General features: G+C 45.4%; 2 protein-coding genes across 2 annotated transcripts; one reads left to right on the top strand and one right to left on the bottom strand.

Annotated features, from left to right (window-relative positions):
• The first annotated feature begins 61,907 nt into the window (after nt 1-61,907).
• On the top strand, nt 61,908-188,700 carry ZNF292 (zinc finger protein 292). Its single transcript, XM_063916944.1, has 8 exons — nt 61,908-62,308; nt 134,612-134,766; nt 135,794-135,872; nt 138,079-138,214; nt 142,014-142,216; nt 151,215-151,351; nt 154,531-154,672; nt 180,842-188,700. Exons 1-8 carry the CDS (start codon nt 62,144-62,146, stop codon nt 187,856-187,858), a joined length of 8,034 nt encoding a protein of 2,677 aa, XP_063773014.1. The 5' UTR covers nt 61,908-62,143; the 3' UTR covers nt 187,859-188,700.
• Nucleotides 188,701-212,192: 23,492 nt separating this feature from the next.
• On the bottom strand, nt 212,193-248,229 carry GJB7 (gap junction protein beta 7). The gene is made up of 2 exons (XM_063916943.1): nt 248,124-248,229; nt 212,193-215,118 (listed from the first exon to the last, which is right to left on the bottom strand). Exon 2 carries the CDS (start codon nt 215,096-215,098, stop codon nt 214,349-214,351), a length of 750 nt encoding a protein of 249 aa, XP_063773013.1. The 5' UTR covers nt 215,099-215,118; nt 248,124-248,229; the 3' UTR covers nt 212,193-214,348.
• Between the last annotated feature and the right edge of the window lie 40,129 nt (nt 248,230-288,358).

Below are 288,358 nucleotides of genomic sequence, written 5' to 3'. Positions count from 1 at the left end.
TAACCTCAAAAACCATAATTTACACTCATTTTCAGTCTATTCTGAATACCTCACACCTCACAATATTATTTTTAGTCCTAAAATTTGCACCGAGGTCGCTGTGTGAGTAAGATAAGCGACCCTAGTGGCCGACACAAACACCGGGCCCATCTAGGAGTGGCACTGCAGTGTCACGCAGGATGTCCCTTCCAAAAAACCCTCCCCAAACAGCACATGACGCAAAGAAAAAAAGAGGCGCAATGAGGTAGCTGTGTGAGTAAGATTAGCGACCCTAGTGGCCGACACAAACACCGGGCCCATCTAGGAGTGGCACTGCAGTGTCACGCAGGATGGCCCTTCCAAAAAACCCTCCCCAAACAGCACATGATGCAAAGAAAAAAAGAGGCGCAATGAGGTAGCTGTGTGAGTAAGATTAGCGACCCTAGTGGCCGACACAAACACCGGGCCCATCTAGGAGTGGCACTGCAGTGTCACGCAGGATGTCCCTTCCAAAAAACCCTCCCCAAACAGCACATGACGCAAAGAAAAAAAGAGGCGCAATGAGGTAGCTGTGTGAGTAAGATTAGCGACCCTAGTGGCCGACACAAACACCGGGCCCATCTAGGAGTGGCACTGCAGTGTCACGCAGGATGTCCCTTCCAAAAAACCCTCCCCAATCAGCACATGATGCAAAGAAAAAGAAAAGAAAAAAGAGGTGCAAGATGGAATTGTCCTTGGGCCCTCCCACCCACCCTTATGTTGTATAAACAAAACAGGACATGCACACTTTAACCAACCCATCATTTCAGTGACAGGGTCTGCCACACGACTGTGACTGATATGACGGGTTGGTTTGGACCCCCCCCAAAAAAGAAGCAATTAATCTCTCCTTGCACAAACTGGCTCTACAGAGGCAAGATGTCCACCTCATCTTCACCCTCCGATATATCACCGTGTACATCCCCCTCCTCACAGATTATCAATTCGTCCCCACTGGAATCCACCATCTCAGCTCCATGTGTACTTTGTGGAGGCAATTGCTGCTGGTCAATGTCTCCGCGGAGGAATTGATTATAATTCATTTTAATGAACATCATCTTCTCCACATTTTCTGGATGTAACCTCGTACGCCGATTGCTGACAAGGTGAGCGGCGGCACTAAACACTCTTTCGGAGTACACACTTGTGGGAGGGCAACTTAGGTAGAATAAAGCCAGTTTGTGCAAGGGCCTCCAAATTGCCTCTTTTTCCTGCCAGTATAAGTACGGACTGTGTGACGTGCCTACTTGGATGCGGTCACTCATATAATCCTCCACCATTCTATCAATGTTGAGAGAATCATATGCAGTGACAGTAGACGACATGTCCGTAATCGTTGTCAGGTCCTTCAGTCCGGACCAGATGTCAGCATCAGCAGTCGCTCCAGACTGCCCTGCATCACCGCCAGCGGGTGGGCTCGGAATTCTGAGCCTTTTCCTCGCACCCCCAGTTGCGGGAGAATGTGAAGGAGGAGATGTTGACAGGTCGCGTTCCGCTTGACTTGACAATTTTGTCACCAGCAGGTCTTTCAACCCCAGCAGACCTGTGTCTGCCGGAAAGAGAGATCCAAGGTAGGCTTTAAATCTAGGATCGAGCACGGTGGCCAAAATGTAGTGCTCTGATTTCAACAGATTGACCACCCGTGAATCCTTGTTAAGCGAATTAAGGGCTGCATCCACAAGTCCCACATGCCTAGCGGAATCGCTCCCTTTTAGCTCCTTCAATGCCTCCAGCTTCTTCTGCAAAAGCCTGATGAGGGGAATGACCTGACTCAGGCTGGCAGTGTCTGAACTGACTTCACGTGTGGCAAGTTCAAAGGGCATCAGAACCTTGCACAACGTTGAAATCATTCTCCACTGCACTTGAGACAGGTGCATTCCACCTCCTATATCGTGCTCAATTGTATAGGCTTGAATGGCCTTTTGCTGCTCCTCCAACCTCTGAAGCATATAGAGGGTTGAATTCCACCTCGTTACCACTTCTTGCTTCAGATGATGGCAGGGCAGGTTCAGTAGTTTTTGGTGGTGCTCCAGTCTTCTGTACGTGGTGCCTGTACGCCGAAAGTGTCCCGCAATTTTTCTGGCCACCGACAGCATCTCTTGCACGCCCCTGTCGTTTTTTAAAAAATTCTGCACCACCAAATTCAAGGTATGTGCAAAACATGGGACGTGCTGGAATTTGCCCATATTTAATGCACACACAATATTGCTGGCGTTGTCCGATGCCACAAATCCACAGGAGAGTCCAATTGGGGTAAGCCATTCCGCGATGATCTTCCTCAGTTGCCGTAAGAGGTTTTCAGCTGTGTGCGTATTCTGGAAAGCGGTGATACAAAGCGTAGCCTGCCTAGGAAAGAGTTGGCGTTTGCGAGATGCTGCTACTGGTGCCGCCGCTGCTGTTCTTGCGGCGGGAGTCCATACATCTACCCAGTGGGCTGTCACAGTCATATAGTCCTGACCCTGCCCTGCTCCACTTGTCCACATGTCCGTGGTTAAGTGGACATTGGGTACAACTGCATTTTTTAGGACACTGGTGAGTCTTTTTCTGACGTCCGTGTACATTCTCGGTATCGCCTGCCTAGAGAAGTGGAACCTAGATGGTATTTGGTAACGGGGGCACACTGCCTCAATAAATTGTCTAGTTCCCTGTGAACTAACGGCGGATACCGGACGCACGTCTAACACCAACATAGTTGTCAAGGACTCAGTTATCCGCTTTGCAGTAGGATGACTGCTGTGATATTTCATCTTCCTCGCAAAGGACTGTTGAACAGTCAATTGCTTACTGGAAGTAGTACAAGTGGGCTTACGACTTCCCCTCTGGGATGACCATCGACTCCCAGCGGCAACAACAGCAGCGCCAGCAGCAGTAGGCGTTACACGCAAGGATGCATCGGAGGAATCCCAGGCAGGAGAGGACTCGTCAGAATTGCCAGTGACATGGCCTGCAGGACTATTGGCATTCCTGGGGAAGGAGGAAATTGACACTGAGGGAGTTGGTGGGGTGGTTTGCGTGAGCTTGGTTACAAGAGGAAGGGATTTACTGGTCAGTGGACTGCTTCCGCTGTCACCCAAAGTTTTTGAACTTGTCACTGACTTATTATGAATGCGCTGCAGGTGACGTATAAGGGAGGATGTTCCGAGGTGGTTAACGTCCTTACCCCTACTTATTACAGCTTGACAAAGGGAACACACGGCTTGACACCTGTTGTCCGCATTTCTGGTGAAATACCTCCACACCGAAGAGCTGATTTTTTTGGTATTTTCACCTGGCATGTCAACGGCCATATTCCTCCCACGGACAACAGGTGTCTCCCCGGGTGCCTGACTTAAACAAACCACCTCACCATCAGAATCCTCCTGGTCAATTTCCTCCCCAGCGCCAGCAACACCCATATCCTCCTCATCCTGGTGTACTTCAACACTGACATCTTCAATCTGACTATCAGGAACTGGACTGCGGGTGCTCCTTCCAGCACTTGCAGGGGGCGTGCAAATGGTGGAAGGCGCATGCTCTTCACGTCCAGTGTTGGGAAGGTCAGGCATCGCAACCGACACAATTGGACTCTCCTTGTGGATTTGGGATTTCGAAGAATGCACAGTTCTTTGCTGTGCTGCTTTTGCCAGCTTGAGTCTTTTCATTTTTCTAGCGAGAGGCTGAGTGCTTCCATCCTCATGTGAAGCTGAACCACTAGCCATGAACATAGGCCAGGGCCTCAGCCGTTCCTTGCCACTCCGTGTGGTAAATGGCATATTGGCAAGTTTACGCTTCTCCTCCGACAATTTTATTTTAGGTTTTGGAGTCCTTTTTTTACTGATATTTGGTGTTTTGGATTTGACATGCTCTGTACTATGACATTGGGCATCGGCCTTGGCAGACGACGTTGCTGGCATTTCATCGTCTCGGCCATGACTAGTGGCAGCAGCTTCAGCACGAGGTGGAAGTGGATCTTGATCTTTCCCTAATTTTGGAACCTCAACATTTTTGTTCTCCATATTTTAATAGGCACAACTAAAAGGCACCTCAGGTAAACAATGGAGATGGATGGATTGGATACTAGTATACAATTATGGACGGGCTGCCGAGTGCCGACACAGAGGTAGCCACAGCCGTGAACTACCGCACTGTACTGTGTCTGCTGCTAATATATAGACTTGTTGATAAAGAGATAGTATACTCGTAACTAGTATGTATGTATAAAGAAAGAAAAGAAAACCACGGTTAGGTGGTATATACAATTATGGACGGGCTGCCGAGTGCCGACACAGAGGTAGCCACAGCCGTGAACTACCGCACTGTACTGTGTCTGCTGCTAATATATAGACTGGTTGATAACTAGATAGTATACTCGTAACTAGTATGTATGTATAAAGAAAGAAAAAAAAACCACGGTTAGGTGGTATATACAATTATGGACGGGCTGCCGAGTGCCGACACAGAGGTAGCCACAGCCGTGAACTACCGCACTGTACTGTGTCTGCTGCTAATATATAGACTGGTTGATAAAGAGATAGTATACTCGTAACTAGTATGTATGTATAAAGAAAGAAAGAAAAACCACGGTTAGGTGGTATATACAATTATGGACGGGCTGCCGAGTGCCGACACAGAGGTAGCCACAGCCGTGAACTACCGCACTGTACTGTGTCTGCTGCTAATATATAGACTGGTTGATAAAGAGATAGTATACTCGTAACTAGTATGTATGTATAAAGAAAGAAAAAAAAACCACGGTTAGGTGGTATATACAATTATGGACGGGCTGCCGAGTGCCGACACAGAGGTAGCCACAGCCGTGAACTACCGCACTGTACTGTGTCTGCTGCTAATATAGACTGGTTGATAAAGAGATAGTATACTCGTAACTAGTATGTATGTATAAAGAAAGAAAAAAAAACCACGGTTAGGTGGTATATACAATTATGGACGGGCTGCCGAGTGCCGACACAGAGGTAGCCACAGCCGTGAACTACCGCACTGTACTGTGTCTGCTGCTAATATATAGACTGGTTGATAAAGAGATAGTATACTCGTAACTAGTATGTATGTATAAAGAAAGAAAAAAAAACCACGGTTAGGTGGTATATACAATTATGGACGGGCTGCCGAGTGCCGACACAGAGGTAGCCACAGCCGTGAACTACCGCACTGTACTGTGTCTGCTGCTAATATAGACTGGTTGATAAAGAGATAGTATACTCGTAACTAGTATGTATGTATAAAGAAAGAAAAAAAAACCACGGTTAGGTGGTATATACAATTATGGACGGGCTGCCGAGTGCCGACACAGAGGTAGCCACAGCCGTGAACTACCGCACTGTACTGTGTCTGCTGCTAATATATAGACTGGTTGATAAAGAGATAGTATACTCGTAACTAGTATGTATGTATAAAGAAAGAAAAAAAAACCACGGTTAGGTGGTATATACAATTATGGACGGGCTGCCGAGTGCCGACACAGAGGTAGCCACAGCCGTGAACTACCGCACTGTACTGTGTCTGCTGCTAATATAGACTGGTTGATAAAGAGATAGTATACTCGTAACTAGTATGTATGTATAAAGAAAGAAAAAAAAAACACGGTTAGGTGGTATATACAATTATGGACGGGCTGCCGAGTGCCGACACAGAGGTAGCCACAGCCGTGAACTACCGCACTGTACTGTGTCTGCTGCTAATATAGACTGGTTGATAAAGAGATAGTATACTACTAATATTATATATACTGGTGGTCAGGTCACTGGTCACTAGTCACACTGGCAGTGGCACTCCTGCAGCAAAAGTGTGCACTGTTTAATTTTAATATAATATTATGTACTCCTGGCTCCTGCTATAACCTATAACTGGCACTGCAGTAGTGCTCCCCAGTCTCCCCCACAATTATAAGCTGTGTGAGCTGAGCAGTCAGACAGATATATAATATATATAGATGATGCAGCACACTGGCCTGAGCCTGAGCAGTGCACACAGTCAGATATGGTATGTGACTGACTGAGTCACTGTGTGTATCGCTTTTTTCAGGCAGAGAACGGATATATTAAATAAACTGCACTGTGTGTCTGGTGGTCACTCACTATATAATATATTATGTACTCCTGGCTCCTGCTATAACCTATAACTGGCACTGCAGTAGTGCTCCCCAGTCTCCCCCACAATTATAAGCTGTGTGAGCTGAGCAGTCAGACAGATATATATAATATTATATATAGATAATAGATGATGCAGCACACTGGCCTGAGCCTGAGCAGTGCACACAGATATGGTATGTGACTGAGTCACTGTGTGCTGTGTATCGCTTTTTTCAGGCAGAGAACGGATTATAAAGTAAACTGCACTGTCCTCACTAGTAAACTCTCTCCACTCAGTCTCTACACTTCTACAGTAACAGTACTCCTCCTAGTCAGCTCCAGTAAATCTCTCTCAGTCTCTTATAATCTAAATGGAGAGGACGCCAGCCACGTCCTCTCCCTATCAATCTCAATGCACGTGTGAAAATGGCGGCGACGCGCGGCTCCTTATATAGAATCCGAGTCTCGCGATAGAATCCGAGCCTCGCGAGAATCCGACAGCGTCATGATGACGTTCGGGCGCGCTCGGGTTAACCGAGCAAGGCGGGAAGATCCGAGTCGCTCGGACCCGTGAAAAAAAACATGAAGTTCTGGCGGGTTCGGATTCAGAGAAACCGAACCCGCTCATCTCTAGAAAATTTTGAAGGGCATGAAGACTCTGGATAAAAATATATGTTCAATCAATATATACTTCCATAGATCATATTATGGTGATTAGCTCAACAAAGGAGTTCTTGGATAAATATGTTGAATGATAATCATACACATTTTATAATACCTATTATGAAATCTATTCTTACCCACATTTTTTTTTCCATTTCAAATAATTTTTATTTACTAGTGTAAATAAAATGGGGGCTATTAAAAATTAAGTTGAGAATCATTTGATCCCTAAACACGTTTAAACTTTGCACTGTCTACACTTGTTAAAGGATTTAAACATGTGATGTTGGGCGAACGGGGAGATGGGGTCTTTTGCCAAATCTCTATCTAGAAGGATGATGTATTGGATATTCTAATTAAACACTTTAGCCCAAATGGACATAATGAAACTTATGAAATTGCTCCTTTTTTATGATTCTTTACTTTTTTATGCTATCATTGTATTTTATTCATGTACTTTTTATTGTCTTTATTGTTTTAATATTATTCCTTGAGGAACTCTATGTACCACGTTAAAGATTGCACATATGGGGGTAAATTTACTAAGATGGGAGTTATATTTAAGATGGGATGTTGCCAATAGCAACCAATCAGTTTCCAGGTATTATCTTCTAGAAAGTACTAGATAAATGAGAAGTAGAATCTGATTGGTTGCTATGGGCAACATCCCATCTTAGAACTCCCATCTTAGTAAATTTACCCCATGAACTCAGTTTACAAAGCTACTGTATATGAAGCAGTCTAACATCTTGGGAGTATGAATGAAATCTAACATCTTCGTAGTATGAATGAAGAAACGTGGACTTATCACAGAATATTGTCTAATAACAACCATAAAAATGTCTTAGAAGAAATGATACAATGTTATTTCATGTGTTTATGTGGAAGTACAGTTGTGCTCATAAGTTTACATACCCTAGCAGAATTTGTGGTTTTCTGGCAATTTGTCAGAGAATATGAATGATAACTCACAAACTTTTCTTTCACTCATGGTTAGTGGTTGGGTGAAGCCATTTATTGTCAAACAACTGTGTTTACTCTTTTTAAATCATAATGACAACAGAAACTACCCAAATTATCCTGATCAAAAGTTTACATACCCCAGTTCTTAATACCGTGTATTGCCCCCTTTAACATCAATGACAGCTTGAAGTCTTTTGTGGTAGTTGTGGATGAGGCTCTTTATTTTCTCAGATGGTAAAGCTGCCCATTTTTCTTGGCAAAAAGCCTACAGTTCCTGTAAATTCTTGGGCTGTCTTGCATGAACTGCACATTTGAGATCTCCCCAGAGTGGCTCAATGATATTGAGGTCAGGAGACTGAGATGGCCTCTCCAGAACCTTAACTTTATTCTGCTGTAGCCAATGACAGGTCGACTTGGCCTTGTGTTTTGATCATTGTCATGTTGGAACGTCCAAGTACGTCCCATGCGCAGCTTCCGGGCTGATGAGTGCAAATTTTCCTTCAGTATTTTCTGATAACATGCTGCATTCATCTTGCCATCAATTTTGACAAAGTTTCCAGTGCCTTTGTAGCTCACACATCCCCAAAACATCAGCGATCCACCTCCGTGTTTCACAGTAGGAATGGTGTACCTTTCATCATAGGCCTTGTTGACTCCTCTCCAAATGTAACGTTTATGGTTGTGGTCAAAAAGTACAATTTTGGTCTCATCACTCCAAATGACTTTGTTCCAGAAGTTTTGAGGCTTGTCTCTGTGCTGTTTGGAGTATTGTAAGCGGGATGCTTTGTGGCATTTGCGTAGTAATGGCTTTCTTCTGGCGACTCGACCACGCAGCCCATTTTTCTTCAAATGCCTCCTTATTGTGCATCTTGAAACAACCACACCACTTTTTTTCAGAGAGTCCTGTATTTCAGCTGAAGTTATTTGTGGATTTTTCTTTGCATCCTGAACAATTTTCCTGGCAGTTGTGGCTGAAATTTTTGTTGGTCTACCTGACCGTGATTTGGTTTCCACAGAATCCCTCATTTTCCACTTCTTAATTAGAGTTTGAACACTGCTGATTGGCATTCTCAATTGCTTGGATATATTTTTATATCCATTTCCTGTTTTATACAGTTCAATTACCTTTTCCCGCAGATCCTTTGACAATTCTTTTGCTTTCCCCATGACTCAGAATCCAGACACGTCAGTGCAGCACTGGATGAAAGATGCAAGGGTATTTCAAGAGTCCAGAAACTCACTGACCTTTTATACACACACACTGATTACAAGCAAACAGATTAGAGGTGAGGATGGTTACCTTTAGTAGCCATTCAAACCCGTTTGTGTCAACTTGTGTGCATGTTATCAGGCCAAAATCTCCAGGGTATGCAAACTTTTGATCAGGGTCATTTGGGTAGTTTCTGTTGTCATTATGATTTAAAAAGAGTAAACACAGTTGTTTGACAATAAATGGCTTCACCCAACCACTGACCATGAGTGAAAGAAAAGTTTGTGAGTTATCATTCATATTCTCTGACAAAAGGCCAGAAAATCACAAATTCTGCTAGGGTATGTAAACTTATGAGCACAACTGTATTTCTGGTCAAATGGGCGCACTATTTGGAGGCCAGAAGTGATAAGTGCACTGCCGGAGTTCCTATTTTATTATTCATCTTCATTTTACTTGTTTTTAGTTATTAACTTGAAGCGTTAGGGCTATATATATTGATGTTTTAAATCTTTATGTTTTATGCTTGTCCTGAAGTCTTGGCTTGAAATACTTCCTGTTTTTGTGTGCTGCAGTGGCAATCTTTGTTGAGGCTGTGAAAAGATCACTGAAATAGTGGTGGAAGGGAGGTATATTTGCCCCATGTTTCTTACCTACTGTATGTGTTTTAAAACCCCAGGAATATTGTGTTGATTCTGCTGAGAGCATTTGGATTATGGTCCTGATGTTGGATGTGAGAAGAGAGGGTGGGTTCTTCATCTATTTAGGTCCAGTTTGGGTCTTTAGGCTTTTAACCTCACAGAAGGCTAATTAGAGCTTTCAGCTGTATGTATGTGTTAAAAATGCTGTCAGCCTCATCATTGCTCTCTCACACTGTTTGGAGAAAAGGAGAGACTATGGAGTCTCTGGGGCAGATGTATTAAGCCTGGAGAAGTGATAAAGCAGTGATAAGTGCAAGGTGATAATGCACCAGTCAATCAGCTCCTAACTGTTCATTTACATATTGCAGCTGATTGGCTGGTGCCGTATCACCTTGCATTTATAACTGCTTTATCACTTCTCCAGACTTAGTACATCTGCCCCTCTGTGAGAGAAATCTGCTCTTGAAATCCAGTGAGCTGTGTCTGGTAAAAACTTCTTGCAATGTTTTTTTTGTGAGTTAGGATTATCCTGTATATAGTTAGAGCTGGATGACAAGGTATTTGTTTTGATGTTTATTTCTATTTTTTATCACAATAAAACTGGTAAGGCCAGTTACACCAAAGTAATGGACTCTTGGCTCAGATAAGATATACTCTGCACAATTTTTTATGTACGCTTCATATATCTTTTTTATTGTAATAAATTAACTTTTTAAACATACTACACTATGGCCCTCATTCCGAGTTGTTCGCTCGTTATTTTCCTTCGCATCGGTGCGATTTTCCGCCAACTGCGCATGCGCAATGTTCGCACTGCGGTTGCGTCAAGTAAATTTGCTAAGAAGTTTGGTATTTTACTCACGGCATTACAAGGTTTTTTCTTCGTTCTGGTGATCGGAGTGTGATTGACAGGAAGTGGGTGTTTCTGGGCGGAAACTGGCCGTTTTATGGGTGTGTGTGAAAAAACGCTGCCGTTTCTGGGGAAAACGCGGGAGTGGCTGGAGAAACGGGGGAGTGCCTGGGCGAACGCTGGGTGTGTTTGTGACGTCAAACCAGGAACGAAACTGACTGAACTGATCGCAGTGGCAGAGTATGTCTCGAGCTACTCAGAAACTGTTAAGAAATGTCTATTCGCAATTTTGCGAATCTTTCGTTCGCAATTCTCCTAAGCTAAGATTCACTCCCAGAGGGCGGCGGCTTAGCGTGTGCACTGCTGCGAAAACCGGCTAGCGAGCGAACAACTCGTAAATGAGGGCCCATATACACTGCTCAAAAAAATAAAGGGAACACTAAAATAACACATCCTAGATCTGAATGAATGAAATATTCTTATTAAATACTTTGTTCTTTACATAGTTGAATGTGCTGACAACGAAATCACACAAAAACTATCAATGGAAATCAAATTTATTAACCCATGGAGGTCTGGATTTGGAGTCACACTCAAAATGAAAGAGGAAAAACACACTACAGGCTGATCCAACTTTGATGTAATGTCCTTAAAACAAGTCAAAATGAGGCTCAGTAGTGTGTGTGGCCTCCACGTGCCTGTATGACCTTCCTACAACACCTGGGCATGCTCCTGATGAGGTGGCAGATGGTCTCCTGAGGGATCTCCTCTCAGACCTGGACTAAAGCATCCGCCAACTCCTGGACAGTCTGTGGTGCAACGTGGCGTTGGTGGATGGAGCGAGACATGATGTCCCAGATGTGCTCAATTGGATTCAGGTCTGGGGAACGGGTGGGCCAGTCCATAGCATCAATGCCTTCGTCTTGCAGGAACTGCTGACACACTCCTGCCACATGAGATCCAGCATTGTCTTGCATTAGGAGGAACCCAGGGCTAACCGCACCAGCATATGGTCTCACAAGGGGTCTGAGAATCTCATCTCGGTACCTAATGGCAGTCAGGCTACCTCTGGCGAGCACATGGAGGGCTGTGCGGCCCCCCAAAGAAATGCCACCCCACACCATTACTGACCCACTGCCAAACCGGTCATGCTGGAGGATGTTGCAGGCAGCAGAACGTTCTCCTTGGCGTCTCCAGACTCTGTCACGTCTGTCACATGTGCTCAGTGAGAACCTGCTTTCAGCTGTGAAGAGCACAGGGCGCCAGTGGGGAATTTGCCAATCTTGGTGTTCTCTGGCAAATGCCAAACGTCCTGCACGGTGTTGGGCTGTAAGCACAACCCCCACCTGTGGACGTCAGGCCCTCATACCACCCTCATGGAGTCTGTTTCTGATCCTTTGAGTAGACACATGCACATTTGTGGCTTGCTGGAGGTAATTTTGCAGGGCTCTGGCAGTGCTCCTCCTTTTCCTCCTTGCACAAAGGCGGAGGTAGCGGTCCTGCTGCTTGGTTGTTCCCCTCCTACGGCCTCCTCCACGTCTCCTGATGTACTGGCCTGTCTCCTGGTAGCGCCTCCATGCTCTGGACACTACGCTGACAGACACAGCAAACCTTCTTGCCACAGCTCGCATTGATGTGCCATCCTGGATGAGCTGCACTACCTGAGCCACTTATGTGGGTTGTAGACTCCGTCTCATGCTACCACTAGATTGAAAGCACCCCCAGCTTGTAAAAGTGACCAAAACATCCGCCAGAAAGCATAGGAGCTGAGAACTGGTCTGTGGTCACCACCTGCAGAACAACTCCTTTATTGGGGGTGTCTTGCTAATTGCCTATAATTTCCACCTGTTGTCTATTCCATTTGCACAACAGCATGTGAAATTGATTGTCAATCAGTGTTGCTTCCTAAGTGGACAATTTGATTTCACAGAAGTGTGATTGACTTGGAGTTACATTGTGTTGTTTAAGTGTTCCCTTTATTTTTTTGAGCAGTGTATATTTCTTCACTTGAGTTTTCACTTATGCTTTATGCTAGGAGAACTATGGGATGTCAGTGGAGATGAGAATTTTTATGGTATCCATATATTACAAGAGCTTTATACCCAAGGAAGTTCCTTGGGTCACTTTTATGGTACAGTCTGTGTGTTTTTCATATATTACGGTATCTGAAAAGAAGTTACTCATTTAATGCACTAGGAGGCACCTCTTGCCTTTATTTTACCACAAAAATTCCACATAATTGGAATATGGGTTCTGGTGTGTTGCAGCCTGCTGGAAAATCTGGAGAGTGCACCATTGAGAAGGAAATCACTTGGCTTTTTACATGAAAGGACAGTCTCTGAATTGAGTTGATTACAAAGATAACTGCCAGTTACCAGCAATATTTTTATATGTATATGTATATATATATATATATATATATATATATATATAAAGAAGCAAGTACTGCGGCACTCCACTGGTGGTTGAAAAAATTATTTAGTGATAATAAAGCATGAGCTGAAAAAGCTGCCAGAAAACTACATTACTGGTTGACGTTTCGGTGCTACGCAGGCACCGTTATCAAAACCTAGTAGTTAGCAGAACCAAACAAAGAAGTATGCATGAAAAACACTCACCTAAATAGGGAAGAACACCCGCCGACGGAGAGAGCCGGTTCCGGTCAGCGGCCCGCTTGTCCTCGTACGCGGCGTCCGCTTCCGATGACGTCAGACTCCTGCATCCGGATTCACCATGGCAACGCGTCCCATGGTGCACGGCGGCGGAGAGCCGCGCGCCGATCTACCAGTTGCCTGGCACTGTCAGCGCTCCCTCACGCATCTCCCGAAGTCACCTGGTTTCTGTTGCCTGGCAACCAGATGCCAGGAGCTGATTCGCCTTACCGGCTCCCCCCCGCTGGTAGATCGGCGCGCGGCTCTCCGCCGCCGTGCACCATGGGACGCGTTGCCATGGTGAATCCGGATGCAGGAGTCTGACGTCATCGGAAGCGGACGCCGCGTACAAGGACACGCGGGCCGCTGACCGGAACCGGCTCTCTCTGTCGGCGGGTGTTCTTCCCTATTTAGGTGAGTGTTTTTCATGCATTCTTCTTTGTTTGGTTATGCTAACTACTAGGTTTTGATAACGGTGCCTGCGTAGCACCGAAACGTCAACCAGTAATGTCGTTTTCTGGCAGCTTTTTCAGCTCATGCTTTATTATCACTAAATTATTTTTTCAACCAGTGGAGTGCCGCAGTACTTGCTTCTTTATATCTCAAACCATTCACTGAAGGCACCCACCCAATAAGCACATTCAGCAAAGAGTGCCAATTCTACACCACGTTTTTATATATATATATATATATATATATATATATATATATAAAAATATATATATATATAGGATCAGTATGATTTACCAACGATCGGGATACCGGGCGTCAGTATACCAACAACGGCATCCTAATCGTCAGTATGCCGGCAGCAGAGCTAGCACAAAGAGTCCCCTTGCGAGCTTGCTGTGCTGGCCACGCTGCAGGCTCGGTGGCTCCCATGAGTGGGAATAGCCCGTTAGCTGGGATTCCGGCTGTTGGCATTGTCAGCGGTCGGGATCCCGTTGTGTCGGGATCCCGATATATATACTGTATATACAGAAAAGCAGGATCCATACAAAATACATTGAAATAGCCATATCCACATAAAAAAGTGGAAAAAAAACAGATCCACATAAAAAATACTGAAAAGCCAGATCCACATGAAAATTTTTACTGCCAGCAGTGTTTTTGCCAGCGATAGCGCGTTAGAGTGAAAAAATGTAAATATAAATCATCAGATTGTGCTTACCAACCATACTTACCTGCCATGCTCGGGTTTCTCCATGTCACTTCTGTTCATCTGCCAGCAGGACTCCATCGCCTTCAGCAGAGGAGGAGGAGGATAGTAAAAGATGAAGAAGGAAGAAGTGCAAGATGAAAGGGGGTTGCAGGATGAGAGGCACATGATTTCTAGTGGGGGAGAGGGGAAGGGGAAGTTCCAAACGAAGTCCACAATCTCCTGCTTTGGGGAACATTACAGCATTTGCGGGAGTCAGGGGGGGGGGGGGGGTAGAACACCTACTAACGACCCTGGACATTAATGTAAGTATTGGTCTTTTTATACACTTGATACTGTATGAAACCCAATATTACTATTTAACATGTAGCCTAATATTAGGTTAAGTTAATAAATATGTATATATATATATATGAAATTATTAATTAATGTCATTAATTTATGTATAAGAATTTTCTATAAAAGAAAAGAGGATATGTATGTATGTATATATATATATATATATATATATATGTGTGTGTGTGTGTATATATATATATATATATATATATGAATAAAATGTTTATGTGTATGAAATAATAAATATATATATATATATATATATATATATACTTAATTGTGGACATAATAGAAAGGGGGGTTGTGTTGTTCCATGTAAAGGGATGTGTGTTTTTTTGTGTACATTGGGAAAGATGGAGGGGGAGTGTGTTTAGGGGTGTTGGTGCTGTTGTTCTTAGAGGGGTTCTCGTGCCGGTAATTAGGGCCGTGTGCAGAGGGAGAGGGCCGTGTGCAGAAGAGAGGGACCCGCGCGCGCCGGTAGTGTAGGAGCAGTATAGAGTGGAGGGAACCCGCGAGCCGGTAAGTTAGTGCCGGGTGCAGAGAGGGAGTCCGTGAGCGGGTAGCTAGAATAATATAAAAGGCGCTCCCACTGGCGGACATTCAGACTGCTGTTCCCCTGGTCAGTGTGGGCACTTGGTCCTCCAGAGCGCTGCCACAAAGAGCTGTATGCTGTGAACATACGGCGGCGCTATTGGAGACCGAGTAGCTGCACCAGCACCAGGCTTACCCGTTCCCAAAGGGGGGCGGAGGGGGAGGTAGAAGCGCCACTAGCAGACGGCGTGAGGCGGCCAGAGAAGCTTCAGGTGTCCGGGTGTGCGGTGCCGCGGAGGAGGCAGCATAGAGGGGCTGAAGTGGCACGGAGAGACGGCCAGAGAGGCTCCGGTTGAGCCGCTGTAGCATCAGGGAGCGGAAGCAGTAGCCAGAAGAGGACGCGGCTCCATGGTAACAGAAGGGAGCCAGTCAGATGCCTAGGGAGGATCGCTGCCCTAGAAGCGGGGAGGCACAGTCAGAGGCGCCGCCTGCACCAGATACAGAGCAGTCCAGAAGCCAATTAGAGAGCATCAGGGAGGAGTCGGGGGAGTACTCATCTACAGCAGCTGCTATAAGGAGGTGTAAGTGACCACATTTATATACTGCACCTTGCACCACAGGCAGAAATGACACTTGGCTATAGTAAATGAGAAATTATACAGCAAAGCCATTAGAGAGGGAGAGAAGAAATAATTTGCCTCCCATTTATATTATTCAAAGACTAACTAATAGTCTGGGACAGCCCCATCGGTAGATACTGGGGCCAGGCTACACAGAGTATTATAATATAATAGCTACGGAGAGTTATTCCTATAAGGAACTAAGCATATGTACTGACGTAAAGTGGTTTGGCAAGAGACTTTAACTAATACAAGGGAAGAAAATAGTGACAATCTATAGCGGTATTCAGTCTACTCTGCAAATTTGGATTCCCTCATAGCCAAGTCAGTAGAATGTACTGTAACTTCCCTATGGTTTACTTTAACTGTCTATACGTAAGCATCTGATGAGAAAAGGGGAAGGACTGGTACCCTAATCTATTAGGTACCATTACAGTGATGGAGATCATAATTGTATATATTCATATCCACAAGGGAGATGAAGCTGCCTATGTAGTTGAGTAAGACTAAGGATATTAGAGTAAAAGGGAAACAAGAACACTGAAACCACTAGGATTTATAAGTAGTAATAAACAAAGGAAAAGAGAGAGACTATAAAGGATATTCCAGATATATTTTAATTCTATATATCTAAAGACTGTAAGTTACTGAACTAATTTATCTGGATGCCAAGAACCTGATGCCATTTGTTTCTAAAGCCAGCGCAGTGAGACATAAGACACAAAGGAGATATATTGTTTCTTTTATTTATACACTCTGCTAAGTTGGCCATCTGCAGTGTATTGGAAACAAAGTAAGGAAAGTTAACCTTAAAGTAGTCAACTATAAAGACTTTACTACTACCTAGAAGACTTTGTTACTATCCAAGGTTAAGAGTTGGTAGTGAGCTAAATTTAAAGACTGGTACAGCATAAACTCTAGAATACTAGTATTACAAAGTGAAAAGGTATTTATGGGCCCCAACTTGTGCATATTCCAATTTTTACAGAGTACCCGGGTCACTCATTTAGTGAGGTTAGAACCAAATATTTTTTGTGTATTGCATGCAATAGAATTGTATAGGAGTGTGGGGTAGCTAGGAAATAATATATATGGTGTATGCATAATCTTGGTATATGTGCATGATGTGTAATATGTTATTAAAATTATAATACTTACCATCTGCTGTCACTGGACGTTGATTGAAGAGCTGGAAAGAAGAACAGGTACATGAGTCATTTGTGATTAACTGATGTATATATATATATATATATATATATATAGATAACTTAACCACCACATTTTACATACTGTAAGAAATCAGGCATCCCAGGCAGCCTGTTGTTAAAGCAATAGCTTGGGTGGAGGCACATTATTAGATTGGGTAACCTTATCAGATATAAGGGAGGGTTACAAACACTGTAGACGGTCTCTAGTATATGCTGTATCAAACATTGAAATAATATAAATAAGTGGTCAGGAAAAGGTTAAACATACCATAATAAATAAATGGTGGGGACACAGGGAAAAGGTGGGTGATAGGGGATAACAGTTAGAATTGGGGGGACAGATATAATAAGAGGTGTAATAGTTGATGCAGGCAAAAGAAGGAGGGAAAAGAATGTCCAGACACACACAAAGAAAAATATAATAAAAAAATAGAAATACTTGCACAACATACGCACTGGAGACTGGGGGGCATGGTAGGGCTTCAGGGGGGTCATGGAGACATTGTATACACTGGAGACTGGTGGGGCATGGCAGTGCCTGAGGGGGGACATGTAAATATTAAATACCGAGTAGATTGTGTGGGGGTCGGGGCAGGGCAGGGCCTGAGGTGGACATGGAGACAGGGTGACTGAGCATTGGTTGGGAGCTGTGTGGATTTGCTGCCAGGCAACAAGCTGGTTAGAGCTGGCAGACAATTGAAGCTCACAGACCGGCTGCCAATCAGAAGCCATCACTGCGGCCAGTCCTTTTTTGTATTTTAAATCAGGTTTATTTTTGTTGTTTTTTGTTCAATGAACATTGATACAAAACAAGACAAACAGAGAAAATGGACAAAAGTCAGGATCCCGACTCTGGGATGCCGGGCGCTGGAATGCTGGCAGAGCCCCTTGCGGGCTCCCTGCGCTCGCCACGCTGCGGGCATGGTGGTGCGCTACGTGCGTCACACTTTATTCTCCCTCCAGGGAAGTCGTGGAAACCCCAAGAGGGAAAATAGGTGTCAGTATCTCGGCGGTCCGGATCCCGGCGCTGGTATGCTGAGCGTCGGGATCCCAACAACTGGGATATTGAATGCATCCCGTAATAACATATGCATTTCACATGATAAATCATTGAGTAAAGTAATTAACATAGTTTTTCTCAATAAAGTGTACAGCACAGAGCCATCACTATGTAGGTTAGACTACAATATGCAAGCATAATCAATTTCGAATCAGGAATTTTGAGCTCAGAACAAGTCACATACAATTTAAGGAGGATAGAGAATAGTCCTTCATAGCTGTCACGATCCGGGTTATTGGACGCCACTATCTACCTTTCAGGTGTCTCCTGAGGCTGGCTCAGCGTTCCAGGGCCGGGTCTCAGGCATGCTGCTGATATCCTCACTTCACATCTCCTCTCTGCCAGACCGCAGACGCTGTCACAAAGAACTCATGTAGTTAGAATGGCGTTCCTAGCCCTCCGTGGCCTCCACTGCCATTACTGCACTTCCAGTACTCAGATGGGTCTGCATGGCGTCTCCTGTCCGCTGCGGCCTCTGCCTCCATCCTTAATTCAAATGTGCAAACAAGTCCGCATGGCGTCCCTCGCCCGCTGTGGCCTCTGCCGCCAGCTCTGTGAATCAAGTGCGCAAGTTGGCGTCCATTGTCCTCCGCGTCCGTCGCCGCCATTGCTGTAATTCCTCACATGGTGCAACAAGCTAGATTTCCCTCCAAATGCTAGTATGGGCGCAGCCATGTTGGTTCTAGTCACATGGCACTATCTCACCAATCTACGGCACCGCTGAACTCTGCCTGATTGACCATCCAATCCCTGCACTGCTGCAGGTATAAAGGTTCTGTTCCTGAAGTGGTCAGTGCTTTAGTTGTCAACCCAGTGTTACCAGTATCCTTGCTTGTGGTTGTTTGCTATTCCGGGTATTCCAGCTCCTGCTTCCAGCTCCACTAGAGACCCGCACCAGTTCAACATCAAGCGGTGCAGCCTGACTCCACAGTGTGAAACACCAAAAAAGAAAGTATTAGCGCTTGTAGGTCAGAAATTAGAAGATAAGTCACAATGAATCACAATTTAATAAAATAAAGCATAATAAAAACTGCGTGCTAAGCACATAAAAATAGACAGCATTAATACATGAAGTGAGTAGTGCTCCTCCCAATTGAAATGTTTTTGTGGAAGAAAAGTTCAGGTAACCTGTTCCGATAATTAGTCCCCTTAGACTCTGAGAGCCCATGCAAATCACAACTGTGAATAATAGTTACCACCAGCGTCTCTCAAGGTAATTAAGTGGAACTGTGTCCACATGTAGCTTTCCCTCGATTGGTGATGAAATGAAGTTTCCACGGTGTGAAAGGAACTCTCCTTATAAAAGTCCAAATACGGTTGCTTGGTGGGGACTTGGTCCAGGTGAAGGTCTTCCAATAAACAGGGAGTGGGCACAAAGCAGCAGGACTCACCAACGCGTTTCGATGCGTTCAAGCAACTTTTCAAAGGATTCAACAGTGTCCTTACACTGTCTGCTGCAATTGGCAGTGCCCAAACACTGGCTTCCAGCAGTGTGCTTCCAGCGGTGTCCTGTCTTCCAAAATCATCGGTGATCCACCATCGACTATCAGTAATCATCGGTGCTCCGCCATCGAATCTCAACAATCATCGGTGCTCCGCCTTCGACTACCAGTAATAAACGGTGCTCCGCCATCGAATCCCAACAATAATCGGTGCTCTGCCATCGAATACCAGCCATCATCAGTGCTCTGTCACCATCTTCTCAAATCCAACGATCTCTAGCATCTCCTGAACATCTAGCTGTTCACGGGCTACATTGGATCATCAAACACTCTGTTCACATCATCATTCAGTCCGGTTCCGTCCGGCCTACCTAGCAACTAACTCACCTCTCCTGCAATACAGACCAGCTTCCAGGGAACCATCTGCTGGTTAGTTCCTGTTCTCTTTGCACCACTCTGCAACTGGGTGTATATCAAGGACATTCCATCTCCTAAGTCTATCCAGACGTTTGCCTATTGTGCCACACCCAGTACCATCTGCATTTCTGTTGTATTCACAGGAACTGTGTATTGCAAACCCTTTTACCATATCTCATGTTGCTGTTGATGTACCACCTGAACAGTGCTTGAAATAAACTTTTAAACTTTACCTTCTGTTGTCGTGGTCACACCTTCGGGCTGGGATTCTGCATGTCCAAGAGTCCCATATTACCACCCAGGTTTCACTATACCTCCGCCCCTGCAATTGAGGCTTCCTCCTGTCAGCCCCAGCCCTCAGCTGTGACAATAGCAATAATAATGAAAACAGATCAATATGTAGATATAGATAGAGGAAGGTCAGCGTGTGCGGGAGCAAGAGATTGGCAAATAAATCATAAACTACATAATTTAATTTGATCAGTGGAATCAAGAATATACTGAGAATTCTTACAGAGTCCCCATATAATATCATATTTCACTGAACATTTACCTTTGGCATACATAAAGAGCTCATGAGTAAGTGTGGTGTTACCTAGCGCTACCCAGGCTGCAGAGGAGGGAGAGTCGAGCTATACAAATAGGTAAGGAGAGAATCTTGTACAACCAGCCCAAATATACAAATACGAGGGTTAATTAAAGAGATCTGAATACCAGTATCACTATGTCACTATGTTCACCCAAAAAATGGATATCCGTGGGCACAGCCAGCAGCTGGAGTAAAGCACTTAGTGCAAGTATCAGATACTGACACTCCAATTTTAAAGTCTGCTCGAGGTCCATTAGACCAGTGGCGGATTCAGGGGGGGATGGCACCCAGGCACGTGCCCCCCCTGTCGTTTAGGATAATTTTTGATTCCTTTATATTCATTATATTCTGGCCGCACAGCAACAAGGTTGGCCGGAGCGGTGCGGTGGTGCGGCGCGGGTGATGGGGGGGGGGGGTGATTTGGAGCACTCCTTCTACCTCCCTTCAGCCCGGACTGCTGCTGCCACCGGGTCCCGCCGCTGCCCGTACTCGGCACAGTGACAGGGTGAAGCGCTCGTCTCCAGCGTTCCCTGTCAGGCAGGCCAGGTGCTGGGCAGCTCAGACTCCCCAAACACCTCCCATGCTCTGGTGTTCTCTCGCCCTTCTGGAGAACCGGCATCTTCACCAACGGCTTCCCTCACTGACCGCTGTAAGTAAGATTGGTTTCCCTGGCAAGGGGGCAGAGGTTGCGGGAAATACTGACAAATTAGTAAAATACTAAGGGATTATGCTTCATTTTTTAGTGTTTATATATTTTGTGTTTTACAGAAAATAAACTCTGCACTCTTTCCCCAAAACGTTCCCTGTTCAGATTTTCATATAGCAATTCTGTCAGAGAGCTCAGTTCTTTATTAAGGCCCCTACACACTGGCCGATATATTGAACGGCTGATATATCCCGGGTCCGTCGGCCAGTGTGTACGGCCGATATGTCTGAGAACTCCGTCGTTCACAGACGTATCGCGTCGGCCCCGCAGCACAGCCGACGGCCAGTATATCTACCGATATATTGGCGCGTCGCTGTGTGTGTACGGGCGGTCGGCGTACACATGCTGCGGCGGCCGGTGGTGATTGACAGCTGAACTGGGCGGGCATGTGTACATGCCCGCCCAGTTCATGACGTCAGTCCCCGACGGATCGGCCAGTGTGTATGCTCAACACACTGCCCGATCCGTCCATAGATATATCTGCCGATCAATTGATTGGCAGATATATCTTCCAGTGTGTACCCACCTTTAGGCATCGTCTTAAACTGTCATTCAGCCATCTGCTCATGGATGTCTCAAAGGCATTTAAAGTTAAATATAGAAAAACACTGACTGTAATCCTCCTCCTATCACTGTCCAAACCACTGCATGATGCCTTTTCCACAGTCAGTGACCCTGCTATCCTATCTGACTGCAAACTTTGTGCCACCTCCCGCTCCCCACTCTGTATCACTCATTGTATCCCACATCCTGCATTATTTGCATACACAAATCCAAACACATGCTTCCTTACCCTGATTGCACCATACAGTGGCAACTAGCAGTGCAGAGGGGTGAGGAGGCATCCACAAAGCAGCACTGTACCTTTGATAATATGGGGAGAAATGTTACATAGGGAGGGGGGTCTTCTGTGCTTGGGAAGATTATCTATTTGGGGGGGTGGTCTTCAGTTTGCCGGCTGTCAGGATCCCGGCCAACAGTATACCGGCGCCGGAATCCCGACACCTGGCATACCGACACATATTCTCCCTCTTGGGGGTCCACGACCCCCTTGGAGGAAGAATAGATAGCGTGGCGTGCCACCGTGCTCACCCAGCTGTCGGTATGCCGGTGGTCGGGATTCCAGCGCTGGTATGCTGGCTGCCGGAAGACCGGCCACCGGCATACCATACTACACCCATCTGGGGGTGGGGGGGGGGGGGGGGCTTCTGTGCTGTGAGGTGTGTAATGGAGGATATTGTAATTTGAATATTGAAGGAATGGGGGAGCTGTGATGTAATGAAGCGTGGAGAATGCATTGAAGTGGGGGAGTGCTGTGAGGTGGGCATTGAAGGGCGGGTAGCGGTGCTCTGCCCAGACCTAGTTACAGACTCTCTCACCCTGTCACTCAAACATCTGCCCTACAGACACTTAACCTGAGCCATACCAGACTGGTTCCCACACACTCATCCTGTCCCCTATCAGACCTGTCCCTGCACACTCACCCTGTCCCCTACCAGACATGTCCCTGCACACTCACTCTGTCCCCTACCAGACCTGTCCCTGCACACTCACTCCCAGACCTGTTCCCGCACACTCACCCTGTCTCCTATCAGACCTAACCACGCACACTTACTCTGTCTCCTACCAGACCTGTCTACGCACACTCACTCTGTCTCCTACCAGACCTGTCCCTGCACACTCACTCTGTCCCCTAGCAGAACTCTCCCCGCACACTCACCCCATCCCCTACCAGACCTGTCCTTGCACACTCACTCTGTTCCCTAGCAGATCTGTCCCCGCACACTCAGCCTGTCCCCTACCAGACTTGTCACTTTGAGGTTGTGGCTCGTCGGCATGCCATTCCCTGTGAGGCCATAACCCTTGTTATGAGACCACACCCAGGAGCATGAGCAAAAGAAACAACCCCCCCCCCCCCCCCCCCCCCGACTTCCACTATCATGGTGCCCAGTGGCGGATCCAGGGGGGGGGGCACTCGGGCCTGTGCCCCCCCTGTTATTTGTGGCCTCCGTCCGCGGTGTGTCCCCCCCCGGCATCGGCGCCGCACAGGGAGATGACGGGCGCCCGCTGAGATTGTGTTACCAGCGGGCGCCCGTCTCCCTGCACAGCGACAGCCAGAGGCAGTAGCTCAGTACTGAGCTCCGGCTTCCGGCGCTGTCACTGTGCAGCGTGCGCTATGGGAGAGACGTCAGTCATGACGTCTCTCTCATAGTGGTGAGGAGAGGACGCCAAGAGGAGGACTGCAGCGGTCTGGAAGCGGGAACGTGGCTTGGTAAGTATGTTCTGTTTTCTCTTCCTTAATGCAGCGGGGGCATCTACTGGGGGCAAACTACGGGGGACATTACTACTGGGGGGGCATCAACAAGGGGCATTACTACTGGGGGGGGTATAACTACTGGGGGCATTATTACTGGGGGGCATCTACGGGGGGCATTACTACTGGGGGGTCATCTATTGGGGGCATTACTACTGGGGGCCATCTACTGGGGGCATTATTACTGGGGGCCATCTACTGGGGGCATTATTACTGGGGGGTATCTACTGGGGGCATTACTACTGGGTGGTCATCTATTGGGGGCATTACTACTGGGGGCAGCTACTGGGGGCAAACTACTGGAGGACATTATTACTGGGGGGCATCTACTGGGGGCAAACTACAGGGGGACATTATTACTGGGGGGCATCTACTGGGGGACATCATTACTGGGGGTCAACTACAAAGGGGCTAACTACTGGGGGCATACTACAGGAGGGCATTACTACAGGTGGCGTAACTACAGGGGCATTACTACTGGCGGCTTAACTACAGGGGGGCCAGACTACTTGGGGCATAACTACAGGGGCCAAACTACTGGGGGATAACTACAGGGGCCAAACTACTGGCGGCATTACTACAGGGGGCTAAACTACAAGGGGGGCATAACTACAGGGGCTAAACTACAATGGGGCAAACTACAGGGGTGCATTACTACTGGTGGCTAAACTACAAGCAGGCAAATTACTGAGGGCATTACCACTGGGAGGCTAAACTAAAGGGGGCAGGGGTAAACTACTGGGGTCATAACTGCAGGGGCATTACCACTGGGGGCATAACTACTAGGGTGCTAAATGATTGGGGGCATTACTACAGGCAACATTACTACTGGGGGCAATACGAGCATTGCATAAGGGGCACCACTACTATGGGGTTTATATAAGGGGCACTACCAGTACAGTGGACATTGCATAATGAGTGCTACAACTGTTGGCATTGTATAAGAAGCGCCACCTCAAATGCACCAAAGCCGCACGCAAATGTACTTGCCCCTTTCATGGTGCCCCCCCTATTATTTTCTTCTGGATCTGCCCCTGATGGTGCCCCCCCTGTCATTTTGTTCTGGATCCGCCCCTGCATTAGACTCTATGTAAAATATACAGCTGGAGCTGTTAAAACCTGGCATAGGCTTTGGTGGCCCTTGGGGAGCCGAGAGCATGATCCCAATCTTCATCCTCAATCATACCCAGTGCGATTACTTACCCCTGCACATTATGCCGCTGCAAGCAGAGGAGACTGCTGCTATGTTCACTGGCAGGAGAGAAGGTGGGTGGCAGACCCAGGCAATTAGCAACTGCCCCCATCCTCTCAGTGCCTGTGTGTGTGTGTGTGTGTGTGTGTGTGTGTGTGTGTGTGTGTGTGTGTGTGTGTGTGTGTGTGTGTGTTTGGGGGGATGTATGAATATTGTATGTGTGGCTGTCATTGCAAGGCTCTCTGTGTTTTATGACAGGCACTGTGATGCTCTCTGCAGTATATGGTGTCACTGCGAAAATCTGTATTATATGGTGATCACTGTAAGGCTCTTTATATTTTATGGCAGTAACTGTGATGCTCTCTCCATTATATGGCAGTCAACACATGCCCCTTATAGGCATCATAAATCTCCCCATACCATTAAATATCCCATAATATTATATAAGCCTAGTTTTATTAGCTCACCCCTACTGTTTAGGCTGGATGCTGAAGCATGCTGCTGGAGCGAGCAGTGGAAGGGTACACTTTCCTTCTCCTGCCTAGGACATGGTTACTCTTAACCTTGACCTAATACCCTAAAAATGTTGACACGCTTCAAATGTTCCCTGAAAGCTCACCTCCTTTGCTCACTTCAAGGTTAACCACAGGTACAGCTTTGGGGATCTAAAGACCAGTGTAGGGCGAGAATGTGGGGTTCAGCACAGTGGCGCAATAAAAAACACAGAGAAACAACCCACTGTCACCCGAGGCGTAGCCAGAACTTTGTGGGCCCCATAGCAACATTTTGAAGGGCTCTTGTGCTAATGTTTCTAGAGACACCTATCCACAGCAATTGTTAATTTTAAGCACCATAATAGTGCCCTAGTTCACTTTCTATACCATAGTAGTGCCTTAGTTAATGTTATGCCCAAGAGTAGTGTCCTAGTTCATTGTAGGGCCACCAGTACAAGTTATCCAACACGGTGACCCCAATTCACATAATGACATGTAGTGTCCCCATTTCATGTTATGTCACATTACAGCACTCCTAGTTCATATTTTGCCACACTATAGTGCTACATTACAGATTCCCAGTTCAGATTAAGAAATATTATAATGCCCTCCAATTCATTTTATTCCACATTACAATAATCAAGTCAAGGGGCTTAACTAGATATATTAAAGGGCCCAAGGCAAAGGTTTGTAAATGCCCTTACATATTACCCAAAGTGGGCCCCTCTCAGCTCTGGGCCCCATAGCAGCTGCACTTCCTGCACCTATGGTAGCTACGCCCTTGACTGTCATTTAAAATCTTATTTGGCTGAATTTTTATGGTACCAAAAACTTGATGAAAGAGATCTATATGTAGCAATTCTTTCAGCAATACATGATTTTTTGTGGAACTGCAAGTCAGTTATTAATAAAGTAATAGATGTTTGAAATGGATGTGTTTTTAAGAAAAAAGTCCTTTTTTCTCTTTCCTCCTCTCCCTATTCAACGCTCCCACTGTCTTTTTGTTTCTGCTCCTCTATCTACCTCTTAATCCATCACTCTGTTCCCCATTTCTCTCCCCTATTTCTTTCTCCCTGACACACTTCTCCCTCGTCTGCTACTTTGTCTCTCTCTTGCCTCCTCTTTCTTTAGCTCTCCTGCCTTGCTCCTTTTCCCCATCTTGCTCTCCTGCCCATATGTGCTTCTCTGTTTCTCTCCTGTCTCTCTAATTATTGCTATTACAGGTTGAGTATCCTATATCCAAATATTCCGAAATACGGAATATTCCGAAATACGGACTTTTTTGAGTAAGAGTGAGATAGTGAAACCTTTGTTTTCTCATGGCTCAATGTACACAAACTTTGTTTAATGCACAAAGTTATTAAACATATAGTATTAAATGACCTTCAGGCTGTGTGTATAAGGTGTATATGAAACATAAATGAATTGTGTGAATGTAGACACACTTTGTTTAATGCACAAAGTTATAAAAAATATTGGCTAAAAATACCTTCAGGCTGTGTGTATAAGGTGTATATGTAACATAAATGAATTCTGTGCTTAGATTTAGGCCCCATCACCATATCTCATTATGGTATCTAATTATTCCAAAATACGGAAAAATCCGATATCCAAAATACCTCTGGTCCCAAGCATTTTGGATAAGGGATACTCAACCTGTATACCCAGGACCATAGAGAGCTGTGCCATCCCTGGGTTCTTTTTGGGGCATGGCCTAATCGCCGGAGGTGTAACCACGCCCTCTTAGAGAAAAATAGAAAAAAGTATTTGCCATGCTCTGAATAGGGAGAGGCGGAGCAGTGCCATGAGCTCCTCAGCAATGTTGAAATCCTGGGGGGATCAGCACAGGCAGAGGAAACTCCTGCTGCTCAGCTACAGCATCCTCCCTGGAACTACTGCCACCCAGTATTTTGTACTGAGCTGAGACAAGAGCTTTTGCTGACATGTAAGGTAAAGGGGTCAGCAACAGGCCCCTCTGGCAAGCGCGGGTAATTACCACCAGCTTCCCCCCCCAAAGCAACACACACACACACACACACACACACACACACACACACACACACACACACACACACACACACACACACACACACACACACACACACACACACACACACACACACACACACACACACACACTTATCCCCCCTCTATTATTTTATACTCTTCAATGCCTGCTCCTCTTCAGGGGCATCTTCAGTAAGTAACAATTGTGTTAAAAACTCAGGGGGTAATTCAGGTTTGTTAGCAAACCAAAAAAGGAAGCAAAAAAAACAAACAATAACACTAATGGGAAAAAACATATTGCACTGCAGGTGGGGAGATGTAACATGTGCATAGAGATTTAGATTTAAATTTAAATCTCTCTGCACATGTTACATCTACCCCACCTGCAGTGCACATGGTTTTTCCCATTAGTGTGCTTTTTTGGTTTGCTAACAAACCTAAATTAGGGCCTCAGTTTGGTGGTGATACAGAAAGTTGGTTTATATGATCATAAATAAGCTGCACCCGTCAAAAAAAAAAAAATGTACATACGCAATGTGTGATTTCTTGAATGTCAATAGTTGGTGTGGTATACAGAGCATCCGGAAAGTATTCACAGCGCTTCACTCTTTCCACATTTTGTTATGTTACAGCCTTATTCCAAAATGGAATAAATTAATTTTTTTTCCTCAAAATTCCACACACAATACCCCATAATGGCAACGTGAAAAAGTTTTTTTGAGATTTTTGAAAATTTATTAAAAATAAAAAAACTAAGAAATCACATATACATAAGTATTCACAGCCTTTGCCATGAAGCTCAAAAATGAGCTCAGGTGCATCCTGTTTCTACTGATCATCCCTGAGATGTTCCTACAGCTTAATTGGAGTCCACCTGTGGTAAATTCAGTTGTTTGGACATGATTTGGAAAGACACACACCTCTCTATATAAGGTCCCACACTTGACAGTGTATGTCTGAGCACAACCCAAGCATGAAGTGAAACGAATTGTCTGTAGACCTCCGAGACAGGATTGTCTCGAGGTACAAATCTGGGGAAGGGTACAGAAAAATATCTGCTGCTTTGAAGGTCCCAATAAGCAGAGTGACCTCCATCATCCTTGAATGGAAGAAGTTTGGAACCACCAGGACTCTTCCTAGAGCTGGCCGGCCTTCTAAACTGAGCGATTGGGGTAGAAGGGCCCTAGTCAGGGAGGTGACCAAGAACCCGATGGTCACTCTGTCAAAGCTACAGCATTCCTCTGTGGAGAGAGAACCTTCCAGAAGGACAATCATCTCTGCAGCAATCCACCAAACAGGCCTGTATGGTAGAGTGGCCAGACAGAAGCCACTCCTTAGTAAAAAGCACATGGCAGCCCACCTGGAGTTTGCCAAAATGCACCTGAAGGACTCTCAGACCATAAGAAAAAAAAATTCTCTGGGTCTGATGAGAGAAAGTTTGAACTCTTTGGCATGAATGCCAGGCGTCATGTTTGGTGGAAACCAGGCCAATACCATCCCTACAGTGAAGCATGGTGGTGGCAGCATCATGCTGTGGGGATGTTTTTCAGCAGCAAGAACTGGGAGACTAGTCAGGATAGAGTGAAAGATGAATGCAGCAATGGTACAGAGCCATCCTGGATGAATACCTGCTCCAGAGCGCTCTTGAACTCAGACTGGGGCGATGGTTCATCTTTCAGCAGGACAACGACCATAAGTACACAGTCAAGATATCAAAGGAGTGGCTTCAGGAAAACTCTGAGTATGTCCTTGAGTGGCTCAGCCAGAGCCCAGACTTAAATCAGATTGAACACCTCTGGAGAGATCTGAAAATGGCTGTGCACCGACGCTTCCCATCCAACCTACTGGAGCTTGAGAGGTGCTGCAGAGAGGAATGGGAAAAACTGCCCAAAGATTTGGCACTCCTATCTTTGGGCAGTTTCACCCATTTATATTTACAGCTTGTTGCATCATATTCAAAAAGACTTAAGGCTGTAATTGCTGCCAAAGTTTTTTATTTTTAATAAATTAGCAAAAATCTCAAAAAAACTTTTTTCACGTTGTCATTATGGGGTATCGTGTGTAGAATTTTGAGGGAAAAAATAAGAATTTACTTACCGATAATTCTATTTCTCGTAGTCCGTAGTGGATGCTGGGGACTCCGTCAGGACCATGGGGAATAGCGGCTCCGCAGGAGACAGGGCACAAAAGTAAAAGCTTTAGGATCAGGTGGTGTGCACTGGCTCCTCCCCCTATGACCCTCCTCCAAGCCTCAGTTAGGATACTGTGCCCGGACGAGCGTACACAATAAGGAAGGATTTTTGAATCCCGGGTAAGACTCATACCAGCCACACCAATCACACTGTACAACCTGTGATCTGAACCCAGTTAACAGCATGATAACAGCGGAGCCTCTGAAAAGATGGCCCACAACAATAATAACCCGATTTTTGTAACAATAACTATGTACAAGTATTGCAGACAATCCGCACTTGGGATGGGCGCCCAGCATCCACTACGGACTACGAGAAATAGAATTATCGGTAAGTAAATTCTTATTTTCTCTGACGTCCTAAGTGGATGCTGGGGACTCCGTCAGGACCATGGGGATTATACCAAAGCTCCCAAACGGGCGGGAGAGTGCGGATGACTCTGCAGCACCGAATGAGAGAACTCCAGGTCCTCCTCCGTCAGGGTGTGCCCCTGACCAAGTAGCAGCTCGGCAAAGTTGTAAAGCCGAGACCCCTCGGGCAGCCGCCCAAGATGAGCCCACCTTCCTTGTGGAATGGGCATTTACATATTTTGGCTGTGGCAGGCCTGCCACAGAATGTGCAAGCTGAATTGTACTACACATCCAACTAGCAATCGTCTGCTTAGCAGCAAGAGCACCCAGTTTGTTGGGTGCATACAGGATAACAGCAAGTCAGTTTTCCTGACTCCAGCCGTCCTGGAAACCTATATTTTCAGGGCCCTGACAACATCTAGCAACCTGGAGTCCTCCAAGTCCCTAGTAGCCGCAGGTACCACAATAAGCTGGTTCAGGTGAAACACTGACACCACCTTAGGGAGAAACTGGGGACGAGTCCGCAGCTCTGCCCTGTCCGAATGGACAAACAGATATGGGCTTTTGTGAGACAAATGCCGCCAATTTTGACACTCGCCTGGCCGAGGCCAGGGCCAACAGCATGGTCACTTTCCATGTGAGATACTTCAAATCCACAGATTTGAACGGTTTTAAACCAATGTGATTTGAGGAATCCCAGAACTACGTTGAGATCCCACAGTGCCACTGGAGGCACAAAAGGGGGTTGTATATGCAGTACTCCCTTGACAAACTTCTGGACTTCAGGAACTGAAGCCAATTCTTTCTGGAAGAAAATCGACAGGGCCGAAATTTGAACCTTAATGGACCCCAATTTGAGGCCCATAGACACTCCTGTTTACAGGAAATGCAGGAATCGACCGAGTTGAAATTTCTTCGTGGGGCCTTCCTGGCCTCACACCATGCAACATATTTTCGCCACATGTGGTGATAATGTTGTGCGGTCACCTCCTTCCTGGCTTTGACCAGGGTAGGAATGACCTCTTCCGGAATGCCTTTTTCCCTTAGGATCTGGCGTTCAACCGCCCTGCCGTCAAACGCAGCCGCGGTAAGTCTTGGAACAGACATGGTACTTGCTGAAGCAAGTCCCTTCTTAGCGGCAGAGGCCATGAGTCCTCTGTGAGTATCTCTTGAAGTTCCGGGTACCAAGTCCTTCTTGGCCAATCCGGAGCCACGAGTATAGTTCTTACTCCTCTACGTCTTATAATTCTCAATACCTTGGGTATGAGAAGCAGAGGAGGGAACACATACACCGACTGGTACGCCCACGGTGTTACCAGAACGTCCACAGCTATTGCCTGAAGGTCTCTTGACCTGGCGCAATACCTGTCCAGTTTTTTGTTCAGGCGGGACGCCATCATATCCACCTTTGGTCTTTCCCAGCGGTTCACAATCATGTGGAAAACTTCCCGATGAAGTCCCCACTCTCCCGGGTGGAGGTCGTGCCTGCTGAGGAAGTCTGCTTCCCAGTTGTCCACTCCCGGAATGAACACTGCTGACAGTGCTATCTACCCTCCTGCTTCTTGTGCCGCCCTGTTTACGTGGGCGACTGCCGTGATGTTGTCCCACTGGATCAATACCGGCTGACCTTGAAGCAGAGGTCTTGCTAAGCTTAGAGCATTATAAATTGCCCTTAGCTCCAGTATATTTATGTGGAGAAAAGTCTCCAGACTTGATCACACTCCCTGGAAATTTTTTCCCTGTGTGACTGCTCCCCAGCCTCTCAGGCTGGCCTCCGTGGTCACCAGCATCCAATCCTGAATGCCGAATCTGCGGCCCTCTAGAAGATGAGCACTCTGTAACCACCACAGGAGAGACACCCATGTCCTTGGAGATAGGGTTATCCGCTGATGCATCTGAAGATGCGATCCGGACCATTTGTCCAGCAGATCCCACTGAAAAGTTCTTGCGTGGAATCTGCCGAATGGAATCGCTTCGTAATAAGCCACCATTTTTCCCAGGACTCTTGTGCAATGATGCACTGACACTTTTCCTGGTTTTAGGAGGTTCCTGACTAGCTCGGATAACTCCCTGGCTTTCTCCTCCGGGAGAAACACCTATTTCTGGACTGTGTCCAGAATCATCCCTAGGAATAGCAGACGTGTCGTCGGAAACAACTGCGGTTTTGGAATATTTAGAATCCACCCGTGCTGTCGTAGAACTACTTGAGATAGTGCTACTCCGACCTCCAACTGTTCTCTGGACCTTGCTCTTATCAGGAGGTCGTCCATTTTCTTTGAAGAAGAATCATCATTTCGGCCATTACCTTGGTAAAGACCCGGGGTGCCGTGGACAATCCAAACGGCAGCGTCTGAAACTGATAGTGACAGTTCTGTACCACGAACCTGAGATACCCTTGGTGAGAAGGGCAAATTGGGACATGGAGGTAAGCATCCCTGATGTCCCGGGACACCATATAGTCCCCTTCTTCCTGGTTCGCTATCACTGCTCTGAGTGACTCCATCTTGATTTGAACCTTTGTAAGTGTTCAAATATTTCAGATTTAGAATAGGTCTCACCGAGCCTTCTGGTTTCAGTACCACAATATAGTGTGGAATAATACCCCTTTCCTTGTTGTAGGAGGGGTACTTTGATTATCACCTGCTGGGAATACAGCTTGTGAATTGTTTCCAATACTGCCTCCCTGTCGGAGGGAGACGTTGGTAAAGCAGACTTCAGGAACCTGCGAGGGGGAAACGTCTCGACTTTCCAATCTGTACCCCTGGAATACTACTTGTAGGATCCAGGGGTCCTGTACGGCCCCAGCGTCATGCTGAGAACTTGGCAGAAGCGGTGGAAGGCTTCTGTTCCTGGGAATGGGCTGCCTGCTGCAGTCTTCTTCCCTTTCCTCTATCCCTGGGCAGATATGACTCTTATGGGGACGAAAGGACTGAGGCTGAAAAGACGGTGTCTTTTTCTGCAGATATGTGACTTAGGGTAAAAACGGTGGATTTTCCAGCAGTTGCCGTGGCAACCAGGTCCGATGGACCGACCCCAAATAACTCCTCCCCTTTATACGGCAATACATCTTTGTGCCGTTTGGAATCTGCATCACCTGACCACTGTCGTGTCCATAAACATCTTTTGGCAGATATGGACATCGCACTTACTCTTGATGCCAGAGTGCAAATATCCCTCTGTGCATCTCGCATATATAGAAATGCATCCTTTAAATGCTCTATAGTCAATAAAATACTGTCCCTGTCAAGGGTATCAATATTTTTAGTCAGGGAATCCGACCAAGCCATCCCAGCTCTGCACATCCAGGCTGAGGCGATCGCTGGTCGCAGTATAACACCAGTATGTGTGTATATACTTCTTAGGATATTTTCCAGCCTCCTATCAGCTGGCTCCTTGAGGACGGCCCTATCTGGAGACGGTACCGCCACTTGTTTTGATAAGCGTGTGAGCGCCTTATCCACCCTAAGGGGTGTTTCCCAACGCGCCCTAATTTCTGGCGGGAAAGGGTATACCGCCAATAATTTTCTATCGGGGGAAACCCACGCATCATCACACACTTCATTTAATTTATCTGATTCAGGAAAAACTACAGGTAGTTTTTTCACATCCCACATAATACCCTTTTTTGTGGTACTTGTAGTATCAGAAATATGTAACACCTCCTTCATTGCCCTTAACAAGTAACGTGTGGCCCTAAAGGAAAATACGTTTGTTTCTTCACCGTCGACACTGAAATCAGTGTCCGTGTCTGTGTCTGTCGACCGACTGAGGTAAATGGGCGTTTTAAAGCCCCTGACGGTGTTTGAGACGCCTGGACAGGTACTATTTTGTTTGCCGGCCGTCTCTGTTGACATTATCACGTAATTCCTTGAATAAGCCATCCATTCCGGTGTCGACTCCCTAGAGAGTGACATCACCATTATAGGCAATTTCTCCGCCTCCTCACCAACATCGTCCTCATACATGTCGACACACACGTACCGACACACAGCACACACACAGGGAATGCTCTGATAGAGGACAGGACCCCACTAGCCCTTTGGGGAGACAGAGGGAGAGTTTGCCAGCACACACCAAAAACGCTATAATTATACAGGGACAACCTTTATATAAGTGTTTTTCCCTTATAGCATTTTAATATATATTTAGTCATATCGCCAAATCAGTGCCCCCCCTCTCTGTTTTAACCCTGTTTCTGTAGTGCAGTGCAGGGGAGAGCATGGGAGCCTTCCCACCAGCATTTCTGTGAGGGAAAATGGCGCTGTGTGCTGAGGAGAATAGGCCCCGCCCCCTTTTCGGCGGGCTTCTTCTCCCGTTTTTCTGAGACCTGGCAGGGGTTAAATACATCCATATAGCCCCCAGGGGCTATATGTGATGTATTTTTAGCCAGAATAAGGTACTATCATTGCTGCCCAGGGCGCCCCCCCCAGCGCCCTGCACCCTCAGTGACCGCTGCTATGAAGTGTGCTGACAACAATGGCGCACAGCTGCAGTGCTGTGCGCTACCTTATGAAGACTGAAAAGTCTTCTGCCGCCGGTTTCTGGACCTCTTCACTTTTCGGCATCTGCAAGGGGGTCGGCGGCGCGGCTCCGGGACGAACCCCAGGGTGAGACCTGTGTTCCGACTCCCTCTGGAGCTAATGGTGTCCAGTAGCCTAAGAAGCCAATCCATCCTGCACGCAGGTGAGTTCACTTCTTCTCCCCTAAGTCCCTCGTAGCAGTGAGCCTGTTGCCAGCAGGACTCACTGAAAATAAGAAACCTAACAAAACTTTTACTCTAAGCAGCTCTTTAGGAGAGCCACCTAGATTGCAACCTTCTCGGCCGGGCACAAAAATCTAACTGAGGCTTGGAGGAGGGTCATAGGGGGAGGAGCCAGTGCACACCACCTGATCCTAAAGCTTTTACTTTTGTGCCCTGTCTCCTGCGGAGCCGCTATTCCCCATGGTCCTGACGGAGTCCCCAGCATCCACTTAGGACGTCAGAGAAAATGAGTTTATTCCATTTTGGAATAAGGCTGTAACATAACAAAATGTGGAAAAAAGTGAAGCGCTGTGAATACTTTCCGGATGCACTGTACATACAATGATGTAAAATACATTTTGTGACATCTCTGGCATTAGTGGGAGGGATCATAGGGGATCATTCAGACCTGATCGCACGCTAGCTTTTTTCGCTGCGCTGCGATCAGTTCAGAACTACGCATGCGTATGCATGCTCGGGTACAAACGCTGGAGTGTGGGGGCCCCTGGATGGCCGCCCCATTCCCCCCGCCTATGATCTGGCTCTGCACATGCACCATAGGGGTTTTCAGCATTATCTCACATGCCCAGTAGCAAATAATCGCTCAGCTATGTGAACATTTGCATTACGTGCAGTTTGTGTGAGCCTCTGAAAGAGGCCCTATGTTTACGTGCATTTATGAGACCAGTGACATGAAGAGCTCTCATGTGACAGGGAGAAGTGCCTCTGTATGCAGCTACAGGAGCCATTAATCGGTATGGACACTGCACTCACAACAATACATCAATTCACTACAAAAACAGGAAAGGAGATCACGGGAAATCCAATGACCAGTGACTTAATGATACTGAGAGAGTTGAATTAACCTTGAGAATTACACTGCACTATTATAGCTTCTATAGTTCTGCATTCATTTCTATCATATTACATCCACCTAAACCAAATTATATAAGCCATACATCCTGCACATACATATATAATGAGGTCAGATGGAAGCCTAGATTGTTACTTATCAGACATCATCCTTCACCTTCATATCCTTCAGCTGAGTCCAAAGACACTATGCAGCATATTAATTTCATGTGCCCAGTTTTAAATGGACTGTGGCAACTCTGTATGTTATGCATCGTGTTCTGAATGTTGAAATATTGGAATTTTGAAGTGGTTACATATTATACATATAACATGCAGCACATATATATATATATATATATATATATATATATACGTGTGTGTGTGTGTGTGTGTGTGTATATGTGTGGGTATCGATACTGTATACAGGTTAACAGATAGATAGATAGATAGATAGATAGATAGATAGATAGATATTGTTCTTTATATTTAGATCACCACTTCTATTTAAAACAGTCAAATCCTGATTCAGTCATTTCATCAACTGTTTGGGACAATATTTTGCTTTTGTTTGTCCATTTTGTCATGCAGCCCCTCCCTTGTGTTCCTCCTTTTCTACAGTGTAGCCACTCCTCTCTTTCCAGCTGAGCTCTTTCACTTCATTACTCCCTCTCTGCCTACTCTGCAGTCCCACTGTCTCTCTCTTCTGTAGACTAAAAATAACTCACTTGCATGCAGTGTTTTCACTTTCAAGCTATTTTCTTGGACACTGCAATGTAAGGCTATGAGAAAATGAGGACATGACACTGAAAAAGTGGAAATACTGCTTTTCACCCTTTTAGCCAATCCAACCTTTCTGTTTTTCCTCCATTGTGATCTGAGCTCCTACCCAACTACCCTCTCCTGTCATGCAGCAGGTCACCCTTCCCAGCCTTCTGTGAAATGGAAACAGCTGAAGACCAGAAATGTGTAGCCGTAGCCCCACCTCTCTCTGACACAGTATCAGGAGATCAGGAAACAGAAGAGGATAGACCGAGTTGTGCTGCTCCTAGGAAGTAATTGCAGTGGAGGGAAAAGTATGCATTTCTGATATGCATCTGGTAATATATGAGGATTCATTAGCATTTCACTAATATTGAACTGAAACACCATTGATTTCTGTGAGTTCTTTGGCTTGGCTTCCTTTGGAGAGGTAAACCAAAAATAAAATAGAACTGCGTAAATGCTACCGACTGAATATTCTGGAATTGCACATCAACAGCTGCGGACTAGCAGTCCTGAAGAATTGTGAATGGAGCATTGGAATACAAGAAGGGAAATGCAGAAAAGAATGTGGTTTGTGAGCAGATTTCTTCACAGTCTGCTACTGCTGGGGCTTCAAGTAAAGGAAGTGATGCAGCCTTGTTTTATATATCCTCCTTAGTAAAAGGAAATTGGATGACAGGAGGCAAGCAATTGGCAGACTACATATTGCATGAACATATGGCGCATTGAACACGTGGGCCCAATTCAAGCAGCAGATAGCCAAGGACCTACATCTACCTTCCAAAGCTAAGAATCCGTTATGCGGCTTACATGTGAGTCAGGTACTACTTAATGGAAAACATGTCACAAATAAGTTTAATTTGCAAAGTCTGCTGTGGTATGTCTTTGTTTAGTAATAATAATCACAGACGGGGTAGTATATGTGTGAATTCCTGATTTACAGGTGTACCATTGATGATCTGTACTCTTTTAATATACAGTTGACACATCTTCCAGAAGGTAATTCAGACCAAGTATATACAATTTCCATGGCTGGACACAAAAATTGCACCTTTATTGTAGAATCATCTCTTGGTAAAAATGTTTGCACTGTAACCTTATCGTTAACATGGGATCCGGTCAGCATATTGGCGATTGAGATACTGGCAGTCGAAACCCAGACGCCGTAATCCCGCCACTGGTCGCAAGACCAACGCTCTGGGATCACGACATCGTTCACAATCCCGTCTGCCGGAAGTCCCAGACGTAAGTATGCCAGGGAGGGTTAGGCTGCGGTGGGTGGGTGGGGTTTGGTTTAGGTTGCGGGGGAGCGTGTTAGGGTTAGGCACTAAGGGGGAAGGGTTAGGATAAGGCTGCAGGGAGGGAAGGTTAGGGTTAAGCACCACTGGGAAGGGTAAGGGTCAGGATGCAGGGAGGGAGGGTTAGCATACTTAGGTGTTTGGGATTATGCGCGTCGGGAAACCACTGTCTGTATTCTGACCGCCGGCATCCCGTTAACATATATTATGACAGATATTCTTGGCCTCACCACACGACAGACAGCTTCATCCATATAGCTACATACTTTGTGACCCCAGTTTATCCAGATAATGAACTGTACCATTCAGAAGCTCATTTAATAGAATATAATGTATCAAAATTAATTAGACTGCAGTCAAAGAAGCTGCTTTTTTGAATACTCCATTCCATCAAGTGCGTTTTTGCAAAGCATTAATAAATCTGGGTCCGCCAAATCAGTAATATATTATCATTTTGGAAAATGTTATGGATTTGGCTTAGAAAATTGATTAATGCTTAAATTAGGGCTATAATTAAACTGGATTAACAACTAATATTCAAATTTAGGATTTTATTTTATTTTTTTGTTAGTCCAATATTTTTTATATTACCTTGGTCAAATAATGGGGGGGTCATTCAGGTGCGGACACAAAGTGACGGTTGTAGGCATATCGATCAATTTTTAGTGTCTGAGCCACAGTGCGCACATGCAGCTAGTGATTCGCGAGTGCAATCACAGCAAGTTTTATCTTGATAAGTGAGTGACAGGAATTCAGCGTTTGGGGGTGGTAACAGAGTGGTCAGGCGAATGCAGGAGTGTCATGGCTGTTTAGATGGCGTTTTCTGGGTGTGCATACAGTACATTAGCAGCTGTGATCAGACTTGTTACTGGAGAAACCTGTCCGTCCTGGGAGTTCAGCTCAACCTGCACGTCTACAGAGGTACTCAGACTCTGCATGGCGACCCAGTATGCAACAATGTAAGCAATGTTTCTGCAATCATGCAGCTCCGTACGCAAGTTAGCTTCTGCCCATGTTAACATAATCACAATTGCATACGGCAAATCATTGCAACAGGAGTAGGCAGAACAACCGCACCTGAATGACTCCCACCATTAAAGAGGAGACTCACATGGTTAAAACAAGGTATGTGGTGGCACAGGGAGTGGCTGAAAAGGGGATGTGGCTATTCAGATAGGGAGCGTGGCTTCACAGAAACCCCCATTTGCGATACTATGGGGATGTGGACTCGCGGGAAGCACTGGAGGCGCGCCCAGCATCCCCAGAGATGCTTGGCTGTCTCCAGAGACCAGTGTACAGTATGACTGCAGGCGCCTTCTTACTGACAGGTGCCAAGTGCTGCAGGATAATGTCACACTGCAGCACCCGGCTCCTGTCACTGCAGAGGAGCTGGTGTTTTAGTGTCACCCCCTGGAAGAGTGACATCCAGGTGCTGCCCGCAACCCCCACATCCCCTTGTGATGCTTCCATGTCTTGTCTTTCTAGGTCACTAGGGTGTTGGGATGGAACCTATTGGAGGCCCTCAAGAATTAATTAGCAAGAATTAATTACCAGGAAGATATATCTGTTGATAGACTAATAAGAAAATTATCTTACTTGTTCTTTTAAGACAACATTTGCAATTAAAGGTGAATGAGGAAGAGGACATAAGAGTAGTGGAAGATTTAATTAAGAACAAATGGGGTAACTAACTGCGGTATACAGATTATTGACGGTGACAGTGTTGACATTCATAGGGCGGTATTCAATTATTTTCACCCCCTTCCACACCCGTTCTGTTTCTGCTGTCGGGGGCGTGGTATCATCATTTCAGCTCGATACCCCTGGCGTAGCGAGGCACCCAACCCTTTACACAGCTAAACCTGATCACTATGGGCGCAATATGCGCGATAACGGGGATCATTTTAGAAAGGAGATTGGGCGTGATATATCATTTGAATACTGCCCACTATGTCAACATGACCAGAATGTCGACATTAGGGTTAGGCTACAATGCCCCAAAAATGGTTAAAACATGCCGGTACTCCCTCTTTACCTCCCACAAACGCTACCTGACTGTCAATCACTTTGCCAAGAAATCCTCTCTGTGACCGTTGTCATAAGACCATGGCGGTAACATGCGTAGCGTAATTTTGACACTTGCACAGCGACAACAAATTGCTCCCTACATACAAAATCGACTGCGTACATTTCTGAATCAGGCCCACAGTACATATAAAAATTGAATATGATAGCTGTGGTTACTTTCCCATTTTTACATTTAGAAAGACTGTGAAATAATTAATTTTGTATATAAATCTAGAAATAGGGCTTATGGATATTTGAACAAGATTTGGACTATGATTTAGCTCATTTCCAATTGTTATGAGACATATGGTTTTCTTTTGGAATGCTTGTGTTTAGAGCATCACCATGAGAGGATAGGTTGTAGGGTAAGTTAAGGGGGGTACACACGGAGAGATCCGTGTTTAAAATCTAAGCAATCTGACTAGATTGCTTAGATTTTAAGCACGGATCTGCCATGTGTATGCCCCCCAGTGATGCGCGGCCCCGCGCGTCGCTATCGCTGGTGCTAGTTTGAGCATGCAGGCTCTATCTAGCGGGTCGCTCACTTCACCGCTGTGTGAAGTGAGCGGCCCCCCGTCTCCGTCCCCCTTCGCTCAGCACATCGCACTGTGTTGAGCGGGGGGAGAGATGTGTGCTGAGCGGTCTGTGTTAAGATCGCTCAGCACACATCTCTCCCGTCAGTACCCCCTATACAGTAGTCTTTTAATAGAAATGAACTTCAGCAGATCAGTGTTGCTGACTGAATTTACTACAGTATATAGGTAAAACAGGCTCTTACCTGCTGCCATCATACCTAGTCTGGTGTGTCTGTGCAATGCATCCTTTTTGAACTCCTAAATTTGCTCAATGTAAGTTTGTGCAGTAAATAGGTAATATAAATCATTGTAATACAAGTTAGTATCATTGTACATTGGTTTCAAAGTATGTACTATGGATTTAATTTGTACCATTTTGTGCACTTTACAAATTCTGGTCCTCACTAAAATATAACTATAATACACACTGGGGTCTGACTGGAGAGCAGCTGTCATTTTAAAGATCATTGCTCTCCTTGGGAAATTGGACCTACAGACTACCTATAGTCCAGGACTCTCTTCAATCATAATAAGATCATTAATAGTGCTTTCATTTTACATAGCGTGTATGAAAACTGGTTAGGTTACTTAATTTTTAACAAACTATTCATTCAAACTCTGCATTAGAAATTTGTTTCTGAACATAATAAAACATTCTAGCCACAGCAACAGTAATACGTTCTCCTACAAATAGAAACAACATTCAGGAGTTCTAGCTGTAAGGAAATCAACTACAGCCGAGGGTTTAGGGTTTCTCAGCGAGTGCAGACTCAGCACAAGTTTGCTTGTACAAGCAACCACAATATTTTATTTTAAACAGTGATTTAACTATTACAGCAGACAGCACAATATTGACAATCTTTATCTTAGTTTCATTACACAAAGGTTTGAAGTGAATCCAAAACTATTAAAGCCCGTCAAAATGATGCATACCAGGGTCAGATTATAGGGGGTGGTGGTCGCTGCTGGGTTTCTGGAAGTCCTGCTGCTGGGATCCAGGACTCTGATATGCCGAGTGTGTGTGTGTAGCGTTAGCCTTATATATATATATATATATATATATTGTAGAATTCTGATCCGCGCACACTGTAGTTGTTCCCAGAGTCTATTAGATAATACATGTGGTGCCCGCTCATCCACTCCAGCCAGGAGTCGGGGGTTTCTAGATAATGTCAAAAATAAGGAGAGCGCACCAATGAATAATAATAAAAAGTAACACTTTACTTATGTAAATATCAACGTACATGTAAGTTTAAAATAATGCACTTAGCCACTCTCTCCGATAACTGCCGCTACAATATAGTCCTTCAGTCAGCGGGGTATTTCTCACGGAGATGCCGTTTGCTCTGTATCAAACGGGTGACAGAACTTTGTCTGCAGATGCAAGCCACGCCCAACGCGTTTCGTCACTAGGGGACTTCGTCAGGAGCTGTGCTATTGGATCCTCAAAGTTCACCTTTTATCCATTGCTTTTTACACTGATTGGTTAATCGCATTAAGATAATTTCTAACACTAATTACATTATTTTACACCATCCTTTTTGTAATTTTAGATACATTTCACAAATTCTCATACTTTACATGAGTAATAACAACTTACAAAAAATAAAACTCTACCAATTCTACTAAAATTACTTAAAAATGTCCAAAAACCATAACTGATTGGCCACTATACGATACTTCCTTACTCCCATCTCTTTAATTATTCTACCTTAATTTTCACACATGATTTCAATTTGGCTTTTCCAATTATCTTTGCAACGGACAGCATTCGTATGTAGCCTTCAGTATATGCTTTTAGGGCTCACAATACTACGATAGGGACCACACTCAGAACTCTTTTCTGTTAGACTGACTGGGAAAGAGTTCTGAGTGTGGTCCCTATCGTAGTTGGTGTTAGCACCCGATGGGGAGTGGCGAGCACTCGTAAATTATATCCAGCCAGAACAGAATAGATGTAACGCTCCGGTCTTCATGAGCATCTGGGCACTAGTAGGAAGGGGAATTTAGGAGTAGAAATGCATACATTTTAGTTTGGATTTAATAGGCATCCGTATCACTCGTGTTTTTAGTTTTTTAGAAATGCTGTATTATTATTAGGAGATAGAAATGTCTGTGATAAATATTAACAAATGTGGTATAAATTGTGAGCCCTAAAAGCATATACTGAAGGCTACATACGAATGCTGTCCGTTGCAAAGATAATTGGAAAAGCCAAATTGAAATCATGTGTGAAAATTAAGGTAGAATAATTAAAGAGATGGGAGTAAGGAAGTATCGTATAGTGGCCAATCAGTTATGGTTTTTGGACATTTTTAAGTAATTTTAGTAGAATTGGTAGAGTTTTATTTTTTGTAAGTTGTTATTACTCATGTAAAGTATGATAATTTGTGAAATGTATATAAAATTACAAAAAGGATGGTGTAAAATAATGTAATTAGTGTTAGAAATTATCTTAATGCGATTAACCAATCAGTGTAAAAAGCAATGGATAAAAGGTGAACTTTGAGGATCCAATAGCACAGCTCCTGACGAAGTCCCCTAGTGACGAAACGCGTTGGGCGTGGCTTGCATCTGCAGACAAAGTTCTGTCACCCGTTTGATACAGAGCAAATGGCGTCACCGTGAGAAATACCGCGCTGACTGAAGGACTATATCGTAGCGGCAGTTATCGGAGAGAGTGGCTAAGTGCATTATTTTAAACTTACATGTACGTCGATATTTACATAAGTAAAGTGTTACTTTTTATTATTATTCATATATATATATATATATATAGTAAATATTATGAACCGCACAACACTGCAAATGTCCAACGAAGGGTGCCAGGTCAAAAAAGTGTCAATATGAATGCAACCACACCATGAGGCTCCAGCTGGGGCTATGTTGTAGAAGAGACCAGCACTCCATATGCAAACAAACTTATTTTATATAGCCATTTCAAATCTATATAAATGGCTATATAAAATACGTTTGTTTGCATATGGAGTGCTGGTCTCTTCTACAACCTAGCCCCAGCTGGAGCCTCATGGTGTGGTTGCATATATATATATATATATATATATATATATATATACTGCTCAAAAAAATAAAGGGAACACTTAAACAACACAATGTAACTCCAAGTCAATCACACTTCTGTGAAATCAAACTGTCCACTTAGGAAGCAACACTGATTGACAATCAATTTCACATGCTGTTGTGCAAATGGAATAGACAACAGGTGGAAATTATAGGCAATTAGCAAGACACCCCCAATGAAGGAGTTGTTCTGCAGGTGGTGACCACAGACCACTTCTCAGCTCCTATGCTTTCTGGCTGATGTTTTGGTCACTTTTGTAAGCTGGCGTGCTTTCACTCTAGTGGTAGCATGAGACGGAGTCTACAACCCACACAAGTGGCTCAGGTAGTGCAGCTCATCCAGGATGGCACATCAATGCGAGCTGTGGCAAGAAGGTTTGCTGTGTCTGTCAGCGTAGTGTCCAGAGCATGGAGGCGCTACCAGGAGACAAGCCAGTACATCAGGAGACGTGGAGGAGGCCAACAACCCAGCAGCAGGACCGCTACCTCCGCCTTTGTGCAAGGAGGAACAGGAGGAGCACTGCCAGAGCCCTGCAAAATGACCTCCAGCAAGCCAAAAATGTGCATGTGTCTACTCAAACGATCAGAAACAGACTCCATGAGGGTGGTATGAGGGCCCGACGTCCACAGGTGGGGGTTGTGCTTACAGCCCAACATTGTGCAGGACGTTTGGCATTTGCCAGAGAACACCAAGATTGGCAAATTCGCCACTGGCGCCCTGTGCTCTTCACAGATGAAAGCAGGTTCTCACTGAGCACGTGACAGACGTGACAGAGTCTGGAGATGCCAAGGAGAACGTTCTGCTGCCTGCAACTACCTCCAGCATGACCGGTTTGGCTGTGTGTCAGTAATGGTGTGGGGTGGCATTTCTTTGGGGGTCCGCACATCCCTCCATGTGCTCGCCAGAGGTAGCCTGACTGCCATTAGGTACCGAGATGAGATCCTCAGACCCCTTGTGAGACCATATGCTGGTGCGGTTGGCCCTGGGTTCCTCCTAATGCAAGACAATGCTAGACCTTATGTGGCTGGAGTGTGTCAGCAGTTCCTGCAAGACGAAGGCATTGATGCTATGGACTGGCCCGCCCGTTCCCCAGACCTGAATCCAATTGAGCACATCTGGGACATCATGTCTCGCTCCATCCACCAACGCCACGTTGCACCACAGACTGTCCAGGAGTTGGGTGATGCTTTAGTCCAGGTCTGGAAGGAGATCCCTCAGGAGACCATCCGCCACCTCATCAGGAGCATGCCCAGGCGTTGTAGGGAGGTCATACAGGCACGTGGAGGCCACACACACTACTGAGCCTCATTTTGACTTGTTTTAAGGACATTACATCAAAGTTGGATCAGCCTGTAGTGTGTTTTTCCACTTTAATTTTGAGTGTGACTCCAAATCCAGACCTCCATGGGTTAATAAATTTGATTTCCATTGATAATTTTTGTGTGATTTTGTTGTCAGCACATTCAACTATGTAAAGAACAAAGTATTTAATAAGAATATTTCATTCATTCAGATCTAGGATGTGTTATTTTAGTGTTCCCTTTATATTTTTGGGCAGTGTATATAGCAGGCTATAATGATGCTGCACTATATACACTAGTAAGGGCATGTGTCGGCTCACCAGCTCTCGCACAGCTCCTGCCCAGTCTGGGGGTAGAGGACACCAGAAGCCACCAGCAGCTGGCCAGAGGTTCTGTGCATGGCCTGTGTGGGGTGTGGAAGGGGCGAGCACAGGACCCTGTCCTCTGCTGGTGCACAGTATATGTAAAGCAGCTGAGCCAGTTATCTGCCTCCTCTTCACCCACATCATCTGCAGCCTGTCACGAACCGGTCTCTCACCTTTGCGGGTTCTGGGGTTCATCCGTTGCCAGTGCGGTTGCTCGCGGTGCTTTGCGCCCGTGTGGGGACGCGGCGTGATCAGTGGCACAGGTAATGCAGAGTCTGGGAACTGGGAGTGCGGGGACCAAATGGCCTAAGGCACTGCGGTGTGTCTGCTGTATAGGAGGTGGCCATGTTGGAGACCAAATAGGTAATACAGAGCACTTGTGAAAACACCTGTGGGCAGGTGTAAGCCAATCCCGTGCTTGTGCTGCCTTTAAGTAGGCTGGGATTATGTTACTCTGGGCCAGTGCTTTGTTGTATCAACGCTGTGCTCTAGCTCTGAGCTCTCTCCGTGCATTCCTGTGTGATTCCCGTGGTCCAGATATCGCCTCCGTTCCCAGAGACCCGTCTGCAAACCTTCACTGCTAAAGATCCACCGGCTCCCCGCTGTGCTGTCAGTTAATCACGCACCTACTGGTAACAATTGGATTCCCAGAGTCTTGCATGAGGAAACCCTGTCTGCCTGCTTTCAACCATACAGAGTTTGGAGGATTCCACTAACTTCAGCTGTTCGTTTGTTCTGCTCTGCATTTAACCCGTTCATCACTTATATCATCTGCTACAGTCTCACAGTGATCTCCGGAACTCGCAAGTAACCCAATTTAGTACTTTTACTTTCTATGTTGCCATTACAAGGATAATTCTTCACAGTCTCTCAGTTACCTCTCAAAACTTCATTGCAAATCCTCACAGTTATTTCTTCATGTCTGCATTACCTAGTTAAACACATTCTACAGTTCAGCATCAAAGCTTGTTTATATTTGGACAATTTAACATTTATTCTCCAGCCTGTTTTAAACGCAATTCCATGAACATTTCTTTTATTTTTTCTTTAAGATATATCCTGCATATTATTTCTATTATTCATGCAATACGTCAGTATACTATGGTGATTAATAACTTGCCATTTACCACTTTACTGAATTGTTATTTTCAATAAATATATGAAACAGAACTTTCTTCGTCCTCCCTGCTTTCTTCATACCCCAGCACCTACACCTGTGGTTGGTCCCGGGTTAACGGATTCACAAAAACACCCGGACCTGACAGTAAGCACTGGCCACATGGATCCGTCAAGTGACCAATTCGCAGGAGGCGGTGCTACATCAGATATCCTTTCCCGTCTGGAAAACCAGGAGTCTATACAGACACAAATAGTGCAGTTTATGCAAACTATGGCAGACCGTTTAGAGACTCTTCATACGGCTATTAAAACGTCTCAAGTCCAGATTCCAACTCCGGTTGTCCCAGTTACCACTACAGCTTCTCCTGTGATGCTGCCTACTTCCCGCTTGCAGTTACCCTCTCCGAGTAAGTTTGACGGAACTCCAAAACTTTGCAGAGGATTCCTGAATCAATGTGAGATCCAGTTCGAACTGTTGTCCGCCGGTTTCCCATCAGCTCGTTCTAAGGTTGCATATATTATTGCCCTCCTCTCCGGTCAGGCTCTGGAGTGGGCATCACCATTATGGGAAAGAGGTGATCCTATCCTCTCTAATTACAAGGAGTTCGTATCATCCTTCCGGAGAATCTTTGACGAACCAGGCAGGACCACCTCAGCATCTTTGGAGATTCTCCGTCTACGTCAAAGTTTACGTCCTGTTAGTCAATATATTATTCAGTTTCGCACGTTGTCTTCAGAGTTAAACTGGAATGAGGAGGCCCTGATCGCCGCGTTTTGGAATGGACTTTCAGAGAGAATCAAGGATGATTTAACTATCCGGGATGTGCCAACTAAACTGGATGAATTGATTTCTCTCTGTAACAAACTTGACCTACGCTACAGGGAGCGAAGTTTAGAGAAATCCAGGGCAGAGCGATCCAGTCCACGTTATCATCCTAGGCCTCGACAAGATTCTTCATCACAGTCTCCGGTAACGACAGAAGAACCTATGCAGATTGGGCGCTCTCGCCTCACAGAGGAGGAACGACTTCGTTGTCGACAGGGTAACCTCTGCATGTACTGTGGGTCCTCCGAACATTTAGTTAAATTCTGCAAACTCCGACCGGGAAACTCTCGCTCCTAGCTTATTCAAGAGAGGTTAAGCTAGGAGTTACTTTAGAATCACGTTCTGGGAAAGAGCCGACCTTGTCTATTCAATTAGAAGTTCCAAGTTCTACAGTGAAAGTTTCAGCTCTCCTAGATTCCGGGGCAGCCGAGAACTTCATCTCCTCAGCCTTTGTCTTACGGTCTAAAGTTCAAACCATGCCTCTGGAAGCAGCAGTTGCTGTTACAGCAGTGGATGGAAGTCGAATTCCAGATGGTATAATTACTCATCGAACCGTATGTCTCAAGATGAAAGTTGGTGTGCTCCATTCCGAATACGTCTCCTTCTACGTGATTCCCAAAGCCTCTCAAGATGTGATACTTGGTTTACCTTGGCTGCAGAAACATAATCCTCAACTTAATTGGCAAACCATGGAAGTCCTTTTGTGGGGTAAATCTTGTACCAAGGACTGTTTAGCCTCAATTGTACCTCTCCGGTCAATTAGCCTTCCCGACCTACCTCCGGTGTATCAATCCTTTGCGGATGTTTTCAGTAAACAAGCAGCAGACTCTCTACCTCCTCATCACGAATGGGACTGCCCAATCGTCCTGGTTCCGGGTATAACCCCTCCTAGGGGACGAATTTATCCGCTATCCATCCCAGAGACGCAAGCTATGTCTGACTATATACAGGAAAATCTAACCAAAGGATTTATCAGACCATCTTCTTCACCTGCAGGAGCCGGATTCTTTTTCGTTAAGAAGAAGGACGGTGGGTTACGACCATGCATAGATTACCGTGGACTCAATGAGATCACTGTGAAAAACAAGTACCCATTACCCTTAATTCCAGAATTATTTGATCGGGTAAAGGGAGCTACTGTGTTTACAAAATTGGATCTCCGAGGGGCCTACAATTTAATCCGCATCCGGGCAGGGGACGAGTGGAAGACTGCTTTTAATACCCGGGATGGGCATTACGAATACCTTGTAATGCCTTTTGGTCTTTGTAATGCACCTGCAGTTTTTCAAAGCTATGTGAATGAACTTTTTCGTGATCTTCTCTACAAGTGTCTAGTAGTGTACCTGGATGACATCCTAATATTCTCTAAGGATCTAAAGTCTCACCGTCACCAAGTTAAAGAGGTACTGACACGTCTGAGGGAAAATCAACTTTATTGTAAGTTAGAGAAGTGCACCTTTGAAGTATCTTCCATACCGTTCCTTGGTTACATCATTTCTGGATCAGAGCTATGTATGGATCCCGGTAAGGTACAAGCTATCCGAGATTGGTCCACTCCTACAACTCTCAAGGGGATTCAGCGATTTCTTGGCTTTGCTAATTTCTATAGGAGATTCATTAAGAATTATTCTTCGTTAGCTGCTCCCATCACAGCCCTAACTCGCAAGGGAGCAAATCCTACGAACTGGTCTTCTGAAGCAATCAAAGCCTTCTCTGATTTAAAGCAAGCCTTTGGGTCAGCACCCATTCTTCGACAGCCTGATTTGAATCGTCCCTTTCTACTAGAGGTGGATGCATCTACAGAAGCAGTAGGAGCTGTGTTGTCACAAGTCTTTGAAGATAAAAAGGTCCATCCCTGCGGATATTTCTCCCGTAAGTTCCTCCCGGCAGAACGTAATTATGCAATCGGTGAGCAAGAATTACTTGCCATCAAGTTGGCATTTGAGGAGTGGAGATACCTTCTAGAAGGAGCACAACATCGCATTACAGTTTATACTGATCATAAGAATCTTCTATATCTGCAGTCAGCTCAGTGCTTGAATCCACGACAAGCTAGATGGGCGCTTTTCTTCACACGATTCAATTTCAAGCTCACCTATCGACCAGGGTCTCGGAACAAAAAGGCAGATGCCCTTTCTCGGTCCTTTGATTCTTCTGAATCAAATGATGCTACCACGAATCAAGCCATTGTGAATCCTACGTCCTTTTTAATGACTCGAACCTCTCCAGTTCCTCCGCCTGGCAAAACCATTGTCGCCACAAATCTTCGTAAACGGCTGCTTACCTGGGCTCACTCCTCTTCCTTCATGGGTCATCCTGGGGTTCTAAAGACTCTCAAATTTATTCAACAGTCTTATTGGTGGCCACGTCTCAAAGCCGATGTCCAAGAGTTTATAGCAGCATGTCCTAAATGTGCCCAACATAAGAGTCCAAGAAGTTCTCCACCAGGTTTATTACATCCATTATCCATACCCAAACAACCATGGACTCATATCTCAATGGATTTCGTGACCGATCTACCTCCATCAAAAGGGCGAAATACCATTTGGGTGATAGTGGATCGATTTTCGAAAATGGCACATTTCATTCCAATAACTGGGTTACCATCAGCCCCTTTACTAGCCAGATTGTTCATCTCTGAAATCTTCAAGTTGCATGGCCTTCCTCGAGAGATCATCTCTGATCGGGGAACACAGTTTGTGGCCAAGTTTTGGAGGTCGCTTTGTTCATCTTTAAATGTCAAGTTGAATTTTTCTTCTGCATATCATCCTCAGACAGATGGACAAACTGAGAGAGTCAACCAAGACCTTGAAACATTTCTCCGGCTATATATATCGTCCTCACAGCATGACTGGGTTGACTACCTTCCATTGGCAGAATTTGCTCATAATAATCTCTTTCATTCATCTTCAGAATCTACGCCCTTTTATATTAACTTCGGCTTTCATCCTCGTGTGCCAGAGTTCCATCCATTGCCAGCCCTAGAGGTTCCAGCAGCAGATCAAGAACTTCAACGTCTATCTAGAATCTGGAGTTGTGTGCGTAAGTCGTTGGTCAAAACTTCCGCTCGTTATAAATCTTTCGCAGATAGAAAACGTAAAGCTGTACCGAATTACAAGGTGGGGGACCAAGTTTGGATTTCTACGCGCAATCTCAGGTTCAAAGTTCCTTCTAAGAAATTTGCTCCCAAGTTTATTGGTCCATTTCCCATTGTAAAGGTACTCAATCCTGTGTCATACAAAGTCAAGTTGCCACCATCTTTGAGAATTCCTAACGCCTTTCATACATCTTTATTGAAGCCTTTGATTCTCAATATGTTTCGTACTACCCAGTCCAAATCTCCTAAAGTTGACTCTGTGCAAGATGAGGAATTTGAAGTTAAAGAGATTGTAGACTCACGTTCTCGATATGGACGTTTACAGTTTTTGGTCGAGTGGAAGGGTTACGGTCCGGAGGAGAGATCCTGGGTTTTCTCTGAAGATGTTCATGCTCCAAGACTGGTACAGAAATACTTCTCCAAACATCCTGATAAGGTTCAAAGGTGTTCGGAGACCACCCGTAGAAGAGGGGGTACTGTCACGAACCGGTCTCTCACCTTTGCGGGTTCTGGGGTTCATCCATTGCCAGTGCGGTTGCTCGCGGTGCTGTGCGCCCGTGTGGGGACGCGGCGTGATCAGTGGCACAGGTAATGCAGAGTCTGGGAACTGGGAGTGCGGGGACCAAATGGCCTAAGGCACTGCGGTGTGTCTGCTGTATAGGAGGTGGCCATGTTGGAGACCAAATAGGTAATACAGAGCACTTGTGAAAACACCTGTGGGCAGGTGTAAGCCAATCCCGTGCTTGTGCTGCCTTTAAGTAGGCTGGGATTATGTTACTCTGGGCCAGTGCTTTGTTGTATCAACGCTGTGCTCTAGCTCTGAGCTCTCTCCGTGCATTCCTGTGTGATTCCCGTGGTCCAGATATCGCCTCCGTTCCCAGAGGCCCGTCTGCAAACCTTCACTGCTAAAGATCCACCGGCTCCCCGCTGTGCTGTCAGTTAATCACGCACCTACTGGTAACAATTGGATTCCCAGAGTCTTGCATGAGGAAACCCTGTCTGCCTGCTTTCAACCATACAGAGTTTGGAGGATTCCACTAACTTCAGCTGTTCGTTTGTTCTGCTCTGCATTTAACCCGTTCATCACTTATATCATCTGCTACAGTCTCACAGTGATCTCCGGAACTCGCATGTAACCCAATTTAGTACTTTTACTTTCTATGTTGCCATTACAAGGATAATTCTTCACAGTCTCTCAGTTACCTCTCAAAACTTCATTGCAAATCCTCAGTTATTTCTTCATGTCTGCATTACCTAGTTAAACACATTCTACAGTTCAGCATCAAAGCTTGTTTATATTTGGACAATTTAACATTTATTCTCCAGCCTGTTTTAAACGCAATTCCATGAACATTTCTTTTATTTTTTCTTTAAGATATATCCTGCATATTATTTCTATTATTCATGCAATACGTCAGTATACTATGGTGATTAATAACTTGCCATTTACCACTTTACTGAATTGTTATTTTCAATAAATATATGAAACGGAACTTTCTTCGTCCTCCCTGCTTTCTTCATACCCCAGCACCTACACCTGTGGTTGGTCCCGGGTTAACGGATTCACAAAAACACCCGGACCTGACACAGCCTCAGCACCAACCCCTCCTCCCAGTCACTACTGACCCCACACAGTCTCACCCCTTCTTGCCAGACTGATTCACCTTCTGCCCCTGCTCTCCCTGTCCCTATCTTCCCCAACCCTCTCACCCTCTATCATTCTCCCCCAGTACCTCTCTGCTCCAACCCCACTCTCTAAAGCCCCCAGTTCCTATCTACCTCTACCCCACTCTCTCTCTCTCTGTCTCCCCATTCCCCTTTCTCCATATACAAGTGTGAAACAGCCAGATCAGTATTATTAATATTGGCAATCGGCAGATTTGGAGGCTGCAACATCTCCCTGCAGTATCATTTTCACTTTTAGCTGTGAGTCATTTGGTCCATGTGGCGGCCTCTAGTGGCCACCAGCACGCATAACAGAGGAGCAGCCTTAACCTTTTATTATATAGGATATATATAAATGGTCAAGTCACATTATTATGACCACCAGCTAACAGCCAGAGTAACTGCCGTGTGCAGCATGGACGGCAGCTAGACGGGCTGATTCGTCATTTTAGACACACGTCTGGTAGGCCCAGGTTCATTTTGACGGCAAGCTGCTCCACTGTAGGGTGTCGGTCCGCCCTCTGGCACCTTCGCAGCCGACGTCACCTCTCGCATCAATGGCACGTGGTGCTCCGCAGCTTCCATGTTGGTTATTCGCAATGGTGCCATTAGTCCAGTCGCAATACACCTTCACCGCAGCAGCACGCGAAGAGTTCACAAATTGCTCTGTTTCAGAAATACTGCCTCCCTTGGCCCAAAAGCCGATAATCCTCACTTTTTGCAACTTGCCCCTTTTACCCAGGACAGAGTGATATGTGTGCAGACGGCTTATTGCACACCTTATATACCCATCAAGCCAGCGCATGACACGTAATGTACTTCATGGGCTACGCACTGCCTACGTCAAATGTAGGAGGTGGTCATAATAATGTAACTTGGCTGTATATATATGTCAGTGAGGCGGGGATGTGCTGCTGTCAGTGTGGCAGGGATGGGCCTCTGTCAGTGAGGCGGGGATGTGCCGCTGTCAGTGTGGCAGGGACGTGCCTCTGTCAGTGTGGCAGGGACGTGCCTCTGTCAGTGAGGCAGGGATGGGCCTCAGTCAGTGAGGCGGGGATGTGCCGCTGTCAGTGTGGCAGGGATGTGCCGCTGTCAGTGAGGCGGGGATGTGCCGCTGTCAGTGAGGCAGGGATGTGCCACTGTCAGTGTGGCAGGGATTGGCCGCTGTCAGTGAGGCAGGGATGGGCCGCTATCAGTGAGGCAGGGATGGGCCGCTGTCAGTGAGGCAGGGATGGGCCTCTGTCAGTGTGGCATGGATGGGCCTCTGTCAGTGTGGCATGGATAGGCCTCTGTCAGTGTAGCATGGATGGGCCACTGTCAGTGTGGCAGGGATGGGCCTCTGTCAGTGTGGCAGGGATGTGCTGCTGTCAGTGTGGCAGGGATGGGCCTCTGTCAGCGTGGCAGGCAGTGGCGCACCCAAGGGGGTTTCCGAGCACCCAGAAACCCCCCTCCACTAAAAAAAAAATTTTAATTTTTTTTTTTTTGCTGCATGAGTATTATTAATGGCTGTCCAGTGTCCTCTGCAGCCTGCTTTCTTCCTGGTGGCACTTGTAAGTGCTTAATAAAAGTTTACTTATTTTAATTATAGTACATATATATCCATGTGCAATTTGTGCATACATATATACACACACGTGATATATATACATGCGTGTGTATATATATATATATATATATGTGTACTGTATGTGTGTATACATATATGCATGTTTAATATGCTATGTGTATATGTGTATATAAATATATACATAGGTGTATATACGGTATATATATATGTGTATATATATATATATATATATATATATATATATTGCTGAAGAAAAAGGTACAGGTGCGCTGGTGATCCTATAATGAGAGTTTGTCAGTCCACAGTGAATGAATCCCTGGGCTGTAGCACTGGTGTAACCAACACCGCTGCAAATCTCCAAATGAAGCTCAGAACTCCTTGAGCAAATTGTGTCTGGAAAAAATCAGGAGAATGCGCCCATAGTGCAGATAAATTTATTTCACACATAAATTAAAAACAGGACATTCCATGGATTATAAAAGACTCGTACCATAAAAGACCCACTCTTTGGGCCAGTTTAAAACACATGAAACAATCCACCAGGCTATCCACCAAACCTGCTGCAGTCAAAGACCGGATCATGCCTCCTGACGAAGTAACTACGAAACGCGTAGAGGCGGGGCTTGCCAGACGTGCGTCTTCTCCCACCCGGCTCACACATCCCGGCTGCTTCACTGTGAGTGACCTGACGAGTTCGGCTTCTACCGGCGCGGTGCATGGTCCGGTCTTTGACTGCAGCAGGTTTGGTGGATAGCCTGGTGGATTGTTTCATGTGTTTTAAACTGGCCCAAAGAGTGGGTCTTTTATGGTACGAGTCTTTTATAATCCATGGAATGTCCTGTTTTTAATTTATGTGTGAAATAAATTTATCTGCACTATGGGCGCATTCTCCTGATTTTTTCCATATATATGTATATATATATATATATATATATATATATATATACATATACACACAGACACACTAGTTTTACGGACCCAGCATATACTGGGTCACCTCAGTCCCCACCCCCGTGCTTGGCTCCACCCAGTTCTGGAAACCCCCCATGCAAATCCTGCGTTTGCCACTGGCAGGGATGTGCTGCTGTCAGTGTGGCAGGGATGGGCCTCTGTCAGTGTGGCAGGGATGGGCCGCTGTCAGTGTGGCAGGGATGGGCCGCTGTCAGTGTGGCAGGGATGGGCCGCTGTCAGTGTGGCAGGGATGGGCCGCTGTCAGTGTGGCAGGAATGGGCTGCTGTCTGTGTGGCAGGGATGTGCTGCTGTCTGTGTGGCAGGGATGTGCTGCTGTCTGTGTGGCAGGGATGTGCTGCTGTCTGTGTGGCAGGGACGGGCCTCTGTCGGTGTGGCAGGGACGGGCCTCTATCGGTGTGGCAGGGACGTGCCGCTGTCAATGAGGCGGGGATGTGCCGCTGTCAGTGAGGCGGGGATGTGCCGCTGTCAGTGAGGCGGGGATGTGCCGCTGTCAGTGAGGCGGGGATGTGCCGCTGTCAGTGAGGCGGGGATGTGCCGCTGTCAGTGAGGCAGGGATGTGCCGCTGTCAGTGTGGCAGGGATGGGCTTCTGTCAGTGAGGCAGTGGGTGACAGGGAGATAGTAGGTGACTGGGGAGAGTGGGAGACATGGAGGCACTGGGTGATAGAGATAGGCAGGGATGACAGGGAGACAGGTGACTGAAGTCTGCAGGTGGTCAGGGGCTGGTGGGAGGGAATGACAGGAGCTGCTTACGGGAGTTGGAGGCGCAGCTTCGGCTGGCTGCTGCTACTGCTGGAGTCTGCCTCTGAGGGCTGGCTGCCTGCAGACTGCCTCTCATCCCCAGCCTCCTGCTATCCTGCTGGCACAATAAAATAAAGAACGACTGTGGGGGAGGGGGAGCATGTGCCGGGCTATCCCCCCTTCCCCCGATTCCGCCAGTGATTGAGAGTGTGTTATTGCGTCTTCCAGATGTAAACAAAGCATGTGACCATGGACGGTTTTTAAATTTGTTCCCGTGTTTCAAAGTATATGCTCTCCTTAAAATAAGATTTTACTTACCGATAAATCTATTTCTCGGAGTCCGTAGTGGATGCTGGGGTTCCTGAAAGGACCATGGGGAATAGCGGCTCCGCAGGAGACAGGGCACAAAAAGTAAAGCTTTTCCGATCAGGTGGTGTGCACTGGCTCCTCCCCCTATGACCCTCCTCCAGACTCCAGTTAGGTACTGTGCCCGGACGAGCGTACACAATAAGGGAGGATTTTGAATCCCGGGTAAGACTCATACCAGCCACACCAATCACACCGTACAACTTGTGATCTAAACCCAGTTAACAGTATGATAACAGCGGAGCCTCTGAAAGATGGCTTCCTTCAACAATAACCCGAATTAGTTAACAATAACTATGTACAACTTATGCAGATAATCCGCACTTGGGATGGGCGCCCAGCATCCACTACGGACTCCGAGAAATAGATTTATCGGTAAGTAAAATCTTATTTTCTCTATCGTCCTAGTGGATGCTGGGGTTCCTGAAAGGACCATGGGGATTATACCAAAGCTCCCAAACGGGCGGGAGAGTGCGGATGACTCTGCAGCACCGAATGAGAGAACTCCAGGTCCTCCTTAGCCAGAGTATCAAATTTGTAAAATTTTACAAACGTGTTCTCCCCTGACCACGTAGCTGCTCGGCAAAGTTGTAATGCCGAGACCCCTCGGGCAGCCGCCCAAGATGAGCCCACCTTCCTTGTGGAGTGGGCCTTTACAGATTTAGGCTGTGGCAAGCCTGCCACAGAATGTGCAAGTTGGATTGTGCTACAGATCCAACGAGCAATCGTCTGCTTAGACGCAGGAGCACCCATCTTGTTGGGTGCATACAATATAAACAACGAGTCAGATTTTCTGACTCCAGCTGTCCTTGCAATATATATTTTTAATGCTCTGACAACGTCCAGTAACTTGGAGTCCTCCAAGTCACTTGTAGCCGCAGGCACTACAATAGGCTGGTTCAGATGAAATGCTGACACCACCTTAGGGAGAAAATGCGGACGAGTCCGCAGTTCTGCCCTGTCCGAATGGAAAATCAGATATGGGCTTTTGTAAGATAAAGCTGCCAATTCTGACACTCTCCTGGCAGAAGCCAGGGCTAGAAGCATGGTCACTTTCCATGTGAGATATTTCAAATCCACCTTTTTTAGTGGTTCAAACCAATGAGATTTTAGGAAGTCCAAAACCACATTTAGATCCCACGGTGCCACTGGAGGCACCACAGGAGGCTGTATATGCAGCACTCCCTTAACAAAGGTCTGGACTTCAGGGACTGAAGCCAATTCTTTTTGAAAGAAAATCGACAGGGCCGAAATTTGAACCTTAATAGATCCCAATTTGAGACCCATTGACAATCCTGATTGCAGGAAATGTAGGAATCGACCCAGTTGAAATTCCTCCGTCGGAGCACTCCGATCTTCGCACCACGCAACATATTTTCGCCAAATTCGGTGATAATGTTGCACGGTTACTTCCTTCCTTGCTTTAATCAAAGTAGGAATGACTTCTTCCGGCATGCCTCTTTCCTTTAGGATCCGGCGTTCAACCGCCATGCCGTCAAACGCAGCCGCGGTAAGTCTTGAAACAGACAGGGACCCTGCTGAAGCAAGTCCCTCCTTAGAGGTAGAGGCCACGGATCTTCCGTGATCATCTCTTGAAGTTCCGGGTACCAAGTCCTCCTTGGCCAATCCGGAACCACTAGTATCGTTCTTACGCCTCTTTGCCGTATAATTCTCAATACTTTTGGTATGAGAGGCAGAGGAGGAAACACATACACCGACTGGTACACCCAAGGCGTTACCAGCGCGTCCACAGCTATTGCCTGCGGATCTCTTGACCTGGCGCAATACCTGTCCAGTTTTTTGTTGAGGCGAGACGCCATCATGTCCACCATTGGTCTTTCCCAACGGGTTACCAGCATGTGGAAGACTTCTGGATGAAGTCCCCACTCTCCCGGGTGAAGATCGTGTCTGCTGAGGAAGTCTGCTTCCCAGTTGTCCACTCCCGGGATGAACACTGCTGACAGTGCTATCACATGATTCTCTGCCCAGCGAAGAATCCTTGCAGCTTCTGCCATTGCCCTCCTGCTTCTTGTGCCGCCCTGTCTGTTCACATGGGCGACTGCCGTGATGTTGTCCGACTGGATCAATACCGATTTTCCCTGAAGCAGAGGTTCTGCCTGGTTTAGAGCATTGTATATTGCTCTTAGTTCCAGAATGTTTATGTGAAGAGACGTTTCCAGGCTCATCCATACTCCCTGGAAGTTTCTTCCTTGTGTGACTGCTCCCCAGCCTCTCAGGCTGGCGTCCGTGGTCACCAGGATCCAATCCTGTATGCGAATCTGCGGCCCTCCAATAGATGAGCACTCTGCAACCACCACAGAAGAGACACCCTTGTCCTTGGAGACAGGGTTATCCGTAGGTGCATCTGAAGATGCGACCCTGACCATTTGTCCAACAGATCCCTTTGGAAAATTCTTGCGTGGAATCTGCCGAATGGAATCGCTTCGTAAGAAGCCACCATTTTTCCCAGGACTCTTGTGCATTGATGTACAGACACCTTTCCTGGTTTTAGGAGGTTCCTGACAAGCTCGGATAACTCCTTGGCTTTTTCCTCCGGGAGAAAAACCTTTTTCTGAACCGTGTCCAGAATCATCCCTAGGAACAGCAGACGAGTTGTCGGCATTAACTGGGATTTTGGAATATTCAGAATCCACCCGTGCTGTTTTAGCACTTCTTGAGACAGTGCTAATCCCATCTCTAGCTGTTCTCTGGACCTCGCCCTTATTAGGAGATCGTCCAAGTATGGGATAATTAATACGCCTTTTCTTCGAAGAAGAATCATCATCTCGGCCATTACCTTTGTAAAGATCCGAGGTGCCGTGGACAATCCGAACGGCAGCGTCTGAAACTGATAGTGACAGTTTTGTACAACGAACCTGAGGTACCCCTGGTGTGAGGGGTAAATTGGAACGTGGAGATACGCATCCTTGATGTCCAAGGATACCATAAAGTCCCCCTCTTCCAGGTTCGCTATCACTGCTCTGAGTGACTCCATTTTGAACTTGAACTTCTTTATGTACAGGTTCAAGGACTTCAGATTTAGAATAGGCCTTACCGAGCCATCCGGCTTCGGTACCACAAAAAGAGTGGAATAATACCCCTTCCCTTGTTGCAGAAGAGGTACCTTGACTATCACCTGCTGAGAGTACAGCTTGTGAATGGCTTCCAACACCGTCTCCCTTTCGGAGGGGGACGTTGGTAAAGCAGACCTCAGGAAACGGCGAGGTGGATCTGTCTCTAATTCCAACCTGTATCCCTGAGATATTATCTGCAGGATCCAGGGATCTACTTGCGAGTGAGCCCACTGCGCGCTGTAATTTTTGAGACGACCGCCCACCGTCCCCGAGTCCGCTTGAGAAGCCCCAGCGTCATGCTGAGGCTTTTGTAGAAGCCGGGGAGGGCTTCTGATCCTGGGAAGGAGCTGCGTGTTGCTGTCTCTTCCCTCGACCTTTGCCTCGTGGCAAATATGAATAGCCCTTTGCTCTCTTATTTTTAAAGGAACGAAAGGGCTGCGGTTGAAAAGTCGGTGCCTTTTTCTGTTGGGGAGTGACTTGAGGTAGAAAGGTGGATTTCCCGGCTGTAGCCGTGGCCACCAAATCTGATAGACCGACTCCAAATAACTCCTCCCCCTTATACGGCAAAACTTCCATATGCCGTTTTGAATCCGCATCGCCTGTCCACTGTCGCGTCCATAAAGCTCTTCTGGCCGAAATGGACATAGCACTTACCCGTGATGCCAGTGTGCATATATCCCTCTGTGCATCACGCATATAAAGAAATGCATCCTTTATTTGTTCTAACGACAGTAAAATATTGTCCCTGTCCAGGGTATCAATATTTTCAATCAGGGATTCTGACCAAACTACCCCCGCACTGCCCATCCAGGCAGTTGCTACAGCTGGTCGTAGTATAACACCTGCATGTGTGTATATACTTTTTTAGATATTTTCCATCCTCCTATCTGATGGATCTTTAAGTGCGGCCGTCTCAGGAGAGGGTAACGCCACTTGTTTAGATAAGCGTGTTAGCGCCTTGTCCACCCTAGGAGGTGTTTCCCAGCGCTCCCTAACCTCTGGCGGGAAAGGGTATAATGCCAATAATTTCTTTGAAATTATCAGCTTTTTATCAGGGGCAACCCACGCTTCATTACACACGTCATTTAGTTCTTCTGATTCAGGAAAAACTATAGGTAGTTTTTTCATACCCCACATAATACCCTGTTTAGTGGTACCTGTAGTATCAGCTAAATGTAACGCCTCCTTCATTGCCAAAATCATATAACGTGTGGCCCTACTGGAAAATACGGTTGATTCGTCACCGTCACCACTGGAGTCATCGCCTGTGTCTGGGTCTGTGTCGACCGACTGAGGCAAAGGGCGTTTCACAGCCCCTGACGGTGTTTGAGTCGCCTGGACAGGCACTAATTGATTGTCCGGCCGTCTCATGTCGTCAAACGACTTGTTGACACTATCCCGTAGTTCCATAAATAAAGGCATCCATTCTGGTGTCGACCCCCTAGGAGGTGACATCCCCATATTTGGCAATTGCTCCGCCTCCACACCAATATCGTCCTCATACATGTCGACACACACGTACCGACACACAGCAGACACACAGGGAATGCTCCTAATGAAGACAGGACCCACTAGCCCTTTGGGGAGACAGAGGGAGAGTTTGCCAGCACACACCAAAAGCGCTATATATATATCAGGGATAGCCTTATAATAAGTGCTCCCCTATAGCTGCTTTGTTATATAAAAATATCGCCATAAATTTGCCCCCCCTCTCTGTTTTACCCTGTTTCTGTAGTGCAGTGCAGGGGAGAGACCTGGGAGCCGTCCTGACCAGCGGAGCTGTGAGAGGAAATGGCGCCGTGTGCTGAGGAGATAGGCCCCGCCCCTTTTCCGGCGGGCTCGTCTCCCGCTATTTTGAGAAATCAGGCAGGGGTTAAATATCTCCATATAGCCTCTAGGGCTATATGTGAGGTATTTTTAGCCTTTATAGGTACTCATTTTGCCTCCCAGGGCGCCCCCCTCCCAGCGCCCTGCACCCTCAGTGACTGCCGTGTGAAGTGTGCTGAGAGGAAAATGGCGCACAGCTGCAGTGCTGTGCGCTACCTTTAGAAGACTGCAGGAGTCTTCAGCCGCCGATTCTGGACCTCTTCTGTCTTCAGCATCTGCAAGGGGGCCGGCGGCGCGGCTCCGGTGACCATCCAGGCTGTACCTGTGATTGTCCCTCTGGAGCTTGATGTCCAGTAGCCAAGAAGCCAATCCATCCTGCACGCAGGTGAGTTGACTCCTTCTCCCCTCAGTCCCTCGCTGCAGTGATCCTGTTGCCAGCAGGAATCACTGTAACATAAAAAACCTAGCTAAACTTTCTCTAAGCAGCTCTTTAGGAGAGCCACCTAGATTGCACCCTTCTCGGCCGGGCACAAAAATCTAACTGGAGTCTGGAGGAGGGTCATAGGGGGAGGAGCCAGTGCACACCACCTGATCGGAAAAGCTTTACTTTTTGTGCCCTGTCTCCTGCGGAGCCGCTATTCCCCATGGTCCTTTCAGGAACCCCAGCATCCACTAGGACGATAGAGAAATTCTATTGTTAGCAATATTTTATTAACCAGTTGCCTCATGTGGTCGCATTGGATGTGACCATGCCAAGCTGGACTTTGCCTGACACGGTCACATCTGGTGCAGCTGTGTCAGAGGAGCTTCCAGCCAGTTGCTAGAGGCTAATCTTCCAGCAACTGCCAGACTTTGCTCACATGACAGGCATCTCAGTTGCTGTGGCAACCTCCCCTCTGCCTCATTTTGCCGTTAAGGCTACAGAAGGGTGGCAATCCTAAAATGATCACCCAATCACAGCTGCAGGAAGGTAGTCTTCTTGCAGCTGAGGCTCAGGAGACCGGCTTCTCTCCCCCCGGCTGATGGGATAACCCAGCAGCTCTGTTGCCCTCGCAGTGGGTCATGGGCGATCCTTAGGATCAAGATTCACATGATCCTTATCACACCCTGCAGCTAGCTGACTGTCTTGCAGGACTGCAAGAAGGTGAAGTAAAATATAATTATGTTCAACAACAACAAAAAATTATGGTATACAGTATGTGTATATGTTACACAGTAAAGTTTTTTTTTTTTTAACTGAATAAAATATATATATTTTTAAATACCCCAAAATTGTTGATTTTTTTTTAAAATGGTCAAATTATTTAAACAACCTTTGTTCATTAATTGTATTAACAAATCTGCAGATTTGTTAATAAACATACTGATCTTGTTTAACTACCTCTTATTTACATAATATCATAATGAAAAAAATCGACAATTTGGGGTATATTTTTGGAAAAACCATTAGCTACTTAAGTAGTAGTTGTATCAATCCCCGTTGTATTCTGGGAATGAGTATATGGCCTGGTGCATGGATAGGTGAGAAAGCTGGGAGGGGTGGAGCACAAGCCCAGACAGGACCCTGACGTGCAAAAAGAATAAATATTTGGCCTCTCATGTCAAATAACCTTGTATATTGTAATATGGACTATCTGATGGGTTTATGTACCGAAGTTTCATTTGATACAGTATGCAACACTTATCCTCCCCCCTCTTTGATTTTTTTTCCTGTGCTTCAGTATTTTAGCATTTACGTTTCACAAATAGGAAATACACCCAGTTGTACTGAATAAAAGTGCGTAGTTATATGCAATCCCCATTCCCCATGCATGTACTGCTGTCATATGTGTTGTTGCCTGCAATGCTTGTGACCATCCCCGGATACACCCCATAGCTGCGAGGGAGCTGCTGCCGGTTTCTGCGCGGCCCCGGAGACCGGCGTCAGTGCGGCTCCCCCAGGGATAATAGCGCGGCGGTGGCGCTGTAAGCAGGAGCGGGCGGCAGCTACATCCCTGCAGCAGCACAGCGGTGTGTGCCCGGCGCCGGAGAGCAGGAGGACGTGACCCTCCCCAAAATGACGTGAGCTGTACGACGTCGGAACGTGGCATTGTGGATAGTGACGCTGAGTGGCTGTGTATGAGGGAGAGTTTGTGTGTACGAGACGGAGCGGGGTGTGAATATGGCGGACGGGGAGGCCGAGAGCAGCAGCGGCCCCGTCCCGGACATTACCGCCGAGATTCCCCGCTTGGAAGAGAGGCTGCGGGAGCTGGAGAGCCGCCTGCAGGAGGTGGGAGAGGACGAGGCCGTGCAGGCAGCCAGCGACTACTGCCAGCGCTTCTGTCAGGTCAGTGCTGGGAGCGGGCGAGAGGGGGGGATCAGGGCGGGTGCACCGTACCCTTCGCACCCCCAGCCGTCAGCGGCCAGTGCGGGCTCGGAGGGCGAGCGGGCTCCCCGCTGCTGCTGTAATGGAGGCTAGCAGGGTGCTGGGCGGGATCACAGGCTCCATTGTGTGTTTACATGGTCCATACATGTGCAGGCCTGTCACTCGCCGTGCCATCACAGGGCAGACGGGCTCCCTGCCCCGGTGCTGTGCCCCCTGCCTCCGTATCCTAGTGGCGGCGCACGGCTGACCGGGCTTCATGTTGGGAGCGGGTATTGACACTGGTCGCCTAGCCTGCAGTGCTGCTGCTGCATGGCACGGAGGGTTATGTGACCACTGTGGATACTGCTGGGTGCATGACCTCCCTGGCCTCATCCCGGCTCTGACAGACAACATCCTCCATACATCTCCCCGCCCTCCAGCGCTGCAGCCGCCCGCCTTCTGCCACCTTTGTGTAATCGGCCCTGTAACGCTATGTAGGGTACCGTGTTGTGTATTGTATCGCTCGCTCCTCCCATCGGAGGGTTCTGTGATAGGATCTGCAGAGGGAGAGCCTCCACCCACCCGGTCACATTACAGCCTGTGCGGGTAGCATGCATTGTGAGGGGGGGATGCTGCTCACACCTCCTCCCGTCTCCATTCACGTTTCATCCAGTTGCTGTAGCACAGACACTAAGGGGATTATCTATTAACCCCTGAATAACACGTCCCCAGCCATAATGCTCTCTCTCATGCATTAGCAGCATGTTGCTACACTTGGGTTTGTTTCCGTCTCCCGTTGTCCCATCCCAGCTTGTCTGCCCTCTTTGTTGGTTCAGGGATTCTTCCTTGGCCTGCTAGTCCCCGGGCACAAGCTAAGCCTGGCATCTACTGTAGAATAGTGGCTCTTTACTTTGTGTAATGGTTTATACTGTTGAATTGTATAAATATGATACAGGCTTTGCAATAACATGCAGATTTATGTTGTACGTTGTAAATTTATGCCAAAAATGTGTTCATTGTACACAGTTTACAATTTTTCTCTAATGAGGAATTTGGTAGTCGTGCTGCGTACACACTAAACGATGTGTCCCAGCGACGCTACAATACATCACACACCGTCCATACAAGTTTCATGATGCAGTGGACAACGGCGTGATGTATCATTGCCCACCATATTTAAAATGTGTGGCATAGTTCCATTGGGCATGCAGCATGCCCAAAAGGAAGACACAGGGAACAACCTGTGGGAGCGCTCTATTGTGGGTACACAGTGAGAGATGTGGCTGATACTGTATATCGTTCCAATCTGACTCGGAACTATATATCGTATGATTGATCGCTTGGTGTGTACCTGACTTAAGGGTCAAAATCTGTTCATTTATGAAACTGGTGCAAATGAAAGTGTGATGTACTGGCGATAGATCAAATGTCTATCTTCATTTTTCCAAATGACATGAAGAGATCATAAGCTGGTTGGGCAGCAGATTTCATGTGTCCCAAAAGTTCCTATCCTCAGGGTAGTTTGAGTTAAGTCATTCCTTTCAAATATAAAGTTGCCATATGCAATGATGTAGATTAAATAAAACTTTCTAGTGGGTGTGGTATAGAAGACCTACAATGTCTAGGTCGATCATTAGGTCGACCCCATATGGTCTACACTGGCAAAAGGTCCTCACAACATTTTAATTGAATTTAATTTTTTGGTGTCTTTTTCACTGTCGGAGCACAGGAAACCCCAGTTAGTGTACCACGTCCCCGCTCTGCACAGGTTACTGGGGTAAATGTATTACCCTCCATTATGGGGAAGAAGCCATGTCAATGCACGTGATGTGCACCTATACCTCTTCTCCCCATGTATAAAAGCGGTGGTGCAGGCACATGCGCCCCTGTCCATATAGGTGCTGCTATTTAATAGGCTGATATGAGGGGTAATGTATGAACAGTCAGCATCCCCGATCGTCCGACACCTGCAGCTGTCTATTTTACCAGCTGAATGTGGCATTGCCCATACACCACAGCAGTTGCAGAGCTGTCCCTGGCAGTGGTGGGTGCTGGCTCCGGACTGCGCAGGGGATCTCGTATGAGTAGAGAGATCCTGCTCATGCGCAGTGCAGCTGGCCGGGCAGGGAGACACTGCACCAGCACTAAGGTGATGTGCAGGGCCTCTTTGGCTGACAAGATGTTCTTACATCTTGGCGATGTCCCTTCCTGCTACGCCTCGGTAATGAGATTCGTGCCGCTATAATACATTTACCCCACTGTTGCCAATCGTAGTCCATGTGGATGGTAAAGTATGAAAAAAGTGTAAAAAAAAAAAAAACCAAACAAACCTTAAAGCGAGGTGTCGACCATTACATGTCAATATTTTGTACCCATCAACCTTTTCCAGTTTCAACCCTTTGTCACTGTCGACTTAATGCATGTCGATCATATGGGGGTCAACCTAGACATTGGGGTCGATTCAATTCAGCTACAGTTGAATAGCGCCAGGAATTAGCTCCCGACGCTATTCAATACGGCGACTAGTTACCCTCAGTTGTCGGGAATACTTCTCTCACCCCCGGGGGGGATGAGAGAAGAAAACCGACAAAAGAGCAGCCGCAAGGCTGATTGTCGGGAATCAGCATTGCGGTGGGGAGTTAAGTTGGAGAATGCTCGTTCTGCCGATAAAACAACCAGTTAAGTCGGCGAGAACGGGCATTCGCCGACTTAACTTTAGCTGAATTGAATAGCGTCGGGAGCTAATTCCCAGCGCTATTCATAAGTTGCCGAATTGAATCGACCCCATTGTCTATCTAAATATTGGAACCAGTTTGTAGTCTCTTTTGACAGTGACATTTTAAAATTACCAAATACCCAACTTTCTTTCCCCTGCTGAATAAAATGTAACACAGAAAGTAAAAATTAGCACTACATAAACTATAAAACAAACTTCTTGACCTTCAAAATAAGTGAAAGAGCACTGTAAATGCATGCAGATTCATGTAAAAAAGAGTACACCCTGCTTCATTCTGTCTTTTTACAGTCTCTAGTCTTCACCAAGTCCTACAACTTGAAAAATCTAATCTTATTAAATAATTTGCCCTTGTGAAGATAACTTTTTCAGTGTTTATTCAGTGAACCATAAGATAATGGTAAAAAGCCATGTGTGAAAAAATATGCCCAGTGATTCAGTAGTTTGTATAACCACATTTAGCAGAAATAACATAATCATTTTCTATGTGAGTTTATCAGTCTCTTGCATCCTTTTTGACCCATCCCTCCACTCAAAACTGCATGGGAGAAATTCTTTTTTGGGCACCTTTTTCAACAATGAAGTTATGATTTTGGTCTGAGTGCTATAGAATGCAGTGAACTAGTTTCTGCCAAGATTCAGCTGTTGGTCGGGTAGCCCTACGGTTTACTCTAGAACAGGGCTGGCCAAACCAGTCCTCGAGATCTACCAACAGTTCACATTTTCCAGACCACCTAGCTGGTGCACAGATGTAGTCATTACCAATTAAGATGTGCTGCATTCATTCCTAACTGACAATTCTACAGATCTCCAGTAGGCCTGGAAAACATGAACTGTTGGTAGATCTCGAGGACCGGTTTGGCCAGCCCTGATCTAGAAGACATTGGTACAAAGATAATTTTATAGTGAACTCAATGATTGCAAGGCATCCCTAAATCATTCTGTCCCCACAATTGTGCGTGATAGTTGAAATGAAGTTCTTGCCGTGGTAGCCATTTGATTTTTGACATTAATGTTGTTGTGCGCTTTAACCAAATTGATAGTTGAACGCTGGTATTTAAAGGTATCCACTTGTTCAATGATGTTGCCTGTGCAGCTAATCTAGATGGAAACATCATTGAACAAGTGGATACCTTTTAAATACCTGGGTTCAACTATCGATGGTCAACAGATAGCTGCTGCATGGAACATCACAAGTCCTATAGGTTCTGCCACAGCTGCCTTTGCATCTCTGAAAAAAAGCCTCTGGAGCCAACAGGATATTTCCACAAAAATTAAGGTATTCAACGCATTGGATAGAACAATATTACTTTATGGTTCAGCATCCTAGACAATCCTTAAAAACAACCTAAAATGTCTGGAACGTTAACAGATGAGGTGCTTCCGAAGCACACTACAAATAAAACAAACAAACAGCTGGAGAAATGAAAACATTCGAAAACTTTGCCAAGACCAACCCATAGTTGAATCCTATATTAAGACATCGTTCGGACAGGTTTGCAGAATGGAGCCTAAAAGAATACCATGCCACTGCCTAAATAAGACGCACCCGGATGGATGGAAATTAATGCGCCAAAAAAAACACTGCTAAAGCAGATTTCCCAAGACTTCAACCATTGCACTTCCATGTTGATGATGCCAAGCAAGCCGCCATAAACCGATCCCCTTTGCGTGTGGTTATTAGAGATTCCCTGCCTTTGGCTGTCACACTGCCGGCAAGTTTATCCTACCGACGCTAACAACAATTAAGTCAAAGCAAATGGCTCCACTTTGCTGTGTGTTTGGGGATCTTTTTGGAGACATGCCCTACGAAGAAAGCCATAGTTGTTCAGGTTTCTGGGTTTTTAGTTATGCATAATAACATTTAACCAAAGTATAAAAACCTGTGCAGACAAATTGGTTAAATGCGTGATTTAACCAATTTGTATGTACAACAGTTTTTGACTGGTTTCCAGTTTTTGGGAGCAAATAATCGACTTATTTGCTCTGATCCATTACCAGATTTTTATTTCAACCAGCCATATCCGGCAGATGATCTGGCGAATAATTGTACAGTGTATGTCCAGCATGATGAGCCGCAAGACCTCTCCAATGAATTCTCTCCATATTGTAATGTTCACACAGTCATGAATGCTCCAAACTGAATTGCCAAAGGGTATGCTTTAATATAGATTTGGTAGCACATCTGATGAAATAATGAAGTGCAATTGATTAACAGCATCTTACTTAAATTGTGGGGTGGGTGTATTAAATATCATTATGGGGAGAAGTGTATGAATGAGAAGTGTGTTCAGCGCTGCTAACTATAAAATAGCACACCAATATGTGAGGCAATGAATGAATGTTCAGTACTGACCGTTCCAACAGCTGTAGGTTGCTCATTCACCACAGCAGGGACAGTGCTGTCCCTGGCTGTGGCAGCTGCGGTCTCCAGGCTGCATAGGAGATCTCGCTATAATAACGATATTTCATGCATGCCCAGTGAGCCGGCTGAGGGGGTGAGAAAAAACTCATCAGCAATAGGCTGATGCACTCTGGGCCACTTCAGTATCCGAGATGTTTATACATCTCGGCGCTACTGCTTCCTGCTTCACATCAGTAAATAGGCGAACAGGAAGCGATATCATGCAGGTGTAATATATCACCCCCGTGTTCTTTATTCTTCTGATGTATACATACCCACTTTTTCATATATATTGTCTTTGTGTTGAGTTTTGTTGTGTGTTTTTGCATGGGTACATATTTACCTTATTTCTATATATTGCTTATTTTGTTTATATGTATTTTCTAGAATAAAAATATTTATTACGCTTTTAGCATTTATACCTATAGGTATAAAAAAAAAAATGGAATTTGCATAATGATCACATTTACAGACTTATAGACAATTGTTAATATGACAATTATATAATATAATAACAAATATATTAACATAAATATATACATATTTACATAAATAAAATATAAATAAATATAATATTTCATCTGTATAGTAAATTGTCATTGCAATGCTGTTCTGTTGGAGAGTTTGGATTGTAGTTTTGAGTCATGGCATTATTCCAGCAAACATTGGCACACTTGAGTGGCAAGGTGTTCCAGAGAAGTAATGCTCTTTATTCCGTATGATATAGTGGGGAGCAGATTAATTATGTCAAAAAGTGGGCAGCACCTTTACGTATAGCTATAATGGGCACAATTCAATTAGTATAGATGTGTCCTCGTACATCTAGCCTCAATATGCCATGCAGCTTGAGATACCTGGTGTGTGGTTGTTATTTTTATATATAGATCTATATATTTATTTATTATTTCTCGAACGTCCTAGTGGATGCTGGGGACTCCGAAAGGACCATGGGGAATAGCGGCTCCGCAGGAGACTGGGCACAAAGTAAAAGCTTTAGGACTAGCTGGTGTGCACTGGCTCCTCCCCCTATGACCCTCCTCCAAGCCTCAGTTAAGATTTTGTGCCCGAACGAGAAGGGTGCAATCTAGGTGGCTCTCCTGAGCTGCTTAGAGTAAAAGTTTAAATAGGTTTTTTATTTTCAGTGAGACCTGCTGGCAACAGGCTCACTGCATCGAGGGACTAAGGGGAGAAGAAGCGAACTCACCTGCGTGCAGAGTGGATTGGGCTTCTTAGGCTACTGGACATTAGCTCCAGAGGGACGATCACAGGCCCAGCCATGGATGGGTCCCGGAGCCGCGCCGCCGGCCCCCTTACAGATGCTGAAGCAAGAAGAGGTCCATAAATCGGCGGCAGAAGACTTTCCTGTCTTCATAAGGTAGCGCACAGCACTGCAGCTGTGCGCCATTGCTCTCAGCACACTTCACACTTCGGTCACTGAGGGTGCAGGACGCTGGGGGGGCGCCCTGGGAAGCAATGAATTTACCTTATTTGGCAAAAAATACAGCACATATAGCTCCTGGGCTATATGGATGTATTTAACCCCTGCCAGTTTTCCAGAAAAAAGCGGGAGAAGAGCCCGCCGTGAAGGGGGCGGGGCCTATCTCCTCAGCACACAGCACCATTTTTCCCACACAGCTCCGCTGGTAGGAAGGCTCCCAGAATCTCCCCTGCATCCTGCAACTACAGAAACAGGGTAAATAAGAGAGGGGGGCACTTATTTGGCAAAATAACAGATATAAGCAGCTATAAGGGATAGACACTAATTGTAAGGTTGTCCCTATACATATATAGCGCTCTGGTGTGTGCTGGCAAACTCTCCCTCTGTCTCCCCAAGGGGCTAAGTGGGTCCTGTCCTCTATCAGAGCATTCCCTGTGTGTGTGCTGGGTGTCGGTACTTGTGTGTCGACATGTATGAGGAGGAAAATGATGTGGAGGCGGAGCAATTGCCTATAATGGTGATGTCACCCCCTAGGGAGTCGACACCTGAATGGATGGCCGTAATTAAGGAATTACGTGACAGTGTCGGCACGTTACAGAAAACTGTTGACGACATGAGACAGCCGGCAGCTCAGTTAGTGCCTGTCCAGGCGTCTCAAACACCGTCAGGGGCTATTAAACGCCCGTTACCTCAGTGGGTCGACACGGACCCAGACACAGACACTGAATCCAGTGTCGACGGTGAAGAAACAAACGTATTTTCCAGTAGGGCCACACGTTACATGATCACGGCAATGAAGGAGGTTTTGCACATCTCTGATACTGCAAGTACCACAAAAAGGGGTATTATGTGGGGTGTGAAAAAACTGCCCGTAGTTTTTCCTGAATCAGATGAATTGAATGAAGTGTGTGATGAAGCGTGGGTTACCCCCGACAAAAAACTGCTAATTTCTAAAAAATTATTGGCACTATATCCCTTCCCACCAGAGGTTAGGGCTCGTTGGGAAACACCCCCTAGGGTGGATAAGGCGCTCACACGCTTATCAAAACAAGTGGCGTTACCGTCTCCAGAAACGGCCGCCCTTAAGGAGCCAGCAGATAGGAGGCTGGAAAATATCCTTAAAAGTATATACACACATACTGGTGTTATACTGCGACCAGCAATCGCCTCAGCCTGGATGTGCAGTGCTGGGGTGGCTTGGTCGGATTCCCTGACTGAAAATATTGATACCCTGGACAGGGACAATATATTATTGACTATAGAGCATTTAAAGGATGCATTCCTATATATGCGAGATGCACAGAGAGACATTTGCACTCTGGCATAAAGAGTAAGTGCGATGTCCATTTCTGCCAGAAGAGGATTATGGACGCGACAGTGGTCAGGGGATGCGGATTCCAAACGGCATATGGAAGTATTGCTGTATAAAGGGGAGGAGTTATTTGGGGGCGGTCTATCGGACCTGGTGGCCACGGCAACGGCTGGGAAATCCACCTTTTTACCCCAAGTCACCTCGCAGCAGAAAAAGATACCGCCTTTTCAGGCTCAGTCCTTTCGTCCCCATAAGGGCAAGCGGGCAAAAGGCCACTCATATCTGCCCCGGGGCAGAGGAAGGGGAAAAAGACTGCAACAGACAGCTTCTTCCCATGACCAGAAGCCCTCCCCCGCTTCTGCCAAGTCCTCAGCATGACGCTGGGGCCTTACAAGCGGACTCAGGCACGGTGGGGGCCCGTCTCAAGAATTTCAGCGCGCAGTGGGCTCACTCGCAAGTGGACCCCTGGATCCTGCAGGTAGTATTTCAGGGGTACAAATTGGAATTCGAGACGTCTCCCCCTCGCCAGTTCCTGAAGTCTGCTTTACCAACGTCTACCCCTGACAGGGAGGCGGTATTGGAAGCCATTCACAAGCTGTATTCCCAGCAAGTGATAATCAAGGTACCCCTCCTACAACAGGGAAAGGAGTATTACTCCACGCTGTTTGTGGTACCGAAGCCGGACGGCTCGGTGAGACCCATTTTAAATCTGAAAGCCTTGAACACTTACATAAAAAGGTTCAAGTTCAAGATGGAGTCACTCAGAGCAGTGATAGCGAACCTGGAAGAAGGGGACTACATGGTGTCTCTGGACATCAAGGATGCTTACCTCCATGTCCCAATTTGCCCTTCTCACCAAGGGTACCTCAGGTTTGTGGTACAGAACTGTCACTATCAGTTTCAGACGCTGCAGTTTGGATTGTCCACGGCACCCCGGGTCTTTACCAAGGTAATGGCCGAAATGATGATTCTTCTTCGAAGAAAAGGCGTATTAATTATCCCTTACTTGGACGATCTCCTGATAAGGGCACGGTCCAGAGAACAGTTAGAGGTCGGAGTAGCACTATCTCAAATAGTACTACGACAGCACGGATGGATTCTAAATATTCCAAAATCGCAGCTGATTCCGACGACACGTCTGCTGTTCCTAGGGATGATTCTGGACACAGTACAGAAAAAGGTGTTTCTCCCGGAAGAGAAAGCCAGGGAGTTATCCGACCTAGTCAGGAAGCTCCTAAGACCAGGCCAGGTGTCAGTGCATCAGTGCACAAGGGTCCTGGGAAAGATGGTGGCTTCTTACGAAGCGATTCCATTCGGCAGATTCCACGCAAGAACTTTTCAGTTGGATCTGCTAGACAAATGGTCCGGATCGCATCTTCAAATGCATCAGCGGATAACCCTGTCTCCAAGGACAAGGGTGTCTCTCCTGTGGTGGTTACAGAGTGCTCATCTCCTAGAGGGCCGCAGACTCTGCATTCAGGATTGGGTCCTGGTGACCACGGATGCCAGCCTGAGAGGCTGGGGAGCAGTCACACAGGGAAAAAATTTCCAGGGCTTGTGGTCAAGCATGGAAACGTCACTTCACATAAATATCCTGGAACTAAGGGCCATTTACAATGCCCTAAGTCAGGCAAGGCCTCTGCTTCAGGGTCAGCCAGTATTGATCCAGTCTGACAACATCACGGCAGTCGCCCACGTAAACAGACAGGGCGGCACAAGAAGCAGGAGGGCAATGACGGAAGTGACAAGGATTCTTCGCTGGGCGGAAAATCATGTGATAGCACTGTCAGCAGTGTTCATTCCGGTAGTGGACAACTGGGAAGCAGACTTCCTCAGCAGACACGATCTTCACCCGGGGGAGTGGGGACTTCACCCAGAAGTCTTCCACATGATTGTAAACCGTTGGGGAAAACCAAAGGTGGGCATGATGGCGTCTCGCCTCAACAAAAAACTGGACAGATATTGCTCCAGGTCAAGGGACCCTCAGGCAATAGCTGTGGACGCTCTGGTAACACCGTGGGTGTACCGGTCAGTGTATGTGTTCCCTCCTCTTCCTCTCATACCAAAAGTACTGAGAATCATAAGAAGGAGAGGAGTAAAGACTATACTCGTGGCTCCGGATTGGCCAAGAAGGACTTGGTACCCGGAAATTCAAGAGATGCTCACGGAAGACCCGTGGCCTCTACCTCTAAGACAGGACCTGCTCCAGCAGGGACCATGTCTGTTCCAAGACTTACCGCGGCTGCGTTTGACGGCATGGCGGTTGAACGCCGGATCCTGAAGGAAAAAGGCATTCCGGATGAAGTCATCCCTACCCTGATCAAAGCCAGGAAGGATGTAACCGTACAACATTATCACCATATTTGGCGTAAATATGTTGCGTGGTGCGAGGCCAGGAAGGCCCCTACAGAGGAATTTCAACTGGGTCGATTCCTGCATTTCCTGCAAACAGGACTGTCTATGGGCCTCAAATTAGGGTCCATTAAGGTTCAAATTTCGGCCCTGTCGATATTCTTCCAAAAAGAACTAGCTTCTGTTCCTGAAGTTCAGACGTTTGTCAAGGGAGTACTGCATATACAGCCTCCTTTTGTGCCTCCAGTGGCACCTTGGGATCTCAATGTAGTGTTGGGATTCCTAAAATCACATTGGTTTGAACCACTCACCACTGTGGACTTGAAATATCTCACATGGAAAGTGGTAATGCTGTTAGCCCTGGCTTCAGCCAGGCGTGTATCAGAATTGGCGGCTTTATCCTATAAAAGCCCTTACCTAATTTTTCATACGGACAGGGCAGAATTGAGGACTCGTCCTCAATGTCTCCCTAAGGTGGTTTCAGCATTTCACTTAAACCAACCTATTGTGGTGCCTGCGGCTACTAGGGACTTGGAGGATTCCAAGTTGCTGGACGTAGTCAGGGCCCTGAAAATATGTTTCCAGGACGGCTGGAGTCAGAAAATCTGACTCGCTGTTTATCCTGTATGCACCCAACAAGCTGGGTGCTCCTGCTTCTAAGCAGACGATTGCTCGTTGGATTTGTAGTACAATTCAGCTTGCACATTCTGTGGCAGGCCTGCCACAGCCAAAATCTGTAAAAGCCCATTCCACACGGAAAGTGGGCTCATCTTGGGCGGCTGCCCGAGGGGTCTCGGCTTTACAACTTTGCCGAGCTGCTACTTGGTCAGGGGCAAACACGTTTGCTAAATTCTACAAATTTGATACCCTGGCTGAGGAGGACCTGGAGTTCTCTCATTCGGTGCTGCAGAGTCATCCGCACTCTCCCGCCCGTTTGGGAGCTTTGGTATAATCCCCATGGTCCTTTCGGAGTCCCCAGCATCCACTAGGACGTTAGAGAAAATAAGAATTTACTTACCGATAATTCTATTTCTCATAGTCCGTAGTGGATGCTGGGCGCCCATCCCAAGTGCGGATTGTCTGCATTACTTGTACATAGTTATTGTTACAAAAATCGGGTTATTGTTGTTGTGAGCCATCTTTTCAGAGGCTCCTTCTGTTATCATGCTGTTAACTGGGTTCAGATCACAAGTTGTACGGTGTGATTGGTGTGGCTGGTATGAGTCTTACCCGGGATTCAAAATCCTTCCTTATTGTGTACGCTCGTCCGGGCACAGTATCCTAACTGAGGCTTGGAGGAGGGTCATAGGGGGAGGAGCCAGTGCACACCAGCTAGTCCTAAAGCTTTTACTTTGTGCCCAGTCTCCTGCGGAGCCGCTATTCCCCATGGTCCTTTCGGAGTCCCCAGCATCCACTACGGACTATGAGAAATAGAATTATCGGTAAGTAAATTCTTATTTTTTTTACAGAAAATGCGTCTTAATCCCAACTCATTTTGACTGGGACGCACGGATAGACTATGCTGATTCATTTGATATGACACTTGTATATTCTGTGTGAATAAAGCTAGGTACACATTAAACAATGTGTACCCAGCACAACTTCAGCGGTGATGGGAACTGGCAGCTGCAGAGTGAAGGCCTGGGGGTGTGAGGTCCATGCTGCATTTGCAGGCGACATCATGGTGGGTACTCACTAGAAGATTTTAACAATTTGTCGTTCCGATCTGTCTGGATCAGGCAAAAAGTAAAAAAAATCATAATGTGTACCCAGTTTAAGTCTGTATACGGGCAGAAAAAAACTTGTATTGGGAAAAACGCTGCATCTGCTACATTGTAGCACTTTGTGTACAGATTCAGAGATTCAGTCGCACAAAGAGATATAGCAAATTAATAAGAGTCTCCTCATGCGTCCTAATCACATTGCGATGAAATTAAGATGCATTTTTGCAAAAAGACGCCAGACGTTCTTACACGACCTGGCATGCCAAACAGAGCTGTTTGGCGTGACTGCAGCAAAGTTGAATGAGGAAACATCTGTAGCTCCTAGATTAAGTGCCCGGAGCAATTCAATTGACTGCATCGCACCTCACACTTAACACATGAGGTGCACTGAATACTGTAGCTCATTACAATTATTCCAGGAGCTATATCCCTGTTATGCCTTTTGAATTGCTTCCAATATTTTTTGACACCCCTGAAACACAGTTTTACTCACTTTCTCTAACGTCCTAGTGGATGCTGGGGACTCCGTCAGGACCATGGGGAATAGCGGGCTCCGCAGGAGACAGGGCACATCTAAAAAGCTTTTTAGGTCACATGGTGTGTACTGGCTCCTCCCCCCATGACCCTCCTCCAAGCCCCAGTTAGGTTTTTGTGCCCGTCCGAGAAGGGTGCAAACTGGATGGCTCTCTTAAGGAGCTGTTTAGTAAAGTTTTTTTTTAGGTTTCTAATCAGTGATTCCTGCTGGCGACAGGATCACTGCAACGAGGGACTTAGGGGAGAGACTTGCAACTCACCTGCGTGCAGGAGGATTGAAGTTTTAGGCTACTGGACACTGAGCTCCAGAGGGAGTCGGAACACAGGTCAGCCTGGGGTTCGTCCCGGAGCCGCGCCGCCGATCCCCCTTACAGACGCTGAAGAAAGACGGCGGAACGGAGGTCCGGAAACAGGCGGCAGAAGACTTCACAGTCTTCAGAGAGGTAGCGCACAGCACTGCAGCTGTGCGCCATTGTTGCTACACGGCTCACTGACACGGTCACGGAGGGTGCAGGGCGCTGCTGGGGGCGCCCTGGGCAGCAATATAAATACCTATTTGGCAAATAAATACATCACATATAGCCATTAAGGCTATATGTATGTATTTAACCCAGGCCAGTTTTCCTAATAACCGGGAGAAAAGCCCGCCGTGAAAGGGGCGGAGCTTATTCTCCTCAGCACTCAGCGCCATTTTCCTGACCAGCTCCGCTGGTGAGGAAGGCTCCCACTCTCCCCTGCACTACAGAAACAGGGTTAAAGAGAAGGGGGGCATAAATTGGCGATATAATTATATATTAAGAGCCCATATATAGAAACAACACCTTCTAGGGTTGTTATATACATTATGGCGCTTTTGGTGTGTGCTGGCAAACTCTCCCTCTCTCTCCCCAAAGGGCTAGTGGGTCCTGTCCTCTATCAGAGCATTCCCTGTATGTGTGTGCTGTAGGTCGGTACGTGTGTGTCGACATGTATGAGGAAAATGTTGGTGAGGAGACGGAGAAAATTGCCTGTAATGGTGATGTCACTCTCTAGGGAGTCGACACCAGAATGGATGGCTTACTTATGGAATTACGTGATAATGTCAACACGCTGCAAGCCGGTTGACGACATGAGACAGCCGGCGGACAAATTAGTATCGGTCCAGGCGTCTCAGACACCGTCAGGGGCTTGTAAAAACGCCCATTTACCTCAGTCGGTCGACAGACACTGACACGGACACTGACCCCAGTGTCGACGGTGAAGAAACAAACGTATTTTTCCTTTAGGGCCACAAGTTACATGTTAAGGGCAATGAAGGAGGTGTTACGTATTTCTGATACCACAAGTACCACAAATAAGGGTATTTTGTAGGGTGGGAATAAACTACTTGTAGTTTTGCCTGAATCAGATAAATTAAATGAAGTGTGTGATGATACGTGGGGTTCCTCCGACAGAAAGTTATGGGCGGTATACCCTTTTTCCCGCCAGTAGTAAGGGCGAGTTGGAAAACACACCTTAGGGTGGACAAGGCGCTCACACGCATATAAAAAACATGGCGTTACCGTTTCCAGATACGGCCGCCCTCAAGGAGCCAGCTGATAGGAAGCTGAAAAATATCATAACAGTATATACACACATACTGGTGTTATACTACGACCAGCAATCGCCTCAGCCTGGATGTGCAGCGCTGAGGGGGCTTGGTCGGATTTCCTGACTGAAAATTTTGATACCCTTGACAGGGACAGGATTTTATTGTCTATAGAGCATTTTAGGGATGCATTTCTATATATGTGTGATGCGCAGAGGCATATTTGCATTCTGGCATCAAAGAGTAAATGTGATGTACATATCTGCCAGACGAAGACACGACAGTGGTCAGGTGAGGCAGATTCCAGACGGCATATGGAAGTATTGCCGTATAAAGGGGCGGTCCATTGGACCTGGTGGCCATGGCAACAGCTGAAAAATCCACCTTTTGTTACCCCGAGTCACATATTGGCAGAAAAGGACACAGTCTTTTCAGTCTCAGTCCTTTCGTCCCCATACGGGCAGGCGGGCGAAGGCCAGTCATATCTGCCCAGGGGGAGAGGAAAGGGAAGAAGACTGCAGCAAGCAGCTCATTCCCAGGAACAGAAGCTCCTCACGGCTTCTGCCAAGTCCGCAGCATAACGCTGGGGCCGTACAAGCGGACTCAGGTGCGGTAGGGGGTCATCTCAAGAGTTTCAGCAACACTCGCAAGGGAACTCCGGGATCCTACATGTAATATCCCAGGTGTACATTGGAAATTCGAGACGTCTCCCCCTCACACAATTCACAGGCTGTATTCCCAGCAGGTGATAATCAAAGTACCCTTCTTACAACAAGGAAGGGGGTAGTATTCCACGCTATATTGTGGTACTGAAGCCAACCGGCTCGGTGAGATCTGAAATATTTGAACACTTACATACAAGCGTTCAAATCAAGATGGAGTCACTCGGAGCAGTGATAGCGAACCAGGAAGAAGGGGACGATATGATGTCACTGGATATCAGGGACGTTTACCTACAGGTCCAAATTTGCCCTTCTCACCAAGGGTACTTCAGGTTCCTGGTACAGAACTGTCACTATCAGTTCAGACGCTGCCGTTTGGATGGTCCACGGCGCCCCGGGTCTTTACCAAGGTAATGGCCGGAATGATGATTTTTCTTAAAAGAAACATGGACGCTTTCCTGATAAGGGCAAGGTCCAGAGAACAGTTGGAGGTCGGAGTAGCACTATCTTAAGTAGTTCTACGACAGCACGAGTGGATTCTAAATATTCCAAAATCGCAGCTTTTTCCGACGACACGTCTACTGTTCCTAGGGAAGATTCTGGACACAGTCCAGAAAAACGTGTTTCTCCCAGTGGAGAAAACCAGGGAGTTATCCGAGCTAATCGGGATCCTCCTAAAACCAGGAAAAGTGTCAGTGCATCATTGCACAAGAGTCCTGGTAAAAATGGTGGCTTATTACGAAGCAATTCCATTCGGCAGATTTCCCGCAAGAACTCTTCAGTGGGATCTGCTGGACAAATGGTCCGGATCGCATCCTCAGATGCATCAGCGGATAACCCTATATCCAAGGAAAAGGGTGTCTCTCCTGTGGTGATTACAGAGTGCTCATCTTCTAGAGGGCCGCAGATTCGGCATTCAGGATTGGATGCCGGTGACCACGGAGGCCAGCCTGAGAGGCTGGGGAACAGTCACACAGGGAAAAAATTTCCAGGGAAGTGTGATTAAGTCTGGAGAATTCTCTCCGCATAAATAAGCTTAGAGCAAATTTATAATGCTCTAAACTTAGCTAGACCTCTGCTTCAAGGTCAGCCGGTATTGATCCAGTGGGATAACATCACGGCAGTCGCCCACGTAAACAGAAGGGCGGCACAAGAAGCAGGAGGGCAGTGAAAACTGCAAGGATTTTTCGCTAGGCGGAAAATCATGTGATAGCACTGTCAGCAGTGTTCTTTCCGGGAGTGGACGACTGGGAAGCAGACTTCCTCAGCAGGCATGACCTCCACCCGGGAGAGTGGAAACTTCATAGGGAAGTTTTTCAACATGATTGTGGACCGTTGGCAAAGACCAAAGGTGGACATGATGGCGTCCCGCCCGAACAAAAACGGGACAGGTATTCCGCCAGGTCATGAGACCTTCAGGCGATAGCTGTGGATGTTCTGGTAACACCGTGGGTGTACCAGTCTGTGTATGTGTTCCCTCCTCTGTTTCTCATAACCAGGGTATTGAGAATTATAAGACATAGAGGAGTATGAACTATACTAGTGGCTCCGGATTGGCCAAGAGGGACTTGGTACCCGGAACTTCAAGAAATGCTCACAGAGGACTAAGGGCCTGGGGAGCTAAGAAGGGACTTGATTCAGCAAGTACCATGTCTATTCCAAGACTTACCGCGGCTGCGTTTGACGGCATGGCGGTTGAATGCCGGATCCTGAGGGGAAAAGGCATTCCATAAGAGGTCATACCTACCCTGGTCAAAGCCAGGAAGGAGGTGACCGCACAACGTCATCACCACATGTGGTGAAAATATGTTGCGTGGGTGAGGCCAGGAAGGCTCCACGACGGAAATTCAACTAGGTCGATTTCTACACTTCCTGAAAACAGGAGTGTTTTGGACCTCAAATTGGGGTTCATTAACATTTAAATTTCGGCCCTGTAGATTTTCTTCCAGAAAGAATTGACTTCAGTTCCTGAAGTCCAGATTGTAAAGGATGTATTGCATATACAGCTTTTTTGTGCCCCTAGGGGCACCGTGAGATCTCAACATAGTGTTGGGATTTCTTAAAATCATATTGGTTTGAACCGCTCAAATCTGTGGATTTGAAATATCTCACATGGAAAGTGACCATGCTGTTGACAAATATCTCACATGGGAAGTGACCATGTTGTTAGCCCTGGCCTCGGCCAGGCGATTGTCAGAATGGGCGGCTTTGTCTTACAAAAGCCCATATTAAAATTTTCCATTTGAACGGGACAGAACTGGGACTCGTCTCCAGTTTCTTCATGAAGGGGTGTCGGCGTTTTCACCTGAAACAACCTCTTGTGGTGCCTGCGGCTACTAGGGACTTGGAGGACTCCAAGTTACTAGACGTGGTCAGGGCCTTAAAAAAAAAAATATATATATATATATATATATATATATATATATATATATATATATATATATAGTTAGGACGGCTGGAGTCAGAAAGTCTGACTGGCTGTTTATACTGTATACACCCAACAAGCTGGGTGCTCATGCTTCTAAGCAGTCTATTGCACGCTGGATTTGTAGTACAATTCAGCTTGCACATTCTGTGGCAGGCCTGCCACAGACGAAATATGTAGATGCCCATTCCACAAGGAAGGTGGGCTCATCCTGGGCGGCTGCCCGAGGAGTCTCGGCATTACAACTTTGCCGAGCAGCTACGTGGTCAGGGGAGAACACGTTTGTAAAATTTTACAAATTTTGATACTCTGGCTAAGGAGGACCTGGAGTTCTCTCATTCGGTGCTGCAGAGTCATCCGCACTCTCCCGCCCGTTTGGGAGCTTTGGTATAATCCCCATGGTCCTGACGGAGTCCCCAGCATCCACTAGGACGTTAGAGAAAATAAGAATTTACTTACCGATAATTCTATTTCTCGTAGTCCGTAGTGGATGCTGGGCGCCCATCCCAAGTGCGGATTGTCTGCAATGCTTGTACATAGTTATTGTTACAAAAATCGGGTTATTACTATTGTTGTGAGCCATCTTTTCGGAGGCTACTTCGTTTTGTTATCATACTGTTAACTGGGTTCAGATCACAAGTTGTACGGTGTGATTGGTGTGGCTGGTATGAGTCTTACCCGGGATTCAAGATCCTTCCTTATTGTGTACGCTCGTCCGGGCACAGTACCTAACTGAGGCTTGGAGGAGGGTCATGGGGGGAGGAGCCAGTACACACCATGTGACCTAAAAAGCTTTTTAGATGTGCCCTGTCTCCTGCGGAGCCCGCTATTCCCCATGGTCCTGACGGAGTCCCCAGCATCCACTACGGACTACGAGAAATAGAATTATCGGTAAGTAAATTCTTATTATCTCTTCTCAAGAGAAGCGGTTTGGTGAAAGCACTGTCTCGTGAAACATACTTTATTACCGTGTAAAAGAATATGCACAAATAAAAAAATCATAAGTACAGCTTTGAATTAATTACTGCTTGCTGTTACAAAAAGTGTCGACCCGGTGAAATTGCCTATTTCCTCCAACATCATGGAGTCTAGCACTTGTGGGCCTCAACTGAATGGAAATTTCTATTCACAATATAATAATTGTGTGTAGATTGTGTGCCTATCGTGAGAATGTACAGCTAACCTAGAATGGAGTGGCATGACGGTTCTAGTGTGTACAGGAGAAGCAATACATTGCTTACGACCTAGCAAAACAATATGTCGTTAGCAAGATATATAATATATATAATATGCGAAATCCCTCGCTCACTAATTCTTACTTCCCGATATGTTAGGAAGCTGAAATTTAACATAGGTGATCTTCATGTGGGAAATAAGAAAACTAAGTAATTAGGATTTTAATAAACCTCCCCTAAGGCAATGAAAAGGGGGTTGACATAATTATGTGATTACAGATGCGTGGCTTGCGTTGCATGAACGGTAGCGCCCAAACGGAAAATTGGGTCACAATTTGGATAGTACCTTCAGTCTGTAGAATTTAATAAAACCAGAAAAATAGTCCTGTCACTTTATACCGTATCTGCTACTGGTGCTCCTCTGGTAACACCATGGATTAATATTTACTATCATTAAGATGTCTTAAATTTACATCTATAGATTCTACCAAATTTTTAACATTCATTTATACGGACAACAGTGGAAATCGGAAACTCCTGTGCAAAGAACGGGTAGAACAGCTAGTTAAATATAAAAACAGTCAATTAAGTATTCATATTTGAAAAGGGGAGTCCAAAGTGTTAAGTCCAATTTGGAACTGCAGATGTTTCTATACTTTTATTAATGACTCCTTTCCCATTTTTTTTTTTTTTAACCCCATGGTAGTTGTTTTGAAGAAATTGTTACTCCCAATGATGTTCCTAAAAGATATACCGTCTTGCCAAGAATTCACCCAACAAGCAAGGCCAAATGGTTTAATTAGTAAAAGAAAATGTTTTCTTTCCATAAAAACAATACACAATGTTTAAAACTTTTTGCTTACAGTGTAAATAGGTGACAGAATATCCACAACTAACAGAAGAAGATGATATTTCCCACCAGCACTCTTACGGGTATGACCTCAATTGGTGGGTTCTTTCTGCTGAATGTGACGACATTGCACCAACAGACCCTACAAGTTTCGTCCAAAGGACTTATTCAGGGGTAAAATCTTATTTGGGATACTACAAAACTTGTAAAATCCTTTCACAAGACCGAATGATGGTGATGAACAAACAGTTGAACAGAAAAAACAATAGAATCCAGTCAGAATAATCAGAAACTGGTTTCCAGTATATAAAATCTTTTATAAACAGCAACAATGCCATCCTCCAGACATGTGATGATCCTCCAAAAGTGAGTGCTAACACTGAGTTTTGCGTACTCTGATGGTTTTTTGGTATAGTACTCTTTGGGAAGAAAGTGCTTTAATGTAGCATCATTATATATTTTTTATATTATATTTGTATTCCAATCTATCCCAGGTCCCAATGGCGACCAGATTAAGCAGAGAGATTTGTGGGCGTGCCTGTATTGCGGGCTGTGCCTGTCCATCCTGGCCTCCACTGTCTCCAAACTCCCATCTACATAAAGCTACCCTGTAAGAGGGTGTATTTGTGGCCGGGGATTTGGGCGGCTTTGGAGTGGGTAGTGATGTGGCCACAGGACTGGGGCTGGAGGGGGAAGGGGATTGTTTGCTGTGGGGGGGGAGGGGAGAGGTACAGAGTGGTTTGCCTTGAGGTACCCTCTTAATTGTGGTCATGGGGGGTAGTTGCTCTGATATGTGGCCATTGAGGTACACTTTTTTAGTTGCTGATTTCTCCACTTTAATCCTGGCTCCTAGATTTTAGAAAAAATTATCAAGCCGTGTGTGTGTATTGTTTTGAGAGGGCTTGTCTCACCACATTTGCCCACATTTCTGTGAGATCAGCTCCCTCGGAGAGAGGAAAACTAGACCTGCACATTCTGATTTGAAACCTCGGACTTTATGGGCTGCACAGCTCCAAGTGGAGAAATAGAATTCTGGGTTTTTCAGCTCACCCGGAGCCAGCAGGAAGTCAGAAGCAGGAGAGGGGTTTAAAACTCCCATACACTCACTGCACTGATGCCTTTTAGAGGCCAGTGAGTAGACTGCCGTTTTATAGTGCCAGGGATTGTGGACATTGGCTGTGCCAGGAGAAACATGGCAGATGGTGGCTGCAGGTCATTGCAGCAGGATGGCTGTTGAGCACGGGGAGTGCCATTTACTTTTCATTTGTTTTATTTTAAGTTATGTACCTGTGTGACCAGGCCTAAGCCTGGGTAAGCTGTGTTCAGTATCTGATGCCAGTAAAGACACTTTCCCTGAAAAACCTGCCTAAGAATCCTTATTTCCAGTACACGTTTTTAATCTAAATGTATTACATTAAAGACAGGTGAAGTGAGTAGAATTTATTATATCAATGCAATAGCACCTGTAAAGGGGTAGGATATATCAGGCCGCAAATGAACATTCCATTCTTGAAGTTGATGTATTGGAAGCAGGAAAAATGGGCAGTATAAAAATCTGAGCAACTTTGACAAGGGCAAAATTGTGATGACTAGATGACTGGGTCAAAGAGTTATTAAATGGTGGGTCTTATGGGATGTTCCTGGTATGCAGTGGTTAGTACCAACCAAAAGCTGCGGGGTGACACAATTGAATCACTCCCTTTATTTGTAAAATGCAACAGGAACAGAAGGTCAAATATTCAATTTTCAACATAATTACATTATATTTCTCTTACGTCCTAGAGGATGCTGGGGACTCCGTAAGGACCATGGGGTATAGATGGGCTCCGCAGGAGATAGGGCACCTAAAAAGAACTTTGACTATGGGTGTGCGCTGGCTCCTCCCTCTATGCCCCTCCTCCAGACCTCAGTTAGATCTTGTGCCCAGAGGAGAATGGGTGCACTGCAGAGAGCTCTCCAGAGTTTTCTGTTTTAAAAGAATTTTGTTAGGTTTTTTATTTTCAGGAAGTCCTGTTGGCAACAGGCTCCCTGCATCGTGGGACCGAGTAGAGAGAAGCAGAGCTGGCTTGTCAAGTTGGGCACTGCTTCTAAGGCTACTGGACACCATTAGCTCCAGAGGGAGTTGGAACACAGGTCTCACCTGGGGTTCGTCCCGGATGAGAAGGCAGAAGACCTCTTAGGCGGCAGAAGACATCAGATCTTCATGAGCAAAGGCGTGTAGCGGTAAGCTGCGCGCCATTGCTCCCAGTCGCGCACACACACAGCAGCACTGATGGGTGCAGGGCGCAGGGGGGGCGCCCTGGGCAGCAATAAACCTCACATTTGGGCAAATGCAGATTGATTAGGCTGCGGAGGCAGTAAATCTATGATCCCCTGCCATTTTAATTGAAAAATCACTGGGACCGAAGCCCGCCGTCGGGTGGGCCGGGCTTGATCCTCAGCACTAACCAGCGCCATTTTCTCCACAGAAGCTGCATGAGGAAAACGCTGGCTTCCTGGTCTCTCCCCTGCTGACCTTCACAGGCTGGAAAAAAGAGGAGGGGGCACATTAGCGACGCAGTGAGTGAGAATTGGCATATTATATATATATATATATATATATATATAAAAGCGCTATCTGGTCATATTTTTTCTCTGACGTCCTAAGTGGATGCTGGGACTCCGTAAGGACCATGGGGAATAGCGGCTCCGCAGGAGACTGGGCACAACTAAAAGAAAGCTTGGGCTTCTTAGGCTACTGGACACCATTAGCTCCAGAGGGATCGAACACAGGGCCCGACCTCGATCGTCCGGTCCCGGAGCCGCGCCGCCGTCCCCCTTACAGAGCCAGAAGCAAGAAGATGGTCCTGAAAATCGGCGGCAGAAGACTTCGGTCTTCAACAAGGTAGCGCACACTCCGGTCACTGATGGGTGCAGGGCGCTGGGGGGGGGGGGCGCTCTGAGCAGCAATATTAACACCTTGGCTGGCAAAATAATCACAATATATAGTCCTAGAGGCTATATATGTGAAAAATACCCCTGCCAGGATCCATAAAAAAAGCGGGAGAAGCCCGCCGAAAAAGGGGCGGGGCTATCTCCCTCAGCACACTGGCGCCATTTTCCCCTCACAGCTCCGCTGGAAGGATCGCTCCCAGGCTCTCCCCTGCAGTTTCAAGACTACAAAGGGTAAAAAAGAGAGGGGGGGCACTAAATTTAGGCGCAGCAGTATATATATAAGCATCTATAAGGGAAAATCACTCGGTTATAGTGTTCATCCCTGTGTTATATAGCGCTCTGGTGTGTGCTGGCATACTCTCTCTCTGTCTCCCCAAAGGGCTTTGTGGGGTCCTGTCCTCTGTCAGAGCATTCCCTGTGTGTGTGCGGTGTGTCGGTACGGCTGTGTCGACATGTTTGATGAGGAGGCTTATGTGGAGGCGGAGCAGATGCCGATAAATGTGATGTCACCCCCTGCGGGGTAGACACCTGAGTGGATGGTTATGTGGAAGGAATTACGCGACCGTGTCGACTCCTTACATAAAAGGTTTGACGACATACCAAATATGGGACAGCCGGCTTCTCAGCCTGTGCCTGCCCAGGCGTCTCAAAAGCCATCAGGGGCTCTAAAACGCCCGCTACCTCAGATGGCAGACACAGATGTCGACACGGATACTGACTCCAGTGTCGACGACGATGAGACTAATGTAACTTCCAATAGGGCCACACGTTACATGATTGAGGCAATGAAAAATGTGTTGCACATTTCTGATGTTACCCGAGGAACCACAAAAAAGGGTATTATGTTTGGAGAGAAAAAACTACCAGTAGTTTTTCCTCCATCTGAGGAATTAAATGAAGTGTGTGAAGAAGCGTGGGCTTCCCCCGATAAGAAACTGGTAATTTCTAAAAGATTACTAATGACGTACCCTTTCCCGCCAGGGGGGATAGGTCACGTTGGGAAACATCCCCTAGGGTGGATAAAGCGCTCACACGCTTGTCAAAGAAGGTGGCACTACCGTTTCCGGATACGGCCGCCCTAAAGGAGCCTGCTGATAGGAAGCAGGAGGCTATCCTGTAGTCTGTATATACACACACAGGTATTATACTGAGACCAGCTATTGCTTCAGCATGGATGTGCAGTGCTGCAGCTGCGTGGTCAGATTCCCTGTCGGAAAATATTGATACCCTAGACAGGGACACTATATTGCTAACCGTAGAGCATATTAAAGACGCAGTCTTATACATGAGAGATGCACAGAGGGATATTTGCCGGCTGGCATCTAAAATAAGTGCAATGTCCATTTCTGCCAGGAGAGGGTTATGGACTCGGCAGTGGACAGGTGATGCAGATTCTAAAAGGCACATGGAAGTTTTGCCTTATAAGGGTGAGGAGTTGTTCGGGGATGGTCTCTCGGACCTCGTTTCCACAGCAACAGCTGGGAAGTCAGCATTTTTACCCCATGTTCCCTCACAGCCAAAGAAAGCACCGTATTATCAGGTACAGTCCTTTCGGCCCCATAAGGGCAAGCGGGTTAAAGGCGCGTCCTTTCTGCCCAGAGGCAGAGGTAGAGGGAAAAAGCTGCAGCATACAGCCAGTTCCCAGGAGCAAAAGTCCTCCCCCGCTTCCTCCAAGTCCACCGCATGACGCTGGGGCTCCACAGGCGGAGCCAGGTACGGTGGGGGCCCGTCTCAAAAACTTCAGCAATCAGTGGGCTCGCTCACGGGTGGATCCCTGGATCCTTCAAATAGTATCTCAGGGGTACAAGCTGGAATTCGAGACGTCCCCCCCGCCGTTTCCTCAAATCTGCCTTGCCAACAACTCCCTCAGGCAGGGAGGCAGTGCTAGAGGCAATTCACAAGTTGTATTCCCAGCAGGTGATAGTCAAGGTGCCCCTCCTTCAACAAGGACGGGGTTACTATTCCACAATGTTTGTGGTACCGAAACCGGATGGTTCGGTGAGACCCATTTTAAATTTGAAATCCTTGAACACATATATAAAAAAATTCAAGTTCAAGATGGAATCGCTCAGGGCGGTTATTGCAAGCCTGGACGAGGGGGATTACATGGTTTCCCTGGACATCAAGGATGCTTACCTGCATGTCCCCATTTACCATCCTCACCAGGAGTACCTCAGATTTGTGGTACAGGATTGTCATTACCAATTCCAGACGTTGCCGTTTGGTCTATCCACGGTACCGAGGGTATTTACCAAGGTAATGGCCGAAATGATGATACTCCTTCGAAAAAAGGGAGTTTTAATTATCCCGTACTTGGACGATCTCCTGATAAAGGCGAGGTCCAGGGAGCAGTTGCTGGTCGGGGTAGGGATCTTGGGAGGTGCTACATCAGCACGGTTGGATTCTAAATATTCCAAAGTCACAGCTGGTCCCTACGACACGTCTACTGTTCCTGGGGATGGTTCTGGACACAGAACAGAAAAAAGTGTTTCTCCCGGAGGAGAAGGCCAAGGAGCTGTCATCTCTAGTCAGAGGCCTCCTAAAACCAAAACAGGTGTCGGTGCATCACTGCACGCGAGTCCTGGGAAAAATGGTAGCTTCCTACGAAGCAATTCCATTCGGCTGGTTCCATGCAAGAACTTTTCAGTGGGACCTGTTGGACAAGTGGTCCGGATCGCATCTTCAGATGCATCAGCTGATAACCCTGTCTCCAAGGACCAGGGTGTCTCTGCTGTGGTGGCTGCAAAGTGCTCATCTTCTAGGGGGCCGCAGATTCGGCATACAGGACTGGGTCCTGGTGACCACGGATGCCAGCCTTCGAGGCTGGGGGGCAGTCACACAGGGAAGAAACTTCCAAGGACTATGGTCAAGTCAGGAGACTTCCCTACACATAAATATTCTGGAACTGAGGGCCATTTTCAATGCCCTAAGTCAGGCAAAACCCCTGCTTCAAAACCAGCCGGTACTGATCCAGTCAGACAACATCACGGCAGTCGCCCATGTAAACCGACAGGGCGGCACAAGAAGCAGGACTGCGATGGCAGAAGCCACAAGGATTCTCCGATGGGCGGAAAATCACGTGTTAGCACTGTCAGCAGTGTTCATTCCGGGAGTGGACAACTGGGAAGCAGACTTCCTTAGCAGGCACGACCTCCACCCGGGAGAGTGGGGACTTCATCCAGAAGTCTTCCAACTGATTGTAAACCGTTGGGAAAGGCCACAGGTGGACATGATGGCGTCCCGCCTAAACAAAAAGCTAGAAAGGTATTGCGCCAGGTCAAGAGAACCTCAGGCGATAGCTGTGGACGCTCTAGTGACACCGTGGGGGTACCGGTCGGTTTATGTGTTCCCTCCTCTTCCTCTCATACCCAAGGTACTGAGGATAATAAGGAGAAGAGGAGTAAGAACTATACTCATTGTTCCGGATTGGCCAAGAAGAGCTTGGTACCCGGAACTTCAAGAAATGATCTCAGAGGACCCATGGCCTCTGCCGCTCAGACAGGACCTGCTGCAACAGGGGCCCTGTCTTTTCCAAGACTTACCGCGGCTGCGTTTGACGGCATGGCGGTTGAACACTGGATCCTGAAGGAAAAGGGCATTTCGGAGGAAGTCATTCCTACGCTGATTAAAGCTAGGAAAGAAGTGACCGCAAACCATTATCACCGCATTTGGCGAAAATATGTTGCGTGGTGTGAGGCCAGGAAGGCCCCAACGGAGGAATTTCAGCTGGGCCGTTTTCTGCACTTCCTACAGTCAGGGGTGACTATGGGCCTAAAATTGGGTTCCATTAAGGTCCAGATTTCGGCTCTATCGATTTTCTTCCAGAGAGAACTGGCTTCACTACCTGAAGTTCAGACTTTTGTTAAGGGAGTGCTGCATATTCAGCCCCCTTTTGTGCCTCCAGTGGCACCTTGGGATCTCAACGTGGTGTTGGATTTCCTAAAGTCACATTGGTTTGAGCCACTTAAATCCGTCGAATTAAAATATCTTACGTGGAAAGTGGTCATGCTGTTGGCCTTGGCTTCGGCCAGGCGTGTGTCAGAATTGGCGGCTTTGTCATGTAAAAGCCCTTATCTGATTTTCCATATGGATAGGGCAGAATTGAGGACTCGTCCCCAGTTTCTCCCTAAGGTGGTATCAGCCTTTCATTTGAACCAACCTATCGTGGTGCCTGCGGCTACTAAAAGACTTGGAGGCTTCCAAGTTGTTGGACGTAGTCAGGGCCCTGAAAATTTATGTTTCCAGGACAGCTAGTGTCAGGAAAACTGACTCGTTGTTTTTCCTGTATGCACCCAACAAGCTGGGTGCTCCTGCTTCTAAGCAGACTATTGCTCGCTGGATCTGTAGTACGATTCAGCCTGCACATTCTGCGGCTGGACTGCAACATCCTAAATCGGTAAAAGCCCATTCCACGAGGAAGGTGGGCTCTTCTTGGGCGGCTGCCCGAGGGGTCTCGGCTTTACAACTTTGCCGAGCAGCTACTTGGTCGGGGTCAAACACATTTGCTAAATTCTACAAGTTTGACACCCTGGCTGAGGAGGACCTAGAGTTTGCCCATTCGGTGCTGCAGAGTCATCCGCACTCTCCCGCCCGTTTGGGAGCTTTGGTATAATCCCCATGGTCCTTACGGAGTCCCAGCATCCACTTAGGACGTCAGAGAAAATAAGATTTTACTCACCAGTAAATCTATTTCTCGTAGTCCGTAGTGGATGCTGGGCGCCCATCCCAAGTGCGGATTGTCTGCAATACTTGTGTATAGTTATTGTTTAAATAAAGGGTTATTGTTGAGCCATCTGTTGAGAGGCTCAGTTATTGTTCATACTGTTAACTGGGTATAGTATCACGTGTGATTGGTGTGGCTGGTATGAGTCTTACCCGGGATTCAAAATCCTTCCTTACTGTGTCAGCTCTTCCGGGCACAGTATCCTAACTGAGGTCTGGAGGAGGGTCATAGAGAGAGGAGCCAGTGCACACCAGGTAGACCAAAAGCTTTCTTTTAGTTGTGCCCAGTCTCCTGCGGAGCCGCTATTCCCCATGGTCCTTACGGAGTACCAGCATCCACTACGGACTACGAGAAATAGATTTACAGGTGAGTAAAATCTTATTTTCCAGTGTTTTTAAGCGCTGGTGTGTGCTGGCATACTCTCTCTCTCTCTGTCTCATCTTAGGGCCTGGTTGGGGTTTTGTACCCTTATAGGTTAATCCCTGTGTGTGGGGGGTGTCGGTACGTGTGTGTCGACATGTCTGAGGCGGAAGGCTTCTCCAAGGAGGAGGTGGAGCACATGAGTGGTGTGTCCCCGTCGGTTGTGCCGACTCCGGAATGGATGGACATGTGGCATATGTTGAATGCAAGTGTGGCATCTTTACATAAAAGGCTTGATAAGGCTGAATTAGTGGGGACATCGACACGGATCCTGATTCCAGTGTCGACTACGACGAAGTAAAATTGCACCCTAGGGTGACTAAAACCATTCACTGTATGATTGTGGCAATAAGGGATGTGTTGCATATTGAGGATGAACCCTCGGTCCCTGACACAAGGGTACACATGTTTAAGGAAAAGAAACAGATTATTAACTTTCCCACATCTCATGATTTGAATGATTTCTTTGGAAAAGCTTGGGAGACTCCGGATAAGAGACCGCAGATCCCCAAAAGAATTTATATGGCATACCCCTTCCCTAAGCAGGACAGGGAGATTTGGGAATCACCCCCACTGTGGACAAGGCCCTGACGCGCTTGTCCAAGAAAGTGGCGCTACCGTCTCCAGACACAGCGGCCCTTAAGGACCCTGCAGATCGCAGGCAAGAAACTACCTTAAAGTGTATTTATTCTCATACGGGTGCTGTGCTAAGACCGACAATTGCGTCGGCATGGGTGTGTAGCGCAATTGCAGCTTGGACAGATGAGCTGACAGATCAATTTGATCATATGGATAAGGATACTATATTCTTAACTCTAGCCCATATAAAAGACGCAGTCTTATTTATGAGGGATGCTCAAAGGGACATTGGATTGCTAGCTTCTAGGGCCAATGCCATGTCTATCTCAGCGAGAAGATCCTTATGGACTCGCCAATGGACGGGTGATGCGGATTCCAAAAAACATATGAAAGTACTACCCTATAAGGGCGATGTATTGTTTGGGGATGGGCTGACGGACCTGGTTTCCACAACTACAGCAGGTAAATCAAATTTTTTACCATATATTCCCCAATAGCAAAAGAAAGTAACACCCTATCAGATGCAGTCCTTTCGGTCGCACAAGTCCAGAAGAGGTCGGGGATCCTCTTTCCTCGCCAGAGGTAAGGGAAGAGGCAAGAGAGCACCTGCTTCGGCAGGTGCCCAGGAACAAAAGTCCTCCCCGGCTGCTCCAAAACCCACAGCATGACGCTGGGGCTCCCCTGAGGGAGTCCGCACCGGTGGGGGCACGTCTTCGACTTTTCAGTCAGGCCTGGGTCAGTTCGGACATGAATCCCTGGGTGTTGCAAATAGTTTCCCAGGGTTACAAATTGGAATTCGAGGAGGTGCCCCCGCGCCGATTTTTCAAATCGGCCCTACCAGCTTCCACATCGGAAAGGGATATAGTGTTAGCTGCAATTCAAACGCTGTGTATACAGCAAGTGATAATCAAGGTTCCCCTGCACCAGCAGGGAAGAGGTTACTACTCAACCCTATTTGTGGTCCCGAAACCGGACGGTTCGGTCAGACCTATTTTGAATCTGCAATCCCTAAACCTGTACATAAAAAGATTCAAATTCAAAATGGAATCTCTCAGAGCGATAATAGCCAACATGGAGGAGGGGGAGTTTATGGTGTCTCTGGACATAAAGGATGCGTACCTTCATGTCCCCATATATGCCCCCCAACAGGAATACCTGAGATTCGCTGTACAGGATTGTCATTACCAATTTCAGACGTTGCTGTTTGGACTCTCCACGGCCCCGAGGATTTTCACCAAAATAATGGCGGAAATGATGGTGGTCCTGCGCAAGCATGGAGTCACAATTATCCCATACTTGGACGATCTCCTGATAAAAGCGAGATCAATGGAGAAATTGCTGAGCAGTGTGGCGCTCTCTCTGAGAGTGCTCCAGCAACACGGTTGGATTCTAAATCTACCAAAGTCACAGTTGATTCCGACAACTCGACTACCGTTCCTAGGTATGATACTGGATACGGAACAAATGAAGGTCTTCCTCCCAATAGACAAAGCCCAAGACATCCAGAACATGGTCAGAGACCTGCTAAAACCGAAAAGGGTGTCAGTTCACCAATGAACTCGAGTTCTGGGGAAAATGGTGGCGGCCTACGAGGCCATTCCCTTCGGAAGGTTCCATGCAAGGACTTTTTTGAATGGGACCTTCTGGACAAGTGGTCCGGGTCCCATCTGCACTTACATCGGAAAATAACTCTGTCCCCAGGGGCCAGAGTGTCCCTCCTGTGGTGGTTGCAAAGTGCTCACCTCCTGGAGGGTCACAGGTTTGGAATTCAGGATTGGATCCTGGTTACCACGGACGCGAGCCTCCGAGGATGGGGAGCGGTCACACAAGGAGAAAAAAAAAATTTCAGGGTCTTTGGTCAGACCAGGAGTCCTGTCTACACATCAATGTGTTGGAACTCGGGGCCATCGACCAAGCTGAGAGTTTTCTTCGAAACCTACCGGTTCTGATTCAATCAGACAATGTCACAGCAGTGGCTCATGTGAACCGCCAAGGCGGGACAAGAAGCAGAGTCGCGATGGCGGAAGCCACAAGGATCCTTCGCTGGGCGGAAAATCATGTAAGCCCTCTGTCGGCAGTCTTCATTCCGGGAGTGGACAACTGGGAAGCAGACTTCCTCAGCAGACACGATCTCCATCCAGGAGAGTGGGGACTTCATCAAGAAGTCTTTGCAGACGTAACACGTCTTTGGGGAACTCCTCAGATAGACATGATGGCGTCACGCCTCAACAAAAAGCTTCGGACGTATTGTGCCAGGTCTCGGGACCCTCAGGCAGTAGCAGTAGACGCTCTGGTAACACCGTGGGTGTTCAAATCGGTCTACGTGTTTCCTCCTCTTCCTCTCATTACAAAAGTGTTGAGGAACATAAGATGAAGACGAGTACGGACGATACTCGTTGTCCCAGACTGGCCTCGAAGGGCCTGGTACTCTGATCTACAAGAGATGCTCACAGGAGATCCCTGGCCTCTTCCTCTGAGGGAAGATCTGTTGCAACAGGGGCCCTGTGTATTTCAAGACTTACCGCGGCTACGTTTGACGGCATGGCGGTTGAACGCCGAATCCTAGCGAAAAAGGGGATTCCGGAAGAAGTCATCCCTACTTTAATAAGGGCTAGGAAGGAGGTGACGGTTAAGAATTATCACCGTATCTGGCAAAAGTATGTGTCTTGGTGTGAGACCAAGAATGCTCCTATGGAAGATTTTCATCTGGGTCGTTTTCTCCACTTCCTGCAGACAGGAGTGGATATGGGCCTGAAATTAGGCTCTGTTAAGGTACAGATTTCGTCTCTCTCGATTTTCTTTCAGAAGGAATTGGCTTCTCTTCCAGAAGTCTAGACGTTTGTAAAGGGAGTGCTGCATATCCAGCCCCCTTTTGTGCCTCCAGTTGCACCATGGGACCTGAACGTGGTGTTGCAGTTCCTAAAATCACACTGGTTTGAACCGCTTAACAAGGTTGAGTTGAAATTTCTTACCTGGAAGGTGGTCATGCTGTTGGCCTTGGCATCGGCAAGGCGAGTGTCTGAATTGGCGGCCTTGTCGCACAAGTGCCCCTACTTGATTTTTCATGTGGATCGAGCTGAATGAGGACACGTCGGCAATTTTTGCCTAAAGTGGTTTCTTCGTTCCATATGAATCAACCTATTGTGGTGCCTGTGGCTACAAGTGACCTGGAGGATTCTAGATCCCTGGATGTAGTCAGGGCCTTAGAGATTTATGTAGCCAGAACGGCTAAAATTAGGAAAACAGAGGCTCTGTTTGTCCTGTATGCTGCTAATAAGAATGGCGCACCTGCTTCGAAGCAGACTATTGCTCGCTGGATCTGTAATACGATTCAGCAGGCTCATTCTACGGCTGGATTGCTGGTACCAATTTCGGTTAAAGCCCATTCCACTAGGAAGGTGGGCTCTTCTTGGGCGGCTGCCCGAGGCGTCTCGGCATTACAGCTTTGCCGAGCGGCGACTTGGTCGGGGTCAAACACTTTTTTGCTAAATTCTACAAGTTTGATACCCTGGCTGATGAGGACCTAGCGTTTGCTCAGTCGGTGCTGCAGAGTCATACGCACTCTCCCGCCCGATTGGATGCTTTGGTATAAACCCCATGGTCCTTACGGAGTCCCCAGCATCCGCTAGGACGTAAGAGAAAATTAGATTTTAAACCTACCGGTAAATCTATTTCTCCTAGTCCGTAGAGGATGCTGGGCGCCCGTCCCAGTGCGGAAACTCTGCAAGACTTGTATATAGTTGTTGCTTACATAAGGGTTATGTTACAGTTGGAATAGGTCTTGGACCGTTACTGTCGTTTGTTCATACTGTTAACTGGTTATGTATGTTCCAGGTTACATGGTATGATTGGTGTGGGCTGGTATGAATCTTGCCCTTGGATTGCTAAATCCTGCCTTGTATTGTCCATCTCCTCTGGGCACAGTTCTCTAACTGAGGTCTGGAGGAGGGGCATAGAGGGAGGAGCCAGTGCATACCCATAGTCAAAGTTCTTCTTAGGTGCCCTATCTCCTGCGGAGCCCGTCTATACCTCATGGTCCTTACAGAGTCCCCAGCATCCTCTACGGACTAGGAGAAATAGATTTACCGGTAGGTTTAAAATCTTATTATCATGTGATCCTGCCATGGCACATCTCCTACACAATTGAAATTGAACATCTTAAATAATAATAATTGTTGGTAGTTATTTATAGTTTTGTGTTTTTAATTTAAAAAAAAAGGCTTTCATCTGTGTATTTTCTCCTATATACCTTTTAAAGTATTGCTCCTGAAGAACATGAGTGCCTGCCTCACAGGTGTCTGGTATTATCTCTCCTACTGCTTGAGAGAATGTAGCTGTCCCGTACCTCAGATCGGGATGCAGTTAGATTGCCGGGAGTCTGAATCCCGGTGGTCAGGATACAGACGCTGGAATCCCAACTGCTGACAATGCTGCCAGCCGGAATCCCATCTCCCAGGGGCTATTCCCACTCGTGGGTGTCCACAATACCCATAGAGTGGGAATAGAACCTATGGCAAGCGCTGCAAGCCTGCAAGTGAACTCTCTACGCTCGCTCCGCTGCCGGCATACTGACGGCTGGGATGCCGTTGTCTGTATACGGACGGCCGGCATCCCGACCATCGATAAATCATACTGATCCCCTCAGATCAGCCACTGTCCTTTCAGTAGCCAAAACCAGAAAATAGCCACCCGCCACTGCTCTGCAAAAATGGGTTCTGTTTATATAGGTATCCTCCTTTTTCAATGAATGGGGTATGGTGGGCAATCCCGGGATCGAGGGCCAAAAACGGCTGGGATTCAATCCCGGGAATGGAAGGTCTAATCCCGGGGATTGAGGGATCAGTGTTGAGCGTCCACAGGACGCTCAGACGCTGCCCGGCTTCCTCCTTCCGGCTCCCCCGGCGCAGCATGAGGTCACGCTGAGCCGTCAGCCGAGCACTGAGGGAGTGCAGGATGAGATTCCCACCCGCCCGCCCTCGGTATACGGTTAGTAATGTGGGTGGGGTGAGAGGGCGGCCACACACTTAAAAGCCTATCCCGGGAATCCCGGGATTGGCCATTTTTCAATCCCGATACCCGGAATTGAAAAAATGGCCTGGGATTGGCTTCCCTAGAGTGGGGTGACCAGCTCCTGGAAAGAGAATTCCTAAAATCATCAGGATTGGTCATAAAAATCTCCTGCAGCTATGACATGAGAATAGATGTCTCGCTTCTGCAGCTCAGAAATGCTCTAATAGCTTGCAATGCTGTCATCTTAGCACCAATACAATAAGCATGAGCTTCTTCTCTGGTCAAACGTATGGATAGTCAATAGAATGTATTCTCCACTAAAGCAGTACTGTAGAAATGTCTATACCACAGGTTCTCAAACTCTGTCCTCAGGACCCCACACAGTGCATGTTTTGCAGGTCTCCTCACAGAATCGCAAGTGAAATAATTAGCTCCACCTGTGGACCATTTAAAATGTGTCTGTGAGTAATTAATACACCTGTGCACTTGCTGGGTTACCTGCAAAGCATGCACTGTGTGGGGTCCTGAGGACCGAGTTTGAGAACCCCTGGTCTATACAATGCTCCGAGTTCTCTTCCTGAATGTTGATGTGCTTTTAATGCAGCCCTTTTCCAGCTGCACATTATATTTCCCCCCCCCCCTATGTCCTAGAGGATATTGGGGTCCATTTAGTACCATGGGATATAGATGGGTCCACTAGGAGCCATGGGCACTTTAAGAATTTGATGGTGTGGGCTGGCTCCTCCCTCTATGCCCCTCCTACCAGACTCCGTTTAGTAAATGTGCCCGGAGGAGCCGATCACGCTGAAGGAAGCTCCTTAAGAGTTTTCTGCATTTATTTTCTATGTTTGTTATTTTCAGGCAGGGCTGGTTGGCACCAGCCTGCCTGCTTCCTGGGACTTGGGGGGGAAACGGGCCAATCTCTTGAAAGGTTAATGGTCCCGTTCCCCGCTGACAGGACACTGAGCTCCTGAGGGAACTACTCGCAAGCCCCACCACAGCGAGCCAACATTCCCGCAGCATGCCGTCACCCCTAACAGCCAGAAGAATGAAGAGTGGCGAGTACTGAGCTGGCGTCCCGGCCAGCGGGGCGCCGGGCATTATGGCGGCATGAGGGTATGGAGACGCACAGCTTCTACGCGGGGCGGAATGCTTTCCCGGACACAGTACACAACTGCGTTCCCGTACACTGTACACATTACCCATACTGGCACAACAGCCTTAAAATGGTTTTCTCCATTTTAAGCACCAGATTCCTCAGCCAGTATAAAAAAAAATGCCGGAAGACTGCGTGCCATTGAAGGGGCGAGGCTTCACTATGAGAGGATTCAGCAGCTCACCAGCGCCAATTTCCCTCTGCAGTGGACATAGACGCTGACAGGACAGGGACGCGCAGTGACTCCAGATTACCTCAGCGTTACCAGGGGGTCATAGCAGGGGGTCAGCGACTATTGGTGTACTAAGTCCCCTATCGCTGTGGGGGGCTGACTCCAAACAACGGTGTCTCCCTGAAGGGCTCTTTGTGGGTTAATTGTGCTTAACCTTTCCTCTGTGTGTGTGTGTGTGTGTGCTGTCCTATTACATTATGTCAGGCAGAGTGTGTGTCTTGTACTGCAGAGTGTTCCTCTTCACCAGGGGGCTCACTACTGGGTACTCCAGTTCACAGATTAGCGGAGCTCAACCGAAATGGGTTAATTCTCTTAAAGGAATGATCTCAACTCTTTCTACAAAATTGTCCCGCCATGAGAAAGAGACGCAATACTTAAAACATACTGTGGATGAGTTTATGAACAGAGACTCAGTCCCCAAAACAGCGTCTCACTCCCCTCCCATTTGTCCGCAAAAGTGATCTCTGGCCCATATCCTGCACTCTGACTAGGGAAGCCACCCCGGGCCATTTTTTTCAATCCCAGGTATCGGGATTGAAAAATGGTATCCCGGGATTGGCTTTTAGCTAGGTTGCCGCCCCCTTGCCCCGCCCCGCACATATAAGTCACAATATACCGGGGGCGGAACATCCTCTGATCGCTGCTGACGGCTCCCAGCAGCATCTGGGAGCCGGAAGGAGAAAGCTGGCCAGCGTCTGAGCGTACTGTGGACGCTCAACGCTGATCCCTCAATCCCCGGTTGGAGCCTCAAATCCCGGGATTGAATCCCAGCCATTTTTGGCCCTAAATCCCGGGATCCCGCAGATCCCGGGATTGGCCACCATAACTCTGACAGGTCGGACATGGGGGGGATGCGGCTCTTATAGAGGGCATCAGAGATGTTCTGCATATTCCTGTTAAGGTGTCAGAGGAGTGTGCGGAATCTTATTTTAATGTAAAAAAGAAGTCCTCAGTTACTTTTCCTGTGTCAAAGGAATTGAGGGGGTAATTCCAAGTTGATTGCAGCAGGATTTTTGATAGCAATTGGGCAAAACCATGTGCACTGCAGGGGAGGCAGATATAACATGTACAGAAAGAGTTAGATTTGGGTGGGTTATTTTATTTCTGTGCAGGGTAAATACTAGCTGCTTTATTTTTACACTGCAAATTAGATTGCAGATTGAACACACCCCACCCAAATCTAACTCTCTCTGCACATGTTATATCTGCCTCCCCTGCAGTGCACATGGTTTTGCCCAATTGCTATCAGAAAATCCTGCTGCGATCATTTTGGAATTACCCCCTGAATACCCTGTTTTGAAGAACCATGGGTCAATCCTAATAAGTTTCAGATCCCTAAAAGGTTGCTCTCATCTTTTCCTTTTCCTCTGGAGGATAGGAAAAAATGGGAAAATCCACCAATAGTGGATGCATCAGTCTCTAGACTGTCACGTATAATTGTATTGCCTGTCCCTGGTGCAGCCTCCCTGAAAGACACGGCTGATTGTAAAATTGGGACTACACTCAAATCATTGTACACAGCTGCTGGGGTGGCCCAAAGACCCACTATTGCATGTGCGTGGATCACTAAAGCCATTGCTAAATGGTCAGGTAACCTAATTGAGGGGTTAGATTCCTTATCTAGGGGGGATGTTGTCTTACTCCTGCAGCATATACAGGACTCTGCGAACTTTATGGTGGAAGCCATAAAGGTAATAGGCTATGGCAGTGTCGGCACGCAGGGGCTTGTGGCTACGCCAGTGGACTGCTGACGTGGACTCCAGGAAAGGCGTGGAAGGCCTACCATTCACAGGAGAGGCGTTGTTTGGAGATGATTCAGATAAATGGATCTCCACGGCTACTGAGGGTAAGTCCTTCCGCAGCCCCCTCAACCAAGAAGACTTATTTAGCTTCTAAGTTTCAGTCCTTTTGGACAGCCAAGTTCAAGGGCAAATCCAAGGTGCTTCTACGTCCTCCAGCGGCACAAGAGGTAAACCACGCATACCAGCAACAGCAGGTACTCAGGAACAGAGCTCAAGCTCTGCTCCCTCAAATTCTTCAGCATGACGGACTGCAAGGCTGTCTGGTCAAATTCGTACCAGAATCCCTGGGTCATAGATCTTATTTCCCAGGTCTACAGACTGGAGTTCCAAAGGCTCGCACCTTACAGATTCTTCAAATCGGGCTTGCCAGTTTCACAAGAGGCTTGCCAGTTTCACAAGAGGCAAGTATAACTTTACAGCATGACATCCAAAAACTGATACAGACTCAGGTCATTGTTCCTGTTCCACCTCATCTACTAAACAAGGGATATTATTTCAACTTGTTCGTAGTACCGAAGCCCGACTGTTCGGTAAGACCACTTCTGAACCTTAAGTCTTTGAACCCGTACTTACGAGTGTTCAAATTCAAGATGGAGTCTCTGGGAGTGGTGATCTCGGGTCTGGAGGAGGGGGAATTCCTAGTGTCTCTGGATATTCAAGGATGCGTACCTTCATATTCCGATCTCGCCCGCTCATCGGGCGTATCTCCGGTTTGCACTTAAGGACTGTCACTACCAGTTCCAGGCCCTGCAGTTTGGTCTCTCCACGCACCGAGTGTGTTCAACAAGGTGATGGCAGAGATGATGTTTCTACTCCGCAAACGGGGAGTAAACATGATTCCATACCTGGACGATCTCCGGATAAAGGCGCCGTCCAGGGAAAGGTTGCTGGACAGTACAGCTCTCTCAACCGAACTCCTCCAGGATCACGAGTGGACAGCTCGTCACAGAAAGACGGACTCCCTGTTTGTTCTTTATGATCCCTATATGAATGGGTGTCCTGCTTCAAAGCAGACAATTGCACGCTGGATCAGACTTACTATCCAGCATGCCATGTCCACGGCAAGTTTGCCGTGTCCAAAATCTGTACAGGCCCACTGTACTAGATCAGTGGGTTCTTCCTGGGTGGCTGCTCGGGGTGTCTCGGCTTTGCAGCTCTGCCGAGCAGCTACTTGGTCAGGTTCGAATGCGTTTGCTAAGTTCTACAAGTTCGATACTTTGACCAAATTGAAGGTCCTCAGAGGCCAATCAGTTCTGCAGGAACCTCGGCACTCTCCCACCCGGTTTGGGAGCTTTGGTACATCCCCATGGTACTAAATGGACCCCAGTATCCTCTAGGACAGTGGTTCTCAAACTCGGTCCTCAGGACCCCACACAGTGCATGTTTTGCAGGTAACTCAGCAGGTGCACAGGTGTATTAATTACTCACTGACACATTTTAAAAAATCCACAGGTGGAGCTAATTATTTCACTTGTGATTCTGTGAGGAGACCTGCAAAACATGCACTGTGTGGGGTCCTGAGGACCGAGTTTGAGAACCTGTGCTCTAGGACGTAAGAGAAAATAGGATTTTAATTACCTACCGGTAAATCCTTTTCTTGTAGTCCGTTTAGGATACTGGGAGCCCGCCCGGTGCTTCGTTCTTCCTGCACTGTTACTTGGTTAAGTATTGATGGTTCAGCCATTGCTATTCCTGTTTCAAGTTTGGTTAGTTTGGCTTTCCTTTTTTGTTTTGTGTGTGTGTGTGTGTGTGTGTGTGTGTGTGTGTGTGTGTGTGTGTGTGTGTGTGTTGGTTCGGAATCTCACCACTATCTGTGTATTTCCTTCTCTTGAAGTATGTCCGTCTCCTCGGGCACAGTTTCCTAGACTGAGTCTGGTAGGAGGGGCATAGAGGGAGGAGCCAGCCCACACTATCAAATTCTTAAAGTGCCCATGGCTCCTAGTGGACCAGTCTATACCCCATGGTACTAAATGGACCCCAGTATCCTCTACGGACAACGAGAAAAGTATTTACCGGTAGGTAATTTAAAATCCTATTTTTATTTTTGTCACATTTTTCCCATATCAATTTTAACTTAGAGGTCAGATCAGTTATCGGAGAGTCCCCTTGTGGCGTAAGCCATATGCCACAACTATGGTACCTTGGGCTAGAGTCTTGGGCAAGATCGGACAAGGAGGAGGGCGAGTTAGTGCCACTGGCAGCGTTTCCACTCTAAAAACCTACCATATCAAATGAGGGGATACCCTATTTGACACAAGATGGGGAGAGACCTGGACTTTAGGTCACCAATCATCACCATGTTTGGAAAACCAATATGCTTTTTCAGTAATTGGTGACAATAACTAATATGACAGCACTGTGTTTGAAAGAGGAGACTCTCTCACTTTTTTATTAAAAACAAACCAATGTTTTCCGTAATGTGGGGTAACATTATCCGATGATCACCATACGTAATATACTGAGGGGCCCCTTCATTTACAAGAGGGAATACCCCTCTTCTGAATTGTATTTTTTAATTATTGGTAACCAGGTTGGGGAAGATCTTCCCCCATATCTGTACTACATAATTTTCTAGTGCAGGGGGTTAGTGTCATGTGATCATTCACTTTGAAACTATTTTACACCAATCTTTCTAGGTTATATGGTGTGGGAGATAGATGGATTTAAAGTCTCTATACCACCACCATTTGTATGGGTTTTTCTTGTTTTGTTTTATTAAAGTAGTACTGTAGATTGTGCAGTTGCATGCAGTCCTTACTTGCCATCTGGGCCAGTGGAGAGAAGCAGCTGTGGGTGGCAGCTGTACCCGCCACTGCAGGGGATGAGTGGGATCATTTTTAAAAAGTAATATTTAACTTCTAAGATGTTCTGAATGACTAGTGACTTTTGAAAATATGGGAGCCCTTCTGCTGTTCTAAGTAAAATCCACCAAGAGGGTATTTTTAAATTGAGGCGTGTGAAAATAATGTAGTATGGTGGGTGACCCACAGTTGCCATTGTCATGTACAACATTTCTTCCTTTGTTCTATCGACCTACCTGCTAGGTGATGATACTTGCTAGAGATAATACTCTGACAAATTATTTTACTATAATTTAGTAGCTTTGCTTTACTAGACAAATTCTTTAGATAACACATTAGTGAATATACTACATCAAGGAGGGGAATTCAGTTGTACATGGTGTGCCAATCTGGAACAGCACATCACACCTTCCATCCGCACTGCTCCAATTGAATCATATGTACGCAGCTGAGTATAGCTGCAGCACATCGCGTACAGTGAAATCCTCCCCCCTAATGAGCAAAAAATAATAAATTCTTGCCTAGCTGTTTCTGTATAAACTGGTGATGTGCTATTATTGTATGTTATTAGAAATGCAGGAAACTGAAACGGTGTGATATCTATGAGAAGTAAAGGGGGTATTTGATTGCTAATCTGACTGGAATTAATGGGACATATCCTTTATTAACCGAATACATTTGAATGCAGCTCCTTCGGTATTTGCATGTTGTGAGATAAGTAGTCATGGACATTGTGGCCTGCAGACACATGTTCGTGAAGGCATAAAACGGGTATAAGGGCACTGATTATATCAGACATGTCAAACTTGCGGTCCACAACGCATACTTTTGCGGCGCAACTTTACTTTTTTTAAAACAATGGAATGTGGCCCGCTACAGCCGGATGAGTTACTGTTGGCCAGTCTGCCATGCAGCATTCGCCGTTCTGCACATGCGCAAGAAGATAGTGATAGGGATATGTTCACAGGGGGAGCTACTGCGTATGCCTGGCTGCCTTTGCAAAGCTCTGCCCGCTGTTGCATCCCGCCTGCTCAGTGCCGTTAGCACTGAAGCCGTCACGCCCTGTATGTGTGTGTGCCCGACTGCCCTGTGTACATACCTGCCCTAATTGCGGGAGGATTTTTCTGGAATCTGGATAGATAAATGTCTCTCCATGAAGAAGGTAAATTGGAGGGGGCTAGCATCGGGCTTGTGGCTGGAGGGGACACAAGGAACAAGAGGAGATACCAGGGGCCATGTGACAGGAGTGGAGGGACAGAGGGGTGCTGAAAGTGACACATTTTACTAGTTCACATTGATATGTATTTATATAGAAGAGGGGACCGCACAGTGATATAGAAGGGGGAATAACACAGCTCCAAGCTCACACTGATATGTGGTGGTATTATTATTATTATTATTATTATTATAATATAGAGGAGAAGGGACTGTACAGTGATATGAGGGGAAATAAAACAACTCCCAGATTACATTAATATGTGGTATTACAGGTTGAGTATCCCATATCCAAATATTCCGAAATACGGAATATACCGAAATACAGACTTTTTTGAGTGAGAGTAAGATAGTGAAACCTTTGTTTCTCTGACGTCCTAGTGGATGCTGGGGACTCCGTAAGGACCATGGGGAATAGACGGGCTCCGCAGGAGACTGGGCACTCTATAAGAAAGATTTGGTACTATCTGGTGTGCACTGGCTCCTCCCTCTATGCCCCTCCTCCTGACCTTAGTTAGATTTCTGTGCCCGGCCGAGCTGGATGCCCACTAGGGGCTCTCCTGAGCTCCTAGAAAGAAAGTATATGTTAGGTTTTTTATTTTACAGTGAGACCTGCTGGCAACAGGCTCACTGCAACGAGGGACTAAGGGGAGAAGAAGCGAACCTACCTGCTTGCAGCTAGCTTGGGCTTCTTAGGCTACTGGACACCATTGGCTCCAGAGGGATCGACCGCAGGACCCGTCCTTGGTGTTCGTTCCCGGAGCCGCGCCGCCGTCCCCCTTACAGAGCCAGAAGCAAGAAGATGGTCCGGAAAATCGGCGGCAGAAGACTTCAGTCTTCACCAAAGTAGCGCACAGCACTGCAGCTGTGCGCCATTGCTCCTCATACACACTTCACACTCCGGTCACTGAGGGTGCAGGGCGCTGGGGGGGCGCCCTGAGCAGCAATAAAATCACCTTGGCTGGCAAAATAACCACAATATATAGCCCCAGAGGCTATATATGTGGTAATTACCCCTGCCAGAATACAGAAAAAAGTCAGCCGAAAAAGGGGCGGAGCCATCTCCCTCAGCACACTGGCGCCATTTTTACCTCAGTTCCGCTGGAAGGAAGCTCCCTGACTCTCCCCTGCAGTCTACATTACAGAAAAGGGTAAAAAAAGAGAGGGGGGGCACTAAATTTAGGCGCAGTAAATATTATAGCAGCTATAGGGGACATAATTCAGTTAGTCCCTGCATTATATAGTGCTCTGGTGTGTGCTGACATACTCTCTCTCTGTCTCCCCAAAGGGCTTTTGTGGGGTCCTGTCTCCTTTAAGAGCATTCCCTGTGTGTGTGTGGTGTGTCGGTACGGCTGTGTCGACATGTTTGATGATGAGGCTTATGTGGAGGCGGAGCAGATGCCTATAAATGTGATGTCACCCCCTGCGGGGCAGACACCTGAGTGGATGGACTTATGGAAGGAATTACGTGCAAGTGTCGACTCCTTACATAAAAAATTTGACGACATGCCAAATGCGGGACAGCCGGCTTCTCAGCTCGTGCCTGCCCAGACAATTCAAAGGCCATCAGGGGCTCTGAAACGCCCACTACCTCAGATGGCAGACACAGATGTCGACACGGATACTGATACCAGTGTCGACGACGATGAGTCAAATTTAATGTCCACTAGGGCCATTCGTTGCATGATTGAGGCAATGAAAGAGGTATTACACATTTCTGATATAAACCCAGGTACCTCAAAAAAGGGTATTATGTTTGGGGAGAAAAAACTACCAATAGTTTTTCCCCCATCCGAAGAATTAAATGAAGTGTGTGAAGAAGCGTGAGCTTTCCCCGATAAAAAATTGGTGATTTAAAAAAAATTACTAATGGCATTCCCTTTCTCGCCAGAGGATAGGTCACGTTGGGAAACTCCCCCTAGGGTGGATAAAGCGCTCACACGTTTGTCTAAAAAGGTGGCACTACCGTCTCCGGATACGGCCGCCCTAAAGGAACCTGCTGATAGAAAGCAGGAGGCTATCCTAAAGTCTATATATACACACACTGGTGTTATACTGAGACCAGCTATTGCTTCAGCGTGGATGTGCAGTGCTGCTTGGTCAGATTCCCTGTCGGAAAATATTGACACCCTAGACAGGGACACTATATTGCTAACCGTAGAGCATATAAAAGACTCAGTCTTGTACATGAGAGATGCACAGAGGGAGATCTGCCGGCTGGCATCTAGCATAAGTGCATTGTCCATTTCTGCTAGGAGAGGCTTATGGACTCGGCAGTGGACAGGGGATGCAGATTCTAAAAGGCACATGGAAGTTTTGCCTTATAAGGGTGAGGAGTTATTCGGGGATGGTCTCTCAGACCTTGTTTCCACAGCAACAGCTGGGAAGTCAGCATTTTTGCCCCATGTCCCCTCACAGCCTAAGAAAGCGCCGTATTATCAGGTACAGTCCTTTCGACCCCAGAAAAACAGGCGGGGAAAAGGCGGGTCCTTTCTGTCTAGAGGCAGAGGAAGGGGAAAAAAGCTGCAACACACAGCAGGTTCCCAGGAACAAAAGTCCTCCCCCGCTTCTTCCAAATCCGCCGCATGACGGTGGGGCTCCACAGGCGGAGCCAGGTACGGTGGGGGGCCGCCTCAAAAATTTCAGCGATCAGTGGCTTCGCTCACGGGTGGGTCCCTGGATCCTTCAAGTAGTATCTCAGGGGTACAAGCTGGAATTCGAGGCGCCTCCCCCCCGCCGTTTCCTCAAATCGGCCTTACCGACAACTCCCTCGGGCAGGGAGGCTGTACTAGAGGCAATTCACAAGCTGTATTCCCAGCAGGTGATAGTCAAGGTACCCCTACTTCAACAAGGACGGGGTTACTATTCCACACTGTTTGTGGTACCGAAACCAGACGGTTCGGTGAGACCCATTTTAAATTTGAAATCCTTGAACACATACATAAAAAGATTCAAGTTCAAGATGGAATCGCTCAGGGCGGTTATTGCAAGCCAGGACGAGGGGGATTACATGGTATCCCTGGACATCAAGGATGCTTACCTGCATGTCCCAATTTACCTTCCTCACCAGGAGTACCTCAGATTTGTGGTACAGGATTGCCATTACCAATTCCAGACACTACCGTTTGGACTGTCCACGGCACCGAGGGTGTTTACCAAGGTAATGGCAGAAATGATGATACTCCTTCGAAAAAAGGGAGTTTTAATTATCCCGTACTTGGACGATCTCCTGATAAAGGCGAGGTCCAGGGAGCAGTTACTGGTCGGAGTAGCACTATCTCGGGAAGTGCTACAACAGCATGGCTGGATTCTAAACATTCCAAAGTCACAACTGGTTCCTTCCACACGCTTACTGTTCCTGGGGATGATTCTGGACACAGAACAGAAAAAAGTGTTTCTCCCGCAGGAGAAAGCCAAGGAGCTGTCATCTCTAGTCAGAGACCTCCTAAAACCAAAACGGGTATCGGTGCATCACTGCACACGAGTCCTGGGAAAAATGGTGGCTTCATACGAAGCAATTCCATTCGGCAGGTTCCATGCAAGGACCTTCCAGTGGGACCTCTTGGACAAGTGGTCAGGATCGCATCTTCAGATGCATCAACTGATAACCCTGTCTCCAAGGACCAGGGTGTCTCTACTGTGGTGGCTGCAGAGTGCTCATCTTCTAGAGGGCCGCAGATTCGGCATACAGGACTGGGTCCTGGTGACCACGGATGCCAGCCTTCGAGGCTGGGGCGCAGTCACACGGAAGAAATTTCCAGGGACTTTGGTCAAGTCAGGAGTCGTCCCTACACATAAATATTCTGGAACTGAGGGCCATTTACAATGCCCTAAGTCAGGCAAGGCCCCTGCTTCAAAACCAGCCGGTTCTGATCCAATCAGACAACATCACGGCAGTCGCCCATGTAAACCGACAGGGCGGCACAAGAAGCAGGATGGCGATGGCAGAAGCCACAAGGATTCTCCGATGGGCGGAAAATCACGTACTAGCACTGTCAGCAGTGTTCATTCCGGGAGTGGACAACCGGGAAGCAGACTTCCTCAGCAGACACGACCTACACCCGGGAGAGTGGGGACTTCATCCAGAAGTCTTCCTACTGTTGGTAAACCGTTGGGAAAGGCCACAGGTGGACATGATGGCGTCCCGCCTCAACAAAAAGCTAAAGAGATATTGCGCCAGGTCAAGGGACCCTCAGGCGATAGCTGTGGACGCTCTAGTGACACCATGGGTGTACCAGTCGGTTTATGTGTTCCCTCCTCTGCCTCTCATACCAAAGGTACTGAGAATAATAAGAAGGCGAGGAGTAAGAACGATACTCGTGGTTCCGGATTGGCCAAGAAGAGCTTGGTACCCGGAACTTCAAGAAATGTTATCAGAGGACCCATGGCCTCTACTGCTCAGACAGGATCTGCTACAGCAGGGGCCCTGTCTGTTCCAAGACTTACCGCGGCTGCGTTTGACGGCATGGCGGTTGAATTCCGGATCCTAAAGGAAAAGGGCTTTCCGGAGGAAGTCATTCCTACGCTGATAAAAGCCAGGAAAGAAGTAACCGCAAACCATTATCACCGCATTTGGCGAAAATATGTTGCGTGGTGTGAGGCCAGGAAGGCCCCTACAGAGGAATTTCAGCTGGGTCGTTTTCTGCACTTCCTACAGTCGGGAGTGACTATGGGCCTAAAATTGGGTTCCATTAAGGTCCAGATTTCGGCTCTGTCGATTTTCTTCCAGAAAGAACTGGCTTCACTGCCTGAAGTTCAGACTTTTGTAAAGGGAGTGCTTCATATTCAGCCCCCTTTTGTGCCTCCTGTGGCACCTTGGGATCTCAATGTGGTGTTGAGTTTCCTAAAATCACATTGGTTTGAACCACTTAAAACTGTGGATCTGAAATATCTCACGTGGAAAGTGGTCATGTTATTGGCCTTGGCTTCGGCCAGGCGTGTGTCACAATTGGCGGCTTTGTCATGTAAAAGCCCTTATCTGATTTTCCATATGGATAGGGCAGAATTGAGAACTCGTCCCCAGTTTCTCCCTATGGTGGTATCAGCGTTTCACTTGAACCAACCTATTGTGGTGCCTGCGGCTACTAGGGACTTGGAGGATTCCAAGTTACTGGACGTAGTCAGGGCCTTGAAAATTTATGTTTCCAGGACGGCTGGAGTCAGGAAAACTGACTCGCTTTTTATCCTGTATGCACCCAACAAAATAGGTGCTCCTGCTTCTAAGCAGACTATTGCTCGCTGGATTTGTAGCACAATTCAGCTGGCGCATTCTGCGGCTGGATTGCCGCATCCTAAATCAGTGAAAGCCCATTCCACGAGGAAGGTGGGCTCATCTTGGGCGGCTGCCCGAGGGGTCTCTGCTTTACAACTTTGCCGAGCTGCAACTTGGTCAGGGGCAAACACGTTTGCTAAATTCTACAAATTTGATACCCTGGCTGAGGAGGACCTTGAGTTCTTTCATTCGGTGCTGCAGAGTCATCCGCACTCTCCCGCCCGTTTAGGAGCTTTGGTATAATCCCCATGGTCCTTACGGAGTCCCCAGCATCCACTAGGACGTCAGAGAAAATAAGAATTTACTCACCGGTAATTCTATTTCTCGTAGTCCGTAGTGGATGCTGGGCGCCCATCCCAAGTGCGGATTGTCTGCAATACTTGTATATAGTTATTGCCTAACTAAAGGGTTATTGTTGAGCCATCTGTTGAGAGGCTCAGTTATATTTCATACTGTTAACTGGGTGTAATATCACGAGTTATACGGTGTGATTGGTGTGGCTGGTATGAGTCTTACCCGGGATTCAAAATCCTTCCTTATTGTGTCAGCTCTTCCGGGCACAGTATCCTAACTGAGGTCTGGAGGAGGGGCATAGAGGGAGGAGCCAGTGCACACCAGATAGTACCAAATCTTTCTTATAGAGTGCCCAGTCTCCTGCGGAGCCCGTCTATTCCCCATGGTCCTTACGGAGTCCCCAGCATCCACTACGGACTACGAGAAATGATGGCTCAATGTACACAAACTTTGTTTAATACACAGTTATTAAAAATATTGTATTAAATTACCTTCAGGCTGTGTGTATAAGGTGTATATGAAACATAAATGAATTGTGTGAATGTATACACACTTTGTTTAATGCACAAAGTTATAAAAAATATTGGCTAAAATTACCTTCAGGCTGTGTGTATAAGGTGTATATGTAACATAAATGCATTCTGTGCTTAGATTTAGGTCCCATCACCATGATATCTCATTATGGTATCTAATTATTCAAAATACGGAAAAATCCGATATCCAAAATACCTCTGGTCCCAAGCATTTTGGATAAGGGAGACTCAACCTGTAGTAACATAGTAATTGAGGTTGAATAGAGGCAAAATGCCCATTGTGTTCAACCTGTATTCTGTATTAAGTTGAGTTGAATATAATGTACCTGCTGAAATAATGTTTTATGACTACTTAACTATAAATCATGTTACACTCAGATTATCAACATCAATATTTTAAATGATATAACCTTGGATATCATTTTCAATCAGAAATGTATCCAATCAATTTTTAAATGCATTTACAGAGTCCGCTATTGCCACCTTCCCTGGTAGGGAATTCCAAATCCTTATTGCCCTAACAGTGAAGAACCTTTTCCTCCGTTGTTTCCGGACTTTTCTCTCCTCCAGCCTCAGCGAGTGCCCACGTGTCCTAAGCAGAGCTCTTTTAATAAATACTTCCTCTGATAACTCTTTGTAATGTCCCCTTACATATTTGAAGATATTAATAATATCTCCTCTTAGACGCCTCTTTTCCAGTGTATACATATTCATCTTAGTAAGCCTTTCCTCGTAATCCAGTCCCTCTAGCCCTTTAATCAATTTAGTAGCTCGCCTTTGAACCCTTTCGAGTTCACTGAGATAGATATATATAGATACATATATGTGTGTGTGTATGTATGTATGTATATATATATATATATATATATATATATATATATATATATATATATATATATATATATTTATTTATTGGATATTCGGCACTCACTATCAAGAAGAATCAGCTTGCCTGGTGCCATCCATAGTGAGACTTTACAGCATAAACAGACAAAGATTGGCGGCACTCACGGACTTTTCAAAAGCTAAAGGACCACAGAAGCCTTCTAGCGCTTAACGTTTCGGTTTATTTCAACCGTCATCAGAAGCATTGCTTCTGATGACAGTTGAAATAAACCGAAACATTAAGCGCTAGAAGGCTTCTGTGGTCCTTTAGCTTTTGAAAAGTCCGTGAGTGCCGCCAATCTTTGTCTGTTTATATATATATATATATATATATATATATATAGATAGATAGATAGATAGATATATATATATATTTTTTTTTTTTTTTTTTTTATATACAGTGGTGCCCAAAACTGAACACTATTCCAGTTGCGGATGTACCAATGATTTGTACAGCGGCAGGACTACATCCTCGTCCCTTGTCTCAATTCCTCGTTTTATGCACGCTAGCACCTTACCTGCCTTCTTTACTGTGCTTTGACATTGTATACGGTTATTAAGCCTATTATCAATGAGTACCCCCAAATCTTTTTCCAATACTGTTACCCCTAGAATTTCCCCATTTAATATGTAGAATGCAAGTTTGTTTTTAGTCCCGAAATGCATAACCTTGCATTTTTCTATATTGAACCTCATTCCTCATTTAGACACTCAGATTTCAAGTTTAGATAAATCATTCTGCAGAGACTCCACATCTAAACACAGTTTGGTATCATCTTCAAAGATTGACACTGTGCTTTCCAGGCCTATTTCTAGGTCATTGATAAATATGTTGAATAGTAGTGGCCTGAATACGGACCCTTGTGGTAGTCCGCTGACTACTGGTGTCCAGCTTGAGGACTTCTCGTTGACCACTACTCGCTGTACCCTGTTATCAAGCCAGTTACTTATCTATGTACAGTTTTCCTAGGCCAAGCTCTTTTTTAATTTGTTGATTCAGTCTCCTGTGAGACACAGTATCGAAGGCTTTTGCAAAATCTAAGTACACCACATCCGCTGCTGTTTCCTGGTCAAGATTATCTCTCACTTCCTCGTATTAGCTAATTAAGTTAGTTTGACCATGATCTGTCCCTCACAAACCCATGCTTGTTCTTGCTAATAATCTTAGCGGTCTGTAGATACTCCTGTATGCTATCCCTTAGAATAACTTCCAATATTTTCCCCACTATAGACGTCAAACTAACCGGTCTGTAGTTACCTGGATGATTTTTGGATCCCTTTTTAAATAATTGTACTACCTCAGCTGTATGCCAATCCTTCGGTACCATGCCTGATCTTATTGAACTATTGAAAATAAAGTATAGGGGTCTTGCTAGTTGTGACCTAAGCTCCATAAGAACCCTCGGGTGAAGTCCATCAGGACCGGGTGATTTATTCATCTTAATTTTGCTTAGTCTCTCCTGGACTACTTCTTCATTTAAACAAGTATCTAACCATGAATCATTACTGTCACTATCGTTATGCATTACTCCCACCATCCGTTTTTCTCTGGTGAATACTGATGAAAAAAAATTGTTCAGTATTTCCGCTTTTATTTTGTTATCATTTATCAATACTCCAATTTCATCTTTTATTGGGCCTGTGTTCTTTTTTTTTTTTTTTTTACCTTTTACTGTTTATGTATTTAAAAAAAAATGTTTAGGATTGGTTTTACTCTCTCTCTAGCGATTTTTGCTTTTCATTTTCCATTTTAGCTGCTCTTATTGCTTTTTTGCATTTTTTATTGCATTCCTTGTAATACTGGAATGACTCCTCCTATCCATTAGATTTAAATGCTTTGAAGGCTCGCTTCTTTTTATCCATTTCTGCCTTGATCTTCTTGTTAAGCCACATCAGTTTGAGATTAGTACTCCTCCTGCGTTTACTGCCCATGGGAATAAATTTGTGACTATTGCGGTCTAGCAACCCTTTTAGAGCATCCCACATTTCCAAAGTGTTCTTGCTATGAAACAAAACTTCCCACTCAGTGTCGTTAAGTGCACATCTCTGCATACTGAAATTAGCCTTCCTAAAGTTAAATATTTTGGTTGAACCCTTATAGCTATGTTTCCTGAAACTGATGTCGAATATGATCATATAATGATCACTGTTACCCAAAGTCTCCCCAACTTTAGTGTTTGATACAATGTCCACATTATTAGTAATTAATAGGTCCAGAGTAGTTTTACCCCTAGTTGGGTCCTCGAATAATTGAGACAAGTATTGATCCTTTAACATATTTAAGAACCTGATGCCCCTAGCTTTAACACATGAATTGTTACTCCAATTTATATCAGGATGATTCAAATCCCCAATCACTAGGATGTCCTCCAATCCCGCAGCCCTTTCGATTTGCTGCAAGAGTTGTTCTTCCTCATGTATGCTAATATCCGGATATTTGTAGCACGTGCCTATGACTAGTTTTTTTGCATCAGTACCCCCACTTGAGATTTCAACCCATTATGACTCCACATATCATACTCGGCCTTTGATGCTAACAATTCCATTTCCCCCATTTTACCTGCTGGGCTTCTTGCATTTGTAAGCATACGTCTTAGTTTAGTGGTTCCCTTGTCCATTGTTTTTTTTTTTTTTTTTTTAAAGGTATCCTATCCTGGTTTACTAGTGCCTCCCTAGAGTTACTCTTACTGACTGTCCTCCTCGCTCCCTCTCTACCCCCACCATACTTAATACTGCCCGTCTTACTCTTCTCTTTGATCAACCCAATGTTTCCGTCTAAACTCTCTGCCCGACATAAGTATTTTCCCTTATGCTACGTACATCATTATCTATATGCTGTAATGATGACACACAATTGTTATTTCTCTTACGTCCTAGAGGATGCTGGGGACTCCGTAAGGACCATGGGTATAGACGGGCTCCGCAGGAGACATGGGCACTATAAAGAACTTTAGAATGGGTGTGCACTGGCTCCTCCCTCTATGCCCCTCCTCCAGACCTCACTTGATTCCTGTGCCCAGAGGAGACTGGGTGCATTACAGGGAGCTCTCCTGAGTTTCTCTGAAAAAATAATTTTGTTAGGTTTTTTATTTTCAGGGAGCACAGCTGGCAACAGGCTCCCTGCATAGTGGGACTGAGGAGAGAGAAACAGTCCTACTTAACTGATGGGCTCTGCTTCTTAGGCTACTGGACACCATTAGCTCCAGAGGGAGTCTGAACGCAGGTCTCCCCTCGCCGTTTGTCCCAGAGCCGCGCCGCCGTCCTCCTCACAGAGCCGTAAGATAGAAGCCGGGTGAGTATAAGAAGAAAGAAGACTTCAAAGTCGGAAGAAGACTTCATTGCTCCCACACACAACACACACGAGCAGACACTGATGGGTGCAGGGCGCAGGGGGGGGCGCCCTGGGCAGCAATATAAACCTCTTGGACTGGCATATAAGTATATATAGGCTGCGGAGGCAGTAGTTATAAAAATTCCCCGCCAGTTATACAAAATTGAGCGGGACCGAAGCCGCCGCTGGAGGGGGCGGAGCTTGGTCCCACAACACTAACCAGCGCCATTTTCTCCACAGTGTACTGCAGAGAAGCTGGCTCCCCGGACTCTCCCCTGCTGAACACGGTGACACAGGGCTGAAAAGAAGGGGGGGGGGGGGGGGACTTGTAAGGCGCATTGAGTCTATTACACAGATAATTATATATAAAAAAGCGCTATATTATCTGGGAATTTGTTTCCAGTGTCAGTTGGCACTGGGTGTGTACTGGCATACTCTCTCTCTGTCTCTCCAAAGGGCCTTATTGGGCAACTGTCTCCATATAAATATATCCCTGTGTGTGGGGGGGGTGTCGGTACGAGTGGGTCGACATGTCTGAAGCGGAAGGCTCATCTAAGGAGGAGATGGAGCAGATTGTGGTGTCTCCGTCGGCAACGCCGACACATGATTGGATGGATCTGCTGAATGTTTTAAATGCAAATGTGACCTTATTACATAAGAGGATGGACAAAGCAGAGTCCAGGGAAAAAGCAGGGAGTTAAACCATGGCTTTGACGGTGTCAGAGGGCCCTTCAGGGTCTCAAAAACGTTCTCTATCCCAAATAGCAGACACTGATACCGACACGGATTCTGACTCCAGTGTCGACTACGATGATGCAAGTTTACACCCAAGGGTGGCCAAAAGTATTCATTATATGATCATTGCAATAAAAGATGTTTTGCATATCACAGATGACCCCTCTGTCCCTGACACGAGGGTGTGCATGTATAAGGAAAAGAAACCTGAGGTAACCTTTCCCCCATCTCATGAGCTGAACGAGTTATTTGAAAAAGCTTGGGAAACTCCAGACAAAAAACGTCAGATTCCCAAGAGCATTCTTATGGCGTATCCTTTCCCTGCGCAGGACAGGGTACGGTGGGAATCCTCGCCTAGGGTGGACAAGGCTTTAACGCGCTTGTCCAAGAAGGTGGCGCTACCGTCTCCTGACACGGCAGCCCTCAAGGATCCTGCTGATCGCAGACTGGAAACTACCTTAAAATCTGTTTATACGCATACGGGTGCTTTACTCAGACCGGCAATAGCATCGGCATGGGTATGTAGCGCAGTTGCAGCTTGGACAGATACCTTGTCATCTGACTTTGATACCCTAGATAGGGATATCATTTTATTGACTTTAGGTCGTATTAAAGACGCAGTCTTATATATGAGAGACGCTCAAAGAGACGTTGGGCTTCTAGGTTCGAGAGCCAACGCCATGGCGATTTCTGCTAGGCGTGCCCTGTGGACCCGCCAATGGACGGGTGATGCCGACTCAAAGAAGCATATGGAGGTTTTACCTTACAAGGGTGAAGTTTTATTCGGGTCTTGCGGACCTGGTTTCAACAGCTACCGCGGGTAAATCTACCTTTTTGCCTTTTGTTACCCCGCAGCAAAAGAAAACTCCACAATGTCGCATAAGTCCAGAAGAGGTCGGGGCTCATCCTTCCTCGCCAGAGGTAAGGGTAGAGGGAAAAGAACGCCTGCTTCGGCTAGTTCCCAGGAACAGAAGTCCTCCCCGGCTTCTACTAAATCCACCGCATGACGCTGGGGCTCCACTGAGGGAGTCCACGCCGGTGGGAGCACGTCTTCGACTCTTCAGCCAGGTCTGGGTTCTATCAGACGTGGATCCTTGGGCGATGGAAATTGTATCCCAAAGCTACAAACTGGAATTCGAAGAGGTGCCCCCTCGCCGATTTTTCAAGTCGGCCTTGCCAGCTTCTACCCCAGAGAGGGCAGTAGTGTTAGCTGCGATTCAAAAGCTGTGTCAACAGCAGGTGATTATCAAGGTTCCCCTAGTCCAACAGGGAAAAGGTACTATTCGACCCTGTTCGTGGTCCCGAAGCCGGATGGCTCTGTCAGACCCATTTTAAATCTAAAATCCCTAAACCTGTACTTGAAAAAGTTCAAAATCAAGATGGAATCGCTCCGGGCAGTGATCTCCAGTCTGGAAGGGGGGGATTTTATGGTGTCACTAGACATAAAGGATGCATACCTTCATGTCCCCATATATCCTCCTCATCAGGAGTACCTGAGATTCGCTGTACAGGACTGTCATTACCAGTTTCAGACGTTGCCATTTGGGCTTTCCACAGCCCTGAGAATTTTCACCAAGGTGATGGAGATGATGGTGCTCCTGCGCAGGCAAGGAGTCACAATTATCCCGTACTTGGACGATCTCCTGATAAAAGCGAGATCGAGAGAACAATTGCTGAAGAGCGTATTGCTCTCCCTGAGAGTGCTACAACAGCACGGTTGGATTCTAAATCTGCCAAAGTCACAGTTGATTCCAACGACTCGACTTATCATTCCTAGGCATGATTCTGGACACGGAACAGAAGAGGGTTTTTCTCCCAATGGAAAAAGCCCAGGACCTCCAGAACATGGTCAGAGACCTGCTAAAACCAAAAAGAGTGTCTGTTCATCAATGCACTCGAGTTCTGGAAAATGGTGGCAGCCTCCGAGGCCATCCCTTTCGGCAGGTTTCATGCGAGGACATTTCAGTGGGACCTTCTGGCCAAGTGGTCCGGGTCCCATCTACAAATACATCAGAAGATAAGCCTGTCTCCCAGGGCAAGGGTGTCTCTGCTGTGGTGGTTGCAGAGTGCTCACCTTCTAGAGGGTCGCAGGTTCGGCATTCAAGACTGGGTTCTGATGACCACGGACGCGAGCCTCCGAGGATGGGGAGCAGTCACACAAGGAAGAAATTTTCAGGGACTATGGTCAAGCCAGGAGGCTTGTCTACACATCAACTTGCTGGAATTGAGGGCCATATACAACGGCCTACGACAAGTGGAGAATCTTCTTCGCGACCTACCGATTCTGGTTCAATCAGACAACGTCACAGCAGTGGCTCATGTAAACCGCCAAGGTGGGACAAGGAGCAGAGTGGCAATGGCGGAAGCCACCAGGATTCTTCGCTGAGCGGAAAACCACGTAAGCGCTCTGTCAGCAGTCTTCATTCCAGGAGTGGACAACTGGGAAGCAGACTTCCTCAGCAGGCACGATCTCCATCCAGGAGAGTGGTGACTTCATCAAGAAGTTTTTGCAGAGATAACAAGTCATTGGGGAATTCCTCAAATAGACATGATGGCGTCACGCCTCAACAAGAAGCTTCGGAGGTATTGTGCCAGGTCAAGGGACCCTCAAGCGGTAGCGGTGGACGCCCTGGTGACACCATGGGTGTTTCAGTCGGTCTGTGTTCCCTCCTCTTCCTCTCATCTCAAAGATATTGAGAATCATAAGACCAAAAAAGTGCAGACAATACTCATTGTTCCAGATTGGCCTCGAAGGGCCTGGTACTCAGATCTTCAGGGAATGCTCACAGAAGGTCCGTGGCCTCTTCCTCTAAGGGAGGACATGTTACAGCAGGGGCCCTGCGTGTTCCAAGACTTACCGCGGTTACGTTTGACGGCATGGCGGTTGAACACCGAATCCTAGCTGGGAAAGGTATTCCGGAAGAAGTCATCCCTACGCTGATAAAGGCTAGGAAGGAGGTGACGGCGAAACATCATCACCGTATCTGGAGGAAATATGTTTCTTGGTGTGAAGCCAAACATGCTCCTACGGAGGATTTCCATCTGGGCCGTTTTCTCCACTTTCTACAAACAGGAGTGGATATGGGCCTGGAGTTAGGCTCCATTAAGGTACAGATTTCAGCCTTATCTATATTCTTTCAGAAGGAATTGGCTTCTCTCCCAGAAGTCCAGACTTTTGTAAAGGGAGTGCTGCACATCCAGCCTCCTTTTGTGCCCCCAGTGGCACCATGGGACCTTAACGTGGTATTACGGTTCCTAAACTCTCACTGGTTTGAACCGCTTCAGATGGTTGAATTAAAGTTTCTCACTTGGAAGGTGGTCATGTTGTTGGCCTTGGCATCTGCGAGGCAGGTGTCTGAATTGGCGGCTTTGTCTCACAAGAGCCCCTATCTGATTTTCCATATGGATAGAGCGGAGTTGAGGACTCGTCTTCAATTTTTGCCCAAGGTGGTTTCATCGTTTCATATGAACCAACCTATTGTGGTGCCTGTGGCTACGGGTGACTTGGAGGACTCCAAGTCTCTGGATGTAGTCAGGGCTTTAAAAATCTATGTAGTCAGGACGGCTCGGGTTAGGAAAACGGAAGCACTGTTTGTCCTGTATGCGGCCAACAAAGTTGGCGCTCCTGCTTCGAAGCTGACTATTGCTCACTGGATCTGTAACACGATTCAGCAGGCTCATTCTATGGCAGGATTGCCGTTGCCAAATTAGGTAAAGGCCCATTCCACTAGGAAGGTGGGCTCTTCTTGGGTGGCTGCCCGAGGTGTCTCGGCTTTACAGCTTTGCCGAGCAGCTACCTGGTCGGGTTCAAACACTTTTGCAAAGTTCTATAAGTTTGATACCCTGGCTGATGAGGACCTTGTGTTTGCTCAGTCGGTGCTGCAGAGTCGTCCGCACTCTCCTGCCCGGTCTGGAGCTTTGGTATAATCCCCATGGTCCTTACGGAGTCCCCAGCATCCTCTAGGACGTAAGAGAAAATAAGATTTTAAACTTACCGGTAAATCTCTTTCTCCTAGTCCGTAGAGGATGCTGGGCGCCCGTCCCAGTGCGGACTACTTTCTGCAAGGCTTGTATATAGTTATTGCTTGCATAAGGGTTATGTTACAGTTGTAATCAGTCTTTGCCTGATACTGTTTTGTTGTATACTGTTAACTGGTTGCGTATATTCCATGTTAAACGGTATGGATGGTGTGGGCTGGTATGAATCTTGCCCTTGGATTAACAAAATCCTTTCCTCGTACTGTCCGTCTCCTCTGGGCACAGTTCTCTAACTGAGGTCTGGAGAAGGGGCATAGAGGGAGGAGCCAGTGCAGACCCATTCTAAAGTTCTTTATAGTGCCCATGTCTCCTGCGGAGCCCGTCTATACCCATGGTCCTTACGGAGTCCCCAGCATCTTCTACGGACTAGGAGAAAAAGTTTTACCGGTAGGTTTCAAATCTTATTTTTAATGTTTTGGCAATACCTTTGTTAATACCCTTTTTAGAACCCATGTAAATACCCCTGCCGGCTGCTCTTTCTGTCCCCCCTTCTCCACCCCCATTTGGCTCACTACCACCATCCTAACTATTCTCACTGCATGACCCATAGTTTCTAGCTAAAACCTCCCCCCAGGTTCCTAGTTTACAAGCTCCTCCAACCTACTAACCATCCCGCCACCCCCCCCCCCCCTCATCACCGCAGCCCTCTCCTCATTAAGGTGCAATCCATCGTGACAAAAAAGATGGTGCCTGACTGAGAAGTCCGCCCAGTGTTCCAAGAACACAAACCTCTCCTTCCTACACCAGTCTCTAAGCCACACATTTACCTCCCTGATCTCCCTCTGCCTCCCTGGGCTAGCGCGTGGCACTGGCCTAAGTCCCTATAATCTTAAGGACATCCCACCTACCACTAACTTTGTCGTAGGTGTCAATGTGCACCAAGACCACCGCATCATTCCCAGCCCCCCCCCCCACACACACACACACACACAACAGTCTACCCGGTCCGCTATGTGCCGTACCCGAGCACCTGGGAGACAACAGACCATACGGCAATCACGATCCCGGTAGCAGATTGCCCTATCTGCCTTCCTGATGATAGAGTCCACTACCACCACCATCTGCCTGGGACCACTCCTCCGGTTGCTAGAGGGAACGGTCTCCTCCGGCTCTGTCATTTCCTCGCTTTCATCCACTGAATCTTCGTCCAATCGGGCAAATTTGTTCGGGTTTGATAGTTCAGAGATGTCGTGCCTCCCCCTCTTTTTCTTCCTTCTAACAGTGACCCAGCTGGCTACCTGATTATCCTCATCTATCGGTGTCCCCCCTGCAACTCCTCCACCGTTCTATCTAAACTTTGCTTGAGATTATGAATATCCCTCAGTTGCGTAACGGTCTGCTCTAGATCAGTTACATGGGCTTCCAGGGCAAACGTTCGCACACATCTCGTGCATATGTATTTGCACTGGGTCGGCTGTTCCAGGTGCGCATACATCTTGCACGACAGGCATTGAGTGAGACTCACAATCTCGGCCCCTCCCATTTGTTTGAAAACTGTAACTCCCTATTACCTTCCGAAGAAAAATGCAAAACAATACAAATTATGCAATGCGATATTGACTATGACCTAGCTGTGAAGAGAATCAATATTCACTACACAGCAGAAATAGCCAATTCAATCACCTACACAATAAAGTAGATAATCAATACTTATCTGAGTGGGTCCTCTCCTGCGTCCCTTCTCCTCCTCCTCCTCCTCCTCCTCCTCCTCCTCCTCCATGCTGTTGCTCTAGCTCTGCACCTCCTTCTCACTTGCTGCCGTGCACCCGGCTTCCGGCACCTACTTCGTCCACAGTCCTCTCTCACGCAGGCTGTGGCTGCAGCAGCGCACACCCACTCACCCAGAAGCAGCAGCCCTCACATCTTTTCTCACCCCCAGCAGTGCACACTCACTCACTCTCACCCTGCAGCAGCACTCACACACTTTCTCACCCCCAGCAGTGCACACTCACTCACCCAGCAGCAGCCCTCACACTTCCCTCTTTCACACACTTACGCACACACGTAAATGTGGCCCTCACACACTTACCGCGGCTTGTGGAGTGAGTAAGCAAGTAACAGCAACGGTCCGGCAGTGCCTTACACAATCTCACTCACTCCCACACACACAGCAGCAGTATTATTATTATTATTATTATTATATAGAGAGTGGACCGCACAGTGATATGAGGGGGAATAACACAGCTTCCAGCTCTCACTGATATGTGGTATTATTATTATGTAGAGGATAGGGGACCGCACAGTGATATGAGGGGAATAACACAGCTTCCAGCTCTCTCTGATATGTGGTATTATTATTATTATTATTATTATAATATAGAGAGTGGACCGCACAGTGATATGAGGGGGAATAACACAGCTCCCAGCTCTCACTGATATGTGGTATTATTATTATTATATAGAGGATAGGGGACCGCACAGTGATATGAGGGGGAATAACACAGCTTCCAGCTCTCTCTGATATGTGGTATTATTATTATTATTATTATTATTATTATTATTATTATTATTATTATTATTATATAGAGAGTGGACCGCACAGTGATATGAGGGGGAATAACACAGCTTCCAGCTCTCACTGATATGTGGTATTATTATTATGTAGAGGATAGGGGACCGCACAGTGATATGAGGGGGAATAACACAGCTTCCAGCTCTCACTGATATGTGGTATTATTATTATGTAGAGGATAGGGGACCGCACAGTGATATGAGGGGAATAACACAGCTTCCAGCTCTCTCTGATATGTGGTATTATTATTATTATTATTATTATTATTATAATATAGAGAGTGGACCGCACAGTGATATGAGGGGGAATAACACAGCTCCCAGCTCTCACTGATATGTGGTATTATTATTATATAGAGGATAGGGGACCGCACAGTGATATGAGGGGGAATAACACAGCTTCCAGCTCTCACTGATATGTATTATCATTATTATTATTATTATTATTATTATATAGAGTATAGGGGACTGCACAGTGATATATAAGGGGACCGCACAGTGATATGAGGGGGAATAACACAGCTTCCAGCTCTCACTGATATGTGGTATTATTATTATTATTATTATATAGAGTATAGGGGACTGCACAGTGATATATAAGGGGAAATAACATAGCTCTCACTGATATGTGGTATTATTATTATTATTATTATTATATAGAGAGTGGACCGCACAGTGATATGAGGGGGAATAACACAGCTCCCAGCTCTCTCTGATATGTGGTATTATTATTATATAGAGGATAGGGGACCGCACAGTGATATGAGGGGGAATAACACAGCTTCCAGCTCTCACTGATATGTGGTATTATTATTATGTAGAGGATAGGGGACCGCACAGTGATATGAGGGGAATAACACAGCTTCCAGCTCTCTCTGATATGTGGTATTATTATTATTATTATTATTATTATTATTATTATTATTATAATATAGAGAGTGGACCGCACAGTGATATGAGGGGGAATAACACAGCTCCCAGCTCTCACTGATATGTGGTATTATTATTATATAGAGGATAGGGGACCGCACAGTGATATGAGGGGGAATAACACAGCTTCCAGCTCTCACTGATATGTGGTATTATTATTATGTAGAGGATAGGGGACCGCACAGTGATATGAGGGGAATAACACAGCTTCCAGCTCTCTCTGATATGTGGTATTATTATTATTATTATTATTATTATTATATAGAGAGTGGACCGCACAGTGATATGAGGGGGAATAACACAGCTCCCAGCTCTCACTGATATGTGGTATTATTATTATATAGAGGATAGGGGACCGCACAGTGATATGAGGGGGAATAACACAGCTTCCAGCTCTCACTGATATGTATTATCATTATTATTATTATTATTATTATTATTATTATATAGAGTATAGGGGACTGCACAGTGATATATAAGGGGACCGCACAGTGATATGAGGGGGAATAACACAGCTTCCAGCTCTCACTGATATGTGGTATTATTATTATTATTATTATATAGAGTATAGGGGACTGCACAGTGATATATAAGGGGAAATAACATAGCTCTCACTGATATGTGGTATTATTATTATTATTATATAGAGAGTGGACCGCACAGTGATATGAGGGGGAATAACACAGCTCCCAGCTCTCTCTGATATGTGGTATTATTATTATATAGAGGATAGGGGACCGCACAGTGATATGAGGGGAATAACACAGCTTCCAGCTCTCACTGATATGTGGTGTTGTTATTATTATTATTATTATTATTATTATATAGAGAGTGGACCGCACAGTGATATGAGGGGGAATAACACAGCTCCCAGCTCTCTCTGATATGTGGTATTATTATTATATAGAGGATAGGGGACCGCACAGTGATGAGGGGGTATAACACAGCTTCCAGCTCTCACTGATATGTGGTGGTATTATTATTATTATTATTATTATTATTATTATTATTATATAGAGTATAGGGGACGGCACAGTGATATATAAGGGGGAATAACATAGCTCCCAGCTCTCACTGATATTTGTTGTTGTTGTTGTTATAATAATAGAGAGTGGACTGCACAGTGATATGAGGGGGAATAACACAGCTTCCAGCTCTCACTGATATGTGGTATTATTATTATATAGAGGATAGGGGACCGCACAGTGATATGAGGAGGAATAACACAGCTCCCAGCTCTCACTGATATGTGGTATTATTATTATTATTATTATTATTATTATTATTATATAGAGAGTGGACTGCACAGTGATATGAAGGGGAATAACACAGCTTCCAGCTCTCTCTGATATGTGGTATTATTATTATTATTTTTTATTATTTAGGGGTGATTCAATTCGGCAACTTATGAATAGCGCCAGGAATTAGCTCCCGACGCTATTCAATTCAGCTGCTAGTTACCCGCAATTGTCGGGAATTCTTCTCTCATCCCCAGGGGGTGAGAGAAGAAAACCGACAAAAGTGCTGCCGCGCGGCCGGCACAAGGCTGATTCTGTCGGGTATCGGCATCGCCGCGGGTAGTTAAGTCGGAGAATGCCCGTTCTCCCGACAAAACTACCTATTAAGTCAGCGAGAACGGGCTTTCGCCGACTTAACTTTAGCTGAATTGAATAGCGTCGGGAGCTAATTCCCGGCGCTATTCATAAGTTGCCGAATTGAATCGACCCCATAGAGAGTGGACCGCACAGTGATATGAGGGGGAATAACACAACTCCCAGCTCTCACTGATACGTGGTGGTATTATTATTATTATTATTATTATTATTTTATTATATAGGGGACTGCACAGTGATATATAAGGGGGAATAACATAGCTCCCAGCTCTCACTGATATGTGGTATTTTTATTATAATATAGAGGAGAGGGGACCACACAGTGATATATTAGGGGGGGAAACACATGACATGCATAGATTAAATAATTTGCTAACGAAGTGGCTTGCTAGAAGGTGCTAACAGAGTTTGAAAAGGGGATCATCTTAGGCTGCACAATGTCATGTTTTCTATGGTGACATTGGACTGGTATACAGAAAATTCAGTAACCCGTATGGTCTGGCCAGCTGAGAGTCCAGATCTTAACCACATTGAGAACCTCTGGGACGAATTGGAGCAATGGGCGCATTCTAGACCTTCAGTGTCGGAGTTGGTCAGTGTATTCAAGGCGGAATGGCGAAACAATGCCGCCTGCTGTTGTCCAGGAACTGGTGGACAGTTTGCCAAGAAGGGTGTCTGCAGTAATCCCTGCAAGTGGTGGCCCTACAAAGTACTGACTTCATTAAAATCTCTGATCTATTTGCTGTGAGTGTCCAATCACTTTTGTCTATATAGTGTATAAAAATCCTTTTGTCGCACCTTCGCCAAACACTTGTCAGTATGTGATCTTAGCTTGTGTGTGCCTATTATGCCATTTAAACCTAATTAAGGAATCTCCTAATTGCGAGTTCTTATGCTGACATTGTTTTCAAAGGAAATTTAGAACTTGTTTGACTGTTGTAATAGATTATATTTTCATTCAACACTCTGGCAGTAGTGGAGTAGGGCTCAATACCTCCCTCACTGTCCTACCCCTGAACCCATCATGTGAAGCGGAGGGGCCTGCTGGCAGTTGAAAGTTGAGATCTGCTTGGATGTCCAGACAGTTCTACACACTTCAGGGTGCATGGTAGAAATGAACGAGTGCTGCTGGCTGTAGGTTGCCGTTGCACGTGCCCTGCTAGCCAGTTGTAAGGGCAGTGCGACAGCGATTGCGCCGCCTAGAGCCCTGGGCGACTGCATTGCTCACACATCCCTTTCTACATTCCTGTTCTGTGAGATTAAGTGGCCAACTCCATTGTGGCTGAGCTGATGCTTCTAGATATTTTCACAGCTGTAGAAGGGTAGAAATTTGACGGACTTGTTGGAGGAATGTTGGCATCCTATGATGTGTCATGTTGACAGTCCATGATCTCTTCAGTATGGCTCCTTGTACTGCTAATGTGTGGCCCATGGGTGCAGCTTACACTACACTAATTTCTTTGCAATGGTCCCTAGACAACTGCTGATCTACCTCTGTGACTGTTTGTTATTACCCAGTTTTTTGTTTTATCATTTCCAGTTGTAAAGCGCATCAAAATGTAAATATCACAAAGTTCACAGTGCATGTTATCCTACAAGCGACATTATGCATATTTTGAAATCTATTTACAAAAAGATATCCCAATGTAACAATGTTGCAGGCGAATTGTCAGAATTTTCAGCATTGCGAAAAAATATTTCACAATTTTAAGTATGTGAAGAACATAAAAAAAAAAAATCTGTTAGTGGAAATGTAGGTTATAAGCTTGTTTTGAGGTTGCTCAGGGATTTCCCTTTTATTCTGAATTAGCAAATCTGTCGGCCCTTTCAGTCTGCTTAGCGTAAGCTAGCTAGATAGTCTATGGGAAGAAAATAACAAAAGCACTGATGGGATCCAATCTATAGCCTGAAACGATGCTGTCTTTAAACAGGATGTACAAGCTTTCACTTCATGTGTTAACTTAGCATTTCATATTATCTGTCCTCTTTAGCTGCGTGTCAAATGTCACTTTGTTACAGGATCCGTTCAGGATCCTGGCAGTTAAACTACTGATGCCAGAATCCCGACGCTGCTCGGAATGCCGGCGCCGGCATTCCGACAAAGATTGCAATCAGGTAAGCCGTGGAGTGGGTGGGGCTAGGGATAGGTTTAGGCACCACCGGGAGGGTTGGGGTTAGGCTGCGGGAAGGGTGAGTTGGGGCATTGGAGGAAGGTAAGTATACTTACCTAGCCCCTGTCGGGATTTACACCACCGTGGTACCACCTGTCTCGCCTAGTTTTTCAAAAGATTTTGATACCTGTATGCATTTTTTTTTTTTTAGTCACCTTTCAGTTAGCAAACTGTATGTAATGGTGTGCAAACTGTGAGTCTGCCTGATCTTTAAAAGTATCATTCATTTAAAAAACAAAGCGATGCCTACAGTTTGTAGGCTACTACATTTACCTCATAAAGTATTTTGATTTTAACATTGCGTCTAAAGGCCATAGCCTGAAAGAAACAATGTTGGTTTGTCATCCTGTTGAATAATTCATATATAACAAGGAAGTCAAAGAAGACATTTATCCGTGGGCCATGGTTTAAGGACCTGACATGCATTTTAACTATAGATGCTAAAACCTTGGCTTTTAAAGGTTGTGCCATGTGGATGCACTGCTGGTGCTCTTCTCGATTCTTATTGTGTCTGAACCCCTCACAAAATGAAGCACACTTACATAATCTATATCTAGACATGTATTAAGCACTTACAATAGGGAGGTTTTCTTCAAATTTCTAAGAAGTCTTAACTTCTGAAGACTCGCTGAAGGCTTTGCCTTGGTGCTTGCACAGGGGTAATTTAATTTGGGTGTGAGGTAATAAACCTCACGTACCTTGCGCCCAATTTTGAATTACCACGGGTGCATGCTCCCGAAACCCGCGGTATCCAATAATAAATAATTTGCGTGGTTTTTAGCACTGAAATCCCCACGGCGCGTGAAAAAAAAAAAAAAAAAAAAGATACTTGCCCCTCCAGAGCGGCCGACTACATGGGTCGGGGATGACACTACACGGGACAGACACACACACTCACTCACTCACTCGTGTACATTTACACATATAAGACACTTCATACACACTTCTAAACACACATTACTTTAGTCAACCTACTGCAGAAGAACGGGCTCCTGACGCTGGATGCAGAAGCCCCAGCTTTGAAAGATGAGTAATTACTGCCTAATCAAGCGAATTGGAAACTTCCAATTGTTAATTAGTTGTCAGGAGAGGATGCCATGGGGGTCCCAAGGCAAGTCCTGGTGATTTTATTCTAAAATGAAAGATTTTAGGAAATATCGGACTTGCTCTGGGGATACTTGAAAAAAGACGCAGTGATTTTCTGTCCTGAAGTTGAATACCAAAATATACGAAGGATTTACATTTGTTGGAATTTTGCAAGCACATACAGTACATTATACCTCACTTTTTTTTAAATGTTTCTCTCTCTAAAGAAAAAAAATGGTATTTGTAAAAAGTGCATAATTTGGAGTCTTGTAAACCAGTACCAGCTAGGACTAGGGGGATATTTGTAAACTGTCTGAAGAGGTCAAGTGATGCCCATAGCAACCAATCAAATTCTAGCTATCATTTGGTAGAATAAGCTAGAATGTGGTTGCTTTCAGCAATACCTCCACTTGCTCTCATGGAAAAGGCTTGATAAATCTTCCAACAAGTTTCATACAAATCTAAGCGCCAGATTCCCCTGTATCTCTTCTGTGTCTCTGTACAGGCATTGCATGACTGGGCTAGGTTCTTACTGCCTGAGTGGAGTCAGCGGTGAGATACAGTTTAGCAATGACTCTTTTCACACCCCTGATCTGAGCCTATTTGTGTCACTGTTTGGGCTTGTCACATTCCAACATCAATATCTGTAATGTGTTTATGCAGCAACCGCACAAATGAACCCTTTTGGTATTTTTCTTTTCAGGAAAATAGCATTATTTTTCTTATAGCTTCTCACACAGCAAATACCCCCCTACCCAGCCGTCGCCAATAAATGTTTTTGCTTCTTTCTTCAGCATATATCTATCTTTCGAAATAACAAAAAGCAGGATTCTTATGAGATAACCTTGAATTTATTGAAGGCCCCCTTATTAAAACTGGATTTAACATTTTCTGTAATGTAATGCCAGGTACACACTCTGCAATTATTGCACCCATCTGCCGATAATTGGATAGCCGGTAAATGGCTTCAGACACTCCTCCAATGGTCAGATTGAGAGGTTGGGATAGTTAGTGTATGCTGCACACACACACTTCTTCTCAACCTCCCAATCTATTTGAAAAGAAAATGTCACACCGATCTAGTGATTGCTCTGTTGGATCGGAGTGTTTATCGGAACAGTGGCATTTATTGGGTAGTGTGTACCCAGCTCTAGAGGTGTCTGGTGATCACCAGACAGTAACTATTAGGGAAAACATTGTTGGAAATAGGGGACTGTTTTGGAGCCGGTGTCAAAGCCTCCCACTCATACAAACTAGTAGCTTGGAAATCTCAAACTTTTTTTTTTTTTTGGGTAAAACTGTAAATAATCAACTATGGTACTCGTAGCAAAGTCATTCACTAAGACCTGGGATTGATGAGGGATCAATATGGTTTACCGACGGTCGGGATGCTGGCCATCGGTATACATACAGCGACATCCTTACCGGCAGCGGGGCAAGCGCAGAGTCCCCTTGCGTGGTCGCTGCGCTTGCCACAGGTTCTATTCCTACTCTGTGGGACACCCACAAGTGAGAATAGCCCCTGTGAGTCGGGATTCTGGCTGGCGGTATTGTCAGCAGTCGGGATTCCGGCGTCTGTATCCTGACCACCGGGATCCCGACTGCTGGCAATTTAACTGCATCCTTTTAATGAGATATACCTATATCTGTATTTATAGGATTCTAAAATCCATGTCTGCGGCACTCAAAAATGACAGTGCAGGCAAGTCAATTCTCTTTAGTGCCATTGCAACCTGACGAAACATACCACACACTAAACTAAAGAGCACTGACACTTTGGTAACTTCACTTGCCTGATTTGTTATTTTTGAGTGTTGCCATTAAGGATCATATATTATACACTGCACCTAGTGTGCTGTTTTATGGAAGGCATCAATTTATGTGAATTTGTTACGTCCTTGTTTTGTCAGAGGAGTTCCGCTTCTGCCAATTTTGTGTGTATGTGTAAATGTGTGTATACACAGACACACACTACATGGACAAAAGTATGCAGACGCCTGACCATTACACCAACAGGGACTGTAATGACACTGTATTCACATACATACTGTATACATTAATATGGAGTTGGTCCTCCTTTTGCAGCTATAACAGCTTTCACTCCTCTTGGAAGGCTTTCCACAAGATTTTGGAGTGTTTCTGTAGGAATTTGTGCCCATTCATTCTGTGGAGCATTTATGAGGTCAGCCACTGATATTTGATGAGTAGGCCTGGCTCGCAATCTCCATTCCAGTTCATCCCAAAGGTGCTCGATGGGGGTGAGGTAAGGGCTCTGTGCGGGCCAGTCACTTTCTTCCACACCAAATTCCTCAAATATTGTCTTTATAGACCTTGCTTTAAGCACTGGGGCACAGTCATGTTTGAATAAAAAAAGGTCTTTCCCAAACTGTTGCCACAAAGTTGGAAGCATAGCGTTGTCCAAAATATCTTGGTATGCTGACTCATTAAGATTGCCCTTCACTAGACATGAGGCCTAGCCCAAGCCCTGAAAAACAGCCCATTGCCATTATCCCTCCTACACCTAACTTCACCGTTGGCATAATGCAGTCAGGCAATAACGTTCTCCCGGCATCCGCCAGACCCAGATTTGTCCATCTGACTGCCAAACAGAAAAGTGAGAGTTTTCACGCTATAGAACACGTTTCCACTGCTCCACGGTCCAGTGTCGATGTGCTTTATACCACTCCATCCGACGCTTGGCATTTGATTTGGGTGATGTGAGGCTTGCATGCAGCTGCTTGGCCATGGAAACCTATATCATTAAGCTTCCGCCACACAGTGTTTGTGCTTACGTTAATGCCAATGGAAGTTCGTAACTCTTGAGCTATGGAATCGGCAGAGCGTAGACAACTTTTTCTCTATCGTCCTAGTGGATGCTGGGGTTCCTGAAAGGACCATGGGGAATAGCGGCTCCGCAGGAGACAGGGCACAAAAAGTAAAGCTTTAGGATCAGGTGGTGTGCACTGGCTCCTCCCCCTATGACCCTCCTCCAAGCCAGTTAGATTTTTGTGCCCGGCCGAGAAGGGTGCAATCTAGGTGGCTCTCATAAAGAGCTGCTTAGAGAAAGTTTAGCTTAGGTTTTTTATTTTACAGTGAGTCCTGCTGGCAACAGGATCACTGCAACGAGGGACTTAGGGGAGAAGAAGTGAACTCACCTGCGTGCAGGATGGATTGGCTTCTTGGCTACTGGACATCAGCTCCAGAGGGACGATCACAGGTACAGCCTGGATGGTCACCGGAGCCTTGCCGCCGGCCCCCTTGCAGATGCTGAAGTAAGAAGAGGTCCAGAATCGGCGGCAGAAGACTCCTCAGTCTTCTTAAGGTAGCGCACAGCACTGCAGCTGTGCGCCATTTTCCTCTCAGCACACTTCACACGGCAGTCACTGAGGGTGCAGGGCGCTGGGAGGGGGGCGCCCTGGGAGGCAAATGAATACCTATTTTGGCTAAAAATACCTCACATATAGCCTCCGGAGGCTATATGGAGATATTTAACCCCTGCCAGAATCCGTTAAGAGCGGGAGACGAGGCCGCCGAAAAAGGGGCGGGGCCTATCTCCTCAGCACACAGCGCCATTTTCCCTCACAGAAAGGCTGGAGGGAAGGCTCCCAGGCTCTCCCCTGCACTGCACTACAGAAACAGGGTTAAAACAGAGAGGGGGGGCACTAATTTGGCGATATACTTATATATAAAAAGATGCTATAAGGGAAAACACTTATATAAGGTTGTCCCTATATAATTATAGCGTTTTTGGTGTGTGCTGGCAAACTCTCCCTCTGTCTCTCCAAAGGGCTAGTGGGTCCTGTCCTCTATCAGAGCATTCCCTGTGTGTGTGCTGTGTGTCGGTACGTGTGTGTCGACAGGTAGGAGGACGATGTTGGTGAGGAGGCGGAGCAATTGCCTGTAATGGTGATGTCACTCTCTAGGGAGTCGACACCGGAATGGATGGCTTATTTAGGAAATTACGTGATAATGTCAACACGCTGCAAGGTCGGTTGACGACATGAGACGGCCGACAAACAATTAGTAAGGTCCAGACGTCTCAAAAACACCGTCAGGGGTTTTAAAACGCCCGTTTACTTTAGTCGGTCGACACAGACACAGACAGGGACACTGAATCCAGTGTCGACGGTGAATAAACAAACGTATTCCTTATTAGGGCCACACGTTAAAGGCAATGAAGGAGGTGTTACGTATTTCTGATACTACAAGTACCACAAAAGAGGGTATTATGTGGGATGTGAAAAAACTACCATAGTTTTTCCTGAATCAGATAAATTAAATAAAGTGTGTGATGATGCGTGGGTTCCCCCCGATAGAAAATTATGGGCGGTATACCCTTTCCCGCCAGAAGTTAGGGCGCGTTGGGAAACACCTCTTAAGGTGGATAAGGCGCTCACACGCTTATCAAAACAAGTGGCGGTACCGTCTATAGATAGGGCCGTCCTCAAGGACCAGCTGACAAGGCTGGAAAATATAATAAAAAGTATATACACACATACTGGTGTTATACTGCGGCCAGCGATCGCCTCAGCCTGGATGTGCAGAGCTAGGGTGGCTTGGTCGGATTCCCTGACTAAAAATATTGATACCCTTGACAGGGACAGTATTTTATTGACTATAGAGCATTTAAAGGATGCATTTCTATATATGCGAGATGCACAGAGGGATATTTGCACTCTGGCATCATGAATAAATGCGATGTCCATAACTGCCAGAAGATGTTATGGACACGACAGTGGTCAGGTGATGCAGATTCCAAACGGCACAGTATGGCCGTATAAAGGAAGAGGAGTTATTTGGGGTCGGTCCATCGGACCTGGTGGTCACGGCAACTGCTGGAAAATCCACCGTTTTTTACCCTAAGTCACATCTCTGCAGAAAAAGACACCGTCTTTTCAGCCTCAGTCCTCTCGTCCCTATAAGATCATATCTGCCCAGGGATAGAGGAAAGGGAAGAAGACTGCAGCAGGCAGCCCATTCCCAGGAACAGAAGCGTTCCACCGCGTCTGACAAGTTCTCAGCATGGCGCTGAGACCGTACAGGAACCCTGGATCCTACAAGTAGTATCCCGGGGGTACAGATGGGAATGTCGAGACGTTTCCCCTTCACAGGCTCCTGAAGTCTGCTTTACCAAGGTCTCCCTCCGACAAGGAGGTAGTATGGAAAAAAATTCACAAGCTGTATTCCCAGCAGGTGATAATTAAATTACCCCTCCTACTGCAGAAAAGGGGTATTATTCCACACTATATTGTGGTACTGAAGCCAGAAGGCTAGGTGAGACTTATTCTAAAAATATTTTTTTGAACACTTACAAAGGTTCAAATTAAGATGAAGTCACTCAGAGCAGTGATAACGAACCAGGAAGAAGGGGACTATATAGTGTCCCGGGACATCAGGGATGCTTACCTCTGTCTCAAATTTGCCCTTCTCACTAAGGGTACCTCAGGTTCGTGGTGCAGAACTGTCACTATCAGTTTCAGACGCTGCCGTTTGGATTGTCCACGGCACCCCGGGGTCTTTACCAAGGTAATGGCCGAATTGATGATTCTTCTTCGAAGAAAAGGCGTCTTAATTATCCCTTACTTGGACGATCTCCTGATAGGGGCATAGTCCAGGGAACAGTTGGAGGTCGGAGTAGCACTATCTCGGATACTGCTACAATCAGCACGGGTGGATTCTAAATATTCCAAAATCGCAGCTGATCCCGACGACACGTCTGCTGTGCCTAGGGATGATTCTGGACACAGTCCAGAAAAAGGTGTTTCTCCCGGAAGAGAAAGCCAGGGAGTTATCCAAGCAAGTCAGGAACCTCCTAAAAATAGTGCATCATTGCACAAGGGTCCTGGTAAAAATGGTGGCTTCCTACGAAGCAATTCCATTCGGCAGATTTCACGTAAGAACTTTTCAGTGGGATCTGCTGGACAAATGGTCCGGATCGCATCTTCAGATGCATCAGCGGATAACCCAATATCCAAGGACAAGGGTGTCTCTCCTGTGGTGGTTATAGAGTGCTCATCTTCTAGAGGGCCGCAGATTCGGCATTCAGGATTGGATGCTGGTGACCACGGAGCCCAGCCCGAGAGGCTGGGGAGCAGTCACACAAGGGAAAAATTTCCAGGGAGTGTGATCAAGTATGGAGACTTTTCTCCACATAAATATACTAGAGCTAAGGGTAAATTTATAATGCTCTAAGCTTAGCAAGACCTCTGCTTCAAGGTCAGCCGGTATTGATCCAGTGGGAAAAACATCACGGCAGTCGCCCACGTAAACAGACAGGGCGACACAAGAAGCAGGAGGGCAATCGCAGAAACTGCAAGGACTTTTCGCTGGGCGGAAAATCATGTGATAACACTGTCAGCAGTGTTTCATCCCGGGAATGGAAACTGGGAAGCAGACTTCCTCAGCACGACCTCCACCCGGGAGAGTGGAAACTTCATTGAGAAGTTTTTTTCCACATGATTGTAAACCGTTGGGAAATACCAAAGGTGGACATGATGGCGTCCCGTCTGAACAAAAAACGGGACAGGTATTGCGCCAGGTCAAGAGACCCTCAGGCAATAGATGTGGACGTTCTGGTAACACCGTGGGTGTACCAGTCGGTGTATGTGTTCCCTCCTCTGCTTCTCATACCTAAGGTGCTGAGAATTATAAGACGTAGAGGAGTAAGAACTATACTCATGGCTCCGGATTGGCCAAGAAGGACTTGGTACCCGGAACTTCAAGAGATGCTTACAGAGGTCTTATGGCCTCTGCCGCTAAGAAGGGACTTGCTTCAGCAAGTACCATGTCTGTTCCAAGACTTACCGCAGCTGCGTTTGTCGACATGGCGATGGAAAGCCGGATCCTAAGGGAAAAAGGCATTCCGGAAGAGGTCATTCCTACCCTGGTCAAAGCCAGAAAGGAGGTGACCGCACAACATTATCACCACGTGTGGCGAAAATATGTTGCGTGGTGTGAGGCCAGGAAGGCCCCACAAAGAAATTTCAACTCGGTCGTTTCCTGCATTTCCTGCAAACAGGAGTGTCTATGGGCCTCAAATTGGGGTCCATTAAGGTTCAAATTCGGCCCTGTAAATTTTCTTCCAGAAAGAATTGGCTTCAGTTCCTGAAGTCAAGAAGTTTGTCAAGGGAGTATTGCATATACAAACCCCTTTTTGTGCCTCCAGTGGCACTGTGGGATCTCAACGTAGTTTCTGGGATTCCTCAAATCACATTGGTTTAAAACCAGTCAAATAGGTGGATTTGAAGCATCTCACATAAAAAGTGACCATGCTCTTGGCCCTGGCCTGGACCAGGCGAGTGTCAAATTGGTGGTTTTTTCTCAAAAAAGCCCATATCTGTTTGTCCATTCGGACAGGGCAGAGCTGCGGACTCGTCCCCAGTTCTCTCCCTAAGGTGGTGTCAGTGTTTCACCTGAACCAGCTTATTGTGGTGCCTTGCACCTACTAGGGACTTGGAGGACTCCAAGTTGCTAGAAGTTGTCAGGGTCCTGAAAATATGTTCCAGGACAGCTGGAGTCAGAAAATCTGACTCGCTGTTTATACTGTATGCACCCAACAAGTTGGGTGCGCCTGCTTCTAAGCAGTCGATGGCTCGTTGGATTTGTAACACAATTCAACTTGCACATTCTGAGGCAGGCCTGCCACAGTCTAAATCTGTTAAGGCCCATTCCACAAGGAAGGTGGGCTCATCTTGGGCGGCTGCCCGAGAGGTCTCGGCATTACAACTCTGCCGAGCAGCTACGTGGTCAGGGGAGAACACGTTTGTAAAATTCTACAAATTTGATACCCTGGCAAAAGAGGACCTGGAGTTCTCTCATTCGGTGCTGCAGAGTCATCCGCACTCTCCCGCCCGTTTGGGAGCTTTGGTATAATCCCCATGGTCCTTTCAGGAACCCCAGCATCCACTAGGACGATAGAGAAAATAAGAATTTACTTACCGATAATTCTATTTCTCGGAGTCCGTAGTGGATGCTGGGCGCCCATCCCAAGTGCGGATTATCTGCAATACTTGTACATAGTTACAAAAATCGGGTTATTATTGTTGTGAGCCATCTTTTCAGAGGCTCCGCTGTTATCATACTGTTAACTGGGTTTAGATCACAAGTTGTACGGTGTGATTGGTGTGGCTGGTATGAGTCTTACCCGGGATTCAAAATTCCTCCCTTATTGTGTACGCTCGTCCGGGCACAGTACCTAACTGGCTTGGAGGAGGGTCATAGGGGGAGGAGCCAGTGCACACCACCTGATCCTAAAGCTTTACTTTTTGTGCCCTGTCTCCTGCGGAGCCGCTATTCCCCATGGTCCTTTCAGGAACCCCAGCATCCACTACGGACTCCGAGAAATAGAATTATCGGTAAGTAAATTCTTATTTTTACCCACCATGTGCCTAAGCAGTCATTGACCCCGCTCTGTGATTTTACGTGGTCTTCCGCTTTGTGGCTGAGTTGCTGTTGTTCCTATATGTTTCTCTTCTCTTATAATAACACTTACTTACTGTTGACCTTGGAATATACAACAGGGATGAAATTTCACAAACAGTCTTATTGCAAAGGTGACATCCTATCACAGTACCACACTTGAAGTCACTGAGCTCTTCAGAACGACCCATTTTGTATTACAAATGGAGACTGCATGGTTAGGTGCTTGATTTTAGACACCTGTGGCAACAGGTTTGATTGAAACACCTGAATTCAATGATTAACAGGTGTGGCAAAATACTTTTGTCCATATACTGTGTGTGTATGTGTGTTTATATATAAATTATGTGTACTGTATTTGTGTGTAGCATATTTTAAGCAAAATATTTCTAATTATTGTAACATTTTATTTTTTGTAGACACTTCTTGAATATGCAGAGAAATGGAAAGCTTCTGAAGACTCTCTGCCCTTACTGGAAGTGTACACGGTAGCCATCCAAAGTTATTCCAGCGCACGACCTCACCTTACCTCACAGTGTGAAAATGTAGGCTTGGTGCTTGAGCGGCTAACTCTGTAAGTATCACTGAAGTAATTGCAAAATGTGTCCGTTTCTGACTAAGCAGAAAATGTTTTCACTGGGTTTATGTTAACATATGGCATCTAATGCTGGGTACACACTGGGATATATATCTGGACATCTGGCTGTGTATACAGGTGGTCCTTTGATCACACGTACACTAGCTGCAGAGACTGACAGCACAACTGGGCGGGCATGGATGTCGGGATTGATTATCGGTAAGTATATATGCTCTCCTAAATCGGCCACTCTGTTGGCACGACAGGCAGCCAGGGGACATGTCGCTGTGGTGTGTATTCAGCTGTATGCAATACAGTGGGTTTTGACGCAGACAGTGATAAATACATTTCAGGGGATTCTATATACCTTCTACCATGACTGGATATTTAAGTATTTTTTTGTTATTACAATGCATGAAGAAAATCGCAAAGGACAGCTCTTGCATTAAGAGCTGTCCTTTGCGATGATAGGACTTCCGGGTTAAGGACACTGAATCCTACCTGCGCATGTGTCAAGTGCCGCGGGGAATGCTAGGAGTATGCAGTCAAAACTTTAGGAGGTTTGACTGCGTTTTTCCACTTGCTGCATCTTGCCCACAGTTTTGATATTACTAACATAAATGTATTAATTTTGCGTACGAGAGATGTTTTTTAGTTGATATGTTTCCCTAAATCTCCTTTCTTAAATAGTATGATGTTAAGGGCAGTACAGATGGTATAATGGTTAGCATTACTGCTTCACACACTGAGATCATGGGTTTGATTCCCAACATTGCCCAAACTGTGTGGAGTTTGTATAGTCTCCCCCTGTTTGTGTGGTTTTTTTTCCAGGTACTCCGGTTTCCACCCACAATCCAAAAATATACTGGTAGGTTAATTGGCTCCCGACATAAAATGAACCTTAGTGTGTAAGTGTACATGGTCAGACTAGATAGGCCAAGTGGGTTTTATCTGCTGTCTGTGTTTTTCTTACAAGATCTTAGCAGGTGTACTTCATGGTTTTGCTATAATTTGTGTCCTGCAGAAGCTGTGTTGAGCTCCTGCTATGTTTGCCACGCGAGTTACCTGATGATCACTGGGAAAAATTTCAAGCCTCAATTAAGGTAAAAACTGTTTCTTCAAAATAGACGCTATGAATACCCTCTAATTAACTGGGACAGAAGTAAATACATTTTTTTTTTTAAAAACAACATTTTAAATATAAAGTGCTTTCTTACCCTTCATTGGGGCCGTTGTAATTGTTGCGTCCCCTCCCACTGCTGAGAATAATGGGCATCTATCAGAGCTATTTAGTTGTTGCTCTGATCAGACGTCCATTAGCATTTAACGTGCCTGACAGCCCCAGGGTTATCCGCGCAAAGCTGCTCAACACATCTAATGTTACCATATGGGTGTCTTAAAGTCTGTGTTTGGGCGCCCAAACTACAGTCTTCAAACACTTTTTTTTTTTTCTCTCCCACCTCTGGACGCTGCAGGAAAAAAGCTTGTGCCGTGGGTAATGGGTCTCTGATCAGAGCAACAATTGAATATCTCGGATTGATGCCCATTACTATAGACGGCGAACAGGTGGCGCACAGCATTTGAATCGGCCCCACTGAAAGTAAAAAAATCTGAGTGCTTATATAGGGGGTCATTCCGAGTTGTTCGCTCGTTATTTTTTTTCGCAACGGAGCGATTAGTCGCTAATGCGCATGCGCAATGTCCGCAGTGCGACTGCGCCAAGTAAATTTGCTATGCAGTTAGGTATTTTACTCACGGCATTACGAGGTTTTTTCTTCGTTCTGGTGATCGTAATGTGATTGACAGGAAGTGGGTGTTTCTGGGCGGAAACTGGCCGTTTTATGGGAGTGTGTGAAAAACGCTACCGTTTCTGGGAAAAACGCGGGAGTGGCTGGAGAAACGGAGGAGTGTCTGGCCGAACGCTGGGTGTGTTTGTGACGTCAAACCAGGAACGAAACTGACTGAACTGATCGCAGTTGCCAAGTAAGTGTGGAGCTACTCAGAAACTGCTAAGAAGTGTCTATTCGCAATTCTGCTAATCTTTCGTTCGCAATTTTGATAAGCTAAGATTCACTCCCAGTAGGCGGCGGCTTAGCGTGTGCAAAGCTGCTAAAAGCAGCTTGCGAGCGAACAACTCGGAATGAGGGCCATAGTGTGCATCTGTCCACATCTAATCCCCGTGGTTTCCATTTTATTGTTACACACTTTACTGACCTTTGTTTGCTCAGTGCTTTAGATATTGGTTAGTACTTTGTATATTGTTTGTTCCCAACATGTAAACAACTGGCTGTGTCTTAATAAATACATTGTTTACATGAAGTACAGGATGAAGTACCCCAGTGATACTTACAAGTGTGTGTGTGTGTGTGTGTGTGTGTGTGTGTGTGTGTGTGTGTGTGTGTGTGTGTGTGTCATACATTTTGTCTTTAATTGTACTTATTGTCTAGCTCCCTACATACAAAACCGTTGCTGCAGTTCTTGTCTTATTTAAATTTGCTATAATGACATAAAGTGTTTTGAAAGTCCTACATCAAACATAGCACGACCTAAACATGCTTATAGTACTAATAAATAATTCCACAGTGCATAAAGTAAAACAAAATTGAAAATGTAGGAAAGAGACCTGGATACTTGAGAAGTAAATTATGTGTTAATAAATTCACTTCAAAGCTTATTCATTAAATCTGTAATGTAAGCACAATGTGTTCACATTGCTAACCATAGCAAAAGGAAAAATGGTATTCCCTTTTGATCATATGTTCCTAAACTGATCAATATTAAGTACCATTAACTTTACAAAACCATTAGTGTGAAAATTATTATAATTATGCTAAATTCAAACAGTCTTCGTCATGCTTTAGAGGTGGATGCAGAAAAAGGAGGGTTCTCTGGCCTCATAAAATAGCTCCCACTTTAGACAGCAAGGTTGATGTAATGGTTAGCATTACTGCTTCACAGCAGACAGGTCTTGGTGTCTATCGCCACTATGGACCAAACTGTGTGGAGTTTGTATGTTCTCCCCGTGCTTGTGTGGGTCTCCTCAGGTACTTTGTTTTCTCCCACACTCTAAAAATATTCTCTTAGGTAAACTGTCTCCTGACAAATAGTAACCTTGGTGTGTGTGCACATGTGGTAGAAAATATAGATTGTAAATTCTTCTAGGACAGGGACTGATATGAAAGACTAAGTATTCTCTGTAAAGTGCTGCAAAATATGTGTGCACTATAATTACAATAACTAAATAAATGTTCAAAGTATTTAGTTATTACCTCCTTAAATCCACATGTCAGTGTTTGTTTGCACTTCAAGGTTGCTCAGATTCGTTTGACTGAAAATGGCAGCCATGAGCTTGTGCTCTTATACAACCTGTCTCAAGAAGCTGGTGTCTGGAAGGACCCAATCCTGGATAAAATACTTAATGAGCAAATCACAGATCCATTTCAAGGTAAGGACCGCTATTACAATATTTGCCTTTCAATTTGTCAGGTGTAAGAGATATAGGGGTATATGCAATTGCGGTCGAATTCCTGAAAATGTCGAAAAACGGGACATTTTCGCAAAAAAAATTGACAATGCAATTCAGTACTTTTCGTCAAAAAAACGGACTTTCCAAATTCGACTTTTTGAAATTCGACATTTGTCAAATTCAACATTTCTGCAATGGTACAAATGCGGCAATTCGACAAAAGTATATTCAATTGAAGATTGTAAATTCGACAACAGTGCTTTTAGACAGTAAATTCGTCATTTTCAATCCGCCACACTTTGCTGGCGGAATCTAATAAAAAAATTTAAAAACATGTTTTTTTTTGTGTGTTTTTTTTTTTTATTGGTAATAGCATATCTATTTATATTAGAAGGGATTAGGTACTTGGTTTGTCTATTTTGAAGGCACAAGTATTTATATATTTTTAAAAATATTTTTGGAATGGTAAAAATCTGAAGAAAAAAAAAATGCGTGGGGTCCCCCTTCCTAAGCATAACCAGCCTCGGGCTCTTTGAGCCGGTCCTGGTTGCCAAAATACGGGGGAAAAAATGACAGGGGATCCCCCGTATTTTAACAACCAGCACCGGGCTCTGCGCCTGGTCCTGGTGCAAAAAATACGGGGGACAAATAGAGTAGGGGTCCCCCGTATTTTTTGTACCAGCACCGGGCTCCACTAGCTGGACAGATAATGCCACAGCCGGGGGTCACTTTTATACAGCGCCCTGCGGCCGTGGCATTAAATATCCAATTAGTCACCCCTGGCCGGGGTACCCTGGAGGAGAGGGGACCCCTTCAATCAAGGGGTCCCCCCCCCTCCAGCCACCCAAGGGCCAGGGGTGAAGCCCGAGGCTGTCCCCCCCCCCCCCCCCCATCCAAGGGCTGCGGATGGGGGGCCGATAGCCTTTTGAAAAATGAAAGAATATTGTTTTTTCCAGTAGTACTACAAGTCCCAGCAAGCCTCCCCCGCAAGCTGGTACTTGGAGAACCACAAGTACCAGCATGCGGGAGGAAAACGGGCCCGCTGGTACCTGTAGTTCTACTGGGAAAAAAATACCCAAATAAAAACAGGAGACACACACCGTGAGAGTAAAACTTTATTTCACACCTGCCGACACACACATACTTACCTATGTTGACACTCTGACACTGGCCACGACCCCTTCGTCAGTGAAGAATCCGGGGTACCTGCAAAAAAAATTATACTCACCAAAAAGCAGATCACTTTTTTTATAATCCACGTACTTGTCAAAATAAAAAAACGAACACCCGGACCAGGCGGACTGAAAGGGGTCCCATGTTTACACATGGGACCCCTTTCCCCGAATGCAGACACCCCCTGTGACTGCTGTCACAGAGGGTCCCTTCAGGCAATCGGCGATCGCCACGTCGTGGCACTCTGCTGATTGCCGTGCGTCTGAGCTGGCAGACAGCGCATCGCAAAGCTCCTCCATTATATTCAATGGTGGGAACCTTGCGGTCAGCGGTGAGGTCACTAGCGGTCAGCCGCTGACCGCTAAGTGACCTCACTGCTGACCGCAAAGTTCCCACCATTGAATATAATGGTAAGGCTTTGCGATGCGCTGTCTGACAGCTCAGACGCGCATAGCCAATCAGCAGAGTGCCACGACGTGGCGCTCGCTGATTGGCTGAAGGGACCCTCTGTGACAGGAGTCACGTGGGGTCCCGGCATTCGTGGAAAGGGGTCCAATGTGTAAACATGGGACCCCTTTCAGTCCGTTTGGTTCGGTTTGCCGTTTTGTTGTTTTGCCAAGTACGAGGATTATTAAAAAAGATCCGGACACTGGATTTAGGTGAGTAGAATTTTTTTTTACAGGTACCCCGGATTCTTCTGTGACGAGGGGGGCGTGGCCAGTGTAGGACTGTCAACATAGGTAAGTATGTATGTGTCGGCATGTATGAAATAAACTTTTACTTTCACGGTGTGTCTCCTGTTTTTATTTGGGTATTTTTTTTCCAGTAGAACTACAGGTACCAGCGGGCCCGTTTTTCCACCCGCATGCTGGTACTTGTGGTTCTCCAAGTACCAGCTTGCGGGGGAGGCTTGCTGGGACTTGTAGTTCTTCTGGAAAAAAACAATATTCTCTAATTTTACTCAAGGCTATCAGCCCCCCATCCCCAGCCCTTGGATGGGGGGGACAGCCTCGGGCTTCACCCCTGGCCCTTGGGTGGCTGGGGGGGGGGGGGGGGGCCTTGATTGAAGGGGTCCCCACTCCTCCAGGGTACCCCGGCCAGGGGTGATTAGTTGGGTATTTAATGCCACGGCCGCAGGGCGCTGTATAAAAGTGACCCCCTGCTGTGGCATTATCTGTCCAGCTAGTGGAGCCCGGTGCTGGTACAAAAAATACGGGGGACCCCTACTCTTTTTGTCCCCCGTATTTTGGCAACCAGGACCGGCTCAAAGAGCCCGAGGCTGGTTATGCTTAGGAGGGGGGACCCCACGCAATTTTTTTTCTGTTTTTTTACCGTTTTTTTAACATTTTTAAAAATATAATCAAAATCCGTCAAATCGGCCGTTTTTCGACAGTGGGACTGTCGAATCCGTTTTTTATTGAATATGTAGAGTTCCGGCACCCACCTGCCGGAATTCGACGGTCAAATTGTGTCGAATTAAAAAACGGGCGAAAAATTGCAGCGATTCGCCGGCAATTGCATATACCCCATAGTCCATTCTTTCATTAAGAAATATATAGTAAGGTGTGTTTTTTTTGGGGGGGGAGGGGGTTATGACCGTTTTAACCTAGCCTTGGCAACTATCGCAGTACAGGTTTTTTAGCTGCTGTGCTTCATTTCCTAGATGTGAGCCCTTTATGTTGGACAGTGCGGGATACAAAGGTCATAAATATTAGGCAATGGAACTTAACTTCAATTAATATAATTGCATTGGCAGGCTGAGAATGCCAGGTCTTTCCTTTCATGTTAATCATACAGTATTGTGTTTCGTGTGAGAGCTCAAGGCTGGAATAAAGCTCTGCATATTCACTGAAAAGTAAGGTTACTGGCAATGATAAGTGCATGTCCGTGTTTGTGTACAATAAATGACGAACTGAGGGGATTTAACAGATTACTTGGTTTGCGGGGAAGAAGAAATTACATACAAGTTTCTGGTTACCAAACAGTATATACTTTATAAATGAGAAGAAATTTACAGCAACCAAAAGTGGTTCACTACAGCTTATTATTAAACATTATCTTTCAATATTTGATCTACTCGTCCTGATTTCTCCTCTGTAAGAGATTCTTTGTCATTACATTTCTCTCTCCCTGCTACCTTTACACTGAGCTTGCTCACATTGGTGCAGATTTATTAACCTGGAGAAGGCATAAGGAAGTGATAAACCAGTGATAAGTGTAAGGTGATAAACTCACCAGCCAATCAGCTCCTAACTGTTAATTTAGATATTGGAGCTGATTGGCTGGTGCATATTGATCACCTTACAAAAAATAATGATTAAGATTTGTATACCAATTCTAGCAAAACAATGTTATCTTGTGCAATTCATCTGAATTCCTGTTTCAAATAATGCTTTCATATCAGTACTTAGCTTACAGTTCTTTTCACAGGACCCTATAATGTGTTTCATTGTACTAAGTTATATGACCCCTTAAATAGTTTTGTGAATGATGTATGTAGTTTGTGTATAGAAAGAAACTTGCGTATTATATATACTGGTGATTGTAATCTGAAATGTCTTGCTATATATAATCACTTGTCCTACTGTCTTCATTTTGCCCACAGCTGAGGGATTTTTAGTTTCTGAAGGCCCGTTTCTTTTGGAGATGCGAATTAAGCAGCTCCTCAAAGCTAGTAAAATAGCTGCTGCAACTGCCCTGGCAAAGCTATGTTCAGACCACCCAGAGATGAGCAAGAAAGGACACTTCAAGCAGCTCTACCTGACTTGCCTCTGCGCGGCTTCACCAAATATAAAGCTCATTGAAGAAGTTAGTATTTTTCTCTATGAAGTTCTGTTTATTTAGTTTTAATAGTAAATCTTTTCCAAACTCCTGCTCCTACTGCTCAAGCTCTGTCTTTTTGCACTTTTAAGCACGTTCTTCTGCTAATATGCAGGCACCCCTTACGTTAGCGGAGGCACACAGTGGTATAAAGCTGGCTTTGCACTGTGCAATATTCATTTTGTGCTTCATAAATGACCTCCACATACTATCTGTAAGGTGATTTCTGTAACGTCCTAGAGGATGCTGGGACTCCTTAAGGACCATGGGGATAGACGGGCTCCGCAGGAGACATGGGCACTTTAAGAAAGACTTTGGATCTGGGTGTGCACTGGCTCCTCCCTCTATGCCCCTCCTCCAGACCTCAGTTTGATACTGTGCCCAGTGGAGACTGGGTGCTTTCAGGGAGCTCTCCTGAGTTTCCTGTAAAAGAAAGTATTTTAGTTAGGTTTTTTATTTTCAGGGAGCCTGCTGGCAACAGACTCCCTGCATCGAGGGACTGAGGAGAGAGAAACAGACCCACTTCTCTGAGTTTCAGGGCTCTGTTTCTTAGGCTACTGGACACCATTAGCTCCAGAGGGATCGGTACGCAGGTCTCACCCTCGCCGTCCGTCCCAGAGCCGCGCCGCCGTCCTCCTCGCAGAGCCGGAAGAAAGAAGCCGGGTGAGTATGTGAGGAAAAGACTTCAGAGGTGGCAGAAGACATGATCTTCATAAGAGGTAACGCACAGCAGTGAAGCGGTGCGCCATTGCTCCCATTCACCTCACACACTCCGGTCACTGTAAGGGCGCAGGGGGTCGCCCTGGGCAGCAATAAACACCTCAGGTGGCAAATACACATATATACATGTACAGCTGGGCACTGTACATGTATAAAAAGAGCCCCCGCCATGTTGTTAGTAAATTTGAGTGGGACAGAAGCCCGCCGCCGAGGGGGCGGGGCTTCTCCCTCAGCACTCACCAGCGCCATTTTTTCTCCACAGCACCGCTGAGAGGAAGCTCCCCGGACTCTCCCCTGCTTGACACACGGTGAAAAAGGGTTTTAAAGTAGAGGGGGGCACATAATTGGCGCATATACATTATACATAAGCGCTACTGGGTAAACATTCTGTGTTTCTTGCTGGGTCATATAGCGCTGGGGTGTGTGCTGGCATACTCTCTCTCTGTCTCTCCAAAGGGCCTGGTGGGGAACCTGTCTTCAGAAAAGAGCTTCCCTGTGTGTGTGTGTGTGGTGTGTCGGTACGCATGTGTCGACATGTCTGAGGTTGAAGGCTCACCTAAGGAGGAGGGGGAGTGTATGAATATTAGGTCTCCGTCTGCAGCGCCGACACCTGACTGGATGGATATGTGGAATGTTTTAAGTGCTAATGTTAATTTATTGCACAAAAGATTAGACAAAGCTGAAGCTAGGGTACAGTCAGGGAGTCAACCCATGTCTGTCCCTATGTCGCCGGGACCTGCAGGGTCTCAGAAGCACCCACTATCCCAAATAGTTGACACAGATACCGACACGGATTCAGACTCCAGTGTCGACTACGATGATGCAAAATTGCAGCCAAGGGTGGCTAAATGTATTCGATATATGATTATCGCAATTAAAGATGTTTTGCATATTACTGAGGAACCCCCTGTCCCTGACACGAGGGTACACATGTATAAGGGAAAGAAACCTGAGGTCACCTTTCCCTCCTCACATGAGCTGAACGAATTATGCGAAAAAGCGTGGGAAACTCCAGACAAAAAACTGCAGGTTCCCAAAAGGATTCTAACAGCGTATCCTTTCCCGTCGCAGGACAGAATACGGTGGGAATCCTCCCCTAGGGTAGACAAAGCTTTGACACGCTTATCAAAAAAGATAGCGCTCCCGTCCCAAGATACGGCTACCCTCAAGGATCCTGCTGACCGCAAGCAGGAGGTTACCTTGAAGTCCATTTACACTTATTCTGGTACGTTGCTCAGGCCGGCAATTGCGTCGGCCTGGGTTTGTAGTGCTGTAGCAGCATGGACAGATTCTTTATCAGCGGATATTGAGACCCTTGATAAGGATACCATTTTAATGACCCTAGGGCATAGGTTCTCAAACTCTGTCCTCAGGACCCCACACAGTGCATGTTTTGCAGGTAACCCAGCAGGTGCACAGGTGTATTAATTACTCACTGACACATTTTAAAAGGTCCGCAGGTGGAGCTAATTATTTCTCTTGCGATTCTGTGAGGAGACCTGCAAAACATGGACTGTGTGGGGTCCTGAGGACCGAGTTTGAGAACCTGTGTCCTAGGGCATATAAAAGATGCTGTCTTATATATAAGGGATGCTCAAAGAGACATTAGTTTACTATGTTCCAGAATAAACGCTATATCCATTTCTGCTAGGCGAGTCTTATGGACCCAACAGTGGACGGGGGATGCCGGGGGCATATGGAGTTTTTGCCGTACAAGGGTGAGGAATTGTTTGGAGAGGGCCTCTCGGACCTCGTCGCCACAGCTACGGCAGGTAAATCGAATTTTTTGCCTTATGTTCCCTCACAATCTAAGAAAGCGCCTCATTATCAAATGCAGTCCTTTCGTTCAAGTAAAAGCAAAAGAGTACGTGGATCGTCCTTTCTTGCCAGGGGTAAGGGCAGAGGAAAAAGGCTGTACAACACAGCTAGTTCCAAGGAACAGAAGTCCTCCCCGGCCTCTGCAAAATCCACCGCATGACGCTGGGGCTCCCCTGAGGGAGTCCGCTCCAGTGGGGGCACGTCTTCGACTTTTCAGCCACATCTGGGTTCAATCACAGGTGGTTCCCTGGGCAATGAAAATTGTTTCCCAGAGATACAGGCTGGAATTCGAAGAGGTGCCTCCTCGCCGGTTTTTCAAATCGGCGCTACCAACTTCTCCCCTGGAAAAGGAGATAGTGTTACAGGCGATTCAAAAATTGTGTCTTCAACAAGTGGTGGCCGAGGTTCCCCTGCTTCAGAGGGGGAAGGGGTACTACTCAACCCTGTTTGTGGTCCCGAAAACGGACGGTTCGGTCAGACCCATTTTGAATTTAAAATCCCTGAACCTTTACTTAAAACGGTTCAAGTTCAAGATGGAATCACTCAGAGCGGTCATCGCCAGCCTGGAAGGGGGGGATTTTATGGTATCGTTGGACATAAAGGATGCATACCTGCATGTTCGCATATATCCTCCTCATCAGGCGTACCTGAGATTTGCGATACAGGATTGTCATTACCAATTTCAGACGTTGCCGTTTGGGCTTTCCACGGCCCCGAGAATTTTCACCAAGGTAATGGCGTAAATGATGGTGCTCCAGCGAAAGCAGGGTGTCACAATTATCCCGTACTTGAACGATCTCCTCATAAAAGCGAGATCACGGGAGAAGTTGCAGAACAGCGTATCCCTTTCACTGAAGGTGTTACAGCGACACGGCTGGATTCCCAATATTCCAAAGTCGCAGCTGGATCCTACGACTCGCCTGTCCTTCTTGGGCATGATTCTGGACACAGACCAGAAAAGGGTTTTTCTTCCGGAAGAAAAAGCGCAGGAATTCATGACTCTAGTCAAGAACCTGTTGAAGCCGACACAAGTGTCAGTGCATCATTGCACTCAATTCCTGGGAAAAATGGTGGGGACATACGAAGCCATTCCCTTCGGCAGTTTCCATGCAAGGACTTTCCAGTGGGACCTATTGGACAAATGGTCCGGGTCACATCTGCACATGCATCAGGGTTTCTCTCCTGTGGTGGCTGCAGAGTGCTCACCTTCTAGAGGGCTGCAGGTTCGGCATTCAGGATTGGATCCTGGGTGACCACGGACGCGAGCCTCCGCGGTTTGGAAGCAGTAACACAGGGAAGAAATTTCCAAGGCCTTAGATCAAGTCAAGAGACTTGTCTTCACATCAACATCCTGGAACTGAGGACCATATTCAACGCCTTACGTCAAGCGGAGACCTTACTTCGCGACCGACCGGTGCTGATTCAGTCGGACAACGTCACTGCAGTAGCTCATGTAAACCGCCATGGTGGCACAAGGAGCAGAGTGGCGATGGCGGAAGCCACCAGAATTCTTCGCTGGGCGGAGAATCATGTAAGTGCACTGTCAGCAGTGTTCATTCCGGGAGTGGACAACTGGAAAGCAGACTTCCTCAGCCGACACGACCTGCATCCAGGAGAGTGGGAACTTCATCAGGAAGTCTTCGCACAGATTGCAAGTCGGTGGGGATTGCCCCAGATAGATATGATGGCGTCCCGTCTCAACAAAAAGCTACAAAGGTATTGTGCCAGACCAGATCAAGAGATCCTCAGGCGGCGTTAGCTGTGGACGCCCTAGTGACACCGTGGGTGTTTCAGTCGGTCTACGTATTTCCTCCTCTTCCTCTCATACCCAAGGTGTTGAGAATAATAAGAAAAAGAGGAGTGAGAACAATACTCATTGTTCCGGATTGGCCACGAAGGAACTGGTATCCGGATCTGCCGGAAATGCTCACAGAAGATCCGTGGCCTCTTCCTCCAAGACAGGACCTGTTGCAACAGGGTCCCTGTCTGTTCCAAGACTTACCGCGGCTGCGTTTGACGGCATGGCGGTTGAACGCCGGATCCTAGCGGAAAAAGGTATTCCGGATGAGGTCATTCCTACGCTAATACAGGCTAGGAAGGGCGTGACATCTAAACATTATCACCGGATATGGCGAAAATATGTTTCTTGGTGCGAGGCCAGGAATGCTCCTACGGAAGAATTCCATCTAGGCCGTTTCCATCACTTCCTACAGACTGGAGTGAATTTGGGCCTAAAGTTAGGCTCCATTAAAGTTCAGATTTCGGCCTTATCAATTTTCTTTCAAAAGGAATTGGCCTCTCTGCCTGAAGTACAGACTTTTGTGAAGGGAGTACTGCATATTCAGCCTCCTTTTGTGCCTCCGGTGGCACCTTGGCACCTTTAACGTGGTGTTAAGTTTCCTTAAGTCACATTGGTTTGAACCACTTCAAACAGTGGAGTTGAAATATCTCATTTGGAAGGTGGTCATGTTGTTAGCCTTGGCTTCGGCGATGCGAGTTTCGGAATTGGCGGCTTTATCACATAAAAGCCCCTATCTGGTTTTCCATATGGATAGAGCAGAATTGCGGACCCGTCCTCAATTCCTACCTAAGGTGGTCTCATCCTTTCATATGAACCAACCTATTGTCGTGCCTGTGGCTACACGGGACTTGGATGGATTCCGAGTCCCTTGATGTGGTCAGGGCTTTGAAGATTTACGTGGCCAGAACGGCTAGGATCAGAAAAACAGAACCACTGTTTGTCCTATATGCAGCCAACAAGGTTGGCGGCCCTGCTTCAAAGCAGACTATTGCTCGCTGGATCTGTAACACGATTCAGCAGGCGTATTCTACGGCAGGGTTGCAGTTACCAAAATCGGTTAAGGCCCATTCCACTAGGAAGGTGGGCTCGTCTTGGGCGGCTGCCCGAGGGGTCTCGGCACTACAGCTGTGCCGAGCTGCTACTTGGCCGGGGTCAAACACCTTTGCAAAGTTCTATAAGTTTGATACCATGGCTGAGGAGGACCTCCTGTTTGCTCGTTCGGTGCTGCAGAGTCATCCGCACTCTCCCGCCCATTTGGGAGCTTTGGTATAATCCCCATGGTCCTTACGGAGTTCCCAGCATCCTCTAGGACGTTAGAGAAAATGCGATTTTAAACCTACCGGTAAATCTTTTTCTCGTAGTCCGTAGAGGATGCTGGGCGCCCGTCCCAAGTGCGGACTATTTCTGCAAGACTTGTATATAGTTGTTGCTTTCATAAGGGTTATGTTATAGTTTCGTCGGTAATGGACCGATGATATGTTGTTGTTCATACTGTTACCTAGATTGTATATCACAGGTTGTACGGTGAGATTGGTGTGGCTGGTATGAATCTTGCCCTTAGATTAACAAAAATCCTTTCCTCGTACTGTCCGTCTCCTCTGGGCACAGTTTCTCTAACTGAGGTCTGGAGGAGGGGCATAGAGGGAGGAGCCAGTGCACACCCAGATCCAAAGTCTTTCTTAAAGTGCCCATGTCTCCTGCGGAGCCAGTCTATCCCCATGGTCCTTACGGAGTCCCAGCATCCTCTACGGACTACGAGAAAAAGATTTACCGGTAGGTTTAAAATCTTATTTTCTTGTTTTAGGAGTGTTTGTTAATATAAAAGAATTTGGTTTGTTTCGATATTACTTTGTAGCGATTGAGCCAAAACATTGTGTCCTTTAACCTTGAATCAGCTGTTGAAAGCACTTCAACAGGCCATTTCCTACAACTAAGCTGTAGTGTAAATAATCATTTCCTACCCATTTTCTGTTTTGTTTTGTTTTTTGCTCGACAGAACTGGGGAACAGTGTTTTTGCTCTTTGTTGCTGCTATAATTGTAATAGTTGATGTCAGAGGTGGGTGTTTACAGTTGTCTCAAATTTTCAGGCCTGTCTATCCCTGAAAGCAGGACATTTTTGATTTATGAACTGAAAAGGAACACTCTATTCTATACAGGAGGCCCCAGCAGAAACAAGTGAAATATGTTGTTTCCCATGAAGACTGAACTATAAAGCACAGTGGGTAAAGAGAAGGCCAGGTGGAAATTGCTTTATAAAACAAATTTTATTAAAAGAAGTATTAATGCAAGGGTTATATTAACAGTTGTTTAAAGTTAATGAGTTTGGGCTATTTGGGATAAGAACGTGCCAGGGAAAGATGGCCCTGCAAGCCTGAGAACCAATTTCTTGAATGTTGGATTCATAAAGTAATTAAATGGAAAATAACACACTATTATGGGGCAGATGTATTAACCTGGAGAAGGCATAAGGAAGTGATAAACCAGTGATATGTGCAAGGTGATGAAGGCACCAGCCAATTAGCTCCAAGATGTAAATTAACAATTAGGATCTGATTGGCAGGTGCCTTCATCACCTTGCACATATCACTGGTTTATCACTTCCTTATGCCTTCTCCAGGTTAATACATTTGCCCTTATGTATTTTGGTGATTTGGCTTACTTTTTCCAAGATATTTTTTCTCTTTCAGTGTAATGTACCTTTTTTAATGCAACTTTAAGCACTCACTCTTACTGTACATTGCTTATAAGTGGTACAGTACTGCATTAGAACTCAATCTAAGAGTAGGTGTCCCCTAAGGTTCTGTTCTAGGACCTCTCCTTTCTTCTCCCTTTACGTCCTCCTTTAGTTGAGATTATTAGCTCTTTTGAGTTTCAGTATCATCTCTGTGCTGGTGATACTCAAATCTACCTTTCCTCTTCCCCTCTCTGCTCACTCGTATCTCCAACTGTCTGCTATCTCTTCTTGGATTTCTTCAACATGTTTAAGATTGAGCTGATCCTCTTCCCCACCCTCCCGCAATTTTATTATCTATTGCTGGTGCAACTATCTCCTCGAACCCCCAAGTATACTGTGTTGAGAGTTATCCTTTATTCTTCCCTCTCCTTCAAACCACACATTCATGGTCTCTCACAGTCCTGCTGGTTTCCATCTCAATATATTTCCATGATCAGACCCTTTCTCACCCTGGATGCTACGAAGGCCCTCATGCACTGTTGGGTCATCTCCAGATTGGATTACTGTAATCTCCTTCTATCTGGCCTCCCTGACTACTGCCTCTCTCCACTCTATCCTCAATGCTGCTGCCCGGCTTAACTTTCTCTCCAAACGTACTAGATCTGGATCTGCCTCCCCTCTCTTACAAGTTCTACTCTGGCTACTCTCCCTTCAGACTCCAATTCAAGCTTCTCACTTACAAAGTCCTCACCCATTACTCTCCAATTTACATATTTGACCTTTATCTCTTTTTTTACACTCCCACCCGCTGCCTTTGCTAATGCACACAGCCTCTCCTGTCAACTGATTACTTCCTCCCTTTCCTGCCTGAAGATTTCAACCATGGTGCTCCCTACAGATGTCTTCTTACATATTTGCTCCGTGCGCTACAAGTCACGTTACACATAACGCATAAGTGCTGTGTGACTCGGTAGTGCCAACCGTCTTTTTTTTTTTTTTTTTTTACGCGAAAATTTGTTTTAGTCGCAATGTAGTGCAATAAGTCGAATGAGCAGCATCTGTTGGTTAACATATGCAGCATGCAATATTCTATGCATGACTGTGGCTATTTGCATACAAAATGCTATGCTACAGTGGCTATATTTTTCTGGAATATACTATAACACCGCATTTTGGATGCAGATACAGCCGCAGTTACATACAGAAGATAGATATGCTGCATATCGTTTTAATCAGCATGATCTGCTTGTGCGTCCTATTCGGTTACTTTGTGACTAAGATTCAGTTTTGCAGGAGAAATTGCAATAAAAAATAAGTTCTGCGCTACAGAGCCCCGCCATGGCATTGTGCGACTTTGAGGGCTGTGTAACGTGACTGCAGCAAGGATATAACGGGACACATCTGTACGTCTGGAATTCTGTACCGCTCCCCTATCACTCTCCACCTCTCTACAAAAATTCAAACTATCTCAAGACTCACTATTTCATCAAACCCAGACCTCTCTCATCCTAACCCTCTGTTCCATGCTCTCTACCCAATCTGTGTCACTCGTGTCTGTCTACCCCTCCCCTTTATAATGCAGGGACCTCTCCCCTCATGTGCTTTTCTTTCTGTTACCTAGATTATCTTCTACTCCATGCTATCTACAACGGCACCTAACCCTTTGTTTCTGTTATCCTGATGATTATTTCAGTAACATGTCCCCAACAAACCATGTACTTTTCCTACATTGTCTTTTTCTGTAAGTCGCGGTTTTGTTCATTTGTTTATGTACTTTGTTATGCACTACGAAACCCTTGTGGTGCCATATAAATAAACAATAATGATGATAACTCCTGGGATTATAAATGAAATAAGAGTATTTAAGGTGCTGTCAAGAAAATGTGCTTGTAGTGTATATATAAATGTAATTATTGACAGGGATTAACTGAAATAAATTACATTTTCATTTTTTTCCATTTGTTTTATCAAGATTGCCAAAGTAGATTGCAAAGATGCTTTGGAAATGATCTGTAATCTTGAGTCTGAAGGGGATGAGAAAACATCGCTGATATTGTGTGCAGCATTCCTCTCCCGCCAGCTGCAGTTTGGTGAAATGTACTGTGCCTGGTGAGTACTGTAGCTGTAAAATTCAAGTCCTTGAGCTGGGCACAAGCCATGTGATGCGATGTAACCATACACCCGAAACAATCCGCTGTACTACAGTGCAATGTATCATTACAAGCAGCATATAACACCACTGCCTTGGCCGTGGAATAGTCCCATTGTATGTGCAACACATCCAATGGAACAATTCAATGAACAACGGGCAGGAAAGATAGTTCAGGAGTATATGATCGTATGGGGTGATATATCGTACAATATTTGTTTTTCTTTGGCAAGTACCATGGCATTACATCAGTAACATGCAAAAGACCACTATAAGATATTGGGGTATATGCAATTGCGGTCGAATTCCCGAAATTGTCGAATTTCGGGTCATTTTCGACCAAAAAAAAAATTCGCCTATGCAATTCAGTGCTTTCCGACCAAAAAACGGACTTTCAAAATTCGACTTTTTGAAATTCGAATTTTTGCAAATTCGACTTTTCTGCAATGATACAAGTGCTGCAATTCGACCAAAGCATATTCAATTCAAGTTTGGAAATTCGACAGCAGTGCTTTTAGACAGCAAATTCGTCATTTTCAATCCGCCACACTTTGGAGGGTGAAAACAAATAAAAAAAATTTTAAACATGTTTTTTTTTGTGTTTTTTTTTTTTGGGAATAGCAGATCTATTTATATTAGAAGGGATTAGGTACTTTTTTTTTTTTTTTTTTGGAGGCACAAATATTATTTATATATTTTTTAAAATATTATTTTTTTTTATTTTATTGCTGGAACGGTAAAATCCTAAAAAAAAATGGCGTGGGGTCCCCCCTCCAAAGCATAACCAGCCTCGGGCTCTTCGAGCTGGTCCTGGTTCTAAAAATGCGGGGAAAAAATTGACAGGGGATCCCCCCGTATTTTTAAAACCAGCACCGGGCTCTGCGCCTGGTGCTGGTGCCTAAAATACGGGGGACAAAAAGCGTAGGGGTCCCCCGTATTTTTAACACCAGCATCGGGCTCCACTAGCTGGACAGATAATGCCACAGCCGGGGGTCACTTTTATGCCGTGCCCTGCGGCCGTGGCATTAAATATCCAACTAGTCACCCCTGGCCGGGGTACCCTGGGGGAGTGGGGACCCCTTCAATCAAGGGGTCCCCCCCCCAGCCACCCAAGGGTCAGGGGTGAAGCCCGATGCTGTCCCCCCCATCCAATGGGCTGCGGATGTGGGGGCTGATAGCCTTTTGTGATCATGAAAAGAATATTGTTTTTTCCAGCTGTACTACAAGTCCCAGCAAGCCTCCCCCGCAAGCTGGTACTTGGAGAACCACAAGTACCAGCATGCGGGAGAAAAACGGGCCCGCTGATACCTGTAGTACTACTGGAAAAAAAATACCCAAATAAAAACAGGACACACACACCGTGAAAGTAAAACTTTATTTCATACGTCGACACACACATACTTACCTATGTTCACATGCCGACATCGGTCCTCTTCTCCATGTAGAATCCAGGGGTACCTGAAAATAAAAGATCAATATACTCACCTCAGCCATGGTCCAGAGATAAATCCACGTACTTGTAGAAAAAAACAAAACGCAAATACCCGACCAAACGGACTGAAAGGGGTCCCATGCTGACACATGAGACCCCTATCCCCGAATGCAGAGAGACCTGTCAGTGACAGCTGTCACAGAAAGGTCTCTAAAGCCAATCAGGAAGCGCAACTTCGTTGCGCTCATCTGATTGGCCCTGCGCGTCTGAGCAGACAGCGCATCGCACAGCCCAGTCCATTATATTCAATGGTGTGAACTTAGCGGCTAGCGGTGAGGTCACCCGCCGGTCAGCGGCTGACCGCGGGTTAACCCCACCGCTACCCGCAAAGTTCCCACCATTGAAAGTAATGGAGCGGCTTTGCGATGCGCTGTCACAGCACAGACAGCGCACAGCCAATCAGATGAGCGCCACGGAAGTAGCGCTTCCTGATTGGCTGAAGGGACTTCAGTGACAGGAGTCACGTGATGTCCCGGGATTCGGGAGAAAGGGGTCTGATGTGAAAGCATGGGACCCCTTTCTTAGTCCGGTATGGATCGGTGTTCGTTTTTTTGTTTTGCCAAGTACGTGGATTATCTCTGGACCTGGATGTACCTCTGGACGCTGGAAGGTGAGTATAATTTTTTCACAGGTACCTCGGATCGTCGGAGACCGTGGCAGTCGGCGTGTCAACATAGGTAAGTATGTGTGTGTCGGTAGTGTGTAATAAAGTTTTACTATCAAGGTGTGTGTGTACTGTTTTTATTTGGGTATTTTTTTTCCAGTAGTACTACAGGTACCAGCGGGCCCGTTTTTCTCCCGCATGCTGGTACTTGTGGTTCTCCAAGTACCAGCTTGCGGGGGAGGCTTGCTGGGACTTGTAGTACTACTGGAAAAAACAATATCTTTTTATTATCACAAAAGGCTATCAGCCCCCCCATCCGCAGCCCATTGGATGGGGGGGGACAGCCTCGGGCTTCACCCCTGGCCCTTGGGTGGCTGGGGGGGGACCCCTTGATTGTAGGGGTCCCCACTCCCCCAGGGTACCCCGGCCAGGGGTGACTAGTTGGATATTTAATGCCACGGCCGCAGGGCACGGCATAAAAGTGACCCCCGGCTGTGGCATTATCTGTCCAGCTAGTGGAGCCCGATGCTGGTGTTAAAAATACGGGGGACCCCTACTCTTTTTGTCCCCCGTAATTTTGGCACCAGCACCAGGCGCAGAGCCCGGTGCTGGTTTTAAAAATACGGGGGATCCCTGCCCAATTTTTCCCCTGCATTTTTAGAACCAGGACCAGCTCGAAGAGCCCGAGGCTGGTCATGCTTTGGAGGGGGGACCCCACGCCATTTTTTTTTCCGGGTTTTTCCCGTTTTTTTTAAATCGCGGCAAAATCCGCCAAATCGGCCGATTTTCGCCCGCGATTCTGGCAAATCCGTTTTTCATTGAATATGGTGAATTCCGGAAGCCACCTTCCGGAATTCACCTGTCGAATTAAGTCGAATTAAAAAACTGCGAAAAATTGCCGCGATTCGCCGTGAATTGCATATACCCCATTAAGTGGGGAGTGAATCAGTCCTCCATCCTATATTCTATTTGAACGTTCCTATTTGGTTTTCTTTGTTTCAGAACGCCTTTGGAGCATTGCTAAGCACTTTTTCTGTTCACAGGGAATTGACGTTGTTCTGGAGCAAACTGCAAAGAAGGGTCGATTCATCTATACAAGTGTATCTAGAAATATGCCGCCAGCTGTCTCAGCTAACGAAAACTGTGTACCATATTTTCTTTCTCATCAAGGTTATTCAGTCAGAGGTAAGCTTTTTATTACACAGCATTCATATGGTTGCCAGGTAGATGTGCATTGCCATTGTTTTAAACACTTAAATGCTTGGGGGGGGTCTGAAAGGTTAAACAGTAAGATTTGTTATAACTGCGCTTGTTGCATTTATTTAGAAGTATAAAAAATAGGATTTTAATTACCTACCGGTAAATCCTTTTCTCGTAGTCTGTAGAGCAGTGTTTCCCAACCTCGGTCCTCAAGGCACACTAACCGTTCTGGTTTTAGCGATATCCATGCTTGAACACAGGCGACTCAATTAGTACATCAGTTATTTTGATTTACCCATCTGTGCTGAAGCCTGGATATCATTAAAATCTGCACTGTTGGTGTGCCTTGAGGACCGCGGTTGGTAATGCCTGCCGTAGAGGATGCCGGGGTCCACATTAGTGCCATGGGGTATAGATGGGTCCACTAGGAGCCATTTGCACTTTAAGAGTTTGACAGTGTGTGGGCTGGCTCCTCCCTCTATGCCCCTCCTACCAGACTCAGTCTAGAAACTGTGCCCGAGGAGACGGACATCTTCGAGAGAAGGATTTTACACAGATAGTGGGGAGAGTCACACCTGCTCACACACAAGACAAACCAAGCTAACTAGCTTGAAACATCAACGGCTGAACAAGATTACTTACTAAGTAACAAAACGGTACTTAACCCAGAACTAAGCAGTACTGACCGAAATAACCACTGCAGGATCACGAAGCGCTGGGCGGGCGCCCAGCATCCTTTACGGACTACGAGAAAAGGATTTACCGGTAGGTAATTGAAATCCTATTTTCTCTGACGTCCTAAGTGGATGCTGGGACTCTGTAAGGACCATGGGGATTAGCGGCTCCGCAGGAGACTGGGCACAACTAAAGAAAGCTTTAGGACTACCTGGTGTGCACTGGCTCCTCCCACTAAGACCCTCCTCCAGACCTCAGTTAGATTCTTGTGCCCGGCTGAGCTGGATGCACACTAGGGGCTCTCCTGAGCTCCTAGAAAGAAAGTATATTTAGGTTTTTTATTTTACAGTGAGATCTGCTGGCAACAGACTCACTGCAGCGAGGGACTAAGGGGAGAAGAAGCGAACCTACCTAACAGGTGGTAGTTTGGGCTTCTTAGGGTACTGGACACCATTAGCTCCAGAGGGATCGACCGCAGGACCTGACCTTGGTGTTCATTCCCGGAGCCGCGCCGCCGTCCCCCTTACAGAGCCAGAAGCATGAAGAGTCCGGAAAATCGGCGGCAGAAGACTTCGGTCTTCACCAAGGTAGCGCACAGCACTGCAGCTGTGCGCCATTGCTCCTCATGTACGCCTCACACTCCGGTCACTGATGGGTGCAGGGCGCTGGGGGGGGGGGGGGGGGGGCCCTGAGGGCAATATAAGACACCTTGGCTGGCAAATCATTACAATATATAGTCCCAGGGCTATATATGTGATAAATTACCCCTGCCAGAATCCATAAAAAAGCGGGAGAAAAGTCCGCCGAAAAAGGGGCTGGGCTTCTCCCTCAGCACACTGGCGCCATTTTTTCTTCACAGTGCAGCTGGAAGACAGCTCCCCAGGCTCTCCTCTGTAGTTTTCAGGCTCAAAGGGTTAAAAAGAGAGGGGGGGCACTAAATTTAGGCGCAATATATGTATACAAGCAGCTATTGGGGGAAAAATCACTCAGTTATAGTGTTAATCCCTGCATTATATAGCGCTCTGGTGTGTGCTGGCATACTCTCTCTCTGTCTCCCCAAAGGACTTTGTGGGGTCCTGTCCTCAGTCAGAGCATTCCCTGTGTGTGTGCGGTGTGTCGGTACGGCTGTGTCGACATGTTGGATGAGGAAGGTTACGTGGAGGCGGAGCAGAGGCCGATAAATGGGATGTCGCCCCCTGTGGGGCCGACACCAGAGTGGATGGATAGGTGGAAGGTATTAACCGACAATGTCAACTCCTTACATAAAAGGCTGGATGACGTAACAGCTGTGGGACAGCCGGCTTCTCAGCCCGCGCCTGCCCAGGCGTCTCAAAGGCCATCAGGGGCTCAAAAAACGCCCGTTACCTCAGATGGCAGACACAGATGTCGACACGGAGTCTGACTCCAGTGTCGACGAGGTTGAGACATATACACAATCCACTAGGAACATCCGTTACATGATCTCGGCAATGAAAAATGTGTTACGCATTTCTGACATGAACCCAAGTACCACATAAAAGGGGTTTTATTTTTGGGGAGAAAAAGCAGCCAGTGTTTTGTTCCCCCACCAGATGAATGAATGAAGTGTGTAAAGAAGCGTGGGTTCCCCCGATAAGAAACTGGTAATTTCTAAAAAGTTACTGATGGCCTACCCTTTCCCGCCAGAGGATAGGTCACGTTGGGAGATATCCCTTAGGGTGGATAAGGCGCTCACACGTTTGTCAAAAAAGGTGGCACTGCCGTCTTAGGATACGGCCACCTTGATGGAGCCTGCTGATAAAAAGCAGGAGGCTATCCTGAAGTCTGTATATACACACTCAGGTTATATACTGAGACCTGCAATTGCCTCAGCATAAATAGTGCTGCTGCAGCGTGGTCTGATACCCTGTCAGATAATATTAATACTCTAAGACAGGGATAATATGAGCATATTAAAGACGTCGTCTTATATATAAGGGATGCACAGAGGGATATTTGCCGGCTGGCATCCAGAATTAATGCAATGTCCATTCTGCCAGGAGGGTATTAGAAACCCGGCAGTGGACAGGTGATGCTGCCTGTAAAAGGCACATGGAGATTCTGCCTTATAAGGGTGAGGAATTGTTTGGGGATGGTCTCTGGGACCTCGTATCCACAGCAACAGCTGGGAAGGAAAAATTTTACCTCAGGTTTCCTCACAGCCTAAGAAAGCACCGTATTTTCAGGTACAGTCCTTTCGGCTTCAGAAAAGCAAGCGGGTCAAAGGCGCTTCCTTTCTGCACAGAGACAAGGGAAGAAGGAAAAAGCTGCACCAGCAGCCAGTTCCCAGGATCAAAAATCTTCCCCCGCTTCCTCTGAGTCCACCGCATGACGCTGGGGCTCCACAGGTGGAGACAGGTGCGGTAGGGGCGCGTCTCGGGAACTTCAGGGACCAGTTGGCTTGCCCACAGGTGGATCCCTAGGTTCTGCAAATAGTATCACAGGGATACAGGCTGGAGTTCGAGGCGACTCCCCCTCGCCGTTACCTCACATCAGCCTTGCCTGCTGCCCTCGGAGAAAGGTAGTACTGGCGGCAATTCACAAGCTGTACTTCCAGCAGGTGAAATCAAGGTACCCCTCCTTCAACAAGGCCGGGGTTACTATTCCAAAATGTTGTGGTACCGAAACCAGACGGTTCGGTGAGACCCATTCTAAAATTGAAAGCCTTGAACACTTATATACGAAGGTTCAAGTTCAAAATGGAATCGCTCAGGGCGATTATTGCAAGCATGGAGAATTTCATGGTATCACTGGACATCAAGGATGATTACCTGCATGTCCCTATTTACCCTCTTCACCAGGAGTACCTCAAAATTGTGGTACAGGATTGTCATTACCAATTCCAGACGTTGCCGTTGGTCTGTCCCCGGCACCGAGGTATTTACCAAGGTAATGGCCGAAATAATTATCCCGTACTTGGACGATCTCCTTATAAAGGCGAGGTCCAGGGAGCAGTTGTTCGTCGGAGTAGCACCATCTCGGGAAGTGCTACAACAGCACGACTGGATTCTGAATATTCCAAAGTCGCAGCTGGTTCCTACGACGCGTCTACTGTTCCTGGGTATGGTTCTGGACACAGTTCAGGATAAAAAGGGTTTCTCTCGGAGGAGAAGTCCAAGGAGTTGTCGTCTCTAGACAGAGACCTCCTAATACGTATACAGGTGTCGGTGCATCAAGGCACGCGAGCCCTGGGAAAGATGGTAGCTTCTTACGAAGAAATTCCATTCACCAGGTCCCATGCAAGGATTTTCCAGTGGGATCTGTTGGACAAGTGGTCCGGGTCGCATCTTCAGATGCATCGGCGGATAACCCTGTCTCCAAGGGCCAGGGTGTCGCTGTTGTGGTGGCTGCAGAGTGCTCATCTTCTAGGGGGCCGCAGATTCGCATACAGGACTGGGTCCTGGTGACCACGGATGCCAGCCTTCGAGGCTGGGGGGCAGTCACACAGGGAAGAAACTTCCAAGGCTATGGAAAAGTCAGGAGATTTCCCTACACATAAATATTCTGGAACTAAGGGCCATTTACAATGCCCTAAGTCAGGCTAGACCCCTGCTTCAACACCGTACGGTGCTGATCCAGTCAGACAACATCACGGCGGTCGCTCATGTAAACCGACAGGGCGGCACAAGAAGCAGGATGGCGATGGCAGAAGCCACAAGGATTCTCCGATGGGCGGAAAATCATGTGTTAGCACTGTCAGCAGTGTTCATTCCCGGAGTGGACAACTGAGAAGCAGACTTTCTCAGAAGACACGACCTCCACCCGGGAGAGTGGGGACTTCATCCAGAAGTCTTCCAAATGATTGTACACCGTTGGGAAAGGCCACAGGTGGACATGATGGCGTCCCGCCTCAACTAAAAGTTACAAAGATATTGCGCCAGGTCAAGGACCCTCAGGCGATAGCTGTGGACGCTCTGGTAACACCGTGGGTGTACCAGTCGGTGTATGTGTTCCCTTCTCTGCCTCTCTTACCCAGGGTAATGAGAATAATAAGAAGGAGAGGAGTAAGAACTATACTCATTGTTCCGGGTTGGCCAAGAAGAGCTTGGTAACCAGAACTCCAAGAAATGATCTCAGAGGACCCATGGCCTCTGCCGCTCAGACAGGACCTGCTGCAGCAGGGGACCTGTCTGTTCCAAGACGTACCGCGGCTGCGTTGGACGGCATGGCGGTTGAACGCCGGATCCTGAAGGAAAAGGGAATTCCGGAGGAAGTTATCCCTACGCTATTTAAAGCTAGGAAAGAAGTGAACGCAAACCATTATCACCGCATATGGCGGAAATATGTTGCGTACTGTGATGCCAGGAAGGCCCCAAACGAGAAATTTCAGCTAGGTCGATTTCTGCACTTCCTACAGTCAGAGGTGACTATGGGCCTAAAATTGGGTTCCATTAGGGTCCAGATTTCGGCTCTATCGATTTTCTTCCAAAATTGAACTGGCTTCACTGCCTGAAGTTCAGACTTTTGTTAAGGGAGTGCTGCATAGTCAGCCCCCGTTTGTGCCTCCAGTGGCACCGTGGGATCTCAACGTGGTGTTGGATTTCCTGAAGTCGCATTGGGTTGAGCCACTTAAATCCGTGGAGCTATAATACCTCACGTGGAAAGTGGTCATTCTGTGGGCCTTGGCGTCGGCCAGGCGTGTATCAGAATTGGCGGCTTTGTCATACAAAAGCCCTTATCTGTATTTTATATGGATAAGGCGGAATTGAGGACTCATTCCCAATTCCTTCCTAAGGTGGTATCAGTTTTTCATGTGAACCAACCTATTGTGGTGCCTGCGGCTACTTGGGACTTGGAGGATTCCAAGTTACTGGACGTAGTCAGGGCCCTGAAAAGTATATGTTTTCAGGACAGCTGGAGTCAGGAAAACTGACTCGCTATTTCTCCTGTATGCACCCAACAAGCTGGGTGCTCCTGCTTCTAAGCAGACTATTGCTCGCTGGATCTGTAGCACGATTCAACTTGCACATTCTGCGGTTGGACTGCCGCACCCTAAATCTATAAAAGCCCATTCCACGAGGAAAGTGGGCTCTTCTTGGGCAGCTGCCCGAGGGGTCTCGGCTTTACAACTTTGCCGAGCTGTTACTTGGTCGGGTTAAAACATTTTTGTAAGAGTCTACAAGTTTGATACCCTGGCTGAGGAGGACCTAGAGTTTGCTCATTCGGTGCTGCAGAGTCATCCGCACTCTCCCGCCCGTTTGGGAGCTTTGGTATAATCCCCATGGTCCTTACGGAGTCCCAGCATCCACTTAGGACGTCAGAGAAAATAAGATTTTACTCACCGGTAAATCTATTTCTCGTAGTCCGTAGTGGATGCTGGGCGCCCATCCCAAGTGCGGATTGTCTGCAATACTTGCTTCTAGTTATTGCGTAACTAAAGGGTTATTGTTGAGCCATCTGTTGAGAGGCTCAGTTATATTTCATACTGTTAACTGGGTATAGTATCACGAGTTATACGGTGTGATTGGTGTGGCTGGTATGAGTCTTACCCGGGATTCAAAATCCTTCCTTATTGTGTCGGCTCTTCCGGGCACAGTATCTTAACTGAGGTCTGGAGGAGGGTCTTAGTGGGAGGAGCCAGTGCACACCAGGTAGTCCTAAAGCTCTCTTTAGTTGTGCGCAGTCTCCTGCGGAGCCGCTAATCCCCATGGTCCTTACGGAGTCCCAGCATCCACTACGGACTACGAGAAATAGATTTACCGGTGAGTAAAATCTTATTTTCTCTTACGTCCTAGAGGATGCTGGCGTCCACATTAGTACCATGGGGGATGTACCAAAGCTCCCAGAACGGGAGGGAGAGCGCGGAGGCTCCTGCAGAACTGATAGACCAAACTTCAGGTCCTCAGAGGCCAAAGTATTGTAAAACTTTGCGAACATGTTCGACCCCGACCAAGTTGCTGCTCGGCAGAGTTGTAAAGCCGAGACACCCCGGACGGCCGCCAGGAAGAACCCACCTTACAAGTAGAGTGGGCCTTAACAGACATAGGACACTGCAAGCCTGCCGTAGAATACGCATGCTGGATAGTGAACCTGATCCAGCGAGAGATCGTCTGCTTAGAAGCAGGACACCCAATTTTCTTGGGATTATACAGGACAAACAGAGTCCGATTTTCTGTGACGAGCAGTCCTCCTCACATAGATCACTACAGCCCTTACAACATCTAAGGACTTTGATGAAATTGAGAAGCCAGTCGCAACTGGCACCACAATAGGTTGGTTGATATGAAATGCCGACACAACCTTCGGAAGAAACTGCTGACGTGTCCGAAGCTCAGCTCTGTCTTTATGGAAGGTCAAGTATGGGCTTTTACATGACAAAGCCCCCAACTCCAACACACGTCTAGCAGAATCTAAGGCCAACACAGTGACAGCCTTCCACGTGAGAAACTTGACCTCAACCTCCTGTTGGGGCTCAAACCAATCCGACTGGAGGAACTGTAACACCACGTTAAGATCCCAAGGCGCCGTAGGCGGTACAAAGGGAGGTTGGATGTGCAGAACTCCCTTCAAAAAGGTCTGAGGGAGGGCTGCCAACTGTTTCTGGAAGAAAATGGATAGGGCCGAAATTTGGACCTTTATGGATCTTAACCTCAGGCCCATATCCACAGGAGAAAACGTCCCAGTTGAAAATCCACCGCAGGAAACTTCTTGGACTCACACCAAGATACATATTTTTTTCAAATACAATGGTAATGTTTTGACGTTACTCCTTTCCTAGCCTGTATCAGGGTAGGAATAACCTTGTTCGGAATGCCCTTCCGAGCTAGTATCTGGCGTTCAACCTTCATGCCGTCAAACGTAGCCGTGGGAAGTCTTGATAGGCGAACGGCCCCTGCTGCAGCAGGTCCTCCCGAAGAGGAAGAGGCCTCTGCTCTGTTCTTCTAGCAGTAGATCTAGAAGATCCGCGTACCAAGCCCTTCTTGGCCAGTCTGGAGCAATGAGGATTGCCTGAACTCTTGTTCTCCTTTTGAGCTTGAGAACTCTTGGAATGAGTGGAAGTGGAGGAAACACGTACACTGACTGGAACACCCACGGAGTCACTAGGGCGTCCACCGCCACTGCTTGCGGGTCCCTCGACCTGGAAAAATACCGCCGTAGCTTCTTGTTGAGACAGGAGGCCATCATATCGATTTCGGGTATGCCCCAAAGATCTGTTACCTCCTTGAACACCTCCGGATGGAGACCCCACTCCATCCAGATTGTGTCTGCTGAGGAAGTCCGCTTCCCAGTTGTCTACTCCCGGAATGAAGATTGCTGACAGCGCCAACGCGTGTTTTTCTGCCCAGAGGATGATTCTTGTTACCTCTGCCATTGCAGCTCTGCTCTTCGTTCCGCCCTGTTGGTTTATGTAAGCCACTGTCGTTACATTGTCCGACTGCACTTGAATGGCCCGATTTCTCAGAAGATGGGCCGCTTGGAGAAGACCGCTGTAGATGGCTCTTGGTTCCAGAATGTTTATCGGCAGGTCGGCTTCCAGTCTTGACCACCATCCTTGGAAGGTTTCCCATTGAGTGACTGCGCCCCAGGCCCGGAGACTTGGATCCAGTCCTGAATCCCGAACCTGCGGCCCTCCAGAAGGTTAGGTGATTGCAGCCACCAGAGGAGTGAAATCCTGGCCTTTGACGACAGATGTATTTTCTGGTGCATGTGTAGATGGGATCCCGGCCACTTGTCCAGGAGATCCAATTGGAAGGTCCGAGCGTGAAACCTCCCATACTGCAGAGCCTCGTAAGAGGCCACCATCTTCCCCAGAAGGCGAATGCACTGATGAACCCGGGTTGGCTTCAGGACATTCCGAACCATTGTTTGTATCGCCAACGCTTTTTCCTCTGGAAGAAACACCCTCTGCACTTCCGTGTCGAGGATCATTCCCAGAAAGGACAACCTCCTGGTTGGTTCCAAATGAGATTTTGGAAGATTCAGGATCCAACCATGTTCCCTGAGAAGCTGAGTCGTGAGATCAATGTACCGTAACCGCTTCTCCTTGGACGATGCCTTTTTATCAGCAGATCGTCCAGATATGGAATTCACCCTCTGTCTGCGGAGGAGAACTATCATTTCCGCCATCACCTTGGTGAATACCCTCGGTGCTGTGGAGAGGCCGAAAGGCAGGGCCTGGAACTGAAAATGACAGTCCAACAGAGCAAATCGGAGATAAGCCTGATACGGCAGCCAAATCGGAATGTGGAGGTACGTATCCTTGATATATAGGGATACCAGGAATTCCCCCTCCACCAGACCTGAGATCACTGCCCTTAGAGACTCCATTTTGAACTTGAACTCCCTCAGAAAGAGGTTTAGTGATTTCAAGTTCAGAATGGGCCAGACCGAACCATCCGATTTCGGTACCACGAAAAGGTTCGAATAGTAACCTTTGTTTTACATCTGGGGAGGAACTGGTATGATAACCTGCGCCTCAACCAGCTTCTGGATAGCTCCCTGTAGGGTAGCCCTGTCTGCCGGCAAACCTGATTTGAAGAACCGGTGAGGAGGGAGATCTTGAAATTCCAGCCGGTACCCCCGGGACACAATATCTAGTACCCAGGAATCCAGGCCGGATGACACCCAGACGTGACTGAAATGTCTGAGTCTTGCCCCCACCGGCCCTACCTCCAGGCCGAGCTGTCCACCGTCATGCTGAGGACTTTGGTGTACCAGAAGCAGGTTTCTGTTCCTGGGAACCTGCAGCAGCAGGTTTCTTGGATTTTGGCCGACCGCCTCTAAAGAAGGTGTTGGACGATTCGGCCTTTCTTGTTTTAGTAACACGAAAGGACGGTGATGCCGCTGAAGGAAAAGGTTTCTTCGCAGCAGGTGCAGCTGAGGGAAGAAAAGGTGACTTACCCGCTGTAGCCGTGGAGATCCACGCATCCAACGCTTCCCCAAAGAGAGCCTGACCTGTGTAGGGAAGGGTCTCCACACACCTCCTGGATTCCGCGTCGGCAGACCACTGGCGCAGCCACAGTCCTCGACGAGCTGAGACATACATGGAAGAAATTCCTGCAGCCATCGAACCCAGGTCCTTCATGGATTCCACCATAAATCCTGCAGAATCCTGAATGTTAAAAACAATTCTACGTCACTTTCATCCATAGTATCCAAATCCTCAAGTAACGTGCCTGTCCACTTTACTATAGCTTTGGAAATCCATGCACAGGCAATAGTAGGCCATAGTATCGCCCCTGAAGCCGTGTATATGGATTTGAGCGTAGTATCAATTTTGCGATCAGCCGGCTCTTTTAAGGCGGTAGATCCTGGAACAGGTAAAACCACCTTTTTAGAGAGTCTGGATACAGACGCGTCCACTATGGGTGGGTTTTCCCATTTTTTTCCTATCCTCGGGGAAGGGAAAAGCAACCAGAACCCTTCTAGGGATCTGGAACCTTTTCTCCGGGTTTTCCCATGCTTTTTCAAATATAGCATTTCATTCTTCAGATGCAAGGAAGGTTAGCTAGGCTTTCTTATTGTCAGTGAAGTAAGCCTCCTCAGCCTTCTCAGGTGTTGTATCTGCAATATTCAGCACATCTTTTATAGCCTCTATCATCAACTGCACCCCTTTAGCAAGAGATGCGGCCCACCTGAGCACATCCCCATCACAGTCTGCCGTGTCAGAATTGGTATCCGTGTCATCTTGCATAATCTGTGCAAGAGCACATTTGTGGGAACCTGCAGATGGGGGCCCTGAGGTAACAGAACCTGACCAAACTGCCATAGAGTTCTGTAAAACCTGAGTTTCAGATTCATTCTATGCAACCCTAGTAGAAATCTGAGAAATCATGGATTTGATAGACGATAACCATTCAGGCTCCCTTGCTGGTATCTGTGCTAAAAGTGCAATCCTGATTACATGGAATGGGATCATCCTACGAGGACATATCCTCTGTAGCATATAACACAGAGTCCATGAACATAGCTTAAAGGAGACCACAGACACTCCACACACACACACACACACGCACAGGGGAGGACAGACAGAGTTTCACCCCCAAGAATGGCAAGAGAGAGACACAGATTAAAGCCAACCCACACACAGCGCTTTCCAGGTATAGGGAAACCCTAAACCAGCACTGACAGTCTTTACACAGCACCCCTTCCCCATCTACAACCCCCTGGTACCTTGAGAGATTGCTGTAGTTGCTCTGGAGGGACTGCGCTTCACTGACAGCGTTTCTGCAGGCAGGAAAATGCCGCTGAACGCTGCTGGGTCTGCTCTGAGGAGAAGCTCAGCCCCATTAATGGCGCCGCTCTTCATAGGATTATACTTGCCTGAGGATTTATGCTGGCAGAGATCCCGGGACCTCGACAGGCTGTGTGACCGGTGTAGGGTGTAGGCGCTGGCTCAGGGTGCCCCTCAGCGCCGCACTATGTACCGCGCTGTGAGTACTAGTTAGTACTGCGCTCCATACCCTGTTGCCGCCATCTTCACATCGGCTCCCTGCTTGCAAGGGGGGCTGGTGAGTAACTCGCCACCGATCTTCTAGCTCTGTAAGGGGGTGCTGGCATGCTGCCGGGGTGAGCGATCCCCTGTGGCGGGGAACGTTCAATCCACTCAGGAGCTCAGGGTCCTGTCAGCGGAGATAGTGGCTCAGACCCCGCAGGGCAGACACTACTCTCCCTCCACTGGGCACATTTTCTAAACTGAGTCTGAGATGGAGGAACCAGCCCACACTCTCAAACTCTTAAAGTGCCATATGCTCCTAGTGGACCTGTCTATACCCCATGGTACTAATGTGGACCCCAGCATCCTCTAGGACGTAAGAGAAACATATTATTTGAACGGATTCTGTTCCGCAGAAATAGTAGTGTTCACAAAAAAAGCTGTTTGAATAACTTGTAATGTAAAAGTCAGTGCTGCCTGTTAGTTAACACTGCGTGCAGTTTCTCCTTACAGGCACTTTCCTTGTCGCAGCTGTTACAGACAACTTAATAAATTTTCATGTAACATTATTATTATTATTAATTTCTCTTACGTCCTAGAGGATGCTGGGGACTCCGTAAGGACCATGGGGATAGACGGGCTCCGCAGGAGACATGGGCACTTTAAGAAAGAACTTTATGTATGGGTGTGCACTGGCTCCTCCCTCTATGCCCCTCCTCCAGACCTCAGTTTACTACTGTGCCCAGAGGAGACTGGGTGCATTACAGGGAGCTCTCCTGAGTTTCCTGTTAGAAAGTATATTTGTTAGGTTTTTTATTTTCAGGGAGCCTGCTGGCAACAGACTCCCTGCATCGTGGGACTGAGGAGAGAGAAGCAGACCTACTTCTGTGAGTTTCAAGGCTCTGTTTCTTAGGCTACTGGACACCATTAGCTCCAGAGGGAGTCGGAACACAGGTCTCACCCTGGAGTTCGTCCCGGTGCCGCGCCGCCGTCCTCCTCACAGAGCCGGAAGATTGAAGCCGGGTGAGTATGAGAAGAAAGAAGACTTCAGAGGCGGCAGAAGACTTCAGATCTACACTGAGGTAACGCACAGCAGTAAAGCTGTGCGCCATTGATCCCACACAGCACACACAAACTGCAGTCACTGTAAGGGTGCAGGGCGCAGGGGGGGCGCCCTGGGCAGCAATAAAACCTCTTTTTCTGGCAAAAGTAGATATATACAGCTAGGCACTGTATATAAAGAGCCCCCGCCAGTTTTTTATATATTTTAGCGGGACAGAAGCCAGTCGCTGAGGGGGCGGGGCTTCTTCCTCAGCACTCACCAGCGCCATTTTCTCCACAGCACAGCGCTGAGAGGAAGCTCCCAGGACTCTCCCCTGCTTATCCACAGTGAAAGAGGGTTTTAAAGAAGGGGTGGGGGGGGGGGGGGGACATAATTTGGCGCAAAAATAAAGATTACAGCGCTATCTGGGTAAACATATTGTGTGTTTTTTCCTGGGTCATTAGCGCTGGGTGTGTGCTGGCATACTCTCTCTCTCTGCCTCTCCAAAGGGCCTTGTAGGGGAACGGTCTTCAGATAAGAGGATTCCCTGATTGTGTGGTGTGTCTGTACGCGTGTCGACATGTCTGAGGTAGAAGGCTTTCCTAGGGAGGAGGAGGAGCAGCAAATGAATGTGGTGTCTCCGTCGACAACGCCGACACCTGACTGGATGGATATGTGGAATGTTTTAAGTGCTAATGTAAATTTATTGCACAAAAGATTAGACAAAGCGGAAGCTAGGGAACAGCCAGGGAGTCAACCCATGTCTGTCCCTATGTCACAGGGACCTTCGGGGTCTCAAAAGCGCCCACTATCCCAAATAGTAGACACAGATACCGACACGGATTCTGACTCCAGTGTCGACTACGATGATGCAAAGTTACAGCCAAAATTGGCTAAATGTATTCGATATATGATTATTGCAATAAAAGATGTTTTGCATATCACAGAAGAACCCCCTGTCCCATGTATAAGGCAAATTTGTAAAAAAGCAAAGATGTAAGTGGACACATCTGTATGTGAAAAAGCTTGGGAATCTCCAGACAAAAAACTGCAGATTCCCAAAAGGATTCTTATGGCGTATACTTTCCCGCCAACGGACAGGTTACGGTGGGAATCCTCCCCTAGGGTGGACAAAGCGTTGACGCGCTTATCCAAGAAGGTAGCGCTGCCAACCCAAGATACGGCTACCCTCAGGGATCCTGCTGATCACAAGCAGGAGATTACCTTGAAGTCCATTTACACATTCGGGTACCTTACTCAGACCGGCTATTGCGTCGGCTTGGGTGTGTAGCGCTGTAGCAGCATGGACAGATACCTTATCAGCGGAAATTGAAACCCTGGATAAGGATACTATCTTATTGACCCTAGGACATATAAAAGATGCTGTCTTATATATGAGAGATGCTCAAAGAGACATTGCTTTGCTGGGTTCTAGAGTCAACGCTATGTCGATTTCTGCTAGACGAGTCGTATGGACCCGGCAATGGACAGGTGATGCTGACTCAAAAAGCCATATGGAGGTTTTACCTTACAAGAGTGACGAATTGTTTGGAGAAGGTCTCTCGTACCTGGTCTCCACGGCTACAGCTGGTAAATCCAATTTTTTGCCTTATATTCCCTCACAGCCTAAGAAAGCGCCACATTATCAAATGCAGTCCTTTTCGGTCATAGAGAAAAAAAAGTACGAGGCGCGTCCTTTCTTGCCAGAGGTAAGGGCAGAGGAAAGAAGCTGCACAACACAGCTGGTTCCCAGGAACAGAAGTCCTCCCCGGCCTCTACAAAATCCACCGCATGACGCTGGGGCTCCGCTACGGGAGTCCGCCCCAGTGGGGTCACATCTTCGACTTTTCAGCCACATCTGGGTTCACTCACAGGTGGATCCCTGGGCAATAGAAATTGTTTCTCAGGGTTACAAGCTGGAATTCGAAGAGGTGCCTCCTCGCCGGTTTTTCAAATCGGCCCTGCCGGCTTCTCCCCCAGAAAGGGAGTTAGTGTTAAATGCAATTCACGGGGCTTGGCCACGGCGGCAAGAGACTAGGCAGCAGGATCGAGGAGCTCCCTGGATATTAATCCTGACAATATCCTGGGGCTCTTTTTGAGGATTCCCCTCGGCTCCTCTCCCGGCTAGCGGCATTGGGGAGGCGGCGGGCATCGCTGGAGGACCCTTGTGAGAGCTCCCGGCTCGCGCCGGCGGCCGCCCGGATCGCGGGCCTAGGCCGCCAGCAAGTCCCCGGCCTCAATTTCGGAGCTCCGCCGGGCGCACGCGAGCGCTCACCCGCGGCGACCACGGCTTCCGCGGCATCTGAGGTGAGCGGCACCCCCAGGGCACCATACTGGCCCAATCCATCTCCCCTGGTGCCAGATATTGAGAGGGCTGGATAAAGGAAGGGAGTGTGTGTGTGCTGGGCGGCCATCTTGACTGCAGTTTCCAGTGTCCCTCCTCACTGCATGGAGCTGTGTGTGTGTGTGTAGATCATATTGGGCTGGATCTGGACTATCCTACACTATATATATATATATATATATATATATATATATATATATATATATATACCACTGGTCCCCCCCCCATCCCCCTTCTGTATTATTGCTGGATGTCCCGGACCCTGGTGTGCTGCTGATATTACATTCACCATCCACTGCTGTATTCCCTGACACTGAAAATTAGGACTTTGAGCACTGCTGGGCCTTGATAAGATGGTGAGGGGCGGCCGCGGCTAAATTGTAAAGGTTTGCTCGACAGCCTGCTACCCAGCCGATGCAGTCATCTCCTAAGCCCTCCCCTTCTACCAGAATGGATCCCCCGGCTGGGGCCGACTCCAGAGCGAACGTACAGCCATCTGCTCCTTCCATTCAACAGGTCCTGGAGGCCATAGCGGCCAGCGAGCAACGCCTGTCGGACAAAATGGAGAAGGTGCAGTGCGATTTGTCATTGCTGCGCCAGGATGTCCAGCGGGTCCAGGAGAGGGTGGGCGAAACAGAGACGCGGGTCTCTAATCTGGAGGACCACAGCGGCCCACTGCAGCGTTCTGTGTCTGCAGTGACACAACAAGTCTCGACACTGCAAACCAAACTCCTGGATATGGAGGGCCGACTTCGCAGAAATAATGTGAGGTTCGTGGGCCTACCTGAAAAGGAGGAGGGGGCACATCCCGAAGATTTCCTAGAGTCCTGGCTGAAAGAAGCATATGGCGATGAATCCTTTACTTCCCAGTTTGCGGTGGAGCGGGCTCACGAGTACCTTTCCGGCCCTTGCCCCCAGGCGCCCCTCCACGAACATTTATTGCAAAATTCTTGCACTATAAAGACAGGGACTCTGTCTTGCGCACGAGGGGCCCTCTGCTTCGGAACGGAGTCCGGGTGTCTGCATTTCTGGACTTTGCAGCGGACGTTCAAAAAGACCGGGCCCAGTTTCTTCCCATTAAGTGACGTCTTCCTGACCTGCATCTCCCCTACTCAATGCTGTTCCCCCCCAGGTTGCGTGTGGTGGCGGATGGGGAAACCAAGTTCTTCAGTTCTCCGAAGGAGGCGGCTGCCTGGTTGGACAGATATGCTCCAGGTGTCCGCCAACTGGCTCCAGACTGACACCAGGACTTCCTCCTACATGGGCCTACAATCTGCAAGTATAAGTCCGGGGAGCTTCCTCTTGTTTAGTGGTTCTGGACTTTGCTAAGAAGAGTTATGTACGTATTAGGGTTCTGTGTTGGGGTTGTTTTGGATCTGTACGCCTAGAATAGCGTTGCCGTAGGCTTTCGGATCTCCAGGGGTAGAGTTCAGTTAGGGTTATGTGTATGCCACAGTTCGGGAAGGTATATGGGGTGGGGGGTGGTTGTGGGGTTGCTGTAGGTTTCTCAGCAGTTTTTTTTTGTTCCTTTTTTTGGTTTCTATATAATTGTTTTTCAGACAGTGAGATGATGCTGTGCTATTTTATGGGGTTTGGCTTAGGAACCGGGGCCTGCGGACGATCTGGATATGAGGGTGGAGCACAGTATGGGAGCGTAGATGCCCGGATAGCATTGATGATGGTACTTCCTCTTAGCCTTCTGGTATCTGGGAGTGATGGGTCCCAGTTGGTACATTGGCCGACATGTCTCCCTTAAAAATCTTGGCATGGAATGTCCGGGGCATTAATAACAAAGTAAAGCGATCCCTAGTATTTAAAATGATGAAGAAATATGGCTCGGACATTATTTGCCTGAGCGAAACTCATTTAGAGGGTAATAGACTGTTGTCGCTCCGCAGGCCCTGGGTGGGCTGGGCGTATCATTCCTCACACTCCTTCTCTTCCCGAGGGGTGTCGGTCATGATAAAGAGGACTGTACAGTTTGAACTGATCACGGTAAATACGGATCCGTATGGTAGATACGTATTTCTAGAATGTAAATTGTATTCTCGTAATTTTTTCCTATTGTCTTTATATGTCCCTACCCCATTCTCATATGATGTCCTGCAGAAGGCCGCCTCATTTATCGCTTCTTCCCCTCACACTCCTGTCATCTGTCTGGGGGACTTCAACAATGTGTTGGATGTCTCTCTGGACAGATGGAGGACACCTCGGGATTCAGGGGCGGGGGGCGACCCGAATTCATCCAAACCTAAGTTTGTGGATTTTCTAGATAGTATGCAGTGGGTGGATGCTTGGAGGACTCGGTATCCTACGCTTTGGCAATACTCCTGCTTCTCCAGTACGCACGGCTCCTTCTCCAGAATCGACCTGGCCCTAGTCTCACCTGAGCTCTTACCTAGTATAAAAGATGTCCACGAACGAGGCACGGGGGATGTCTGATCACTCGCCCCTGATGCTGTCTCTGGATGGGGAGTGCCAAAAGGGACAGTCTTATTGGAGGTTGCATCCGTCTTAGTTGACCCAGCTGGGTGACTGCCCGGATTTAGCGCCCATGTGGGAGGGGTTTTTTGCGGATAATGTGGGCACGGCCCCGGTAGTTTGGGATACATTTAAAGCTTATTTACGTGGTACATTGATTGGCAAAATTGCTGCCTGCAAAGTGGCATGTAGGGCGACGGAGAGACAGCTTGAGTCTGAATGCAGGGATCTGGAGACCCGCTATCTGACTGAGGGGACCTCTGCGCTGAAGGCTCGCTGGCTGCTGGCTCAGGAGGCCTGGCTGGCTCACCTTTCGGACAAAAATGCACGCTCCCTCTTGTTTAGGGCTACTAATATATATATATATATATATATATATATATATATATATATATATATATATATATATATATATATATATATATACACAGGCGGACAGACCAGGTAGTTTACTGGCCCATTTGGTGCATTATGACCGACCTGGGACTACGATAGCGCAGATGTCTGGCCCGGACGGTTCCACGGTAGATAACACCCCTGCCATTGCACAGATGTTCCTCTTATACTTTAGGGAGGTTTATGATACTCGGCTCCTCCATGGAGGACTTTGGGGTATATGCAATTGCGGTCGAATTCGCGGCAATTATCGCCGTTTTTTAATTCGACCAAATTCGCCAGGTGAATCCCGGCAGGTGCCTGCCGGGATTCACCATATTCAATGAAAAACGGATTCGCCAGAATCGCGGGCGAAAATCGGCCGATTTGGCGGATTTTGCCGCGATTTTAAAAAACGGGAAAAAACGTGAAAAACCCGAAAAAAAAATGGCGTGGGGTCCCCCCTCCAAAGCATAACCAGCCTCGGGCTCTTTGAGCTGGTCCTGGTTCTAAAAATGCAGGGGAAAAATTGGCCAGGGATCCCCCGTATTTTTAAAACCAGCACCGGGCTCTGCGCCTGATGCTGGTGCCAAAAATACGGGGGACAAAAAGAGTAGGGGTCCCCCGTATTTTTAACACCAGCATCGGGCTCCACTAGCTGGACGGATAATGCCACAGCCGGGGGTCACTTTTATGCCGTGCCCTGCGGCCGTGGCATCAAATATCCAACTAGTCACCCCTGGCCGGGGTACCCTGGGGGAGTGGGGACCCCTTCAATCAAGGGGTCCCCCCCCCCCCAGCCACCCAAGGGCCAGGGGTGAAGCCCGAGGCTGTCCCCCCCCCCATCCAATGGGCTGCGGATGGGGGGGCTGATAGCCTTTGTGATAATAAAAAGATATTGTTTTTTCCATTAGTACTACAAGTCCCAGCAAGCCTCCCCCGCAAGCTGGTACTTGGAGAACCACAAGTACCAGCATGCGGGAGAAAAACGGGCCCGCTGGTACCTGTAGTACTACTGGGAAAAAAATACCCAAATAAAAACAGGACACAGACACCGTGACTTGTACAACTTTATTACATACTGCCGACACACACATACTTACCTATGTTGACACGCCGACTGCCACGGTCGCCGACGATCCGAGGGTACCTGTGAAAAAATTATACTCACCTTCCAGCGTCCAGAGGTACATCCACGTCCAGAGGTAAATCCACGTTCTTGGCAAAAAAACAAACCGAACACCGATCCATACCGGACTAGAAAGGGGTCCAATGTTTTCACATAAGACCCCTTTCTCCCGAATGCCGGGACATCACGTGACTCCTGTCACTGACGTCCCTTCAGCCAATCAGGAAGCGCTACTTCCGTGGCGCTCACCTGATTGGCTGTCCGCTGTCTGTACTGTGACAGCGCATCGCAAAGCCGCTCCATTACTTTCAATGGTGGGAACTTTGCGGGTAGCGGTGGGGTCACCCGCCGGTCAGCCGCTGACCGGCGGGTGACCTCACCGCTAGCCGCTAAGTTCCCACCATTGAATATAATGGAGGGAGCTGTGCGATGCGCTGTCACAGTGCAGACAGCGCTCAGCCAATCAGGTGAGCGCAACGAAGTTGCGCTTCCTGATTGGCTTAGAGACCTGTCAGTGACAGCTGTCACTGACAGGTCTCATTCGTGGAAAGGTGTCCCATGTGTCAGCATGGGACCCCTTTCAGTCCGTTTTTGGTGCGGGTATTTGCGTTTTCTTATTTTGCCAAGTCCGTGGATTTATCTCTGGACCATGGTTGAGGTGAGTATTTTGAACTTTTCTTTACAGGTATCCGTGGATTCTACATGGAGAAGAGGACCGATGTCGGCGTGTGAACATAGGTAAGTATGTGTGTGTCGACGTATGAAATAAAGTTTTACTGTCGACGGTGTGTGTGTCCTGTTTTTATTTGGGTATTTTTTTCCCAGTAGTACTACAGGTACCAGCGGGCCCGTTTTTCTCCCGCATGCTGGTACTTGTGGTTCTCCAAGTACCAGCTTGCGGGGGAGGCTTGCTGGGACTTATAGTACTATTGGAAAAAACAATATCTTTTTATTATCACAAAGGCTATCAGCCCCCCCATCCGCAGCCCATTGGATGGGGGGGACAGCCTCGGGCTTCACCCCTGGCCCTTGGGTGGCTGGGGGGGGGGGACCCCTTGATTGAAGGGGTCCCCACTCCCCCAGGGTACCCCGGCCAGGGGTGACTAGTTGGATATTTAATGCCACGGCCGCAGGGCACGGCATAAAAGTGACCCCCGGCTGTGGCATTATCTGTCCAGCTAGTGGAGCCCGATGCTGGTGTTAAAAATACGGGGGACCCCTACTCTTTTTGTCCCCCGTATTTTTGGCACCAGCACCAGGCGCAGAGCCCGGTGCTGGTTTTAAAAATACGGGGGATCCCCTGTCAATTTTTTCCCCGCATTTTTAGAACCAGGACCAGCTCAATGAGCCCGAGGCTGGTTATGCTTTGGAGGGGGGACCCCACGCCATTTTTTTTTATGATTTTACCCTTCCAGCATAAAAAAAATAAAAAATAAAAAAAATAATATTTTAAAAAATATATAAATAATATTTGTGCCTCCCAAAAAAAAAAAAAAAGTACCTAATCCCTTCTAATATAAATAGATCTGCTATTCCCAAAAAAAAAAACACCAAAAAAAACATGTTTAAAATTTTTTTATTTGTTTTCACCCTCCAAAGTGTGGCGGATTGAAAATGACGAATTTGCTGTCTAAAAGCACTGCTGTCGAATTTCAAAACTTGAATTGAATATGCTTTGGTCGAATTGCAGCACTTGTATCATTGCAGAAAAGTCGAATTTGCAAAAATTCGAATTTCAAAAAGTCGAATTTTGAAAGTCCGTTTTTTGGTCGGAAAGCACTGGATTGCATAGGGGAATTTTTTTTTTTGGTCGAAAATGACCCGAAATTCGACAATTTCGGGAATTCGACCACAATTGCATATACCCCTTAGACCTGTACCTGACGAAAATTCCCCTTTCTAAACTTTCCCCCGAGGCTAGGGACGCTTTGGATGCGCCTTTGATTCTGGAGGAGGTGACGGCGGCGGTGGAGATGTCTCCCAGTGGCAAGTCCCCGGGTAGTGACGGTATCCCCACGGAGCTGTATAAACAGTACATACAATTCTTTGGCCCTAAGTTGCATGAAATGTATACTGATATATTTACCACTAATCACCTTACTCCCTCAATGTCAGAGGCCGTCATTATAGTGCTCCCAAAACCCGGAAAGGACCCCAAACTTTTGGAGTCCTACAGGCCGATCTCTCTCATCCCTACCGATGCCAAGATCCTGGCAAAAATTCTGGCGCTCCGGCTCAACTTAGTGATTGAATCTATAATACATCCGGATCATCCGGCTTGATGCCTGGGAAATCCACGTCCATTAACTTGCGCAGGCTGTACACTATTTTGCAGGCCCCTCATGACTTCTCCTCAGACGCGGTTGTGGTCTCATTGGATGCGGCTAAGGCATTCGACAGCGTCGAGTGGCCTTATCTGTGGGGAGTCATGAGAAGCATGGGCTTTGGCCCTAATTTTATACAATGGATCAAATTGCTATATCAAAATCCACGCGCCAGGTTCTTGGTCAACGGCTACATTTCCTCCTCCTTTCCTCTGACACGGGGCACCAGACAGGGATGCCCCCTTTCTCCTGCCTTGTTTGCCATAGCCATCGAGCCCCTGGCTTGCTTGGTTAGGTCGCATCCGGACATTGGGGGAGTTGATACGGGTACATGCACTGACAAAATAGCCCTTTATGCGGATGACTTGTTGTTATTCCTCCATGATTACGTGGTGGATATGCCTACTGTGTTGCAGGTCATAGAGACATTTGGTGGTTTTTCTGGTCTCCGCATAAACTGGTACAACTCTTTATTTTGCACAGATCATATATGACGCCAAGTAGACTGGCCAGATTTGGGGTCGGTAGTGTTGATGTTTGTCCCAAGTGTGGGGCTGCTGGAGGAACCTTCTGGCACCTTGCATGGGAATGTCCGTCACTGCAGGCGTTCTGGGCTGGGATCGGGTCGATTCTGGAACACACGGGGATATCGAGAGGTTTGCTGACTCCGAGATTTTGTATTTTGTGGGTGGGTGGTCCTGACTCTGGGTCTCAGTGGGAGGGCATGTATGCCCGTAGTATGTGCGCCCTTGCTAAGGTGTGTATTGCACGGGCATGGATGGCTCCGCATTCTCCCACGATATCTGCTTATAAAGTTTTGGTGAATGATACTCTATTGAAAGACCGCTATGTATATATGAAAAATAATGCACTCACCAAATACGAGAAAATATGGTCTCCTTGGATCAATTCAGCATACTCATCCCTTGCCCTTTGGATTTAGGGGGCACTGACCGTAACTGCGACGCGTTCTCTGGACCTAGAGGAGCCGAGCCGGACCTCTCTCTCTCCTTTACTTTAGCTTATGTTATTTATTTTGCTATTGTATCTCACCTCACACACTCGGGTAGTTATAGGTTTGACGGGTTTGTGTTTGTTTTTTGGGGGTTTTGTTTTGGGTTAAGGGGTTGTGGGCTATATTTGGCCTGCTAGTTGGGGTAGTTACCATAATGGTTCGGAGAGAAAATTTAAAATGTTAAGTATGTGGATCATGATTTGTATACGGACTTCGGTAAATATGTATTCTGTGGGGGAACAATGCAAAGTATATTGTATAATGTCAACTATGTTTCCCAGCGTACACTGAAATGTCTGTACCATTAATTACTTTGTTGAATAAAAACACTCTATTCAAAAAAAATGCAATTCACAAATTGTATCTTCAACAGGTGGTGGTCAAGGTTCCCCTACTTCATCAAGGGAGGGTATATTACTCAACCCTGTTTGTAGTCCCGAAACCGGACGGTTCGGTCAAATCCATTTTAAATTTAAAATCCCTGAACCTATACTTGAAAAGGTTCAAGTTCAAGAGGGAATCGCTCAGAGCGGTCATCGCCAGCCTGGAAGGGGGGGATTTTATGGTATCCCTGGACATAAAGGATGCATACCTTCATGTTCCCATATATCCACCTCATCAGGCGTACCTGAGATTTGTGGTACAGGATTGTCATTACCAATTTCAGACGTTGCCGTTTGGGCTTTCCACGGCCCCGAGGATTTTCACCAAGGTAATGGCGGAAATGATGGTGCTCCTGCGCAAGCAGGGTGTCACAATTATCCCGTACTTGGACGATCTCCTCATAAAGGCGAGATCAAGAGAGCAGTTGCTGAGCAGCGTGTCACTTTCACTGAAAGTGTTACAGCAACACGGCTGGATTCTCAATATCTCGAAGTCGCAGCTGGTTCCTACGACTCGTCTGACCTTCTTGGGCATGATTCTGGATACGGACCAGAAAAGAGTTTATCTTCCAATAGAAAAGGCTCAGGAACTCATGACCCTGGTCAGGAACCTATTGAAGCCAAAAAAGGTGTCCGTGCATCACTGCACTCGTGTCCTGGGAAAGATGGTGGCATCGTACGAGGCCATTCCCTTCGGCAGGTTCCATGCGAGGACCTTCCAATGGGACCTACTGGACAAGTGGTCCGGGTCACATCTACAAATTCATTAGTTGATTGCCCTGTCCCCCAGGGCCAGGGTATCTCTCCTGTGGTGGCTACAGAGTGCTCATCTTCTAGAGGGCCGCAGGTTCGGCATTCAGGACTGGGTTCTGGTGACCACGGACGCGAGCCTCCGAGGTTGGGGAGCAGTCACACAGGGAAGAAACTTCCAAGGGCTTTGAAAAAGTCAAGAGGCTTGTCTTCACATCAACGTCCTGGAGCTGAGGGCCATATACAACGCCCTTCGTCAAGCGGAGACCTTACTTCGCAACCTACTAGTTCTGATTCAGTCAGACAACATCACCGCGGTGGCTCATGTAAACCACCAAGGCGGCACAAGGAGCAGAGTGGCGATGGCGGAAGCCGCCAGGATTCTGCGCTTGGCGGAAAATCATGTAAGCGCACTGTCAGCAGTGTTCATTCCGGGAGTGGACAACTGGGGAGCAGACTTCCTCAGCAAGCACGACCTGCATCCAGGAGAGTGGGGACTTCATCAGGAAGTCTTTGCACAGATTGCAAGTCAGTGGGCACTGCCCCAGATAGACATGATGGCGTCCCGCCTCAACAAAAAGCTACAGAGGTATTGCGCCAGGTCAAGAGACCCTCAGGCGGTGGCTGTGGACGCCCTAGTGACACCGTGGGTGTTCCAGTCGGTCTATGTATTTCCTCCTCTTCATCTCATCCCAAAGGTGTTGAGAATAATAAGAAAAAGAGGAGTACAGACAATTCTCATTGTTCCAGATTGGCCGCGAAGGGCCTGGTATCCGGATCTGCAGGAGAGTCTCACAGAAGATCCGTGGCCTCTTCCTCTAAGGCAGGACCTGTTGCAACAGGTGCCCTGTTTGTTCCAAGACTTACCGCGGCTGCGTTTGACGGCATGGCGGTTGAACGCCGTGTCCTAGCGGAAAAGGGCATTCCGGATGAGGTCATTCCTACTCTGATAAAAGCTAGGAAGGACATGACTGCTAAACATTATCACCGTATATGGCGAAAGTATGTTTCTTGGTGTGAGGCCAGGAATGCTCCTACGGAAGAATCCCATCTGGGCCGTTTCCTTCACTTCCTACAAACTGGAGTGAATTTGGGCCTAAAATTAGGCTCTATTAAGGTTCAGATTTCGGCCTTATCCATTTTCTTTCAGAAAGAATTAGCTTCTCTTCCAGAAGTACAGACTTTTGTGAAGGGAGTGCTGCATATTCAGCCTCCTTTTGTACCTCCAGTGGCGCCTTGGGACCTGAATGTGGTGTTGAGTTTCCTTAAGTCGCACTGGTTTGAACCACTTAAAACGGTGGAGTTAAAGTATCTCACTTGGAAGGTGGTCATGTTGTTAGCCTTGGCTTCGGCTAGGCGAGTGTCGGAATTGGCGGTTTTGTCTCATAAAAGCCCCCTATCTGGTTTCCCATTTGGATAGAGCGGAATTGCGGACCCGTCCTCAATTTTTGCCTAAGGTGGTGTCATCTTTTCATATGAACCAACCTATTGTGGTGCCTGTGGCTATGCGAGACTTGGAGGATTCCGAGTCCCTTGATGTGGTCAGGGCTTTGAAAATTTACGTGGCCAGAACGGCTAGAGTCAGAAAAACAGAAGCACTGTTTGTCCTGTATGCAGCCAACAAGGTTGGCGCTCCTGCTTCAAAGCAGACTATTGCTCGCTGGATCTGTAACACGATTCAGCAGGCTCATTCTATGGCTGGATTGCCGTTACCAAAATGGTCAAGGCCCATTCCACTAGGAAGGTGGGCTCTTCTTGGGCGGCTGCCCGAGGGGTCTCGGCACTACAGCTGTGCCGAGCTGCTACTTTGTCGGGTTCAAACACCTTTGCAAAATTCTATAAGTTTGATACCCTGGCTGAGGAGGACCTCCTGTTTGCTCAATCGGTGCTGCAGAGTCATCCGCACTCTCCCGCCCGTTTGGGAGCTTTGGTATAATCCCCATGGTCCTTACGGAGTCCCCAGCATCCTCTAGGACGTAAGAGAAAATAAGATTTTAAACCTACCGGTAAATCTTTTTCTCGTAGTCCGTAGAGGATGCTGGGCGCCCGTCCCAAGTGCAGACTACTTTCTGCAAGACTTGTATATAGTTTTGCTTACTTAAAGGGTTATGTTATAGTTTCATTGGTCTCGGACTGATGCTATGTTGTTTTTCATACTGTTAACTGGTTAGTATATCACAAGTTATACGGTGTGAATGGTGTGGGCTGGTATGAATCTTGTCCTTGGATTAATAAAAATCCTTTCCTCGTACTGTCCGTCTCCTCTGGGCACAGTTTCTCTAACGGAGGTCTGGAGGAGGGGCATAGAGGGAGGAGCCAGTGCACGCCCATACCTAAAGTTCTTTCTTAAAGTGCCCATGTCTCCTGCGGAGCCCGTCTATCCCCATGGTCCTTACGGAGTCCCCAGCATCCTCTACGGACTACGAGAAAAAGATTTACTGGTAGGTTTAAAATCTTATTTATTACTGCCAGTTATTTGTATAGCGCACACATATTCCGCACCGCTTTTCAGAGAATATTTGGATATTCACATCAGTCCCTGTCCAGTGAAGCTTACACTCAATATTCCCTATTACATGTACATACAGACACATTCACACTAGGGTTAATTGTTGCTGGAATCCAATTAACCTACCAGTGTATTTTTGGATTGTGGGAGGAAACCGGAGTACCTGGAGGAAACCCACGCAAGTACGGGGAGAATATACAAACTCCACACAGTTAGAGACGTGGTGGGAATCGAACCCATGAACTCAGTGCTGTGAGGCAGTAATGCTAATCATTACACCATCCGTACAATAAAATATCCGTCTCAAATTAAATCAGATCATCCTGTCATGGAAGAAGAGACTTATGGCTCACCTACTTCTATGAATTTAATTTCACCATATAAGGAAACTACTAGCAGTTGCAGGATTATCAGTGATTGTTACAGTTTTCCATTAATGCTTAGAACATTTTTATGTTTTAATTTTGTATTGAAACATTGTTTTAATCATATAAACTTAAACTAATCACATCTGCTAATTTGACTGCATGTTTAAGATGATTCCTAGCTGTGCATTACATTTCATACTTTGCCCGGTGGCTGAGCAAGCTCTGAGCAAAGTAGTAAATGAAAGATCATAGATGGTTAGCTTTTCATCTTCAGCTGTTACTTTATTAAACCATTGTCCCCAATACAGTAAATGGCTAAAGTGCTTTTAACAATTCTTCTAATTTTCTTCTGCATTTATTTTTCAGACTGAGGCTGCTGGGCTTCCAACATGCATAGAGCTGTGTGTGCGGGCACTACGCTTGGAGTCCAGTGAGAATGCCAAGGTGAAAATCTCAATCTGCAAGACAATCTCCTGTTTATTGCCTGATGACTTGGAGGTCAAGAGAGCTTGTCAACTTACAGAGTTTCTTCTGGAGCCCACAGTGGATGCATACTATGCTGTAGAGATGTTATACAACCAACCGGACCAAAAATATGATGAGGAAAGTCTTCCAGTACCAAACTCCCTGCGCTGCGAGCTCCTGCTGGTCTTGAAAACCCGATGGCCGTTTGATCCAGAGTTTTGGGATTGGAAAACTTTGAAACGTCAGTGTCTGGCATTAATGGGAGAAGAGGCTTCTATTGTTTCTTCGATTGATGAGCTAAATGACAATGAGGCATATGACCCAGTGGATGATTACCAAGAATTGACAAAGGACCCTACATTAAACGGACTTGATTGCTTTGGTGGAAGCACACCTATTAAGGAGGGTCGCGAAAAAAAGCCGAAAAAGAGAAATACTAACAAAAAAATTAAAGAACATGGAGGCATATCTGCAAGATTTAGAAACTGGCAAGCCTATATGCAATACTGTGTATTATGTGACAAGGAGTTCCTGGGACACAGGATAATTCGGCATGCCCAAAAGCATTGCATAGATGGTATCTACAGTTGTCCAATATGTGCAAAACAGTATACCACTAAAGAAACCTTTGTTCCACATGTAACATTACACGTTAAGCAATCCTGCAAAGAGAGACTGGAAACTATGGAACCCCTCAGGAAACTGGCGAGGTTGCCTAAGAAAAAACGGACAAATAAAAATAAAAAGTCTGTGACCGTTATAAAACAAGAGCGGCAAGTAAAGAAGAACACCATTTACGCAGATGATTTTATAGTATTTAATGATAATGACAATTCTGATGAAAACGATGAAAAAGATAATCAACCTGAGAATTTAGAAGCAGAACAGCGAGTACTCGCCAATGAGTTCCCATGTCCTGTACTATTCTGCAACAAAGGATTCAAATATTTCAAAAATTTAATTGCACATGTGAGGGGGCACAAAGATAGTGAAGAAGCTGCACGTTTCCTTGAGATACAAAGTAAAAAAGTAGTCTGTCAGTATTGTAGGCGGCAGTTTGTTAGTCTAACTCACTTAAATGATCATTTGCAAATGCATTGTGGAAGTCGACCTTATATATGCATACAAATGAAGTGCAAGGCAAGCTTTGAGACTTACACAGACTTACTGGCACACAAAAAGGAGCATCATGATTTCAGAGCAAAGTGTATGTTCCCAAAGTGTGGAAGAATCTTTACTGCAGCTTACATGCTCTTTGACCATGAAGCACAACACTATAACACATTCACTTGTAAGATATCTGCTTGTGGAAAGATTTTTCATTCTCAGCTTCAGTTAGAGCAGCACTTATGTGAGCATCCTGCAGAGTCCCCCGTGCCACAGTCCAACAAAACAGCTGAAATGGCTAAATTAGTTGCTAATAGAAAGAGTGCTACAGTCAAACAAGAATCACTACCAGAATGTAATGTAAACAGCACTTTTAATGCAGTATCCTTAAATTCAGCAGATGTTCCCAGTTCTACAAAGTCTAAGGATCATAGTTTACCTGAAACATCAGTATTGGAACAGAAAGTGTCTACTAGTGGACTGGAGAACTCTGTGCATTTGCTTGACCAGCTTCTTCCACCTCCTCATGCTATCTCTACTACAAATTTGCTTACTCAGGTTTTACCAGCACCCTCTATTGTACAGAATATGTTGCCTAAAGCAGACCTATTGATTAACACTACTTTCTCCGCAGATTCTAGAAATGTTCAACGGCCAAGTCTTGTTGAAGGGTTTCCTGGTATTTTAAATCAAAACAAACTAATTGATAGAACCACAGATTATGCAAATCAAACTCGAACAAGAGCACATCCGGGTTTTGAAGACCATTGTTTGTCAGTATTTCAAGAGGGTAAAGCCAGCTGTACAGATTATACAAATAAAAATCAGGTTGGTGCTGTGAATTGTACTGATGTCAAAATTGAGGCAGAAGAGCAGATAAATATAATGCATTTTAATGAAACTGCTCAACTGTGTGATAACAATTTAGTTATGTCTGGCTATGAAGAAAGTGCGAAGTCTGAAAATCTTCTGTCATTATCACTTGAAACCAGTAACACACTTTCTAATGTTTTGCCAACTGCCAATAATGCTACAGTGAAGCCTCTTCTACCAGTCGAAAGATTCAAATGCAATGTAGAGGGATGTCCCCGAATATACAATTCTGTACAGAGTATTGGAAAACATATGAAAAGTGCTCACCCTGATCATTATGATTTCTTTAAAATGGAACGCAAGAACAGGAAAAAACAAAGGGCTGGAACATTTGTACCACCATCTGATGAAAAACCTACTTATTGTATACTTGCAGAGCCTGATGTGCCAAATAAATCTGGTTTTCAGCCACCGCTTCAGAGCACCGCAAACTCCAGTTTTTGTAATCAGTTACAACACCTCCCAAATCCAGTCTTCCCAACACATCTTGAGAACTTGGTCAACCCATTACTGAATTCTGCAGAAACAGTCATATCCCAAGGTTTGTCAAAAAATGTTGCTGAAACACTCTTGGGGCCTGAAGTGGGAAATTTGAGTAATGCTGCCTTGACATCACAAATTGAAGATTTGGCAAAGGTTTTACCAATGAAATTTGAAAACGGTTCTGATCCTTTTCTGCCAATGCCAACCGAAAATGATCCTCTGCCGGTTTTATCTTCACTGAGTGGAAGTACAGTGTTTTCTCAGCTAGGAGGTAATTCAGATTTAGCTGGTGGTGAGAGTACAAGCTCTGTGTTCTTGAAAGAAGAAACAGAAACCTCCTTTTCCAAACAAGGTGATGGCACGGACATTGATGCAACTTTTAACTTGGATAAGTCATCTAGCATGCTTTCAAATTCTGGAGATAAAAAGACTACAACTGGGAGAACTACCAGAAATAGAGAGAGAAAGCCAAAGCACAGCCCTCGTGCAAAGTGTCCAGCTATCATTAGAGATGGAAAATTTATCTGCAGCAGGTGTTTTCGAGTGTTTACTAACCCACGATCATTGGGAGGCCATTTGTCAAAGAGGACTGTGTGTAAGCCCCATAATGATTATGATGTTTCCCCAGTTCCACAAATTGACGGTCAGTCTTCTGTTTTGGCAAGCATGATACTTTCATCTGGTCCAAAGCGAAGAGCAAAGTCATCTGCACAAACTTTTTGTCCTAAAAAGGCTATCAAAGAGGAGCCTTTTCTGACACCTGTTCAGCCTGAAAGTGAAAGTTCTCAATATTTGCATAGTGGACTCGCACATCCTAGTATCTCAAGCTTTACTCCATGTGAAGATAAAATTGAGAGGCCAATTAAGCAAAACATTGAAGCCCCAGAAAATGTAGGTGGTAGACAGCTGCATCCTAACATAACTTCAGCTGAGTGCATTCCCAGTAATCCTCAAATAAACACAGCTGAACCCTTAAATCTTACCACAACCCAAGTCCTCCAACCTAGCTCCAGCCTCAAGGATGGAAACAGTCTAGAAAACGTTCATGTGAACAGTTGTACTGATCAAATTGATCTTCCAGACAAGAAACACCTCATGACTGAAAATGGTTTGTACCCAAATACAGTTATTAATTCAGTTGAAGAGAACAGTTGCATACAAAAACCAGTAAGCAGCACTCGAGTATCTGTCATTAGTGGTCCCCGAAGTTCTTGTTTAGCCACCACCAAGAAAAGGAGCAGCAGTTCTAAGAGGAAGAAAAAAAGTGACACCCCTGCCACAGTGGAGGCTACACATGAGCTTGCAAAAAATATCTTGGCAGCAGTAGGGGGAAATCTACAGATGTCCACTGAGCTGCAACCAAACTTTATGACATATGGGTCTGACATTTTGGAAAACCTAGCAAAACATTTGAGCAGCGCTGATAAAGAACTGTTTATGTCTTGTATCAATGAAAGTCTTAAAGCTAGCTCAGAGACACATGCTGCATGTCCGCTTCCTATAAAGGCAGAAAAAAGTGAGCCACAGCTCCTTCCTGCTTACACCCCTGACCAGAAAGAGACTGAAAAGCTAGATATACATCCAGAATTCAGGGATAAGCCATTTCAAAATATGACTCCTGACACAACTGAAACTTACTCTTTTAATGGTAATGTTCAAAGTGTGTGTTCCACTTTGCCCCACAGTCAGGTCAGTGTGAATGGCAGTATAGACGGTATACCTGGGGTCATGCACAACATAAATTCTGTAAGCACTGCTTTCAGCCCACCTAACAAAATGAACATACCTGTGTGTTCAGTCTCACCAACCCAAGAAACTAGTTTTAAGTATGACGATCAAGTTTTGGAGATCATGGACTTGGTACAAAAGTTACAGATTGTGGATATGAAGCCTGAACGTTTAGAAGAAGATATGTGCCCTCCTAGTGAGAGTGTACCCATAATGTCCAGTGTAATTGTTCCAAATCCAAGTCTGAGTCTAGTGTCTGAAGAAATACCTGAAGTGTCTAAATCATTAGTTGAAAAATGTAATGCTAAGCCTTTCATATGTCATGAGGAGGACTGCAACTATTGTGCAATGACTAAGGATGCTTTGTTTAAGCATTATACTAAAGTTCATTATTACACGACAGAAAAACTGGAAGAAATCAAGAAACATCAGCTAAAGTTTGCCCCTTTCAGATGTGTTGTACCTTCATGTACTAAAACCTTCACAAGAAACTCAAATCTCAGAGCCCATTGTCAAGCAATGCATCATTTTACATCTGATCAAATGGTAAAATTAAAAATAAAAAGACCGTATGGAAGGAAATCTTTTAGTGAAAGTACTGACTTTTCTCCTGAAATGCCCAACAGAAGCCCTGATGGTAAAACGTTTATGGAGTCATATGATGTTGCAAAAGTTATAAAACCAGAACCTGAGCTATATCAAGATGTACCAGTCATGAAAACAGTGGAACTTCCCAAAGTTCAAGAAAGTAAATCACCCCTTCATTTGCCTTCTCAAGACTCCCATTTAATGCCTAATCAGAAAAGCAAGAAAGGACCAAAGATACGGAAAAAGCGAAAGGAAAAGGAGCTGAAGCGCAAAAAAACAATACATAAAGATGCCAAGCCCACCCAGGGACCTACGTCTTATAAACCCTATCAGTGTGTTCACCAGGGCTGCACGGCAGCTTTTACTATACAACAAAACTTAATACTTCATTATCAGGCTGTTCATAGGTCAGAAGCATTTAAATTCTCATTGGAAGAAGACTTAAAAGAGGAACGGGATGATAATAGCAATGGCCTGATCCTCAAAGAGTTCCGGTGTACAGAGAGTGATTGCTCTAGAATTTTTGCAAGTTTTTCTAGCTTAATACAGCACTATGTGAAGCTTCATGAGATGATTGCAGAGGAAATTGAAAATGTTTTATCTTTTGTAAATGGAGGACCATTTAAATGTGATCAGACACAATGCACGGCTAGTTTTACCTCTTGTTCCGGCTACATTGAACATCTTGAAGAAGTACATGATCTTAAAATGAAGAGTGTAAAGTTGGAGGGAGAAGAAATGTATAAGTGTGACTGTGAAGGTTGTGACCGCATCTATGCTACTCGGTCAAATTTGCTTAGGCATATTTTTCGCAAGCACAAAGATAAACATAAGGAACATTTAATCAGACCACGGAAAATGAGTGATCCAGACAATACTGATGACAAAGCACAAAAAGAAAAACCTAGGCTGCCCAAACCTAAGTGTGAAAATGAAGGAGCCGGGGGCCCTAAAACAAAGCGACGTAAAGAAAGTAAGGAAAAATGTCTAAAAAAAAAATTGGGGAATATTAAGCCCGGGCCTTCAACTCTTAAATATGGTAGACATACATATTCATTAAAAGCTAAGGATGCTGCTTTGGCAGAATGCATAGAGTGTCATACAAAACAATATCCTTGTATGGTACGTGGATGTACTTCTATTGTTGCCACTGAACACAATATTATTAGGCATTATAAATCTCACAAACTTGCTAGGGCATTCATTTTAAGACACCGAAAAACACTGATTGTGTGCAAAAGGCGTGGACGCACCAAAGCTAAAGAAGTCCCTTTGCCTCTCAACACAGAGCCAGTGTTAGACATTAAAAAAGCAGAAGTTAATGAGGCTCCAATTGAGGCATCAGTTCCTATAGAAAAGCCAACTAGTTCTGCAGTACTGGAAAGCAGCGATGAATCCACAATTTCAACGTTCCAACAGAGTGAAACTGAAAAGAATGAAATGGATGAACTTACCGAACTGTTTATTTCAAAACTAAGCAATGACGACAGCACTAGCTCAGACAGCCAAGCAAAAGCATCATCCTTATTAAGCAGCGATTTTCAGGAAACAAGCTCATGTTATTCTGAACCACAAAGGGTGCTCGGTGTTGTAAAAGGACTCGATAAACAAACACCAGTTATTCCAAATAGAAAGAGAAAAATTGATACACCAGATGAAACCCTGTCTGCCGACACTAGTAGCACACTCAGCTGTGAGGAGACGTTACTTCCTGACAGTCCTTCTGATGACACACCAGCATTTGACTTGGGCTCATTCAAACCTATGGGATTTGAAGTGTCATTCCTTAAATTCCTAGAAGAATCTGCTGTCAAGGAAAAAAAACCTGTAGATAGTGTTAATTTCAATACTGACCTAGAGACGGGACTGCAGCCAAGTGAAAAAATGCGAAGGCTCTCTGTGGATGAGGACTTTGACACAGATATATATTTGCTCTTTGATAACCCTTCACATCTACCTAACCTGGACAATGTAAGAATTGTTTTAGACGAAGCATTCAGTGACTATATTGAACTTATCGTCAAGCAGCTTAATGAACTGAAACCTGTTGTGGTTCTTAAACATGAAATTTACTGCGATGAATTTGATAACGCTGCAGAGGAACAAAATATAGAACTAGATGGAGAAGCTACAGTATAGAGAGGTCCTACTACATTTACAGCCTGTACAGTTTTATTGTGAACTAGAAACCATCACGCATGCAGATAAATGCAGTTTTATTATTTTCTTGTTGTTGTGAGTGACTTAACCTGGCCAAAAAAATACAGAAAAAAGAAAAATATGCCATGGCAGAAGTCATGCAATGTTTTTATTCCATGTTATCCCTATGGGACTAGAGGAAATATATTGTTTATTCAGTTTTGTAAATATGATTTCAAATCCTCATTTCCACAAATGAACAATTTGTGTATTGTGTGTGGGATTTGGTATATTCGCCAAGTTCACTACTCCATGTATAACAGGTTACTTGTATATAATGTTTATGAGTTTGTTTTTGGGAGGGTGGGGGTGATCCTTTTGTAAATATCACTGTAATACATTTGCTGCCTAAACTATTAAATTACACGTTTATATTCTGGATTTTAATTTGTAATCAAGTGATCACATTCTTTTTAAGAAATTTTGTATTTGCATTACTTTTGGTTGCAGATTTTATGTACATACTTAAACAAAGCATCTATTGAAATTTTTTAATGTGTAAATACTTGAAAATTTGGTTACTTATTACATGTGGATGATGGTTCTTGCTGGAAATCGGACTGTGTAGCGTTAACACATGCCACACGTATTAGGCACCTTGTGCATTACAATATATTACTTGTAATGACATCCCCTCCATCTCCATATATTAGAACTGGTGGCAAGAGTTGCCACTTCCTGTTTTAAATGTATTGAGTGTTTTTACAGTAAAGCAAATACTGTCCATAGATATAAAGGTCAATAGCACCACCTGTGGGCTTGAATAAAATTGCACAAATGTTCCTGGTATTATTGAATGGATTGTTTCTGAAATGTAGTGAGTAAGTAGAGGTCTGACATTTTTCAATTGAGTTATACTGTAGTACATGCGTAATTGTGAGTATGTAGTTTTACTGAAACAGCGGCCTACATCAGTGTTTCACAAACATTGTCATAACACTCCTCCTTACAGTCCAGGTTTGAAGGGTATCCATGTTTGAGGAGACTTAATTTATACTTGCCATTTTGATTTAACCATCTGTGCTCAAGCATTGATTTCCTTTAAAGCCTTGACTGTTAAATAGATTTGAAGACTCAATTTGGGAAACGCTAGTATACACAACCGCAAGATTTGCAGACCATTTTATATCATTCTATCTTATTTAATGACATAGTTCTTCAGTGTGCCTGCCATGTATTATTTAAGTATAAGTCTACCGGTTTCACTTAATTAAACCCAAGAGTCTTTTATTAGCTGCATCAGGTACTTGGCATAGAGTGGTAACATGTCATTGAAGTATTATCTTTTGAAACACTTTATGCAATCTATATCCCTTAACCGTAATGAAATCTGAGCACAAAGCTTCCTGCATTTGAGGTTTGAATTACTGTGGTGTTTTTCAAAGGACACGGTGGTGGCAGCTGGCTATGGGTGGAATGCATGCAGAGTTTTTACATGAGAAAAGAGCTACTATTCCACCTTTTTAAAATATTTTCTAGTACAGTCTTAAGCAGTTAGGTAGGCACTAGCAACCTGATACGTAACCTCTTAAATTATTTAATGGGAAATAATTTGAAAATATAGCGTTCATTTTATCAGACTAGGCTTAAGTTAGATGACTTCTATGGGGGACTTCAATTATTGGCATTCATTTACAGCAGGCTAATTAAAGCAGTGGGGCTATTCAATTAGTCACGCAGGCTGCAGTTAGCAAGGATTTTTTTTTTAGAGTCTGAGCAGGGTGCCGCAGTCATTTTGACCCATAGGTCCAGAATCTTATCCTGGATTCTATACGTTGATGCACATTAAAACTGTACTTTTCTGGAGGAGAACAAGTGGCCCTAAATGAATAGTCAAGGCGTTAAAGCCTGAGGTTACCACCCTTTCTCACAAATTACTGCATTTAATTTAATCCCCCCCCCCCCCCCCCCCTTCCCTCCTTTAATCTGCATGGTTTAAAAGTGGACATTAATTGTCTATTCAGTGGAATTTTTCAGCAGCAAGTAGAATAGTTTGTAATATTTCAATAATCCTGAATACGGTTGAAAGAATTTGTCTTAGATTACAAGATTACCCTTTAAAATGTTCCATAATGCAGCCTGCAGTAGCTTTTCCAAGCAATTCAATATTCAGTGATGTATTGCAAAATTAGTATGTTGCTGAACTACATCTCCCTGCCAGTTACCACAGACTTACACCTGCCCAATTATACATTAATATGAAAGTGTGTAGTACAATCTTTTATGTGTTACTTTGTTACGGGAACCTTTTGTGAATGTCCTGGAATATTTATAGTCGTATGGAGCAATGTATTTCAGATGAATTTGTGAAGTAGCCTAGTACTGCCTTAAATAAAACCAGACTCCTTTTTTTTTTTATACCAGTATTTCCTCATCCAGTTTTGCTTGGTTCCTCTTTTTTATATTTTTTATTTTTTTAAGAATGGTCAATATTAGTATATCAGACCTAATAGCAATATTATGCCTTTTGATATACATTTTTTTTTTTTTCTTCTTCCCCAGGCTATTGAGTTAGTATTGCTCATCTATGTATTATGGCCAGCCGTCTTTATTGTCTGGTTAATGGCTGCAAGATGGTTTTTCCTGTGCAGCTGGGCCCTAAAAGAGCTAAATATAGTGTATGTATACTTGCGGCAATAAAATGAAACATTCGAAATATCCCCATCAGTGTTAGCAATTCACATTCTGTTCTGTTATGAATTTCAGCTCTGTATTGCGGAGGTTTCCTTGAGAAATACAGTTTTAGTCTCTCCTGGTCTTCACGACATATAGATTCCCTAGAATACACAAATGGTTAAAAAAATATATATACGTATTCTCTGTATGCATGTGGTGAACCAAAAAAATATGATTTAATTGCTTACCCTGCATAAGTGAGCTGTATGGCATATAATGGTAAATATCAGGTTCACAGCTTGGTTAAACAAAAAATATATGAAAATGGTGGTATCCAGTTGTTCTATTGAACAAATCTCAGAAGAAAAATGCCACAAATATATGGCTAGAAAACACATGAACAACCAAAATAAAACGCTCTTCTTGCTTCATCTGCTTTATGGAGCTGCAGCAACTTCCTCAGAACCCATCCTAGAAGTCTGCTGGAGCAGTACTCCCAATACTGAAGTGAACAAATGTCTTTCTTGCTGGCACCAATCATAGTCTACCTCAGACTTGCACAACTCCAGTCCTCAGGGACCCCCTGCAGTACATGCAGATCATCTCCGTATCACAATTGGAATAATTAACTCCACTTGTGGATTTTTTTAAATGTGTAAGCCAGTAATGAATATACAGTACCTGTGTACCAACTAAGAGATCTGTAAATCATGCACTGTTTGCGGACTGGAGTTGGAAGCTATAACTTTTAATGAATACACTGAGTCTTTGCATTTTGGGCACAGTTTCCTAAACTCTGCAACTACAGTCCAGGATTAAGGATATCCATGCTCGAGTCCAGATGGTTAAATTAAATTGCTGAGGTACTTATTAAGTTACATGTGTACAAGCATGGAGATCCTTATACTCTGGACTGTAATGTTGGAATTTGGGAACCTCTGGCATATGTGTATACGGTTTTTCCATTTTGACTTTAATGACATGCCTGGAGTTTATACTTGCCAATATATTTTCTCTGACGTCCTAAGTGGATGCTGGGGACTCCGTCACGACCATGGGGATTAGCGGCTCCGCAGGAGACAGGGCACAAAAGTAAAAGCTTTAGGATCAGGTGGTGTGCACTGGCTCCTCCCCCTATGACCCTCCTCCAAGCCTCAGTTAGATTTTTGTGCCCGGCCGAGAAGGGTGCAATCTAGGTGGCTCTCCTAAAGAGCTGCTTAGAGTAAAAGTTTGTTAGGTTTTTTATTTTCAGTGAGTCCTGCTGGCAACAGGCTCACTGCTACGAGGGACTTAGGGGAGAGAAGTGTACTCACCTGCGTGCAGGATGGATTGGCTTCTTAGGCTACTGGACACCATTAGCTCCAGAGGGAGTCGGAACACAGGTCTCACCCTGGGGTTCGTCCCGGAGCCGCGCCGCCGACCCCCCTTGCAGATGCCGAAAAGTGAAGGTCCAGAAACGGCGGCAGAAGACTCTTCAGTCTTCATAAGGTAGCGCACAGCACTGCAGCTGTGCGCCATTGTTGTCAGCACACTTCATAGCAGCGGTCACTGAGGGTGCAGGGCACTGGGGGGGGGCGCCCTGGGCAGCAATGATAGTACCTTATTCTGGCTAAAAATACATCACATATAGCCCCTGGGGGCTATATGGATGTATTTAACCCCTGCCAGGTCTCAGAAAAACGGGAGAAGAAGCCCGCCGAAAAGGGGGCGGGGCCTATTCTCCTCAGCACACAGTGCCATTTTCCCTCACAGAAATGCTGGTGGGAAGGCTCCCAGGCTCTCCCCTGCACTGCACTACAGAAACAGGGTTAAAACAGAGAGGGGGGGGCACTTATTTGGCGATATGTATATATATATTAAAATGCTATAAGGGAAAAACACTTATATAAAGGTTGTCCCTGTATAATTATAGCGTTTTTGGTGTGTGCTGGCAAACTCTCCCTCTGTCTCCCCAAAGGGCTAGTGGGGTCCTGTCCTCTATCAGAGCATTCCCTGTGTGTGTGCTGTGTGTCGGTACGTGTGTGTCGACATGTATGAGGACGATGTTGGTGAGGAGGCGGAGCAATTGCCTGAAATGGTGATGTCACTCTCTAGGGAGTCGACACCGGAATGGATGGCTTATTTAAGGAATTACGTGATAATGTCAACACGCTGCAAGGTCGGTTGACGACATGAGACGGCCGGCAAACAAATTAGTACCTGTCCAGGCGTCTCAAACACCGTCAGGGGCTGTAAAACGCTCATTTACCTCAGTCGGTCGACACAGACACGAACACTGACTCCAGTGTCGACGGTGAAGAAACAAACGTATTTTCCTTTAGGGCCACACGTTACATGTTAAGGGCAATGAAGGAGGTGTTACATATTTCTGATACTACAAATACCACAAGAAGGGTATTATGTGGGGTGTGAAAAAACTACCTGTAGTTTTTCCTGAATCAGATAAATTAAATGAAGTGTGTGATGATGTGTGGGTTTCCCCCGATAGAAAATTATTGGCGGTATACCCTTTCCCGCCAGAAGTTAGGGCGCGTTGGGAAACACCCTTTAGGGTGGATAAGGCGCTCACACGCTTATCAAAACAAGTGGCGGTACCGTCTCCTGATAGGGCCGCCCTCAAGGAGCCAACTGAGAGGCTGGAAAATATCCTAAAAAGGTATATACACACATACTGGTGTTATACTGCGACCAGCGATCGCCTCAGCCTGGATGTGCAGCGCTGGGGTGGCTTGGTCGGATTCCCTGACTGAAAATATTGATACCCTTGACAGGGACAGTATTTTATTGACTATAGAGCATTTAAAGGATGCATTTCTATATATGCGAGATGCACAGAGGGATATTTGCACTCTGGCATCAAGAGTAAGTGCGATGTCCATATCTGCCAGAAGATGTTTATGGACACGACAGTGGTCAGGTGATGCAGATTCCAAACGGCACATGGAAGTATTGCCGTATAAAGGGGAGGAGTTATTTGGGGTCGGTCCATCGGACCTGGTGGCCTCGGCAACAGCTGGAAAATCCACCTTTTTTACCCCAAATCACATCTCGGCAGAAAAAGACACCGTCTTTTCAGCCTCAGTCCTTTCGTCCCCATAAGGGCAAGCGGGCAAAAGGCCAGTCATATCTGCCCAGGGATAGAGGAAAGGGAAGAAGACTGCAGCAGGCAGCCCATTCCCAGGAACAGAAGCCCTCCACAGCTTCTGCCAAGTCCTCAGCATGACGCTGGGGCCGTACAAGCGGACTCAAGTGCGGTGGGGGGTCGTCTCAAGAGTTTCAGCGCGTAGTGGGCTCACTCGCAAGTGGACCCCTGGATCCTACAAGTAGTATCCCAGGGGTACAGACTGGAGATTCGAGACGTCTCCCCCTCGCAGGCTCCTGATGTCTGCTTTACCAACGTCTTCATCCGACAGGGAGGCAGTATTGGAAACAATTCACAAGCTGTATTCCCAGCAGGTGATAATCAAAGTACCCCTCCTACAACAAGGAAAGGGGTATTATTCCACACTATATTGTGGTACTGAAGCCAGACGGCTCGGTGAGACCTATTCTAAATGGGAAATTTTTGAACACTTACATACAAAGGTTCAAATCAAGATGGAGTCACTCAGAGCAGTGATAGCGAACCAGGAAGAAGGGGACTATATGGTGTCCCTGGACATCAAGGATGCTTACCTCCATGTCCCAAATTGCCCTTCTCACCTCAGGTTCGTGGTACGGAACTGTCACTATCAGTTTCAGACGCTGCCGTTTGGATTGTCCACGGCACCCCGGGTCTTTACCAAAGTAATGGCCGAAATGATGATTCTTCTTCAAAGAAAAGGCGTCTTCATTATCCCTTACTTGGACGATCTCCTGATAAGGGCAAGGTCCAGAGAACAGTTGGAAGTCGGAGTAGCACTATCTCAAGTAGTTCTACGACAGCACGGGTGGATTCTAAATATCCAAAATCGCAGCCGTTTCCGACGACACGTCTGCTGTTCCTAGGGATGGTTCTGGACACAGTCCAGAAAAAGGTGTTTCTCCCGGAGGAGAAAGCCAGGGAGTTATCCGAGCTAGTCAGGAACCTCCTAAAACCAGGAAAAGTGTCAGTGCATCATTGCACAAGAGTCCTGGGAAAAATGGTGGCTTATTACGAAGCGATTCCATTCGGCAGATTCCACGCAAGAACTTTTCAGTGGGATCTGCTGGACAAATGGTCCGGATCGCATTTTCAGATGCATCAGCGGATAACCCTATCTCCAAGGACAAGGGTGTCTCTCCTGTGGTGGTTACAGAGTGCTCATCTTCTAGAGGGCCGCAGATTCGGCATTCAGGATTGGATGCTGGTGACCACGGAGGCCAGCCTGAGAGGCTGGGGAGCAGTCACACAGGGAAAAAATTTCCAGGGAGTGTGATCAAGTCTGGAGATTTTTCTCCACATAAATATACTGGAGCTAAGGGCAATTTACAATGCTCTAAGCTTAGCAAGACCTCTGCTTCAAGGTCAGCCGGTATTGATCCAGTGGGACAACATCACGGCAGTCGCCCACGTAAACAGACAGGGCGGCACAAGAAGCAGGAGGGCAATGGCAGAAACTGCAAGGATTTTTCGCTGGGCGGAAAATCATGTGATAGCACTGTCAGCAGTGTTCATTCCGGGAGTGGACAACTGGGAAGCAGACTTCCTCAGCAGGCACAACCTCCACCCGGGAGAGTGGGGACTTCATCGGGAAGTCTTCCACATGATTGTGAACCGTTGGAAAAGACCAAAGGTGGACATGATGGCGTCCCGCCTGAACAAAAAACTGGACAAGTATTGCGCCAGGTCAAAAGACCCTCAGGCAATAGCTGTGGACGTTCTGGTAACACCGTGGGTGTACCAGTCGGTGTATGTCTTCCCTCCTCTGCTTCTCATACCCAAGGTATTGAGAATTATAAGACGTAGAGGAGTAAGAACTATACTCGTGGCTCCGGATTGGCCAAGAAGGACTTGGTACCCGGAACTTCAAGAGATGCTCACAGAGGACTCATGGCCTCTGCCGCTAAGAAGGGACTTGCTTCAGCAAGTACCATGTCTGTTCCAAGACTTGCTGCGTTTGACGGCATGGCGGTTGAACGCCGGATCCTAAGGGAAAAAGGCATTCCGGAAGAGGTCATTCCTACCCTGGTCAAAGCCAGGAAGGAGGTGACCGCACAACATTATCACCACATGTGGCGAAAATATGTTGCGTGGTGTGAGGCCAGGAAGGCCCCATGAAGAAATTTCAACTCGGTCGTTTCCTGCATTTCCTGCAAACAGGAGTGTCTATGGGCCTCAAATTGGGGTCCATTAAGGTTCAAATTTCGGCCCTGTCGATTTTCTTCCAGAAAGAATTGGCTTCAGTTCCTGAAGTCCAGAAGTTTGTCAAGGGAGTACTGCATATACAACCCCCTTTTGTGCCTCCAGTGGCACTGTGGGATCTCAACGTAGTTCTGGGATTCCTAAAATCACATTGGTTTAAACCGCTCAAATCTGTGGATTTGAAATATCTCACAGGGAAAGTGACCATGCTGTTTGCCCTGGCCTCGGCCAGGCGAGTGTCAGAATTGGCGGCGTTTGTCTCAAAAAAGCCCATATCTGATTGTCCATTCGGACAGGGCAGAGCTGCGGACTCATCCCCAGTTTCTCCCTAAGGTGGTGTCAGTGTTTCACCCGAACCAGCTTATTGTGGTACCTGCGGCTACTAGGGACTTGGAGGACTCCAAGTTGCTAGATGTTGTCAGGGCCCTGAAAATATAGTTTCCAGGACGGCTGGAGTCAGGAAAACTGACTTGCTGTTATCCTGTATGCACCCAACAAACTGGGTGCTCTTGCTTCTAAGCAGACGATTGCTAGTTGGATGTGTAGTACAATTCAGCTTGCACATTCTGTGGCAGGCCTGCCACAGCCAAAATATGTAAATGCCCATTCCACAAGGAAGGTGGGCTCATCTTGGGCGGCTGCCCGAGGGGTCTCGGCTTTACAACTTTGCCGAGCTGATACTTGGTCAGGGGCACACCCTGACTGAGGAGGACCTGGAGTTCTCTCATTCGGTGCTGCAGAGTCATCTGCACTCTCCCGCCCGTTTGGGAGCTTTGGTATAATCCCCATGGTCCTGACGGAGTCCCCAGCATCCACTTAGGACGTCAGAGAAAATAAGAATTTACTTACCAATAATTCTATTTCTCGTAGTCCGTAGTGGATGCTGGGCGCCCATCCCAAGTGCGGATTGTCTGCAATACTTGTACATAGTTATTGTTACAAAAATCGGGTTATTATTGTTGTGAGCCATCTTTTCAGATGCTCCGCTGTTATCATGCTGTTAACTGGGTTCAGATCACAGGTTGTACAGTGTGATTGGTGTGGCTGGTATGAGTCTTACCCGGGATTCAAAATCCTTCCTTATTGTGTACGCTCGTCCGGGCACAGTATCCTAACTGAGGCTTGGAGGAGGGTCATAGGGGGAGGAGCCAGTGCACACCACCTGATCCTAAAGCTTTTACTTTTGTGCCCTGTCTCCTGCGGAGCCGCTAATCCCCATGGTCCTGACGGAGTCCCCAGCATCCACTACGGACTACGAGAAATAGAATTATCGGTAAGTAAATTCTTATTATTACTGGCTGTCGGTGGCAGAATTTCAGCAAAGATTCTGGCACTCCTTATATTATCTACCAACATTCCTAATGTCACAGCCACATATTTCATACCCTCTGGGTGTTCAGTGTCAATTAATTCATAGTTCTAAGATTATAAAAGCCTTGATACTTACGCACTTTCCACAGCAGAAGTCCTGTAATCAGTGTTTTGTTGGTAGTAAGGCTCTGCACTAAACACTGCTGCGTTTGGGTTTACTTATACAGGGTACTACTTACTGCATAGTATGAACTTTATTTTTTCATACAAGAGCCATCATGTAAGATAGAAACACATTAAAGTAATGTACTAAGGTCACTTCACAGGATAGAGATAGTAACTGGATAGAGACAGTAACTGATACATTTTGCCTATTGTGTGTCTATTTATTAAAATGTAATAAACTTACAATATGCAAATAAAATAAAAACGGAACTTTTGTATTTGTGATCAGGTAAGTAGAGCCTACAATGATTGCAAGTTTGGTGAACAGCAAACTTCAGAAATCCATATTACACAGGCCGGAATATAATGATATGTTGGTTTAATCCTGTATGTGTTAGTCAGTACTGATAGTTTTTCAGGTTTGTTATTAATATGTTCTTTAGAACTTTCTTTATTCGTATAAAGATGTTATGGCAGAACTTCTGTTATTTCTGGTAAATACTGATCATACAACACATTCATTTGCATTACATAACCACCATTTTATGAAGTCTAGTAGCAAGACATACCCACCATTTTAATGTCTTATTAAATAAGTGTAATTTCTTAGTGTGCATTAGGTGGCAGTATAACATTAATATCTGATCTGTGGGCAGTCAGCATAATGCTAGTATTCAATATATTTGTGAGTAGCTTTCAACAAAAAATATTGAAAGCTGGCATTTTCATTACAAGTTCAGAATATCTGCATTTATTTTGTTATAAAATAACATGATCATACAGTTGTTTTTTGTATTTAGATTTTTTTTTATTGAAATATTTATATTTATTTCACTGGCCCTTAGAGGGCTTCATTGGAAATATATGCATTAGATTCTCAACTGAATATGGGCTGCGTTCACAACTGGTCCATTTTTGCTTTGTATGTATTTTTAGTTATATATTAACCTGTGTACGTTGTTTTGTTTTTATCGGGAGTATCCAGCCAACTACCTATGGGTAATTGGTTTTGTGTAGATTTGTTCTACAAAATATTATGTTTATTTCTCTATCGTCCTAGTGGATGCTGGGGTTCCTGAAAGGACCATGGGGAATAGCGGCTCCGCAGGAGACAGGGCACAAAAAGTAAAGCTTTTTCCGATCAGGTGGTGTGCACTGGCTCCTCCCCCTATGACCCTCCTCCAGACTCCAGTTAGATTTTGTGCCCGGCCGAGAAGGGTGCAATCTAGGTGGCTCTCCTAAAGAGCTGCTTAGAAAAAGTTTAGCTAGGTTTTTTATTTTACAGTGATTCCTGCTGGCAACAGGATCACTGCAGCGAGGGACTGAGGGGAGAAGGAGTCAACTCACCTGCGTGCAGGATGGATTGGCTTCTTGGCTACTGGACATCAAGCTCCAGAGGGACGATCACGGGTACAGCCTGGATGGTCACCGGAGCCACGCCGCCGGCCCCCTTGCAGATGCTGAAGACAGAAGAGGTCCAGAATCGGCGGCTGAAGACTCCTGCAGTCTTCAAAAGGTAGCGCACAGCACTGCAGCTGTGCGCCATTTTCCTCTCAGCACACTTCACACGGCAGTCACTGAGGGTGCAGGGCGCTGGGAGGGGGGCGCCCTGGGAGGCAAAATGATTACCTATAAAGGCTAAAAATACCTCACATATAGCCCTAGAGGCTATATGGAGATATTTAACCCCTGCCTAATTTCTCTAAATAGCGGGAGACGAGCCCGCCAGAAAAGGGGCGGGGCCTATCTCCTCAGCACACGGCGCCATTTCCTCTCACAGTTCCGCTGGTCAGGACGGCTCCCAAGTCTCTCCCCTGCACTGCACTACAGAAACAGGGTAAAACAGAGAGGGGGGGGCACATTTATGGCGATAATTTGATATAACAAAGCAGCTATAAGGGAGCACTTATTATAAGGCTATCCCTGATATATATATAGCGCTTTTGGTGTGTGCTGGCAAACTCTCCCTCTATCTCCCCAAAGGGCTAGTGGGTCCTGTCTTCGTTAGGAGCATTCCCTGTGTGTCTGCTGTGTGTCGGTACGTGTGTGTCGACATGTATGAGGACGATATTGGTGTGGAGGCGGAGCAATTGCCAAATATGAGGATGTCACCCCCTAGGGAGTCGACACCGGAATGGATGCCTTTATTTATGGAACTACGGGATAGTGTCAACACGCTAAAGCAGTCGTTTGACGACATGAGGCGGCCGGACAATCAATTAGTGCCTGTCCAGGCGACTCAAACACCGTCAGGGGCTGTGAAACGCCCTTTGCCTCAGTCGGTCGACACAGACCCAGACACAGGCGATGACTCCAGTGGTGACGGTGACGAATCAACCGTATTTTCCAGTAGGGCCACACGTTATATGATTTTGGCAATGAAGGAGGCGTTACATTTAGCTGATACTACAGGTACCACTAAACAGGGTATTATGTGGGGTATGAAAAAACTACCTATAGTTTTTCCTGAATCAGAAGAATTAAATGACGTGTGTAATGAAGCGTGGGTTGCCCCTGATAAAAAAACTGATAATTTCAAAGAAATTATTGGCATTATACCCTTTCCCGCCAGAGGTTAGGGAGCGCTGGGAAACACCTCCTAGGGTGGACAAGGCGCTAACACGCTTATCTAAACAAGTGGCGTTACCCTCTCCTGAGACGGCCGCACTTAAAGATCCATCAGATAGGAGGATGGAAAATATCCAAAAAAGTATATACACACATGCAGGTGTTATACTACGACCAGCTGTAGCGACTGCCTGGATGGGCAGTGCTGGGGTAGTTTGGTCAGAGTCCCTGATTGAAAATATTGATACCCTGGACAGGGACAATATTTTACTGTCGTTAGAACAAATAAAGGATGCATTTCTTTATATGCGTGATGCACAGAGGGATATCTGCACACTGGCATCACGGGTAAGTGCTATGTCCATTTCGGCCAGAAGAGCTTTATGGACGCGACAGTGGTCAGGTGATGCGGATTCAAAACGGCATATGGAAGTTTTGCCGTATAAAGGGGAGGAGTTATTTGGAGTCGGTCTATCAGATTTGGTGGCCACGGCTACAGCCGGGAAATCCACCTTTCTACCTCAAGTCACTCCCCCACAGAAAAAGGCACCGACTTTTCAACCGCAGCCCTTTCGTTCCTTTAAAAATAAGAGAGCAAAGGGCTATTCATATCTGCCACGAGGCAAAGGTCGAGGGAAGAGACAGCAACACGCAGCTCCTTCCCAGGAACAGAAGCCCTCCCCGGCTTCTACAAAAGCCTCAGCATGACGCTGGGGCTCCTCAAGCGGACTCGGGGATGGTGGGCGGTCGTCTCAAAAATTACAGCGCGCAGTGGGCTCACTCGCAGGTAGATCCCTGGATCCTGCAGATAATATCTCAAGGGTACAGGTTGGAATTAGAGACGGATCCACCTCGCCGTTTCCTGAAGTCTGCTTTACCAACGTCCCCCTCCGAAAGGGAGACGGTTTTGGAAGCCATTCACAAGCTGTACTCTCAGCAGGTGATAGTCAAGGTACCTCTTCTACAACAAGGGATGGGGTATTATTCCACTCTTTTTGTGGTACCGAAGCCGGATGGCTCGGTAAGGCCTATTCTAAATCTGAAGTCCTTGAACCTGTACATAAAGAAGTTCAAGTTCAAAATGGAGTCACTCAGAGCAGTGATAGCGAACCTGGAAGAGGGGGACTTTATGGTATCCTTGGACATCAAGGATGCGTATCTCCACGTCCCAATTTACCCCTCACACCAGGGGTACCTCAGGTTCGTTGTACAAAACTGTCACTATCAGTTTCAGACGCTGCCGTTCGGATTGTCCACGGCACCTCGGATCTTTACAAAGGTAATGGCCGAGATGATGATTCTTCTTCGAAGAAAAGGCGTATTAATTATCCCATACTTGGACGATCTCCTAATAAGGGCGAGGTCCAGAGAACAGCTAGAGATGGGATTAGCACTGTCTCAAGAAGTGCTAAAACAGCACGGGTGGATTCTGAATATTCCAAAATCCCAGTTAATGCCGACAACTCGTCTGCTGTTCCTAGGGATGATTCTGGACACGGTTCAGAAAAAGGTTTTTCTCCCGGAGGAAAAAGCCAAGGAGTTATCCGAGCTTGTCAGGAACCTCCTAAAACCAGGAAAGGTGTCTGTACATCAATGCACAAGAGTCCTGGGAAAAATGGTAGCTTCTTACGAAGCAATTCCATTCGGCAGATTCCACGCAAGAATTTTCCAAAGGGATCTGTTGGACAAATGGTCAGGGTCGCATCTTCAGATGCACCTACGGATAACCCTGTCTCCAAGGACAAGGGTGTCTCTTCTGTGGTGGTTGCAGAGTCCTCATCTATTGGAGGGCCGCAGATTCGGCATACAGGATTGGATCCTGGTGACCACGGACGCCAGCCTGAGAGGCTGGGGAGCAGTCACACAAGGAAGAAACTTCCAGGGAGTATGGACGAGCCTGGAAACGTCTCTTCACATAAACATTCTGGAACTAAGAGCAATATACAATGCTCTAAGCCAGGCAGAACCTCTGCTTCAGGGAAAACCGGTGTTGATCCAGTCGGACAACATCACGGCAGTCGCCCATGTGAACAGACAGGGCGGCACAAGAAGCAGGAGTGCAATGGCAGAAGCTGCAAGGATTCTTCGCTGGGCAGAGAATCATGTGATAGCGCTATCAGCAGTGTTCATCCCGGGAGTGGACAACTGGGAAGCAGACTTCCTCAGCAGACACGATCTTCACCCGGGAGAGTGGGGACTTCATCCAGAAGTCTTCCACATGCTGGTAACCCGTTGGGAAAGACCAATGGTGGACATGATGGCGTCTCGCCTCAACAAAAAACTGGACAGGTATTGCGCCAGGTCAAGAGATCCGCAGGCAATAGCTGTGGACGCGCTGGTAACGCCTTGGGTGTACCAGTCGGTGTATGTGTTTCCTCCTCTGCCTCTCATACCAAAAGTATTGAGAATTATACGGCAAAGAGGCGTAAGAACGATACTAGTGGTTCCGGATTGGCCAAGAAGGACTTGGTACCCGGAACTTCAAGAGATGATCACGGAAGATCCGTGGCCTCTACCTCTAAGGAGGGACTTGCTTCAGCAGGGTCCCTGTCTGTTTCAAGACTTACCGCGGCTGCGTTTGACGGCATGGCGGTTGAACGCCGGATCCTAATGGAAAAAGGCATGCCGGAAGAAGTCATTCCTACTTTGATTAAAGCAAGGAAAGAAGTAACCGTGCAACATTATCACCGAATTTGGCGAAAATATGTTGCGTGGTGCGAAGATCGGAGTGCTCCGACGGAGGAATTTCAACTGGGTTGATTCCTACATTTCCTGCAATCAGGATTGTCTATGGGTCTCAAATTGGGATCTATTAAGGTTCAAATTTCGGCCCTGTCGATTTTCTTTCAAAAAGAATTGGCTTCAGTCCCTGAAGTCCAGACCTTTGTTAAGGGAGTGCTGCATATACAGCCTCCTGTGGTGCCTCCAGTGGCACCGTGGGATCTCAATGTAGTTTTGGATTTTCTAAAATCTCATTGGTTTGAACCACTAAATAAGGTGGATTTGAAATATCTCACTTGGAAAGTGACCATGCTTCTAGCCCTGGCTTCTGCCAGGAGAGTGTCAGAATTGGCAGCTTTATCTTACAAAAGCCCATATCTGATTTTCCATTCGGACAGGGCAGAACTGCGGACTCGTCCGCATTTTCTCCCTAAGGTGGTGTCAGCATTTCATCTGAACCAGCCTATTGTAGTGCCTGCGGCTACAAGTGACTTGGAGGACTCCAAGTTACTGGACGTTGTCAGAGCATTAAAAATATATATTGCAAGAACAGCTGGAGTCAGAAAATCTGACTCGTTGTTTATATTGTATGCACCCAACAAGATGGGTGCTCCTGCGTCTAAGCAGACGATTGCTCGTTGGATCTGTAGCACAATCCAACTGGCACATTCTGTGGCAGGCCTGCCACAGCCTAAATCTGTAAAGGCCCACTCCACAAGGAAGGTGGGCTCATCTTGGGCGGCTGCCCGAGGGGTCTCGGCATTACAACTTTGCCGAGCAGCTACGTGGTCAGGGGAGAACACGTTTGTAAAATTTTACAAATTTGATACTCTGGCTAAGGAGGACCTGGAGTTCTCTCATTCGGTGCTGCAGAGTCATCCGCACTCTCCCGCCCGTTTGGGAGCTTTGGTATAATCCCCATGGTCCTTTCAGGAACCCCAGCATCCACTAGGACGATAGAGAAAATAAGATTTTACTTACCGATAAATCTTATTTCTCGGAGTCCGTAGTGGATGCTGGGCGCCCATCCCAAGTGCGGATTATCTGCATAAATTGTACATAGTTATTGTTAACTTATTCGGGTTATTGTTGTAGGAAGCCATCTTTCAGAGGCTCCGCTGTTATCATACTGTTAACTGGGTTTAGATCACAAGTTGTACGGTGTGATTGGTGTGGCTGGTATGAGTCTTACCCGGGATTCAAAATCCTCCCTTATTGTGTACGCTCGTCCGGGCACAGTACCTAACTGGTCTGGAGGAGGGTCATAGGGGGAGGAGCCAGTGCACACCACCTGATCGGAAAAAGCTTTACTTTTTGTGCCCTGTCTCCTGCGGAGCCGCTATTCCCCATGGTCCTTTCAGGAACCCCAGCATCCACTACGGACTCCGAGAAATAGATTTATCGGTAAGTAAAATCTTATTTTTTTACTTGATGGATTTTATCTGAATTCTTATTAAAAAGTTTACATTTTTAATGTGTGGTAGTGCTGCGTCTTGAAGTGTAGAACGCTCCCTCCCATTACTTACATGTTTACAAACATAAAGATGTATATAAGCACATCAAATAAGCTTGCCAAAGTGTAGTTTTGTGGAGGTAAGATGTACAAAATGAGTTGAACATGTACCCTATCACATTTTTATAAAGTGGGGTTCTTAAAATGAAAAGTGATTGTGTTACCCATAGCAAGAGATTGTCAATAATTTTCTAGGATGCAGTTGAGAAATGATAGCTATGGTGGACTCTGGTTGCTTTCATTTTTAGAAGCTACCCACTTAACTCATAGAACCGCAGTTGCTGCAAGCTAAAAAAAACTGGAAGTTGTGCATGATATGTAAAAAAATAATTATTTATTGAAACCCAGTCTTCTATTGTCGCTTAAGCTAGAGTGATAATATTAAAGCCCATCAAGCCTTCGGGAACTAATCCAGGTTTGAATATGAGCATGTTCTTAGGCCAAGTTCTGACTAATTAGTTTAAAGACACATGATTAAGAAAACACAATATGCTAAAACATAGTAGTATGTGTTCTAGAAGTTCTTGCTTTTTCAACTGCTTGTCCTCATATTTTCCTACTTCTTAGTACAATACCCAGTGGTGGATTTACGTGTGAGGATGCCCCAAGGCACAACAGTACCGTCCAACACCCCTCCTCATTTACTTTTCATTGATTGGCTATCATCAACTGAGGGCTTATAACCAATTTATTAGAATAATAATAAAGCCACTGACATTTTTATTTTTTTATTTAAACATATTTACTAAGTAGGACCACTTACAGGGGCAGTATGTCTTACCCATTGACACTTCATTCAAGGTGGTACAGTACAGTGGAAATATTTTGTAGTTACTGGTAAATTTTTTACGAACACAATCATCCCCCCTATAAGTGCCGCCCCTAGGAACGTGCCTTATGGGGAAATTCATCACTGACAATACCCTATACATTAAGCAGGAAGGGAATGAGAAATATAAGGTAAACTATTCAAATAAATGCTGAGCATTAAGTTTTGTTAATCTATACGTTGGTTAAATTTGAGTAAATTAGCAACGCATCTATTCAGTATCACTCGATACAATGCATTGTTGAATTGTGTTGAAGTGGGAGCAGGTAGTGGCCCAAAAGACATAAACGCTTAACTAAATGATGGATACCATACTTGGTCAGTGTGGCTTTTGCACAAATTAAATAATATCCAGGCATAGTAGTATATAGAAATACTGAGGTATACAGTGCCTTAACCATTCATAAGTCTACCTGCAGTGTGGTTTTTAACAAAAGTACACAGCTAACTTTACTACACTCTCTCTTCCATGTGTAGTCCTCTTCACATGTTCAACGTCAAAACAAGCACATCCCATCTGCTTTTAATTTTTTTTTTTTTTTAAGCGGTTTTATTTATTCCCCTGATCAGAACTATGTTATGTCCTATATAGCTTATTTCATCTATTGCTATCCCATATCACATGCTCTGTTATATTGTGGCTTAAAAAAAGGACAGCAGTAAACTCCAAAATGAGAAATTAATTGCTTGTGGAAAATATGTATAGATCCTGTGATGCAAGTACCGACACAATCCCAGTCAGTAACCATTCTGCAGCCTATTATATAAGGCCCACAGGCTGGAGTGCATGGCCTCCCATTGTTGCATCAAGCTGAAGAAAGGACAAAGGAGCATGACCCTTTGGCAGGAGGGCTGCAAATACCTCATACAGTTTCTCATATTTTGATGTCTTGTACCTAAATATTTTTTAAAAACTACAATTTCATAACTAGTCTTAGAACTGTAAATTTATTTAAAACCTCCTGGCTTTTATCTGATTGCCAGTAACCATTTGTATAGGTTTAAACTTGAAAATTAAATGCTGAACACATTTTAATGTTTTATTTAAGGCTTCTAAAGCTACGTCAAAATCCTAAAATTCACCAGTATTAACTTTGTTACACTTGCAGCGGAGTACCAACCTGCCACAGTATGTGTGTGTCAGTGAGGTCAAGGGCGGGGGAGGTGCTGGCTAGTATCAGCCAGATTTACACACACACACACACACACACACCACTTTTATATGATTTGGTGGTGAGTTTTGACTATACAAATGATTAGAATAATATAAAGATGACATTTATAAGTTATATCTTCCTTTGCATTATTGTAATCCTTTTTATAGTCCAAGCTCTGTAGTGTACTGGAGTATGACAGGTGGGGCTCTGCCTACCCGGACTGCATGTCACTGGTGTGTGTATGTTTGTGCCAGCAGAAAATTACTTCATGTTAGTAATAATAATGTCCAAAAGAAAAAGTGATGTCATCCTCTGTCTAAAGGGAGGAAACTATTATATTTTCTCTGACGTCCTAGTGGATGCTGGGTACTCCGTAAGGACCATGGGGTATAGACGGGCTCCGCAGGAGACTGGGCACTCTTAAAAGAAAGATTAGGTACTATATCTGGTGTGCACTGGCTCCTCCCTCTATGCCCCTCCTCCAGACCTCAGTTTGTATCTGTGCCCGGCCAGAGCTGGATGCACCCTAGGGGCTCTCCTGAGCTTCCTAGAAAAGAAAGTATTTGTTAGGTTTTTTTATTTTCAGTGAGATCTGCTGGCAACAGACTCACTGCTACATGGGACTGAGGGGAGAGAAGCGAACCTACCTGCTTGCAGCTAGCTTGGGCTTCTAAGGCTACTGGACACCATTAGCTCCAGAGGGATCGAACACAGGCCCAGTCCTCGGTCGTCCGGTCCCGGAGCCGCGCCGCCGTCCCCCTTGCAGAGCCAGAAGAACGAAGAGAAGTTGAAAATCGGCAGCTGAAGACTCCGGTCTTCATTAAGGTAGCGCACAGCACTGCAGCTGTGCGCCATTGCTCCCTTAGCACACCACACACTCCGGTCACTGATGGGTGCAGGGCGCTGGGGGGGTGGCGCCCTGGGCAGCAATTAGATTACCTTACTTGGCGAAAAGCACATAATACAGTCTAATAAACTGTATATGTGCATTAACCACCGCCATTAAAGTACATAAAAGGACAGAAGCCTGCCGCTGAGGGGGCCGGGCCTTCTTCCTCAGCACACCGGCGCCATTTTCTCTTCACAGCTCAGCTGGAAGGAAGCTCCCCAGGCTCTCCCCTGCAGTATCCTGGTACACAAAGGGTAATAAAGAGAGGGGGGGGCACATAAATTTAGGCGCAAAACTGTGTATATAAGCTGCTATAGGGGAAAAATCACTCAGTATAGTGTACATCCCTTTATTATTTAGCGCTGTGGTGTGTGCTGGCATACTCTCTCTCTGTCTCTCCAAAGGGCCTGGTGGGGGAACTGTCTTCAAATAGAGCATCCCTGTGTGGGTGGTGTCGGTACGCGTGTGTCGACATGTCTGAGGTAAAAGGCTCCTCTAAGGAGGTGATAGAGCGGATATGTGTGGGAGGGTGTCTCCGTCGACAATGCCGACACCTGTTTGGATATGTGTAAGTGCTGAGGTAAAATTATTTCAGAAAAGGTTAGGGAACAGAAAGGAAATCTACCCTGGTCTGTCCCTATGTCACAGAGTCCTTCAGAGTCTCTCTATGTTCACTATCCAAAATAACAAAGTATCGACACGGAGTTTAACTCCACTGTCGACTACGATAATGCAAAGTTACAGCCAAGAGGGCTAAAAGATATTCAATATATGATTATTGGAATAAAAGATGATTTGCATATCACTGATGACTCATCTGTCCCTGACACGAGAGTACACGTTAAGGGGAAGAATGCTGAGGTAAATTTCCCTCCTCTCATGAGGAAAAAGAGCAGGAATCTCCAGACAAGAGATGGCAGCTTCCCACAAGAGAATTCTCAGGCTGTATCCTTTCCCCACTAGGGCAGGATGTGTTGAGAATCTTCCCCTTGGGTGTCCTGTTTGCACTAGCTATTCTCAGGGATCCTGCAGATAGTGTGCACATTCTAGTATACTACCCAGACCGGCGATTGTGTCGGCATGGGTTTATAGCGCTGTGGCAGCGTGGACAGGTACCTTATCGGCAGAGATTGAGACCCTAGTATGCATATAAATATTTTAAGATGCTGTCTTAAGTGATAGATATATAATTATAAAGCATGCCCAAAGGGACATGAGTATACTGGGTCCTAGAGACAAAAGCTATGTCGATTTCTGCTTGACGTGTCCTGTAGAATATACATTGGACAGATGATGCCGACTTAAGAGGCATATGGAAGGCTGAGGATTGTGTGGAGAAAGGTTCTCGGGCCTGGTCTCCACAGCTATAGCTGGTAATTCTGATATTTTGCCTTATATTCCTGCACAGCCTAGAAAAGCACGACATTATTAAATGCAGCTTTTCGAATAAAGAAACCAGAAAGTCTGAGGTGCGTCCTTTCTTGTCAGAGCCGGGGGCAGAGGAAAGAAGCTGTACAACACAGCTAGTCCCCAGGAACAGAAGTCCTCCCCGGCCTCTACAAAAATCCACCGCATGTCGCTGGGGCTCCACAGGCGGAGCTAGGCCCGGTGGGGACACGCCTTCGTAAGTTCAGCCACAAGTGGGTTCACTCCCTGTTAGATCCCTGGGCAATAGAAATTGTATCGCAGGGATACAGGCTAGACTGTGAGAAGATGCCCCCTCACCGAGGACCCGGCGGGCTTCCCCCCAAAAGAGGAAACCAGTGTTAACTGCAATTCGTAAATTGTTTCTTCAACAGGTGGTGGTCAAGGGTCCCCTCCTTCAACTAGAGGGTGTTATTATTCGACCATGTTATAATCCCGAAACCAGACGGTTCGGTTAGACCCATATTGTATTAAAATCCCTGAACATATACCTGAAAAGGTTCAGGTTCAAGATGGAATCGCTAAGAGCGGTCATTGCAAGCCTGAAATGAATCTGGACATAAGGGATGCATACCTTCGTGTCCCCATTTATCCACCTCATCAGGCGTACCTCAGAATTGCGGTACGGGATTGTCATTACCAATTTCACAAAGGTAATGGCGGATATGATGGTGCTCCTGCGGAAGCAAGGTGTCACTATTATCACATACTTGGATGATCTCATAAAAGCGAGATCAAGAGAGCAGTTGCTGGACAGCGTATCACCTTCTCTGGAAGTGAAACGGCAACACGACTGGATTCTATATATTCCGAAGTCGTAGTTGGTTCCTACAGCTCATCTGCCTCGCCTAGGCATGATCCTAGACACAGACCAGAAGAGGGTTTATCTCCCGATAGAGAGAGCTCAGGAGCTCATGACACTGGTCAGGAATCCATTGAAAACCAAAACAGGTGTCAGTGCATCACTGCACTCGAGTCCTGGGAAGGATGATGGCATTATACGAGGCCATCCCCTTCGGCTGGTTCCATGAAAGGACAATGGAACTTACTGGACAAGTGGTCCGGATCACATCTTCAGATGCATCGGTTAATCACCCTATCCCCCAGGGCCAGGGTGTGTCTCCTGTGGTGGCTGCGGAGTGCTCACCTTCTCGAGGGCCGCAGATTCGGCATTCAGGACTGGGTCCTGGTGACCACGGATGCAAGCCTCCGAGGGTGGGGGGCAGTTACACAGGGAAGAAAATTCCAAGGTTTGTGGTCAAGCCAACAGACTTGCCTTCACATCAATATACTGGAACTAAGGGCCATATACAACGCCCTAAGTCAAGCGGAGTTCCTGCTTCGCGACCAACCAGTTCTGATCCAGTCAGACCGCAGGGGCTCATGTAAACCGCCAGGGCGGCACAAGGAGCAGGGTGGCGAGGGTAGAAGCCACCAGAATTCTTCGCTGGGCGGAGAATCAAGTAAGCGCACTGTCAGCAGTGTTCATTCCGGGAGTGGACACTACCTCTACCTGGGAAAGTGGTGACTTCATCAGGAAGTCTTCACGCAGTTTTGCAAATTGATGGAAACTGCCTCAGGTGGACTACATGGCGTCCCACCTCAATAAAAAGATAAAAAAGGTTTTACGCTGGGTCAAGGGACTCTCAGGCGATAGCTGTGGTCGCACAAGTAACACCGTGGGTGTTCCAGTCGGTCTGTATATTCCCTCCTCTTCCTCTCAGACCCAAGGGCTGAGAATTGTAATAAACGGCGGAGTTTGAACAATATTCTTTGCTCCGGATTGGCCAAGAAGGACTCTGTACCCGGAACTGCAAGAAATGCTCTCAGAGGACCCATGGCCTCTGCCTCTCAGTCAGGACATGTTGCAACAGGGACCCTGTCTGATCCAAGACTTACCGCGGCTGCGTTGTACGGCATGGCGGTTGAACGCCGGATCCTAGCGGAAAAGGGCATTCCGGATGCAGTTATTCCTACGCTGATAAAGGCTAGGAAAGACGTGACAGCAAGACTTTTTCACTGTATATGGCGAAAATAGGTTGCTTGGTGTGTGGCCGGGAAGGCCCTACAGAGGAATTCCAGGGGGGTCGATTCCTGCACTTCCTACAGTCAGGAGTGACTATAGGCCTAAAATTAGGATCCATAAAGGCCAAGATTTCGGCCCTATCCCTTTTTCTCTCAAAAAGAACTGGCTTCACTGCCTGAAGTTCGGACGTTGTTACAGGGGTGCTGCATATTCAGCCCCTTTTGTGCCTCCAGTGGCACCTTGGGATCTTAACGTGTGTTGGATTCCTAAAATCCCACTGGTTTGAGCCACTTAAGACCGTGGAGCTAAAATATCTCACGTGGAAAGTGGTCATGCTTTTGGACTTAGCTTGGACTAGGCGTGTGTCAGAATTGGCGGCTTTGTCATGTAAAAGCCCATATCTGATCTTCCATATGGAAAGGACAGAATGGAGGACTCGTCCCCAATTTCTCCCTAAGGTGGTATCATCGTTTCATTTGAACCAACCTATTGTGGTGCCTGCGGCTACTAGGGACTTGGAGGATTCCAAGTTGCTGGACGTAGTCCGGGCCCTGAAACTTTGTTTCCAGGACGGCTAGAGTCAGAAAAACTGACTCGCTATTTATCCTGCATGCACCCAACAAGCTGGGTGCTCCTGCTTCAAAGCAGACTATTGCTTGCTGGATCTGTAGCACGATTCAGCTTGCACATTCTGCGGCTGGACTGCCGCATCCTAAATTAGTAAAAGCCCATTCCACGAGGAAGGTGGGCTCTTCTTGGGTGGCTGCCTGAGGGGTCTTGGCTTTACAACTTTGCCGAGCTGCTACTTGGTCGGGTTCAAACACTTTTGCAAAATTCTACAAGTTTGATACCCTGGCTGAGGAGGACCTTGAGTTTGCTCATTCGGTGCTGCAGAGTCATCCGCACTCTCCCGCCCGTTTGGGAGCTTTGGTATAATCCCCATGGTCTTTACGGAGTACCCAGCATCCACTAGGACGTCAGAGAAAATAAGAATTTACTCACCGGTAATTCTATTTCTCGTAGTCCGTAGTGGATGCTGGGAGCCCGTCCCAAGTGCGGATTCTCTGCAATACATGTATATAGTTATTGCTTAACTAAAGGGTTATTGTATGAGCCATCTGTTGAGAGAGGCTCAGTTATTGTTCATACTGTTAACTGGGTATAGTTATCACGAGTTGTACGGTGTGATTGGTGTGGCTGGTATGAGTCTTACCCTGGATTCCAAATCCTTTCCTATAATGTCGGCTCTTCCGGGCACAGTTTCCCTAACTGAGGTCTGGAGGAGGGGCATAGAGGGAGGAGCCAGTGCACACCAGATATAGTACCTAATCTTTCTTTTAAGAGTGCCCAGTCTCCTGCGGAGCCCGTCTATACCCCATGGTCCTTACGGAGTACCCAGCATCCACTACGGACTACGAGAAATAGAATTACCGGTGAGTAAATTCTTATTTTTCCTTCAAAGGTAAATACTGTATATGAAATAAAAGATGAAATGGAAGGATACAGAGATGTCTTAATGCCCCCAGGGCTAAATTTACTAAAGCTTCTAAAACAGAGAATTGATGATGTTGCCCATAGCAACCAATCAGATGCTTTATATAATTTTCCCAAAGGCAATAGTGAAATGATAGCAACTGATTGGTTGCTATAGGCAACATCACCAATTCTCTGTTTTAGTAGCTTTAGTAAATTCACCTCCTAGTGTCTGTATACCATATCGCAGTAGTTCACAAACTTATTTGAGTAACTGCCTTAGAGTATCAGATTTATTTCGTGCCACCCCCTAGGCCAAAAGTTTCTTATAGAGAAATTCAGATAAACACAATTTACTTAATGTAATATTTTTATCAAGCTCAATTATGTGGTGAGGGATTGGATTCACTTCTGTTTATCCACATAGTTTATGATTGGGAGCCACAAGCACTGAGTTTGTCTATCACATTGATTAAATAATTTGAATTGGTATTGGACCACCAACCTAGGGCACCCCTGCAAGTAACCCGAAGCACTATACCGTAATTTTCTTTATATTTTGAGCTTTATACACCTCGCAGAATGGGAGAAAACCTGCTGAAAGTGTTCTAGAGACAATAGGCTGTGAAAATAACCACACGGGAATTTGTTTTACACGTGTACAAAGTCACAGCTTAAGCATAATAAAATTTGGCGTGAGGAAAAGCAGTAGCTGCTCCCAGTGGAACCCTTCTTGCACAAATTCAGACACCATCGCACACATCTGTACACATGTCACACATCACATTGACCGTTGTAATCTAGCAATGTCATTTTGTTGCTCCCTATTTTATTTTAGTGAATAAGATGCACAATTTGAGCAAGAAAGTCTTAAGTCGCCTGGAACCTGGCGTGCTGTGAGGGCTATTTGCGTGACTGAAGCCACAGTTTAAAAGGACTCATCTGTATTGCTGTCATATTAAGATCCTGTATAGCTTGTGCTTTCAGTAGTGAGACAAGTCCTATGATAAATAGATCTATATATACACCTAAACATCTGTTAATAAACTGTTAAAAGTAGACCTGTCACAATGAAGGCAATATGGCCTGTTCTTTAATGAGACACTTCCTTACTAAAGGCCATACACTATGCAATTATTAGCTGGATAATAACTGCAATGTATGGTCGCGACCGAGCACCAATTATCACTCAGTCGGGTATAAAATATCTTTCGGCATGCCTGACTGATGCCATAATTTGGTGCTCAGATTAGAGGGAGACCAATTATCTAAGTGTATGGCAACGTCCGATTATTGGTCTGTCTAAAGGTGAGTTTTATCTCCGTTTCTCAGCATAATGTTTATTATTATTATTATTATTACATTTTATTTATAGGGCGCCACAAGTGTTTCGCAGCGCCGTACAAAGGACAGTACAGGGAGACAAAACTTAGCATAACAGTAAATAAATAACAAAAATGGAGTGCAGGTAACAAAGAGCAACACAATTCTCAAAACATAATACAGCTTAGATGTAAGTAGCGAAGGAGTAATCATTGTACTACTTGGGGCTGGCGGCCATAGATAGAGATGAGCCTTTACCAGCAGGAGAGAAAGCAGGTAAAGATGGTCGCTGAGTGAAATGTGTCAAGAAGAGGGTTTAGACAAGAGGAAAGAGGGTCCTGCTCTGAAGAACTAACAATCTAGTGGGGAGGGGCAACAGACAGATGACATGAGGTGCAAGCAGGTAGAAGCCTGATGGTGGTATGCGAGCAAAGCAGAGATGTCCAAGGCATGGGGCAAGGGGATGGAGGAGCAGCCTAAGGACTAGGTTATGCATTGGAGGGGTACACTTTGATAAATAGGTGGGTTTTCAATGCCCGTTTTTAAGCTTTGCAAGGTCGGGGAGAGTCTATTGGAGCGGGGGAGCGCATTCCACTGAAGGGGTGCAGCACGGGCAAAATCCTGAACTCGTGCATGGGAAGCAGTGACCAAGGCAGAGGAGAGGCGACGGTCATCAGCCGACCGTAGTGGGCGGGAGGGAGTATGAAGGGAGAGGAGGTTGGAGATGTAGGGAGCAGTGGAATTAAAGATGGCCTTGTATGTGAGGGTGAGGAGTTTGAAGAGGATTCTGTAGGGGAATGGGAGCCAGTGTAGATTTTGTTGAAGGGGAGTGGCAGAAGTGGAGCGGCGGGAGAGGAAGATGAGCCTAGCTGCAGAGTTGACTTCAGTTCCCAAGGTACAGGTTCCTAGTGAAATGCTAGGCTATAGGCTCATAAATATTAGTACTAGCCCCCAATACGTGAATCCACTTTAAAGGTTGTACTGTATGTGGCACCTGTCTTTTTAATCTATAAAAACAAGAAAAGTCCATTATAAAACCTGAAAAAAATTTAACTATAGAGTCCATGTTGGTTTTTGTATTCATAAGTTTACTAATTATCTATTGAATCACCAGTAGTTGGTTGCAACTGTGATGTCAATTCCTGGTTTGTGTTTTCTTGATGCTTGCAGTTACACTGCGCCAAAGTCTGTTTTTGTCCATAGCATTTAAAACAATGTTTAGTAAAATACTGGTAGATGAGATATATCAGTTCACAAACATTGAGTAAGATACAGAGTAGTGAGGTAACAGCGACAAAGTACAGGAAAATCTTTTTTTCTGTAGGTTTGGATATATAGCAATCCACAGTATTTGGACAAGGATCCATGTCGCACTTCACCAGCCGTGGAACGCTGAACCCATCATATAACTTGTAAAAGAGAATAAGGAAACCAAACTCAAACATTGTTTTGAAGATGAGGCTGATAACATATGTACACCACAAGCCACCATCCATGCTTCCTGGGTTCTCGTATAGCTTCTTGTTGTGCCTTTTCTCTCTGCTTTCTCGATATGCTACGTGTAGTACCACAAGAAGCGAGGGTGTAGACACCATTATTAACTGTAGTGCCCAAAGTCTTACTTGAGAGATGGGGAAGAAGTGGTCAAAACAGACATTTTCACACCCTGGCTGTCGGATGTTGCACTCAAACTCCTTCTGTTCATCTTTCCAAACATTTTCTGCTGCAACAACGTACACAAGGAGCCGGAATATAAAGACTACTGACAACCAGATCCGTCCAATACCAGTTGAATATTTATTGACCCCACTTAAAATGTCTCGAAGAAAAGACCAGCTCATCTTGCAGCAGGGATATTATTCTGTGGAAAGAAAAATTATATCGTGAAAAGTCAATATTCACTTACTTAGGTTCATAAACTGCCTACATAAAAATAGATGCAATTCACGGCATTAGCCAGAGTGGGTTGGGTATGGGATTCCAGCAGTGAAATGCCTCTGGGTAAGAGGGCAACAAGCCCCACATGTTCTAGTCCCACTCTATGAGGGTTGTGGACACCCAAAAGTGAGAATAGCCCCTGCTGGGCGGCATGCCGACCAGGCGGGATGTAGGGGGAGGGGTTATGACCACCGGTCACATTACATCCAACCAGAGTCATTCCCACAAGATTTGGGACTACATGCACCAAGTCTTCAAATTACTGTGGAAAAAAAATGCTCCTACTCTGCTTATTATGGTGAATTAGGAATCGGGGGGTTACTGCAATGTGTACTAAGAAAAGGATTGCCAAAGTGGGTAAACAGAGTTGCTGTCAGCAGTTTCTGCAGAGACGCATAGCACATCCTGAATCTGGTCAGCACATATACGGTATCGGGCATGCATGTTGGGAGACGTTCAGCTCATATCTCCTGTACAGCTACTGTACATTTTCTGTACAATATTTACGAACTGACCTGCCACACTTCCTGCTTCCCTCCGCACATACTTTCCTACTCCCTCGGAACAGCTGGGATTTTCCTGAAAATTGGGTTGTGCTCCTGGTTGGCAGCTAAAGTAGGCAAGTCTCCCGGAGCCTCCCGGTCAGCGTGGGCGATACAGACAGCCAATGACGCAATTTGACTTGAATCACACCATCATAGCTTCACCTGTCACTTCACAATGCTGGTAAATCACAACATTGTCTAGTGGGTAGAGGGGCCATGATGATACAATTGCATCACCACACTTCCAGAACTGCCTACTTCTGCCATGCTATGTCCCCGCAGTGCCGACCTGGCTTCCACCATCCCAGAGGCCAGCTCAAAGGTCAACAAGTATGCCTCTCTTCATGTGAGGAGTAGTTATAGGCATCTACAGGTGACAAAACCAGCTCTGGAGAAGACACTGACCCAACAGTGTCTTGATATTAGTAATATCTGGGTCTTCTCTTTGAAACATAACAAGAAGCAATATGTACAGGAATTTTCTTTATAGTTTTTTTCCCTTCATGTCCCCTTAGTCTTTTGTGCCAATACTAGGGAAAGGAAGAATGAATACTGCAAGGTGCTCAGGACCTGGTCAAAGATATCTTACAGTGTATTGCTATGGATTCAATACAGGTTATTTCTTGAAAGATTATAATTTGAGGCATACAGCATAATATGTAATACTAGCAGAGGAAGTCATCTATGAGCATAACATTGCACATTGTCTTATCCATTTTAGAGCACATTTTGTGTGTTGCAATTATGCAGAAAAAGTTCATTTCTAGACACAATTCTCTAATGTAATAAAAGCTTCAGTCATATATGATGTCCGTTTAATCCTGACTACTCAGTTTAATCCTAAAGGTGGCAAACTGCAGCATTATAGGATAATTAAAGGTACGTTCTATTTAAATACAAGGTGGTAGGAGGTTGGACTTGATTAAACATTTAAACTTTTGCACAGTACAAATTTGTCCATCTCCCCGCACCACAAGGTATCTGCTGATAGCAGAGAGTAGGGGATCATCTTGCTCAATACAAACCATCTAAATGTAAGTGTGCTATATAAATGCATCTTGCTCTGCATCAATGGGTGTAATATTATTATTATTATTATTATTACTACTACTATTATTACAGAGGTTCTCAAAGTCGGTCCTCGGGGGCACACACAGTGCATGTTTTGCAGGTCTCACAGAATCGCAAGTGAAATAATTAGCTCCACCTGTGGACCTTTTAAAATGTGTCAGTGAGTAATTAATACACCTGTGCACCTGCTGGGTTACCTGCAAAACATGCACTGTGTGTGCCCCCGAGGACCGAGTTTGAGAACCTCTGTATTATTACTATTATCATGTTTTAGCTTGAAGGCAGTCAGTGACATAGGGGGATGACAGTAAACGTTTACAAAATTACAGAAATGAATACATGACCGTCAACAAGCAGCTATGAATTATGAGTACATAGCAAATCATACAAATGTAGACAGTCATAAGGACAGTGAGGATAAGTGAATGAAGTCCACATGTTATTTCCTATCAGTGCATTTAGAATATTTGCACTAAACTGTAACAACCCATAAGGAATGAAGTTAGACAATGAATACAAATTTTGTTTTTAGTTTCTATGTTATAATAGAGGGAGATGTACTAAACCTTGAAAAGTGATACATTTCATGGTGATAAAGTACCAGCCAATCCGCTCCTTACTGCCATGTTACAGGCTGGGTTTGAGAAATGACAGCTAGTAGCTGGTTGGTTGGTACTTTAGCAATGTGAAATGTATTTATTTTCAAGGCTTAGTACATATGGCACATAGGTAGTCATTCCGAGTTGATCGCTCGCTGCCGATTAGCGCAGCGATCATGTGAAAAAATGGCATTTATGCGCGTGCGTATAGGCTGCAATGCACACGCGCGATGTACAGATACGAAGCTCTTTGTGATCGTGCTCAGGTTCTAGCTAAATTTTCCTTTGCACTGACGGCCACAAGAAGATTGACAGAAATGGGGCGTTACTGGGTGTCAACTGACCATTTTCAGGGAGTGTTTGCAAAAACGCAGGCGTGTCTGACAAAAAGTAGGCGTGGCTGTGCGTTCGCTGGGCGGGTGTATGGCGTCAAATCCGAACACGAATAGGCTGAAGTGATCGCAAGCGCTGAGTAGTTTTAGAGCTACTCAGAAACTGCACAAACTGTTTTTGCAGAGCTCGGCTGCACATGCGTTCGCACTTCTGCTAAGCTAAAATACACTCCCCGGTGGGTGGCGGCATAGCGTTTGCACGGCTGCTAAAACTAGCCAGCGAGCGATCAACTCGGAATGACCCCCATAGTGAGAATTAGCTCCTAAATCAGAGTTTGTAAATAACTGTCAGAAAAAATAATTTATATACCTGCAAAACATGTGGACCTACTAGTGCAGAGGTTCTCAAACTCGGTCCTCGGGGGCACACACAGTGCATGTTTGTTTTGCAGGTCTCCTCACAGAATAGCAAGTGAAATAATTAGCTCCACCTGTGGACCTTTTAAAATGTGTCAGTGAGTAATTAATACACCTGTGCAGTGTGCACCTGCTGGGTTACCTGCAAAACATGCACTGTGTGTGCCCCCGAGGACCGAGTTTGAGAACCTCTGTACTAGTGCCTTAGTTAATGTTGTGCCCCAATAGTAGTGTCCTTGTTTATGTTATGAACTATAGTAGTGCCCCAGTTTTCATTATAGTACATTGGGCCTAATTCAGAGTTGATCGCAGCAGCAAATTTGTTAGCAGTTAGGCAAAACCATGTGCACTGCAGGTGTGGGGGGGGGGGGGGGGGGGCAGATATAACATTTGCAGAGAGAGCTAGATTTGGGTGTGGTGCGTTCAAACTGAAATCTAAATTGCAGTGTAAAAATAAAGCAGACAGTATTTACCCTGCACAGAAACAATATAACCCACCCAAATCTAACTCTCTCTACATATCTGCCACACCTGCAGTGCACATGGTTTTGCCCAACTGCTAACAAATTTGCTGCTGTGATCAACTCTGAATTACCCCCATTGTACGGTTGCCAGTACACATTATACAGTATAACACAGTACCCCCAATTTACAAATGACATACAGTCTTCCCAGTTCATATTATGCCACACCATAGTGCCCCCAGTTCTTACTGTGCCATATTTTGTAACATTATAATGCCATACAGTTCACATTATACCACATTACAATGAGCAGATCCAGGGGCATACCTAGATACACTATATGGACAAACGTATTTGGCCACACCTGTTAATGATTGCATTCACGTGTTTCAATGAGACCCACTGCCTAAGGTGTATAAAGTCAAGCACCAAGCCATGCAGTCTCCATTTGCAAACATTTGTGATACAAAATGTGTAATTCTAAAGAACTCAGTGACTTCAAGCGTAGTACTGTTATAGGATGCAATAAGACGGTTCATGAAAATTCATCCCTGCTGGATATTCCACGGTCAACTGTACAGTAAGTGATATTAATAGAAAGTGAAAGTACTTAGGAACAGCAGCAACTCAGCCACAAATAAGAAGACCACGTAAAATCACAGAGCGGGGGTCAAGGACTACTAAGGCACATGGTGCGTAAAAGTCGCCAACGCTCTGCTGATTCCATAGCTGAAGAGTTCCAAACTTCCACTGGCATTAATGTAAGCACAAAACTGTGCGGCAGAAGCTTAATGGAATGGGTTTCATGCTAGCCTCACGTCACCAAGTCCAATGCCAAGCGTCAGATGGAGTGGTGTAAAGCATACAGAGACTGGACTGTGGAGCAGTGGAAAAGTGTTCTGTAGCATGACGAATCACACTTCTCTGGCAGTCAGATGGGTGAGTCTGGGTTTGGCAGATGCTTGGAGAACGTTACCTGTCTAACTGCATTATGCCAACTGTGAGGTTTGGTGAAAGAGGAATAATGGCATGGGGCTGTTTTTTGGGTTTTGGGCTAGGCCTCTTATCTCCAGTGAAGCAATCTTAATGTTTCAGCATACCAAGACATTTTGAACAATAATATGCTCCCAACTTTGTGGTAACAGTTAGGGGAAGGCCCTTTTCTATTCCAACATGACTGTGCCCCAGAGCACAAAGCAAGGACTATAAAGACATGGTTTGATGAGTTCAGTGTGGAAAAACTTGACTGGCCCACACATAGCCCTGATCTCAACCCCATCGAACACCTTTGGGATAAACTGGAATGGATATTGCAAGCCAGGCCTCATAAATGCTCTACACTATCTACAGTGTCTCTAGAGGCTACAGAATGAATGGACATAAATTCCCACAGAAACACTCCAAAATCTTGTGGAAAGCCTTCCAAGAAGAGTGGAAGCTGTTATAGCTGCAAAAGGTGGACCAATTCCATATTAAAGTATAAGTATTTGAATACAATGTAATTACAGGTCCTGTTGGTGTAATGGTCAGGTGCCTGAACATTTTTGTCCATATGGTGTATATTGCAGGCCCCAAGGCAAACGTTTGAAAGGGGCCTATGTACCACCCAATTGTGAATAATGTATATACCACATGTAAAGTTGACTGGGAAGATGGGCCCTCTGGGCCCCATAGCAGCTGCATCCCTGCACCTATAAACCCTTGACCTGCAGTGTAACTGAGGTCTTATGATTTTCATTCAACAGATGTATCACTTTATGGAAAGCACATGGATCTGAGGCATACTTGTCTACCTGACCCTCTCCATGAGGGAGAAAATGCTCTGTTCCTGGACTTTCCTGGTAATGTCTGATTGCCAACACCTGTGGTGAAACACCTTTCTTATCGATAAACTAGCTCACCACAGGTGATGGCAATCATATATTACCAGGAAAGTCCAGGAACAGAGCATTTTCTCCCTCATGGAGAGGGTCAGGTAGGCAAGTATGATCTGAGGTTGTGCAAACGTTTGTATCTGATGGGAGTATCCAGTAGACCAGTGGTTCTCAAACTCAGTCCTCAGGACCCCACACAGTTTACATTTTCCAGTTCATCTAGCAGGTGCCCAGGTGCTGTCATTACTCACTGATACATTTTAAAAGATCCACAGGTGGAGCTGATAATTTCACTTGTGATTCTGCGAGGAGACCTGAAAAATGGGAACCGTTTGGGATCCATGAAGACCGAGTTTGAGAACCTGTATGGTAGACACACGCATTTCTGGCTAATTGTAGGCTGATAACACTCATGCTCACATTTCAGCCATATGCATAAACAAGATATTTAACTTCTGAGACTGAAAGAGTAGCTTATTGTTATACTTACTGAAGCATACCTCCCAATATGACCCCCTCCAGGAGGGACAGAATGCTTTGCTTCTGGACTTTTCTCTTAATTTGTGATTGCTGGCACTTGTTTTAAACAGGTTAATGGATAAGAAAGGTGTTACAGCACAGGTGATACAATCATAAATTAAGAGGGATGTCCAGGAGCAGAGCGTTGTGTCCCTCCTGGAGAGGGTCATGTTGGGAGGTATGCTGAAGTGTGATGGAAGAGTAGCTTGATTAGTACTCTAAATTGGTACTTCTCAAATCCACTCCTCTGGACACCCTAACAGTGCATGTTTTCCAGGTCTCACAGAATCACAAGTGAAATAATTAGAACTGCCTGTACAGTAGACCTTTTAAAAAGTATCAGTAATAAATACACCTGTGCTCCAGCAAGGAGAAATGGAAAATATGCACTGCTAGTGTGTCCCGAGGACTGGATTGAAAAGCACTGCTCTAAATACTTATTAACCTTCCAAGTACTTAGGGCTTATGTAGATTTGGCTGCCTTTGCGCTTAAAATAGTAGGTAAGAATGCACGCAAGAACAAATATATGTACATGTTTACAATAAAAAGCATTTGTGGCAGATATATATCAGGTGTACAAGTACATTCTTACTTCCCATGACAACACAGAGAAAATGCAAACATGTGGCTTGTATGTGTTAGCTCCTTAGGATAAAGGGAGTTATTTAGATGTGGTTGGAGGATTGCTGTGAATTGCAAATTACCGATTATACTGGTTAACAAAGATTTTGTCCCACGCAAAAAAAAACACCTGATTCTGATATATTTTTTCACGCAAAATTCAAATATGAGGCTAAATATAACAGCCTCTGGGTTGCTGGAGGTGCAGCACTTTCTGCGATTGCTGCTTTAAAAAAATGGGCAGACTCAAAGAAAGTCTAGCAACTCGGAGGCTGTTACAGTCAGCCCCTAGTTTCAGAATTTTTCTATCACCCATAGTATTTTTGTTCCAGCAAAACCTCTTTCGATCATTTGGAACCAACATAGTAGCAAACATAGCTAATTTCATAGGTTGTTTAATCTAATTTAATTGATTTAAGAGAATTATCTTTAATCAATTATAAATAATCGATTCAATTTATATATATCAATTATCATTGAAGAGAAGTATTATTAAATGCATGAGCTAAGATACATGACCACTAGAAGTCTGCATAAACACGACTTGACACGTTGAGACATGCAAACAGCCCCCACATGCGAGAAGCAGTTCCTTGTCAGTGTTTAGAGCCAGAATCAGACTGCAGGCGGCCCTAGGAAGGCTGACCATGCTAGCCCTTTAAACTGGGACACTCATGAATTACACAGGTTCTGTGGTTGGCTGACTTCAAGCCTGCATGTCACCTGGTTTTAATCAGCCACAGAACCTGTGTAATTCAAGAGTGTCGCAGTTTAAAGGGCTAGTATGGTCAGCCTACCCTAGGCACTGTAATGGTTTAGGGTCAGGGCCCGCTCCTCCAATCCACTGATATATTTACAAGTGATACACCCATCAGTATACACAGAACACACTGACATCACATGCCTCATACACCCAGGCCACACCATATCAGTTTAGCCAAAACAAACATCACTGGCTACAGGGCAAACCAAAACAAACATCACTGGCTACAGGGCAAACCAAAACAAACATCACTGGCTACAGGTCAAAAAAATGTAGTCAATACTCCTCTTGTTGATACGGAGTAAATTTATCTGACTCATTAAGGTTAGGCTGATGAATAAATTCATCAAAGCTATGGATAAAACTGTTTGTGGATTCACCTATGTGAGGAATAAAGTCACCAGAACCAGTGAGGCAAAACTAAAGGAAGGTATTTTTGTAGGATCTTAAATCAGGAAACTACTTTGAGATGAAAAATTTCATGCAGAGCTTAATGATCATGAAAAATCTGCATGGTTGTTATTTAAGAGAATTTGCAAGGATTTTTGGGAAAATCACAAATCAGAAAACTACCGTGACATTGTAAAATGACCTTCTGCCCTCGTTTAGAGCACTTGGATTCAATATGCGTCTAATATTCATGTTTTGGACTCCCACTTAGACTTTTTCTCAGAAAATATTGAGGCAATCAGTGATGAACACGGCAAATGATTTCATCAGAATATCTTTGACATGAAAAGCGCTACCAAGAAAGTGGAGCCCGTCTATGTTGGCAGACTATTGCTGGAAACTGAAAAGTGATATTACTGCAGCAAAATAAAGCTGAAAATCATAGGCTTCTTCATTTTAAAGTTAAATTTATACATATTTTACATGTAGTAGCCACATTGGCGAATAAAAGTGTACACTGTAAAATGTAATTAATCTCTTTCTCAAAAACAATGCCCGATAGAAAAATTTTAAACCCAGAAATGAATACAGCATCCAAAATACTGTAAGTTTCATCTATTTTACTTTATGGGACAGCAAATTAATAACATTTCGTTAACACGTGTTATCGGTACTTTGCGCATGCACCGGACCTGTTCTGCATGTTCCAAGGAAACGGCAGTGATAGCAACTCCAACCACGTCTGAATCAGGCCCAATGCGACTTTAGCATCTACAACTATTTCTACACAAAAATGCTTATCATGAATGTAACCTCAAACTTTAGAAAGCGCTAAGCTCTTGTGTGTGTCAGCTGTGCAGCTCCTTAAAAATACACCTCCTCTCAATTGTGCACTGCTGCTTTCAATAATGGGTTTGTTGAGTCCCAATAATTTAAATATAAATCAAGGAAAGAAGTTGAAAGCGCTGTCCACAATAAAAGAGTTTTTTTATTTGATTAAAAATTATAAAATCACTATTCACATATATCCTTATCAATACTGATCTAAAGGTTTAGACATTGAAACATATTACAAACCATAGCTGTTTTCAGTGGTACCTATTAGTGAAACAGTTTAAACACAGTGGGTAACTTGCATTAAATTGACACACTCTGCATCCAATTAAACAATTGTGTTAGATGTCACACACTAATCCCCTCAGTGTTTATTCCTTTTGGATGGTTCACTCCTTTGGGCAGCCTCCTATAAACGTAATTGGAAGGGTTAAATGCTGACAGTCCCAGACATATCCGGAGAGATATGTTCACCACAAATCTGAATTAAATATATATCCTCCCGCTGGGACAATAATACATCCAAAGCCACAGATTGAGAGCACGCAATGTCAAATTTAAGGAGATAAAGTAGCTACTTTTCTTGGTACAATCCCTTAATTGGCGGCTATTGATACTGAATAAATTGCCGTTCTGACGGGCGTCCCCGTCTGGTGATAAAGTTACTTATATACAGTAGGACTCCTATTTAATAAGCATGCTCCACAGTTCATTCGTGAGTTCTTATTCAATTAATGGAGGCCGCATGCACGGCTGATCTCACTGTCTGGGACTGTCAGCATTTAACCCTTCCAATTACGTTTATAGGAGGCTGCCCAAAGGAGTGAACCATCCAAAAGGAATAAACACTGAGGGGATTAGTGTGTGACATCTAACACAATTGTTTAATTGGATGCAGAGTGTGTCAATTTAATGCAAGTTACCCACTGTGTTTAAACTGTTTCACTAATAGGTACCACTGAAAACAGCTATGGTTTGTAATATGTTTCAATGTCTAAACCTTTAGATCAGTATTGATAAGGATATATGTGAATGGTGATTTTATAATTTTTAATCAAATAAAAAACTCTTTTATTGTGGACAGCGCTTTCAACTTCTTTCCTTGATTTATCATGAATGTATTTACCCTCCAGCACCTGTAAGAGGGATGCATATGGTTCTTGCACAAGTGTAGCAATAGACATTGGGGGTAATTCTGAGTTGATCGCAGCAGGATCTTTGTTAGCAGTTGGGCAAAACCATGTGCACTGCAGGGGAGGCAGATATAACATGTGCAGAGAGAGATAGATTTGGGTGTGGTGAGTTCAATCTGCAATCTAAATTGCAGCGTAAAAATAAAGCAGCCAGTATTTATTCTGCACAGAAACAATATAACCCACCCAAATCTAACTCTCTCTGCAAATGTTATATCTGCCCCCCCCCCCCCCTGCAGTGCACATGGTTTTGCCCAACTGCTAAAAAAAATTCCTGCTGCGATCAACTTGGAATTACCCCCCATTGTTCTTGCATTTGAAGGAAATTACATTTCCTAGATTTTCTTTTTTTGTTGCTATCCCGTAACTTTGTTGCCTTTTATAACCTCACCATCAACACATACTAAAACTTTACCTATCACACCCTCTCGCATATGCTAAATTCCTGTTATACACTATAGTTTACTAATTACCTTCACATTTTCTTTTGTTCTCAGAAAGTGCTGTCCATACCATCAGGACGATATCACCAGCAAGGGCGTAGCTACCTTAGCTGCAGGGAGTGCAGCTGCTATGGGGCCCAGAGCTGAGAGGGGCCCACTTTACCGGAAAACGTTACATGTGTTACAGTATATCCATTTTTCACCATTGGGTGATACATAGGATCCTTTACAAACTTTTACCTTGGGTCTTGCAATATATTTAATTACGCCCTTGGACCTGCTCATTGTCATGTGGTATAAAATACTACTACTACTATGGGGCATAATATTAACTGAGGCACTACTACAGTATGTTTCAGAAAATTAACTAGGGCTCTATGATGGGGCATAAAATTAACAACTGCTGTGGAGAGGTGTCTATCTAGAAGCATTGGGACAGGGGCCCCTTCAAAATGTTGCTATGGGGTCCACAAAGTTCTGGCTACGCCCCTGATCACCAGGATACTCCTTCTGTCACTAGTGCTCTTTATATTTACACTGCCAGTCCTCTGTCCTGTACTGACTGATTCAACTACCTTATCCAGTTCCTCTATTATCATCCCTCTAATTTCCCATATCTCCATGCACACATTCTTTAACACAAGCTCCCTCATCTCCAGCATCTCATCTCCATCTTTCCTTTAACCTCTTAACTCACTATAAAACAAAAAACACTCCGAATTTTTTTTAAGTAGATTGAATTAGGTAAAAAAACATCTATTTAAAAATTATCCAACAAGATTTTATAAATTAAATAATAAATACATGTTCCCAATTTACTGGGAATTTGGATTGGAGGGGGCTGGCCTGTACACCCTAATTTTAAAAGAAGAGGTGCTACCTTGCTGAGACTTATAGTGCCACACAGAAAAAATGGAAAATGCAGTTGCACACTGTAAACACAAAGAACAATAGTAATCAAAACAATTCTATTAAACTCTACAATGTAACATGGAGTAAAATTGAGGTACCTAGCTATATAAATTTATATAATATGTCAGTATTAGGGATGTTAGGGACTCAACTGATGAGGTCACCATGATGTGGTTGGTGGGCCCACATTTTTGGCTAAAAATTGTGCTAAGAACCTCAATTTAACTCCATGTTAAATTGTAGGGTTTATTATAATTGTTTTGATTACACGTGTTCATAGTGCTTAGAACAGTGATTTTCAACCTTTTTTTACTCGCTGCACAACAAACAATATTTTAAAATTGCCAAGGCACACCATCAGTTCCCCACAGTAAAAAAATATCCACACATACATTGGCCTATACACAAAAAACAATCATGTTGCTCCCCACATAAATCATGTTGCTCCCTACATAAATCCTGTTGCTCCCCACATAAATCAATCACATTGCTCCCCACATAAATTCTTATTATCCCCACATAAATCCTATTGCCCCCCACAGGAGAAATAACATAACAAATATTAGCCCCTACCAGTCAGCTGTCCTCCTCCCTGTCCCTCAGTGGCGGGGGTTGTTCATAGTGGAGTTCTGCGAATACTGAGCAGCGGGCGGTTGGGCAGGTGAGGATGTGGGTGGGCAAAGAAAGCTGTGTATGCAGGCATGAACTGGAAGATGCATATGCAGGCAGGTGGGCTGGCTGGGTGGTGAGATGCAGTGGCCGTGACCTATGATATCACACTGCCGCATCTTCAAGGCATAGGTCACGGCCGGAGCACGACTGATCCTCTAAGAAGAGCCTGGGCCAACAGTTCACTCTGAAGGTGCAGGAAGTTGCTCTGGCTCCGCGGCACACCTTGCAACTGGTCGCGGCACACTAGTGTGCCACGGCACACTGGTTGAAAAAGCCGGGCTTAGAGTGTTCACCTGCATTTTCCTTTTTTTTATGTTTTATGGAGGAATAATATTCACCTTGGTGGCCTTCCAGTAAAAGCTAAGGCCTGTAACTCAGAGGCATTTTTGGAGAAATGGCTTTGCTAGAGGCAAACTCACTGCTCAATTTGCAGTGGAGAGGGTTAATAGTATTCCCACTCAGAATCATACTCCTGAAGCCCCTCCCCATCACATTTATTGCTAGTTCCACCACTTTGAGGAAAGAGATTCAATACTATGCCTGATGCAACTGTGAGGTCCTTTGTAATATAATGGATATTGGGTTGCATTGTATCCAGATATTTCAGTTAATGTGCAGATCCCAGTTTCTTCAGGTCAATTGACATCTGTGAGAGTTTGGCCTTTCACGTCCCATGCTGCTTCCTGTTTGATTGAGAGTGGTAGTGAATGGGAGGAACCACTTCTTCAACTAATTTAGGAAGGTCGGGACATAGCTGGAACAGAGGGTGCTGGGGCCTACATATCCTCCAGATTGAACAGGGGCTGTATGAGTATAAGATCACTAATGTTGCTTTATAATTATTCTAATTATTATTGCTTCTCCATTTCTCTTTTGTACAGTTGACTGTATGGGACTTGCTCACTCCTGTTGTACACTGTTTCCTATATGTTTATACCTGGAATGTTAGCAGCCCTGTCCTCCATTTGCTTTGTGTTCTGAATGTGTTTATTTAAGATTATTAAGATATTTGGATCTGTCCATTCTTGTTCTCTGTGCCTTGAGGGGCTGGACTGCTTAAAGTCTGGAGGGCTCCTGACCTTATAGTTGTAGATAAGACTAGCTCCCTACGTACCCCTTGTTTTGTTCCATTACCTAAGTAGGTTTGGGTTTGTCACAGAAATCTAGTTTTGTAGTACCTATAATTTCCAGTGGCATGCGGTGAGGTCAGTGGCTGGTGAGGCACTGCAGCCATAATGTCCACTGAATCCTGCCAATTACCCCTACCGCCACTGCCGCTAATGCCCGCTGCCTGCTCATTATACTTGTGATATATTGTACATTTTTATAGAAAAAAAAAATAGTGTTTGGGAAGGGAGTGGGAGGAGGACATAAATGCAATTTTGTTGTCCAGGGCTTCCATTAACTTAATAGCACCGTGGATGTGGTGCTATTAGGTTAATAGAAGTCCTGGACAACAAAATAGCCAGCAGTGGGTGACAGGGAGAGGGTGACGCCAGAGAGAGGGTGACAGCAGTGGGTGACAGGGAGTGAGTGACAGGAAAACCGTGACGCCTGGAAGAGCGTGACGCCAGGGAGAGGGTCGCCAGGGAGAGTGTGACAGCAGTGGGTGATGCCAGGGAGAAGGTGACAGGGAGGGTGATGCCAGGGAGAGAGTAACTGCAGTGGGTGATGCCAGGGAGAGGTTGGCAGAAATGGGTGATGCCATGGGGAGGGTGACGGAGGGTGAAGCCAGGGAGTGGGTGACAGCAGGGAGAGGGTGACGGGGAGGGTGACACCAGGGAGAGGGTGACGCCAGTGAGGGGGTGACAGCAGTGGGTGATACCAGGGAGAGGGTAGCAGCAATGGGTGATGCCAGGGAGAGGGCAACAGCAGTAGCAGTGGGTGAGAATGTAAAAGAGAGACGTAAAGGGTGATGGGAACAGACAGTGAATGACAATTATATTGGTATTTACTTACATGGACCTGGGCCTAGAACTGCGGGGATCGCCGGTGACAAGAGCAGCCTGAACAGGAATCCGGGGTCAGGAGAGAGAGAGTGAGAAAAGAGGGGAGAAGCGGAGAATCGTGGCCCCTCTCCCCCTCTGGCCAGACTGGGCTGACTGGGGTATATTTACTAAGGTCCCGATTTCATTCGAGTTGGCTTTTTTTTTTCTAAGTGTAATCTCGGGAATTTACTAAACACAAATCTTGGCAGTGTTTGGGTTATTCGTATTGAGATACACTGCTGACCACACAAATACGAATCAATAGACCATCGGTCAAACACGGCTGTTATTTAATAGAACTCTGTAATTTACTAAGAATTTGTATTCTCAACCACTGCCGACAACAGACAAACACTGCCGGGAAAGTATGGAATTCGTAAAAAAAATGGAGCTTTCAAATAGACCTGCTTTTTGCTGGCGTGTTGTGATAGTCATGCATGGATCAGTGAGATCCGTGCATGCTTATCTGTGGAAAAGGGTGTGAATGGGTTAAAATGTAAAAAAAGAAATGCGTGGGGTCCCCCCTCCTAAGTATAACCATCTTTGGGCTCTTTGAGCCGGTCCTGGTTGTTTTAATACTGGGGAAAAAATTGGACAGGGGTTCCCCATATTTAGACAACCAGCACCAGGCTCTTAGTCCAGTCCTGGTTCCAAAAATATGGGGGACAAAAGATGTAGGGTTCCCCCGTATTTTCAAACCCAGCACCAGGCTCCACTAGCCAGGGAGATAATGCCATAGCCGGGGGACACTTTTATATTGGTCCCTGCGGCCGTGGCATTACCCCCCCAACTATTCACCACTGGCCAAGGTTCCCTGGAGGAGTGGGGACCCCTTTAATCAAGGGGTCCCCCCCTTCAGGCTCCCAAGGGCCAGGGGTGAAGCCTGAGGCTGTCCCCAGCACCCCTGGGCAGTGGGTGCTGGGCTGATAGGCATAAGTGTGTTTAAAAAAAAGGATATTGTTTTTTGGTGTAGAACTAAAAGGCCCAGCAAGCCTCCCCTGCTTGCTGGTACTTGGAGAACCACAAGTACTAGCATGCGGGGAATTAACAGTCCCGCTGGTACCTGTAGTTCTACAACAAAAAAATACCCAAATAAAAACACAACAGACACCGTGACAGTAAAACTTTATTAAAACACACTTACACACTCACACATACTTACCTACATCCCACGCCGGTCACGTCCACTTGTCCAGTAGAATCCAATGGGGGTACCTGTAAAAATGAGAGAGAGATTACTTACCTACATCCCACGCCGGGCACGTCCACTTGTCCAGTAGAATCTAACAGGGGTACCTGTAGAGAGGGCACACAATTTGCTCTGTGGTAGACTTACTTACCGATACACGGAGGAGAGAGAGAGAGAGAGAGAACACGAACCTCGGCAGAAGCTGTTTCCGGACTCCAGCTGCTCCTTCTGTTGCCGCCGAAGGGAGCAGGTCTGACAGCGGCTCTCCTCAGTGGTGCCCGGCGCGTCCACAGAAATACACAGGGGGGCAACATGCTGCACGTCTGGGGCGGAGGGTCTGACTAGCGGCTCTCCTCAGCGGCGTCCGGCGCGGCCACAGAAATACACAGGGGGGCAACATGTGTCACGTCTGGGGTGGAGGGTCTGACAACAGCTCTTGTCAGCAGCGGACAGAGGAGGAGGGGGAACATGCGGCAGGAGGGGGACTGTGGCTGACCAGGAAGCGGCCACGGAGAGGGAGGTGAGCGCTCATTCTTTAGCTTATGGGTGATTGGACCAGCGGATCCAACCCTGGATCCGCTGTCCAATCACATCTGGCCCTATCGACGAGGCACTTGTAATAGTACCGCTTTCTCGTCGATTTTCAATGGGCTTTTACAGCCCAGTGCTTGGCCACGCCCCCGCTTTATCCTCAGTCCCATTCACAATGGGAGGCACTGTTATCAGTGCCTCCTAACCTACTTTCAGGTCTTACAATGGTTATAATAATATAACGAAGATACTTATGACACAGAATATGTGTCATAAGAATCTTCCTTGTATTATTTTACTCATTAATGACAGGGGAGGAACTACCTCCCCTGACTGCACGTCCCTGATAATTTCCTGGTTGATGGTGTTACAAAGGGTCTTAGTCTGTCTTTTCCTGTCTGACACTGTCATATTCAAGTGGACTGTGCTGTTCCAGGTCTGCTACAGTGTATTGCTACCAGGTAGCATGCATGCAGCCATGTTGTTTCCAAGTCAGGTGAACACATCTTCCAACCAGATCCTGCTGCTGCACTCACGTGAACCATGCTTCCCAATTGCAGCTAACAGCATGCTACAGTATTTAACCCTGCACCTGTGGCCCAGCCAGCATCCGAAAAACTCACTTTCAAAGCGCATGTGCTCTCTGACACCGTTCACATGATTACATGCCTCAGTGCCTCTGTATCCTGCCTGTGCCAGCACTCCTCTTGACAGTACAACTACCAGCTGTCTGCATTCAGCATATCTACATCCCGCTGTCAGCCTAAGCCAGTTCTCCTGCTTGTTAGTCCAGTACCTCTGCCATTAACCTGTATCCAGTGTCTCATTTTCAGTCCGACCCAGTACTCCTGTTAACAGCTGCTGGTGCCAGTACTTTTGTCTCAGCGTGTATCCACTTAGCTCTCCTGTTATACCAGTATTCAGCACTCCTGTCATAATCAGTATTCAGCACTCCTGTTATTGCCATTACTCAGCGCTCCTGTTACCAGCCTGTATAATCAACTACCAAGTTACCAACTTATGCTCAGCAACTTCACAGCACTTCCAGTTTTGTCATCTCACCTGCTCATTGCAGGTCCCTGCTAGTTGCTTCACTATCTGCACTACCTGTACTCAGCTTATGCTCTATTTCTCAGCAAGTATGCATCAGAATCTTTACCAGCTTCTGAGACCATCAGTTGAAATATTGATGATGGTGGATAATACTTCTGGTTCCATTGATTTATGAGTCTCTAGTGGTTGGGCCAACCCTGGGTGTTTAGGAGTGGGTTCTGGGTTGTGTCCCAATAGTAGGGTTGTGTCCTCATCTGCCCAGTCTGAGTTCCTGTGAAGAGCAATATTTATCAGATTCCAGTCTGGTTTCCGTTCGCAGAGTTTCACTAGTTCAGTTTCCTGAGTTCCTGGCTGAAGGTGCCAGCTTCACTGTTCTGGGATTCAGGCCTGAAACTGAGTTCATCTTGCTGGTTCCAGGGGCTGGCTGGTGAGTTCCTGTTCCATGGTTCAGTAACCATTGTGGGCCAGAGTCACTCCCACTTGTTGGTACACATTGCCCTACATGCAGAAGTCATGTCAAGCCTCCCAGGTTTCTCTTCTCCTCTTCAGTCCAGCATAAGGGTCCTGACTCAGAAACCCCAGATTGTGACAGATATCTATTCAATTTCTGTCTGACTTCCTTGTTGATAAGTCTCAATGCCATTTGCTATTTCTTAAATATAGTACTTTGAGTCAGTTTTCTGGCCTACTAATCTAGGGAAGAGCATGCTGCAACTGTCCTTGCAAGGATTCCTCTGGGTCAGCTACATACTTCCACACCTGTTATTGTCAATGATTTTCTTTTTACCCTTTTTCATACATTTTATTCCTCCCATACTCATTATACTCTTGAGGAATTTCTGGAGTACCTCAGTGATATTAATTTACCATCCTTCTCCTTGGATAGTAGGTATTTTTTTCAGATTCCCCATCACTGTAATAGAGGTTGATATGAAAGTTTCCTCCATTTCCAATGGCAAGCCTCCAGTGGTAGATGGGGTCCCCACAGAGCTATATAAAAACTATAGTCTTTTCTTTTTTTTCAAGGTTTTTAGATCTATTTAATAGTGATGAGCGGGTTCGGATCCTCGGAATCCGACCCGCCCGAACTTCACCTTTTTTTTTACACGGGTCCGAGCGACTCGGATCCTCCCGCCTTGCTCGGTTAACCCGAGCACGCCCGAACGTCATCATCCCGCTGTCGGATTCTCACGAGACTCGGATTCTATATAAGGAGCCGCGCGTCGCCGCCATTTTCACATGTGCATTGAGATTGATAGGGAGAGGACATGGCTGGCGTCCTCTCCGTTATAGTAGAACACAGAGTGACTTAGTTAGTTATAATTGTGGGGAGGATTGGGGACGGGGAGCAGCTGTTAGGGAGTACAGTGCAGGGTTTTGATTATACCACCAGTGAGTTTAATCCTTTGTTTCTCTGCCTGAAAAAAACGCTCCGACCACCATATCTGTGCTCACTCAGTGTGCTGCACTGCTGCATGATATATCTGTGCTGAGTGCACTGCTCTGCTCACACTGCCTAATTGTGGGGACTGGGGAGCAGTTATAGCAGGAGTACAGTGCACAGTTTTGCTGACAGTGACCACCAGTCCAGTATACGTTTGTCTGCCTGAAAAACACTCCTGTGTTTTTTTTCTTTTTCTTCATACTAGTTTAGCAGTCTGCTGACAGTGTCCACCAGGTCCGTTATACAGTATATTATATATATAAGCAGCAGTGCGGTAGGCCACGGCTGTACCTACCTCTGTGTCGTCAGTGCACTCGTCGTCCATAAGTAATATACTATACTATCCATCCATCTACATTGTATACCTGTGGTGTTTTTTTTTTCTTCATACTAGTTTAGCAGTCTGCTGACCGTGTCCACCAGGTCCGTTATACAGTATATTATATATATAAGCAGCAGTACGGTAGGCCACGGCTGTACCTACCTCTGTGTCGTCAGTGCACTCGTCGTCCATAAGTAATATAATACTGTACTATCCATCCATCTACATTGTATACCTGTGGTGTTTTTTTTTTCTTCATACTAGTTTAGCAGTCTGCTGACAGTGTCCACCAGGTCCGTTATACAGTATATTATATATATAAGCAGCAGTACGGTAGGCCACGGCTGTACCTACCTCTGTGTCGTCAGTGCACTCGTCGTCCATAAGTAATATAATACTATACTATCCATCCATCTACATTGTATACCTGTGGTGTTTTTTTTTTCTTCATCCTAGTTTAGCAGTCTGCTGACAGTGTCCACCAGGTCCGTTATACAGTATATTATATATATAAGCAGCAGTACGGTAGGCCACGGCTGTACCTACCTCTGTGTCATCACTCGTCGTTCATAAGTAATATAATACTATACTATCCATCCATCTACATTGTATACCTGTGGTGTTTTTTTTTTCTTCATCCTAGTTTAGCAGTCTGCTGACAGTGTCCACCAGGTCCGTTATACAGTATATTATATATATAAGCAGCAGTACGGTAGGCCACGGCTGTACCTACCTCTGTGTCGTCACTCGTCGTCCATAAGTAATATAATACTATACTATCCACCCATCTACATTGTATACCTGTGGTGGCTTTTAGTTGTGCGCAAACTATGGAGAACAAAAATGTGGAGGTTAAAAAAATAGGGAAAGATCAAGATCCACTTCCACCTCGTGCTGAAGCTGCTGCCACTAGTCATGGCCGAGACGATGAAATGCCATCAACGTCGTCTGCCAAGGCCGATGCCCAATGTCATAGTACAGAGCATGTAAAATCCAAAACACAAAAGATCAGTAAAAAAATGACCCAAAAATCAAAATTAAAAGCGTCTGAGGAGAAGCGTAAACTTGCCAATATGCCATTTACGACACGGAGTGGCAAGGAACGGCTGAGGCCCTGGCCTATGTTCATGGCTAGTGGTTCAGCTTCACATGAGGATGGAAGCACTCATCCTCTCGCTAGAAAAAAGAAAAGACTTGCGGCAAAAGCACAGCAAAGAACTGTGCGTTCTTCGAAATCACAAATCCCAAAGGAGAGTCCAATTGTGTCGGTTGCGATGCCTGACCTTCCCAACACTGGACGGGAAGAGCTTGCGCCTCTTTTTTTCTTTGCGTCATGTGCTGTTTGGGGAGTATTTTTTGGAAGGGCCATCCTGCGTGACACTGCAGTGCCACTCCTAGATGGGCCAGGTGTTTGTGTCGGCCACTAGGGTCGCTTAGCTTACTCACACAGCTACCTCATTGCGCCTCTTTTTTTCTTTGCGTCATGTGCTGTTTGGGGAGTATTTTTTGGAAGGGCCATCCTGCCTGATGCTGCAGTGCCACTCCTAGATGGGCCAGGTGTTTGTGTCGGCCACTAGGGTCGCTTAGCTTACTCACACAGCTACCTCATTGCGCCTCTTTTTTTCTTTGCGTCATGTGCTGTTTGGGGAGTATTTTTTGGAAGGGCCATCCTGCCTGACACTGCAGTGCCACTCCTAGATGGGCCAGGTGTTTGTGTCGGCCACTTGTGTCGCTTAGCTTAGCCATCCAGCGACCTCGGTGCAAATTTTAGGACTAAAAATAATATTGTCAGGTGTGAGGTGTTCAGAATAGACTGGAAATGAGTGTAAATTATGGTTATTGAGGTTAATAATACTATGGGATCAAAATGACCCCCAAATTCAATGATTTAAGCTGTTTTTTAGGGTTTTTTGAAAAAAACACCCGAATCCAAAACACACCCGAATCCGACAAAAAAAATTCGGTGAGGTTTTGCCAAAACGCGTTCGAACCCAAAACACGGCCGCGGAACCGAACCCAAAACCAAAACCCGAAAAATTTCCGGTGCACATCACTACTATTTAATGGGCTCTGTGCCCTGGGCTCTCTCCTCTGGTTGATGTTGGAAGCAATAATTGTGGTGATTCCTAAGCCTGGGAAAGACCCATTGGATCCTGGCTCCTCCTACTGTCTACTGATTCTGCCCAGGATACTTGCAGAGTGTAGCTGAAAACATTGTGTATATGACTGGTCGCATCCCTTGCGACCAGGTCAAATAAAGCATTTGCTGGTGTGGTTACATCTGATGTGACCATGCCAGGCAAGTGCTTAATAGACGGTAGGCATTGTTGGCCTAAAATAGTCTTCCTACACACATATTAAAGGGTATATTTAATAAAGTGCAGGTTTTCAGAATTGGAGATGTTGCCCATGGCAACCAACCAGAGTCTAGCTACTATCTTCTAGGAAGGAGCTAGTTAAATGATAAGCAGAATCTACTTGGTTGCTATGGGCAACATCTCCACCATTGAAAACCCACACTTTAGTAAATATACCCCTCAGTGTTTAAATCAAACCAGCAACAACAACAAAATCAGAATTCTGCTTTTTACTATTTTGCAAAGTTGGGTTATTGTCAAAACAAGAACCTCAAAGTATTTCTCTGTGGTGTTTATAGGATGTGGAAAAAAATTATTTTGGTTCCCTGTCTTGAGATTTCAATTAAAAAGAAAATTACTTTTTTGGGGACATTTTGGCCAAATTGTAATTGACTTGTTAGAATGTGGCAAAAGACGATTTAAAAAATAATAATTATATATATATATATATATATATATATATATATATATACATATTTAATCTTGGGGGAAAAAACACCAAGGTAATATTTTTTGTTGGTACTGTATTTAAACATCAGTGATATTGATGTTGGAATGTGATGAGTGCAAACTTCAACAAAATTGCCTCAGCACAGGGATGCAAAAGGGTTAAACAATGAGACATGCTTTCATTCTTTATTCATAAATACTTTATTAAAAAATGGGGCAATGATTATTCTTCATTAAAGCATGGGAGTGGGTCTTATTGTGGTCCAAGTTCTTAATTAAACAATGAGATCAACTAGTCCTCATTAAACAATGGGACTTTTATCCTTCATTAAACAATAGGGAAATCTTCATTAAAAGATGGGGACATTTATTCTTTATAAAACAACTGCTTCATTTATTCTTTTTTAAACCATGGAGGCATTAAAGTTTATTAAACAATAGATCCATTCATTCTTCATTAAACAATGGGGGTAGACAGTATTCACGATTCAAGGCGACCAGTAAGTCTCTATTATCTCCAACTTTCAAAGTTGCCTCTGCGAATTATAGGGGAATTCAATTAACCCCAAAAACTTTATAGCATTTTTTCACAATTTATTTTTTCTCCCGATTAAATTAAACCCTGTTTTTTTACAGCCAAAACATTTTTACTTTTCAGGCATAAACACAGAATCTATGGTAAGTTCACGGACCTATGTGTTTTCGTGATCATGGGTGCGAAAAAGGGGCTGATTATCGGGGTAATATGACTGCAACTAATTAAAGCGGCTAAGTGAATTCCCCCTTTAGGTGTGTGTCTGACTTTGTGGACAGAGGGGAAAATATGAAAAAAATGCACTGTGCATAAGCGTAAGCATTTATTCAAAAGCCAACTTCCTATCCATTTACACTGCATAACGCTGTATATGTACAAAATGAAACACAGCATCATTAAAAAGGATTTTGCAGGCACATTGGCCAATTTGTTGCAAATTAGGCCAATTACTTTTCTGTCATGTCATCAATTCGGGAACAGAGCTACCACATCTTAAATATGTGATCGTGAACTCAAAATATACTTTTATCTTTGTTATCGGCATGAATAACATGCAGCACTTTGCCCACCGCAAATTCACATGTACAAAAATGTGCAATAAAAAAAAACAAGCTTTATGTAAGCAGTTCACAAAGTCCTGAAGACCTGGATAAACCATACCTGTTTTTCAGACACCACGTGAGATGTTCCGAAGTAATACTGTAACTTACACTTTTTTTTTGTTCAAACTGTTTTAGCGTATTCTAAATTTACGCAGTACATATCCTTCATCGACATTTATAATCTTGAGAAGTAGGACATCCACGGCAGAATGTCAGCGCCACTATGAAGATCAGCATGTCTACCCTTATACTGATAACCAGGACCATAACTAGGGCGGTGTGACTGAGGCGGAAGCCCAGGACACAAATCCCCAAGTGGGTGCTACCACAGCCAACGCCCCAAGTAGGTGCACGGCCAACCATTATTCCTTGATTTCACCTGATCCTTCCTGTCTGAAGAGTCGCACTTGCCAGGCGTCCTGCTTTTTGCCATCGCCAAGGCACATTGCAAGCTATATTGGAGCCTGCATAAGGATCCCTGTGCCAGATCACACACCTTGCCTGCCATGGAGAGAAATCCGGTCTCCCTCCCCCACGAGTGATGGACAGCACCACTCCCATGCACCTAGCGAAAACTGTGAAAGAGCAGATGACAGCCTAAGAATGCTGGTTCGTGAGACACACTGTGTGGAGGTGGGGGAGGTCGAGCGCAGAGCTGGCTGTTATGCTGCAAGTTGTGATATAATATGGCTTTAAATTAGGGGTGGCCATCGACCATCAATGATTCAAATTCATTGATGGTTTATGACCAATGTAGAATACTTTGGCATCGATGGGGGAGAACCAGATGGTTTCCCTCCATTGATGGAAAGGTATAACCAAGTAATTTTTCTTTAAATGAGGTGTCAGGACACTAAGCATAGCTCTGCCCCTGACACCTGCAAAGCCCCGCCCCCATGTTCTGATTGGCCCATAGGCCAGTCAGTGAAAGAACAGGGATGACCATCGGTTATGGAAACCATTGATGGTCATCCACTGCATAGTTGGCAGCCATCGATAATTACTTATAATCAATGGCAACCACACCGATGGCCGTCCCTACTTTGAATCCTACAAGTTTGTTCAATAATAATATAGATCTATATTGCTGGAGCCTAACAGTTGGTATAATATATGACTATATTACTATGCCAATAGTGACATTTAAATGTTTGGATTTTCTCTGAAAATATGCACTTTTAAAAGCCAGTGTGTTTTATATATGTTTGACATTGTATTGGAATAATTTAATACTAAGCTTTGCGCTCTCGATAAGAGTGATTCATTATTGCTTTTATAGTCTCTAAGAATTAAATGTTATGTGATATACAATACATATATATATATATATATGTTTCATTAAACATTAAAATATAAGTATTATGGGGGGCGTGGTCTGGATGGTGAGGAGTGCAGACGTGCTTCTGCCTGGCTCTTCTACCCACCTTCATTAAAGTCATTCTTCAGGGTCAACACCCTCTGTGGACCTCCTCCGGGGGCTCCCCTTCCCCCCCTGTAACACACCTGTGCCCAGCAGAGTTCGCCGCAGAGCCGGGGAGCAGTTTTCTCTGTTCCTGCAGGTTGCGGCCTACGCACCTCCGGAAGCCGGGGCCTCGCGTACATTTTACACCATGCTTGGAGCTCCATAGCGGCGACGCTGCGCCGGGTTGCGGCTGAATTCAGAGCGACTATGAAGGAATGTCAGAGATCTATTGATGAGATTGGTGGCCGCACCGATCACCTAGAAACAAAAATGGGTGAAGTAGTGTCGTTGCATAATGACCTGATCTCTTCCCATGAACTGCTTCAAACCGAGGTAACGGCACTCAGGGACAAGCTTTCTGAACTAGAGGACAGATCGAGACGTAACAATATAAAGTTGCGAGGTGTTCCGGAGGCTGTCGCCAATAGCGCCTTAAACGATTTTGCAGTTGACCTCTTTAGCAAACTCCTTCTCTCATACCGCTCGGCGGACTTTCTGATTGATCGCATCCATAGGCTCCCTAAAGCCAGGTACGCTCCTGATGGGGTCCCCCCCGAGACGTTCTTATGAGGGTACATTATTTCCACGTGAAGGAGGCTATTTTGAAAGCTGCTAGACCCTCGGATACTGCTTCGGAGGCTTTGGGCTCACTTCAGATATTCGGAGACCTGTCCCCTGCTACTCTAGCGAAAAGGTGCTCTCTTTACCCCATCACGTCAGTGCTACGCAGAGAGAACATTCTATACAGATGGGGATTTCCTACAAAGTTGCTTATTTCTCGAGAAGGTTCTACTGTCGTTATAACAAATGTCGAGGAGGGTAAAAAGATCCTCGCGTCATGGAACTCTGCAAGCTCATCTACACACACCTCTCCCGAACGGGGCCTTCAGCGGGACTGGGCCTCGTCGGCTGCTGAGCTCTGAGTATCGTCTGTTCCACTACACTTGCATTGTTTTTGTATCTTTCTAATCATTTTGTTATGTCATGTTTCATATTTTACACCAGTTCCTTGGCAGTTGCTTATTACGGGTGTCTATCTAGGGCCGATTTGAATGTTGTTAGACTGTTCTTCAGGTGATGCCTCGACACCGCTGGTTTACTGTTTGTTGTCTGCCTCTGTTGCTCCATCTACCGCCCACGTCTCTTTAGTAGCTGGGTATTTTACCCTAAAATACTTATTTTCTTTTTTTTTTTCTTTTTTTTTAGTCCCGGAGGCTGGCGGTACGGGGGACCAGAGATAGAGGTCCGAGGAACTGCATCTTGTTGAATTTTAGTTCGGGTGTGGGCAGATCGACCACTACCCCCCACAGACTAATTCTGAGTCGCCATGGTTAGGCGTCCAACCGTGCCCCCAAGAGGGGTTAATGTTATGTTTCCTTTAACTGTTATTCTCCTTTTTCTTATTCTTTCTTTCCCTTTTCCTCTCCTTCTGTCCGGAAATTGTTGCTCATACTTTCTACATGCCAGCTGGTTGATGGTAACTATGCAATCTTCGATTCCTTTGCAGTATGGTTAACATTGTTTCTATAAATGCGAAGGGTCTTAACTCCCCACATAAGAGGAAGTTAGCACTAAATTATTTTCATAAAATTAAAGCTCAAATCATAGCCGTCCAAGAGACACATTTTATTAAATCAGCCCCTCCATGGTTTACTAATGTGAGATTTCCCCATTGCTATTTGGCCAATGGTCCAGCAAAGAAGGCGGGGGTGGCAATCTAAATGTCTCAACATTGCGCTTTTTCCCTCACGTCACAATACTGCGACCCTGAGGGGAGAATTCTAATTTTAGTGGGTACTCTTGAAAATAAAGAGGTGACTATAGTTTCCTGCTATGCCCCGAACACCAAGCAATTAGCATTTTGTAGGAAACTCTGTGCTAAGGTACAACAATTGGCCAAGGGCGCTTTACTTCTCATGGGGGACTTTAATTTGACCCTTGACCCTTTGGTTGATAACTCTGGCAAACGCACCTCACTCTCCAGTCAGCTCCATAGGAATGCGAAGGGCTTCCGCCAGTTATTGGCGGAAAATGATCTTTTAGACCTATGGCGCTTTAAACACCCAATGGACAGGGACTACACATTTTATTCTCCAGTACACGCCTCTTATTCCAGAATAGACCTAGATTTAGCGGATAAGTGGACTCTACAGTCCATACGTAGAATTTCTATTCTCCCCATGTCATGGTCGGATCACTCCCCACTATTCATCGAATGGGATATTGGTAGTAGAAAGACTATCCCGGCCCCCTGGCGCTTAGGTAAACAAAGTCTCCTTCAGCCAGAGACCAAGCAGGCTATCCAAACCACTATGGATTATTACCTCTCTGAGAACTCTCCTCGGGAGACATCCATCTTTACATTCTGGTGTGCCCTCAAAGCAGTAACACGAGGGACAGCGATTCAAACAGCGGCTAAACTTAAAAGGGAATATCGTAAAAAATGTGAACAAGCTGAGCTTGCAGTCGCTTCCCTGGAGAGTGCTCACAAGACACACCCACATGATAAAACCCTCCTTAGATCATTGCAGGAAGCCAGAGAGGCGGTAAACGTTTTCTATTTAGCGGAAGTCCAACGCAACTTACATAGACTGAACCAAAAATTCTATGTTTATGGTAACCGGGATGGTAGACTGCTGGCAAGGAAGCTGAGAGGCAGGAAAGCTAAAGAAAAAATTCACATTATCCACTCGGATAGGGGTAAGAGAGTCTATGATCCTGACGAAATTGCAAAAGTTTTTGCATCTTATTACGCCAAACTATATAACTTGAAGGAGGATTCCTCCACTTTTCAACCTACAGGCACGGATGTTCAGAATTTTCTGGGAAAATTTCCTCTCCCTTCGCTGTCACCGGAGTCTTGTAGCTCTCTTAGTGCGCCTTGGACTCTAGCAGAAGTCGAAAAAGCTATTGACTCCCTCCCAGCAGATAAGGCCCCGGGACCCGATGGTTATCCTTCTGGTTTCTAGAAATCTTTTAAGGAGAGTTTGGCTCCGGTGCTCCTATCAGTGTTTAATGAAGCCTCAGAAGTTGGGTGCTTCCCCAGAGAAATGCTGGAAGCTCAGATCATCACCATCCCCAAACCGGAGAAAACTCCCACCTAAGTCCAAAATTTTAGACCAATTGCTCTATTAAATACGGATTTAAAACTCTATGCCAAATTAATTGCCAACCGTATCAGTCCCCTCCTCTCCTCTCTGATCAACCCTGATCAAGTGGGCTTCGTCTTAAACAGACAGGCCCCAGATAATACACGAAGGGTGATTAATGTTATTGAACATTCTGCCTGTAGAAAAGAACCCCTCCTAGTTTTGTCTCTGGATGCCGAAAAGGCGTTCGATAGGTTGAACTGGGACTTTATGAGATTAACTCTGGCCAAATTTGGCTTCTCTGGAAGGATCTTAGACTCTATCCTGGCTCTCTATTCCACGCCCTGTGCGAGGGTCTTTGTTAATGGATACCTTTCTTCACCCTTTAATATCTCTAATGGCACTCGTCAGGGCTGCCCGTTATCTCCCATTATTTTTGCATTGGTGATAGAACTCCTGGCTGCTTGCATTAGATCCTGGGACTCGATTAGTGGTTCTGTTATAGGGGGTATTTCCCACAAAATCAGCTTATTTGCGGACAATATTTTATTATGTCTTTCTGATCCTGAGACTTCCTTGCCAGTTCTACATGCCGTTCTTCAAGACTATTCGGATGTTTCCTTTTACAAATTAAATACTAATAAAACTGAGGCCCTCCCACTCAATATATCTCCGACTGTGGTCTCTCGGTTGAAGGAATCGTACAAATATGCCTGGAAATCCTGCTCATTGAGATATCTAGGGATAAATTTATCCAGTGAAGATAATTTAATTGAATGTAATTATGCCCCGTTATTAAAAGCCTTTACGGAGCTGACTGGGGAGTGGATGCTGCAGGAGGTGTCTTGGCTGGGTAGGATTGCTGCTGCCAAGATGGTCTTATTGCCGAAATTAATGTATTTGTTTCGCGCCATACCAAGACCCCTTCCCAAACTCTTCTATAATAAATTTAACCAGGTCCTGATTAGATACGTGTGGGAAGGCTCTAGGCCGAAAATTCTAAAAAGATTCTTATTCTGCCCAAACGATCCGGTGGGGTAGCTTTCCCAGACATAGAAAAGTACCATGCTGCTTGTCTGTTAAGTCAGTCTAGAGACTGGTTTGACAAATCGAGCATGAAACTGTGGGTTATTTTGGAAGCTTCTTATTTGAATACTGTTACTCTTTCTGATTTGTTTTGGTTGCCACCCTCTGCTGCCCAAAGTAGGTCCGGATCTTGCAAGTCTATTAAAACGACCCTAGATTCATGGCATAAACTAGTGTCCTCTTCGGAAGAGATTAAATTACCGTCCCCCTGTCTGTCGTTATCCGCTCTTATGTCCTTGATTCCTAATATTACCCTGGAAGACTGGATTCAGAGGGGCCTCTCCACTGTGGGTGATTTTTTTATAGGTGACGTCTTGATGTCCTTTTCTCAAATACAAGAGAGATTTGGGATTCGGACTCAAGACTTTTTCAAATATTTACAGATGAGAAGTTGGTTACACTCACTGGCTCCACATCTTCACAAACCTTCTTTTCCGGCTTACATTAAAAGCCGACTGGAGATAGCCTCACATAAAGGTGGGATTACGTGGTGGTATCAATTTTAATTGACTAACAGCACACAGTCTAAATTCAAAGTTCAGATTTTATGGGAAAGAGATTTGAATAGATCCTTTACTGATGCAGACTGGGACAGTATATTTAGGTCTTGTTTTAAAGTTTCCAAATGTATTAACCACTCTGAAATGTTCTACAAGCTTATACAGAGGGCCTACTTCACCCCTGAAAGACAAAATAGAATCTGGCCTTCACAATCTAAATTATGTTGGAGGAAATGTGGCTCAACGGGGGATATCTTTCATATTTTCTGGGCGTGCCCACTTATACAACCACTTTGGAGAGAAGTTTTCAATATTTTAGGATTCACCATCCCCCTGGACCCAGCTTTAGCATTATTTCATTTGTTCGTAGACCACCTTTCTACAGGTGATCGCTACATCTTGGGGCATATTTTGATAGCTACTAAAGCTGCTATAGCCCAATTGTGGAAATCTGAGAATCTCCCTTCTTTAGCGTTTATTCAAAATAAGATTCACAAACATTTTATTTTTGAAACAGCGGAAGCTAAATACTCTTCCTCAGCTAATTCTATTCACCTGAAATGGTTAGGTTGGTCTGACTATAGGGGGAGAGAAGGTAGGCTAACCGTCTATAGCTCTCCAATTGATTTATCTGTGCTTCACCCCACCTAGATTGACCTCTATAAGAATGTTGTGATATCAGACGATTTTTTATTTTTTATTTTTTTTCTTGGTGTTTGTTTGTGCTAAGCCTCTTTTTTGTGTTTCTTCTTCTTGATTCTGAACGCCTAATGTAACCAATTGTATACTCATCCAACTGTGTGTTACAAGTGCTTTGATTATGGTAACCATTCCGGACTACCCCTATGTTCCCCTTTTCTCTTTTTTCTGTTCCCCATTTCTGTGTGAAAAATCTTCAATAAAAATTGTAATGTTTAAAAAAAAATATATAAGTATTATTAAACATTAAAGTATATGGTCACATTTTTAATTCTTTATTTTGCAAAAAAATATATAAAAACACTTAAAAAAGTTTTACATTTTAAATTAACATAAAAATTGTGGATGACTTAAAATGTAACAGCTATATTACATATATTATACTACATCTGCCAAATTACTTTAAAAAAATGCATCCCATCTTTTTTTCAAACATTTCTCAAAGGACAATTGTAATATTGATAATGGACAGCCCTTTATATGAAGAATGGTTGTACAACTATATTTTAACATGTATTTAAAATAAATGAGTGAACTAACATTAAACAAAGGTATTTTAGCATAATGGCATGTGGACTGGTTTCTTTATCATTTGAATGTGTTTAAATGTTTTTAAATAGGTCACTTATGTGAGTTTATAGGACTTACAGTAAATGTCAGTTTTCATTAATCCCATTGGCCTGAGGATAGTCTATTGTAGGCGAGTTATTCAGTGAGTTTATGGCAAGTTTACAACTCTCTGCCTAGTACATCCAGCGAGCAGAATTAACATTAGAACTAGATATGAGCGGGTCCGGTTCTCTGAGAATCTAACCCACCCGAACATGGATCCCAAATCAAGGCAAAACCTCAGGATATTTCTGCTGGATTCTGAGGTTTTGTCTCGGGTGCCAGTCCCATTGAATACAATGGGCTGACCGCTGATTGGCTGAAAGAGCCATCTGTCACGGTTCTCGGCCAATCGCCTGTCCCCATAGAGTACATGGGGCAAGATGTTGGCCCCCACCGCACTAATAGCACTGCTGCCACATTGCCAACACCGCCGCCCACACTGCTGACATTCCCACACTATCCGCACTGTCAACACTGCTGGCACCACCGTACTGAGGACACTGCTGGCACTCCTGCACTGAGGGCACCATCTGCACTCCCGCACTGCCAACACTGGCGGTACCCCTGCACTGAGGACACCACAGCCAACGCCCCCGCACTGTCGACACCTCCATACAGAGGACACAGGCCGTACTGCTGAAACAGCTGGCTCCACTGTACAGAGGACACCAGCAGCACCCCGGTACTGCCAACACAGCCATCACCCACACACAGAGGACACCATTGGCAACCCTGCACTACCGATACCCCCCCACAGAAGACACAGCTGGCACACCCGCACAGAGGACACCACTGGGACACCCACACTCCGATACTGTCGGTACCTGCACAGAAGACACCACTGGGACACCCACACTCCGATACTGTCGGCACTCTTGCAATCAGGACACCACTGGGACACCTGCAGCCCTTACAATGAGGACACCGCTGGCTCCCTTGCATTGCTGACAATGCCTAACCCCCCACACACACACTGCCAACAGTGCTGGCATACCCATATTGAGGACACCGCTGGCACCCTCACACTGCCGGCACCCCGTCATAGAGGACACCACCGGCACCCCTGCATAGCCACCACCACCAACACCACCGCGCTGAGGCCCCCACCTTCACCCACCACTGCTGACACCACTGTCATACCCACATTGAGGACACCGCCGGCACTCTCACACTGCCAACACAGCTGGCACCCCTGCATTGTGGACACCCCTGCACTGCTGACAGCCCTACTATGAGGACAACGCCGACACCCCCCTTGCCACAGTAAATGCACTATTGCTCTATCCAACCATCACTGTAGCTTGCACTGTATCTGAAGCGCAATGTATCTGACCTGGCACTGTAACCTACACTGTATGCAACCTGCACTGTATCTGACCCCTACTGTAAACTGCACTATACCCTAACTACACTGTATCCAACCTGCACTGTAACCTACACTGTATCCAACCCGCACTCTGACCTTCCCTGTATCGACCCAAACTGTATCCTTCACTGTATCCGACCTTGCACTGTAGCCAACACGCACAGTATCTGACCCACACTATGACCTGCACTATATGTGACCCACACTGCATCCAGCCCACACTGTATGCGACCTGCACTATATACAACCTGCAGTGAATTCCACTTACACTGCATCCAACCTGCACTGTAACCTGGTCAATATTTAACTGTGTATCCCAAAGTATTCCGCATTGTACTAAGCATGTACGGAATGCTGTTTTTTGTGATTGGAGAGAATTTGGGGAGCTGCTCGACAAAAACTCTGATTGATCGGTGCTTTACATGGGCACAGAATGCCAGTCATCAGTGACCCAGTGCCCCCAGGAGGGACGTACCGACTGGGCACTGAGAATAGGCATGTGCTGGAGGCATGTGCACTTGTGTAGGGGGCATCAATGCCAGTTGTTGCTTTTTTACACATGGTTTAGAGCAATGATATTCTACACACGATTCTCAGGAAATGTCTGTGTTGGATGGTTTTCTATTGACAGTACTTGAGAGTTGTTTCGATTGGTTATTGCTAATACATTATTAATTTGTAAAACATTTTTAAACAGAAATAACGAGAATGGTTGTGGTGAGTTTCCCTTTACTTCAGAAACTCACCAGTTTTCCAAACTTGCACATTACATTTACCCCTATGTTTATTGGGGGGGGGGGCGACACATACTGACGGGGAGGAGCACAATACATTACCAGCTCCTATATGTAACATGTAATATTGAAGACATTGTGGACATTGTAGAACTACATGCAGCCACTGTAATTACACACAGGAACAGAGCAGATAGTTTACCCAACAATACTTATGGAGGCATAGCTGAGGGGATGTAATATATGCCCCAACACCAGAAGTGACTACTACCAGCCCACTAAAATAGGAGCGGGAAGGGAGGCACTGGTGTTCCCACTCACTCAGGACACGTCTTGTTATGGCTCTGCTTTAACACCTTTAAAACGCTTTAAGCAGTATTTTGCATAGTGGCGCTGACAGTCTGCCGCCGATCTTCTGCTTATCGACATTATGAATTCCTACATTTACATAGTTACAACAGAAAGAATTGTGCTACGTGACATATTCAGTGATGTTTATACATTAAACTACGTTCTTCTTTTTCCCAGCATTATCATTGTACAATACATGTCTTAAACATAAACGTGTTCTTTCTGATTTACTGTATAGCGCAAGAAATGAAAGACAGGTGGTTTATAGGGATACCAAGTACAAGTAAAGGGATTCAATGACTATTCATGATTTCTAATAGTTGCCCTGCAAACTATAAATATCTTTAAAAGTTACGATGTAACATTGCTATAAAGGTAAATAAACTATCACAATAAAATGAGGTCCCTGTACAATAATAAGTACAGTATAGAAATAAAATAGCTAATAATCCTCTTGCAATGTTTCTAAACCTAAGATGCAATTACTAGTCTCCTTCTCTGTAATCGCTGTAGGCAGCAATGATTAAATATAACATAAAATACAAATAATGATTCCACAAAGACATTCACTTATTTATCTGGCTACAGCAACATCACTTTTAACCATTCCTGACATATGCAAACAGAGTCTCCTTTTATGATGACTTGCAACAAACAGCATAAACTGCAAAACCATAGCATAAGACATACTGGTGTATCAATGCAATGAAAATAGTACTAACACAATAAATGACACTGAAAGGCAAATGACTCAACATAATAAGTATAAATATAAGAAATATACAATATAAACACAAAGTCACATCTCCATGCCGATGTTCTCCTTTCCATATTCCTAATTGAGTTCTCCCACATACATAAAAGAATAAAGCTAGACATTAAATGTAAGAAAATGAACAATAACCCACCTGTAGCACGAAAGGAGATCTAGAGCTTACAGCATGCTAAATACATAAAAAATTCATACCAATGCCATTTCCTCTGCGTTTTACAAAGCAAGACTGCTGTCACCAAGGGAAGCTAAACGAGTGTAACCTGATCATTTGTTTTGTGTATTAGTCAGATGAGAACACCTCTATTGTTACGAAAGAGCAAACTGAAGAGGCAGTATCACCATCGTAACTTATTGTCACATATTTACTGTACAAATAAACCTATACTGACAATAAAATCTGCTTTGGCTGCATAGCAGGTTTTATAGAGATGTAATGAGGGAGATAGTGTTTTTGTTTCTGTTCTATTTCGTATAGCCTTACTATTTTGCCACAAACAGGAGAAAATTAATTAGGGGTAGATATATCAGATATAGCAAGGCTATTTTCATGAGAATTTTGCAAAAATGGCACTTCATGCATGATTTTCATGTCAATTGATTTTTCATGATATGTGCTGAAACATTTATGTATTAATTATAGTAAATAATCTGTATGAAAATGTTCAAATGTAAAAATATTGACAAATGTCACAGTTGTTATTGAAAAGTGAAATTACGGGAACATCCAGTTTTTACATTTTAATTGACTTTGATATATTTGGATGAAAAGCCCTTTTAGGTATCGTCACAATTACCAGCCAAAAAAAAGTGATAACTTGTTAAAATGTGGAAAAGTCCAAATTTGTATATGAAGAATCTTTTATATGTTATATTATAGAATATAGTAGGAATAATTGAAATAATGCTTACTTAATGTGCCAGAGCCATCTATAGCAGTAGTTTCAGAGTAAATGTTTTGGCATTATATTAATCAGTCTCCTAACAACTTTTGCACATGTATACATTTAGTAGAAGTCAAAAAGTGGTGGATTATACTGTAATTACTAAAGGTTGATTTTCATAAATGTTTAATCGATGAAAGTCAATTTAAATCGATGTAGTGTTCTAGGGCTAAAACTCACATTTACTAAAATTTTAAAATAAATATCAACAATCATCTGTTAGTAAATGTGTGTGAAATATAGCATCGATTTAGGTTGTTTTTCAGTTATTTTAAAAATCTATAAAAATCAATCTGAATCGACTTTTAGTAATTATGTGGTCTGTTTACTAAGCCTTATATGGAGATAAAGTACCAGCCGATAGTTTTGTAACTGGGGCCTGATTTGTAAAAACAATTGGCATATTCATGTTTAGAATGTTTGAGTAAGTTTATGAGTTTTAATAGGTTAATGAGAAATGACACTGAAAAACAGAATTAAAAAGAGTATGGTTACAGAATGTTTGGCCTAAATGTTTTCTGATTAAAGCATTTAAAACAGTTATATTAGCATTCTGTGGTGATGAATGAAGATATAATGGAGCTGATTCTGAGTTGGAAGCAAAGCAAAAAAACAAGTAACTTTGCAGTTGTATAAACCATTTTGGCAATACAAGGAGAACAAACACATGTATTTTGCATGCAGGCTAAATACTGGCTGCTTTTGGATGTAGACCACAAATGTTGGGCATCTATATTTTTACACTATTTAGATTTGAGTTTGGACACACAACTCTCTAATTGGTATATTCAATTAGGAGCAAGATATTACCAGCAAAAAAACTGCTCACCTCGCACCCAATTCTGAATTACCGTGGGTATGCGGCTGCGCACTCCCAATACCTGTGGAATACAATGGAAAAAAATAGACGGAAAATTATTTTGCAGGCATATCCCACAGGGGAGAAAAAAAGATGTGTTATGGAACACCAGCCACTTACCAATGTGTTCATAGCTACTCCTATGGTCTCTCATCCTCCCTGTCAGTCCCCCTCAAGTTGGTACCAAGCTGAATTGTTGGTCTAGTTGCAGAAGATGACACTGGGAGAAGGAGGGGACTTATGGGAGATGTACTTTCTAATGCTGAAACTGACACACACAGCGGTCACACACAAACAACGGGGGTCACATACATACTGACAGAGGGTCTCACACACACTCAATCTCACACACAGCTGCAGAATAATCTCACATGATCTCATACCAGCATGTCAGAGAAGAGGAGGATAAGGACAGCACTACTGAAGGTAATTATGGACTAATTTATCTGATTGGAAACTAACAATTGCTTAATTAGTTGTTATGTGTGTGTGGGGGGGTGGGGTGTCTTAGGGGTTCTAAAGCAAATCCCTACAATTTTTCATAAAAACTAAGAGTATAGGAAAAGCTGGACTGGCTTTTGATTGCTCATAAAAAAAAATGAATACCAAAAATCTTGCACCTGCATGAAAAGCCCAGCAGGTGCAAGATATTTGGTAAGCTCATACCTAGTTGAATATGCCCCTAAATCAGTGGCAAATTTCCCATTAGGAACCTGTTTGGGGGCAGCACGTGGATGCTTGTGTTGGTACTGTCAGCCCAAAAAGTATCAGTAACTGTATATTTCCACTGTACTGTACCATGTGCCATCTTGAATGGAGAGCAAACAGGTAGGACATGCACATACTGCTCCTGGAGGCTGTCCTACTTAGTAAATATGTACACATAATTAAAATGTCATAGTTTGGGGCTTTTTATTATTCTAATAAATTGACTATTATCAAATGAGGGCTTATAACCAATCATTCAAAATAATAAAATTAGGCAGGCATGGGGGCGGCCATTACAGTTGTGCCTAGGGGTGCCATCACCCCTAAATCCACCCTGCCCTAGGTCTCTCTGCATGTTCCATCTGCCCCACCTGCAGTACAACATGTTTTTTTGCTTTGCTCCCAACTCAGAATACCTTACTTTATTGTTCCCAACTCAAAAGCAGCTACAGTGTAACAGTATTCATAGCACTATGAACCAACTTCATGCACTGGTCTATTGGCCTATAAAAGACTCAAGCATGCTAAATGGTTGGGGGTTGGGAGTGGTGTAAAAGTGTCACTACTTGAAGCTTGTTTGAATCCATAAGGAAAGGAAGAGATTACATAGAGCTTTCCACCATAAGCTTTTCTTCACTCTTACATCAGTCATGTATTTTACAGTGGGGCAAAAAAGTATATGGACAGCCACCGATTATGCAAGTTGACCCACTTAAAAAGATGAGAGAGGTCTGTAATTTCTATCATAGGTACACTTCAACTGTGAGAGACAGAATCTGAAAAAAAAACTAGGAAATCACATTGTATGATTTTTAAACAATTTATTTGTATATTCTTGCAGAAAATAAATATTTGGACAATCAAAAAGTTTAACTCAATACTTTGTAATATAACCTCGTTGGCAATTACAGAGGTCAAACGTTTCCTGTAGTTCTTGACCAGGTTTGCACACACTGTAGCAGGTATTTTGGCCCACTCTTCTATGCAGATCTTCTCTAGATCTGTCATGTTTTGGGGCTGTCGCCGGGCAACACGGACTTTCAACTCCCTCCACAGATTTTCTATTGGGTTGAGGTCTGGAGACTGGCTAGGCCACTCCAGGACATTGAAATGCTTCTTACGGAGCCACTCCTTAGTTGCCCGGGTGGTTTATTTGGGGTCATTGTCATCCTGGAAAACCCAGCCACGTTCAATCTTCAATGCTCTTACTGAGGGAAGGAGGTTTTTGCCCAAAATCTCACGATACATGGTCCAATTCATCCTCTCCTTAATACGGATCAGTCGTCCTGTTCCCTTTGCAGAAAAGCAGCCCCAAAGCATGATGTTTCCACCCCCATGCTTCACAGTGGGTATGGTGTTCTTGGGATGCCATTCATGATTCTTCTCCCTCCAAACACGGCGAGTGGAGTTTATACCAAAAAGTCCCATTTTGCTCTCATCTGGCCACATTACATTCTTCCAATCCTCCTCTGGATCATCAATGTGGTCACTGGCAAACTTTAGACGGGCCTGGACATGTGCTGGCTTAAGCAGGGGGACCTTTCGGGCGCTGCAGGATTTCAATCTATGACAACGTAGTGTGTTACTAATGGTAACCTTTGTGACTGTGGTCCCAGCTTTCTTGAGGTCATTGACCAGGTCCCCCCATGTAGTTCTGGGCTGATTCCCCACCATTCTCAAGATCATTGATACCCCACGAGGTGAGATCTTGCATGGAGCCCCAGGTCGAGGGAGATTGTCAGTGATCTTGTATTTCTTCCTTTTTTTTTATAATTTCGCAACAGTTGAGCTCTTCTCACCAAGCTGCTTGCCTATTGTTGAGTAGCTCGTCCCAGCCTTGTGCAGCTCTACAATTTTGGCCCTGGTGTCCTTAGACAGCTCTCTGGTATTGGCCATGGTGGAGAGGTAGCAGTCTGAGCTGGTTATCTGTATAAAAGACACCTGTCCACACCCTCAAACAGTCAAACAGGTGCCATTAATACAGGTAACGAGTGGAGGATAGAAGAGCTTCTTAAAGAAGAAGTAACAGGTCTGTGAGAGCCAGAAATCTTGCTGCTTGGTAGGTGTCCAAATATTTATTTTCCACAAGAATATACAATTGTTTAAAAATCATACAATGTGATTCCCTGTTTATTTTTTTCAGATTCTGTCTCTCACAGTTGAAGTGTACCTATGATGGAAATTACAGACCTCTCTCATCTTTTTAAGTGGGTCAACTTGCATAATTGGTGGCTGTCCAAATACTTTTTTGCCCCATTGTATCTTTGTTTGGGCTTCCCTGTGCATGTGCCAGTCCACCCAATGCCCAGATGAGTAGAGAAGGTGTTTACATGGAGGATAGAAACGCATATCTGAGCTCCCCAAATAAATGTTGCTGTGGGAGCAAAATTGTTACACTGCTGCAATTAAGCATTACTGCAAAAACACACTTTCATTTAAAAAAAAAAAAAGCATTTGCCTGTGGCTTCACTCACGTGGATGTATGTTATTGCTCAGCTGAACTAATTTTACAAAGACAGTAGTGGCATCTAATATTGTGATGTATGTATTATATTGTACACACAGATCACAACATTTCTTTGTAAACAATATTTGCAGTTTTTAACAAAAAGATGCTTGGGGCTACTAACTCATGAGCAAGCCACATAGAGCTACCCATGGGAGAAGCAGCTGGTCCTGAGTAGAGATGTGCACTTGAAATTTTTCGGGTTTTGTGTTTTGGTTTTGGGTTCGGTTCCGCAGCCGTGTTTTGGGTTCGACCGCGTTTTGGCAAAACCTCACCGAATTTTTTTTGTCGGATTCGGGTGTGTTTTGGATTCGGGTGTTTTTTTCAAAAAACACTAAGAAACAGCTTAAATCATAGAATTTGGGGGTCATTTTGATCCCAAAGTATTATTAACCTCAAAAACCATAATTTCCACTCATTTTCAGTCTATTCTGAACACCTCACACCTCACAATATTATTTTTAGTCCTAAAATTTGCACCGAGGTCGCTGGATGACTAAGCTAAGCGACCCTAGTGGCCGACACAAACACCTGGCCCATCTAGGAGTGGCACTGCAGTGTCACGCAGGATGGCCCTTCCAAAAAACACTCCCCAAACAGCACATGACGCAAAGAAAAAAAGAGGCGCAATGAGGTAGCTGTGTGAGTAAGCTAAGCGACCCTAGTGGCCGACACAAACACCTGGCCCATCTAGGAGTGGCACTGCAGTGTCACGCAGGATGGCCCTTCCAAAAAACACTCCCCAAACAGCACATGACGCAAAGAAAAAAAGAGGCGCAATGAGGTAGCTGTGTGAGTAAGATAAGCGACCCTAGTGGCCGACACAAACACCTGGCCCATCTAGGAGTGGCACTGCAGTGTCACGCAGGATGGCCCTTCCAAAAAACACTCCCCAAACAGCACATGACGCAAAGAAAAAAAGAGGCGCAATGAGGTAGCTGTGTGAGTAAGATAAGCGACCCTAGTGGCCGACACAAACACCTGGCCCATCTAGGAGTGGCACTGCAGTGTCACGCAGGATGGTTCTTCAAAAAAATACTCCCCAAACAGCACATGACGCAAAGAAAAATGAAAGAAAAAAGAGGTGCAAGATGGAATTGTCCTTGGGCCCTCCCACCCACCCTTATGTTGTATAAACAGGACATGCACACTTTAACCAACCCATCATTTCAGTGACAGGGTCTGCCACACGACTGTGACTGAAATGACGGGTTGGTTTGGACCCCCACCAAAAAAGAAGCAATTAATCTCTCCTTGCACAAACTGGCTCTACAGAGGCAAGATGTCCACCTCATCATCATCCTCCGATATATCACCGTGTACATCCCCCTCCTCACAGATTATCAATTCGTCCCCACTGGAATCCACCATCTCAGCTCCCTGTGTACTTTGTGGAGGCAATTGCTGCTGGTCAATGTCTCCACGGAGGAATTGATTATAACTCATTTTAATGAACATCATCTTCTCCACATTTTCTGGAAGTAACCTCGTACGCCGATTGCTGACAAGGTGAGCGGCGGCACTAAACACTCTTTCGGAGTACACACTTGTGGGAGGGCAACTTAGGTAGAATAAAGCCAGTTTGTGCAAGGGCCTCCAAATTGCCTCTTTTTCCTGCCAGTATAAGTACGGACTGTCTGACGTGCCTACTTGGATGCGGTCACTCATATAATCCTCCACCATTCTTTCAATGGGGAGAGAATCATATGCAGTGCCAGTAGACGACATGTCCGTATCCGTAATCGTTGGCAGGTCCTTCAGTCCGGACCAGATGTCAGCATCAGCAGTCGCTCCAGACTGCCCTGCATCACCGCCAGCGGGTGGGCTCGGAATTCTGAGCCTTTTCCTCGCACCCCCAGTTGCGGGAGAATGTGAAGGAGGAGATGTTGACAGGTCGCGTTCCGCTTGACTTGACAATTTTCTCACCAGCAGGTCTTTGAACCCCAGCAGACTTGTGTGTGCCGGAAAGAGAGATCCAAGGTAGGTTTTAAATCTAGGATCGAGCACGGTGGCCAAAATGTAGTGCTCTGATTTCAACAGATTGACCACCCGTGAATCCTTGTTAAGCGAATTAAGGGCTCCATCCACAAGTCCCACATGCCTAGCGGAATCGCTCTGTGTTAGCTCCTCCTTCAATGTCTCCAGCTTCTTCTGCAAAAGCCTGATGAGGGGAATGACCTGACTCAGGCTGGCAGTGTCTGAACTGACTTCACGTGTGGCAAGTTCAAAGGGCAGCAGAACCTTGCACAACGTTGAAATCATTCTCCACTGCGCTTGAGACAGGTGCATTCCACCTCCTATATCGTGCTCAATTGTATAGGCTTGAATGGCCTTTTGCTGCTCCTCCAACCTCTGAAGCATATATAGGGTTGAATTCCACCTCGTTACCACTTCTTGCTTCAGATGATGGCAGGGCAGGTTCAGGCGTTTTTAGTGGTGCTCCAGTCTTCTGTACGTGGTGCCTGTACGCCGAAAGTGTCCCACAATTCTTCTGGCCACCGACAGCATCTCTTGCACGCCCCTCTCGTTTTTTAAATAATTCTGCACCACCAAATTCAAGGTATGTGCAAAACATGGGACGTGCTGGAATTTGCCCATATTTAATGCACACACAATATTGCTGGTGTTGTCCGATGCCACAAATCCACAGGAGAGTCCAATTGGGGTAAGCCATTCCGCGATGATCTTCCTCAGTTGCCGTAAGAGGTTTTCAGCTGTGTGCGTATTCTGGAAACCGGTGATACAAAGCGTAGCCTGCCTAGGAAAGAGTTGGCGTTTGCGAGATGCTGCTACTGGTGCCGCCGCTGCTGTTCTTGCGGCGGGAGTCCATACATCTACCCAGTGGGCTGTCACAGTCATATAGTCCTGACCCTGCCCTGCTCCACTTGTCCACATGTCCGTGGTTAAGTGGACATTGGGTACAACTGCATTTTTTAGGACACTGGTGAGTCTTTTTCTGACGTCCGTGTACATTCTCGGTATCGCCTGCCTAGAGAAGTGGAACCTAGATGGTATTTGGCAACGGGGGCACACTACCTCAAGAAATTGTCTAGTTCCCTGTGAACTAACGGCGGATACCGGACGCACGTCTAACACCAACATAGTTGTCAAGGCCTCAGTTATCCGCTTTGCAACAGGATGACTGCTGTGATATTTCATCTTCCTCGCAAAGGACTGTTGGACAGTCAATTGCTTACTGGAAGTAGTACAAGTGGTCTTCCGACTTCCCCTCTGGGATGACCATCGACTCCCAGCAGCAACAACAGCAGCGCCAGCAGCAGTAGGCGTTACACGCAAGGATGCATCGGAGGAATCCCAGGCAGGAGAGGACTCGTCAGAATTGCCAGTGACATGGCCTGCAGGACTATTGGCATTCCTGGGGAAGGAGGAAATTGACACTGAGGGAGTTGGTGGGGTGGTTTGCGTGAGCTTGGTTACAAGAGGAAGGGATTTACTGGTCAGTGGACTGCTTCCGCTGTCGCCCAAAGTTTTTGAACTTGTCACTGACTTATTATGAATGCGCTGCAGGTGACGTATAAGGGAGGATGTTCCGAGGTGGTTAACGTCCTTACCCCTACTTATTACAGCTTGACAAAGGCAACACACGGCTTGACAAATGTTGTCTGCATTTCTGTTGAAATACTTCCACACCGAAGAGCTGATTTTTTTGGTATTTTCACCAGGCATGTCAATGGCCATATTCCTCCCACGGACAACAGGGGTCTCCCCGGGTGCCTGAGTTAAACAAACCACCTCACCATCAGAATCCTCCTTGTCAATTTCCTCCCCAGCGCCAGCAACACCCATATCCTCCTCATCCTGGTGTACTTCAACACTGACATCTTCAATCTGACTATCAGGAACTGGACTGCGGGTGCTCCTTCCAGCACTTGCAGGGGGCGTGCAAATGGTGGAAGGCGCATGCTCTTCACGTCCAGTGTTGGGAAGGTCAGGCATCGCAACCGACACAATTGGACTCTCCTTGTGGATTTGGGATTTCGAAGAACGCACAGTTCTTTGCTGTGCTTTTGCCAGCTTGAGTCTTTTCATTTTTCTAGCGAGAGGCTGAGTGCTTCCATCCTCATGTGAAGCTGAACCACTAGCCATGAACATAGGCCAGGGCCTCAGCCGTTCCTTGCCACTCCGTGTGGTAAATGGCATATTGGCAAGTTTACGCTTCTCCTCCGACAATTTTATTTTAGATTTTTGAGTCCTTTTTTTACTGATATTTGGTGTTTTGGATTTTACATGCTCTGTACTATGACATTGGGCATCGGCCTTGGCAGACGACGTTGCTGGCATTTCATCGTCTCGGCCATGACTAGTGGCAGCAGCTTCAGCACGAGGTGGAAGTCGATCTTGATCTTTCCCTATTTTTGGAACCTCAACATTTTTGTTCTCCATATTTTAATAGGCACAACTAAAAGGCACCTCAGGTAAACAATGGAGATGGATGGATACTAGTATACTTATGGATGACGAGCGACTGCCGACACAGAGGTAGCTACAGCCGTGGACTACCGTACTGTGTCTGCTGCTAATATAGACTGGATGATAATGAGATAAAATTAAAATATATATATATATATATCGCACTAGTACTGCAGCCGGACAGGTATATATTATGTAATGACGGACCTGCTGGACACTGTCTGTCAGCACTGCAGACTCCTAAAGTAAGCTACTAGTATCAAGAAGATAGAAAAAAAAAAAAAAAACACGGGTAGGTGGTAAACAATTATGGATGGACGAGCGACTGCCGACACAGAGGTAGCTACAGCCGTGGACTACCGTACTGTGTCTGCTGCTAATATAGACTGGATGATAATGAGATAAAATTAAAAAATATATATATATCACACTAGTACTGCAGCCGGACAGGTATATATTATGTAATGACGTTCCTGCTGGACACTGTCTGTCAGCACTGCAGACTCCTAAAGTAAGCTACTAGTATCAAGAAGATAGAAAAAAAAAACCACGGGTAGGTGGTATACAATTATGGATGGACGAGCGACTGCCAACACAGAGGTAGCTACAGCCGTGGACTACCGTACTGTGTCTGCTGCTAATATAGACTGGATGATAATGAGATAAAATTAAAATATATATATATATCACACTAGTACTGCAGCCGGACAGGTATATATTATGTAATGACGGACCTGCTGGACACTGTCTGTCAGCACTGCAGACTCCTAAAGTAAGCTACTAGTATCAAGAAGATAGAAAAAAAAAAAACCACGGGTAGGTGGTATACAATTATGGATGGACGAGCGACTGCCGACACAGAGGTAGCTACAGCCGTGGACTACCGTACTGTGTCTGCTGCTAATATAGACTGGATGATAATGAGATAAAATTAAAATATATATATATATCACACTAGTACTGCAGCCGGACAGGTATATATTATGTAATGACGGACCTGCTGGACACTGTCTGCAGAATGCGTTTATAAAAACACCACACGACGAGTGTTTAACTTTTTCAGGCAGACAATCACAATATACTGGTGGTCAGCAGACAATCACAATACTGGTGGTCAGTGGTCACTGGTCAGTCACACTGGCAGTGGCACTCTGGCAGCAAAAGTGTGCACTGTACTTAAAATATGTACTCCTGCTATAACTGCTCCCCAGTCTCCCCCACAATTAAGCTGTGTGAGCAGTGAGCACTCAGCACAGTCAGATAATGATATACAGTATTACATATGATGCAGCACACTGGGCTGAGCACAGATATGGTATGTGACTGTGTCACACTGTGTATCGTTTTTTATCAGGCAGAGAACGGATTAATTAAACTGGTGGTCACTGGTCACACTATCAGCAGCAAGTAGTACTCCTCCTAATAATATGCTCCCCAAAATTTGTGTCTCTCTCTAGTACTCTAGTCTAAACGGAGAGGACGCCAGCCACGTCCTCTCCCTATCAATCTCAATGCACGTGTGAAAATGGCGGCGACGCGCGGCTCCTTATATAGAATCCGAGTCTCGCGATAGAATCCGAGCCTCGCGAGAATCCGACAGCGGGATGATGACGTTCGGGCGCGCTCGTGTTAACCGAGCAAGGCGGGAAGATCCGAGTCTGCCTCGGACCCGTGTAAAAAGGCTGAAGTTCGGGGGGGTTCGGATTCCGAGGAACCGAACCCGCTCATCTCTAGTCCTGAGAGCTACGCCTGCAGCCCTGAGCGTTTTATATATATATATATATATATATATATATATATATTTATACAGGTTGAGTATCCCTTATCCAAAATGCTTGGGACCAGAGAAATTTTGGATATGGTATTTTTCCGTATTTTGGAATAATTGCATAACATAATGAGATATCATGGAGATGGGACCTAAGTCTAAGCACAGAATGCATTTATGTTACATATACACCTTATATACACAGCCTGAAGGTCATTTTAGCCAATATTTTTTATAACTTTGTGCATTAAACAAAGTGTGTGTACATTCACACAATTCATTTATGTTTCATATACACCTTATACACACAGCCTGAAGGTCATTTAATACAATATTTTTAATAACGTTGTGTATTAAACAAAGTTTGTGTACGTTGAGCCATCAAAAAACAAAGGTTTCACTATCTCACACTCACTCAAAAAGGTCCGTATTTCGGAATATTTGGATATGGGATACTCTACCTGTATAGTAATTTTGCACTTTAGGAGCCTGCACACTGCACATACCGAGTGTCAAGCATCTGGGTTTTCCTTTATTGCTCCTCTCCCTGATGTCTCATCAAGATCACACATACGTCTTTTTCTTTCTAGGTCACTAAGCTGTACAAATTTATCCAGTAGGTTTTGCGTGATGCTGGAACAAACAGCCGGACAAAAATTCTGAATTTTTCTTTTTCCATCTCCATAGTTGTAAACAGTGCCTAGAAGTATATTTCTCCAAAAATTGTTATGTACAATCACAACCCTTACAGTTTTATTATATGTATAGATAACCAAAACATAAACTTTAGTTGAATAAGTAAATGCCTTAATAGCAAGAAGTTAGCTAAGATATTGCCAACCAAGCAAACATCAAGTACATGATGAAGAAAGTGATTGCCCACAGAACACATATTGAGCTGAGTACGTTATGCTAACTGACATCAGAGAGTTTGTTTCTTCCACATTATTATGTTTCACTTTTGTGGCAGATTTATCTTAAACCGAGTAAACCGTATTTTCGAGAAATAGAAAGAGAACGTATTCTCTGAATTCATGGGGATTTTCTGAAGTTTATAGTTTGTGAAAGAATGCGACACAAATGGAAAGATTTCCTCATACTTGTAAAGCATTTCATATCATCTGTTTCCACATGCTGATATTTCTTGATTAAGGTTTCAGTAAACATAATACAAATGCAATAAGTCCATATTTATATTAAATCTAACATATCTATTTTAAGTAGGGTACCTCGTAATCAGTGGCACCTCAAAAGGGCTGGCTGGCAGGGTATTGGCCAGGGAGCTGTGGCACAGGAACTATTCTGGTTGGTGTGGATGATAGATCGACAGTCAATAGGTCAACACCATATGGTCGACAGTCAATCACAGTACAATACTAAACTAATCTCACGTGGATTTATTTTTACTGGAAACTCCCTCTCACCCAACATCTTTGGAATTAAAATGAAATACCAATCTTGTTTTATCATTTTCCCCTTGAGGATGAAACCTATCATGGAAATGTCATCAGTATAAGTAAAGGAAGGAGTATGGCTAGATATGAGAGGGTTAAGAGGGAGATATATAAAACCTGAAGGTACAGTACCAACCAATTGTCATGACTGAGGTCTGATTCTGACCAGTGGAGATCTCAGGCGTAGAGGCTGACTGGAATGTAAACCTGGGAGCTCTAATCAAGTTCTTGTACATTAACCAGGGTGTGGTGTACTCGAGTGTAGGCCCGAAGGCGTGACCAGAACAGAGGAGCTTGTAAAATAAAATAAGTATTTTTAGTCAGCACGCAAGATGGTACAGATAGCGGCAGATGGTAACAGACTCAGGTAATCACTATCAGAGATCATGCAGTAACATAGGCATAGGAACTGAGGCAATGCTGTAGCAAATGTAACATCGATGGCAAGATGTAATATCGGATGTAGTGTTAACCAGTAATGCAGTCTCAATATGGGTGAGCACACAACAGTAGACCTTAAATGCAGTGTAAACCACTGATGAAGTCCCAATATAAATAAGCATACAGCAGCAGACTTAGATGCAGTGTCAACCTCTGATGACGTCCTAATACAAATGAGCACCAGGTTATTGACCACTGGAGATAAGGAGGATACCGATGATACTGGATATAGGTGCGGAGCACCATTGTAGCTTGAGATTGATGGCGGAACACCAATGGTAGTTAGTGATCGATGGCGGAACACAGATGGCGCTAGAGATCAATGGCGGAACACAGATGGAGCTAAGGATTGATGGTGGAACACCGATGGAGCTAGAGATAGATGATGGAACACCAATGGAGGTAAAGATCGATGGTGGAACACTAATGGAGCTAGAGATTGATGGCAGAACACCGATGGCACTAGAGATCGATGGCAGAACACAGATGGAGCTGAGTATCGATGGCGGAACACCGATGGAGCTGAGTATCAATGGCAGAACACCAATGGAGCTTAGCATCGATAGCGGCACACCGATGGAGCTGAGTATCGATGACGGAACACAGATGAGCCAGGCAGAGCTGCAAGCTGGATGGAACTCAGGTCTCAGGACAGAGTGGAATCTCCTGTAGCAAGGTAACCTGGAAGCAGCAGAGAGAAAACAACCATACGGGGTATGACAATCATAGCACTGGCGATTAGGCAGTCTTTACTCAGCAATCTTATAGGAGCCAGTGTGCAAGGATTGGCTGGGATGATCAGCTGGACAGCAGGATGCTCATGATAGGTTTACTGGAATCAGGTGACCGGATCAAACATGGCAGCACCCATGTTTGGTTTAGGAGGGAAACTATGTTTGTGTCACATGTGGCTGCAGATCTGCCACACTATGCAGTGGACGCAGACCACACTGATAGCAACCTTACCTGAAGCATAGTGGCAGCTTGGGCAGGCACTTGAGAGGTAAGAATGTCTGTTTAATTACCCGGACCGTGACACCAATCAGCTTCTAAGTGCTATGTTACAGGTTGTATTTGAAAAATAACAAACAGAAGCTGGTTGGTTGGTACTTTATCTCACTTCACTTTCTCTCTTTCCATGGTTTGATAAATCTACCCTTAAGTGGGTGTTGGCAAAAGAGCAATTGCAATGCCTCAAAATCATCAAAAGAAAGTGCTGCCCAGTGTCTATAGTGCTAAAGCTGAGAAATCTGCCTAAATCCTATTTATGTTTAGATGCTACATTTTGTATCAAGTGTATTCCAATTTAGAATCCCTGCAAGATTCCATGCTGGCTCACCATTGTGATTCAAGAGGAGAGGTATGTCTTATTGCCAATCATTAACCTAATTGCAAACCCATTATTGTTATATATGTGTGTACTGTTGGCTGTTTCAGTATGTACCTGTGTCAAGACTTACCCTATATCCCAAAGACAATCTTATCCTTTATCCCAATGACAATAATCCTTTGCTGCTTCTACTCTAAGTATCGGGACTTTGTCAGTCATGCTGAAGCTCTTGAAAAGGCTTTATAGTGTTAATTTAGGGAAAAGGCCATCACTCATCCTTATATTCCTACTAATCAATTCTCTTTTGTAGCATATAGGGAGAGCCTATTGTGTGTGTCCCTTATACTCTGGGGAATCATATTCAGCAGGCTTAACCAGAGCATGTGAGGCTGAGCAGTGGTCCTTATTCACCCCCAGCTAATAAGAGCACCAAACCAGGGAGCCAAAGAGGCTCCCCATTAAACCTCACCAAACATCATAAGAAGTCATAAAAAGCCAACAGCCCATACACTTGCTGCGGGGTCTGAGATCACAGCTGTGTGGGCAAATTCAAATGCCCACCTGGCTGTTACGCGAGATGATCAGCCGATCGGTAAGTATATATATTATTACCTAGATCTGCCATTCTGCTGGCGTAACAGCGGGTCATGATGGTGTGTATCCAGCCTTACTCTCCATGTGGCTATCTGTAACGGTGTACAGTACACCTGCCGAAAACAAGGTTGACAATTGAATTGGATTACACCATGCTAACAGTAATGCATTTAAAGTCATTCTTGGTAACTCACTAACTTTTTGGTTACAGTACCTACTCTTTTGCCTTAGTAGAACCCTGGGAATTGCTCATTGAAATCATGTATCCAAGGACTGTACTGTTTCTCTAGTATAGCACTTGAAAAAGTTCTCATTATTAAAATGTTTACCGAGGTTGGTGTTGGCAGGAGTACTAATAAGAAATTCTGTCCATGACTCCTCAGCTTTGACAACAAATTTACATCCTCCCTACTTCTCAAATGTGATATGTGTTATGTTCAACGTACTTGGAACCCAAGAGATTGGGTGGCAATAGAAGAGTTCCGAGTACAGAGACGTGAAGCTGCGGTAGAACTGAGATACGCTTCTACCCCTAACAAAAATCCCTGACTCCGATGTCCTTCCCCGTGGTCGATTAACGCCTGCAAGACTATGGTTTCTTGTGCCCACGGCAGCCGTGTTTGAATGGGCGAATTAGGTCTGCCCAGACTCCGATGCCCTCCGGACTTAATAGGTGACAAGGCGTTAACCGAGACAGAGAGAACACACCAGGGGAAAACTGACTAAGACAGACACGACTATAAAAGAAAAGGATACAGAAAATAAATATTTATGTGCGGCGCGGCCACCAGGAACAAACAGCAAACCAAAGTAATGTAACCTAACTGCCAAATACAAACCCATCGTAATTAGGCAGAGACAGCAACGCGGAAGCCTCTGTAAGAAATACACAATCAAAAACAGATAAAGAAAATACGGCTTCTGCCAAATAGTGCGGCAGAGCCGCTACTCACGACACCACGAGATGTGTGTGCAGGAAACGACCGGAACCTTGAGGCTTCAAATACCGGACCACTCCACTGGACGGCAAACCAGGAGAACAGCAGGAAACGATCCCTCAGACTGAACTCGGGGAACTGGACACCGGATACTGGAGACACAAGCTGGAAGCAGGGACACGCCAGGAGCAGGAAGACAGACTCCACAGGAAGCTATCACCGGTGGGGCTGCCCTATTCTGGCTTCCATAAAAAGGACCTGCAGACCAAACATCAGGCTGTTACGTTCACTGTACTTGGTACTCCAGAGACAGGGTGGATGAGCCCCAAGTACAGGAACGTGATGCTGCAGTAGGAACTGAGTTTAGCAGCGACCCCTATGGAAACCCTGACTCTGTTGTCTCTCCCACGTGGTCGGTCTACGCCTGCGGGACTATGTTTGCTTGGGCCCGCGGCAGCCGTGTTTGAAGGGGGGATTAGGTCTGCCCAACTCCGATGCCCCCCGGTCTTAGTTGGAGACAAGGTGTAAACCAAGACGGGGCGAGAACAAGGGGAACCTCTAACTAAAACAGAAACACAGAGTTAGGGGCAGCTACTGAACACTAACAACAAAAGTATGTGCGGCGCAGCCGCCACACAAACGGTAACAAAGGCGATGCTGTCCAGACGCCAAACATGACACCGTCGTATTTCGGCGAGGACAGCTATAGCGGAAACCCCCGCAGAAAACACCAAAGCAAAAACAGTGAAAATAAGGCTTCAGCCAAACAGTGCGGCAAAGCCGCTACTCACGACACCACAAAGGGTGTATGCAGAAGGAACAGGGCCCCAAGGCTGAAGGTACAGGATCACTGGACCGGACGTCTGGAACAGATTCCCAGGACTAGGCTCCAGAAACCATGACATAGGACACAGGCACGGACTGGCTGCAAACAGGAATACTCCAGACGCAGGATACCAACTCCACAGGAAGCTGACAGGTTCTCACAGGAACATACAGGTATCTTAACAAAATGTCTATCACCAGCACAGAACTGCAGAGCTAGCTGGGTAATAAGGGAACACACCCCAATCAGGATGGCTGGAGGCCAGGCACACTGTAATAGCCAAAATACAGGCAGGTGAGGTGCACAGACAAGAGCCAGACTGCAGTACAGAGACTCACCACATAATGACCAAATAACTGACAGGTGAGACTAAACACATAGAAACAGGCTGCAGTAACACATACTCACCATCGGCGGCCAACAAGAGTCTTCTAAACCAGTACAAGAGAAATCCTGGCCTGCAACAGAACTATAACGTAAAATTCATAAACAGAAAGCAAATAGGAATGAACCACTGCTTGTGGTTCATAACAGTACCCCCTCCTTAAGGGTGGACTCCGGACACCCCATAAAAGCCAAGGGGAACAGAAACAGAAGTATAACATAAAATACATAACCAAAATGCAAAACAGGAATGAGCCACTGCCGTGGCTCATAACACAGGCAGCCCGGATCCTAATTAAAGCAGCTGTCAGCTGATGCACAGCGCGAGGCGTCCCGGCTGCTTAGTAACAGCCGGGACTGCAGTGCAGGGCGGCCGCCCAACATCTCCAGTTGCTAGACAATCAGCCAGGGACAGGGAGTCAGCGGCAGAAGTGACTCGCCTGCCCCGATGCCTAGCAACGGCTGGGAGCCATTACGACCCGCCGCCGCTGACAATATGAATGGTGGAGCCCAAGGAAAAATTACTGCATGGAGCCACCCTTGGTGCTACAGTGAGAGAAGCAGTGGATAGGTGATATGTTTCACCCAAAGAAAGGCAGCACTAAAGTTAACTGCATTATTTATATATTTGTGCTTCACATATATAGTCAAATTATATTATTCAATTATTACCAGTTATTTGTATAGTGCACACATATTCTGCAGCACTTTAAATAGAATATTTGGCCATTCACACCAGTCCCTTTCCCAGTTGAGCTTACACTCTATATTCCCTACCACATATACACCACACACATTGATGCTAGAGTTGATTTTTGTTGGGAGCCAATTAACCTACCAGTATATTTTTGGATTGTGGAAGGAAACCGGAGTACCTGGAGGAAACCCACACAAGCACGGGGAGAATAAACAAACTCCACACAGTTAGGCCCATGGTGGGGATGAAACCCATTGCCGCAGTGCTGCGAGGCAATAATGCTAACTACTGTCCCATACTTGCTGCCCCAGACAGGAATGAAACTCTAGAAATCAGCTCAATTACTAAGCATAACATATACATAACATGATGAACATACAGTACCAGGGCACAACCAACTCAGCAAAGCAATGCAGAGCAAGAAGGTGCCAGGCTGGAGAGGCACTATGCCTGCTCTGCAACCCTCTGCTGTCTGTTGTTGCTGCACCTGTCACACTGTATGACAGACAGCAGCTTGAAGTGACCTCTCAATCAGGGCCTGAAAAAGGGGTTGAGGCCACACTGGACTAAGGGTACAGGGCTATGCAGGACAGAGGGGGCGGAGCTACATGGCACCAGGCCAGGGCTGCAGTACTGTATATCACTGGATGAGCTACTCATATAACTAGAGGGGAAAAAAGTGAGTGAGAGGTTTGTGTGTCTGTAGCACTACTACTGTGGGCATTATGTGTGCGAGTGGCAATACTACGGTGGGCATTATGTGTATAAGCAGCACCACTACTGTGGGCATTATGTGCATAAGCAGCACTACTACTGTGGGCATTATGTGTGTAAGCAGTGCTACTACTGTGGACATTATGTGCATAAGTGGCTCTACTGCTGTGGGCATTATGTATAAGTGGCACTGCTGCTGGGGACATTTTGTGTATAAGGGTCACTACTACTGTGGGCATTATGTGTATAAGCAGCACTACTACTATGGGCATTATGTGTAAGTGGTGCTATCACTGTGTGCATTATGCGTATAATGATCATTACTACTATAGGCATTATGTGCATAAGCAGCACTACTACTGTGGGCATTATGTGTGTAAGTGGCACTTATGTGGGCATTATGTGTATAAGTGCACTACTGTGGGCATTATGTGTATAATCTGCACTACTACTGTGGGCATTATGTGTGTAACTGGCACTATGGTGGGCACTATGTATTAGGGGTGCTACTACTGTGGGCATTATGTGTGTAAGTGGCACTACTGTTGGCAGTATGTGTATGAGAGGTGCTACTACTGTGGACATGATGTGTATAAGCGGCACTGCTACTGTGGGCATTGTGTATAAGGGGCGCTACTATTGTGGGCATTATGTGTAAGCGGCACTACTACTGTGGGAATTATATGTATAAGTGCACTACTGTGGCATTATGTGTATAAGCGGCATTACTACTGTGAACATTATGGAGGGAATTCATAATGGCCCACAGTAGTAGCACCTCTTATACACAATGTCCACAGTAGTGGCACTTATACACATGGGGGGAATTCAAATGTTTGAAAAGTCAGTTGGGTGTCTGTTTTTCCTATCTAATAGACAGGAAAAAAAAACAGACACCCAACTGACTTTTCAAACATTTGAATTCCCCCCATGTGTATAAGTGCCACTACTGTGGACATTGTGTATAAGAGGTGCTACTACTGTGGGCCATTATGTGTATAAGAGGCGCTACTACCGTGGGCATTGTGTATAAGTGGCACTACTACAGTGGGCATTATGTGTAAGGGGCAATACTGTGTGGTGTAATGTATATAAGGGGTACTAATGTGTAGCATATCGTTAATAAGGGGCACTACTATGTGGTGTAATATGAATCAAAGGCACTATGTGTGGTGTAATGTAAACAAATTGTGCTACTGTGTGGCGTAATTTGAAATGGGGGTACTATTGCATGGCTACGCCCCTTTTTTCGGGTAATGCACACAATGTTCCTTAGTAAAGTGTGGGAGGGTGCAAATTTATAGTTTGCAGGAGGGTACTGAACACCCTAGCACCGACCCTGTACAGTACAAAGAAACACTCTTAGTAAGCTGTGTAAAATGTATTACACTTAAAAGTACACTGAGAAACCTTTCATGTTTTTCAAGATTCAATTTGTTTATTTTGTGCTTAAAGAGCATAAAGTGCCCAGTCCTCCAGATTTAAAGAATTAAATATAACTGGCATGTCCTATTTATTTGCTAGTCTAAATAAAAATGAATTATTACAGTTGGAAACATGTTTTATTTGTAATTTATAATTGTATTTACTTTGGCAGTGTGCAGTTGTGATTGCTAATGTGTGTCTTGGAAGCTGTGTTATGAAGTTTAATGGGCTTTCTGTTTACTGGCCAGACAGGCATCTGATAAAGAAGATGCTGAACCACTTCCTTGTGCAATAATACAAAGGTGACTTTTAATGTACATGCACATTCCACAATCAAACCACTATGTGAGCGTTCTAGTCAATGGATTGCAAGGGCTTCTTTGCCAAGACTGGCGATGATGAGACTGTCCTCAGCTGCTCATTATACAACATTGAGATAATAATATCTTCCATAGGCTGAGGGACTATGAAATATTCAGTAGTGCAATTTGCCGGATCAAGGCAAGAAGAAGAGTATAGGTAAGTAGTTAATGATACTACTACTACTACAAACATTTGGAGGCCAACATTACATCATCAATATGTATGTATTTTAATAAATGAAAAAAGATATGAAATCCATTATAAATATTTTAAAATATGTATATGGCTTTCATAACAATTATAGGAAAAAAATAATGGGCCATTGCAATTACCTATATTTACATAGTGGGGTAGTATAAATATCATTATTACATCCGGGCAATGTTATTACATTTTACAATACTGGAAGCATGCATTTATTTTTTAATACAGTACAAGGGCACTTTGATGGGGAGGGAGGTTTTTAACTGAAACAATGACCACTTTCCCTAAGCTGCATGCAGTATAAAAAGCATGACATTTTGGGCAGGGGTTCTCAACCTTTGTATGGCAATTACAATAGCGATCATGAGAATACCACTTTGCATAAAATGTGAATTTTATAGACATATAAACTTTTGTGACATTTCCATTAAGCACATTGCCTCCTCCATAGCTCTCACTGCTGCCTCCACACACTTCTCATTGCCTCTTCCACAGGCTCATCTTCATAATGAGTACACTTACCAGCCCCACCAGCCCTTTTACTAGGCACACTTTCTACCCCCACCCCTTCTACTGGACATAATTATCCCCATCCTCCATTGTCAGAGTCGGCCATAGGCATAGGAAAACTAGGCAATTGCCTAGGGCATTTGATGTGCCTAGGGGCATCAGCAGCTTCTGCTGATTAAAATGATATGTGGCATGCCTATATTCTGTGTGTAACATTTCATATGCAGATACAGCCACAGTCTCACACAGTATATAGGCATGCTGCATAAAATTTTAATCAGCAGAAGCTGCTTGTGCATCCTAGCCACATAGCAATGCAAATAAGATGCATTTTCATAAAATAAAAGGTGCCCAACATTAGCATTGAGGCAAGATTTATGAGGACACATCTGTATCCAAGCAGAGGCAGAGGTTACAGTCTTAGTGGCATTGTGAGTGCTGTGTGCATGTGAGTGGGTTGGTTGTGCAGTAGTGTTCGGAATATGTGTAAGGAGCATTATGTGTGTCATGTAAAAAAGCATTAATAATGTGCAACATATGTGTAAGGGGCACTATGTGTGTCATTATGTGTATAAGGGCATTAATAATGTGCAGCATATGTGTAACGGTACTACTGTATGTGTGTCATTATGCGTATAGGGGCACTAATAATGTGCGGCATATGTGTAAGGTGCATTATGTTTATAAGGACATTAATAATGTGTCTCATATATGTAAGGGGCATTACTCTGTGGCATTATGTATATAAGGAGCTCTACTAAGTGTCGTTGCGCATAGAAAGGGCACTACTGTGTCGACTAATGTGAATAAAGAGCAATAGGGTGTGGTGTAATGTGAATAAGGAGCAATTCAGTGTGATGTAATGTGAATAAGGGGCTCTACTGTGAGGAGTAACGTTTATAATGTAAAGTGATACTACTGTGGGATGTAATATGAATTATGGACACTATCGCATGATCAAATGTGAATAAAGTTGCACTACTGTGTGGCGTAATTGGAATTGGGGTTACTATTGTGTGGCCATGCCCCTTGCCAGCAAAAACACACCCCTTTTTGGGCTGTGTGCCAAATGTGCGAACTGTTCCTATTTAAAATATAGGGGGTACAAACACCAAAATAAGGACTGCTATGGATGAGGGGTGATGGTGCTGAGAAAGAGGTGCAAGATCAAAGGCAGAACCAGCGGTGGTGCTAGGGGGCACCAGCCAAAATCTTGCCTAGGGCATCATATTGGTTAGGGCCGGCTCTGCCCATTGTGTACATTTACCACCACAGTCTCTATTGGGCACACTTAACCCAGTCCACCCTTCTGTACATGTGCCCTGTCACTCATGCAACATGGGATCAGGTGCCCACCACAAGCACTTACAATTGTGCCAATCGTCTGTGCACACCAAGCCAGCCCCACCACCTAGAGAGCTACCAGGTGCTGTACATCTCTCTGGGGTCCCGCTCTCCCACCAGCCACACAAATCAGACGCATAGCGTAGGGAAGATCAGATTCTCTCCATCAACTGTCCATATCTGTTCTACTCTCCAATCACCAGTCTGTTGCCTGTGGTTTAGTCCAGAGCCTGATGTCACAAGGTCCTTCAACTGTCTGTTCAGACCAAGCTTTTTAGTATCAATCAGATAGATCCCCATGAGATACCTATTTCAATACACTCCACAAAGATGATTTAGCTCCCTGAAGAAATTGCATATGAAATGCATAGAGATTATCAATGGACATCTAATTATTCACAAAATGCAAATATTGTCCATGGACACTGGTCTGCCTATATTCCTGAGCAGAGATTTTTTTTCCCCTTATGTGCTTCTGAAGCGGAAGGGCCATTAGTCTTCACCTAATTTTAGTAATGAAGAGTTTGTTTTAAACTATTTAGATAAACTTTCAAACATTCTCTTGTTGCTTGTGTTATTTTATACCCTGAGGGATGAATCCATCAACCAATCTTTTTGGGAAAACCTTGGAGACCTCAGAAATTACATAGTTAAGCTTTTGATTCCAACCATTTGGTACAAGGTCACTTACTTATCACAGTGTACTTTGTGTTTAAGTATTGTCACCATTGGGCACTCTTATGCTAAAATATTCTTAAATTAAACCTAAATTATAGCGTAAATAACCACATATTGTAGATATGTATGTATGGGCAGGGTGGGGTGGTGGGGTGGGGTGGGGTGGATAATTATATATAAAATTGTGTATATGTGTTTCTATCTATGTATAAAATAACAACAATAATAACTCTTCCTGCACTCAATGCATAATATAAAATGTAACACTAGTCCATTTCCAACTCAGATTAAATAAAAACGCTTACAGTACATGCAGGATAGAAATCCAACGTTGCAATGTATTGAATCACATTGTTTACCCTTAAGACAGTGCAATTCAATACATTGAAACCGCAAATACATGCCCTGCATCTTAGCATTTTTATGTAATCCAAGTACTGACTCTCGGTTGTTGCATTAACTGGGGTTGCCTATATACACATAATAATTAGTGGACTTACTCTTTAAGTAAAACCGTTTGTCTATGTTTTTAACCCTTTATGATCCATTGCATGTTTCCGGTGTATCCCATTGATGACACTGGTAAAGTAGACGAATGAGGCCCTAAGTAACCCCTCAAAAAATATGGTTTGGTCATGAAGACCCAATGTCTATCCTAATGGACAACGATTTGCTAGCATTGTCGCTTGTACACCAAAACATTGCAATTCAGTCTAATTCGATATTTTGATACTTTAGCAACTCCAATTACTGTTTGCATAACAATTTTGCTGAAATTCAATTGATAAAGTACTTGTAAAGTGGGATACTCGCCTCATGACCATTACAAGCCGGTGCTGCCATCTGCCAAAAAATGTTCACATTATTTTAATACATTTAAATGTACATTGGGAATTGAATGGCAACCATCTTAACAATACAGTCTACGCAATATATTTTTAATAATGTCCATTTAAATGGACAAGGGGTCATAAAGGGTTAAGCCAGTGTTTCTCAAACCCAGTCCCCATGGAACTCTAACAGTGCATGTTTTCCATTTTAGGAAACATTTGTTTATTTAAATTTATGTTGTGGTCAGACAAAGAAGCACAATTTCAAAAGCATGGCTTTGTACTGGAACATATGCTCCGTAAAAGGATAATTGCACATATAAGGCAGCTGTTTAAACACACATATAATATTCAAAGAAACCAGCAGGTGTGTACAGTCTAAGCATGGCAACTGAACTATCATACAGCATTTCAATATGCAAACTGTAAAAAGCTAAGGCAAACAAATCTATGTAACACGGCTAGCATTGAGGGATTTCCTATTTTATCTGAGAAATGCATCAAGGCAAATCATATGTAAATACATTTCAAGTGTGGACTGCATAGTGTTGCATACCTATCTATCTACTTTCTATGAACTAGATAGTGGAGTCTATGGGGCAGATGTATTAACCTGGACAAGGCATAAGGAAGTGATAAACCAGTGTTATGTGCAAGGTGATAAACACACCAGCCAATTAGCTCTAATATGTAAATTAACAGTTAGGAGCTGATTGGCTGGTGCATTTATCACCTTACACATATCACTGGTTTATCACTTCCTTATGCCGTCTCCAAGCTTAATACATTTGCCTCTATGTGCTTGTAGTATTTGCTATATGTAAGTTCTTATGGGGGCACAGAGTTTAATGGTTTCCGTGGTCCTCACCAGTGGCGGATCTTTCCTATGGGCTGCAGGACTACAGCCACCCCCAGTAAAATCCACCACTGCAGGAAGTGAGCCAGTAACAGTCTATGGGAGGTATTCAATGCTTGTCGGATCCTTTCCGACGGAAAGGATCCGACAATGCAGTATTCAATGAGCGGCCAAATCCGACAGGAGCAGTTCCGATAATGCCAATCTGACTTTTGGCCACGGAATCCGACAAAACACATGGATCCGCGGCTAATCCGCCGATCCACGTGTTTTCCAACAACTTGTCGAAAAAAAAGCAGCCCGATTGAATAGGTCGGAACCCCTTCCATCCTAAAAAAGATGGAAACTGTTGTCTTTCTGACAAGACGGCAGTTTCTGACTCCAATTGAATACCCCCCTATGACTGCGCTGGCTACTCAGTGACTGGCAGTGATGACTTCTATTAGAAGTAGTACCTGCCAGTCAAGCCCAGTACAGGCAGTCCCATTGGGAGGTGTTTCCTCCCTCCGGGACGGCCAGACTGGCTGCGATCCCCTCGGAGAGATCGGCGCATGCACTGACACCAGCTTCTATGGACTGCAGTAGATACAGGCCATAGCTGCCAAGAGTTTGCGCATGCACAGTCAAAGGGTGGAGGTGAATAATTATATATAAAATTGTGTATATATGTTTCTATCTATGTATAAAATGACAACAATAATAACTTTATAAAGAGAGCTGCTATTTCACAAAATCAATGGAGTCACATAACCCAGGAAGCATCACCTGCATACCCAAATGTTCTGCATCCTCAGCAAACTCTATTCATAATGTATGGCAATGACTCAAAGTAAAAAGGTTTTGGTATAAAGTACAGTTCTTTCTGCAAGCAATTTTAGGACATTTGTCTTTTTCATGGCAACCATTTCTGTTGGCAGACTTTACTCTTTGGTCTCCTATTATTCTCCCAAAGAGCTTATTACCATTTCTCACTGTATTAGTTACATTGGCGAGAATACTAATTCTATGTCAATGGCTTTCTAAACAAACTCCAACACTAGAGGAATTGTTACAGTTAATATACCTTGATAGACGGACAACTCTTACTGATACAGAAAAAGGAGTAGCACGCTTCCATTGCAAGTGGGGAACATACTTAGAATATCTCCCACCAGCCTTCTCTGTATTTTAGAAAACCACCTGGGTCTCCTATGGAATATCACATAAATTGATACAATGTAGAGAGCAATGCTTCTCAGAAAGTACTGTATAAACATACACATACAGCACGAAAGAGAAAATGAGACTCGCTGACCAAACATGTATTATAGTCAAATCCCCCCCCGACCCCCCACACACACATATCTCTGCCTAATTTTCTTTCTTTCTTTCTTGATAAAAAATAAATAAATGTGTTTGTGATTATACAATATTTATGAAATAATATATGGATGTTAAAAAAAACTGTTTTACCAAGTTTACATGATATTGATAGCTCACACTTATTAGACTGAGCTCTTGTATATACTGAACTGTTTCATCGAAATGTTATCAAAAGCATTCTGTATATTACTGTTTCCTTAAGCACTTAATAAAATGTTTTTTTTTTTTTTTTAAGTTAAATAAAATTTAATTGGCATGGTCAGATTTCATGCAAATGCGTCGTCCCACCCCGTCCCCCCATTTTTGACGAGGAGATCCGTTCTGCAGATGTGCATAATATAATGTTTAAATATTTTAAAAAATACTTTTTCAACTTTCTTAAATAAAATAAATTTTTAAAAACAACGTTGTTACCTGACGATTTTTCCCTTCAAAAGCGTAAACAACGTTGTTAACTGACGATTTTTCCCTTCAAAAGTGTTAAATGGTATAGGAATTTTTAGCAAAGATATTCAGAAAAAAATACAAAATAACCTCCCAAATACTGGACAAATGGGAATGTAACCGGACAAATTTGCATACATAATGCACAGTCCGTGATAAATAATGGATATTTCCACAAATATGCAGCCAACTGAAGGTAAAGAAAATTATAAAAGCTCAAAACTGCAGACTGTATAAATGATAAAATGTGTATTTTATTAATGCACAATAACAGAGAGCAAACTGGGTGAGTGGAGTTGTAAACAAGGAGACTCCAGAAATCTCTACTGGTCCCTCCAAATCTGCAGACTGGGAAAGTGGAGTCTGATAACCTCCTCCTGCTGACATGCTTCATGATCCAAAAGTCATTTTGAAAGTTAACCTAACATCAAATCTATGCTCATACATCCTCTAGAAGGATCATTTCCATCTAAATCACCCACTACACACAAAATTGGCAGATTTATGGTAACAGAAGATGTGCTCAGTCACAGTGTTGAACTGGGCCATGAAGGGCCCACCAGGGAAATGGAATCACAGGGGCCCACTAAGGGGCATTTCCATATGCTGGAAGTGGTGTGGTCACGTGACCAGAAAGGAGTGGCCAGCCATTATAGGAGCCGGCTAGCATAGTATATAAAGAAAAAGAGCTCTCCCTCGCTGCCCACTTCAATTTGTTGTGTATGTGCCTGGATTACACCGGGAGAGAATAGTAGTATATGCACCTGGGGTACACCCAGAGAGAACAGTAGTATACGCGCCTGGGTTACACCTGGGGAGAACAGTGGTATATGTGTCTGGGTTACACGGGAGAGAACAGCGGTATATGTGTCTGGGTTACACCAGGAGAGAACAGTAGTATATGCACCTGGGGTACACCCAGACAGAACAGTAGTATACGCGCCTGGGTTACACCTGGAGAGAACAGTGGTATATGTGTCTGAGTTACACTGGGAGAGAACAGTGGTATAGTGTCTGGGTTACACCGGGAGAGAACAGTGGTATATGTGTCTGAGTTACACTGGGAGAGAACAGTGGTATAGTGTCTGGGTTACACCGGGAGAGAACAGTGGTATATGTGTCTGGGTTACACCGGGAGAGAACAGTGGATACACATAAAGACCCCAGTATAGTGCCAGATACAAATAATGACCCCAGTATAGTGCCAGATACAAATAATGACCCCAGTATAATGCCAGATATACATAATGATCCAGTATAGTGCCAGATACACATAATGACCCTAGTAGAGTGTCACCTGCTGCTCCTGTGGCTGGGGGCCAGGGAGGAGAGCGCAGAGCGCACCTCTCCTCCCCTCAGCCCACCTCTTATAGGCCCCTCCCTCACACAAAAGAGGGCGTGGCTAATACATGGTATGGACTACCGGTGATTTCACCGGCTCCCCACTGGCCCAGTACGAGCCTGCTCAGTCATCCCAAACTGAAAAAAAACTTAGTCAGATTTTATTTGAATTGCCTCAGTAGTCCATTAACATATTATTCTGCCCATTCAGCCTAGCCTTTGTAGACATAACTGAACGCACAATAGGAGACCTTATGGCATTGCATCGATCTGTGATTAAAAAATGAGGATGAGTGATCACTTCATCAAAATACACATGACCCTGAAACTATGAAATACATGGTTACTTTGCCCGCCCCCCCCCCTCCTTCCCCCCTCCAAGAGGGGTGGAACGATCAAATTTTCTGTTACAACTCAAACCACAATGATTCCACAGATCCTAATGGACTGCTCAAGCGATATGGTCTGTCTTGCTTTTTAAAACATCATGATCTAATTGTGTATTTTGCAAATTATTCTCTACTGACATAATTCTCAGTTATCCATTATTCAAGTTCTATCATAATTTGTATTGAATATATCATTGAACCATTAATATTGTGGTTTAACACTGTGTTACATTTCTCAGCATAAGACAAGGTTTATGTATACATTTGGTTTATTTATTTGCACAGGGCATGTTTTCTGTATATACTTGTTTTATTTCCTTCTTTGTATATGACTTGTTTTCTGGATATACTTGTTTTATTTTTATTATTTTCATCTGTCTTCTATCGAGGTTCTAAACTGTTTGTGTTATCACTTCTATCTCCAAAATTTCTCCTGCTTTCACTCCTACTTTCCAAGTATACATATGACAGCCAACCAAACATCTAGTTAACTTTGTGCCGACTTTACCACTATTACATGACCCCCTCCCATTACACCTATCTGTTCTCATTTCCAACATCTACAGTTGTTCTCCCTTCCTATTTACACCTATTACTTGCTCTTGTGAGCTCCACCTACCCCCAGAAAAAGTCTATATTACTGCTTGTAGTACTGTAAGTGTTAGGCCATCTGGACAGTTTTTTTTTAAATTATTATTATTATTATTATTATTATTAAATTCACTGCAGCCACGGGGCCTAATTCAGATGTGGCTGGAATTTCGTCCTGTTCTGCAAAGTACTGATTATCGGTACATAGTGCATGCGCAGGACCCGTTCTGCGCGTGTGCGAATGGGTCCTGTGACAAAGTATGCAGGATGGCAGCAGACTGTCAGTGATTGACAGTCTGCTGCCATCTGGGGGGCGGTGAGGGGGTGGCGACGGCCTCTGTTTAAGAAGTCGTAGGCATGTCGCCACCATTTTGGAGGAGGGAAGAGATCAGGGATCTCTGTTGTTTGACAGAGATTTCCTGACCTCTGCAGCAGGTGCTTTGTGCAGCATCATGGGTGCTGTGAGAGCCAGATGCTTACTGAGTAGCCCAAGCTGTGTCCTAGGATCAGCAGGTGGCATCTGCTTGTAATAAATGCCTCCTGCTGTATCACCATACAGCGCTATCACTGCTACTTCCAAGGATGCAGCAGTGATAGCAATACAATCACGTTTGAATTAGGCCCATTGAGCAGACACAGGGAACTGTTTTTTGCTGCTTTCAGTATGGTCAGATATACATATATATATGCACCTGCACTTTGAGTCCTATTGGAGAAAGAGAGCTCTATAAATAAAAATAATAATTAATTATTATTATTATTATTATTATTATTCATGAAGCTTTGGAGTATTACCCTTTTTACATTCAGAATGGGTTCCACCCTGCCTTGCCTGCCCTACCTTTTTGTCAATCAGAACCGGAAGTTCTTGTCACTAGAAAATGTTTTGGCAAAATTTGGAATGAGGTGAAAAGAAAACTGTGCAAAGACTCTTCATTGTACAATTTTTTTGCCAATAAGAGAAGAAAAGTTCCCTTTCTGAGACCTGGTTGTCAACCAAACATTTGCGCTTGAAGGTTCCCACAGGAAGTTCTCTGCCAGAATCATTGGTCTCGTCCACATTCTCCAACTGATCCATCCATTGGCATTTCAATTAAAGCTCCCTGGTACACTCAGGAAATCTAATGTGTTCCCATTAAAAATACGTAAAATGAAAAGCAGTATCCCATAGACATGGATCCACAAGTGACTGAAGAGGTAACAATTACTGGATTTAAGATGGAACTTTCAAAAGGCAGTTTTAAGTGTATTCAAAACAATGTAAAGGACAGTACTAGTCCCAGATCTCACACAGCATAGAACATCAGTCCCCCACAGTCCGGTCATAGAACTCGATCGCCACTGGTCCTTGTCCTTCAACCTTTGGCCTCCACTCCAAATAAAAAAGACATTGTCTATCTATCTTTAGGGGATTCCTTTTTTTGTTTGGACAAGGACCAGTGGCGATCGGGTTACCTCTTCAGTCACTTGTGGATCCATATCTATGGTATACTGCTTTTCATTTTATGGATTTTTAATGTTTGTATATTAAATTGTGCTTCACTATTCTTGCTCTTTCCCTTTTTTGTGATTACGTAAGGGACCATTTGTAAAGGTTATTACAGGAAACCAGCTGAGCCTTTCAAGAAGGCAGTGACAATTTCTCATTCTTTTATGAAAATGAATGCTGAAATTAGTGATTGCCTATCATTGTGTATAAAACTTAATAAATGTCTGAGGAGCACCCGCAATATTTATTAAGACAACAAAGCAGTATTCAGGTGCTAAAACACCAGCCCTGTTTATATGGAACCTTTGTTTAGATACGGGATCCATGACAGGTTTGGACTTCCTGGAGTTGTGTTGTACTGGGAGCTATCATTGGTTCTAGGCTAGCGGTTACTTCTGGGTGCTGCAAACCAGGGGAGCGACCACCCTGGAGCCAGCTTTGTTGCACATTCTATCGCTGATGGCCATTAGTTACTGCTGCTCTGAAACCCACAGAATTGTTTACACTTCCACAAATTGCATTTCACCTTGGAAAGCAAATGGTTCAGGAGCTTACATATAGACCACCAAGCATTAGGACTCTTCAACCTGTGAGGACCAACTTATCTTCTATGAGTCCCAGAATTTATCTTGTTGATGTTAGATTTAGATGCCCAAAACAGTTATGTACTGTACATTTAGCAGTAATCTGCTAAAATGACATCACTTTCTGTTACTGTACACATACTGCACATGAGTGGAATTGAGGTGGGTACTTAAGAAGGACCTTGGTTTCACATTGGTGATACTGGTAATTGTACCTTGTATTGTCTTGACAATGGGGCTAATTCAGATCTGATCTCTGCTGTGCGTGTTGCACAGCAGCGATCAGGTCTGAATCACCCCCAAAGTTCTGTAAAAAGATGGAAACGTTGACGTTTTCTAAATGATACTGATGTGATCCTAATAAAACGTTGTCTTCTTTATGACTGAAGCCCTGGTGAGTGCACTGATTTATTCATTGAAATATTTTTGTGACTTCCTTATTGTTTGCCACAGAGTCTTTAAGCACTCCACCAGTTGCATAAAATTTAGTGTGTGTGCCAATTATAATTTAAAATTTGTAAATACAGATGCATTTTTATTTTTGTATGTTTTTTTAGAGTTTCAGCAGTATATACCGGCATTCATGGGTTAGCATAAAATATGGTCACGTTTTATATTTATCTCCTATGGCAATCCAATCCCCTGCAAGCGTGCTACTTAGGTCACTATGCCCTTGAATGATTCAGCTCACTTATAAATTATGTTTAACCACAAACAAGTCAAGCAGAACATGGATAATGTACACTTTACACGCTGTTAATATTTACTAATAACAATATGCAAGAAAATGTCATCAAACCATCACGTTATGTTCCAACAAGTTACCAATGTGTGAGAAGGTGATGCATACATTCTCACTGCTGAGGGCTGACTGCTTTAGTTGCCTATTAATCTTTATCACAATTTATTAAAGTTAGCTACTAAAATTGTTCATGTTATGTATATTATAGTGAGAAAATGTAAAAAGGTTTGAAGGTTAAACACAAGGCAGTACAGTTATGTGTCTTTCATTGCGTTAAGTAGCCTGATGTCGATCTGTATACATCAATATATTTAGGAGGCTTCTGATTCAGTCAATACCAAGATCACTGATTGACAATGTATTGGCTTTCCTTCTTTGTAATAAATGTATGATTTCTATTCACACAGTAGTTCATTATTATTTTTATTATTAATATTCCCATAGTCCACTTTCACACCACAGTATAAATAATAATAATCCTAATAATAATGTTAACTACATTATATATGTCTGAAAAAGCTGCTTTGAGACAATTGGGGTCCTACCGGGACGTGGTTTCCGCCCTGCGGATAAGGGGGGTGGACTGGTGGTGTTGAACCTCACTAATTACATCAAGGAAATAGATTCTCAGCTGGCGGATAGGGACACCTATGAAGTCCTACCACAGGATCCTTCCAAGGAATACCAGCAGGAATTGTTTCTCCTTTTGGATCAAGCACGTGCTGAAGGAAAATTGACCAGCAAACTCTGTGAGGCTTTGAAACAGGAACACCCACTGGTCCCCATCTTTTTCACTGTCCCAAAAATCCATAAAAATGCGACCTCGCCACCTGGGAGGCCGCTCATTGCAGCCAGAGAATCCATCTTCCAGCCCGTTTCTATCTTCCTGGATAGCAATCTCCAACCCTTAATAGTGAAGCATGAACGCTTCATTAAGGACACTACTAGTTTTTTGGAACACCTCATCCCACTAGTTGATTTACCTGCAAACACATTAATTTGTGTGATAGATGTAAATAGCCTTTACATAAGTATTCCACACGAGGCTGGTTTACGAGCAATGAGGAACTTCCTGATGGAAGAAAAGATGGACATAGTGGATATTGATGTATTCATGAATTTACTGTCAATGACTTTAAAAAATAACTTTTTTCTGTTTAATGCCAGTTTTTTCAGACAGTAGACAGGATGCGTGATGGGGAGCAACGTCTCCCCATCGTTTGCGAATGTGTTCATGTTTCAGGAGGAGGAGTCTGTATTTTTTAGCAATGAGTCCACTGCATAGCATATCGCATTATTCACCAGGTACATCGACGACCTGTTCATATTGTGGACAGGAGGGAAGAAAGCGTTTGTACAGCTTATGCTAAAAACAAATGCAAGATCTTCACCTATTAAATACACTTATCAAATTAGTGAAACATCTCTGAATTACTTAGATCTCCAGGTTACATTGTCAGAGGGCAAACTTAGCACAAGCTTATATTCTAAACCCACAGACAAAAATGTGCTTCTACGAGCAAACAGCCATCATTCTAAGCCCCTGAAAGAGGGCCTTCCTTGATCACAAATGATCAGAGCATCCAGGATCATAAGTGACCGATCTACATTAGACTAGGAACTGGATAAATTGATTACCAAATTCATGGTTAGAGGATAAGACCAACGGAAGTTAAAGCTACAGAAAGCACAGGTCATGTCGATCCCTAGGTAGAATCTGTTGAAACCTACTGTTAAAGAAGATAAACAAATTATTACATTTGTTAATAAATTAAACACTGCTAGTCCAGTCATTCAAAGGGCATCTAGGGCACTATGATCCATAGTGTCAACAGACAGCTCCTTACAGGTGTTCAGGGATAAATGTCCGATGATGTGTTTTTCCAGAGGCCGGATCATTAAGGACGTTATAGTCCATTCTGACATTCCAGGGTTTCAGGCAGCGGTGGACAGAACATCATTATCATTTTTGAGTAAACAGCCGGGCTGTTATAAGTGCCTTAAGTGCACTACCTGCACTAATATGATCATAGGTTCGTCCTTTAAAAATCCACACAAAGAAAAAGTCTACCGGATTTGACATGTACTATCATGTACCATGACACACATTATATACCTCATTTCTTGTCCATGCGGACACCATTACGTTGGTAAATCCATTCGGACAATGAGGGAAAGAATGTCCTTGCATAGATCTTCCATCAAACAGGCCCTGTATGGGAAACAGTCTGAACCACCGGTAGCCAGGCACTTTGCAATGGCAGGTCACACATTAAATGACCTTAAACATCAAATTATAGACCATGTGCCTAAAAATGCCAGAGGAGGGGACCGAGACCGCAAACTCTTACAGATGGAAACTAGGCGGTCACTATACCGACGCCGGAATCCCGGCTTGCAGATGGAAGGCAGGGAGGGCGAGTGGAACAAAGCCCTTTGCAGGCTTGCTTTGCTCGCCACACTGCGGGCTTGGTGGCGAGCTGCGCACGCCACAGGTTATAGTCCTATTCTATGGGTGTAGTCCCTGTTAGTCGGTATGCCGACTGTTGGGATTGTAAGGGGGCGGGATTCTGGAGTTGGTATTGTGACTGGCGGTCTCCTGTTTAAATTCTAGTATTATAGTCAAATTTTGTTATTCTAATTATCAGCATATTATAATTTCACTAATGGCATGAGGGGTCACATCTGCGAATATCCACTGCTCAGTGGGTCTCCTCCTAATCGCTGCAGGAATTCAAGTGTGTGTGTGTGCGTGTGTGCGTGTGTGTGTGTGTTCACGTGGGGGGGAGTGTTTACAAATAAAAGTACACAGTATACAGTTTTAGTTACGCAGACCTGTGAGAGGAAGGCAGGGCTAGATGACATTGGCCTGTGATGATGTCATTAAGCCCTGCCCATTCTACCGTTAACACCACATTTTTGTAAACCAGGAAATAGGAGACACAGCAGTGTAAGTGCTTCCCTACTTACCCTATCATGGCACCCACATACTCAAGGGTACTCTCAAGAGTAGGAGATCTAGATGATTCAATGCAAATGGAATACATGTGTTAGTTCCCAAGCTGATGGTATGTCCATCTCTCCCTAATAAATGAATACTTACATTCCACTTCTATCTCAAATGCACATATCAGCATCTTTAAAATGGAAATGACACTTCAAATGGATCACACTCAGCGGACTTATAGGAAATGGGTTCTGTCTCGTATGCACATCAAGGTATCTTTTGATCCTCCCCGGCAGGTGTATAATACCGCCCAACATAGACAGATGGAGAACATCATTAAAAAAAACATTGGAATATTCTAACTAAAGGTCCCTTATTACAGAGTCATATAACCAACAGACCTAAATTTGTTTATAGGTCAACTTAAAAAATCTGTTAGTCAAAAGCGCTCTTCCTATAGACAAAAGAAAAACCAGAGTTTTATACAAAGGTTTTTTTTCGCTGTGGAATATGTAATATGTGTAAATGGTACAAAACAGACAGTAAAATCACATATTTTACATAGTGATGAGCGGGTTCGGTTTCTCGGAAACCGAACCCCCCCGAACTTCACGCTTTTCACACGGGTCCGAGGCAGACTCGGATCTTCCCGCCTTGCTCGGTTAACCCGAGCGCGCCCGAACGTCATCATCCCGCTGTCGGATTCTCGCGAGGCTCGGATTCTATCACGAGACTCGGATTCTATATAAGGAGCCGCGCGTCGCCGCCATTTTCACACGTGCATTGAGATTGATAGGGAGAGGACGTGGCTGGCGTCCTCTCCGTTTAGAGTAGACTAGAGAGTAGTAGAGACACTTGATTTACTAATTTTGGGGAGCATATTAGGAGTACTACTTGCTGATAGTGTGACCAGTGACCACCAGTTTAATTAATCCGTTCTCTGCCTGAAAAAAAAATGATACACAGTGTGACACAGTCACATACCATATCTGTGCTCAGCCTCAGTGTGCTGCATCATCTATGTAATACTGTATATCTGACTGTGCTGAGTGCTCACTGCTCACACAGCTTAATTGTGGGGGAGACTGGGGAGCAGTTATAGCAGGAGTACATATTTTAACAGTGCACACTTTTGCTGCCAGAGTGCCACTGCCAGTGTGACTGACCAGTGACCACTGACCACCAGTATATTGTGATTGTCTGCCTGAAAAAGTTAAACACTCGTCGTGTGGTGTTTTTATTCTATAAACGCATTCTGCTGACAGTGTCCAGCCGGTCCGTCATTATATAATATATACCTGTCCGGCTACAGTAGTGATATATATATATATTTTTTATATCATTATCATCCAGTCTATATTAGCACTGCAGCAGACGCAGTACGGTAGTCCACGGCTGTAGCTACCTCTGTGTCGGCAGTCGCTCGTCCATCCATAATTGTATACCACCTACCCGTGGTGTTTTTTTTTTTCTATCTTCTTGATACTAGTAGCTTACTTTAGGAGTCTGCACTGCAGTGCTGAGCTGACAGTGTCCAGCAGGTCCGTCATTATATAATATATACCTGTCCGGCTGCAGTAGTGATATATATATATTTTTTATATCATTATCATCCAGTCTATATTAGCAGCAGACGCAGTACGGTAGTCCACGGCTGTAGCTACCTCTGTGTCGGCAGTCGCTCGTCCATCCATAATTGTATACCACCTACCCGTGGTGTTTTTTTTTTCTATCTTCTTGATACTAGTAGCTTACTTTAGGAGTCTGCAGTGCTGAGCTGACAGTGTCCAGCAGGTCCGTCATTATATAATATATACCTGTCCGGCTGCAGTAGTGATATATATATATTTTATATCTCATTATCATCCAGTCTATATTAGCAGCAGACGCAGTACGGTAGTCCACGGCTGTAGCTACCTCTGTGTCGGCAGTCGCTCGTCCATCCATAATTGTATACCACCTACCCGTGGTGTTTTTTTTTTTCTATCTTCTTGATACTAGTAGCTTACTTTAGGAGTCTGCAGTGCTGAGCTGACAGTGTCCAGCAGGTCCGTCATTATATAATATATACCTGTCCGGCTGCAGTAGTGATATATATATATATTTTTTATATCATTATCATCCAGTCTATATTAGCAGCAGACGCAGTACGGTAGTCCACGGCTGTAGCTACCTCTGTGTCGGCAGTCGCTCGTCCATCCATAATTGTATACCACCTACCCGTGGTGTTTTTTTTCTATCTTCTTGATACTAGTAGCTTACTTTAGGAGTCTGCAGTGCTGACAGTGTCCAGCAGGTCCGTCATTATATAATATATACCTGTCCGGCTGCAGTAGTGATATATATATATTTTTTATATCATTATCATCCAGTCTATATTAGCAGCAGACGCAGTACGGTAGTCCACGGCTGTAGCTACCTCTGTGTCGGCAGTCGCTCGTCCATCCATAAGTATACTAGTATCCATCCATCTCCATTGTTTACCTGAGGTGCCTTTTAGTTGTGCCTATTAAAATATGGAGAACAAAAATGTTGAGGTTCCAAAAATAGGGAAAGATCCAGATCGACTTCCACCTCGTGCTGAAGCTGCTGCCACTAGTCATGGCCGAGACGATGAAATGCCAGCAACGTCGTCTGCCAAGGCCGATGCCCAATGTCATAGTACAGAGCATGTAAAATCCAAAACACCAAATATCAGTAAAAAAAGGACTCAAAAATCTAAAATAAAATTGTCAGAGGAGAAGCGTAAACTTGCCAATATGCCATTTACCACACGGAGTGGCAAGGAACGGCTGAGGCCCTGGCCTATGTTCATGGCTAGTGGTTCAGCTTCACATGAGGATGGAAGCACTCAGCCTCTCGCTAGAAAAATGAAAAGACTCAAGCTGGCAAAAGCACAGCAAAGAACTGTGCGTTCTTCGAAATCACAAATCCACAAGGAGAGTCCAATTGTGTCGTTTGCGATGCCTGACCTTCCCAACACTGGACGTGAAGAGCATGCGCCTTCCACCATTTGCACGCCCCCTGCAAGTGCTGGAAGGAGCACCCGCAGTCCAGTTCCTGATAGTCAGATTGAAGATGTCAGTGTTGAAGTACACCAGGATGAGGAGGATATGGGTGTTGCTGGCGCTGGGGAGGAAATTGACCAGGAGGATTCTGATGGTGAGGTGGTTTGTTTAAGTCAGGCACCCGGGGAGACACCTGTTGTCCGTGGGAGGAATAGGGCCATTGACATGCCTGGTGAAAATACCAAAAAAATCAGCTCTTCGGTGTGGAAGTATTTCAACAGAAATGCGGACAACATTTGTCAAGCCGTGTGTTGCCTTTGTCAAGCTGTAATAAGTAGGGGTAAGGACGTTAACCACCTCAGAACATCCTCCCTTATACGTCACCTGCAGCGCATTCATCATAAGTCAGTGACAAGTTCAAAATCTTTGGGCGACAGCGGAAGCAGTCCACTGACCAGTAAATCCCTTCCTCTTGTAACCAAGCTCACGCAAACCACACCACCAACTCCCTCAGTGTCAATTTCCTCCTTCCCCAGGAATGCCAATAGTCCTGCAGGCCATGTCACTGGCAACTCTGACGAGTCCTCTCCTGCCTGGGATTCCTCCGATGCATCCTTGCGTGTAACGCCTACTGCTGCTGGCGCTGCTGTTGTTGCTGCTGGGAGTCGATGGTCATCCCAGAGGGGAAGTCGTACTCGTAAGACCACTTTTACTACTTCCACCAAGCAATTGACTGTCCAACAGTCCTTTGCGAGGAAGATGAAATATCACAGCAGTCATCCTGCTGCAAAGCGGATAACTGAGGCCTTGGCATCCTGGGTGGTGAGAAACGTGGTTCCGGTATCCATCATTACTGCAGAGGCAACTAGAGACTTGTTGGAGGTACTGTGTCCCCGGTACCAAATACCATCTAGGTTCCATTTCTCTAGGCAGGCGATACCGAAAATGTACACAGACCTCAGAAAAAGAATCACCAGTGTCCTAAAAAATGCAGTTGTACCCAATGTCCACTTAACCACGGACATGTGGACAAGTGGAGCAGGGCAGGCTCAGGACTATATGACTGTGACAGCCCACTGGGTAGATGTATGGACTCCCGCCGCAAGAACAGCAGCGGCGGCACCAGTAGCAGCATCTCGCAAACGCCAACTCTTTCCTAGGCAGGCTACGCTTTGTATCACCGCTTTCCAGAATACGCACACAGCTAAAAACCTCTTACGGCAACTGAGGAAGATCATCGCAGAATGGCTTACCCCAATTGGACTATCCTGTGGATTTGTGGCATCGGACAACGCCAGCAATATTGTGTGTGCATTAAATCTGGGCAAATTCCAGCACGTCCCATGTTTTGCACATACCTTGAATTTGGTGGTGCAGAATTATTTAAAAAACGAGAGGGGCGTGCAAGAGATGCTGTCGGTGGCCAGAAGAATTGCGGGACACTTTCGGCGTACAGGCACCACGTACAGAAGACTGGAGCACCACCAAAAACGCCTGAACCTGCCCTGCCATCATCTGAAGCAAGAAGTGGTAACGAGGTGGAATTCAACCCTCTATATGCTTCAGAGGTTGGAGGAGCAGCAAAAGGCCATTCAAGCCTATACAACTGAGCACGATATAGGAGGTGGAATGCACCTGTCTCAAGCGCAGTGGAGAATGATTTCAACGTTGTGCAAGGTTCTGCAACCTTTTGAACTTGCCACACGTGAAGTCAGTTCAGACACTGCCAGCCTGAGTCAGGTCATTCCCCTCATCAGGCTTTTGCAGAAGAAGCTGGAGACATTGAAGGAGGAGCTAACACAGAGCGATTCCGCTAGGCATGTGGGACTTGTGGATGGAGCCCTTAATTCGCTTAACAAGGATTCACGGGTGGTCAATCTGTTGAAATCAGAGCACTACATTTTGGCCACCGTGCTCGATCCTAGATTTAAAACCTACCTTGGATCTCTCTTTCCGGCAGACACAAGTCTGCTGGGGTTCAAAGAACTGTTCGTGACAAAATTGTCAAGTCAAGCGGAACGCGACCTGTCAACATCTCCTCCTTCACATTCTCCCGCAACTGGGGGTGCGAGGAAAAGGCTCAGAATTCTGAGCCCACCCGCTGGCAGTGATGCAGGGCAGCCTGGAGCACTGCTGATGCTGACATCTGGTCCGGACTGAAGGACCTGACAACGATTACGGACATGTCGTCTACTGTCACTGCATATGATTCTCTCCCCATTGAAAGAATGGTGGAGGATTATATGAGTGACCGCATCCAAGTAGGCACGTCAGACAGTCCGTACTTATACTGGCAGGAAAAAGAGGCAATTTGGAGGCCCTTGCACAAACTGGCTTTATTCTACCTAAGTTGCCCTCCCACAAGTGTGTACTCCGAAAGAGTGTTTAGTGCCGCCGCTCACCTTGTCAGCAATCGGCGTACGAGGTTACATCCAGAAAATGTGGAGAAGATGATGTTCATTAAAATTAATTATAATCAATTCCTCCGTGGAGACATTGACCAGCAGCAATTGCCTCCACAAAGTACACAGGGAGCTGAGATGGTGGATTCCAGTGGGGACGAATTGATAATCTGTGAGGAGGGGGATGTACACGGTGAAATATCGGAGGATGATGATGAGGTGGACATCTTGCCTCTGTAGAGCCAGTTTGTGCAAGGAGAGATTAATT

This window comes from Pseudophryne corroboree, chromosome 4 (genome assembly GCF_028390025.1).
Source record: "Pseudophryne corroboree isolate aPseCor3 chromosome 4, aPseCor3.hap2, whole genome shotgun sequence".
NCBI classification, from domain to species: domain Eukaryota; kingdom Metazoa; phylum Chordata; class Amphibia; order Anura; family Myobatrachidae; genus Pseudophryne; species Pseudophryne corroboree.
This window is presented reverse-complemented; position numbering and strand designations above follow the sequence as displayed.

What these genes read in the sequence shown, in the direction of transcription:
- ZNF292 (XM_063916944.1), top strand. Translation starts at nt 62,144, where the DNA reads ATGGCGGACGGGGAGGCCGAGAGCAGCAGCGGCCCCGTCCCGGACATT. An exon ending in AATCACAGATCCATTTCAAG is followed by an intron (nt 138,215 to 142,013) that starts GTAAGGACCGCT and finishes TTTTGCCCACAG; the next exon opens with CTGAGGGATTTTTAGTTTCT. An exon ending in ATATAAAGCTCATTGAAGAA is followed by an intron (nt 142,217 to 151,214) that starts GTTAGTATTTTT and finishes TGTTTTATCAAG; the next exon opens with ATTGCCAAAGTAGATTGCAA.
- GJB7 (XM_063916943.1), bottom strand. Translation starts at nt 215,098, where the DNA reads ATGAGCTGGTCTTTTCTTCGAGACATTTTAAGTGGGGTCAATAAATAT.